The sequence below is a fragment of the Chionomys nivalis genome, chromosome 5 (genome assembly GCF_950005125.1).
Source record: "Chionomys nivalis chromosome 5, mChiNiv1.1, whole genome shotgun sequence".
Classification (NCBI taxonomy): Eukaryota; Metazoa; Chordata; class Mammalia; order Rodentia; family Cricetidae; genus Chionomys; species Chionomys nivalis.
Window position 1 is genome coordinate 82,471,412 of NC_080090.1, and position 250,200 is coordinate 82,721,611.

Consider the following 250,200-nt stretch of genomic DNA (forward strand, 5'->3'; position numbering starts at 1 on the left):
CACAGAAATTCACTTTACTTTTCATTTAGGCTCTGCAGCTTCCGTGTATAGATGTATGCCTTCACGCTTTTATTCCCCGCTTGCTTCAGCCGTACGTAATAAATGATTATAAATTTTCGCATTTGACCACCTCTCTGCTAGTCTCATGCTTAATGCACAGGGTTAGGCAGCTGCAGGTGAAATTTCACAAACACTTTTATTTATGATGTTGTCCTTGGTAACGGAAATTTCAATGTCCTGAAATGAGAAGTATGATTAAAGAGATACGACGTCCCGACAAGGTAGGAGAGGGCAGCCTTCCATTTGGTACTGAAAATATATAATACTTTTTTGACATCAATTTCATAGAGGATAGACATGGGTTAGTCATGGGAAAAAAAGACACAAACATGTTTTAACTTCAGTACTTTTAGATTTTTTCCCCCCTTATAACTTACATTAGAAATTCTTCTCTGAATTGATGAGCCTCTGAATTGGAAAATATTTTATCTCAATTAAGTGTGATGTCAAGGACTGGAACAGGATAGAAATTGAAGAAAAATGTAAGTTGAGGGGGAAAAGGGTTATTTTTCTGAAAAAGAGTGAAGTGGGGAAGTGCTGATCCTCCCACCCTCAATTTTAATTCTTTCAATGGCCGACTCTATTATTTTAAATCCCTAAGGAGTGAGGGGGGAAAAATGAAGAAAACTGTAAAAGTTGGAAACCTATAGAAGGAAATGTATTTATTTATTCTTCCAAGAATATCAGTAAATAAACAGATGCAACCCAAGTTCATCAACTGTTCATGAAAAGTTAAAAGTCTGCGGGGGTTGAACCTAAAATTCCCTTCTCCTATGATGCAGGGGGAAAGAAAATGATAGAATTTTCCCCAGGGTCACTCTGCACACGCCCCCTGAGCCTAGAACCGCCCCCAGACAATTTGCTTCAGCCACAGCTCTCTTTCTGATCTCCGACCAGTTATGAAACGTGTTATCGGGAAGCTTGAAATCAAGTTTCCTTCCAGCTCCTTCGGCCTTGTCCTGCTGCAACGGAGCCTGAGAGCTGTGTCCCACCATGGAGGACGACAGAGCATGATTTTAAATCTCTGGACATAAGAGGTCGTGAAAATTTAAAAACATAGTCCCTTGCTTTCACATCTATGGAAATAAGAAACTGGGAAGCCGTTTTGAATAGCTGGAGATTTAGCCAGGGATCTAGCCCATCTCCAGATGTTGGTAATTGGGTTCTTGGTGGGCGATTCTGGGTCTCTAGCTCACTGATTGGGGCATGGTTGCACAAGGATCTCCTCACCGCCCAGAGCACGGTGCTGCCAGGGCAGGCAGAGCAGGGGCTTACAGTCTGGCAAAGAAGATAAGGCCTTCAGACAAATAACTACAATTACAAGTCAGCAAATAATCAGAGCCAGATGAGGCGAGGTAAATTCCAGAAAATTATGCCACATGGGAAGTGCCGAACGTAGCTGCCATCTGGTGCTGGCAGGGAGTTTGGGTGGTCTGCGCGTCCCAGGTCATGGCTCAGGCAGAGGTCAGGGCATTTGGCAGATATGAGCACTGCCAACGAAGGACCAAGAGCTAAAGCCCCAGCTTGTTCTTGCTACTGAAATCCTAGTCACAGACAGAACCCAAGAAAGAGCGAATGAGGAGAGAGAGCCTGGGAGTAAGGGTGGAGACATCCATCCATGGCTCAGAGTCCAAGGCTCCACAGCGTTGGGGAGATAGCACAGGAAAAGGGGAAAACCCCTTGCCGGATTCACATTCATGAAAAGAGGAGAGTTTTAAAAGCCTAGACAGAGGGCTTGCTATGTGCCACGTGTTGAAAGTCATTTCATTTTACGAAACAATTCTGATGCATGAGCTACAAAGAAAAAAAATTGTGTACAGCATTTAAGCACGGCACACAGCTTTTTGCTATATAACTGTCCCCACAGACGCCTTCTGACAGATTCCATTTGTTGCTCAGCTATTGCAGAGCCCTGAAAAATATATTATGTCTCATGTCAGTTATAAAAATAACACCACAAATTATAACCAAAACAAAATTACACAGTAATTATCATTTGGGTGTCCATTTTAATCCTTCTCAGAGTAACGGTTTCTCAGTCTACCTTTAGGCGCCAGACGATTTAAAAGGAGGCACACTAGAGGGGGTCATTTTTTTCTCTTTTACCATGTGCTACAGTCATATCTGAAGTCCACCTTCCTGGGCACCAGGGTGGGTACACTCTCATCTCAAGAACACTTCAAAATACCTCGAATGCAACAGCCTTAAATTGGACCAACATAGGCCGAGTAAACATGTGGTGTCAATTACTGGAAAAAGTGAACAAAGGTTAGCAGTATGGGGGTAGAAGCTTGCGCTTTCTTTTAACTTGTTAATGTCTCTGACCCTTTCGTGCAAAAATCACTTTAATCAACATTATATACATTTCGTTGTGGTCTTACCGTTTAACAGCCTGTAAAAAATGTTTGGCTATCAATTATACACATCAAGCTGAGATGCTGCAGGCCTGGGGGTCATTTACGCCGGCAATTAAATCTGAGCGGGCTTGAGGAAACACACATGGTTAGCAAGGCTTCCCCTCTGCACGCTCCTCAGCCCTTTTTGAAGTGTCAAGAGATATGGAAGCGCAATTGAACCGGGAGAGCTCGCCTTTCATCCTGGGAAGGGGAGCGCCATGGCCATCGGTACAACAAGGTTCAAAACCAGCATCTTCCCCCATGTGCTTACGCTCTCCCACTGTCCTCAAAAATCTAAAGACAGCAGCTACGCGCACACAGATTCTAGCCAAACATTTGTTAAGATGGATCTTTTATAGAGGGATCCGCAGGAGGGGTGTATTTGAGGTTATGTGACATGGTAGGGAGGTATAATGAGACTCTCAGACACACCAGAAGATCACGCAGATATTCACAAGTGACAGTAATTACGTTAATTTGATCACACAGTGTAGTACATAGAAACAGTATACCGCATCCCATAAATATTTTACAATTATTGTATGTCAAACAAAAAAAGTAAAATTGAAGTCAAATAGTGGTGTTTCATGCCTTTAATCCCAGCACTGGGGAGGGGGGGGGGGAGGCAGGATGATCTCTATGAGTGTGAGGACAGCCTGCTCTTCAGAGCAAGTTCCAGGACAGCCAGGACTACACAGAGAAAGCCCGTCTCAAAAAACAAAAAGTAAAATTGGGGCTGGCAAGATGGCTCAGAAGTAAGGACACTTACAGCCCAGTCTGATGACCTGAGCTCAAGCCCAAGACCTCTACACATACACTGTGATATACAGACACACACATGCATGAACACACAAAAATAAAATGCAACACAATTTTTATTAATGAATAAAGGTCAGACCTGGCGATGTGTGCTTCTAACCCCAGCATTCAGGAGACTGAAGAAAGAGGGTCACAAGTTTGAGACTAGTTCATTCTACACAGCTATGCCCTGTTTCTTTCTTTTTTTTTTTTAAATATTTTATTTATTTATTATGAATACAATTTTTGTCTGTGTGTATGCCTGCAAGCCAGAAGAGGGCACCAGACCTCATTACAGATGGCTGTGAGCCACCATGTGGTTGCTGGGAATTGAACTCAGGACCTTTGGAAGAACAGGCAATGCTCTTAACCACTGAGCCATCTCTCCAGCCCTATGCCCTGTTTCAAAATCTAAGTCAATTTAAAAAATTAAAGCAAGGCTTTGGGGCTCTGACACCAAGCACAGCACCCAGACCCCTCCAAAGCCACACGTTAGGACCAGGGGCCAGAGCACTGCTCATGTCCTCTGTGCCTTAGCTGATGGAGACAGAAGTGATTTTATTTATTTATTTATCTATTTATTTATTTTGAGCTGCTCCGGTTTCAAACCCAACACAACCCTGATGGAGGAGGGTCATCTGTCTATCTGTTGCTTTCATTGGTTAATTAATAAAGAAACTGCTTGGCCTAATAGGTCAGAACATAGGTGGGTGGAGTAGACAGAACAGAATGCTGGGAAGAAGGGAAGAGAAGCAGACGCTATAGCTCTCCTCTCCAAGATGGATGCAGGTTAAGATTCTTCCAGGTAAGCCACCACCTCATGGTGCTACAGAAATGGGTTAATCAAAATGTGAGAATTAGCCAATAAGAGGCTAAAACTAATGGGCCAGGCAGTGTTTAAAAGAATACAATTTGTGTGTTGTTATTTCGGGTATAAAGCTAGCTGTGCGTGAGCTGGGCGGGAATGCAGCCCGCTGTTCCACACTACACAACCCCTCAAATCCTACTATAAAAACCAAGTAGGGTGACTGGCAAGATGGCTCAGCCAGTGAAGGTGCTTGCCACCGAACTCTAATGAAGGGAGTTCCATCTCTTAGGCCCCATATGGTAAGGGCAAGAACTAAGTCCCCAGAATTGTCTTCTGACAACCACATGTACTTGTACACATGAGAACACACATGTAGAATAATAATAAATAAATTTTAATTATTTTAAAGTTAAAAATAAATTACAAGTATAGAAGAAAATTTTCTTATATCCACAATTGCCAGTCAACAGTATCTTCCTTCCTTCCTTCCTTCCCTCCCTCCCTTCCTCTTTCTTTCTTTCTTTCTTTCTTTCTTTCTTTCTTTCTTTCTTTCTTTCTTTCTTTCTGTTTATAATTAGGTTGTATATGCATGTGTGGAGGCCTGAGGTCAATACTATGTCTCTCTCTATTGTTTTCTACCTTATTATTTTATTTTTTATGTGAATTCATGTTTTACCTACATGCAAGTCTGTACTACATGCACGCCTAGTGCTGGTAGAGGCCATTGAGTTCCCTGGAACTGGAGCTGCCGTGTGGGTGCTGGGAATTGAACCCAGGTCCTCTGCAAGAACAGCAGGGGCTCTAAACTACTGAGCCATCTCTCTGTCTTATTTTTAAAAACAAGATCTCTCCCTGAATCTGAAGATCACTGGTTGGTAAGGCTGGCCACTGAGCCCTTGGGATCCTCTACCTCTGAATGCCAGAACTGGGGTTGCAGATGTGTACCATAGTATACCCCCTGCTTGTGCTCAACCCGCTGAGCACCAACACAGCCCCAATCCCCATTTAAAATGGTGTCCTCTGTCTACTTCACTTCAACACTTATTCAGTCAATACATATCCAGTAAGCTTCTAACAAACAGGACTGAAGAGATGGCCTAGCACTTAAGAGCACCGGCTACTCTTCCAGAGGACCTGGGTTCAAATTCCAGCACCCACATGGTGGCCCACAACCATCTGTAATGCCAGTTCCTGGAATCCAACACCCTCCTCTGGCCTCTGCAGATACCAGGCACACAAGTGGTGCACAGACATACATACTGGCAAAGCATCCAAACACATAAAAGTGAGATGACCAAGCTGGACTGCATGGCCTCCGTGTGTTGTCTTGAGATCATAAATAGAGGCCTGCAGAATAAGGGAAGAGAGATCCCACAGCAGTCGCATTCTGAAAATCTTTTTTTTCCTTTGTTTCTTTTTGCTTTTTGAGACAGTGTTTCTCTATGTAGCCCTGACTGTCCAAGAACTCACTCTACAGACCATCAGGCTGTCCTGAACTCACAGAGATCCACCTGCCTCTCCTTCCCAAGTGCTGGGATTAAAGACCTGTGTCATCACACCCAGCTAAACCATTTCTTAAATATTTACTTTTGAGTGGGCATGTGTGCCCCAGTATGCATGCAAAGCTCAGAGGACAACCAGCAGGAACTGGTTCTCTCCTCGGGACAAAACTGAACCATATACTCTTCCAAGTAATTATGGTCAGTGGATAAAAAATGCTTGTCCCACAAACCTGAAAGCGTGAGTTTGGTCCCCAGAATCCACAGTGGAGAGAACTAACTCCTGACCTCCACCCATGCACTGTGGCATGCATACTCGTGTGTGCGCACGTGCACACACACGCATGCACACACATGCACGCGCGCACACACACACATATACACACACTAATAGTAATAGAGTGAAGTATTTTTTTTAAATATTTATTTATTTATTATGTATACAATATTCTGTCTGTGCGTATGCCTGAAGGCCAGAAGAGGGCGCCAGACCTCATTACAGATGGTTGTGAGCCACCATGTGGTTGCTGGGAATTGAACTCAGGACCTTTGGAAGAGCAGGCAATGCTCTTAACCACTGAGCCATCTCTCCAGCCCCGAGTGAAGTATTTTTACAATGAAATTGTAAGCGTGTACATTCTGAGACAGTGTCTTCATAGATTAATTTTCCGATTTTTTAAGATTCTTTTATTTATTATGTATATAGTGTTCTGTGTGCATGCATGCCTGCAGGCCAGAAGAGGACACCAAATCTCATTACAGATGTCTGTGAGCTACCATGTGGTTGCTGGGAATTGAACTCAGGACCTCTGGAAGAGCAGTCAGTGCTCTTAACCTCTGAGCCATCTCTCCAGCCCTAATTTTCGTATTAAAATAAGCATTTTACTTTTTCTAAAGATGTTTTTAAAATCATTCTTTCACAAAGATTCAACTATTTCAAACTATGTTTTTAATGTCAGAAGAGCCATAAAGTAAGCGTACAAATCCAAAAAAGTACCAAGTGATGGGGGATACAAGAGCTGCCAAAGAGATCAGCACGTCTGCTTTCCAGCTCAGTTAGGGTGTGTGTGTGTTCAAGAATCTTGAAATTCCATGAGTGAACTTCCAAATGAAAAGCAGTGATTGCATATTCACTGGTTAAATTCCATTATACCTCGAGGTTTTACACAAAAAGTATCATAAACCTAGAGTTGGTGGTGAACGCCTTTGACCCAGCATTCGGGAGGCAGAGGCAATCAAATCTGTAATTCAAGGTCAAGCTGGTCTACAGAGCAAGTTAGTTCCAGGACTGGCTCGGTAGCTACTGGGAAACTCTGTCTCATAAAACAAAACAAAAACAATAACAAAAACAAAAACAAAAAAGTATCATAAATCTGCTACAAATGAACTTGAAATATTTTTTTTAAAAAGTCATAAAGAAGAAAATCTAGGCCAGCTTTTAAGACATGCAGATATGTGTTCTTAGGAACAAGGAGGAAAAGCAAGTGTTTTGGTGCCTTTCTGAGCGGGAGAAAAAACTCATCTGGGGCATTACAACGCATTGATCCACCGTCAGCCTGAAGTTACCAAGGTTGTATAAAGCTCGCAATAAAGCTTTCTTTGCATTAACCAGCCAAGCACATAAACATTTTAATGAACTGTTTTTACATGGTTCATTGGGCAGCTACCAGGCTACTATAATACAAATCACCACGCGGCCGCATCCAGCTCGCTTATGATGGCTGTGCTTTTCCAGCTTCCCAAATGCAAATTGAAATCACAGCTATGGAGCTTTAATCAAACACTTGACTGTCGGAGCATGGGAACATCTTGTCCAGGAATCTGCTAGGTTCTGGGATAGTCTGTTCAAACATCGGAATCCCCGAGAAATTTGACTCTCAAGCTTCCAAACCCCAGATGATGTTTCTCGTAATACCCAGGGACTGCTTAAAGGCTAAGCCCTTCGGTTACCTCTTGGTGTTGAAGTGGTTTTAGGCAGCCAGCAACAGGGCTGTCATGAAGAGCAAGCTACCAAGAGACCATCAACCACAGAGACCGAGCACCCCAGACTGATATCTGCCTTCGTGACTTTAAGCTTTGAAAGAATTATTGAGTCCAACACCAACACAGACCAAGCCTCCTCAGAATAGTTAAGTATTGCCAACAAACATTTGCACATATTCTAGTCAACACTTAGAGGACAAGATGTTATAAAATGTCTTATTCATTCCGAGACCTTAATGACCTGGTATTTCCTTCTGATTAAACCCTAGCCCAACACATAACTTGATAGCTAATTCAAATTACAAATGAATATTTAACAAACCACACCACGTTTTATATTTTAGCATCTCTTCCCTTGCTGGCACATAGGTGAGAAATGGCTGGTGATATATTGTCCCACTGCCTGATGCCCCAGTGAGAACAAGCTGTTTTCACCTTGATGTGGCCTTTAAAATAAATTAATTTGTTAACATTTTAAAATTCAGCGCAACAGATGACATAAAGCATTTATAAGACAGTTTATGATCCAGCCAACCATGCTCTGATCCAATAATATTTATTAAAACATTTTAGCTGGCTAATCAGTTCATGGCCAAGATTTGGAGATGTTTGTTCTCCATGTTGAGTCGGGATCTAAATGGTACTAATGGTGCCATAAAGATGTTATATGGCATTAATATAACCCGAGTATTAAAAATATAATGAATTTGCTATTTATGAACCATTAAGTTTTGCCTCACCCCCAGAATAAATTTTATGTCATTACAGACCTATTAATACACCCTCTCTGTTTTTCTATCGTCCTAATCCATCCACCATCCCTGGGGTGTCTTCCTGTAGACGAATGAAGATAAGGCAGAGGTTTCCTTTGTTTTATTTCAGACACTGTTTATCATAATCCAAGATGGAAAGCAATGCTTTTTCTGTTGTAACGTGTTCATTTACGGTTCCTACCTTAGCAGATCAGGTAACACCAGGGCCACCTCCATCTACCTTCATGTCTTCATAGAACATTCCAGAAGCTTAGCTTCTCCAAAAGCAGAAGCGTGAAAGAAAATTTTTCTGTCTCTACATAGCAAGGGATGCCAGAGATTCTAGCACTGGGGAGGCTGAAAAGGAGCAGCACAAGGTTCAGGGCCAACCTGCGTTACCTAGCAAGACCTTAAAAGAGAGAGATGGAAACAGAGACTCGGAGAGAGGAGAGAGAGAGGGAAGAAAGAGAGAGAGATGGAAACAGAGACTCGGAGAGAGGAGAGAGAGAGGGGAGAAAGAGAGAGAGATGGAAACAGAGACTCGGAGAGAGGAGAGAGAGAGGGGGAGAGAGAGAGAGAGACAGAGACAGAGACAGAGAGGAGAGAGACAGAGAGAGATGGAAACAGAGACCCGGAGAGAGAGAGAGAGACAGAGACAGAGACAGAGAGGAGAGAGACAGAGAGAGATGGAAACAGAGACCGAGAGAGAGAGAGAGAGAGACAGAGACAGAGACAGAGACAGAGAGGAGAGAGACAGAGAGAGATGGAAACAGAGACCCGGAGAGAGGAGAGAGAGAGGGGAGAGAGAGAGACAGAGACAGAGAGGAGAGAGAAAGAGAGAGATGGAAACAGAGACTCGGAGAGAGGAGAGAGAGAGGGGAGAGACAGAGACAGAGAGGAGAGAGACAGAGAGAGATGGAAACAGAGACTCGGAGAGAGGAGAGAGAGGGGAGAGAGAGAGAAAGAGACAGAGACAGAGAGGATAGAGACAGAGAGAGATGGAAACAGAGACTCGGAGAGAGGAGAGAGAGGGGGGAGAGAGAGATGGAAACAGAGACTTGGAGAGAGGAGAGAGAGAGGGGAGAGAGAGACAGAGAGAGAGATGGAAACAGAGACTCGGAGAGAGAGAGGGGAGAGACAGAGACAGAGAGGAGAGAGACAGAGAGAGATGGGTGTGCTGTGGGGTGGGAAGGAGACCATTCATTTCTGTGGTCCAGAAGGAAGACCTTAGATTTCTTTAACTATACAGACTCTGAGTCATAACAGAGACAATGCCTAGCTATAAATGTGCCTATAAAATATTGGCTCAAAATCCAGCTCTAGGACAATTCTAGAACATTTTCATGGGATATTATATAGCTCTTAACAACTCTGTTTGGGTCTAAGGTGGCACAATAATAAATGCTTCACTTAAAAAACACAAGGCCCCGCCGGGCGGTGGTGGTGCACACCTTTAATCCCAGCACTTGGGAGGCAGAGGCAGGCGGATCTCTGTGAGTTCGAGACCAGCCTGGTCTACAAGAGCTAGTTCCAGGACAGGCTCCAAAACCACAGAGAAACCCTGTCTCGAAGAAACCAAAACAAACAAACAAACCAAAAAAAAAAAACAAAAAAAACAAAAAAACAAAAAAAAAAAAACAAAAAAACACAAGGCCCCCAGAGTCAATATGGCACTATATACACGTGTATAATTCTATTTAAGATTGGAGCAAATGCTGTATATAATATGATACAATGCTATAAGGGAAAGAAAACTCAGATTGAGGAAACGTGTGGAGAGAAATCCTAAAATAGAAAACGATGACAAAACCAGAAATTCTGGATGGTTATATTGTGCTGTCTATAAAATTATACATGCAGTGCATTAAGTCATTTAAAGCCAAGTATCTTTCAAGACCAGATGGGAAGTGTGCCAGCTTAGTGTGAACATCTTCCCCCCTCAGCCCCTCCTCCCTCCATGTCTGGCAATACGCTGATTTGCTGGTGGGGTTTCTGTGTGACCGTCATACATATCATTGCGTCTGTCCAGAGTGGGAGTAGAAAAGTCACCAGATCAGAGACAGATCACAATTATGTTGGGCAATCATTTTTTTAAAACCTTGGAGTCACTATTTTTATTTTTCTAACTGAATGTGTATAGGTACTTTTCCTGAACATTATGTCAGAACACCGTGTGTGTGCTTGGTACCCTAGCAGGGTTGGAGAGGGTGTCAGATCCCCTGGAACTGAAGATCAGGTGGCCGACTCTAAGCTGCTATATGGGTGCTGGGAACTGAACCCAGCTTCTCTGCAAGAACAGCAAGGGCTCTTACCCACGGAGCCATCTCCCCAGCCCATGGCAGACAATCTTGATGATCTTGGAATCATTCCGATCACATTTGCTGTTTGGGTGGCATTTCTTCCTCAGTCACTCTCTGTCCCTTTGCCTCTCTGCCCCTGGGCTCTTTGGCATCTGCAGAGCTGAGGGCTGACACGGCAGCTTTGCGTGACTTCTGTCCTCTGTGGTTTTTCTTCAAAGTTTTTCTTTTCTAATTTTAAAAAATTGGTGTGTGTGTGTGAGTGTGCACACACACGCATGTGCACACATATGTATGCGAGCGTGCTCATGTGTGAGTGTTGTGCATATTATGTGCACAGGTGTTACAGGAGGCCAAAGTTCCCTGCCCTCTCACTCTCTTACTCTCTGTCTCTCTCTGGACCTGGGACTATACTGTCCTCCAGCAAGCACTGGCTAACTTCCTGTTTCTGCCACCTCCCGACAAGCATTTGGAGGGGTGTTTCATCAATGCACTCAACCATGTCCAGCTTTTAAATTGGGTTCTAGGCATTTGAACCCAAGCCCTCAGACTACCGCAAGTGTTCCTATGCACTCCCCAGCCCCTCTTTGAGGGACTTCTCAGTTCCTCCCTATATTTATATCCAATACATTCCCTCTGTTTATGAGGGAACAACAGAAGTGGGGGCAGAGGGAGGGAGGGAAGGCCCCGGGTGTAGTTCAGACTTTTCTTACACAGAAATGGAAGCCCGCTGAGCTGACACGAGTACAGTCCCGACGTCTTGGCTTCAGCGTCTCGGGCCTTCCTTGGTGTCTGGACTTGGTGACTACAAGGCAGCAGGGGACAGGTGCAGGTAACATTCTCCAGAGTATTCAGGAAAGTATTGAATGGCACTTGCAAAAGCCATCTCTAGGAGCCCTGGCCAGCGCACTCCACATAACCAGAGCTTCTGGTTTTCTTTTTTCTTGCCTGTGAGAGAAGTCAGGCTCACCCCAAACTGAAGAGTTTCTCTTGATTATGTCAACCTTTACAGTTCAAACCTCTTTAACAAAGGGATCCTCCCATTTAAAAACCAAATCAATGGCAGACATTAGTGGTAAAGTGGGTTCTTTTTCACAAGTTCTTGCAGAATTGGTGAGCAAAAGACAGAGATTAAAAATATATATATAGCCGGGCAGTGGTGGCGCACGCCTTTAATCCCAGCACTTGGGAGGCAGAGGCAGGCGGATCTCTGTGAGTTCGAGACCAGCCTGGTCTACAAGAGCTAGTTCCAGGACAGGCTCCAAAACCACAGAGAAACCCTGTCTCGAAAAACCAAAAAAAAAAAAAAAAAAAAAAAAAATTATATATATATATACATATATATATATGAACAAAAATACCTGCCTGGTCACAGTTCGTCAGACCCAGTGAAGGCCTGATAACATCTATTTCCCTCCCAGCACGACGGCCTCCAATCAGAAAGACGACCTCCCACGCAGCAGAAAGCCCTCCTATGATGTGTTTCAGGACCCGACTGTCACTCGGAGCCCAGTGCTTAGTTACCCTAGTTCCGTCCTGTATCTTGCAAGGTACCATGACAAGTTTTGGCAATGGGATGGGGTTCCTATGAACATCTGCCCCGAGGAAAGGGATATTTTTAAGTTTGGTACCGGGAACCCACTTCTTTCAGAGAATGTCGGGGTTCTAAGTCACCCAGAAGTGTCAACCCCAGGTTATAAGGGCCTGGACCAAACCCAACTTTCTTGTTACCTAAGGAGCTACCTAAAAAAAAAAAAAAAAAAAAAAAAAAAAAAAAAAAAAAAAAAAAAAAAAAAAATCAGAAATGGTAAAGGAACTGGTCATCTGGTCATCTCTCCCCCTGCCAATGGGCAAACGTTCCAAGTCCCTTTTTGTCTATCCTGGAAACCTGGACATCTTACTGTTATGAGACAGCCTGAACCCTTGAGAAGTTGAAGCCACCGGATTACAGAAAGAAATTTCTTTCTGCTTTCTTTTCAAAATTTATTACTGTGTTCTGCCTCTATGTATGCCTGCAGGCCAGAAGAGGGAGCTAGATCTCATTACAGATGGTTGTGAGCCACCATGTGGATGCTGGAAATTGAACTCAGGACCTTTGGAAGAACAGTCAGTGCTCTTAACCTCTGAGCCACCTTTCCAGTCCCATAAAGAAATTTCTAAGCATCTTTACAAACACCTAGCTGCCTCTAGTTCCATCCCCTGGGTATGGATGACACACTGTGGTGTCATGAGCAGCAGAGGTTTGCAGCAGACAGCTCCTTTTTAATAACCAAGATTCAGACTATTAGGTTACAATTTTATTTTAAAAGTCACTGAGTGCCGGGCAGTGGTGGCGCATGCCTTTAATCCCAGCACTCGGGAGGCAGAGGCAGGCGGATCTCTGTGAGTTCGAGACCAGCCTGGTCTACAAGAGCTAGTTCCAGGATAGGCTCCAAAACCACAGAGAAACCCTGTCTCGAAAAACCAAAAAAAATTAAAAAATTAAAAAAAAAAAAGTCACTGAGTTCCTGTAAACTGCATGGAGCGATACTTCCTTTTTGTTTGCTTTTCAGAGTGTAAGAAGAAGAGGGAGAGAGGATCATTGCGTATCATCGAGTTCACGTAGAAAGGACACAAACAGGCTTTGTGTTTGATAGACAGCTCTTTTGACCCCTGTCAGGGGAGGCGTTGGTAAAGCCTCACACGGCCACACTGTGAGCCCTGTTTTTCCACCAACTCTGAGAAGGAGGACAACAAAACCAATTCCACCCTGAGGTGCAGACAAAGCAGACCCTCCCCAAGGAGCCCGCATGATAAGTGGCCCCAGAGAACATCCCTGCGATCAGTCAGAGAGGCAGGCGAGTTATTAGCTTAGCCCTGAACCTCCCACTTAATGGAAGACCAGTGGTGAGGCTTAACAGACCCTGGCTGCGGTGACAAGCCTGGGACCTGCTCGAGGAAATCCAATTGAAAAGCATCCAAGAGGAACAACGAGCCAGAAACAGATGTTCTGGCCACCGGGATGTGCACACATTTAACCTGAACGTGTGGCTGGAGAAATAAGGCCAAGAGTGTTCGCTCTTGATACAGCAGCGTCACCTCTTCCCCCATGGAGAGGCTGTCAAGTTCAATTATAACCATCACATTTATTTTGTCAAAATTTTAGCAGTTTCTTTAAAAGAAGATGTCAAACTGATAATAACAGCTATTAAAGGAATTTCAGATACCTGATTTATGTACTGGATTTTACTAAAACATTTCAGTAAAGTCACATACTCTTATGCTACAGTTTCACAGTAATTGAAGATGTATCTTAAAAAAAAAAAGAAAGAAAGAAAGAAAAAGAAAAAGGCCAGCCGAAGTTCAAACGGCTTGTGTAGCCATTCTGTGCCCCGTCACTGCTTTGTTGAAATATCCTAAGGAGTTACATTTGTGTCAATTCTCTTTGATCACTTCTTGTCACTAAAGCAGTGAGGGTAGGCTGGTAGATCAGAGATTCCCAGACCAGCTTCACAAGTCGGTTACTATGGATCTGGATGGACAGATCGCGGAACCTCAGCAATCTGTCCGTCACTCTCTCGTTAGGAACGAGTCTCTGGGGCAGGGCTCCGCTGCTCTCTAGCCAGCTTTGGAAGAGGCCTACTGGCTCACTTATTCGAGGAAGAAAAACTCACACACTCAATGGACTCTAAGGAGGTCTTATCTAGAACAGCAGTGTGCTTATGAGACAATGAACACGGGAGAAAGAGTGTAATATTAACACAGGCTCCGCGGGTGCTGGTGACCCTCCGTGCCCGCACCACCGTGTGCACCTCACGCGGAACTGTGCGCTCATGCTGTGCCTGCACTTTGTTTTTATTGGCAGCTTGAATTTGGCAGGTTTAATCAGAGCCTTTCTGGGGTCACCGAGTTTTATCTGCTTTTGGATATCTGAATCCGTCATTCCGCAAGAAGAAAGTAGAGGAACGAGCCCATGTTCTGCTCATCCTGGAGGTATTTATGAGCAGGGCGATCTTGAGGGATGTTCGCTTTTAAAATCCAAGAACAGCAGCAAAAATAAATTAACCAGAAGATCTATTGTTAATTTGCACACGAGTCCCTTACAAGCAAGGTAAAACGGTTCAGTAAATTATGGATTTACAAATAAAGGGGATTCTAGGACCTTGGAAAGCACTTTGATTGGAATATAGATCCATTTTTTCCTCAAAAACAAATTTCTACTCCAGCTACAGGCAGAAGGAACATAAACCGAAATCCTTCTGAACCCTGAAAGGGACTCTTTCCCTGTGAGGCAAGCAAGGGACTGATGGCTCACTGGAGCTGAATACTTGCCACAAACTGGGGTCGGGTGGGGGCCGAGACCGCTTTCTAACTGCACCCAGAATTCCACACTGTCACCAACCACGGGCTAATGGTACCTGTCTTCCTGCTGTTCTAAGGGGAGGATTGGCGAGAGACAAGTCATAAATCTTCCCCAACAGTATTGTGCTGTTGTTCTCACAGACAAAGGGCAGGGCTCACTTCTCTGCAAATTTTAAACATTGTTCTAAAGGAATGGGCTTGTGTTTGCTTTGCTGTCGCAATGAGATTAGCAGGCAACACCTTTCTTTCTCGACTTGAAGTTTCTATTCTTCAGAAGTTTGAGGGATAGTGGTGGAGTTTACACATGCTAGACCATACTAAGTTCCAAATACACGCTGACCTTTAAGAGATGCACAGATGGGAAAGCCACACCCATCTTTTTGATCCTTAAATAACCAGTGCATTGATCTGAAACACCTCCAATCAGTTAAGGTGGCTGCTCAGAGACTAAGTGGGGAGAAATACAATAAGAACGTGAGCAAAAGTAACTGGTCTTGGGGCAGGGGATTCAGTGATAAGAATCCCTGCTGTGCAGGCTTAAGGACTTGAGTTCAAATCCCAGCACTCCTGTAAAAAGCTAGATGTGTTCACACATACCTGTACCCGCAGCTCTGGGGTAGGACTGGAAGAAAAAGGATCACTGGGACTCGCTGGCTGCCAGCCCAGCTCCAGGTTCAGGCAGGGACCCTGTCTTAAGGGATTGGATGGGTAGTGATAAAACAGGACACCCAGTAGCCTCTGGCCTCTGCACATACACACGTGTGCCTACACCACATACATGCCGAAAAAGAAAATAACAATAAATCATTCAAAAGCTAGGGTAATTAAAAAAAGAATACCTGACAAGTTTGTTTTATGGTAACTACATCTAAAAAGTCATGCAAAATATTCCAGAAAAGAAAATAAAACTATTTTGTCCCTCTGGAACACAGGCAGAAGGATCTTGAGTTTGAGGCTAGCCTGGACTACATAGTGAGAATCTGTCTCAAAAGCATAAAACAAAATAACAAACAAACAAACAAAAAGCAATAATGGTTTTCAGTGAGAAACCATTTGTCTAATACAGACAGAGCTCTGGGTTTATGTTATTTTATTTTAAGGTGTGTTGCTTTTGTTTATGCTGCATTTGTTTAACTCCGTGAAACTGATTCTTTGCCTGTCTAAAACTCCTGATGGTCTAATAAAGAGCTGAACAGCCAATAGCAAGGCAGGAGCAAGGATAGGCGGGGCTGGCAGGAGAAAAAGAATTGAGGAAGAAGAGGAGCATCAAAAGAACCACAGGAGGAGGACCTCAGGGGCCAGCCACACAACCACTCAGCCACCCAGCCACCCACGCAGCCACGCATCCAAACACGGAGTAAGAAGGAAAGTAATACATAAAGAAGTAATAAAAGGTAGTAGTATGTTATCCATCCATTAAAAAAGTTATAAGGGGATATTTTAATTACCTTGACAGAAAGCTGTCATAATTACAATTTGAAAATGAGAATAAGTAAGACTGTTTCAAAACTACTAAAAACTATTCATATCCAAAATTATAGGACAATTAAGAAGACAGCCCATTTTGATCAAGGATGGTGAGTTAAAGTTGTATAGTGTTTCTCATTATATTTACCAACTTTCAAAAAAACCCTCATACAAAACTTAATGGTAGAGAGATTTTCTCTGTATTTGAAAATAAGATCAATAGAAATAAGACGAACTCAATTGATGGATTTTCCTTTCACCAATTCCATGAAGTTTCTCAATGATGTCAGGTGAGGATGCCTGTTTACCTCTTTTCTGTTTCTGTGTTTTCACTTCAGATTTGTCAAATAAAATAAAGACTAAAGTCTGGCATGCAAATTTGTTTATATGTGTAAATAAAAAGATGCTAAGCATCAAAAGGAGGAGGAGGAGGAGGAGAAAGAGAAGGAGGAGAAGAAAAAGGAGGAGGAGGATAAGGAGGAGGAGGGGGAGGAGGAGGAGGTAGTAATAAAAGGAAAAGTTCAGAGGCAAAAGATAGTAGGAATAATTAAGTTAAGAAAAACTGGCTAGGGCTGGAGGGTTGGCTCAGTGGTTAAGAGCATTGCCTGTTCTCCCAAAGGTCCTGAGTTCAATTCCCAGCAACCATATGGTGGCTCACAGCCATCTGTAATGGGTCTGGTGCCCTCTTCTGGCCAGCAGGCATACACACAGACAGAATATTGTATACATAATAAATAAATAAATTTAAAAAAAAAAAGAAAAAAGAAAAAAAAGAAAAAAAGAAAAGAAAAACTGGCTAGCAACATGTCAAGCTAAGGCCAGGCGTTCCTAACTAAAAATAAGCCTCTGTTTGTGATTTATTTGGGACTTGGGTAGTGGACTCCCCCAAAAGCCAAAGGAGTAAGAGCAAAAACAATATACACCACCCAAGCTCCTCAAAACACAAAACAAAGCCCTTTGCACCTCTCTGAATAGTAAATAACCTTCTTTTCTAGAAACATAATTCATGTATTAACTCAGTAATCGCATCAGCCATTTTAGAATAGGGAGTTTGTCATGCTGTGGTAGGGAATATTTTCCACCATGAGCTTTTATATAAATAATGCTAAGCATTTTATAATATTAACATATTAACACAGCACCTATATAATTGCTAAATGTACTGGGTGCTTCTCAGATTCAGCTAACTTTCTGTTTGGTAGTTTGGTTGGGTTTTCTTTTTTTTTTTTTTTTAAATATTTATTTATGCCGGGCGGTGGTGGCGCACGCCTTTAATCCCAGCACTTGGGAGGCAGAGGCAGGCGGATGTCTGTGAGTTCGAGACCAGCCTGGTCTACAAGAGCTAGTTCCAGGACAGGCTCCAAAACCACAGAGAAACCCTGTCTCGAAAAACCAAAAAAAAAAAAAAAAAAAAAAAAATTTATTTATTTATTTATTATGTATACAATATTCTGTCTGTGTGTATGTCTTCAGGCCAGAAGAGGGCACCGGACCTCATTACAGATGGTTGTAAGCCACCATGTGGTTGCTGGGAATTGAACTCAGGACCTTTGGAAGAGCAGGCAATGCTCTTAACCACTGAGCCATCTCTCCAGCCCTGGTTGGGTTTTCTTGAAGGGTTTCTTTGCATAACAGTTCTGGCTGTTCTGGAACTCACTTTGTAGACCAGGCTGGCCTCAGAGATCCCCCTGCCTCTGCATCTCACTTTACTTTTCAAAAGGTTTATTTTTTTAATTCTCATTTGTGTGTGTTCATGATGTGACATGTATACAGGGACCCACAGAGGCCAGAAGAGAGCATCAGGTCCTCTGGAGATAGAGATACAGGCAGTTGTGAGTCTGTCCACTTGGGAGCAGGGAATCAAACTCAGGCCCTTTGGCAGAGCAGCAAACGCTTTAAACACTAAACCATCTCTCTTGCTTGCCTCGGCTGATCCATTGAAACTAATATCAGGCCCAGAGCTTGGCTACAACCTAGTGTAATGTGGTTAGGGATACTTTTACAATTTTAAAAAATGTTTTTAAGTTTTGTGTTTTTTTTCTTTTACTTTATATATTGAGTGTTTTAAACCTAACACTATTTATTTTATGTATATGGATGTTTTGTCTGTGTGCCACATGTGTACCTGGTGCCTGTGAAGGACAGAAAAGGGTACAGAATCTTCTGGAACTAAAGATAAAGATTGTGAGCTATCACATGGGTGTTAGGAATCAAACCCAAGTCCAGTGTAGTAGCGTATGCCCTGCTTTTAATCCATGCCCTCAGGAGGCAGAGGCAGGTGGTGCATCTATGTAAGTTCGAGACCAGCCTGGCCTACATAGTAAGTTCCAGGACAACCAGAGCTACATAGAGAGACCCTGACTTGAAAAAAAAACAAAAAAGGAAAGGAAAAGTGAAGTTAGTGATTAGATAGTGTGACTGGCTCCACGCACGCTGCAGATCTGCTGTCAGTCAGTGTAGCAGGCCCTCAGGAGCTCACAGCCTGGGTTAGATATCCCCACTGTGAGCCATCTCTGGAAGGCGGGATGTTGGGTGGATTTACTTCTCAACTAAGCAGGTAGTTGGGGCTGACTGGTGGCGCGGCTAAACCAGTGGCCTGGCTAACCAGGTTAGTCAGCTTGATATATCTAGAGAGGTCGATGATTAGATGCTGCTATTAAACCGTTGCAGGAGGTAATGCTGTGGGTGCTGCTCTAATTCTTATATTACGAGACCAGAAATAGAGAGACACAGAGCAGAAGTAGATCTCAGAAGACGCCAGCTGCTCCAGGCTTCTTCCCATCGTGGACTTAACCAGCTTCCAGCGCAGAACTGCAGCACTAGGGACTCATCTTGGTATGGAGGTGGTGCCTCTGGTACCCTTTGAGTCTATTGACTTGCAGGATGAAAAACACGTGGAGCCAGCAGCACAGGCTTGGAGGTGGCTCAGCTTGGGCACTAAATAACCGTTTTGTCCCGATGCCCGACAAGAATGAATACATTAAACTGAAAACGTAAAATGACACAATTTGTGCACATTCAAGTGTGCACACTAAGTATGTGTGCCCAGGGCTAAACCAAAGGCTGGATCAGTAGTTCATTTGCAGCATCATCATAATAAATGAACGACTCAAGGAAAATGTGTGTGTGTGTGTGTGTGTGTGTGTGTTTGTTTTCCTGGGTACCCTCTCACTAGCTACTTCTGAACTTTTTTTTTTTTTTTTTTTTTTGGTTTTTCGAGACAGGGTTTCTCTGTGGTTTTGGAGCCTGTCCTGGAACTAGCTCTTGTAGACCAGGCTGGTGAACTTTTCTTAATACACAATATAATTTTCACTGCAAAATACAATCAATTGACCTCTGTTATCATTTCACAATTTTTACTTCAAAACATATTCTCTACTTTGTTTTGTTTTTGTTTTTCAAGAGTTTCTAGCCAGGTGGTGGTGGCGCACGCCTTTAATCCCAGCACTTGGGAGGCAGAGGCAGGAGGATCTCTGTGAGTTCGAGACCAGCCTGGTCTACAAGAGCTAGTTCCAGGACAGGCTCCAAAACCACAGAGAAACCCTGTCTCGAAAAACCAAAAAAAAAAAAAAAAAAAAAAAAAGACAAGGTTTCTCTGTGTAACAGCCCTAGCTGTCTGGAACTAGCTCTTGTAGACCAGGTTGGCCTTGAACTCACAGAGATCCACCTGCCTCTGTCTCAGGAGATTGCTAGGATTAAGGGCATGTGCCACCACTGTCCAGCTAACATATTCTCTATTAAAATTATAAAATTAAGAGCTGGCAAGATGGCTTAGTGGTTAAGAGCACTTGCTGTTTTTACAGAGGATCTAGGTTCAATTCCTATAACTTTTCTCTTTTGCGCATGCGGAGGGGGCGAGGGGGTAGTGGTTTGGGTTCCCCAGACATGGTCTCACTATGTGGCTGTAAACAGGCTAAACAAGAGTCTTGCAACTTAACAGTGGGGATAAACACTAAGAATTAAGTGATTTCACCGTTGTGCAAATGTTACAAAGTCTATGGAAACTAGTAAGGCTGCAGAATCACTCAGAATACAATCCTGAGGGACTGCCTTCCTGTACATGGTCTCTGTTGACCAAAAGTGTCCTTATGAGATGTATGACAGTAGCCGGATTAAGTACGGCCAGTATTCCAGCTGGGGTAGAGTCGTCTTTCACAAAAGCAGGCATTCTCCTTAGCACCTGGCAGCAGGTGCCGCCTCTCAGCGCACTGGCCGGGACCTGCTCATCCTATCCCACCCTACCCTGCAGAGACCTGGTCCATCTTCGTCTGCTGGTGCAAAGGAACTGACTGACAGCCAAGATAGTCTTGTGAAACACAAGAGAAGGGTACTGCACTAGAGGGTCCTTGAGACGGAGCTAGGACCTTAGATCTAACTTACGACCTTAGCATCTAGGGGCGGGTTGCCTGCAAGCCACAGCCTTTCCACAGCTGGGCACCTTGCACTTAGCCAAGTCCCCCCCCCCCCCCGCCCGCCGCCACACACACACATTCTCACACCTTCTCTACTCTGGGTATCTCTGCACAATCGCCCCGCGCTTCTTTCATGTCCTCAGCAAACACACACACACACACACAAGCAGAAAAATCATTCTCCATTATGGGCTGCTTTTTGGAAGTTTCCATTGTCCAAAACTTCTCCAATAAAGAAACGCTGTTTTCAAAATCATAAGGGTAAAAGTGTCAAAGTTTTCCAGCTTAGGAAAATAGAAATCATTATGATTTTTTTTTTATGGAGACGGAGCTAGGAGTGACTGTTTCATCCTGATCTTATGTATGTCCAAGTGATCTAGTGTGAGGAGTTATTTTTAAAGAAAATCAAACCAAATCATGGAGAAACGGGTTTTGAATGATAAGGAGCGGTTTCAAAGCCCCAAGCAGAAGGAAAGCCTGAAGAGAGTGATGGGAAAGAGACCTGGAGATCCTCCTCCTCCTCCTCCTCCTCCTCCTCCTCCTCCTCCTCCTCCTCCTCCTCCTCCTCCTCCTCCTCGACCCACCCAACACAAGACTGTTTTCACAGTCCGGTGCTATTGTGGGTTATAAATGCAAAACCTTCTGTCATGGAAAGGGAAGAATATACAAAACAAAGGCTGTTTAGGTCAGAACTCCTGCTACCACCAGAGTTTCGGGCTCCTGCTGGGTAGACCTGCCACTGAGCGGTGAAGGCAGGCGGAAGTCACGGCACCCTCCCGTTAATGCGCGTGAGGCTGGGGCTGCCAGTGGGTGGTTGCCACTTTTCATATGATTTCCACTTTTTATTTTCTTATAAAAGATACTGTGAATTTACTGCTGAGCCTGTGCGTGGCACCTTTCTTAGGAGAAAATTACTTTAGGAGGATCTGCTTGCACAAGCGTAAACTGTGTGGCTCTCTGAACGTCGGGGGAAACACATCAGACTCCATATGCTGATTCGGCTCTTTTGAGTTACCTGCTGGGAGGACTCGGGCTGTCATTGTTTTCCCGCATGCCCTGTTCCTCGTATTTTTTGCTCATTCACATCATCAAGTGTGTTACCGAGGAGTCCCTAAATGCGCTTGACTGCGCTAGGCACCACCAAGGACACAGAGGAGGCTGGTAAAGGGTCTTTACATTTGAAAGGTTTACAGTCTCGTGCTGGGCACAGCAGAGAAAAACATCCTCTGGTTGTTTGGGCGGGGGGGGGGGAACACTCCAAATGGAGAAAACCGCCCGTGCAAGGACCCAGAGGAGGCAAAGAGCAAGACCAACAAAGCTGGGAAGCAGTGGGGAGAGCCAGACAGGACGAAGTCTGCGAGGTTGGAAGAACTTGAACTGTGTCAGTGCATCGAGGAGTCATTCAAATCTTTCTTTGAGCAAGGGAATGTGGATTTGGGAACTTTCTGTTGTTTTTGTTTTGTTGTGGCAGGGTCTCACTAAGTAGACTAGGCTGGCCTTGAATTCACAGAGCTCCGCCTACTTTTGTTGAGTTTAAAGGTGTGCACCACCTCGCTTGAATTGTTCTTTTTATTTGTTTAATTAATTTATTTATTTTGGTTTTTCAAGACAGGGTTTCTTTGTGTAGCCTTAGCTGTCCTGCAACTCTCTCTGTAGACCAAGTTGGCCTTGAACTCACAGAGACCCTGCCTCTGCCTCCCAAGTGCTGGGATCAAAGGTGTGCGCCACCACCTCCTGCCTTGTTTTTTATTTTTTTGTTCGTAGCTCTTCTTGTTAGTGAAGTAGGCTCAGAGAAGCTTTGAGGGCAGTTAACAGGCTAACCATAGTCACTAGGACAGACACATGGAGGTCACTGAGGTACACGAAAGCTGGAAGTCCCAGAGCCCCGTGATCTGGTCCTGATCATCAGTCAGCACGGAGAAGATGGACCCGATGATCCGTGGCCCGGCTCAGAATATTCACCTCTAGAGCCACCTCAAGTCTGAGGCCAGGGAACCACTCTAAGCTCTAGGGTTGCTAAGAGGCTGTATTGCTCTAAGACTTCACCGCCACCTAAGATTGCTCCTTTCAACCTAGAAATGTTCACAGAGGCCAGCAGCTGAAATCCACGGCCTAACACAGCGTGGCTTCTGGCTGAGAGCTCCAAGGAGACATACTGGAATCTCTTATTTCACTAGAACACTTTTTGTTTCGTGTTTAGTTTGCTCTGTTTTATTATCTATTTATCTGAGCTGATGTGTGTGTGTGTGTGTGCATGCGCGTGCTTGTGTGCACCTATGCGCACGGGCACATTGTGTGTTAAAGAATGACTTTTGGAAGCTGGGTCTCTCCTTGCAGTTTTTTAGGCAAGATCTCTCTTTTTTCTACTGTGCTGTGTACTTCCGGCTAGCTAGCAAGCGTCCAAGTAATTCTGTCCTCGTCTCCCACCTCATCGTGGTGTGGGGAAAAGACTCTGGTTGCAAGGCAAGTGCTTTGACCTGCTGTGTCTTTTGGCCAGCCCCTTGTTTGTGTTTTTGAGACATGGTCCCACTATGTAGCCTAGGATGGCTCCACATTGCCACCCCGTGCCTCGGCCTCCTGAGTGTTAGAATTACAGGTGTAGGCCAGCGCACTGATTCCACTAGCCCTGGTTAGAAGCAGCAATCTCTGAGCTGCTCAGGCGCTCCTGAAAGGGTGCTAAGAAGCAACTGAAGGGCATCACAGTGTCTCCTTGTTGCTAGAAGTCTCCACAAGTGGTTGTCACCCAAGCTACATACTCGAGGCTTTCTGGGGGCACTTGTAATGGCTCAGAGGTTAAGAGCACTAATCACTCTTCCAGAGGTCCTGAGTTCAAGTCCCAGCAACCTCTTGGTGGCTCACAAACCATCTGTAATGAGATGTAATGGTGCCCTCTTCTGGCCTGCAGGCATACATGCAGACAACACTGTATAATTGGTAGGTAGGTAGATAGATGATTGATAGATAGATAGATAGATAGATAGATAGATAGATAGATAGATAGATAGATAGACACAGACAGACAGATATATAGACAGAATCTGCTCTCAGGCATCAGTAACCCCCTGGGAATCTCACTGGTAATTTTTCCAGCTCCCGGATGGGGGAGAACAATGAACTTCCTGGATGAGTGTGCTTGCCTAGCATGCAGAGGATTGTGGGCTCCATCCCCACCCCATCCCCGGAAGCTCCCAGGTGATGGTCCACTTTCATCAGATGGTCCACTGCACCTGAAGTGAATTGTTTTCCTAGCTGCTTCGCGCATGGGACATGAGTAATTCCATCATGGGCCGCAGCTGCTGACACAAGGCCCCACCTTCTACATAGGGAGGATGGGAAGCACTTCACCCCCATCCTCCCACTCCCATCCCCCCACTCTCATCCCCTCACTCTCATCCCCCATCCCCACCTGCTACGGCCTTTAGAGCCCTTGAGAGGAACACTCAGAAAACTTTCAAACACACATTAGTAATGTTTGGGTGTAGGAGTGGACAGCCCAGGCTGGAGAGATGTCTCAGCGGTTAAGAGCACCGACTGCTCTTCCAGATGGACCCTGGTTCAATTCCCAGCACTCACAACTGTGCTAAACTGTGTTAACAGTTTAACTTTGTTAACTCCAAGATCTGACATCCCTACACAGGCAGACATGCAGGCAAAACACCAATGCACATAAAATAAGTAAATTATTAAAAAAAAAAAAAAAAGAGTGGCAGCCCCTCCAGAGCGTTCAGCCCTCTCCTGTTCCTGCCTCAGTTGTCCATTTCTTCCTTCTGCCTCACTTGCCCCCCCACCTTGTCCCAGTCTTCCCTTGACATGTGTTTTTGAGGTGGTGGGTAAGTCCATCTCATAGGGTCCCGGAGACCTGGCCAGACTCTTGTCAAAAGGCTACGACATTTATTAAATGTCTTTCTTCAGTGCAAAAATGACTGCTTTGCCTTGCAGTTTTCTATATATGCAGCAAGATGGCTCCGTCAGCAAGGCACTGGCCACCCCGCCTGAGGGCAGGAGTTTGATCCCCAGGATCCACATGGTAGGAAGAAAGAACAGACTCCTGAAAGTTGCCTTTTGACCTGCACACATGTGACATGGCACACATAAGTTGCACACGTGCACACGCATAAGTTAATGTAAGTTTAAGTAGTAAAAATCTTGGCAGTTCTCCAGAGGTGAAACAGTGAGGTAAGGGTATGGTTTGCCCATTCCACTTCCAAATATATGCCCAAGAAATTTAAATACATATCTAGACACAGAATCCAAGGTACACAGTAGCATCATTTATAATAGTCCAAAGCAGAAGTGGTCCAAATGTCCACCCACAAGAAGGAGTAAGCAAGATGTGGTATATCCATACAAACTGAATATTACACATTCATAAATATGAATGATGTATGCTTCCACACGGAAAATTCTCGTAAACATCATGCCTGGTGAGTCGGTCACGATAGGCTGTGGTTACTAACTGAGAAGTTTCTTTCTTTTAGAGAAGTGGTTCTCAGCCTTCCCGATGCTGTGACCCTTTAATACAGTTCCTCATGCTGTGGTGACCCCAACCATAAATGTATCATGTTGCTACTTCATAACTGTGATCTTGCTACTGTTATGAATTGTAGTATAAATATCTTCTAGGCAGGATATCTGATATGTGGTTGTGATAGAGAGAAAATTTTCTAGGTCAAGCTGCAGGAAAAAGGATCACAAGATCAGAGCTAGCCTAGCTGCACTGTAAAGTCCTGTCTCCAAAAACATTATTTAAGCCGGGTGATGGTGGCACACATGTTTAGGCCCAGCACTTGGAAGGCAGAGACAGGTGAATCTCTGTGGGTTTGAGGCTATCATGGTCTACAGAGCTAGTTCCAAAACAGCCAGGACTACACAGAGAAACCCTATCTTGAAAAACCAAAATAAGCAAAGAAACAAACAAATAAAATAATAATATACTAGATATAAATTAGTTATTTTTCTCACTGCTTTGACAGAATACAAGATCCAACATAAAAGGAAAAAATTATCTTGACTCACAGTTCAAGGCTATAGTCCATTATGATGGGAAAGTCATCATGATGAGGCAGCTGGTGACCCTGCATCTGGATAGAAGGCAGAAGGTGACGTCATCACGAAGGGGCAGCTGGTGACCCTGCATCTGGCTAGAAGGCAGAAAGTGATGGATGTTCATGCTTAACTTACTTTCTCACATTCAATCGAAGACCCCAACCCATGGAATGGTGCCACACACATTTCCATGGAATGGTGCCATGTACATTTAGGTGAGTTTTCCCTCTTCAATTAACTTACTCTAGATCATCCTCACAGCCATGCCCAGAAGCTTGTCTCCTTGGTGACTCTAGATCTTGTCAAGTTGACAATCAAGATAAAACATTCCAGATGTTGTGACTTTTTTTACACTTCAATGATGCTGAATCTGTTCAAAGCCAATATGTACTTTGACAGCAGAAAACTAATTTCTGAAATAATCATATTAGAAGGTGTCTTAGTTAGAAAACCCTAACAACTAAGACACCTTCTAATATGATTATTGTGAAAAGACACCATGGCTATGGCAACTCTTTTTGTTGTTGTTGTTTTGTTTATTGCAACAGGGTTTCCTGGCTGTCCTGAAACTCACTTTGTAGACCAGGCTGATCTCAGAATCACAGAGATCTGTCCACCTCTGCCTTCTGAGTGCTAGGATTAAAGGCATGCACCACCTTGCCTGACCCATGACAACCCTTGTAAATGAAAACATTTAACTAGGACTGGCTTACAGTTTCAGAGGTTTAGTCCATTATTGTCATGGTGGGAAGCATGACAGCATGCAGGCAGATGTGGTGCTGGAGAAGGAGCCCTACACTGAATCCGCGGGCAGGAGGAAATGACTGAGACACTAGGCCTAGTCTGAGCATCTAAGACCTCAAAGTCCACCCTCACGGTGACACACTCCTCCAACAAGGCCACACCTCCTAATAGTGTCCAAGCATTCAAACACACGGGTCTATGGGGGCCATTCCTATTCAAACCACCATAGAAGGCTCATGGGAAGAACCAGACAGTCCCCACAATAGTGTGTTGGCTGGAATATTTACAGTCATTACAGTTAGCATGAAACAGAGGAATGTGAGCCACCATTACCGCAGGTACTTTCCTTCTCTTCAGAGTGTGCAGTAGCTTCTGTATGCACTGCTCGGATGCATTCTGCACCTTCTCAAATGTTTCCCCTCCTCCCAGTTAATTTAAATGAGTTATCTGAACTGATCTCAATAATTCTCCCCGCAACCAGGGGCCTGAGAAACTTCTAGTACTTCTTAAGGAGGAAATGAAGGGTCTGTGGTTTGGTTTTTTTTGGTTGACTTTTTTTGGTTGGTTGGTTGGTTGGTTGGTTGGTTGATTAGCTGGTTGGGTTTGTTGGCTGGCTGGTTGGTTGGTTGGTTTTGTTTTTCTTTTTGTTTTTGAGACGGGTCTCACGTGTCCCAGGCTGGCCTCTAACTCCCTAAGTAGCCAAGGACCTTGAACTTCTGATCCTCCTGCCTCCACTCCCTGGGTCGAGAGATAGAATTATAGGCATACTCTATTGTTCTTGTTGCTATTGCTTCCCATTTGCATTGCTTTCTACTGCTGTGGTAAACACCGTGGACAAGAGCAGCCTGGGGAGAAAAGGGCTCATTTGGCTCACACTCCAAGTCACAGTGGATCACAGAGGGAAGTCAAGGCAGAACTACAGCAGAGATCATGGAAGTATGCTGCTTACTGCCTTACTCTCTGGGGTTTGCTCAGCCGGCTTTCTTACACAGCCTAAGACCTGGGTGGGGTGGACCCTCCATCAATAAAATGCCCCACAGGCTTCCCTAAAGGCAAGCTGACAGAGGCGGTTTTTTCTCAACTAAGTTCCCTTTTCCCAGATGCCCCTAGCTTGGTGTCAGGTGGGAGGTGGGGGATCTAATCTTAACCTATACAGCCAAGCACTACGGCCTTTGTTTATGCAGGGCTGGGGGTGAACGAGGGCTCTGTGCAAGCTAGACAAGCAGTCTTCTCAGCCCAGGGGTTTGCGTGTTAAAGATCCTCCTCTGAGGCATAGGGCCAACCCCATTCCCCTCCGACACACAGAGCTCCACTTTAGCCCCTCCTAAATGACCCGCCCTCAACTTACACCCCACCCCTATCCGTGCCACAAATGCATACCTTTCCCGGGGAGCTCCCTGAGTTTTCTCAGACTGTTCAGCAGCTCCACGTCTGAGTCAGTCACTTCTGCCTGTCCTCGGGAGGCACGTGGCTTTTGTTGTGGCTGTTTCAGACTTTATGTTGTCCCGCCCTCCACGACCCTCCCAGCCCCTGAAACACTAAAAGCCCCCAGTTCCTTTTCAGAGCATCTAGCCGAGAGGCTGGGACAGAAGCGGCACCACAGCCTTCCAGGCACGTGTCTCCTTTACTTAGAGTGAGAACACCTGAGTTCAGGTACTTTCCGAGGCCACACAGTCAGGAAGGTGCGGCAGGTCTTTCCTGCCAGTGCCGGGCCCCCCAGGGCTGCAGGCGCTGCCTTTCTGTGCTTGCTTGCTCACTAGGTGCCCCGGGGTCCTTTCTAGTTATTCCCGCTCACCGCGCACCACGGCTGTGTTTAGGACAGATTACAAAGTCCAAACAAAGGATAGTCCCATAAGAGCAGCCCCATTATATACGGTCACAGGGACTCTTGATATGTTCAATAAATACCCGTGTGTTAACAGCAAAACAAAGCAAAACAAAAACCAACCTAGAAGATTTTTATTGGTTTCTATGCGTTGCTATTGCTTTAGAAACAGGGACTAGATCAGGCAATAAAACAAAAATCCAAGAAACAACCTTTTGTGATCTGAGACAAACAGTACAGAAATTAGGATATACAAAATAATATTTTAGTTTACATGATGTGTGGGTGTAAGTGACGGCCTGCAGAGGCCGGAAGAGGGTGTCCCATACCCTGGGTCCAGACTTGAGACATTTGTGGGCTATCTCCCAGTCACTCACACCGTCAGAACATCTTAAGTGCTGTTTACAAGTGTTACAAGAGTTAGCCCAGGCTAGTGAGAGGAAGGAGGAGGCTGCAAGGTAAAAATACAACATGGGTCTCATGGGGCTGGCATCATTTGACAAAGACTCACAGGAGGACCCATGGGGGACTTCTGAGAGTGTGTGTGTGTGGGGGGTGTCAGGGCCAAAGCAGGAAGTGTGAGCTGTGGGGTAGAGCGGCCGTGGAGATTGATGAAGGGCTGAGAAGGCAGTCAGGATGCGTCTGAGAAAGGGCCCTGCAGAAGTTGGGAAGGCTGGCAGGTCTGGGGAGATTGCAGTGGTCCCTCCAGCAACTTCAACCATTTTTCTATCCCCGAACACCCCCTGGTGGAAGTAAGTGGCCATGAACAAGCAGAAAAGGATTCTGTATACACGGGGCCAGGATGAAGTCGAACTAATTAATCCTGCAGTTTTCTGCTTTCTTTCCCATGTCACCTTTTGAGCGGCAGGTTAGTGTTTTCTGTTTGTAATCTCCCGTAGCATTGGAATGTTGTAAATGTAGGTTGGGCATTCACTAACACGAGGGGAGAGAAGGGTACCACCATTTCACTAATATTTTGTTTCATGTATCTATTTTTATTACATAAAAAATAATTTATTTATTTTTATTTTATGTCCATTGGTGTTTTGCCCACATGTATGTCTGTGTGAGGGTGCCAGATCCCCTGGAACATGAGGTACAGACAGTTGTGAGCTGAACATTGTGGGTGCTGGGGTTTGAACCCAGGTCCTCTCGAAGAACATCCAATGCTCTTAACCCCTGACCTTTCTATCTCTCCAACCTCTTTCCTTACATTTTCAATCTTTTTTTTTTTTTTTTTTTTTTTTTTTGGTTTTTCGAGACAGGGTTTCTCTGTGGTTTTGGAGCCTGTCCTGGAACTAGCTCTTGTAGACCAGGCTGGTCTCGAACTCACAGAGATCCGCCTGCCTCTGCCTCCCAAGTGCTGGGATTAAAGGCCCTTACATTTTTAAAAGTAAAGTCATCTAACAAATAATTTTCTAAAATATTTTTCCTATTTCCTCCCATCTCTCTCTTTCCTTCTTTCTTTCTTTCTTTCTCTCTCTTTTTTCCTTTAAACTTATAACTCTCCAGCTTGACCCTCACCACCACCCCACCCCTGATTTATATTGGTTTATATTGCTCACTGAAATGTATCTCAAGCAACACTTCCTCAAAATTCAGGATGCTTCCATGGAATACTTTAATGGAAGATTCCAGGCCCAGATGAAGCCTGGTTCAGTACCACATGCAGTGTGTATAGAATTCCACACAGAATGATCTCCACTGAGCAGATGCAGTTGAAATTAGTGTGAATGTATTTCCTTCCTTCTTTCCTTCCTTCCTTCCTTCCTTCCTTCCTTCCTTCCTTCCTTCCTTCCTTCCTTCTTTTTGGTGTTGTGGAAGAAGTTGGTCCAAGACAGGGTTTCTCTGTGTAGCCCTGACTGTCCCGGAACTCTCTCTGTAGACCAGGCTGGCCTCAAACTCAGAGATCTTCCTGCCTCTGCCTCCAGAGTGCTGGGATCAAAGGTGTGTGCCAACCACGCATGGCTTTCATGAGTGTATTTCTATGACAGAATAAGCAGTGCCACCCAGGGTTGCAATCCAGTCAGGTGTTTCCAGGTTTCTGACCTCTTATTCAAGAAGTTGAAATTAAAGCCCACACACGTGTAGGAAGCAGTGCAACAGGAAAGACGAGAACACACCAGAAGTGAGCAGCGGAACCATGAATACAGATGCTCACGGGTTCCAATTATTATTTGTGCCTTTCTTTCGTAGGGTGCAGAGAAGGTTGTAGTGAGAGTGGTTTTCTGTTTTGATTGACAGATTAGATTAAGTAACTTGTTTTTTGAGCATGTCCCTTCCCACAATGCCTCTTATTTTGATCCTATGCCTGCCCAATTATGCATAGGCATAAGATGGTAAACCGAAATTCTCTCTCAAAGTTCTCTTGAAGACAGGTTTGCCTTATTTCTCAAGAACCCCAAACCTGGTCAGGCCAAATCAGCCTTTCTACTCTTCGTGCCTGGCCACATTGGGAATATATTGGAACAGAAACTCTATAAACTTGATTCTTGTTAGGGGTGGAGAAAATTATGCCATTGTTCAGAGAGGGGTGTATGATATAGTCCATTGTAGATGGAGTGGGGGCAAGGCTGCTAGGTGAATTATTCCAAGAGGTATGGTGTATAGTACAGGTAGGAGAAGGAACCCGTCTGCTAAGTACATTATTAGACTCGGTGTGGGGGTTACATGACCCAAATCAAGTGGGGCCCCATGTTGTTAATCTATTCCTAAGCTTGCCAGCCTCGGGGGGCTCTTATTTTGAAACGGTATGCTTAGGAGCTGGAGAAATGGCTTAGTGGCTCAGAGCATTGGCTGCTCTTCTACTAGAGGACCCAGATTCTATTCCCAGACCCCTTTAGGCAGCTCATAACTATCTATAACTCCAATTTCAAGGGATCTGATACCCTCTCCTGTCCTCCGCGGGCACCAGGCAAGCCCGGGGTGTACTTAAATGCATAGCAGGCAAAACGCAAATACACATGCATTTAAAAATGAGTAAATTTTACAAAGTAAGTCTGCTCATACTTATGCAAGACTTGTGTATTTATTCAACATCCCCTGCCAGTATCATTCTCCAGAATCGTGCACCCTGCACTTGAGGTTATGAGATGTAGACTGGGGTGTAGCTTAGTGTGTAATAGGTCATGAATTTGATGGCCAGCACTGAAGAAAGAGAGGTATCAAGTGCAAACCCGGGGGAAATTCCGTAGAAAGTAAAACACAGGAGCATATTTCTATGACAACGTATACCCATATACTTCATATACACTCGTCTGCAAGCACACATGGGCCTGTAGGAAATAGAAATGTCTTTTTCTTGCAAATTGCTCATACATTTAAAGTTCAAAGTTGATTGACACACGCTTTCACTTAATGAAGGTAATTACAAAGAATAACAAGTCCGAACAGCCCTGCTCAGTGTAACGATCTCATCCTGCCGCAGAGCCTTCACGGAGGGAGGGCTGTCAGAGCACAGTTTCACTGCTAATCACGCACAAGTTCATTTGCAAGACGAGAAACAGATTAATAAGCGACAACACTTGCAGGTACCACGGGAACCGGGGCAAAGGTGGGAGCTTTCTCTAGCCGCCCAAACACAGCTTGGGCAGCCTCTTAGGAAGGACAGGAGTGCACCTCAGAGGCCCCAGCTGTGAGGAGGACATAAGACAGATCTGCTCTGGCTGCTGTTGACTAAAGTGACGGGCAGGTGTTCTGAAAACCTCTGTCCAGACCCCTGGGTAACAGACCAAAGAGGGTGGCTTTGTCCCCACAGTTAGTGCTGGTTGCTATGTTGCTAACTAACTAAAATCAAATCAAATCATGTGGCATTGGAGTGACTGGGCACATGTTTAAATGACATTGACATTCACCTCGTTTGGGGACCACAGAGACATATGGGAAAGGTTTGTGATTACAGTTACAGGTGGGCTTAGTCCTAACTTCAAATAGCTGGATTATAAGAGGATCCCACTTTATTTAGTTTTACCCTGCGGAACATATTTGGCAAATGAGCATTTTGTCTAAAATACCAAAAGGTAGATTTCCCACTGGACTTCATCCCACCGCATATAAACAGTAGAAAAAAAGAGAATGGATGGGCAGAGAGCATTGAAACAATCAAATTGTATATAACATGAGCTTTGTTGCTGTGCCATAATTGTGGGGCCTTTTCTTCCAAAGCTGGCTGGATTTAGGGTCATGTTTTCTGTAGCCATAGGGGCATAGACTTCTAGTCAGTCAGTTATATGATCTCAGCCCTGTCATTAATGTAATGTGACCAGGCTTGCTTTTGTGTGACACAAGGCATTAGGAGACACTGCTGACATGTCAGATAATGGCAAAATAAATAAATAGAAGGAGTTGAAGACCAAAGCTTTTCTGTGGCTTTCAGAAATATGCGCTCCATGTTTAAAAACAAAGAGAAATGCTTCCATGCCATGTTTGGGGAGGGTAGGCTTAAAAATTAACGTTCTCCAACACAACCCATATTTCTGAAATCTTGTTTTCGTGAGGGAGTAGGTTTGTGGGACTCCCAATGCCACTCAGAAATATAAAATAAAATAAAACTGCTGGCTTTGTATGAAACAGCCTCAGGAAAATTAGGAGGCTGGAGGGACAGTGAGTCATTTCAACATCAGGCAACTGAGCCGACAAGAGTGTCTTTCAAAACTCTTTCAGTTTTTTATTGCACAGCTTTGGTTTTTGTTGTTGTTGTTGTTGTTGTTGTTGTTTGTTTGTTTTTTGCTTTGTTTTGTTGTTTTGTTTGTTTGTTTGTCCTGACTCTGCTCAGGACACAGCCTTGAAAACTCTGTGATACCTCTTTGCAAATGACAAACCAGTTGCTATGTTTGGAATCACACACTCAGAGTGCAGGAGCCAGAAGAAAGCTTATAGGTTATAGTCACACACGCCCCTTTTTAATGTAAAGTGCGCTATAGGTCTGGGAAGGTGGCTCCCATAGGTAAAACACTGGGTGTCTAAGTGTGAGGACCAGCGTTCAAATCCAGTACCCACATAAAGCTAGGTGTAATCCTATTGTAGGGAGAGGCCAAGACAGAATAATAATAATAGACATCTTCTTGGGTTGGCTAAACTGAGGTACTCAGTGGCGAACCCCAGAAAAGGTACTTTGTTTCAAGCTGGGTAGAAGGTGAAGGCTGACACCTAAAGTTATGCTTTGACCTCACATTTGTACTCTGGCATTAGTGTGTCCTGCACACAAACACACACACACACACACACAGTACACTTCTCCCTCCCCCCATACATAGGCACACAAAGAAATTTTAAAGTATTGCATTAAAGGGCTGGAGAGAAAGTTCAGTGGTTAAGAGCACTGGTTGCTACTCCAGAGGACCTGGGTTCCATTCCCAGCACCCACATGGTCTATGTCTCCGGTTCTAGGGGAATCTGAGGCTCTCCTCTGGCCTTCATGGGCACTGCATGTACATGGTGTACAGACATAACTTCAGGAAACATCAGGATACATAAAATACAAATAAACAAACATTTAAAAGCATCGTGTTGGACTGACACAGTAGAAACTTCGTGGGAACTAGGTAGGGTTATTTCTGGTTTGTCGTTTATTTGCATCTGTGAACCTCAGTTTGCTACCTACAAAACGGGTTAGCCATGTACTTAGCCTGTAAGACAAAACCAGGGCATATTTCACGTGGAGGAAAGCTTGAAGTGTTGCTCGTGGCCTTGCCTCAGTTTCTCCCTGAGCCAATCAATATTGCTACTAGGGAGGCAACAAGGAGGAAACTCTTTGAAGCTCCATGTTTGCCAGCGTGGAAGGAGATCGGAGCACCTGACTTCATGTGGGGATGGTGAGGAGTGGCAGTGGTGGATGCAGATAGAGTCACATTAAGCAGTTCACAGGATGGCTTAGCCGCCGGGCACCTGCTTTATAAATAGAAAGCATGAACAACATTCCCGTACAAAGAAAACATTGGCTTTGCACCTCAGCCAGAGTTACATAGTCCGCTCCGACCCTGAAGAAGGAGATCGCTAAGCTAATTCCCCGAAACACAACACTTAACTGGCAGCAGAGCCCGTTGCTTCTCTGGCGTCTCAGCTTCTAAGCAAATAATTTACTGAAATTCCACAGGCAAGGAGTTGCTTTGAAGGCCTCCTGGGAGCCTGGTAGGACTGAGAATGAAAAGGCACAGCTGCGACAGCTGGGAGAAGAGGTTGCCACCGATCTGCTCTCCCACCGCACCCCGACTTATGCAGTTGTATCCCAGCTGGGTCCAGCCAGCCTCACTCCTCTGCCAGTTTGGACTCCTCCTTGAAACGGTGTCCGAAGAAGCAACTAAGGCCTCATTGCTTGCAGAATCCACTTTATTAAATCTATTTAAGTGATGGGAGGGGAAATTTAAGGGAAGGATGCCATGTTAGCAAACCTCTCCTAAACCCTCATCCCATATAAACCCTCTGCTCTTTCACTAGGCGTTTGGATCATGTCTGATGCTACTGTTTGCTACTTACTTTTGGGGAGTCGAACTTGACCAAAGTGGGGAAATTCGTGCATTTTCCATTTCTTAATGGCTCATGGAAAAAACATAAGATCTGTTCCGTAGCTCATTGCTGACAACATCAGACCACGCTTACATCATACAGCTGGCAAAGGAACGAGACGACTCTGAGGCTGCCATAGAGACGGCGTCTGATACAAGACTCGCTGGGCAAGAGCACAAGCACCAAGATGACAGCGGCCAAGTTCATGGCGTCAGCTGTGTGCCACGCTGAAAATCCAGGAGAAAAAGAACCAGTCAGTAGACCCTTCACACCACCCTATATGGAACGCTGCCATTTCAAGTCACTCTGATTACCGTGATTATTTCTATGTACAGATGACATTTTGTAGTATATTTTAGACAGGAAGTTCAAGTGCTTACAATTATACGCTTTGAGCTCGGGCTTAGAAATGCTAAAGTCTCTGGTGAGTAATCTTACCTGACTAATTCACACGTAAATGAGCTACCCATGCTCTACTCTTTACCAAGTGAAGAAATAGGTACCGAAGGCTTGCAGGCTCCGGGACCCCACTGGGAAGGGATGGATGCAGCCAGCAGCTCTGTGCCTCTCATCTGGTGCCCCCAGCCTAGCACTTGAGCCCACTTGCACCACTGAGGCCAGCTCTACTTACAGACTCGTCTCCCTGTGAAATGACACTTTCCAAAATTGTAGGGTATTGCCGACCATTTAACATTCTGCTTGAGAAACAGATGAGCACTGTGTTGTTGTAATGGTCTCTCTGTCTCTGTCTTTCTCCCTCTGCATAACAGTGTAGGCTTGCGTATGTGTTTATGTGTGTGTGTGTGTGTGTGTAATATGTAGGCTCACACATGCATGTATACGTGGAGGTCAGAGGTCAATACAGAGTGTCTTTATTTATCATACGTCTTGTTTTTTTTACATTAAAAAAATTATGTTTAACCATGTGTATGTCTCTCTCTCTGGGTGTGCATATGAATGTGGGTTCCCAGGAAGTCCAGAGGCATCAGATACCCCTGGAGCTGAGATTGCAGGCAGTTGTGAGCAGCCCTACATGGGTGCTAAGAGCTGAACTTGTTCCAAAGATGAGCAGAATACGCTCTTAACCAGTGAGCCGTCTCTGCAGCTCTACAGTGTTTCTTACTAAACCTGGAGCTCACTGATTGGCTAGACTAGCTGATCATGGAACTCCCACCTGGCATCTTCTGGTCCCCCTTTGGGCTTGCTGCCACGTTTACATGGCATTCACGTGGATGCTAGGGATCTACACTCAGGCCTTCATCTTGCCCACTGCACTACCTCTGCAGCCCTGTTGGGAAAATGATGGCTCCAAGGAACACCATAAACACGTAGAGATATGGTCTAAAGAAAACCTGTACACATTTCGACAAAATCCTCATCTTCAAGGTGGTGGAAGACCAGTACTTGGTTTATATACATTTTGCAGAAGTGGGCAGGAGTGATCACACATCCGCCTTGTTCTGAGCGGTTACAGGAAGAAAAGGAAAATCTACAAGATAGGATAAATAATGGAGTATTTTCTCTGAATTTACCAAATGCAAATGTACTGGACATTGTGAATGTAATTCTTACCTGATAATTGTTCTTATCGTATGGTTTCACTGTGTTAGAATTAAAACCTTCCCCACTTTATCTGGCATTCAATCCAGATGAAGTGTTTATCTAATTATCCTTTATCAATAGAAACCCGGGAGTCAGATATTGGGGAAAGAACCTGAATGATCAGAGAAGAATCTGAGAAGCAACTAGCGACCTCCTCTTTCTCTTCTTCCTTGACCTAAAAGGGCTGAGACTCTTTCTAAGCCCCTCTCTACTACTTCCTGTATCTTCTATATGTCCTTGATCCTCCAAAACCTCTATGGCTAATTTTGATTAGCTAGTAGCTCCATCCTCTGATCCAAAGTAAACTTTATTTTCAGTCTGAGGAGTATCAGAGTGTGCTCAAATTATCCCACATTTTACTACTGATATATTGGGGGGGGTCTTTTATTGTCTTTCCAAAACCCTTGTCATGTATGGTGCAATATTATGACTTCCTTCTGTGGAAGAAGAACAGACTCTAAAAGCACTGAAGGGACTCGCTCAAGGATACTTAGCTGGTAGGTGGGAGAGTCTAAGGCTCTATCCTTCTACAGTGCTGCTTCTAATAATAGGTTTACAGATTCTCTCCAAACAAATTGTCAGCTTGTAGAAATGCAGCGATTTCCTAAACATGTGTTAGTTCAAAAGCTGGTACTGTTTTATGAATACCTCTGGGATTCCCTTTATCTATACACAAATTTTACATCTTGTACACTCTCCCCAAAATGAAGAGGTAGATGCTTGTCTGTCTGGGAGAAGGCAGGCACTCAGTCCATGGTTGGTGAACTGCCTTGTTGAACTCAGGCTAGAGCACATTCCTTTCTCTTGACACATAGCTTCCAGAACAATTAGTATTTTATAAGCATCCAAAAACATTGTGGAAGGGAATTGAATTACCACTGGAAATGGCTACAGTGATTGAAATATTAATTCTAAACAGCAGAGGGAGCCAATATTTCACAGTGGTAGTCAACCCTGATGGCACGTCACAGTCTCCTGGGAATGTGGAGAACTAGCCTTGCCTGGACCTCACACCCCAGAAGCCCTGATGGAGTAGATTTCAGGTGAGACTTAGTCACTGAAAGTTTTTAAAACTCCACCACTAATTACAAAATACAACTAGACTAATGTAAAGCTTTTTATTGCTTTTGTGTTTTGATTAATTAATTAATTTTTTGAGACAGGGTTTCTCTGTGTAGCTCTGGCTGTCTTGAAACCTCACTCTGTAGATCAGGCTGCCCTTGAACTCACAGAGATCTGCCTACTTTGACCTCCCCCATGCTGGGATTAAAGGCATGCCCTTAAATCCTGGCACTCAAGAGGCAGAAGCAGGTGGATCTCTGTGCGTCGAGGCCAGCCTGGTCTACAGAATGAGTTCCAGGACAGCCTGGGCTACACAGAGAAACCTTGTCTCAAAAAACAAGCAAAACAGGAGAAGCCAATAGGACTGTTTAGATAAACTGAGGCAGCAAAAGGCAATTTGGGGTACGATAGATTCCTCCATATCCCATTCTTGCCCCCACAGGAAGTCACAATGGAGTGGATTCTCAAGATGTGAGTATACTTGCAAGTCCAGGGGTCTTTATTTGCTGGTGTGTGTGTGTTGAGGTGGAGCTGGCTTGCCTTTTAGCTCAGTTCTTACTAGAGCGATTACAAGCTCCAAGAGACGTGCAGAAGGGTCAGGACAGGATGGGGCTAACAGGAACTTGATAGCCCAATCATAAAACTTGAGGCTGCCCTACATCGGGCCGCTTTTACTGTCCTTTGAGTCATAAAAATGACCAGCTCCCCGTTCTCAAGTGAATGGTTTCTAGGAGCTGATTTACACAAACACAGGTCTATTAACTATGAGCCCAAACATTTTGGAGATTTAGACATGAAAGTAGAGGAGGGGTGTGGAGCAAGTTCCTACTGAGTGGCAAGGGGGCATTCTCTCCACCGGCGAGACTGGAAGTCTTCACCGTGGAGGGCCACATTCCCTAAACCATCAGTGCAAACCTTTCCTACCTTTGGGCTTCTGTCAGCACACGTGACCCGGCTCATCCACCACGCCGACACTTGATTACAGGATTATTTAAGTGAGAAATAACCTTCCCTCACATTTTCCAACAAAACAGTGGTTGAGGACCACAGAGACAAGATTCTGTGTGTGCGTACATGTGTGTGTGTGTGTGTGTGTGTGTATGTGTGTGTGTGCATTTTGAGTATAATCTGAATATGTTTCCCACCCAGTTTTGGAGAAGATAATGGGAGGGACAGAGAGAGGTAAGGTGGCAGAGGGGGGACAGCCCTGTCAGGACTTTAGGAGTTGCAGTTGTAGATAAAGTCAGACCAGGTCCTGGTCCTGGTCCTGGGTCTCACGGGCAGCCACCGGCTCTGCCACTGCAGGGGTCGTAAAGGTGTTTTATGCTTTGCCATTGCTGGCTGAGGCCTCATCGTGCCCAGGTAGTTACCCTCCCCTAACAGCATGGAACAAAGTCCCGCCAGAATGACGCTTGAAATTGCCCAGCTGACCCTCACCTCTTTGATGGGATTCACTTTCGGGAGCTTGCCCAATCCCATGGGTTGGACGGAGAGCCCATCTCTGCAGTGACATTAATGTTTCTCCCCAGTCCCACCAGGGAATTTTCCAATTACACACATAAAAATAAAACCCACAAACCTGACAGCAGGCAGAGAAGGTTCCAGAACTATTGCTGATACCAAAGCCTGCTTCTCATTAAAGATGAGATTTAGTGCAAAAGTTAGAAGCAGGCACTTTCTGGAGAAAAGGGGCACTGGGAGCATCAAGCTTGCTTCTCCAGAGAGCAGGCCTCTGGGGGTAGCAGAGAACGGCCACACCATCCATCACTGCCCACACCTGCCTGTCCTCCTCCAACATGCTCCGTCTCCGGGCACCTGCTTTACCCCAAGGCCATTCCTCCCTCTGTATACTTAAAGCAGGGTTTTATTTCACCTTCTTCAGATGGCCTGGGGTGGCCATCTCTATGCCACTGTGTGCTGAGTCCAGGGGACAAGGGCTCTTTCAGGATAGGAGCCCTGTCCCTAGAGCAGTCCTGATTTCAAATGTAAATTTTTTGAATTGTTTTTATTGCTTAATGCACTAAAAATGTGATAAAATGCTTTCTCATCTTGACAGGTACAGGTACAAGAACAAATTAGAGGAAAACGAATCATGTATATTTTTATCTTTATTTTTATTTAGAAACTGTGTTCGCTTGGATTCTTTATCTGACAAACGGTCTTGAGCACCGGCTCAGTCAGATACTGGCGGACAAAAATACGTCATCAGCTCTGATCTAATCATGGGGTTCAGTCTAGGCAGTGTGGCCATCAGCTAACGGCGTAAGCAAGCCGGTCCAAGCTCAGTTGCATGCATGAAGTTCAGAAGGCCCAACAGCTGTTAGGCTGTTCCCACGGCAGGCTTATGACATGCTTTTAAATCAATTTTAAAAACTTAACTTCAGGGTCAACTTACGTATGGTTTGGGGACACACCTTTGTGATGTCAGCACGAAGGAAGCTGGAGGTTTACAAACTGAAGTTTTTGGGTTTTTTTTTGTTGTTGTTGTTGTTTTTTAATTGTTTTTGTTTTCCTTTTTAGACCATAAGGCCAGATGAGACAAGTTTAAGGCCTTCTAGGACCTTGTTAAAGAGCTTTTGACACCTGGAGGGTCATGGGAACTACTAAATAAACGAATAAACCTGCCTTAAAATCCCAAATTTCCTATTTACACCAAGACTGTGCAAAGTACCGAAACTCTCTTCACCCCTGCCTCCTCACCTACAAACTAACAGTAAGTAACAGCAGGACTCCAGGCTGGGCTGGACTAGGCCAGAGGAAGAGACCCAGAAAAGCACTGGACCCGCGCCTGGTTCATACCCGCATCTCAGCGCCCACAGCTGCTCTGACATCTTATCACTGGCGAGTTTCCCTCTGAAGACTCATTATCACCACGTGTGTTGAACTGCTACTCATTGCTTGGTTCTCTAGAAAAAAAACAGAACAAAAGAAAAGAAAAAAACCATACAGATGGGAGCTAAATTTAAGTAATCAGTAAAATCTTGCCTGGTTTCCACCCGAGGCTGGGCAGTGCCATTGCTCCCTGTGGATAGCGGCCGGAGACAAACGTTAGCTTTCAGTGTCTCTGAATGGATGTCGCACTCAATCTCCCCACCAACACATACGAGGAAAAGGAGAACTTCTCTTAGGAGCCCTCATGGTATCCAGAAACAAAACTATATATGCAAGCAGAGAAGAGATGCCAGTCTGAGAAAACCTAACTAGTCTGTTGGCTTCCGGGTATTAAAAAAAAATGGAGAAGCCGGGCGGTGGTGGCGCACGCTTTTAATCCCAGCACTCGGGAGGCAGAGGCAGGTGGATCTCTGTGAGTTCGAGGCCAGCCTGGTCTACAGAGTGAGTTCCAGGACAGCCAGGACTATTATATAAATAGCCCTATCTCAAAATAAATAAATAAATAAATATAAAGAAAATTTCAAGAATGTTTAGAGATATTTTCTCTCCACAATATTCATAACAGAAAAAAAATATTTTTATACTGGTCCTTCCATCTTATTTTGGATCTGCACTTCGGACTTGAAATCTTTAGGGAGGCTGAGTGAGCCTTCATCTGCCTGTGAGACAGTGCCATCTAGTGTTCCTTGCGAACATTACAGCGGGTCTAGATCTCCCTTCAGGTTTTATTTAGCAAACCTGTGAGCTTCCTTTCGCCAGTGAGCTCACTGATTACACCAGCCGTCAATGCCAGACCCACAGAGTTGCTCTTCCCTAGGTATGAAAGACACAAGCGGATCATAACAAAACCATAAAATATTTGCACTGATAAAGTATTTTAATATTAGGATGAATGGTAAGTAGAGAAAAATCCAGCCACTTAATTGGGTAACAGTAGAAGCTGATGCTGTGGTCTGGGAGGAACGCGCATACTGTGTTTCACAGCAACAACAAGCAGTACTGAGGACATACTATGTGTTATCCCCCCAGAGGTCACATACTGCTGGGCTTCTGTAACTAAAGGTTACTTAGCTCCGAATGTGGTGTGTGTGTGTGTCTGCGGGTGCAACAACCAAGGATGAACCCAAGGTCAAACGCATAATGAGCCTGAAGAGTTTCTGGTGCTCATCCAAGCTGCATTGCACAACTGCAGTTGTGCCTCGGAGCACACGTGTGCACAAGTGAGTGTGTCACGCTGCAGCAGCCGCTCACACTGCTCGAAACACATTGGCCCAGACTCCAGGCTGGAATGTTATGGACGCTGCAGTGTTTTACTGTACACAAAAGCTCCACGATGAACAACAAGTATTTACTGCTGCCGTGCTCCGCCAGTGAGGGCAGAAATTTCATCTTAAATTTCTTTGTTTAAATTTCATTTTAGTTCTTGTTTGTTTTTGTTTTGTATTTTTGAGACTATATATTCTTGGCTGGCTTGGAACTCAGAGATCCACTTGTGAAGCACGATTAATAAAAACTCAGAGACAGAAATTGGGGTCAGAAAAGCAAAGCAGCCAGCCACTGGCTCTTACCTCCACCTCAGTTTGAAAATGGCGATCCTGCCTCCAGGAATCTCAGAATGAGACTGACTGAGAGCTGTCTCCTCCTGTTTTATATTCCTAAGGCTGGGATTAGAGACCTGCACCAATACCACCTGGTTTCTATGGAAGCTGGTGTGGCTGCTGGGATTAAAGGCATGTGTCATTGCTGCCCGGTCTGTAAGGCTGGCCAGTGTGACTGTTTTACTTTCTGATCCTCAGGAAAGTTTTATTTATTAAAATACAAATGAAACACCACTACACACTTGCCTTGTCTCCCAAGGGCAGATTAAAGGCCTGTGGCACCACCACACTTGGCTGTTAGAATTTTTTATTTGAGTTTCGTAAAATGGTAGTGACTTGGCTTCAGGACAGAATTCCCAATGATGTTTTCAATGTCCCAGGACATATTTCTGCCTTTTTTGTGCTGTTTATACAAAGCAGTGTTCTCAGCACTACAGTTATAAAATCAAAGTATCACTCAACTCTGAAAAACACTGAAGATGCTCTACGCCCTGCCGCATCAAATTTGCTATCATACTCGAGTCTTTATATAAGAACAAACAAGCACACCCATCTCATTAATATGCAAATTCACTCTTCTGAAATAAGTGGTAAAAGTATATGTGTACCAAAGAATTGCTTTAAATAAATGTATGATTTATTTTTAACAACTGTTTATCTATTTTATATTCCCGTATTGTAAGGGCTGCATAAAAACGTTTCAGTTGCAAAGAGAATTTCCTTTCCTCACCTGTCATGAGAGAACAAGAACCTAAAGGAAGGTGGAGTCCTGGGGGCGCAGAATTTGGGTCCCCACGTGACCACGTGGAGCAGAGTCGCCCTGCAGCGTCAACCCACATTTGACGCACACAAGAAGCGAGGTTCTACTGTATTGAGTCACTCGATGCAGAGGTTGTTCGTGGCAGCAGTGGGCCCACTCGGTCTGATAACCCTCTGGAATAGTCCTTTTGAGATAATAAATATTACTTTCTCTGTAAAGAAAAGCCCTGCGCGGCGGGATGAAGAATGACAGACTCGCTTTTACAATTGGTTCATACTGCGCCGGACAATATTTATTTACGCTTATATATTATTTATTGGGGAGCGCACATGCCACAGCACTCATGTGGAGGTCAGAAGACAACTTTTGGAAGCTGGCGCTCTCCTTCTGCCGCATGGGTCTCGGGGGTTGAACTCGGACCATCAGGCTCGATTGCACGCGCCTTGACCAGCAGAGTCATTGCACCAGCCTCTACCGGACAGTCTTTATTAAATCGGAGAGAAGGCAGGAGCATCTTGCTTAAGCTCCCACGGAAGTCTAAAGAACATGTTCCGTGAAAGAACACTGAATCTCGTCTCCAAGGTCTGTTTTTAGGATCCCTCACATCTGATCCTGACTCCACTGCTGACAGTGGCACACTCATGCACAGAGAGGATGCGGCACAGAACACAACGGGCAGCTGAGCCCAGACTGACGTGAGCTTGCACTCTGACACAGGGGGCAGGCGAGGTTACTAAGGAAACCAACCTTCCTGGTCATTCTCCTGGCGGTGTGTGATGTACTTCCTTCCACTCTGTGTCATCAGTCCCTGTCAGGAGCCGTTTCCCCCCAAAATTTACAGGAAGCACCGCTGCGAGGAGTTTTTGCAGAGGGCTTCACTTCTCAATTGTATTGAGAATAGTCTTATTGAGCAAGCCTATCTCACACCCTATCTCACACCCAAATTAACTGTTAATAGAGAGCCTCTGTTAAGGGAACCTGCCTTACATTCCAAACTATCTAGGCAACTAGGTGTGTCACCTTGTGACTTCCCGACCAAGGAATCGTGACCTGACCCATCGTAACCTCTCGGACTACGTGACGGGCGTGACGGGCGTGATGAGCGTGGACCACGTAGCAAGACCCCATGCCCCAGCCCCCCAAGCTCCCCATCCAGGGGCTATATAAGCTGTAACCATGACCCTAATAAACGGAGGCTTTGACAACATAAGCAGAGCCTCCTTTCTCTCATCAGCCTGTGTCTTTTAGGTGGTGCCTCTCCGTGACCCTGGAATAACTGGCCAGCCAGGCGGGTTACAAACCCTAGACAGAGTAACCCGTCGAGGCGGCTACAGTGGCGCCCGAACCAGGGACTCGGAGCACGGTTAACTTCCCGGACGACGACGCGCAGTCCCGGGACAACAAGAAATAGAAGATTCTGCAGCTGTAGAACTCGGACAGATCTGCAGGATAAGGTAGGCGCAGGTTCGCTGTCGTCCCACAAGACATGGGCCATTCGCTTTCAAAGGAAGAGAAATTCATAAAGGAATTTAAACAATCACTCAGGGTGAGAGGAGTAAGAGTAAAAAAAAAGAGATTTAGTTGCATTTTTTTGTTTTATAGATAAAATATGCCTCTAGTTAGTTTTAACAGGTCCAGAAATACACCCTATTCTCCGCGTCTTCCTTAGTCAGCCAAAAAGGACTCAGCAGCCACAGCCCTATGCTCTGACTGCTCCCGATAGCATGCCTTTGATTCAGAAATTGTTCAATACAAAGCTGCCCTTAAGGCCCAAATAGGAGGTCTCAAACAAGTTCTTGCATTGTAGCATGAACTCTCAGACCTTTCCTCTCAGATTCAGGACTTACAATTCACTATGGAAAAAGGCAGGATTTTAGACAAACGGGCAAACGGAGCTAGACAAGCGAAAGCTGCTGAGCTCCACCCTGATTCCACAGAAGACACCCTAGGGCTAGAGAGCCTGTGTCTTAGCCTCCTACCATGTGGAGCTGAGGCAGCCAGACAGGTTGGCTTTAAGGAGGTCTGGACTCAGAAAGTTACAGCTTCAGGACAATAAAAGGAGATAAATGTGCTTCTTTTCCATTCTAAAATTTTGCTTCTTGGTCAAAAATCTTTAGTTTGTAGGCATATAAATTTATATCTAAGGTAGATTAATTTCAGTACTGTGGTTCTGTAGGAAAGTTTTGAAATCAAAGACTGTGATACATTCAGAGGATTTTTAAAATTGTTTAGGATATCCTGAATTTTTATTTCTTTCTTAAAGTTGAGGATTGTTCTTTCAAGTTTTGTGAGAAGTTTTGCTGTAATTTTAATGTGCATTTATAGTAAATCTATATGAGTTTTGTGAGGAATGTTGCTATAATTTTTAATGGACATTTACACTGAATCTGTAGACTGCTTTCACTGAAATGGTCATTTTTGCTATGTTTCTTCTACTTTCCCAAGAAAATAGGAGATCTTTATTTTCTAATGTCTTAAATTTTTTCTTAAAAGAGTTAAAGTTCTTATCATACAAGTTTTTTCATTTGTACGCCCACTCTTGGGTGGGAGTTGCATTGTCTTAGCTTGTGGCCCTTTCCTGCTGCCAGGTGTAGCTTGAGGGTAAACTGCTGAGACTCAGGCCTCGGGCCTCTCACTAATTTTATTAAGGGCAGGAGTTATACTCTAACAAGTGATAATGGTTAAAAATAAAAATAAAAAAACATTTTCGCCTTCACAATCAGAGGTAACAGGACCCAAAAACTTCTGTCCTGCTTGCTTGGAGTTACTCCAAGACATTTTGTGGTATTCATGGATATTTAAAAGGATGATGTCTCTTTTATCCTAGGTGTAAAAGAGATACGCTTGGGTTATTTTCAGATTTTGGCTATGATAAAGTAGTTCTGCTGTATACATAGCTGAGCACATGTTTTGATGGTCAAAAAACTTTTGTATTTAAGCCCAACAGGGGTATTGATAAGTTTTAAGGTAGATATTTGCCTAATTTTAAAAAATGGCCATAATGAGGGACTCCCAATGCTGGGGAGACTCTCACTCAGGTCTCGGGAGGGCACGGCCCCCCCAATGACTTGCAGGAGACCGTCCTTGCTGCAATCGCATGAGGCTCATGTCCCACGTGGGGGAAGAGTTTGGCCTCTAGTGACCTGGAGAGGAAATTTTTGGAAAAGAGACCACAGCCCTGTGGTCCAGGAGGGTCATAAAAATTCCAAAAATCCAGTGATGGTCGCAGGGGGACAGCTCCCTGCCTCTCGGGACCACTCCCAGGTTCCTAGAGCAGTGTGATGATAATCACAGGAGGAAAATTCCTTGTTTTTTGGGATTGTTTATCAGGATTGCAATCTGGCTTTGTCTTCAGCTGGTTCCTAGGGCAGGGTCGCTGAACAGGCTAGCCCTAGATTTTTGATTCTTCTCTTCCTGCTGGAGAAGTCTGGATTTATCCAGGTCTTTCAATACTGTGTATGATCCAAAAGTGACTGTCAGTTTACACTTCCAACGCCAGTATGCACTTCCAGCAATGAAGTTTTTTCTTTACCCACATTTTCTTAAGCATAAATTGTTAGCAATAATTTTTAATCTTGGTCATTTTTACAAGGATAAAATAAAATCTCAGAGTTTTAATTTGCATTTCTCTGATGGCTAAAGGATATTATGTTTAAGCATTTTTTTTAAACTGTCTCTCAGTTTGTCTGTTGAGAGTTTTCAGTTTAGGTCTGTAACAAATATTTTTATTGGATTAAATTTTTTAATAACTAATTTTCTGAGTTCTTCATATATTTTTTAAATGGGTTTATGATAAGTAAGGATCTTTTCTCACTCTATAGTCTTGTTATACAAAAGTTTCTCAATTCAGGAGAAATAATTTATGGTTTCTCCCAATGTTTGTGCCACTGAGGCTGTGTTTAAGTTGTGGCAAAGTATACTTCAAAAAAATTTTTCTCTATGAGGTTCAACAAAATATTTATATGCTAAGGCCTTTGGCTCATTTAAACTTAAGTTTTGTACATGGAGATGGATATGGATCTATTTTTATTCTTCTACATGGTGGTGTCTAATGAGGCCAACATCATTAGTTAAAATACTTCCTTTTTTCATTCTCCTATCTGTGGGACAGACTTACAACTTAAGAGAATAGCTTATAAGCTTTTAGATATTCAATGGTTAAAGCTCTAGTTATAATATTTTTATAGGAAACCTTGAGCTGCTAGGTAAAATTCTTACAAAAAACAGTTTCCAATAGAGAGCTTAGAAAGCTGCCAAACAGATAATCAAACAGGTAAAATATAAACCAACAGGTACAGTATATTAATTATAATACAGCTATGGCAAGTGTGTATATTAAATATAAAACTTGTTCTACAACAGTTTTATAAAAAATGCTGTTTATGGCTAAACTTTCCCAGTTTTGCCATTAAGATATGAAACTCTTAATTTAGAATAGTAGCCTGTCTGATACAAAAGGGCAGGATAAAATCTGGAAGATGGTTTGACAAAATATTGACTATGATCAATGTTTCTTATACTAAACAATAGATTCATTGATAATTTTAAGATTGATTCTTGGACAATTGCCTTTGCTCAATTCAAAGGCCAAAACAATAATCTTTTCCCAGATGATCATTGCTACGATTCACACACCTGTATTTTGCTAATGTTATAGCTAAAAATCCCTTAAAGGATTTTATGCTAAATTTTACAAATGGCTCTTCCAATGGAAGAACTGCATATATGGCTAATAATTAATAAAAAGAAAATATGGAGCGTACCAAGGCTCCTTGAAAGCAACTTATTACAGTTGCACACAGCAACTTATTACAGTTGCACACAGATCCTGATGCAAACGGATCTAGTATGTTGACATCAAGCTGACCTTTACTAAGGCAAGGTAAAAAAGCCCTTGCAATGCATTATGAATAAACCCGACCTGTATATATTTGGGGTCGAGGAGATGTTTATGCTTTTTTCACAGAAAGAAAAAAAGCTGGACCTGATGTCCGTGGCTGCAGACACCCCACAGAGGAGTTCCAGAGACATTGGAGAGGAATCCTTGATCCAGTCTTCCCTGCCCCCAAGGAGAGGAGTGCCAGATAACAGAACCTGCTACGCCACTCTGCCTCCAAGAGAGTCCAGGGAAACGGCTGAGATAGTTGCCAGGATGTGCTTCAGATAGCTGACTACAGCTCACCTCACCCAGGAAGCCCACCTGCCCTGAAGCACAAATGTTAAGCTGCTTCTGCAGTCTGCATTCTGTTTGCTTTGCAGCTGAGGTGTAGACTAAACATTGGACTGTTTTAAACTTTGGGACACAAAAACTCATTTTAATTAAAATACTAACCCCTCTTTACTTAAGAAGGGGGAAGATCAGGGTTTTGACTGTTGCTCAGAGACTGGAGCTGGTGGTATTTGATAACAACAATGTCTGTCAATGTATGTACTCTTACTGGAATTGACCTAATGATGTTTGTAACTGCTTATAGATGTTGGAAAAAGTTTGACACATGCTGTAAAGTGTTTAGGTTTAATGCATATGTTAAAAATTTTAGATTTTGATCCCTTTTACACTGCCCTAATTGTTGGCAGGCAACACTCATAATCTTATTGTGGAGTAGGCATCTAGGAAGGAGGATATACCTTAGGCCGGACTAAACGGTGAATACTGGGTTTGGAAAATGCCCTTTCTTCTTGTTTGGAAGATGGAGCTATTGGTGCCAAAAGTATATTATTATATCTTTTATTTGAGGAGCTCCTCACAGTCTTTTCATTAATGATAGATACAGGGGCCCAATGACGGGAGTTAGTGTGGACCCTCGCCTGAACAGCACACCATACAGAGGTTGTAAAAACCGGCTCAACATGGCATGGTGCCAGGCACGAGGATTGCCCTCCACATGGCCTAAGACAGGGTGCCCTGTGTTCAAAGATCTGCTTACTTTAGGTCTTGCTAGATACCCTTTATTTCAGGAGCTCCAGGGACGGGCAACTTATGGCAGGACATCCCCCAACCTAAGACAGGGTCCTGGGAACCCGAGGACGGGTAAGGGGGAAAAAAGGACCTGGTCCCCACTCGGCGTAAGACTCATAAGGCACCCCTCTGTTCCCAGGAGAGGTAAATTGCTCCACCATCCGGGAGGAGGGTCCCTCCTTGTCCCAGTCCCTTCTCATTTAGATCTGACACCGGGGTTAGACTCTGACCTGGTGCCCTCCACTTGATAGATGCCTGCTTTTATAAAAGGAAGGGGGATATGTCAGGAGCCGTTTCCCCCCAAAATTTACAGGAAGCACCGCTGCGAGGAGTTTTTGCAGAGGGCTTCACTTCTCAATTGTATTGAGAATAGTCTTATTGAGCAAGCCTATCTCACACCCTATCTCACACCCAAATTAACTGTTAATAGAGAGCCTCTGTTAAGGGAACCTGCCTTACATTCCAAACTATCTAGGCAACTAGGTGTGTCACCTTGTGACTTCCCGACCAAGGAATCGTGACCTGACCCATCGTAACCTCTCGGACTACGTGACGGGCGTGACGGGCGTGATGAGCGTGGACCACGTAGCAAGACCCCATGCCCCAGCCCCCCAAGCTCCCCATCCAGGGGCTATATAAGCTGTAACCATGACCCTAATAAACGGAGGCTTTGACAACATAAGCAGAGCCTCCTTTCTCTCATCAGCCTGTGTCTTTTAGGTGGTGCCTCTCCGTGACCCTGGAATAACTGGCCAGCCAGGCGGGTTACAAACCCTAGACAGAGTAACCCGTCGAGGCGGCCTACAAGTCCCCACCCCCGGGAATGCACATAACTCCTATTTTATAGACCGTCTGCCTAACTCTCCCGGTCACACAAGGGACTGAGTGTCTGGCTGCTCTGTCCTCTGGCCTCTGGTAGGGAGTTTTAGGCCCTTGTCATGTCAGGTTAGAACACACCCAAGAAAGCCAGAACTCACAGAAAGAATCCTCAGTCCCATTAGCACACAGGAAATTGGTTCAATGAAATTCAAATACAGTAACATTTTTAAAAATTCAGCAAAAAACTGGGTTTTGGTGCTCTTGGGGGCAGAAGGATCAGAAGTTCAAGGTCATCCCCAGCTACATATTAAGTTTGTGGCTAGCTTGGGTTACATGAGGTCTTGTCTCAAATATGCCCACACACACACACATACAGGCACACATATATTCAGCAACGTCATTTTAACATTTATCTGAAATAATAGTGGAGAATAATTAAGAAATTTTAGTAGGAAAGAACAGTGGAAAAGGCTTTTCCTTACTGCATAAATTAATAAAGCATATTAAAAGGCAATTAAAATAATGTAGGGATAGCTGAAAGTAAATAAGCATATCAATGCAATGTAAAATATGTCTCTAAAATGGACCCTAAAATACTTAAAACACTGGGGACATATATTTATTCTTTCAGCTGTGAGCCTTTGCTTTTAACAGCTAAGCCATCTGTCCAGCTTATAACATATATTTATTAAAACAAAACAAAACAAACAAACAAAAAACAAATCAGGGTTGGATGTGTAGTTCAGTTGGCGGAGTGCTTGCCCAGCATCCGTAAAGCCCTGAGTGTGGTGGCACACGCCTATCATCCAGTATTTCAGAGAAATGAAGGTCATGAGTTCAAGGTCATCCTTAGGTACACTTAGAGTTCAAAGGCAGCCTGAGCTACATGAGATCTGCTAGGAAAACCAGGTGTAGTGGTACAGGGTTGTAACACCAGCTACTTGGGAGGCGGAGGCAGTAGGATCAGGATTTTGAGGCCCATTGCAGCGACATAGTAAGCAAAGCTAATCTGGGCTATATGTCTCAAGCCAGAAAAGCAAATGCCAGTGGAGGGATGGAGTGTGAGACCAATGTTACTTTAAAGATCATTCACTGCATTGGGGAAAAGCTTTCTTATTTCTATCACTTAACAATATAACTCCTGCTGGGCAGTGGTGATGCGGTGCATGTAAATCCCAGTAAACCCAAAAATCAAAAACCAAGCCAAAACAAAAAAAACAAAAATAAAATTACGCCCAGCTATGTAAAGAGGTTGAAGTAGACTCAGCAGGTAAAGGCCTGACCCTCCCCCACATCCCACAGAGGAAGGAGAATGACTTTGGTACGTCTCTGATGTACACATACACAACAATAATAAAGTAGAAGTATAGAGAGTAGAAAATGGGCTAAATATAGCCCAGAAGTAGGGCACTGGCCTAGCATATGTGAATACTTGGGTGTAAAAAATGTAGAAAAATCTGTATCAGGAGTAATGATTCATACCTCCAATCCCAGCACAGGGGAGTGATGGTTCACACCTCCAATTCCAGCACAGGGGCGTGATGATTCACATTTCCAATCCCAGCACATGGGAGGCAGAGGCAGGAGAGGCAGGAGCTGAAAGACATTTTCGGCTCCATAGTACCTTCAAACAAGCCTGTGCTGTGACGTGAGACCTTGTCGAAGACAAGATCTGAGAAAGAGAGAAGGGAGGGAGGGAAGGAGGGAGGGAGGGAAGGAGGGAGGGATGGAGGGAGGGAAGGAGGGAGGGAGGGAGGGAGGGATGGAGGAAGGAAGGAAGGAAGGAAGGAAGGAAGGAAGGAAGGAAGGAAGGAAGGAAAAGGAAAAGAAAAAGGAAAATAAAACACAATGGTGGTTATAAGTTCTGAGTGAGGGGAGAGAATTTTCTAGCCATAAAACTGATGCAAGAGCTGGGTGGTGATGGTGACTGCCTTTAATTTCAGGAGGCAGAGGTTGACAGATCTCTGTGAGTTCAAAGCCAGCCTGGTCTACAGATTGAGTTCAAGGACAGGCTCACAACAACAACAACAACAAAATGATGCAAGAAAACAGCAAAATAAGATATCAATTAATTTTGACTTTATAAAATTTAAATTCCTATATTTCAAAAATGAGCAAACAAAATCAAAATACGAAGCAGAAAATGATAAGAGCATTTGAGATACAAATAACAAACGTTTAATATACTCATAAATCCATAAAACATAGGCCGTGGCTCCATGGCTAAAGAGCTTATCATGCTAGCCCGGTGCCTGAATTTGATCTCTGGGATCCATGTGAAGGAAGAAAATCTACTTCTCAAAATTGCCTTTTGACTTTATAGACAACATGACTTTGCAGCACACACACACAATGTAAAAAAAATTAAAATCCATACAACAAACTAAAATCTAAACTAAGTAGCCAAACAGAACCTCACTAACACCTTAGTAGAAAAATGTGCACAATTTCTTTACAAGAGAAAAAAAAAAGCAGATCATGTTGGCTCATACTTGTACCCTTAGCATGAAGGAAACTGAGGCAGGAGGATTACAGCAAATGCAAAGCTGGCCTGGGCTGAATAGTGAGTTATAGACCAGCCTCAGAAACACAGTGAAACTGTATCTGAAAGTAAACAAATAAATGACAAACAGTTAACACATGGAACAATATGACTTCTGCAGTCGTTGAAACACGGAATTAAACTAAAAGCAGGAAGACATTTTTCATCGGTCACATGTTTTTTTTTTTTAAAGCAGTACTAGTTCTTGTTGGTGAAACTGTTAGGACTGTATTTGTTTTCGTGTGCGAGCACTGGAAGAACAACGTCTATCAACACTTTTATAAATTGCACGCCCATGGAGAGTGCACTCTCACGCCCATGAGTGTGTAATGAGGGGCTAACCAGAGATGGGAGTTTTATAACGAATTGCTCCACGCTGCATTGCTTGCGGCTGTGAGAGTTTCTGGCTCTGGAAGAGCAGTTGAGTAAGTGATGGTATGTGTGTCTTTATGGTGGGTGGTTTATGCTGTCAGTGGAGATAATATTTCAGAAAACTTTTAAAGACACTGGGCAGTGGTGGCCCCTGCCTGTGATCCCAGCACTTGTGAGGTGGGGGCAGGAGAATCAGAACAAGGTCGTCCTTGGCTACTTTAGGGCTTAAAGGCCAATTTAAGCTACATAAGAGTCTGTCTCAAAAAGAAAGCTCTCTTTCCCCCCTAAAATACATAAGAACGAAGGAAAGAAAGAAGGGAGGGAGGGAAAGAGGGAGGGAGGGAAGGAGGGACAGAGGCAGAAAACTAAAATGATGAAAAATGTGGGGTTAAAGGAAAACTGGAAGTGTGCACATGCGGGGTTAAACATTTGCTCATTGGATCACTGGGCTAGCTTTCTTACTCAGTTCAGACCTACCTACTAAGGGATGATGCCGCCCACAGTGGGCTGGGCCCTCCTACATCAATCAAGACAATTCCTCACAGATAGGGCCACAGACCATTCTAATCTGGGCAATCCTCCAATTGAGATTCCTCCAGACGATTCTGGACTGTGTCACATTAGCATCTGAAGCAAAGGCAGACATATATTTAACACCCCTGGAAAACAGGATTGTGAATGATTGTTCTGTTTTTACTTTTCTCCATCTTCAACTTTTTCTTTTTCTCCTTTTTAAAAACACTTGCTTTTATTTCTTGTGTATGAGTATTTCACCTGCGTGTTTGTGCTCTATGTGCATAGGGTGCCTGTGGAAGCCAGAACCTCAGACCTCAGAGACCTGGAATAACAAGACAGTTGTGAGCAGATTGTCCTCTGATCTCACCTGCACTCTGGACCATGTACACACACATATATAAACACACCCACGCACACAAAATAAGTTAAAATGTAATAAATTATTTTGGGGGGAAAAAGCACATAAAATGTAATAAAAATTGAGCCAGGCGGTGGTGGCGCACGCCTTTAATCCCAGCACTCGGGAGGCAGAGGCAGGTGGATCTCTGTGAGTTCAAGGCCAGCCTGGTCTACAAAGGGAGTTCCAGGACAGGATCCATAGCTACAGAGAAACCCTGTCTCGAAAAAAACAAAAACAAAAACAAATGTAATAAAAATTGAAAGAAAAAAGTCCAAATAACTTCAGAAAAATCACTGTTGACAGTTCATTATCTATGGCATAAATGGGAAAGGGGTTGGATATGTGCACATGGATAGTGTATACACACGTGTGTGTGCAGGTGTGCCCAGATGTGCATGTGTATGGTATATGCACATGTGTGTGCAGAGGTGCCCAGATGTGCATGTGAATGATATATGCACATGCGTGTGCAGGGGTGCCCAGGGGTGCATGTGTATGGTATATGCACGTGTATGATGGTGTGCCTAGGTGTACATGTGTGCAGGTGTGCCCAGGTGTGTGTGTGTATGGTATGTGCATGTGTGCCTAGGTGTATATGTGTATGGTATATGCACGTGTGTGCAGGTGTGTCCAGGTGTGCATGTGTATGGTACATGCACGTGTATGCAGGTGTGCCTAGGTGTACATGTGTATGTGTGTGTGTGTGTGCCCAGGTGTGTATGTGTATGGTATGTGCATGTGTGCCTAGGTGTATGTGTGTATGGTATGTGCACGTGTATGTGCAGGTGTGCCCAGGTGCAGGGCATACCTAAAGAGGCCAGAGAAGAGCATTTTTGGTGTTATCCTCTATTGATTTGACCATATTCTTCTTTGTTTGTTTTTGTTTTTCAATACAGGGTTTCTCTGTGTAGCTATGACTTCCCTGGAACCCATTCTGTAGACCAGGATAGCCTAAAATGCACAGAGATTCGCCTGCCTCTGCCTCCCAAAAGCTGGCAGTAAAGATGTGCACCGCCACCACCTGGCAGCATGGAACCTCTTATTAGGTAACATTTGTAAGTGGGTTTTAATTGGGTACTGTTTGAAGTAATTTATATAAAGACTCCTCTGGATTTTAGCAAGAGGAGAGACCAGACCTAAATCACAATTAGGAAAAGCCTATTAAAGTCTGCCCCAAGGGTCGGCTTCAAACATTTGATCTTTACCAATTTGCTGTCCCTCTGGTTTCTCGGGTGTCTGTGTGTTGGGAATACTTTCCTTTCATCACACATTGTCTTTCTTTAGTACATAGGTTCGTGAGAAGAGAGCTACCATGTCTCAGCAGAGAGAGCAGGAGCGTGGCCAGCAGAACCCCAGCCTGTGACTTCATAACATGTCACTAGAGAGACACCACCAGCCAAGAAATCAGCCAGAAGGGGCTTGGGGGGGGGGGGGAGGTTCCTTTTGCCCAGTTCGCTCTTAACTCTTTTCCAACCCAAAGAAGAGTCTGAGTTGGGCATCCAGCACACATCTGCAATCCTTGACAGGTTGATGCAGGGGGATTGTGAGCTCCGGGCTAACCTGGGCTACATAAGGCCAGGAAGACCTGGTGGGAAGGAAGGGAAGGAAAATGTGAATTAAGTAAGATTTTTTTTCTCTCTGTCTTCAGTGACAGGGGACAAAGAGTATGAGAAATGGTTTGTTAACCAGTATATTAAAATATAGTCAGCCTGAAGCCTGAGTTCTGCTGAGACTTCATTTTCAGCAGGTCACCTACCCCTTTCACACGGTCAATGAGAATTAATATTCTGAACACTGACTCTAGGGCATTGCAAAACCCAGACTTCCCAAGACATACCTGGGGTGTTCATCTACACCAAAGCCTTTCAGCCCTAAAGAAAACCCTCAGGACTTGTGTAAAAGTAGTGTGAGACAAGAGAAGCATGCTGCAGCCGGACGCCAAAGTAGGATTTGTGTGGGGAGTGTGCAAGAGCCCAGGCAGAAACCATCGGTAAAGCCATTCTCAGGAGGGCTAACAATGTACGTTTTCTGTTTTGCTGCTGTTTTGGTTTTACATTTTTTTTCTAGAAACATAAAATGAAAGCTCCTGTCAATTCTGTTCTGTTCTGTTTGTTTTGTTTTGTTTGTTTGTTTGTTTGTTTGTTTGAAGACAAGGGCTCATGTTCCCAGGCTACCTTTGAACTTGCTGCATGGCTAAGGGCTTCCTGCCTCCACTTGACGGGTGTTGGAACTAGGGTACCCCCACACTCAGTTACGCTGTACTGGAAACCACAAAGATTCTGAGCCTGCTATGCAAGCATGCTACCAACTCAGCCACGACAGCGGAAAAGCTTTCTCATGTTTGTATAACACAAATTCTAATTTTCGGAAGAGTTATGTGCATCCAGTAAAGCAAGGAGCAGAAACAATAAATTTTAGCAAGATCTGCATAAGCTGGACAGGATTAAAACAAAGCACTCCGTTTGCTACGCTTGGCCGCTCCGCCCTGCTCACTCAGACTCCAGGGACTCCTTGCTCTGGGAGATTTTTCTGTGATGTGCAGAGTCAGCTGCAGAGACTCCTCAGCACCTTAGGTCAGCCTTCACCTGCAGGCAACCTGCCAGTGCAAGCATGAGGCCTGGTGAGGGTGTGGGGAATGTTGGGGTGTTGGGGATGTTGTGGTGGGGAATACTAGGGTGGGAGGTAGGGGTAGGGGATGTTGGGGTGGGGGTGGGGAATGTTGGGGTGAGGGTATAGGAAATGTTGGGGTGGGTGTGGGGGAATACTGGGGGTGGATGTAAGGAATGTTGGGGTGGGGGTGTAGGATATGTTGGTGTGGAGGTGTGGGGGATGTTGGGGTGAGGGTATAAGGGATGTTGGTGTGGGGTGTGGGGATATTGGAGTGTAGGGGATGTTGGGGTGGGGGTATAGGGAATGTTGGGGTATGAGGATGTTGGGGTGGAGGTGGGGAATATTGGGGGTGGATGTAAGGAATGTTGGGGTGGGGTGTAGGAGATGTTGGGGTGTGGGGGATGTTGGAGTGGGGGTGGGAGGAGTGTTGCGGTGGGGGGAGGACCTCCCACTGGGAAGGAGGTCACTACTACCCCTTGTGACCTGATGGCCCTGACTGATTGAGACCTGTTGGAGGGACCATAGAGGAGAAGGCTGAGGAATGACAGATAATGCATTCAGACAGGTCCCGCTGCCCCAAGACCTGTAGGTGCTTTGTAAACAAGCAGGTAAAGTATGTACTGGGGACTCGTCTACCACCACAGAGATGCAGCCTCCTCTGAGGGGGACAGGGACAGAGGTTACATGGCCGGTGTCTAAATGGCCAGGGCACCCCGAGTCACCTTTTAAGTCAAACTCAGCAGAGGAATGCAGACGAAAAAATACTAATCTAAGAAGAGTGAAGGGAGGAATCCTCTAGAAAAGACCAGAATTCCCACTCTACTCCTCAGCTACTTCTGGGGCACTTGTGGTAAAGTCGTCAGAGATGGGCTTGGTGCTCACTGGCAGGGGTCTGGACCAGCAGGGCATGCACAGGGCCCCCGGTTCACTTCTAGTGCACAAGAAAAAAGAAATGAAAGCAAACATGTCTTCCTGCTCAGCTCCTCTGCGCCAAGTATTGTGAGGAGCCACCAGGTTTACATGGGTAGCAGTTCCTCATAGGTAAAATGAAGTCAAACAGCCAAACACGTGGGTCCTGGGCACGACGTAAGGATTAGAAGAGAAATAGGAACAGTGATTGTCTGAGAGAGGTGGCCTAGGCTTTATCTGTAACAAATTCCTGCAGTGTAAATGTTGAATTTTCTTAAAAAACAAAAACTGTTAAAAACAAATTAAGGAGATAGCTAGAGTCTCCTTTGAGAACGGGACTCTGATTTATTTATTACTCTATTGTGCTAACAGAGGTCACTTATTTTTTCCTTTTTTTTTTAAGCAAGGAACTAGTTATGCTGCTCTGGCTGGCCTAGAACTCCCTCTGTTGACCAGGCTGGCCTGGAACTCACCTGCCTCTGCCTCTAGAAGCCACATCTTCTAGAACAATCTTGGCTGCACTGTGAAAATCTGGAGAGGACGGTATAGAAAATTAACATTCTTTCCTATTTCAAGTTCTTCATGCACACACATAAACACACACATGCACTCACTCGCAAGCACACACACAGTGCTGAGTACTGTAAACTCTTGCCTCCTCAGATGAGGTATAAGCTTTGTCCCAAGCTCTTAGAACTTAAAACTAGATATCACCTGACTTAACTTAGTCAAAGAGCAGAAATAATGGCAAGGGATATGGAAAACCTCTTTAGAATGGAAACATGGAAGTTCCTGCTTTCAAGGGCTGTCCTGTAGGAGTTTACTTCAGGGGAAAAGACATGCCATCAGCTTTCGTCAGGACTGTAATACCAAGAAAGGCGGCGGCAGTGGACGCTCATCTGAACGCAATCCCGGTGGAGCCATGGCGACTGTTGCTAACGGCAGCTGCCATCCCTGGAGCCCAAACCCTGTTCCTAGGCTTCAGTAAACCTTGATGCCATCCTGACCTCTAATGTGAGCCATGAACCCGTATCACAGTCAGGCCCAGAACAGGACAACAAATAAGAACCTAAATTTAATTTCTCTCCCGTCACCGGCACCCATACTACAGCCTACGTAGAGTGGAGGATCTGAGATGATACTCCCAGAGTATGGCTGCCACCTCCTCCTCTCTGGTGACCCTTGCAGTGACCCCACACTGTGGATTTGGAGCCTGTCCTGGAACTAGCTCTTGTAGACCAGGCTGGTCTCGAACTTACAGAGATCCGCCTGCCTCTGCCTCCCAAGTGCTGGGATTAAAGGCATGCGCCACCACGCCCGGCTTTGTGGATAGAGTTTCGAGCAACAAAGAAGGCCCTGTTAGCCTGAGGTAACACAGAAAGAGAAGGGGCAGGAATCAAAGCTCAGGTCATGGGCTCCTCCTGGTCTTATGCAAGTTCAGACTAATGTTGTCCTGGCCTGGATTTCCTATGCCCCTGCCAGGGAAGCACAAGCGAGAGGGTAGATAGGAGTAAGATGGAGACCTCAGGTAACCCAGTATGCCCAGCGGCAAGCTCCCTTGTCTGCTGAGAGGGTTTGGAAGAAGCCAGAGTCACTTGCCTTGCTCCTGCGGGCAAACGGACTTGGGGATGGCAATGTCCTGAAGCAGCGACCCTTTCCTCCAGATCACAGCCCTGCGACTGAGTAAACAGGGCCACGCAGCCTCTTCATCTGCCCCAGATTGTTCTACACAGTCCACAGACCTACCCCCACCCCCGCCCGAGGGAGGACAGCGAACATAGAGGATTCAGGACTTCTGGGAGCTGCAGGGTGTGGGTCAGGCTGGACCTCTGGGGGCAAGGGAAAGAGGGATGGCTTCTAAGAACAAAAAACCCTCAGAAGGGGTAGGAGATGGGGAAAGAATAGATGTCTTTTCTTTAGACCTTGCATCCACTATACCCCTATTAACGTTGTACAAAACCCCACAATTTAGAAAAATCTTTGGTCCCCCCCCCCGCAAATAAAATTAAAATATCATAAAACTTCACCTGGCCACAATCTTTACTAGGGCCCTAAACTTTGACCCCAAATCACAATCAAGAGTATGAACCCTAACACTAGGGGAGGTCATTTAGATATTTGGGGAGTAGGGTTGTTCCCATGGGAAATCTCACTTTATAAGCGTGCAGGGGTCACAGGCTACACCGGCCAAGAAGCCATCAGTTTTGAAGCAGAGGCGGCATGTTGGAAGAGCCCCTTCAGGAGCAGGGAATATCTACAGACAGTGAGCGCCCCAGGCTTGGCTGAGAACAGATGCTGTACCTCTGACGGGTGCCTCCTGACCAGGGCCCTGCCTTTTCTCTTCACAAATCTACTCTGAAGTTAACTTCACAGACCAAAAAGGAAAAGGCAAGCCTTGGGAGCTTTCCAGTCCCCATGTGCGCTTTTAAGAAAAGTCCTTCTCGGCCTTGCCAAAAGCCCCTGCGATGATGGCTTCCCCAGACTTCTCCCTGAATGCTTGTTTAATGCTTTGTGATATGCACGCTAGGGACTTCCAGGAACCAAGTCTCTTTGCATAAATCACCGTGCACTCTAAAGGAGGCCCAGGTCCTGCTCTGAGGATTTAGAAAATACCCAGGAAGTAAAGAGTCTATGATGTCACATCTGTGCATTTTCCAACAGTTCCAGGCAGGATTAGGTTTGGGGAACGGCTAGATTACAAAGTGTCTCCCTCAATACTTCAACTTCAGCAGAATAAAGCGAGGAGACCTGTCAGGGAGGAGTCAGCTTCCCCGCTGCTGAGTCAACTCTGTCCACATTGTTGCATGTGTTCTAAGTCCTGCCGAGGCTCAGCACAAATCTCCAAATCAAATAAAAGGCCCTCAGGGCACAGTGCCGGGAGCCCATGAACTTTCTGGTAATTGCATCTCTACTTCAGAGGCAATGAGGGTAAATGGTAAGATCCTAAGCATATGGAGCAGGCCGTGAACTTTTGGGAAAGTTTATGGACTTATGACTGTCCCTGCAGACGCATCAGGTGACGGACAAGGGCTATGCTTACCTAGGAATTGCCAGAAACATAGTAGCTTCGCTTACTAGGGTGCTTCTTGAAAACATCAGCATGAACTTCAGTTGAATGTAACACTTCATATGAGTTTCCAAGCAGTGTTTTCTGAGCCGTGGACCATAGGCACGAAGCCTTTGGAACCTCAATAGCTTTCAATGCCACAGCAGCAATGTATTGTCAGGAGTCATCTAATCAAAGCGTGAGACCTGAGACTTGGATAGATTTCCTTTTCTATAAAGGTCAGATCATCCTTACAATGACCCCAAGCAAATAAGAGAAAAAGCCGTTCCTCCTGACAGTGGGTCACAGAGTACCCAATCCCACTGTGGGACAGCGCAGGGGGTTGGGGGGGGGGAGTGGGGGCGTTGTAGAGTCTGCTCACATCTGCAGAAGATTGGAAGGGAATGGTTGGCAGCCTGTGTATTCTGTAATGAACAGGACAGTGGAAACATTTCTCTTTCCCATCCAAGAGCCTGGCAAGGCTGGCTGGGTTCATCCCATCGGTTGGCTATCTACTGGAAACTGGTGGAAACACATGTGTGGACTGGTCTGGCAGTCTACCTGGGCCTTACATCTCAGCCTAATGTTAGCAAAGCTAGAGGATTGGAGGTGACACATTTTCCTGGGCTCCCTATAGAATTCAGAAACCTGCAGAGATAATAAGTAGCCTGTATTTCTCCCCAGAGAGATTCTGTATTCCCTCTGCCTCGCTCCTTTTCTTGGGCGAGCAGCGGGCAGAGTTAGGCCAGGCTTTCCCTCAGCACTCCCTGGCAGTTTCTTTCTGCTTCTTCAGGTGTCTGGCCCAGGCAATAGGTGGCAAAGGTCAGAGAACAGGTTCCCTACTTGCCAGGTCCCTGCAATGGGGGGTTCTGGGACCAGTTGTGGGCAGAGGTGACTTACGACTTGGGACTGGGGTCGTGTAGACTCTCTTTCCTAACTGCTCATCACACACATCACTTAGGCAACCGCTGTCGGCAGCCCACCCATGCCAGTCCAAATGCTTGCTAGTGAATTTGGTTATTAGTCATGGAAGTTTTTGCTGAACTGAAAAAGCCCAGCTCAGCAAACCCTCACTGCAGACACAGCTGGACCCAGAAACAGAACTAAAGTCACTGGGCCCCTGGGCTTTCCAGTCTCTTCTTGGTCACATGGCCATCTAACAGTTCAGGATGCAGATCTGGAATGGGTCACCACAGCAGACTTGCATCACTGAGGATAAGGAAGAAAGTGGACAGACCAATAAAGGGGGGAGGGGGGGCAGAAAAGGAAAAGATATTAAATGTAGAAATTGAGCTTTAAAAGAAGAGTTAGAGGGGCTGGAGAGATGGCTCAGCATTTAAGAGCACTGGCTGCTCTTTCCAGAGGTCCTGAGTTCAATTCCCAGCAACCACATGGTGGCTCACAACCATCTAGAGTGGGATGTAATGCCCTCTTCTGGCAGAAAGGTATACATGCAAATAGGGTACTTATATACATAAAATAAATAAATAAACCTTGGGGGGGAAGAGTTAGAAAATATTTGTGGTGGGGGATTCTCCTCTCCCAGGCACCCTGTCCACACATTCCCAATCTCAAGGGCGAAATGTAATACTATGCAGAATCGGGCTCATTGGAACAGACATTTACCATTTACTTCCTTAGGACCCCAAAGACACTGGCAGGCTGCTAGCTATCATTTATGAACCCACCCTCCTATGGATCAATTGCTTTGTATGACATTCGTGCCTCCAAGGCATTCTTGTGTTGTTTCCATGCTGGCTTTTGGAGATACAGTGGTAGCCTGTCACATAAGATTTCCACCATGTCAGGTTGGACCATCAAGGTAAGTAAAAGAGATGTGACATGCATGTCAGTTGACTTTTATGGCTCCACAGTCTACATGACACTCAAGCCTTTACATCTCTGTGGTTTGCTAGCCAGGAGTCTTTGCCACAGGACCTAGAAAGGTGATATCACTGAAATGTATTGGTCAGTGTGCTATGTGTTATAGTACTTTTGTTAATAATAAAGAAACTGCTTTGGCCTGTATAGGGCAGAGTAGAGCTAGGTGGAAAAACTAAACTGAATGCTGGGAGAAAGAAGGCGGAGTCAGTGAGAAACCATGTAGCCACTGCAGGAGACAGACGCACCAGAACCTTGCCAGAAAACAATAAGCCTCATGGTAAAATATAAAATAATAGAAATGGTTTAATTTAAGATACAAGAGCTAGTTAGCAATATGCTTAAGCATTGGCCAAGCAGTGTTTTAAATAATATAGTTTCTGTGTAATTATTTTGGATCTGAGTGGTCAGGAATGCACGAACAATCTTTCGACTACAAGGGCCAAGGGCATGTCTGTGTTTTTTCACAGAATGAGACTCAATGACTTCTGCAACATCTGATCCTCTGTGTGAAGCAGCAGGACGCCAGCCCTGATGACACTGTAGCTGCTGGTCCCCTCACAGAAGAGTAGGAATGAGATTGCGAACCTGCATTCCTGACCCTCTTACGTCATCATGCTCCCTCCAGTCTGAGAATGAAAGGAAGCTCGTGGTGATGGCTGGTGATTCCCAGCCTCTTGGTGGACCTACTGCACAAGCTTCCAGATCTTAGTGAGTCCTATCCTATTTACACGGGAGCTGGCCCAAGAGCGTTGACTGAATATTTGGCAGTTTATCTGTACTATATCTTGGGACACAGAACTCAATTTTGCCAGTATGGTGTTCAGTCTGTTGTTGAGATAAAGGACCTGAGAACTGAAGCCTTGGAAATTTCCCCTCTGGGGGAAAGAGATTTGTTAAAGCAATGGAACACTATTATGGAGGCAATGTGTGATTGAAGCCCCCAAGTGGCATAAAAGTCTTGCTGCTACTCAGACACCAGGGCAGTTCGAATTTGTCTTTGAGAGTTTGAAGCAGCAATGCAATTGGACTACAGGAAAGAAAAAGACTCATACCTTACCCATCACAGAAATCTGTTCTTGATTGGAACAGATTTAAGACAATTGTGATTTGACAAGTTGTGTATTTACTGTTAATTTCCATACTAGAATTATGATATTGACCTGTTAATGTTTGTAGCGCTTTAGTTCACTATGAAGATGTTACTGATTAGAAAAAGGTTAGAGGCCGGGCGATGGTGGCGTACGCCTTTAATCCCAGCACTCGGGAGGCAGAGGCAGGCGGATCTCTGTGAGTTCGAGACCAGCCTGGTCTACAGAGCTAGTTCCGGGACAGGCTCCAAAGCCACAGAGAAACCCTGTCTTGAACCCCCCCCCCCCAAAAAATAGAAAAAGGTTAGAGCTTGTCTGCAAAAAAATTTGACACGATGCCAATGAATTAGTATGTACACTAGTCGAGACACCATAATGAGTTGGAAGATAAAGAAATTGTTTTCCATATGTAGTGGAATCTGACTGGGCTCAAAACTGAAGGCAATCAGCCAGGTCAGTGACACATGTCTTTAATTCCAACATTCAGGAGGCAAAGGCAGGCAGGTCTCTGTGATCTCAGGTCCCAGAAAATAGCAGGTCTCTCTCTCTCTTTTTTTTTCTAAAATCATTTATTTAACTTTATTATATGTACATTGCTATGAAGGTGTCAGACCCCCAGAAACTGGAGTTGCAGACACTTGTGAGCTGCCATATGGGTGCTGGGAATTGAACCTGGGTCCTCTGGAAGAGCAGCCACTGCTCTTAACCACTAAGCCACATCTTTCCAGCTCCTCCCTCTTCTTTATTGAGATGAGGTATCATGTGGCCTACACTGGCCTTCAACTTACTATATTCACGATATAGCCAAGAATGGCTTTGAGTATACTTCCTTTCTTTTCTGAGCTTCATGTACACAAGTATTTTACCTGCAATGCATGTATGTGCACCACATGTATGCAGTGCCTGTGGAAGACAGAAGAGGTGGTCAGATCCCCTGGAACTGGAGCTAGAGATAACTGTGAGCTGCTGCCATGTGGGTGATGGGGACCAGTTAGACTAATCAGCTCAGAATCTCTGCGTCAGTCAGGATTCAGGTGTTGGAAGTCTTAAAGAGGCACTAGGTCACTTGACCCCTTAATGAATCATTTTTCTCAATTTTTTAAAAAATATTTATTTATTATGTATACAATATTCTGTCTGCGTGTATGCCTGCAGACCAGAAGAGGGCACCAGACCCCATTATAGATGGTTGTGAGCAACCATGTGGTTGCTGGGAATTGAACTCAGGACCTTTGGAAGAACAGGCAATGCTCTTAACCTCTGAGCTATCTCTCCAGCCCCCCATTTTTCTCAATTTTAAGGCAGAGACAGTAACAGCACCTGCATGTTTTGAATGGGAATGCCCCATAGGCTCATACAATTGGATGGCTTAGTCTCCAAGGAGTAGACCTGTTTGAGGGAGATGAGGTGTGGCCTTGTTGGAGGATGTGTGCCACTAGGGGTGGGCTTTAATGTTTTAAAGGCCAGTGTCTCTCCCTCTCTACCTGCAGATCAGGATGTAGAGCTTTCAACCACTGCTCCTGATCCGCGCCTGTCTGCTTGCTGCCATGACGACAGTAGACTAACTCTCTAACTGTAAGCGAACCCCAACTAAATGCTTTCTTTTGTAAGACTGCCTTGGTCATGGTGTCTCTTCTCACTAAGGCAGTACCTAACTGACATGACTGTCGTAAGGATTAACCGGGTTAACGTAGGCTGTCACTTACTAGTGATATAAATGAATAGGTGATGTTTAATGAGACACTGCTGTCATTGTTTTATACTGTAGACCATGGAGGCTTTTTTTCCTCAAGATCCCTCCTGGAAGCCTGAAATCATGGATAATATCAAATCCTGTGCATATACAGACATTACATACATAATAAATGTATTTTCATTAGCACACATACATGTGCTAAAGTAACTTATAACTTAGGCACATTAAGAGATTAATAGCAGCAACTAATAGTAAAATGTGACAGTGTTAGCAGTATACTGTACAAGAGTCAAGACAAATACCAACCCTGCCGGAGAGAGGTGGGCTACCTGTACCTGGAACTGCAGTGGGGGACTTAATGTGTAATGAAGCTGTGGGCCACTCGAGGGTCACCAGGACATCCTCCCTCTGCTGGTCAGACGTTGCCAAGTAATCTCACCATGCTTCATTCTTCTTCCTTGGAGGGGAAAAAAATGGTCAGAAGGCTGGAGAGATGGCTCAGCGGTTAAAAACACTAGCTGCTCTTCCAGAGGACCCGGGTTTGATTCTTAGCACCCACATGAGAGTCCAGCTCTAGGGTCTGATGCCCTCTTCTGGTTTCCAAAGACACCAGGCAAGCATGTAGTAGAGACACACATGCAAGCGAATCAACCACACATATTAAAAAAGTCACCACGTGACCCCCTTTGGGTCCCCACTGGACATTCATGGGATCTATCTTTGTGTCTTCTGCACCCCCATTCTTCTGCCCAGGCACCGCTTCTCATTGCTCCCCAGCCTTCCGTGAGCCATGCACTGACTGTTGCTTTGTTTCAGTAACATTAGGGTCAAGAATGAGAGCCTGAGAATGCAGCAGAAGTTGATGGCCACAGGCCGCCAGAGGCCACACTCCTGCATATTTATTGACCTGGCAGGCAGCAGAATGAGCCTGTTTTGCTTTATGTGCAAAACTTTACTCTCAGGCCAATTTTCTGGTGCCCCCAAATGACATATTACAAAATGAAATAGAAGTATCAACAACGGTACTTTATTCCTGGAATACATCTTCCAAGAGCTCCCAGATGTCGGCCACACTGACCTTTCCTAGCCTGAACCCAAGCTGTCACCAACGTTAAATTACTTTCTAAATCAGAGGTAAACTTTACATCATAAAATACCATCCACAGCCACATCAATCCAGTCTGAGATCTGCATCGCTCTCTCGACCCAGACGCCTAGATACCCACAATTCACAGATCGACCAACTTTGTGCTATCAATATGCCTCACCCAATGTGATATTCCACTAATAGATTACTGGAGCTGCTGCCCACCACACTGATGTATAAGAGCAATACGTTAGGAAGGCCCCCACTCACCTGGATGATGGATCGTGGCAATGGTCCTCTCAGGAAAGTGTGTTGGTGATGTATGGCCCATAGGGCACTGGCTGGGCAAGAACTAGTTCAAAGTGGGTTCAGTTTAACTTGAGGAGACAAAGAGACACAACCTGGGTCCCACCAGGAACCCACCACACCCCATGTTTACAGGCAAGAAGGCAGCTGTACTCAGACACCCCTGCCTGAGGCATGATCGTTCAGGACTCCTTTAAATGCCCTGAAGCTTAAATCAAAGCGGGCACATGGATGCTTTTACTTTGTGGACATGTGATACTTGTTATAATAAAAGTACTAAAGGGAACCGCACAAGGATGTCATTTTGGAAAATGATAACTGTCCCTAGTTTCTTTTCTATGATGAGACTCCCTGACCAAAGCATCTTAAAGGAGCCGGCTTACTGGGCGACTGTTAGGCTATGGTCCATCAGTGTGGATCAGCCAGGTGGCAGGGATGGGAAACAGCTGCTCATTCCCAGTCAAGAGCAGGGGACAATGAGTTAAACACAGCTTAGTGCTCGGTTCACTTTCTCCATCGTACACGGTTCAGAATCCTCGGCCAGGGACTAGTGCTACCTCAACTAATGTAGTCAGAACAACCCCACACAGACAGTGCCTTAGTGAGACTCCTTCCCAGGTGACTCTGGATGTGTCCTCTTGATAATTAAACTAACCATCACATTACAACACCGAGTAGACTGGGCAACCCTAGTATACACACCAAAAGATAGGCGAAGACATTGTGAACACTATGGAATTCATGTCTTTATAGCAGTTTTTGTGGAACCCAGTGTTGGTAGATACACTTTTAAACACGCCATGCTTCAAGGACCGTGATACTCGTACACTAGCATCTGCCTGTACCAAGTGTAGTCTTGCTTATTTGTTTTGTTTTTTTTCTTTCTTTCTTTTTTTTTGAGATGGGTCTCTCTGTCTGTTTGAAATTCACTCTCTAGACTAAGCTGGCCTCAAACTCAGAGATCTGCCTGCCTCTGCCTCCGAAGTGCTGAGCTAAAGTCATGCACTACCATGCCCACCATGATCTTGTCTATATAACAAGGTTTTGCAGCAGATATGGAAGAGCAGCTAACATTTGCTTATCATCTACTACTGGCCAAGAGCCATCCTTCCATCCTGCCACATAGTGACCATAGACACAGTCCATGACGCAGTGGGCTTTTCCTTCTGCAGATGAGGAACCGGGGATGAGGCAGCTAGCTCCTAAAGGTCGTGTAATTCCTTAGCAGCCGGCAAGACAGCTTCCAAATGTGCAAAAAGCTTGCACAACTTCAAAGCACTTGCTCAACAGGGAAGTAAAGCTGTTCCATCCTCAACCAACTCGAGAGGGTGAAAGTGTTGAAGGAGATGATAGGAACAGGCTAGAGGTTGTAGCTCAGTGCAGAGCACCTGGGTCCAGTCTCGGGCTTCAGAAGTGAAGTGAGAAACGGGGTACAGTAACCATGAGAATTTTAGCATTTGTTGACTGTTTCCTACTTATTTGATTTGTAAAATAGAATAGATATTAGCCAGGCAGAGCTATTGTGACATTTTTGAATCAGGAGTAAAGTAAAATAATTCAATAAAAGAAATCTTGGATGAGGAGGCAATTCTGAAGCTCCCAAGATTTATTAAAGGCACTGTCTTTATAACACTTTCAGTGCACATGATTCTAACAGCATCCACTTAAATACAGTATCACAAATTATTCAGCATAAATATAAATAAGCTTACAAGCATACCTGAAACATTTCTGAGGACAGACATGAGTTTAGAAAATAGACACTAGCTGGGTTTGGGGTGTGCACCGTGACCCCAGCACTCAGGAGGTGAAGGCAGCAAGATAACGGGGCTAGGCTGCACTGGGAGAAGGGACAGAGAAACTAAAGATTAACTGCTGCGCAGCAAGGTAAAAATCTCCATCTAATTCAGTGAGTTCAAGAAGCACAATCTTCAGAACAGATGCTTCTGTGTACTTCAGTTTATCAAACAGGAACAGAAGTGCTGCTTGACAAAACACAGACTGATCCGCAGTGAGCCTCAGAAAGAAAACACAAGCGGCCAAAATAACAAAAGGAAAATGGGAACAAAGCCTCGGCATTGCCACACTTGAGACAGGAGCAGTCCGCTCAGGGTGGCCCGGTGACTGCACCGCACCGCTTCAAAGCCCCAGAAGCACGGGTGTCACTGCCCCGCCAACCACCCCAGGCTGCTCTACAGTCTCTCCCCTAGAGAAAATGACGGGTGAACGCAAGCCAGCTTCACCCAGCGACCTCGAATGGAACAAGAGAAAGGGTCAGGCTACGACTCCGGAGAATTTCCCTCCAGAACCTGCTTAGGTCACCCAGGCAAAGATACTATGTACCTTCTCAAGTTACACATATCCTTGAGGTCAAAAATGTTAAACTATTTCCTTAAGTTAAACCCTAAAGTAGGATATTATCTTTATTACTTGATTGTAGATGAAGGGTCTTTTAAAGCTATGAAATATAATAAGGATCCTCCGTTTTCATCAAACAACACGTAAACTAGCTACCCTTTAGCAAAACAAGCACTATAAAAAAGGGCCAGCCTCTGATTCCCCAAGTGACACTACCTCAAAATTTTATGAATATAGTTCCCATTACAGAACACAGCTAACACAGTAAATTATGATCTGGGTGACTTTTAGGTATTACAGTTTGAAAAGAAACAAAAATTACACATTTACTACTGAAGATGGCAAGCAGGTAAGCACTCGGCAGAGTTGTAGCTAAACTTGTGCTGAGAATTTCACCACCACCCTAATCCTCTCTGCTGCATTTGGGGGAGAGAATGCACAGGCCCAAAGTTACCACCTGCTCAGATGTCCATGCATGAGAAAGTACCCGTCTATGAACAGGCTGGTGAACCAGGTAGAGAGAGACAGTACAGCAGCGTTCAAGGTAAACATTCAGAATTCAAGGCAACGAGGAACTGGAGACACAGTCACTCACGTGGCCCTGAGACCCTAATTTCATTTGGCTGCCAATGTTTCAACATGGTAAACTCCTTGTCTGAAAATCATTTGCTTAGGAAATTCTGAGCCACACTGAGGCATTTGAAGCCAGGACTCCATCTGTTGGTATTGTCACAGATAATATCACCTGATATGAGGCTCCGCATAGACAGGAACTCTAAGCATTTACACACATATTCTCCTGTGTGAGGAAAAGCGTCACCAAGTGTCCTTTTTGGTCATGGACAGTCACCAGGTGCCTGTGCAATGGTTTCACACCCACTGAATCCTATTGGGGGTGCAGGCCTGTGAGGACACCGCTGAGGACGTGTCTCTGTGGGGTTCACCAGCACACGCTGGCACACCTGCGCTGCAGTCAGCCCCGCCTGACTCACACTGCTCTACCTCGCTTTGCTGATCACGAGATTCCTCAGGTTTCAACAAACCAGGTCTTTCTCCACATTCAAAACAGAAGAGGAGTGATTTAGCTAGAGATTCTAGTTTCCCACAGCCGCCAGCAGAGGCAGAGGGCCCAATGACGTCACTGTGGAGCTTGGGAGCCAGGGTGCAGAGCGTTTCAGTACAGCTTCTGAGACAGTGCAGGTCACTGGGGCACCCTGTGCAAGAGAGAAAGGGAAGAGTGGGTTACCCATTCCAGGTGCCAGCAGGCTATCACATGACTCTAGGGATCTCTTAGACCCTACATGACAGCCCAAACCACTGAGGGTTATCCTGCTGAAGTGCCCTTGGACAGGCTTCCCTGACTGTGCAGGCTTGTGTGGACTTGTGTTGTGCGGAGCTCAACAGCCCAGCTCCTGCACTGGTAACTAATCTCACTGGGGCAGTGTGCAGTGAGCTTTAGTCATAGCTCAGGCTACGAGAGAGGGGAGACATGTCGGGGTCCCTGGATAACGCAATCCCAGTCCAGATCCCACTTGGGGTGCATACCTCTCAGTGCAGATGTAATGATCTCAATGGTTTTCTCCAAGCAACATTTTAACTTCAAGAACTCTGATGCAAGAGTTACCATCCTGGAACCTTGTTGCCTAGAACCTTCTTGTACTTGAGTTCTGAAGTTTTTCTGCATAAACAAAACCAATATTTAAAATATAGATATAATTTTAAATTTACGGCAGTAAATTTAGTAAAATGATTTTAATTGCCCAGAAATTTATCATTAGATTATGCTATGCCCAATGAAACTACATCAATAACAAATTACACTGAAAATGTTTAATTTCCTCCCCAGTGCATAAACTCTTCTACAAGCAAGATCAAAATACAAATGAACAACAACTACTTTCAAAAGCAATAGAATTTAATTTTAATTCAATTTAAATTACAGCCCTAGCGTCCTGGCGCGTAGGGACAGAATGAAGCAGCAGTGCCATGGGGTCCAAAAGAATCCAATTCCACAGTATATTTACTTGAAATATTTGCTTTACTTAAACACTTTGGCCATGGGCATTACTCTCTTTTCAGTACAGTGATTCTACACTCCATCTACCTTTGTCTATATAGTGAGATCGTGACATGAGCCTACTTGAATTCAACTCCATCTGACACCATGGGAACACATCAATTATTAAGTGTGGTTCTTAGCCAATGATGACCACACTCAAGCAAAACCTGGCAGCCTTATGCAGTAACTACAAAACAGCTGATGCATTAGTAAGCTCCTGTGCCATCATGTACCTACTGCCAACACCAGTGCATTAAGGCTGCAGAAGGAAAACTAGAAAACAAGCATGCTTAGTTAGCCCGCACAGCATAGCCGTCTCCAGCTAAAGATGCAGGGAAATCAAGATCTACAGCTGAGCCTACCGCGATGAGAAACATAAACGACCGAAGCCCCTCTTACTAGTCTCCATTCAGCAAAGGTGTTCCCAAGAGACTTGACCAGTTCCACGGCATTAGCCTTCATCTGCTCGGCGACCTACAGAAAATGTTAAAATACTTTGTTATACAAATAATCATCTCCAAACTATCATTTTTAGACCTGTGTGAGACCAGATGGAAAAGTTCTAGTCTAGAATCCAGAAGAGATGGAAGTTCTATCTCTGAGGTAAGCAGAAACCGGCTTGAGAGTACATAAGTCATACTAATGGAATTTCCTTTGAAATAAATGACACATTGATTTTCATATCAACAAAGCCCACACTTGGGCTCAGCAGGCGCAGTCACTTGCTATGCAAGCCTGTGGATCTACAGTCGACCTGAGTACTAAAGGTGGGAAGAGCGAACTGCCTTCCCACAGTTGTCTTCTGACTTCCACATATGTGACATGATACACAGGTCCCCAAGTGCACACATACAAATAATAAAATATAAACATAAAAAGGAATATACTCTGATGTCTGCTATCAAAATGACACTTGCATTTTATTTAAATATTTATAGGGATGAAATTTCCAAAATTTCCCTCAGAAGAAAGTGAGGGTTGAGCTATCAAGCAAACATGAGTTGCTCTGAGAACATTGCAGTTTTTTATCTGATTCTCAGCTACAGTCTTATGCTGCAGATGGCATTTCCTATCTTACAGACTGAGAGTCAGGTCCCAGATGGTAACTCCTAGCTCTCAGAAGCAGTGCGAGTCTTAGACTAAATCAAAAAGTTGCTTTCCACTGCTCAAGGGGATTCTGTGCTGTGTTTAATTGGCTTTCACTAAGCTCTTGCCTAGGTCAGCGCAAACTTGCCTTTACAGTAAGAAGAGAAGTAGGCCATGGTGGCATACCTAATAATCCCAGCACTCAGGAGTGAGAGGCAGGAGGATTACTATAAGGTTCAAACCAGCCTGGACAACAAAGCCAGTTCCAGGCCAACCGGAGCCACATGGTAAGACTCTCCCAAAAGGCACACCTAAATTCTTGACTTCATGAACACAGTTTTGAAATCATAATTCAAATGCCCTCTATGAGCCTACTGTCTATTTCTCTACTTATGATTTTTCTACTTCTTTGGGATTTTATTTTTCTGCTATGGATCATTTTTAAAAAATATAATGCAATCCTGATAATTATTGTATTTGTGTGTGTGTATGAACACACATGATTTCAGTGCCCACAGGCCAGAAGAGGGTGTGAGACTTCCTGGAGCTGGAGTTACAGGTAGGTGTGAGCTGCCTGATGTGGGGTGCGGAGATTCACACCCCAGTCCTTTGGAACAGCCACCTGCTGAGCCACTGCTCCAGCCCCTGCCACAGGCTCTTACGACTTTTAAGTTGGAAGAACACAATCAGGAACGGGGGAGATGGCTCCATTGTGCTTGCCATGAAATCGTGAGGACCTGAGTTCAATTCCCAGCAACCACATGACTTGGCATGGGTGGCATGGGTGGCATGGGCTGGTGACACCAGGTATGATGAAGGCAAAGGATCTCTAGGGCTTACTGAACGCCAGTCTAGCTTAACTGGTCAGCTCTAGATGCCAGTGAGAGACTGCCTCAAAAAGCAAGGTGGACAGTTCCTGAGAAACAACATCTGAAGTTGCCCTCTGACCTACACACACATCCACAAACGTGTACCTGCACACACACACGCACACATATGTACCTGCACACATATCCATACATGTGCCCCCCCACAGACACAGAGCGAGAGAGAAAAAAAAGAATATATGAATTAAAATCCTGCCATGTAACAAACTACATGTCAGACTGTAGAACAAGAAGAAGGAGAACAGAGTTCTGCATGAAGAAGCCTCTTGTTTCCTCCAGCACTGTCAAGGCGAATACCCACCCCTATTTAACAGTTTAACACGCCTCATGTCTCATTTCTCTCCACTCGTCACTATTCCACTCTCTGCACTTCCTGCCAGCAGAAGTGTTGCTGATAGAACTCCAGCATAGAGCACATTAGTGGTGAACGGGGCTGGGTTGCTCCTGAGACAAAGCCAGTCTCAGCTGCCAGCAGTGGCTGACTACGACCTAAAGTCCAACACATCCCTCCTCAAAGTACCACAGCAGAACCTGCACCATGTCTACCGAAATTGCACAGGACCCACAGATCTTGATTTAGTGACAATAAAACTTCTTTGGCTTTGCCCATCTTTTAAAATAAATGAACAAAAATATGTCTGCAAGAAAGGCAGACATATTCAGAGAATGCAACATGTACAAGCAAGATGAGCAATTTAGCATTTGCCAGCCATTATTATTAGTATTAATTTTTTAATTTTAAAACATTTTATTTTATGTCTATGAATATTTTGCCTTACATATATCTGTGTACCACATATGTGGCAGATACCCTTGGGCAGTAGGGCATCCCTGAAACTGGAGTTGCCAACTATTGCGAGCCACCATGTGGGCGCTGGGAACTGAACCTTGGTCCTCTGCGAGAACACTTGGGGCATCTCTCCAGCCTCCACTCCTGGCACTGCTCTGAGAGGAGGAGGAAGCACTCGAGGGCATCACTGACATTTCTACTAGGTCTCTCTATCTTGGGATGAAGTCACTGATGCGAATGGTCCAGGAAAAATCCTTAGCTCCAGATGACTGGCTCGGTAGTGCTGGCTTCTTTGTTTAGGTGGAAGAGTAAAGACCCACAGGAAGGTGGAGAAGGACATGCAGAGAGTCAACAGTAGCTGTTATTGCCACCCTCCACATGGCTCAGGAGCTTCATAGGGACACGGTCTCTGCCTCACCATTGCAAAATATTCAGCACAACTAAAATTCATAAATACATAAGATGCAAAAATAGAATTCACCACATTATACTATTATTTGCACATTTTAAGTATTTTGGACAATATACATCCAGAAATGAAACCATTTTTAAGATCAAGCATGCCACATAGCTTACCTCCTCATGTGCACTCTGCCTGGAGAGGTCTCGCTCGAGTTCCTGTGCTTTTTCCAGCCCAGAATCTAAGAGACTCTTCATCCCCAAGGCTATGCCTTCCTGAAGAGCACTTGTGAATTCCTGTTAGGAAAAGTGTTAGGCATTTAGTTGGAAAGCTCAGGTTTTATATGTTAAAATTTGTGTGTGTGTATGTGTGTCTGTGTGAGAGAGAGACAGAGAGAGAGAGAGAGAGAGAGAGAGACAGAGACAGAGACAGAGACAGAGAGAGACAAAGAGAGAGAGAGAGAGAGAGCACGCGCACATGGGGGTCATAGGACAACTCGTAGGAGTTGGTTCTCTCCACCACATGGCTCTAAGGGCTGGAACTGAGGAAACTGGGCTTGATGGCAAACACCGTCACCACTGTGCCATCGCATGTGCCTGGTTTTCCATACTCTCCAAAATTATAAGGTAATGAACTGTAATTCATTCCCAGTTTATTAAATTCAGCTAAAGTTAGTATGAGAACAATCTATTGGGAAATAAAATTAACAAAATTATAATTTGTAGTGGTATTTTGTTTGTGTTTTAACAAATAAAGTTTGCCTGAAGACCAGAGGCAGAGCTAAGTCACTAGAGGCCAGGCAGGTTCTCTGTGAGTTCAAGGCCACCCTGGGCAACAGGCGTTGAATCTGTCTAAAAGAAAAACAGAGCTCACACAAAGGTGATCCCAGCATTTGGGATTCCATGCCTTTAACTCTAGCGCTAGGGAGGAAGAGACAGGAGTGATATGGCTGGGTTGAGAGAGGACTATAAGGTGGGAGGAGACAGGAGTTCAGTGCAGTCTGAGAACAGGATCATCTTGTCCCTTTGGTCTGAGCATTGGCAGTATAAAAGGTCTCTCTGGTGGCTGGCCACTCTGCCTCTCTGATCCTCCAGCTTTTACCCACTCATATCTGATTCTGGGTTTTTATTATTAAGACTGTAGTTGGAGGCTGCTTGTTCATTTCTAGCCGCCCAGATGCAAAATAATCATTCAGAAACTACATTAATTAAAACACTGTTTGTTCTATTAGCTTGGGCTTTTTTATTAACGAACTCTTACATCTTAACCCATTTTTATTATTTTATATTTTACCATGAGGCTCGTGGTTTACCGGTAAGGTTCTGAAGGCATCTTTTTCCTTCCGTGGCTACATGGTGTCTCCTTGACTCTGCCTACTTTTCTCCCTCTGTCTCTGTTTGGAATTTTTACCTTGTTCTATACAGCACCCAAAGCAGCTTTTTATTAACCAATGGAAATAAAACATAGTCACAGCATACAGAGAAAAATCCCACATCATAAGACCAACTAGAATTTGTGCTACAATAATTAGTATTCCATGTGCTAAGAATTGAATGCTCATTTTAGGTAGGACTTTATTTGCTAGGATACAATACGTTGTAATATAGTATTATTCATAGCATAAAGTGGGCAAATAAAAATATTATATAATTACTGTTTCTTTTCCTTGTGTAAATTGGATGAGATGTTCCACAGTTGATAGCAGTCATCAAACCAGACAGCAAAAGGAACATCTTTCCTTCATCAGGTTTTTTTTTTTTGTTTTTTTGTTTTTTTGTTTTTTTGTTTTTTTTTTTGGTTTTTCGAGACAGGGTTTCTCTGTAGCTTTGGTGCCTGTCCTGGAACTAGCTCTTGTAGCCCAGGCTGGCCTCGAACTCCCAGAGATCCACCAGCCTCTGCCTCCCGAGTGCTGGGATTAAAGGCGTGCGCCACCATCGCCCAGCTCCTTCATTAGTTTTTGAGGTTGGTCTCACTATGTAGCCCAAGTTGTCCCTGTTCTTATGATCCTCAACCCCTAAGTGGTAGACAAGGACCCTATTCCTAGCCCCAAAAGGATTTTCTGTTTGTTTTCTGAGACAAGATCTCAGTGTCCTGGAACTCACTGTGTAGTTCAGGATAGCCTTGAACTCACAAAGATCCACCTGCCTCTGCCTCCTGAATGCTGGGACTAAAGGTATGCTCCATCATGCCCAGCTCCAAAAGGACTGGAAAGAGATATAACCATCCAATCACAGTTTAACCATTTGTTTGTTCGTTTGAGAAAGGTACTCGTGTAGCCCAGGCTTGTCTCAAGTGATCTTGCCCTTGTGATCCTCCTATCTGCCTCCTAGGGCTGAACTACAGACTGCACTCCACGCCCGTTACAGTGCCAGGGCTTAAACCCATGCACGCATGCAAACTACCAACAGAATATATATATCCCAGTCTTATCTCACCCAAACTTGACTGAGGAATTTAAAAGTACAAGTTATTTTGAAAAAAAGATACGAACTTATTTTGTGCAGTGATCCTGCTAACTGAAGCCTCTAATGTCCCTCAGAGGCCTTTCAGGGCTAACAGTATACATTACCTGGGCACTGGAGCTCCTGTTGCTGTTCTCCAGAAGACAGAGCCTACTCCCTTTCAGAACGGCCAGCTGAGCCACACACTGAACAGCCTGCAGTATCACCTGGATGACTTTGTTTCGAGCCTCTTGTACCATTGATGAAATATCCGAACAGCACCCCTACAAAATAAAAATGGATCAGTCAGTACATCACATATGAGATTTTTAAAAAAGATTTATGTATGTATGTATGTATTTATTTGAGTGCTCTATCTGCATGTACAACTTTATGTCAGAAGAGGGCATCAGATCCCACTATAGATGGTTGTGAGCCATCAGGTGGTTGCTGGGAATAGAACTCAAGACCTCTGGAAGAGCAGCCAGTGCTCTTTAACCGCTGAGCCATCTCTCCAGCCCCCACATATGAAATTTTTAAGAGGTGATAAAATGGAGAAAAAAGGGACAGTGGGTGAAGGCACTGGACTTAAGCCCCCAGTCCCAGCACTAAAAATAACTACACAGTTGGAGAGATGGCTCAGTAGATTAAGGGCACTGGCTGCTCTTCCAGAGGACCAAGGTTTGATTCCTAGCACCCACATCTGGTGACTCACAATCACCTGGACTTCTGATCTCTGAGGACATTGGGCCCGTATGCGGAACACAGGTATACATGCAGGCAAAATACCCATATACATCAAAATAAAACTCATAATTAAAGATAACTGAAATGCTGGAGAGAGACTGAAAGCAGGCAGCCCTGAAGCTATGCAGCTGTGACAGGAGCTTCCTCCCTCAAAGACAACACAGTGAAGGGAGACATAAATAAGTGTGCAGTTAAGTCAGGACTGATAAAGAAATAGCAAAATGAGGAACAAAATGGTGTGTGTCTTTGGCCTCTCAGCTTTAACTGTCCTGTTAGCACCCCAAGAAACAGGCTCTTTTCTCAGGGGAGATGGCAAAGGAAAGGAAGAGGAAGAAAGAAACACCCCAGCTCTTAAACGACAGCCTTCCCATATGCACTCAGTACACAAGTCTTGGAGGCACAGGAGCCTCCTCTCGAATGGTTCTTTCTGGTCCTCCCTACTGTGGCACTGCCATGGAAGATGCTCATTACACCATTACAAGTAAGGACTGCCAAACCATGCTTCACCACAAAAGTGTTCTGGCTAGCACTGGCTTCTCCCGAGTCTTCTGGAGCCAAACCTAACTTCCCAGTCACTGGGTCTCAAGCCTTCATTCCTTGTATAGAATACGTCCCATAAGTTGAAACTCTCAAGTAAAGTTCAAAGCCTTCTTCCCAGAAAATGAAGAGAAATTTCACAGCAGAAACTCTACCAGGTATTTATTCTCCCCCCCCCACCTCTCTCTCTCTCTCATCAATTTTTCTTTTCTTTGTCCTTCCTTCCTTCCTTCCTTCCTTCCTTCCTTCCTTCCTTCCTTCCTTCCTTCCTTTCTTTTTTGGTGTTTTGAGACAGGGTTTTTGTGTGTATTCCTGGCTGTCCTGAACTCACTCTGTAGACCAGGTTGGCCTCTAACTCACAAAGATCCGCCTCTCAGGTACTCTCTTATGAGAGTACCATGATTTAATCTTGATAATCACAATAAACCTGCCAGGCAGACATTACTGTTCTTATTTTCCAGGTAAGAAAATGGAGAGACTCAAGAAGCTAAGCAGTTTGCCTAAATACACAAATTAAGATAGCATAGACTAAAACACAGGATTTCAAATATCAACAGTGAGTTTCTGGTTTGTGGGTTTATTCCACTCCCCACCCAACTACTCTAAAGTTGCCTCTCTTTCATGTCTGCCACAGACTGTCCTGAGTTATATTCTGATGGAGGAGTTACTTTCATTTAATAAAGAAACTGCCTTGGCCCATTTATAGGCCAGCCCTTAGGTGGGTGGAGTAAATAGACAGAATGTTGGGAGAAAGAAACCGAGTCAGGAGTCGCCATGATTCTCCCACTCCAGACAGACGCAGGTTAAGATCTTTCCTGGTAAGCCAGCTCATGGTGCTACACAGAATATTAGAAATGGGTTGATCAATATGTAAGAGCTAGCCAATAAGAGGCTGGAACTAATGGGCCAGGCAGTGATTAAAAGAATACAGTTTCCGTGTAATTATTTCGGGGCATAAGCTAGCCATGCGGGCGGCTGGGTGCCAGGGACGCAGCCCCGCCGCTCTTATTACAACAGAGTGGCGCCCAGCGTGGTAATGATGGCCACGTAAAAGCTGAGAGGGCTTAAAAAGGAGAGAGAGAGAATTTAAGACAGCTTTTTGCTGTTTGTGGGTTGTGTGCGGCAAAGAAATTGTCCTGACTCAACAGCAGGAAAAAACTGGCTGTTTTAAAATGCCAGCTTTCTGGGCTGTGCCGCCATTGCGATCTCTGTTTGGCTCCTGCTGGAGACAGAGCTTTTGAATGGAGCATTTGGAGTAAAGTGCTACGTCTTGCTTGATGGCAATGTGGACTGCTGTGTGCCTGGAACTGTGTGTGGCTCAGGGGCACCAAATGGCTCTGAGGCAGGAGGGCTCAGCTCCGCCATGCTGAACTGTGCTGGTCTCAGGCAGGAACTACCATAATTACCATAATAACAGCGCAGTTAAGGTTTGGACTGAGCAGGACACGGGCGGTACCGTATTATCTATACATGGTGCAACTTAAGTTTTTAAGAAGTGCTTAACATTTTAAGAAATGCTCCTGGATAGTAAAAAAAATTACAGATTCACAATAGAACTGATTCAGACACTGTTGGATGAATGTACGTAGGCTTGAGAGAAAAAAATATATATAAAGAATAAAGTTAATGTCTTAAAAAAAGGGTAAAGTCTTTAAAGAGACAGAGTACAGATAGTTATAGATTAAAAGAAATAAAGAAAAATAAGCCACGTAAAAATGGAAAATTCACAGAGAGTCTGGATTCTTTGTAGTATTGTGTTTTCTTTAAAATTTTTGACTGTAAAGGAGCTAAGTGCAGAGAGACATTTCATTATATGGGCTGCCAAGCTAAACCACAATGGATATAAGGGTATTATGATTTCAGAATTTGGGTCTAAGGATATGATGCTTTGGAGAGGGTCTTCTTTTGTTTTCACAGAGGATGAGACTCTGTGGATTGCGTCTATCCTAATATGGTATGATAGACCACGCCCTCCTGAAAGGTTGCTGTGAACACCTTCAGAAAATTACTTCACTCAACTGCCGACTGAGATGACCCTGACACACAGGTTACACCATGAAAGATCTGAATACAGCGCCCCCATTCAGCAGGAAGCAGTTTGGAGAGAAAAAACTCTGCCCATATTCCCAAATATTGTTTATAAATGTTCTTTTACGTTTAAAGGGGGATATGATATAGATATGAATAATTTGCATTGGTGTGGATTTGAAGGTCAATTTTGTTATATGTATATGCATATTTCTAATCTTGATTAAGGTATTGTGATTGTATAGTTCATTTAAAAATGTAATGTATATAGGTTGTTAATGGATAATCATCAATAGTAATCAAGCTTGTAGTCATGTTAGTTAGATTTTCTAGATGTGTATAGATATATTTCAGCTAGATAGGCATTCTTCATATCTTTCAAAGACTGCAGAATATGGCATTTAATGTTTTAATAACTTAGGGCTTTTCATGACAATGAGACACGTCTGCTCCTGGCAGCACCAATCTACTTCAAGAGGAAGATGGGCACTGAAGAGGCTCCTTAAGGAGTTTGATAGCCATTTGGGCATGAAACTGCTCATGCCTGGACTGTTGCATAAACTGGACACAAAGAATCCACAGAGAGGACTGCTGAACTTGCCTAAAGGTGAGATGGTCTTTCGGGGTTCCTGACTCATAAAAGAGTCTGTGAGACATTCTGCAGGACACAGCAAAAAGTGCCTGAACTGTCTTTGGAATTTCCTGCTTGATGAAAATGTCTGCTGGATACTATGGGCCTGAAGGCTGAAGATGGATGCCCCAACGGTAAAAAAGAACTTTGGTTGACTGTACAGGCAGCGAGATGTCTCTGTCATTTCTAGAGGTTTGGATTTCTTGTTTGCTTAGGTAATATTATATCCTTCTGGAGTCTTTGATGGAGTTGAAGAATGGTTAGTTATAGTTATAGTTTTCCTTAGTTATGATAAGAGATAAAATAGATATAAATATTGTAACTGTAATTCTTGCTTGATAACCATTTTGTTATATGTAATTTTACCATGTTAAAGTTAAAGCCTTTCTTTTTTGTTTAAACAAAAAAAGGGGAAATGATGGAGGAGTTACTTTCATTTAATAAAGAAACTGCCTTGGCCCATTTATAGGCCAACCCTTAGGTGGGTGGAGTAAACAGACAGAATGCTGGGAGAAAGAAGCCGAGTCAGGAGTCGCCATGATTCTCCCACTCCAGACAGACGCAGGTTAAGATCTTTCCTGGTAAGCCAGCTCATGGTGCTACACAGAATATTAGAAATGGGTTGATCAATATGTAAGAGCTAGCCAATAAGAGGCTGGAACTAATGGGCCAGGCAGTGATTAAAAGAATACAGTTTCCGTGTAATTATTTCGGGGCATAAGCTAGCCATGCGGGCGGCTGGGTGCCAGGGACGCAGCCCCGCCGCTCATATTACAACAATATTCCTTCATTAGGGTTGAACCTAACACACACACACACACACACACCTTAAACTGCCTCTCTTTCGTTTCTACCACAGACCCTCCTAAGCTGTATTTCTTCGTTAGGGTTGAACCTAAGTCACACCCTTCTTCCTGACTGAAAGCCTTGGTCTCTGACCGCTCCAGGCTTCCGTGTTCATGGTTCTATGTTGTCAGATCTTCTTCACCTGAAGTTTGCCCACATCTGTCTTTAGTCCACCTCTGTGTTACCTTCTTCTCTTCCCTGTTGTTCATGTCCAAAGTGACCCTTTGTTTGATGTGAGTATAGGATTCATTTAACAACCATATCCATCCATCTAGCTATCATATCATGAGGCCCTGTGAAGACACTCCGGGTCTTACAGCTACAGAGAGCCTACCATCACTGAAGTGCACATATTCCACAGAATAGCATCCTGAAAGACGTAATGAGTAGCTTTACTTGGGGTTAACAGAAAACAAACAAGAGAGATACCCAACCAAGCTGGGGAGACCAAGAAAATTCACTGGGGGAAAACCACAAGAGATAGTAAGTACTTCCCTAACTCAGCCCACTAGGAAGCACTTGTCACAGTAAAAACTCCACAAAATGTGGAATGTCGGGCAGGCTCGTGGGTAAAGGAGGCTGCCATCAGTCCTATGACCTGGGTCTCCGGAGCCCACATGGCAGAAAGAAAGCTGACTCGTGCACACTGCTCCGGTCTTCCACACTGCACCATGATGTGTAGAACCCTCACACTCGCCAAACGTAAAAAGACTTCAGTGTGGATCACTACAAAAATATGGTGGATAATCACTGCATAAAACGTAACCAAATAATCTAGAAAGTTTAAATATTTATTTTAAAAAGTAAAACTTGCCTCTCTTGGTATTTTCTCCCCTTCCCCCTCATCTATTTGAGAAATTCCTATAAAGATCTCCAGTACGGCAACAGTGAGATACTTTCAACATAGTCCCCACTTCTACTGCTCTGCACCCTTGATTTTTAACTTATTCATGGGTGCCTAGAATAATAAAAAAATCCACTTCTTGATTATAGATAAAGTTGGACAGGTGAAGTTCTGGCCAGACATATATAAGTTCCATACATGCCTCACAGATATTTCCTTGAAAGGAAGGGCATTTCCTTGTCCCCACTGCCCCCCTGCTGCACACACACAACTCAGATGGCGCTCTATTGTGATGGAGCATGGCGAGGTCTGCACTTCAGACACAGCAGAGGAGAGGATAGAAAGGAGTTGGGATCCTGCCTCTTTGTGCAGAACTACTAGCAGATAAGAAGCAAGATTAGATCTTGCTTCTTCCTAGTGGCTAAACCCAATGTTACTTGGTACACAGTAAGCAAGAAACAAAATTACTTTTCTCACCAAGATATCAACAGGTTCATTACTAATTCAGAAAGCCAGCCCACAGCCAAAGCAAGACTCTGTCCCTCTACCCAGTGACCTTAACTGGAGGCTAGCAGAGTATAACCCACGAAGACATGAAGACATTGACATCGTGCATTCAGATGCACCCCAAGACCCAGTAGTTACATAACACTCGTTGAGTCAGTCATTTCCCAAGCCTCTACTTCCTCATTTATAAAATGGTGACTGTGGCACCAATTGGGGTTGTCGTGAGGACGAAATGAACCAGTATCTAGCTGCGTGTTGGAGTCTGTGGACCACCAGACCCTGAATTTCTTGTAAACAACTTGTTTTCCGCTGCTCTGAGCATGAGACCCTGATGGCAGGCTGCAGCTGAAAGATCCTGAGAGCTGGGGCGTGGCCAGAGCCCTATATAAGCTGCCCCTGAGCACAATAAAGTGGGCATTCTTGGCATTCTTGTCTCAAGGATGTCCCCGTGGTCCTGTCTGTCTGTCTGTCTGTCTCTGTCTGTGTTTGTGTGTTTTAAATTTTCAGCCTGGTTTCCGTAGCGCATAGTGAGTAGAGCGCAGAACAGAACCGGTGTAGTTTTACATCTGCGAACCATTTAGGATACAGAGGACACCAAATCCTTGCTCAATAAACCAAATGAACCCAGTCTTAGGACCCCAACACAGGAAGCACCCAGAAATCCTCAGGTGTAATTTTAGGGAAGATACAGGTGGTAGAAAGTTCAATAAATACTTTTAGAACACATGAAATTATTCAAAAATAAAACATCAAGGTACCTGCAAAAACAATTGTAAATAGCCTCCCAGCTTTTTAATATCTTGTCTCAATTCATCTTCAAGCCTTGCTGAGCGGGTACCAGGTGGAGAATCATCCAGCCAGTGTTTCAACAAAACCACAAGCTGCTCAAAGGCACAAGCAATCTGGACGGTGAGGGCCTGAGCCGCCCGGTCAGAAGAGAACACTTGGAAAGAAAAGGAAAATTACTGCAAGGAATGTCCCCAGATACAAGAACTCACATACAGTCACCATTAAAGCATCTAAGCAGGGTCGAGAGATGTTGGCCAGATACACCAAATAATCACCCCCACACAAGAGTAACGGGCAGAGAATCACCATCAGGGGGTTGGTAGAATCGGTGGAACTGCTTACAGTTATTTTGACTTTCTTCATCCTGTTCTTCATGGGCTTTGGAAATGGCAAGCAGCCCGTTATAAAGTTTAAGAAGGTTACTCATCAGGCTATCTGCTATAGATTTTTCTTCATCATAATTCTGTCCAAGAAAGTCTATTGACGAACCAATCAATTCTTTGCAAATTCCAGGAAGAAAGGGTTCTGATGAATTTGGGTAAATGGCACTTGATTTTTCTATTAAACCTGCATCAACAGAAAACAGTCAGTGTAAGCCCAGTTTTCAAGCATGATGCTTTCAGACAAACGCATGAATGCAGGCCTACTGAAGAATCAGTCAGTAGTTCAAAGCAGCTATTCTTATTTCAATGCATTCTAATTTCTATAAACCAAGGTGAAAACGCAGGTCCAGGTAGGAACCAATTAACCTCTCACTAGTATGAGCCCACAGGATTTGTAGCTCTTCACCCTTAATATAAGTAACTAGAGAATAAAATATCCCATGGGCCTACTCACTTAAAACTTCCTCTTTTTATTTTTATGAGTCTGAGTGTTTTGCCTGCATGTATGTCTGTGTACCACGTTCATATCTAGTATCCATGGGAGACAGAAGAGATCACCAGATCCCCGGAACTGATGCTACAGACGGTTGTGAGCTGCCATGTAGGTGCCGAGAATTAAACCCTGGTCCTCTGGAAGAGCAGCCAGTGCCCTTAACTGGCTGAACCATCTCTCCAGTCCCTCACTTAACTTTTAATACTTGGTAGCAATGAATTTTCCTAACACCTAAGGAAATTAACTCATAAACTAGAAAACTGAGCAACAATAAACTGGATAAAAAGAAATGCCTTGGAACCTGTGGTTTAGAAGAGCTCTTCCCAGGGTATACTACAGTCAGAACAGGCCAAAGCTAATGGACCATCTTCAGCTCACAGAGCACATTTCTGGGAGATGGGCTTGCAAAAAACACCACTTTCTAAGTAGTGACAGAGCAGAAGTAAACGGAAAGGTGAGAGAGCCCCTTCGGGCCTTCAGCAAGGAACCTTATAGTGGAGCCCATAACAGCGCATCATGATTCCCACTTAAAACGCAGTGTTTCTGGTCTAGTCACAGGGGACTAGAAGTCGATTACTAAAAAAAAGGCAGAGAATAGGGAATACAGAATAGGGAATATTAAATGCCCAGAACAAAGATGAGAGCTTGATGCAGAAAGGAAGGCTCAGAAGCCCAACCTGAAGCTACAGCCACAGTGAATGCATGTCCATGACACGACACTAGAGTTAGTTACCCGAGACAGCTAACTATATATGTTCTTGAAGACTGATGTATTCTATAATACAATGTGAATATTTTATATTTTTGGTTGTGAGCCTAGCCTTTAACGGCTGAGCCATCTCTCCAGCCCCAATGTGAATATTTTAGACCTGTAAAAATCCCTTCCCTTCCCTTCCCCTCCCCTCCCTCTCCCCTCCCCCTCCCCTCCCCTCCCCTCCCCTTCCTTCCCTTCTTTATTGAGTCAGGGTTTCTCTGTAGCTTTGGAGCTTGTCCTGGAACTAGCTCTTGTAGACCAGGTTGGCCTGCCTCTGCCTCCCAAATGCTGGAATTAAAGGCGTGTGCCACCACCACACAGCTAGCAAGTGATCTTAACTGCTGAGCTGCTCTCCAGCCCAATCACTTGGAACTTGTGACAAGGTTCTATATACAGTAAGGTGCTCAGTGGTGCAGTGTTTGTCCAGCGTGCTTGAGGTCCTGAGTTCAACCCCAACCCTCCCCCCCCCGCTCCCAAACACACACACACACACAAACCAAAACTGATTCTTCCCCTATCCAACACACGCTCACAGACAAGCAGCACTCTTGGGTCTTGCTCATTCAGGCACCTATGTACATGCCCTTTATTCCCTCTTCACATGCAGTGCAGTGTATGATATGCACTCTGGTGTTTTGCTCAGAAGGAAATAACATTCTAAAAATATGTTCCCTTGTCTGAATTAGCCACTCAACCAAAAGGCTCTACAATAAATCAGAGAACAGAATTTGCAAAACAGAATAGCCATCCAACTCACATCTTCATTGCATAAAGGACACACAGCTGCTAAGAAATGAAATGATTTCACAAGGACAATTTGAGGAAAGCGGTACCTGACGAGTGTGAAGAATGCAGGTTCTGAATTGGATGGGCCTGTATGTCATGGAAACAACCAGAAATCCTCCCGTTCTTCATCAAACTTCTGCTCCTGAACCAAGATAATCCTAAAATTAGTTTCTATACACCACAGGAGTATTAAGAATGCTGTCAGCTTTGTGGGAACATATGATCCCACACTCAGAAGGCTGACATAAGATGGAGACTTTGAGGCCAATGTGGCCTATGTGAGAACCTGTCTCAGGGGAGGTGGGGAATATTCTGACATGTGTTCTTTCCAACAGAGACGGACTCATTGCTCTTTCTGAGCAAGAATCTCCCTATGTCGAGGCATTGCCCTAACATAGTTCACAAAATGGGCTATTCCGTGTGCACAATTACTTGGGCTCTGAACGTGGCTATGAAACCTGGCATCTGGCCACAGAGGGAAGCCTGGCACATAGTTTGGTGGGTGCTGTGAGGGCAGAAGAGTGCTTTAGTAGTCTGGGCCTTGAAGGATAAGCATGGGCTAGCCAAGCAAGAGGGCATGCTTGGGAAGCAGGGATAGTATCTGAGACACAGCATGGGACCCAGGAAGACTTGGTAGTAAAGGATGCGAAGACCCAGGGATGTGCTGAATGACTGTAGTCTGGGACGTGTGGAGGCGAAAGCAAGGAATATGGCTGGGCCATGTGCTGGGATCAGCTTGAACTTTCCAGGGGAGGAATTTAAATAGGGAAATGATCTAGGTAGAAAAACGTATCTAAGCAGACCCTGTGAAAGCATGCCTGTGGGAGCATCCCCCTCGGGAGGAAGTGAGCCCTCCATTGCTCCTGCACAGCTGTCCCCTCAGCCTGGAAACCACAGGCTCTCCCTTTACCTTTCTAAACTCCATATCTACCTCAGTATGAGAACGAAAGTCCCCGAGCAGTGACCTGCATCTAAACACAGGTGACCCTGTGCTGTCTTCCTCGCCACACTTCCAGACTCACCAAAAGATTATTAAATCAAAGTATTCTGCCCATAAAAGCTTAAATGTTTCAAATATAAGTCCCCCTGTGAATTCTTAAAAAAATAAATGAAAACACAGTAATATAATTGAAGATTATATTTAATCTAGCAGTTCCCAAGTATTTGTTTTCCTAGAGGTAAAAAGAAAAAATAAGTTAAGCTAGACAAAGTATCATTCTTGTGACACTGTCATGTTAAACAATGTTTAAACTAAGAAAACGCTTGTCACATTCCTTTCAAAGGATTTCATCCAACCTGATAGAAAACTTGACTTTTAACTGTCAGCCGTCTGTGGGATTTACAGGTGCCGGAGCGGGCTGCTTTATTAGAGCAGCTGTGGTCCAGCAGAGGCAGCCACAGCTGTATGCAATCTGTCAGCGTTTCCATTACTGCAGGCGTTCTCAGAGTCTGCATTCTGTCATAAACATTCTACATGCACAAGGTCTCAGACTAAGAGCAACTCATTTTTAAAAATATGATGCCATTAAATTACAGAAGTTCTCAAAAGTATTTGCCAAATGAAAACACCTAATTTCAAAATCTTGAAAAATATAAAAAGGAACTTTGGTTTTTTTTGGGGGGGGGTCACATTTTAAAACTTGTTTGTTTCTCATTAACCCTAACTTCAGCAGATATAAGAATCACCAACATTCAGTACGCTAAACATTAGTGTTCTCCGACTAATGACCGTTTTCATAAAACTTATACTTGTTTATAATGAACCACTTTTTACAGTTAAGAAGCTAGTCATCCTAAACCCAAGAGTTTCATAAGACGTCTCCAGTGTGTTGGTCTGGTTGTAATTTGGAGGAGGTCATTATTACTCTGTACATCCAGTTCCATCAAGGGCCATCCTTAGGTGACTTTAGTGGCCCGGCCCAGCAGTATCCTTCATCCTTAGGTCAAATCACCTGTAGCCATCACGACCTGTTTACCAGGAAGGGAGCAGAAGCTCTATCTTCTCTACATTGTAACAGTAAGAAAGTCTTTTCTCAGCGCTGAAGACTCTCTCACGATGCTAGGTGAGGCCTTTATCTCTGAGATACACCACAGACTTAAGATTTAACTTACAGATCTGTTCAACCTCAGCGACAGTCTAGGCAAGCATGACTGAGCACACATCATCTACCCTCGTAACACTCTGCAGCATCATTCCCAAGCTGAAATCATAGAGATCTCAGAGGCAGCCAGGACGGCAGTTGCTCTTCGAGGAACCAATGTCTGGAGCTGTTGCCCAGCTCTCTGATATTAGGGTCCGAGACCCCTTCACTACATTGCTGTTGAAGGATGCAGATTCGCTCTCTGCACTCAAGGCCTGTGTGGAGAATCTGTGCTGCATCTTTCACTCAGAACAATTCTGGTGACATAATGGGTGGTCACACACTTACTTCAGAAGTCTGTAGTGGGTATTGCACGAGAAGATCTTATCAAGTACTCAGTAAATGTTCTGTTTGTTGATGGGTTTTGTTTGTTTGTTTTGAGACAGGGTCTCTTTATATAGCCCTGGCTATCCTGGAACTTGCTAGATGAGACTGGCCTTTAACTCACAGAGATCCTCCTGTCTCTGCCTCATGCATGAGTGCTGCCACCATGCTGAGCTTGTTGGTTGGTGTTTAAGACAGGATCTTGCTGGGCAGTGATGGCACACACCTTAAGTCCCAGCAATTGGGAGGCAGAGACAAGGGACTCTCTGAGTTTGAAGCCAGCTTGGTCTAAACAGAGAAACCCTGTCTCGATAACCACTCCCCTACCCCTCCAAAAAAAGAGACAGGATCTTATTATTTAGCCCAGGGTAGCCTCAGACTCATGCTCCTCTTGACTCAATTCCCCCCATACTGAGATTCCAGGGAGGCCCCACATCGCCAGGCTCCATAAGTATTCCTGATGCTGACAATGCTGTGGGTGGGGCAGTGCTACTGATGTTCACACCCTGGGAACTCCAACACACCCAACACTCCAGACTAAACACACACTTAACTGTCCTGTGAAAACCTCACTCATCACAGCCAACAGAAAAGTTACCATCCTTCTCAAACACTGCTTCCTCAGCTTAAAACCAGGAGCAACCCTGAGCTTTACATCGCCTTAACCACACAACCAGTCACCAATCCTATTGATGCACCAGAATCTGCATCTCAGCTATGTGTAAAACACACTCTTTTCTCCAGTTCTGTCTACCCTGCCTCTCCTCTCTCCGGTGCCTGGTGCATGAGGACAGGGAGGATCTTACTTACCTAAAACTCCTCGGGACACAGGCTATATCATAGAAATATTTGTTTTCAATAAACAACGTCAACAAACAAAATTAAAAGGCTAAATGTTCCAGGCCAAGGCCTTTCCATACTATTTGCTTCCACACTCTGGGCATCTGAGTCTAAGCAGAACTAGGCTTTCTATGAAAAGTTTCTGCCCACTATGGGTGTTTTATGCTCTGCTTTGATAGACAACACCTGTCATGTACAGATGTTCTGTAGCACACTGATCTATTCTTTTGTGGTGCTCATACTAACACGATTGTGTTTAAACATGTAACTTACAACAAAATATCAGAATATGTCAAATTCTTGAAATGTCAAAAGTAATGCTATTCCTTTCTCTTTTTTAAGTGATTTCTTTATTTCCACTTTATGTGAGTTAGTGAGTTTCCTGCATGTATGTCTGTGTGAGGATGTTGGGTCTCTGGAGCTGGAGTTATAGATAGTTGTGAGCTGCTATGTAGGTGCAAGGAGTCGAACCCAGGTCCTATGGATACAACAGAGAACAGTCAATGCTCTTAACCACTGAGCCATCTCTGCAGCCCCATAATGCTGTTCCTTTTCAATGCAGGAAATTAGATTTATACCATTCTAGGCTGCTTTTAAAACTAGTATGATAAAATACTGAACACTTTTGCTCATATAGCAAACTAATAAACAATGTAATGCTATATGCACTGTAATTTGATCTCTAACATGTCACTTGTATTTCTGGTTCCCCATTACAGATGTATCATAACAGCAGGTCTCTTAAGATAATAATTATATATATGTGTGTGTGTGTATTATATAAATCTTTAACTTATATACTTGTACATATACATATACACAGAACAAGGAGAGAAATAATAAGCAGGTTTACCTCCTTCTAGACAGGGAAGAAACTGGCGTGCTCGTAATGTCAGGTTCCCATTCATCTTCAGGATCACAAAAGACATCCTCAGCCCTGTTACCACCATCATTCTAAGAAAAATAAAATACAGTTTTTCCATTAATTGTGATGTTTACAATTCAGCAAAAAGCTTAAATTATTTTATTATTTTAAAACATAAAACTAACAAATTATGGGTTATCTGATTAAACTTAAAAATATCATTACTGATCAAATTAAATTAACAACAAATTAAAATAAAAACAAGTATGTAGATGCCATTATAAAATTCATTATTTCATATGTTGACCTAAAAACCATTATTTTGAAAGGCTAACCTAAAAAAACTAACTAAAACAACAAAAATCCCAATCATGAGATGCTAGAAATTAAAGATAAGCCTTACAGAAACAACGAAAATTATTAAATACTTCAAAAATAGTAACCTGGACTGGGGAAATGGCTCAGGCAGTAGAATTATTACCTTGTACACACAGGACCCGAACTGATTCCTAGAACCCATGTAAAAAGTGCAGGGTGTGCACATGTAACCCCAGTGCTGGGGAACTAGACTGGCGGGTTTCTAGGGCCCACCGCTGGCCAGCCTAGTCTCTAACAGTGAGCTCTAGGACAATGAGGGCCATATCTAAAAGGGGAAAGCGGATGGTGCCTGAGGCTGTCCTCTGGCTGCTTACACACACACACACACACACACACACACACACACGAAGAGAAATAATAATAAATTTAACTTTAGGGAGCTAGAAACATAGATCAGAGGTTTAAACAGTTCCCCGCTCTTTCAGAGGACCTGGGTTCCGTTCCTAGCACCCATGATGTTGCTGTTAACTCCAGCTCCAGGCCAGACATGTGTGCACATATAACATAAAAGCACACAGATATATAAATAAAAATAGAGTTTAGAAGAGACAGTTAACAGTAGAACCCAGAGGGAGAGATAAAATAATCTGGCAATGTAAAGGTGCAATCCTGGACTGGGGAAAGGTCTCGGTGATAAATTCCTTGTTTAATTTGTGTGAAGTTCTGTATTTCAGCCCCTAAACACACACATGCACGCATGCATGCACATACATCACATACATACATACACACACAAAAGTCACTTCTTGGTTGGAAATACTAATAATGATCTATACATTAGATATTTAAGCAATGTCAATTAAAATTCTACCTAGATACACACTATGGAGCTTGTTCAGAGGGTGCAGCATGTGTAAAAATTAAGAACTTCGAAGGAAATGTGAAAACAGGAAGTCGGTCCGACACTGAGCTACATGCAAGGGTTTAGTGTGAGCGATCGAATGCCTTCAATGCTGTTTTAAAAACACTCATTATGGTAAAGTCAGAACTTATTAATAAATAGGAACACAGAAAGTAAGACCACCCTCAGGCCCGCCATGGAGAGAGAAGCGGTCCCTGCTGTGGCATAACACCTTCCAGGCTTCGCTGGGGCTGGAAGGTTGGCTCGGCGGTTAAGAGCACGTGCTCCTCTTGCACAGGACCAGGGCTTGGCTCCCTGCACCAACATGGTAGCTTACAACCATCTACAGTTTCAGTTCCAGGAGATCTGGTGCCCACTTCTGAATCTGGAGGGCACCAGGCATGCATGTGGTACACACGTATGCACACAGGCAAAACACACACATTAAAACAAGAAGAAGAATATACTTTGCTTTCCTGGAATAAACACTCCTTGGTCACGGTAGAAGTTTTTTTTTAAATAAAGGTCATTCAGGTCAGGTTCAGTTTGGCAGGTTTCACTCAGGATTTTTCTAGCTGTGTTCATATTAGCCTTCTGAGCTGGGATGCATGTGCCACCACATACAGTTCGCATGCTACTCTAAACATCACGGAACGAACCGCGCAGTTCTGCAGTGCCTCACAGAGAGTACGGCTCATCTCTCCCTGGTGTGTGCTCGTAAAGTTGACTGGAGTCGGCACCCCTTTAGCCCTCTCTCGTTCTCCTTCCTTCCACCCCCAGGTCTTTCTCTTTAGTTTTCTTTTAGTTTTTTTTGAGCTGCACTCTCATGTATTTCCAACTGTTCTCTATTTAGTACAGGCTAGCCCTGAACCACTGATGGATAGCCTCAGCTTCCTAAGTGCTGGGATTACAGGTATGAGCTACCATACCCGGCTCCCACTTATTCTTTTTTTTTAATCACTGTTTTTTGAATCTACTTAATTGACAAACTTTTAAAATTATTATTGGCTGTCCTTCCATTAAGCCAGATTTTATAATTTATCTTTTCCTAGAATGTTTTTCTTTTCTAGAAGACTAAAATTTAGGGGTATGGAGACATGGCTCAGAGGTTAAGAGCACTGGCTACTCCCAGAAATCCTGAGTTCAATTCCCAGCAATGACATGGTGGCTCACAACCATCTACAATGAGGTCTGGTGCCCTCTTCTGGCATGCAGGCATACATGCAGACAGAACACTGCATACATAATAAATAAATAAATCTTTAAAAAAGAAGAGTCAAATTTAATACATGGGAAGGGCTCTAAGGCAACATACCATAGAGATCCTTCAAATCCATGCATATTGCTAGGATATTTACAATATTAAAATAACCAGAAAATGGAAACCAGCCTAGATGTCCATCAAAAGATGAATGTACAAGGAAAAGGCAATATATATACACAATGGAATTTTATACTACTGCCAAGAACACTGAAGTCATAACTTTTGCAGAACAATGAATGGAACTGGAAATCATTATGCTAAGCAAAATAAACCAGATTCAGAAAGACAAAGGTATTTATTTGTTTCCCCTTATATGTGGACCTTAGATTTAAAAGTATATAAGTATGTGTGCGTGTATGTGTGTGCGTGTCTGTGCATGTGTGTAATAGGGGATGGCAAGAAGGGAGGAGGAAGAGATATAACCGAGGGGAGGAAAAGAAAAGGTGATGGCACACATGTGACATAAAAGCAAGAGAGAGTTAGAGGAAGGGGCTGCCCTGGGAGCCCTGCGGGACAGGAAGGGGCAGCCCTGGGAGCCCTGCGGGACAGGAAGGGGCAGCCCTGGGAGCCCTGTGAACAGAAGAGCAGAGAGATGAATGAGAACAAGGCACAGTAATGGATGTGTGTGAAAACACCGATGAAACACACTTCATAAGCCAACATTTATATAAACAGATGAATGGATAAATAAATAAATAGGGACAGTGGGGTGGCTCAGACGTTAGGCGTTTGCTGAGAAGCCTATTGATGTAAGTTTAAGCCCCAGAACCCAAACGGTGGAGAGGGAGAATCAGCTCTCCCAAGTTGCCCTTTGACCCTTACATCCACCATCTCTCTTACATGCACACAAATAAATATAATAAAAGTAAATAAATCTAAAAATAGCAAAACTTTATTGGTGATATAATTTTTAACTGAGGCTGTTATCTTAATTTAAATACCATTTTTGTTTTTATTATTTGAGACAGGGTCTCATACATGAAGATGTAGCTTTGTACTTCCTATGTGGCCAAGGAAACCTTGAACCCTTGGATTCCTGAGTGCTAAGATTATAGTAAATGCCATCTTTCTTGAAATGACACGTCTCTTCAAGTCTCCAAAGATCTAATTCATTAGTTACCGCTTTTTTTTCTCACAATGATTCCTTTACTTGCTTTCCTTTGTCTTATTATCTTCCAGACTGAGTTAATTATCTTCGCTTTCGATTAAGTAATTCACAAATTAAAGCTATTACAACACCCTCTAGGCTTTACTATATAATATTTCCATTGATGTTTTGAGCATTATCTATGCACTATAGAACGTAATTCCAGTAGTTACATAATTTAAACATGGGATATTTATCAAATATTAGTACTACAATTTAATACATTATAATTACTTTAGGGATAATAAATAACAATATAGAAGAAAACAACTTCAAGTTCATACCTCAAAAACACCCTAATAATTTTTTCTTTAACAAAAAAAGTCCTTTGTAATGGTTCACGCCTGTAATCCCAGAGGATCTCTGTGCATTTTAGGGCAGCCAGCTACCTAGAGAGACTTTGTCTCAAAAAAAACAAAACAACTTTCAATTGCATATGTCTGTGCTTGTGTGGGGGCCGTGCAGCCACCTGTGGAGGCCGGAGTTGACCCCTCTGGAGCTGGAGTGGCAGGTGGCTGTAAGCTGCCTGATGTGAGTGGGAAGAGAACTTGGGTCCTCTGCAAGAATATTATGAGCTCTTAACCCTAAGCCATTTCTCCAGCCCCAAATTTTATCAAAGAAATAAACCTTAAAATAAAAATGTAGCAGGCTGGCAATGGCTCAGTAAATTCTCTGAATTAAAATGCATTTATGTACAAATTTAAAATGGCTTATACAGTCAGAGTGGCAGTGCACCCTTCTAATCGCAAAGGCAGGAGGATCAGAAGCTTAAGATCATTTTTAGCTATACAGCATATTCAAGTCCAATCTGTGCTATATGAGGTCCTGTCTCAAAATAAAATAAGCAGAAAAGAAAAAGCCGGTATAACAAAATAACACCAATAAAAGTCACACAGAGGTGGGGAAATGGCTCAGGTAAATGCTTGCTAACCAAACATAGAAGCTGAACTTGCATACTCAATACTGGGTGCATCGGTGTATGCTCTAATCTCGGGTCTGGAGAAGCAGACAGGCAGATTCCTGGAGCAATCAGCCACCTTAGCTGAATAGATGAGCTCCAGGTTCAGTGACAGACCCTACTCCCAAAAATAAGGTGCAAAGTAATCAAAGAAGACACCCAACAGCCAAGTCTGGTCTCTACTCACACACCTTTGCGAATGCGTAATTATACACACATACACACTCACACACGCGCACACATACATACTCATGCACACACGTGTGTGCAACACATAGGAAAAATATCACATAATTAGGACAAAAAAATTAAATGATTAGAATAAAAACAAAAACAAAAAAAGGCCCACCAATTAACAAAATACAGAGCACTTAACAAAAAATTCGGTCAGGCCTGGTGGCACATGCCTTCAACCCCAGCTCTCTAGAGGCGGAAGCCCACGAGTCTAGATCAGTCTACACAGAAAATTCCAGGCCAGTTGGGTGGGGTGGGGTTGCGCAAATGAGACCATGTCTGGGAAAACTGAAAGAAGTCAAAGGATACTTTACTATAAAGAAACAAAGTTAAACCTCAACTTCTAGTTACTAAGCTACAAAGCAAAGCAAATTCCTAATATTAGTTTGCTGCAACACTTGTAGCAAGCAATGATGAACAATAACAAAGTACAGAAAACAAACAAAAAATTCCATATTTTGTTACCATTTTGGAAACCATAAGGCAAACGGATGTTAAAAATAACAAAAGATGCTTTTAATTGTGACCAATGAAAGCAACAATTGGAAACACCCATAAGACAAAAATGAGAAAATATGTATACACATTCATTGTCACAGGGAGATGATTTCAGACCACATGACTGCTGCAGCCGGAATGCAAAGCTTGTAAGCAGAATTTTAAAGTCAGACCCAGCACTGAATCGCACTTAAACTATGTTGAGGCAAACCAGGAAAGCTCCACTGGCACCCACAAGGAGAGCAGACGCTCAGAGCTATTCTTGCTGGGGATTTCAGTAACTGGAGTTCCTCTTATTTAACAAGAATGTGTCACTCCTATATTTTGTTTTATTTTGGGAGGAGCAGAAAGTCTGACGGGGTCTCATAGAAACCAGCCCGCCTTGAACTCATTATGTGTTTGAGGTAGGCCCCGAACTCCTGATCTTTCTGCCCTGCATCTCAAGTGCTGGGATCATAGGCATGCATGACCACACCCAGCTGCATTTTAAAAAGTTTATAGAGGAGCCGAAGAGATGGTTCAGCAGTTAAGACCTCTGACTGCTTTTTAGAGAAAGATTTAATCTCACCATAATGTGAGCACTAACAAATTTTAGTCAAAGATGGCAGTAAGTTATTCAAATAGAACCTTATCAACAAAAATCTTAAATATTTTTCTTTATATTTTACTGTTTGGGTTATTCACAGTTAGGCAACCAAAAAGGATTGTGCTATTAACAACACTGAAATTACTGTCATTAAGAGCTTTCAGTATTTTCTTAAAAGTTCCAATTTTTTAAAGTTTTATAACTAATATTTATGATCATGGGAATCCCGGAACTTGTAAAAGCTAAGCACCTGGTGAAGGGGTGTGAGCGCTATGGCTGTTCACACTCCCCAGTTATGAGCAGGGCTCACATCCACTGTCTTGTGGATTTGGAATATTAAGGTGGAGCACAGAAATCTGTAAGGGAAAGAATTCTGAAAAGCCGGGCGATGGTGGCGCACGCCTTTAATCCCAGCACTCGGGAGGCAGAGGCAGGCGGATCTCTGTGAGTTCAAGACCAGCCTGGTCTACAGAGCTAGTTCCAGGACAGGCTCCAAAGCCACAGAGAAACCCTGTCTCGAAAAACCAAAAAAGAAAAAGAGTTCTGAAAATAATTTCAAAAGGTACTTAGAAAACACTGGCCCCGACATGACCCACAAATTAAGAAAAATATTTTAAAAACTGTTAAGAGGTACATTCCATTTATTACAATTTTAAAATAAATTATCTAGTTCTTTCTTAGAAAAAAGAAAAGAAAAAAACCACTGGCTGCTTTTTGAAAGGACATGGATTCCATTTCCAGAAACCACATGGTGGTTCATAATAAGTTGTAACTCCAATCCCAGGGGACCCAAAACCCTTTTCTGGCCTCTGGAGGTACTAGGCACACATGTTATGCATACAGACATTCATGCAGGCAAAACACACACACATGTAAATAAATTAAAACTTTTTAAGTTTACAGAAATTTTAATATTACAAACCTCATAAAGCTCTTTCATTGCTGCAAGTTTAGATTCAAACTTTTCCAGACTCCAGAAAGTTGAGATTCCAAGCTGCAGGTTACGAACTCGAACAGAAGTATCAGAATGACCTCTGCCTGATGTATCATGTCTGAAAAAAAAAAGTCAGAGGAAAATGCTTAGCCTGAAACACAGCTTAGCAGCAAAGAACACAAACTGCTCTTCCAGAAGGCCAAGACTGGTCTCGAGCATCCACACTGACTGGTTCACAACCACATGTAACTCCAGTTCCAGGGGCCCTGACACCCTCTTCTGGTCTCCAACAGCTTCTGTGTGCACAAGGTGCACATCAACTCATTCAGGCATACACACACACACATTATAAATAGATAAAGCTTTTAAAAAAGACAGGGTGGTGTGGCTTAGCGACAAAGCACACTCATAGCAGACACAAGGCCATGGACTCAACCGCTGGAACTACAAAACCAAAATAAAAATGGTATGCAGAGGAACGAAATCTCAACCTAAAAGAAAAATGAGTAAACTCTTTAAGATGAATTTCTAAAGCCTCTGCTTCAGGGAGTCTGACATCTGCTCTTTCCTAGAGAGATTACTATCTAAACTTCAGAGAAACTTCTATCAAAAAAATCAAGTAAGGGGCTGGAGAGAGGGCTCAGTGGTTAAGAGCATCGCCTGCTCTTCCAGAGGTCCTGAGTTCAATTCCCAGCAACCACATGGTGGCTCACAATCATCTGTAATGAGATCTGGCGCCCTCTTCTGGCATGTGGGCACACATGGAGGCAGAATGTTGTACACATAATAAATAAAATCTTTTATTTATTTATTTATTTATTTATTTATTTATTTATTTATTTATTATGTATACAATATTCTGTCTGTGTGTATGCCTACAGGCTGGAAGAGGGCACCAGACCTCTTTACAGATGGTTGTGAGCCACCATGTGGTTGCCGGGAATTGAACTCAGGAACTTTGGAAGAGCAGGCAATGCTCTTAACCACTGAGCCATCTCTCCAGCTCCAATAAATAAAATCTTTAAAAAAAAAAATCAAGTAAGAACAGGTCAACGAGTGTAAAAACTACTCACCTGCCAAAAACATAGTATTTTTTAAGTTTGTCACTGATGGCGTTGGCTTCCTGGATCATCATGGAGAGTTTCATGGAGCTCCAGTTTGGCTGAACTAAGACAAAGCAGACAAATTAGAACCAAAATGCATGTCTGGTCACTAATGTAATCATTAGTTAGAATAATTTCATAAAATATTGACATTAGGAGCTAGAGAGATGGCCCAGTGGTTGAGAACACTGACTGCTCTTACGGAGGACCCGGTTCAGTTCCCACATGGCTGCTCACAACCATCTGTAACTCTGGTTCTAGGGGATCTGACGCTCTCTTCCGGCCTCTATGAGCAACATGCACGAACAAGGGGCATAGCTATACATGTAAGCCAAACACCCATACATATAAAATATTTAAAATGATAGTCAATGAATGATTAACCCTGTATCACGAGATTTTTGTTTGCTTTTTATTTTTTATTCGAGACAGGGTTTCTTTGTATAACAGCCTTGGCTGTCCTGGAACTCACTCTGAGACCAGGCTGGCCTCAAACTCAGAGATCCACCTGCCTCTGCCTCCTGAGTCCTAGGATTAAAGATATGTGCTACCAACATGCAACTTTTCTTCAATTCTTAAAAGTCAAGCTAGTCTTTACATGAAGTGAGTTGTCTTGTATGTGGAGGAGTGGTATAAACAGAGAAAAAGGACACTGCGAGAGAATACCCTATTGTCCTTTTATATTTAATTTTTTTATGTTTTATTTATTGGGGAGCATAAAACACCATGATGTCCAAGTGCAGGTGAGAGGACAATTGTGGGAGTCAGTTCTGTTCGCCATGTGGGTCCTGGGATCCAACTAAGGTCAAAAATGGCAGCAAGTGATCTCACCAGCCCCAAATTATATTTCTAACATTTCCTCATATCTTTAATATGTAATTTTTCTAAATCATCAAGTAAGAAATACCATAGGTTAATTTATAAAGAACTACACCCCTTTTTACATTTTCTAGACAAAAATTAAAAAGGTATCTAGAGGTATGGCTCCACAGAGATACACCTGTTTAGCATGGGGCCTTGCTTTAATCACACACTCAGACAAACACCACACACACACACACACACACACACACACACGTAACAGTACCGAAGGCAATGTGATACTCAAGAATACATTTCACCGAAGAAATAAAATATCTGTATACTAAAAAACTATGTAATTTTGATGAAGAAACTGGACATAAATAAATAGAAAGACAGTGTTCATGCATTAGAAGAATTGTTAAATTCTCCTAAATTGTTAAAAGAACTACACTGCCTAAAGCAATCTACAGATTCAGTGACGTCTTTATCAAAATTCCAATGGCATCTTTCACAGAAATAGAAAACACCTCATTTGCCGGGCGATGGTGGCGCACGCCTTTAATCCCAGCACTCGGGAGGCAGAGGTAGGCGGATCTCTGTGAGTTCGAGACCAGCCTGGTCTACAGAGCTAGTTCCAGGACAGGCTCCAAAGCCACAGAGAAACCCTGTCTCAAAAAACCAAAAAAAAAAAAAAAAAAAAAAAAACCAAAAAAAACCCCCACCTCATTTGGGGCTACAATTTCAATAAATTAATTTGGAGTTGGGGGCACAAACATTCAGTCTATAGGGCTGATACAACTATTCTAAAACAGCATTTAAAAACCATTCATACAACTATATTTACATAAAAAAAACTAGCACCTAGAACAAAGCCTTGTCTGTCTGTCTGTCTGTCTGTCTGTCTGTCTGTCTGTCTGTCTGTCTATTTGGTACTACGGATTAAACCTGGGGCTTCTCACATGCTGGAAAAATACCGAATCACTAAATTACCTCTGCAGTCAAGCGCTTTAAATATATAAAGGCAGCTAACATTTTAGTAATTATATTATAATAAGATAATATAGAACTTTTAAAAAGTATCTGTTAACACCAGTATATACTCACTTATAAAAGTTTTATCCCTGTTTCCCCGATTCTCCTGAAGAATTCGTACTTCTTTAGCGATTTTCTGCTTTTCAGTCTCTAAAGCTTCTAGTATTCTTGCATGGCGGATGCTATGGTCTTCTAAAGCCTAATTGACATGCATTCATATAGAACCACAGATGAGCATATTCAAAGAGAGAATTTATAAAATCAGAGACATTGGATATGGTCATTTGCTTCACCATTCTAGCCATTTTGTGTTTATATACACCTTATAACATCATGTTATTTATCTTACAGATATACAAGAAAACATTCTGAAAAAGCAGATTAATCGAGCCAGCAAAATAGCACTTGCCACTAACATTTGATGAGTTCTTTCCCTGGGATGCCATGGTGGAAAGAGAATCAATCCCAAAAGCTTTCCTCTTGTCCCCACATATACACCATGACATATACACAGAAATAAAATAAGTGTTTTTTAAAAAGGATCAATAGGGGCTGGGGAGTGTCTCAGCAGGCAAAGTACTTGTGGCACAGTATGAAGCAGCCACATAAAATTTGGGATTCAGAGTCATAGCAGATGTAACCCTGGCACCGTGTGAAGCAGACAGTTGATATCTGGAGCTCACTGGCTAGCCAGTCCTGCCAAAATCAGCATGTTCCAGGTTCAGTGAACGACCCTGTCTCCATAAATAAGGAAGAGAAGAGACCAAGGAAGACATCTGGTGTCAACCTCTGGCCTCTACATATGCCCATATGGGTTGGCATGAGTGCATAGGAGCACACACACACACATACTGAGTGCACAGGAGCACATACACACATACTCTGAGTGCACAGGAGCACACACACATACTCTGAGTGCACAGGAGCACACACACATACTTTGAGGGCACAGGAGCACATACACATGCACACCATGAGTGCACAGGAGCACACACACACATACTGAGGGCACAGGAGCACACACACACATACTCTGAGGGCACAGGAGCACACACACACATACTCTGAGGGCACAGGAGCACATACACACATACTCTGAGGGCACAGGAGCACACACACACATACTCTGAGGGCACAGGAGCACACACACATACTCTGAGTGCACAGGAGCACACACACACATACTCTGAGGGCACAGGAGCACACACACACATACTCCGAGTTGCACAGGAGCACATACACACATACTCTGAGTGCACAGGAGCACATACACACACACACCATGAGCGCACGTGAGCACACACACATGCATACCATGTGTTGTTCGCTGTAACACTATGATGAAATATCATCCTACTGTACTCATTTCATTAGGAATACATGTTTAACATATCTTATTAAACACAAAATGTTTTTAAAAATCAATTTATAAACTTTCTTAATGATTCTCCTCATAAAATCCCTTGGAGTCTAAGAATTCATTTATCATTATCAAGTCTATATGATTGTGGGGGTACATATGCCAAGTGTAAGGGTGGAGGTTGGAGGACCATTGTATAAAGTCAGTTCTCTCCTTCTACCTTATGTGGGTTCCAGGTTCAAACTCGGGTCACCAGCCTTGTGTGGCAAGCTCTTCACCTGCTGAGCCATTTCGCTGGCCCATTATAAGGAATTTTTGATGACATAGATTAATATTTTTTCTTCCTATTGCTAGTAAGTAAAGAATCTTCAGGAGTAAAAAGGGGTGGGGTGGGAATAACTGCTCAAAATGGACAATAACAGCATTTGTTGGCTAAAGTTAAAAGGCATGAACTAAATAGTATTTCCCAGGATGCAAATGGCTGTTTCTGTTCTGATGTCTCCACCCAAGTTAACAGGCAGTATGCGCCCAGCACATTACACTGTTAGTGATCGAGTGACTAGAAGCGTTTTCTTCCACCTCAGACCTCAGCTCTGCTCTTCCTCATCCCACAAACTTGGAAAAAAGAGAAAATAAGGCTACTACTTGAGACAAACCTTAAGATCAGGAAACGAGGTGGGCAGTGTGGTGCACACCTCTAAATTTAGCACTTGGGAGGCAGAGGCAAAAAAATCTCTATGAGTCTGAGACCAGCCTGGTCTGCATGTGAATTCCAGGCTATCTCTCCAGCCCACAATTTGCATTTCTAAGAGGATCCTAGAAGAAGCCAATGCTTCTCATCCAGGGAACACACTCCAAGAACCAGTGTGGAGCTGAGGAGACATCTCAGCAGTTAAGAGCACTGGCTGCTCTTTCAGAGAACTTGGGCTTGGTTTCCAGCACCCACATTGTGGCGGACAACCATCTGTAACTCCAGTTCTAGGGGATCTGACACCCTCTTATGTCCTCTTTGGGCACCAAGCATACTTGTGATACAAACACACAGAGACATACATGCAGACAAAAACTCATATACATAAAATAAATAAATCTTTAAAAAGCCACCAATCTAGAGAGAAGGAAATGCAAAAAATGTTAGCAAAGTGGCTGAAGACATTAACACACATATGCTCCAGTTTTATCTTTGTTTTGTGGACTTGGCTATTTCACAAGGGCCCCAGAAGACTGCCTTTGTCCCCCTCGAGATAGAAGTATGTATCAAACGCTCCACCCCTGAGTTCTCCTAGGAATCAAAGCTCTATCAGGATGTGATCCAACATAAAGGCCTTCCTTTTCTTCCTATTACATTTTAGGCCCTTCTACCATTTCCTTATATATATTATTTAGCATGACTGATGACAGGCAGTTGTAGACACAAGAAAAGAAAAAATAAGAATTGAACTTTAAAAAAAAAAAAAAAGGGTTGTATGCTTTCCAAAGTGTTTGGGGATGGTGCACGAGCAGAACCAGGGCAGAGGCTTGCAGTCGTGGGAACCATTCCTATCCAGACCTTGTGAGTCTCTCATCAAAGATAGTTCCCCCTCAGAACAGCAGTGTCGACTCAGACATGAAGTCACCTGCTTTGTAGCCAAAGTCTCCATCTCCAGTCGCCTTTTGTTCACATACACTTCCTGTTCAAGATGCTGCTTTGCCTTTTCCAGCTCCTCAATTTTGTCATTAGCCTTTTGGTTATTTATTTCCTCCATTTTCTTCCTTTGAGACTCTTCCCTCTTTAAACAACATTAACGAGAATTATCTCATGCAAAATGCAAAACAGTTTTAAAAAAGCAGTGGTCCTAGGGTATAAAAGTTCCCCTTGTAACGACTGAGCAAGGATTCAAGCACAGCAAAGTTGTCCTGGAGCCTTCTACTTCACTCAGGTCAAGTACTCTAATCAAACATGAATGTCACCAGTCCAACCTCTGGGGGCACGCCCTCTGAAATGGGTTATTGGGGCAGAAAGGTTGCCACTAAGTCAGTCCGAGGAGCCACACCTCCTGGGCTGGTGCGCAGGGGTCTGTTTCCTCCCCCAGCAGCCATGATCTACCATTAACTTGTTCCCTGGAAATGTGTTGGTCGAGCCCTAGTGTCAGACACTCCTCTGGAGACTGTCCCAGGCTAGCCTTGAACTTGCTGTGTGACTGAAGATGTCCTTAAACTCCTGATCCTCCTGCCTCCACTACTCCAGTGCTGGGGCGTGCACCACACACACCGCAGGTTCAAGGCTGTGTGGGTGAACCTGGCTGCCAGGAGAGGAAAAGAGACCCCTGCCCACCAACATAGGGCTGAATGCATTGATCCATTTAGCGCCATCCTAGAGGCAATCCATTTAGCCCCACAGCACTCGAGGAAGCTATCAGAGAAAAGGCAAATGCTGCTTCTTACCAGTTCTGCTTCCAGGGCCCGGATTCTGCTTTCATAAGCAGCTTTTTGGGAAGAAAGCTCTTGCTGAGCCATTTCTTTGGCAATTTGAATTCCTTGCATCATTTCTTCCTTTGCCTTTAGCTGGGCATCTTTTATTTCTGCTTCAAGCCTACAGAATAGCAAGATATTTTTTAGAACAGCGAATATTTTATATACCTAAGCAGTCTTCAATTATATTAAAATGTTTCATATTAAAATAACATTTAAATGTGAATAATTAATTTTTGGTATTCTCTCTACATTGTTTTCAGATTTTTTCCATTGGTTTTGAATTGTGTCCATACAAAAAATAGAACAAGATGAAAATATCATTATTCCCAGTTTAGTTACTATTGCAGATGCCTGATATTTAAGTTAATACATTTTCCAGTGAGTAAAGAAAATATATAAAATATTATAGCAAACATCTTAGCAAATATTGTAGTTAGCACAGTGAACAAACTAAGGTATTTTAGGTTAAGTTAACAATGCCCTGATTCCATTTTAACTCATGATAGACTCTTTCTGAGACAGATCCCAGGCTGGCCTTCCGCATGCTCCGTACCTGACAATCCACTGACTTAGGACATGTCTGCTTTTCCACTTTAGTCTGTACAGTACGTCAGGGTCTCTGAACTAGGCTGTGTCCTATGAACATTTAACTCTGACGCACACTTTCCTCGTGCGCACACACACACACACACACACACACACACACACTTCACATCAGCGATGACACTTACTGTGATCTCTGTGCCATAAGTAACTCATTCTTGGCAAACTCAAAATCTTTTGGACCTTCACTTTTGAGAGTTTGTCTACTTGACGGTCTTAGCCCTTTCTGGACTTCCACCGGATGATTAAATCTAAAATAGTGATCTCCACCAAGAATCACCCGATCACCCTGAAACACAGGAAAATGTACGATTTAAAGTGAGTCTAAATGAAAAAATTACAAACTTTTCCTAAAAATAAAAAAAAATAAAAATTTGAGAAAACAATAAAATATTGACAATGGTTTTCTATGTGAGATATAGTTTTAGTGTTTTATTTTTTTCCTTTATTCCTTTAACTGCACAATTCAAGATGACACAGTATTATTGATGATAGACATTAAAATCATAGCAACCATCACATTTGTTAAATATTTTTCATATGTCAAATATTGTTAATTAATTTACAATTGCATATATGATAAACATCTCATTCACATCCCACAACAACTCCTGAGCCACATATCTTTCCAATAACTAAACACCCAGACTTTTCTAAAAACAGCTGACACTAAGTACCTACTTTTTGTAAGCAATAGCGTAAAACTATACATGAATTATTTTTAATTTAATTCTCCACTATCCCTGAAAAGTAGAATTCATGGAAAATGACCATAAGTGTGAGTTTGCCTGCAGCAGTTTAAGCCAGGTCTCCTGAGATAGCTGTTAACAGCACTCCAAAAGTATCCTAACTAAGCGGTATTATTCAATCATCTAGTTTGGTAACTTGACAAAGGTCACAGCCCGATTGAGGATTTCAGTTCCCGTCCCCTCCCCCCCATGACTTGATTCCTAAGCCCAGGTCTTCACAGGACACATGATGATGGTGTCAGCGGTGAATCCTGGTTCACACCACTGGAACTTCTCTTTGTACAATGAATCAATCAACAGAAGAACTCTTGAAATGGAAAAGTTCTCAATTCAGATTAGTGACTCGGAGAAAACACGGGTGTAGATGAGTGCCGTGACTCAGGAGAAAACACGGATGTGATGAGTGCCGTGACTCAGGAGAAAACACGGATGTGATGAGTGCCGTGACTCAGGAGAAAACACGGGTGTAGATGAGTGTCGTGACTTAGGGGGAGAAAACACGGATGTGATGAGTGCCGTGACTCAGGAGAAAACACGGATGTGATGAGTGCCGTGACTCAGGAGAAAACACGGATGTGATGAGTGCCGTGACTCAGGAGAAAACACGGGTGTAGATGAGTGCCGTGACTCAGGAGAAAACACGGGTGTAGATGAGTGTCGAGACTCAGGAGAAAACACGGATGTGATGAGTGCCGTGACTCAGGAGAAAACACGGATGTGATGAGTGCCGTGACTCAGGAGAAAACACGGGTGTAGATGAGTGCCGTGACTCAGGAGAAAACACGGGTGTAGATGAGTGTCGAGACTCAGGAGAAAACACGGATGTGATGAGTGCCGTGACTCAGGAGAAAACACGGATGTGATGAGTGCCGTGACTCAGGAGAAAACACGGGTGTAGATGAGTGTCGAGACTCAGGAGAAAACACGGATGTGATGAGTGCCATGACTCAGGAGAAAACACGGATGTGATGAGTGCCGTGACTTAGGGGGAGAAAACACGATGTGATGAGTGCCCTGACTCAGGAGAAAACACGGATGTGATGAGTGCCGTGACTTAGGGGGAGAAAACATGAACACCAACTGTAACCCCTGTCGACTTACATGATGTAATACTGTGGGCTCTGAAATGTGCATCCCGTTTACATATGTCTTTGCTTCTCCAGCTGGGACAATACTCACTGTTCCTCCAAAATTTCTGATGGTACTGTTAAAATAAAAAGTACATCATCATAATTACAGGATATGCTAAAAGAAAAGATAATAGAGAATAAATCTGCTCAGATTATTTCTTTGGTAATAAATTCATACCAATTTATAGCAATAGAAATTTTTAATTATTTTATTTTTCCTCTAGATATACTATTCTTTGGCTTAGTTCTGTATCTTTGCCGCTGATGAAATGATACCGTACTTATTTGTTATATAAAATAATTACCAGTATAGCAAAAGAGGCTGAAAAACTTACGTGCCCTACCAGATTAAAGGACTCATTATGAAACTTGAGTAGTCAGAGCCATACAGTGTTAGAACACTGTCCTGGACAAACTACCATTGAGTCAGGAGTCACAAGCATACCTGGGAAAGCACCAAGGGCAAGCCCCATTCCCTGGGGGCATAGGACAGTGTCAAGCATGTAAAAGCACAGATAGGATCACTACTGGTGTTAATGATGAATTCTTTAAGGCCTTATCCTAGCATTCCTGATGTTCATCCTCCTGTAATAAGCAAAGATACTAGGGGACAGGGCAGTATGATTAATTAGCAGCTACTGGAATCCCCTTTGTCACCCTGGCTGCCTTAAGCAAAAGGACCATCAGTCTAAACCAGCCAGGCCGTATCCTATGTTAGCACCAGGCATTGTGGACATGCCACAGTCACTGATAAAACTACTTAATGATTACAGCTGACTGCTATCGCTCCTTGTGATGTCTGAATGAGAACGATGCCTTATTGGCTTGTGTATTTCAATGTTTGGTTCCCTGCTGGTGGACTGTTTAGGAAGAATTAGGGGGAGGTGTGTCCCTGGGAGAGGGCTTTGAGGTTCTGAAAGACCACACAAGGCTCAGTCTGTTCCCCTCTCTTAGCCTGCTGCCTGTGAATCAGAAAGAAAGCTCTCAGCTACAGCAGGCAGGCGCTATGCCCCCGCCACGATGCCCAATGCTCTGTAACTGTAGGCAAGACCTCAAGTGCTTCCTTTTATAAGTTGCCTTGGCCAAGGTGTTTCATCACAACAGAACTGTGACTAAGACACTCTTGAAACTGCAGCCTTAGCCAGAACTGGGTCCAACAATTTGTATAAGACTTTTGTTATAGAAAACCTTGGTGAACTTTAGCAACCATTTCCGTCTAAGCCAGGTAGGGAGCCCTTCTCCTGCTGACCTACAGAGCTGAGTGGTGCTACAGAAGCATCTGTGATTGGTGCAAACACAAACACTCACGTGAAGGTCTATTATGATTGCTGCAAACACCCCTCCACAACTGTCTAAAAAGGGATAGAGATAGAGGACTCTGGAGTTCTAAGGCTGGAGAAGGAAGCTAGACTGTAAAGAGCCAGTGATGCTGCAGACCCTGGTCACTGGAAGAGAATCAGGAGGTTCAGACACCCCATGCGTGGGAGTCCTTAACAGTGGCCACTGTCAAGGGCTAGGGAATCCCAATACCTAGGCCTGCCCAGAAGCTGCAATAACAGCTGTGGCCAAGGGCTAAGACTACACGGACCTGTAACACTCGTAGAGGTCAGGGTCCCACCATCTGAATCCTAAATGGGAGCCCTAAGACTATGGGTGCCACCTACTGCCACCCCATCACCACCCCACGGCCTGCTACTGCGCTCACTGCCAAGGCCCGCACTAGAAAAGCTTCTCCTTGCCTATGATTTCTCTTCCAGCAGCGCAAAAGGACCCATCCATTTGATTGGTAATACTTAAGGGAACACTGTGAGAGCTCAAATGTCTGTCAACAAAATAAACTGCAATGATCCAAGATAAATTCAGATAATGGAATACTTCACACCAGTGAAAATAAGAATCTTGAAATGGATAAAACTTAAAAATACAACATAAAGTCAAAAATGTTCGCAAACACAATTATCCCAGCAATATATGTGTATGTGAGAAAGAGATCATTCCATTCATGTGAACAAACTCACATAAAACAAGAAATGTATCAATCCAACCAAAAAGTCTTCCATATAAGACAGTTTACTTTACGCATCCCATTCTAATTCTAAGAACAGAAAGTACCCTTTAATCGGCAGATCAAGTACCAGATCAGTGCACCATAGTGCATTACGCTGAACCTTACAGTGAAAGTAACTCATCTGTTGTCGTTAAACACATTCACTAAGTCTTTCCTCTCTTAAAGAGAGGTTGAGAGGCATAGTGGTGCTACAGAGTAAATTCCACAACAGCCAGGCTACACAGAGAAACTCTGTCTCAAAAAAGTCAAAGTGCAGGGGGTGGGGAGGGGTTGGAGAAGTGTTGAGAAGAATCAGTAGGAACAAATGCCTTTTATAGACAATGCCCCATGAACAAGACCCATTGACAACGAACAGGCAGTGGCTTGCAGGAGACTGACATACCAGTGGTCATCCGCAATCAGCACTCCGGATAACTGGATGTCATGGCTTGAGTCTGGCTTATACTTCCCAACTGTAGTGATTCCTTCTTTCACCATGTAGAGTAGCATCTCTGACAACTGTGGGTCTTCACTGAGGTTAACAAGGTTTGGCAGATGGTTGTCCATTTGAAACGTAACTCCTGCTTTCTGGTAGAAGTGAAAAGAAAATCTTAACTACGGCATGAAATTATTAAACTCTCCCGAAAGAAGGGTCTATGTTAAATATTAGGATCACTTTTGATAGAGTTTTAGCGCATAACAGGTTCACTGAGATTGAAGTCCAGTGGTAGAGTACATGCATGTGAAGTGCCCTGCTTTTAGTCCCGAGCATACACATAATGTACTCGTACACAAGTGTGTGTACGAGCGTGTGCACGCACATACTGCTCGCTGTTGGAAGCCCTCCTTTGTGGTTCCTCTATGCCTGTCACCATCACACTCCTAAATTCTGAAGCTCTTTCTTCATAGTCACACCAACCCATCACTACCAGCTTGATTCTGTGCCGCCTTAGAGGGGACCAGTTCTGTTCAATTTCATCAGCTCCTCCTTAAATCAACTCACACCAGAATCCCTGCAGCAGCCTCTGGGGTGCCCTGTTGGCTATTTCCCTTGTTCCATCCTCAACTCCCTGTCAAAGAGCTTTTCACTTCCTAAAGAGTAAAGACTAAATTGCTTAGCCTGGAAATCAAGACCGCAGTAAATCAGTGTCTCTCCTTTCCATATTTACTTGTGACGCCATCTAAACCCCTTGGCCTCTCCTCCTCTCATATGCTTTCCCTCCTACAACACTTTGGGCTCACCTGAAAAAATCTCACCCAACCTCAAATCTCCCCGCTTTTGCTGTTTTGTTTTTTTCTTGTGTAATTCAGGCTGTAACTGTGTACTTCAAGCTGGTTTCAAACTCAGGATCCTCCTGCCCAGTCTCAAAATGTTGGAATTAGAGGCATGGACCACCACACCTGGAAAATCCTGTCTCTTCTATTAAGATATCCTGGCCATTCCCAAATAACTCTGAATATGTGTGTGTAGGAATCAACAATGGGTATCTTTCTCGTTAACTCTCCACTGACCCCAGACAATTCTCATTTTCAGAGTCCTATGTGTGGCTCTATTCTTCTTCTAGTTATTATCCAATCAACTGTCCTCTGCTCCCCCACCCCACACTTCAGTGGCCTACAATACCTACATTTCTAAAACGTGGGAATGCTCTTGACTTCCACTTCTACTATCCCAACATCTGAAATCAGTTACCCCAGGCCTGGTGACACGGCTCCGTAAAGGTGCTGCTGCACAAACCTGACCCCAGCTCAGACTCTCCAGAACCCAAGCCAGATTGGAAGGATGGAGGGAGAGAATCACCTCCACACAATTGCCCTCTGACCTCCAAATGATTGCTATGGCATGCACGCCATATTACATATATATGTAATATATGCACTTATTTAAAATATATACACACATACTTAAGAAATGAAAATAAAGGGGCTGGAGAGATGGCTCAGAGGTTAAGAGCACTGCCTGCTCTTCCAAAGGTCCTGAGTTCAATTCCCAGCAACCACATGGTGGCTCACAACCATCTGTAATGGGGTCTGGTGCCCTCTTCTGGCCTGCAGACATACACACAGACAGAATATTGTATACATAATAAATAAATATTAAAAAAAAAAAGAAATGAAAATAAAGACAACAATCCTTTCCCCACACCTGTCTCCACTACCACCACTGCCCTCGCTCCAAGTTCTCCCCATCTCTTGCCTTAACTACACCAGCAGCTCCTAATGCCTGTCTTTCCAAACACTGGCCCTTCCTTCTTCCGATCCACCTTTCATGTCGAGAACCCATGAGAAGAGGAAAAGTTCACTTGGGTGTAGTGCCACATGACTGCACTTGGAGGCTCTACAACCTAGATCTAAATGCTCCCCCCATCCTGATTCTTTTGTTTTAGTTCTAAAGCTCAGCACACACCAGCTCCAGCAGCAGCAGGGACAGCTGATGATCCCTTAGAGCCTCCATGGTGGAGAGGATAAAGCAGGCAACCATCAAAGAGAAGAGCCCTTTGCCTCAGACACGGCACAACCCAGAACAGAGTAGGAGAAGAGCTGCTGCCTGGCGGACTGGCTCCTGACACACCAGCCACACCAACTGTGGCAGCCCCAGCACCGTGAACTTGGCTGCCGTGCCAGTGTCCCAGGAGACAGCACTGGTCTGGCCACCCGGACAGAGCCTGTGCGGGAAGGCTGCTTAGGTGGGGCAGACACAGGTCTGATTCCTGGAACAGGCGCGGATCACAACTGGAGAAACCAACAGTGTCTTTGTGGTTGGCATTTTTAAACCTCTCAGCTTTAGCCCTTGGTCTCTAACAATTCTTTATGTTAACTATCTTTACGTATTTCTTTGTACAGAGTTATTATATGATAAAGTTTTTTTTTTGTTGTTTTGTTTTGTTTTTCGAGACAGGGTTTCTCTGTGGCTTTGGAGCCTGTCCTGGAACTAGTTCTGTAGACCAGGCTGGTCTCGAACTCACAGAGATTCACCTGCCTCTGCCTCCCAAGTGCTGAAAAAATGAAATTTACAGGTGTACTTTTTCTACTTCAAATTAGTTTAGGAAATGGAAATGATACCTGTAACTCCTTTGTCTCTTGAAGTTTTCTTTTCTCAGCTTGTTCGAACTTTTCTTTCCATACTCTTTCCAAAAAAAGAAAATATTGAAGTTAAAACATTCATTTATGTAAAACCAAAATCAAAAGAACATCTTTGAAGCTTGCGGAATACTAGCATTTCAAAAGAACAACTGGCCAGGCAGCGGTGGTGCACGCCCTTACTCCCAGCAGTTGGGAGGCAGAAGCTGGCAGATCTCTGTGAGTTCGAGGCCAGCCTGGTCTACACAGTGAGTTCCAGGACAGTTAGGGTTGTTACACAGAGAAATCCTATCTCAAAAAACAGAAAAGGAAAATAAAGAAAGAAAGAAAGAAACAAATAAACAAAAAAGGGCCACTGCAAACAAGCTGCTCCCTTCTAAAGGAGGTGGCGAGAGATCCAGTGCTCTCTGGCGCCCCTCCCAGTCTAGTCTGCAGGAACACATCCCATGGCTCCGGCTCCGGGGCACTCACCTTTGCAGCTCTACCATGTCTCTCTCCTGCTGATGCAGCTTCATCCGCAAGGATGTTATCTCCTGTCGGCAGAGTCTATACCGTTCAGGGTCAATATTCCGGTTGTTTCTCTGAGCAGCTTTTAACTTCTCAATTTCTGCTTTCAGTTCTGAAGATTCATAAAGAGACACGTGATGAACAACCACCTCCGGAAAAGGCTGCTTCCGCTTGCTACCCCCTTCCTTAGCCTTTGCTCTGACTTCCCTCTTGGCCTCCTCTTTTTCTCACTGTATGCCACCTTCCTCCATCACTGTCAAGTTTACAACTGGGATGTATGAGCAAATAGGTGTGGAAAAAATAGTTTTCTTAAAAACCATATACATTAAGATTGGAATTAGAAATTTAATAAATCTAAATTGCAGAATGATATCTTTTGTAATTAAGAAAATAGGGGACTGTGGAGATGGCTCACTTGGTGAAAGGCTTCTTGTGCATTCCTGAGAATGGGGATAGCACCCATGTACATGCTGGGTGGGTGTAGCAGCCTGTCTGTAATCCACTCTACTTGTAAGGCAAGTGACAGGGGACTCCCCAAAGCAAGCTAGCTAGTTAGCTTAGACAAACTGGGGAGCTTGGGGTCAACTGGGAGACACGATCTCAATAAGAAATATGGCGAGCAACCTAGGGAGACTCCCAACATTAGCCCGGGGCTTCCATAACACAGCATGCAAACACATGTGCATCCACACACAGACGCATATACAGTGTACACAGACATGTCTGTGCAAATCATGAATAGTATTTCAGTTAATGTTCACCTCTAATTAACTTTGCATTCATATCTTCGTTGACTTTGGCGATATTGACTATCAGGCGGGCTTGGGTGGCGTATCTAAGTGTGCTTAGTGTTTCCTCGATGTTGCTGGCAGCAGGACTGATGGTAGCAATCATCGCTGTTTTGGAATTCCCACCCAGGCTTTCTTTTAAGAGCCTTTAAGGAGAAGGGAAACCAGCACAATTAGACTTTTCTTCTATAACCACCTAGAGCAGAAGCTGTCTAGAAAACCCAAACCAATGACTAAGAGCACGCAACACAATACTGACTCTCCACTCACATACCGTTAAAGCCCCTTACATCTCACAAATACATTCTTTTCTCTTACAGTTTCTTCTCATTTCTTTTTTAATTTTTTTCTTTCTTTTTTTTTTTTTTTTTTTTTTTGAGACAGGATTTCACTAATGCAGCCTTAGTTAGGCTGAAACTTGCTATTCCAGGTTGGCCTCCAATTCACAGAGATCTGCCTGCCTCGGCCCTTCAAGTTCTGGGACTATAGGCGTGAACCACTACCACACCTGACCCATGCTTCTGGTTCCTCTTATTTCTTCTATACTGCTTTATAAAACAATAAACTGTTTATAGGCTTTATGCATGATCCAACATTATTTAGTAAGATGTTTCCCTTTAGATGTGATTTCCTACAGCAAGGAGACTGTGTGTCTTTGTCATCTCTGTACTCCCAGAGCCATCATAACCTGCAGGAGTTAGTTCCCAATACATGCTGAAAATGATGAATTAACATATAAACATCCTGTACTGTACTGTGTGTAAAAGAGACTATAAGACTCAAATATATCTTTATTATCACAGAATGAATTTCACTATTCCTAGCTTCTCAAGTCATTTTTTAAAAAATTATATTCTCCCTTTTAAGTTTCAAGACAGAAATAACATTATAATTTAGCAGTGGAAAGCTGGGCATGGTGTGAGCTGCTTGGAAGGCTGATGCAGAAGGACTGCCATGGGTTCAAGGCCATCCTGGGCTACATAGTCTATTCTAGAACAAAGAGAGAGCTGTCTAATGAGATGAAAACCTAAATAAACATAGAACAGCAACAATACACCAATTATAAAGATATACTGCTGCTGTAGATGGGGCTCTTGCCCAGTTGAACACCAAGGCTCCTCCACTTGAGTTAGGATTACATACCAACACATCCATTAGCAAACAGAAAATATCATGTATTTAATAAAGCAAGTGAAAGGCTTGTATAATACAAACTTTAAGACATTAAAGAAATAAATTGAAGAAGATAGAAAGATCTCTAATGTGCATGGATTGGTAGGATTAATATTGTGAAAATGGCCATCCTACCAACAGCAACTTACAGATTCAATGTAACACCCGTCAAAATTTCAACACACTTCTTCTTTTTTTATATTTGACTGTGAGCTTTATTTTCTTTTTTTAAATTTTTATTTATTTATTTATTAAAGATTTCTGGCTCCTTCCCCCCACCGCCTCCCATTTCCCTAGCAGCACAGACATTAAGGGCAACATTGAATAAATGGGACCTCCTGAAACTGAGAAGCTTCTGTAAAGCAAAGGACACTATCACTAAGACAAAAAGGCAATCAACACACTTCTTAACAGAAATTAAGAAAACAATCTTCTACTTCATATGGAAACACACACACAAACCCAACCCCAAAACAACAGCAAAAAACACAAGAACAAATACAAAAAAAAAAAAAAAACAAACCAGAATAACTAAAACAATCCTGAATAAAACAAGATTTTCTGGAAGTACTGTCATCCCAGATTTCAAGTTGTATTACAAGCTATAGTAATAAAAACAACATGGTATTAGCATAAAAACAAACACATTGACCAACAGAATAGAACTGAAGATACAGACATAATTCTATACACCTTATTTTTGACAAAGAATACAAATATTCACACTGGAGAAAAGACAGCACCTTCAACAAATGATGCTGATCAAATGGATGTCTGTGTGCAGGAGAATGCAAATAGATCCATACCTATCACTCTGCGCAAAACTCAAGTCCAAATGGTTCAAAGACCTCAATACAAAACCAGATACCCTGATCATAACAGAAGATGAAGTGGGGAATAGGCTTGAACTCATGGGCCCAGGAAAGGACCTTCTGAAGAGGACACCATTAGAACTCATGGGCCCAGGAAAGGACCTTCTGAAGAGGACACCATTAGCACAGGCACTAAGAACAACAACACATAAATGGAATCTCACAAAGGTGAGAAGCTTCTGTACTGCAAAGGACATTCATTCTGACAAAGTGGCAGCCTATACCCTAATAGGGCTAATAAGGCTAATATCCAAAATATGTAAAGAACTCAAAAAACTGAGCATTAAGAAAACAAATAAGCCGGGCGGTGGTGGCGCACGCCTTTAATCCCAGCACTTGGGAGGCAGAGCCAGGCGGATCTCTGTGAGTTTGAGACCAGCCTGGTCTACAGAGCTAGTTCCAGGACAGGCTCCAAAGCCACAGAGCAACCCTGTCTTGAAAAACCAAAAAAAAAAAAAAAAGAGAACAAATAACCCAATTTAAAAATGGGGTGCAGAACTAAGCAGGGTTCTCACAAGATGAAGCACAAGTGAATGAGAAAGACTTAAATGTTCAACATCCTTAGACATCAGGGAAATAAATGCAAATGAAGACTACTTTGAGATTTCGTATTACTTCAGTTGGAGTGGCCAGGACCAACAAAACAAATGAAAGTACACACTGTCAAGGGTGCAAGAAAAGAGAAACATTTATTCCCTGCAGGTGGCAGTGCAAACTTGTACAGTCACTATGAAAATTACCGTGGTGGTGAAGATGGATGCTATAAAGTAGTCCCACACTAGCCCAGAACTGAGTATAATAAAGGGTTCTTTATTTAGGGTAGACTCACAGGTCACAGTCCTCTGCACAGGACGGGAACAGGAACTGAATCCAGCAGCACAGAGACAGGGGGATAGAGAGAGAGAGAGGGAGCACACACACACCTTGTACAAGTTTTACAGCTGCATTTATAGTATAGGAAACCACACCCAAGTGGGCTGGTATCTTAAAGGCTATTGGCTGAAGGAGTTTCCACAGATGGTGGTTCCTCAGGAAGCTAGAGTAGATCTACCTCAAGACCCCACTGTACCACTCTTGGACATACACCCAAAGGATGCCCCACCCTACCATAGGTGCTTGCTCACCCATGTTCACTGCTGCTTTGTTCTTAATAGTCAGAAATTGGAAACAGCCTAGATGACAATGAAAATGTGATACATTTACATAATGGAATATTAGTCAGCTGGTGAGAAAAATGAAATTATGAACTATTCATGTAAATGGGTAGAGCTAGAGGAATCATCCTGAGTGAGTAACCTTCTATGTAAGGCCTCCACATGCATACTGCAACATGCACATACACAAAATCAGATTTTAAAAAAAGAATCCCCCAAAACAAGAAGTAATTTCTCTTGAATATTTATTATTTTTCACACCATCATAGTAGAAAATTTTCAAGAAAAATCATTATATGCTATAGGCTATCTTATCTATATTAATGTTTATTACAAGTTGAACATTAAATTCATACTAAGACAATGATGTATCAGAAGTAAAATGAACACTCATAAAAACACGGAAGAGCTATGTGCTAGCTGTTAAGTGCTAGGCAAACAAAATTATTCAGTTTCACTTTACACACAGAGCAAATGTTCTGTAATACACGTGAAGTACTAACAAGCATAAGCAGAGAGCTTTACATTCATCTCTGAAGACACTCCAGGGAGATTGTTTCTAGAATTCATAATTCTCCTCTAAGCCAAAAGACATGAAATCAGTCCATCACCCTTCTCTCTCTCTTGTGCATCATTAGAGTTAAAACCTTTCCTTATTATTTAGGAAATAATAAGAAATCCCCGGAACCCACAGAAAAGCTGGGCATAGATGAGAGGTGGTGGCACATATCTTTAATCCCAGCACTAGGGAGGCAGAGGCAGGCATATATCTCTACGAGTTTGAGGCCAGTCTGCTCTACAGAGCAAGTTTCAGGACAGCTAGGGCAGTTACACAGACAGACCCTATCTCAAAATAGCCAAAAATGTGTAGAAAGTTTCTTTATACTGTGTGAAAATGTGTCACAGTAACTGGTTTAATAAAAAGCTGAACGGACAATAGCTAGGCAGGAGGAATAGCGGGGACTTGTGCACAGAGATCAGGGAAGAAAGGCAGAGTTGCCAGCCAGACACCGAGGAAACAGGATGGGTAAAATGAAGATGAGGTAATGAGTATGTGGAAGATTAAAAAATATGAGTGGATTTAAGTCATAAGAGCTAGAAACAAGCCTAAGCTAAGGCCAAGCTTTCAAAATTAATAATAAGCCTTTGTGTCATTCTTTTGTGAGCTGGCAGCCCAAAAGAAAAGTCTATCTAGTGTGTGTGTGTGTGTGTGTGTGTGTGTGTGTGTGTGTGTGTTTGGCATTGCTGGGGTCTGAACCTAAAACTTCCTGTGATGTGGGATTCCCCTCTGTATGCTGTGACTACCATTGGTTAATAAAGAAGCTGTCTTAGGCCTGCGCAAAGCAGAATAGAGAGAGGTAGGTGGGGAAAACTAAACTGAATGCTGGGAGAAAGAAGGAGGAGTCATTGAGAAGCCATGTGGCCCCATCAGAGATAGACGCCCGAACTTTACCTGGTAAGCCACAGCCACGTGGCGATACACAGATGAATGGGTTAAATTAAGATGCCAGAGTTAGCCAATAAGAAGCTAGAACTAATGGACCAAGTAGTGATTTAATTAATATAGTTTCTGTGTGGTTATTTCAGGTCTTAGTGCTAGGCAGTCAGGAAATAAACAAGCAACCTCCTGCAACAGTCCTGTAAGACTTTGTGCACACCAGCAAGCACTCTACCATCCCAGCCCACTATATCTTATACGGTTATTTATTTTTCAGGAGCTGAGGAGATGGGTCAGTGGGTAAAGTACTTGCTGTGCAAGCATGAGGACCTGAGCTCAGGTTCCCAGAACCCCCAGAAAAGCTGGGCACGGATGGGAGGTGGTAGCACACATCTTTAATCCCAGCACTAGGGAGGCAGAGGCAGGCATATATCTCTGCGAGTTAGAGGCCAGTCTGCTCTACAGAGCAAGTTTCAGGACAGCTAGACAAACCCTATCTCAAAATAACCAAAAAGCCAAAAAGCCAAAAAAAAAAAAAAAAAAAAAAAAAGAAAAGAAGAAAGAAAGAAAGAAAGAAAGAAAGAAAAAAAAAAAAGTTGGACACACTTTGGTGGCTTGAGCCACTGAGTTAGTGCTCTCGCTCTCTCTCTCTCCTCTCGGGCCTTCTCCCACCCCTTCTGCCTCATGGTTGTGAAGCAGAAGCAGGCTCTCACCTACCGCTCCAGCTCTGAGTCTGCCTCTGCTGCCTTCCTCCTCGCCATGGACATGGACTCACTCTCTTAAACTACAGGCAGGTCTGCAATTAGATGCATTTTTCTAGATTGCCTTGGCCATGGTGTTTTGTCACAGTGACTAAGATACACCCCATACTCCCAGTCCTGGAGAAGCAGCAGACTCCGGAGACTAGCCAGCCATTCAAACCAGAACACCGAGTTCCAGATTCAGTGAGAGATCTTTCTAAAGAATCTGGCAGAGAGAGGACAGAGGAAGACTGAATTCAACCTCTGGCCTCCACATGCACACACGCAGGCAAGCACTCCTGCCATGTAAGTGTGTAAACATGCATACACCAGACATACACTAAAAACAAAACAAACCCCATTACTTATGTTTTGAAAGATACTTGCCACGTAAGAACGGATTCACGATATGGAATAAAAACCCTTTTTCCATTTGCTTGCTCGGAGAGTGCAGATATGACCTTCCCCAGAGTCAGCAAGGACTTGTTAATGCTTACACCTTCCTGTATAAGGTTAAAAATAGTTATTTTTCTTAACATTTCAGCAACAGATCTATACCATAAAATACCTCACTCCTCATACAATTACTGAGTAAATACTTTCTTCTATAAACTATCAACATTTTTATGACTCAAAATTATTAATTTTATTTGAAAAGTAATCACAATAAAGTATGCGACCCACAGCAATCTAAAAAATAAAGATAAAGATACTTTGCTTTTTGTTGTTAAGTATATTCAAATTACACTCTCCTAAAAATAATGTCCTCAAAATAAGTTTCACCATCATGCAAGACTAAGGGAAAAGCTAGGGCCCACCTGTGGTCCCAGCTACGATGGAGCCTGTGGTAGGAGGGTCACTGTGCAAAGGAATTGATGGTCAGCCTCAGCAACACAGACCCCACCGTACAAGAGGCAGGGAGAATGAGTGACCAGCACCCTTCTTACCTTCAGTCGCTCCCCACTCGTGTGGGCGGCAGAGCAGCGCTCGCTGCCAGCCAAATCTATGAGGTTTATGCGGCTTGTGATTCTGTGGTCATGCTCTTCCCCTTCGACGAATTCTGTCTACGATATCATCAAAGGAAAATAAAGCAAGATTCTTTTAATGGCTTGCCATCAATGTAAGTCTTTAAAGGGCAAAGTTATTCAAGTTATAAATTATCTATTTTTAAAACCATCTCTGGGCTGGAGAGATGGCTCCGCAGCTAAGGGCACTGGCTGCTCTTGCAGAGATTCAGCAGAGATCCGGAAGTTCAATCCCCAGTAACCACATGGTGGCTCACAACCATCTATAACAGGTCTGATGTCCTCTTCTGACATGTGGGTATGTAAGCAGAGCACACAGACATAAAACATAAATAAATTAAAAAACAAAAAACAAACTTATCTCTTACTATGTAACAATGCATGCATAGCCATGAAGTCTACTAAAAAGAACACATTGAGTAGAGTTTAGATTGCAACAAATATATAAAAGAACTTACTTTAAAAAGAGCTTAAGTATCTTAAGCAAACAACTAGGTGTTTGGGTTCAGGCTTCACCCCAGCCTAATGCATCCATTTTGGAATGTTTGGGGGGAAACTTTCCATCCCAGGTCCCTCCCCTGGGAGTTGCTGTTGGGGACTGTGGACCCCCAGACCCTGAATTTCCTTGACTGCTGGAGTAAACAGCTTATTTTCCTGTGCTTGCAGCTGCTCTGAGCACTGTCTGTCTGTTGTAATAAGAGCGGCGGGGCTGCGTCCCCGGCACCCGGCCGCCCGCATGGCTAGCTTATGCCCCGAAATAATTGCACGGAAACTGTATTCTTTTAATCACTGCCTGGCCCATTATTTCCAGCCTCTTATTGGTTAGCTCTTACATATTGATCTAACCCATTTCTAATATTCTCTGTAGCACCATGGGCTGGCTTACCAGGGAAGATCTTAACCTGCGTCTGTCTGGAGTGGGAGAATCATGGCGACTCACTTACTCGGCTTCTTTCTCCCAGCATTCTGTTCTGTTTACTCCACCCACCTAAGGGTTAGCCTATCAAATGGGCCTAGGCAGTTTCTTTATTAATTAACCAATGAAAGCAACAGATAGAAAGATGACCCTCCTCCATCATCTGTCTGTCTGTCTGTCTGTCTGTCTCTCTCTCTTTCTGCCTCTCTGTGTGTGTGTGTGTGTGTGTGTGTGTGTGTGTGTGTGTGTATCTCAATCTCCAACCCCTTGCCCAACTAGCAAACCTCCTGTATTGCAGGTGATAAGCACAGGCATAGTACCGTAGTACACGTAGTACAGGCACGACAGACCATAGTACACGTAGTAGTAGCTACAAGTTGCCTCAGTCCAGACTCCTCCTCTGAGAAAGCCCGCCAAATGGTGGTGACCCCTCCCCAGAGAATCTTGAGACCACTCCCACAGGTCTTTCTGATTCTCCTTCCTCCTCTCCAACTGGAAGGCCACCCGGGAGTGCTGGCATCCATTAAGCCTGAGCTTTTTCTAATTTGGTTTGATTTGGTCTGATTTAGATTATTATGTTGGCGAAGAAGTTTGTTGGGCCGTAAAAACTTTGCACTAGGAATAGAAAAATGTTGTTTAGCCAGGTGGTGGTGGCACATGCCTTTAATCCCAGAACTTGGGAGGCAGGTGGAACTATGAGAGTTTGAGGCCAGCCTGGTCTACAGAGCAAGTTCCAAGACAGCCAGGGCTACACAGAGAGACCCTGCCTTTGGGGTTAAAAAAGAAAAAGAAAAATCTTGCTTATTTCATTTGTTGCTTATCTCAACAGAATAATAGCAAAACATTTAAAATCAATATATAAATGGCTAATGGCAGAGAAAATTCAAACAATTATAATAGCTAGTGGAATATTGTAAAACTTTAAAAATTATCTCTACAAAAAATTTCTATGACATGTGAGTGTTAAAAAGTTTTGTGAAATTTGATTGTGATTATAGCTAACTGAAAGAAAGATCATATAACAAAATGCTTACAGAAACTCGAGGAGTGGAATCTATGGGTTATTTTTTATTTTTTTTCTGTGTTTATGTGTGTATGTGTATATGTGTGTGAGTGCATGTGTGTGAGTGTGCATGAATGTATGTACACATGCACATGGAGATTAACCTCAGATGTTTCTCTTTAGAACTGTCCATCCCTCCTTGCCCTGAAGTCTACCACAGGCCAGGCTGTCTGGGCAACGGGCTGGGGTCTGCTGTCTGTGCTCTCCAGGGTCGGGACTGTAAGTCTGTGCTCTTGTGCCCAACATTTTAACATGCTTGTGCCTCAGCCCTTTACACACTGACTCACCTCCCTAGCCTTAAAATCACCTTATATTTTCTAATGTGTTCCCAAGTATTCTAAAATTAGTATATATTGTCATACATTTGCTAAGCTTTTATCAATGATATCATAAATTGTTAGTCATCTATTATTGATATAGATTACTGATAATCATAAATTATTAATAACGTGCTTTTGATTAAAAACAGTAAATACTATACTGCTATATATAACAAGTCATGCAAAGTTATTGTGAAATTCCCTAAAATCTCTTTACACTTATACTATACTTCTATTTTTAGACTTACAGAAGTAAATAAGAAAAACACAGAACAAGTGCATTCACTATCTTATTTATGAAAATTGCCACCTGCAGCAAAATACTTGAAGTTGTCAGGAGCCATTCCCCCCCCAAATTATTATAGGGAGCATCGCCCTGAGGAGGTTGCAGAGGGCTCCACTTCCCAATTGTATTGAGAATTGTTTTATTGACAAAGCCTATCCCACAACCAAATTAACTGTCAATAGAGAGCTAGCTGTTAGCGGAACCCGCCTCACACTCTAATTATCTAGAAGAACTAAGTATGTCAACTCGTGAACTCCTGGCAGAGGAACCGTCGTGATCTCTTGGCCTACGTGACCAACGTGGACCACGTGGCAAGATCCTGTGCCCCAGCCCCCCAAGCTCCTCATCCAGGGGCTATATAAGCTGCAACCATGACTCTAAGAAACGGAGGCTTTGACAAGAACTCTGCTTGGCCTTCTTCCTGTCTCCCGCCCATGTCTTTCAGGTAGTACCCCTCCGTGACCCTGGAATTACTGGACCTGCCAGGTGGGTTACAGACCCTAGACAGAGTGACCCGCCGAGGCGGTAGACATGAAGTGACCTGAAAGCCTCCTCCCGAGGACTAACTCTCACAGTCTTGAAAGATGCCAAGCAAGCTGCCAAGGGAGGGAAGCAACAGAGTCCTGCCCAGCCATGACACCTATGAACCACTGAACCACGACCACGACCAGACGCAAGATATCCCTAAAGGTGTGATCGATAGTGGCACTCATATTTTGGTGGTAGCCAGAGCTGTCTAAGAAGGCCCATTCAACAGGGGGAAATCATGCCTAGAAAGCCAGCCAGTGACCCAGGGACAATGAGGTCATGGATCTTAGAGAAGACGCTACTACGGCCACTTCACTAAGCTAGCATAGTTCCTCATGACACTCTAAACACTTAGCCTGAGATGCACGGGTAAGTGTAGCTCTCTCTTCATAGAAGAAGTTTCTCTTTGTGAGAGGCCCCTACAGAAAACTACAGCTGGTCAAAATGCAGAGAACAACAGGTCACAGGGTGTTCAACCCCAACAGGTACGTGTACAACACTCCTGCACTTAAGGCTGAGGGGACATTGTGGAAAAGGGGACAGGAAGACTGTAAGTCAGAGAACAAGGAGACCTGTTGTGATATTTTTGTCTCCTAAAAATGACAGGCACTCTTCACCCATGATATCTTAATAATATAGTTGCCTAAATAAGACCTGAGCAGGGACGATACCAAGAGACACACTAAGGTGGAAAGGAAAAACCTCATGAGACTCTACCCTTAGACAAAGAACTCTAGGCAACTAAGGAAGGCTGAGAAGGGGAGAATTAGTCTTCTTCAGGGATAAGACCCGTAAGAGGTTATCCAGTACCAAGTGGTCAGCTCTGAAATCATATACTTACAAATGGAGTGTGTGTGTGTGTGTGTGTGTGTGTGTAGGCATGTAATAACAAAGAAAAAGAGGTCATGAATCTGAGAAAGAGCAAGGTGGGGATAACATGGGAGAGACTGAAGGAAGGAAAGGGAAAGGGGTAAACAATGCAATTATATTTTAATGAAAAAATGCAATTAGATTACAATAAAAGTACCTTGGTCTGGGTCATCACCAGGGTGAAAACTGAGTGGGACCGGGAGCTTTTATCGTTCATGCCGGTAGCCGCCGTTGCTCTTTGCTTATTTCCCAGTTCCAGCCAACTCTGAGAAGAAAGATGCAGGCCAGGCGAGACTACCATGATTTATTCGAAAAAATTAAGTAACAAAAAAAAAGAAAGTACAGTTGATTCTTATGCACATTTGTAACTTCCGCAAATGTTTAATTAATTTATAAAAAGAAATTCTGTTTATCTTCTAACAATTTGCAAGGCCATTGCCTCTTTTTGTTGTTGTTGTTCTGCTTGTTTCTTCCACGGAAATCTGCACCGGGAAACAATGCCCTTAGGAAGCTTTTGCTCATCTTCTAAAGTGACACTGATGTTCAGTGTTTTAATTGAGAAAATCGACTAGTTTGGTTAAAGCTTAACAAGCAGATTCAGTTCACAAGATTTTCCTTTCACTCATGACAACAATTTAGGAGAAACTGTCTCATAAATGTTTATGATCGTGCTCTGTCTAGTTAAAATGAGATAAAATATCACCAATCTTACCTGAATATCAGAGTAAGAACTGACAACATTCCTATTTTTTAAAAAAAGACAAAAGCAATTTTACTGATTTTACTCATGTTCTGATAAATTAACAATCTTTGATTAATGGCTCTTTAACAATCATAATAAACTAATTCACAAACATTATTATACTAATTTTTCTTTAATCATTTCTTAAAAGACAGATAAGGTAATGCCTTAAATTTTACCAGGAATTGTGATTTTTCCCCAGTAAAGCACCTTGGAATCTTAACATTATAATATTCCACTGCATATGGGCATACACAATACACATGTATGGATGTGGGTCCACACATTCAACACAGTCCAGTTACTCAACAGAGCTGAATGTATATTGAAGCACTTTTCCTTAACGAAAAGAACAAGCGAAAAGAGAGGGAATTACTGTTGGCAGGTGTAAAACTCTTCACTCACCTTAATTGGAATACAAAGTAAATACAAAGATCCTAAGCTGATGGGGGAAAGATGAGAACAAGAAGGGACTCTGCATTTAATACTCAGATAGCAATACCTGGTAGCAGACACCTACAGATATTTTGAAAGATACTGGGAGTACAAGGGGAGAAAAGCAATTGGACAGCAGGTTTGAAAGCTGGGATGGCAACCGCAGTGTGGTAAGGCCCCTGGGCAAGCACGCTCTCTCCAGTCATCTGCTTCCCTCCCCTCGTACTGCCTGAGCAGACACTTACATCGACAGAGCTTCAACGTACGGTCCAGAAACAGGATGCTCCCTCACTCTCAGCTGGAAAAAGGAACATTACATCTTTAAGGATAGAACAAATATTTAGTAGGAAATACAATTCTGAATCTTTTTTATTTACTCTTTAATTTGAATCTACGTTTTTGAAAAATTAACAAATATTAACTACTGTGGTGTTGTTATTTTTAATCTATGAACTTACTATTTGTTCCAGTGGAAAGATATTAACTATTTTTAAAATTTATGTTTTCTTCTTTTAAAAATATTTGTTATTTAAGATTATAATTAAACCATTTCCCTGTCCCTTTCTTCCCTCCAAACCCTTCTATTTACACCCCATGCTCTTTTTCAAATTCATGGAAACTATTTTTTGCTGAATCTTTTTTTTAAATATTCAAGTTTGAGACAGAGATCTTTACTCTATTCAGAAAGAAATACAAAGGTTCTGACAAAATCTGTAAGACACTAAGAAACATCATCACCAGAAATACTTATAAGTCGCATAATATACAGCCTATTCATGTGTTACTTTTTATTCGTAAGTTAAATTCTGCAGTAGCTATTATATATGCTTTTAAGTCTCTTTAAAACAAATTCATTGTAAACTTCAGATATTAAAATTTCACTTATATTTTAAACTTTATTCAGAAATTTAAAAATACATAGAAATCATTGAAGAAAATGCCATTTTAAGTTTCTCAGTGTTATCAATGGTAAACATCATAACATTGGGCAAAGAAAGTGATGTTAGATTTTCATTTCTTGTGTTGAGAGGGCCTTCATAAAATTAAAACTCCAAGCCGGGCGGTGGTGGCGCACGCCTTTAATCCCAGCACTCGGGAGGCAGAGGCAGGCGGATCTCTGTGAGTTCGAGACCAGCCTGGTCTACAAGAGCTAGTTCCAGGACAGGCTCCAAAACCACAGAGAAACCTTGTCTCGAAAAACCAAAAAAAAAAAAAAAAAAAAAAAAAAAAAAAAAAAAAATTAAAACTCCAATTCTAATTACAGTTTTGTTTTGTTATTTTAGCTGAAATCTGTTTCACAGATGATCTACAAAACACCAAATAAGCCAGGAGGTGGTGGCACACGCCTTTAGTCCCAGCACTCAGGAGGCAGAGTGTGGGGACCCACAGATATGAGTCCTGCTCCCCCTGGACTAAAGATCAGAGAGTTTGAGCTCTCTTCCAAAGTTGTTGACAACAGGTAGGGAGGGCCACAAGCAAGATATCCTGACCTAGGGTGCGGTTACTTGGTGTTTTGGACATTAGATGGTCCATAGAGGTAGAAGATCTGCTCCACCCTGACCAAAGGTCAGAGAATTCAAGCCTATAGGAGGTTTGACATAAGGAGTGGCTGCCTATAGAATACTTGTTCTAGGGTGCATTTGCTGCTTATCCTGCCCAAAACATCAGGAAATGTGGCTTTATGTCTCAAGTATTAAAGGAAGTAACTGTTATAAACATCTACTGTGTCATTTTTTCAAAAGAAGTCTCCCCCCTCTTTTTGTATTGAGGTACATAAGCACATGGAAAATAAACAGAGGTTGATTCAGTGTCCACTGAGTGGCCTCCCGGCACTATCCTATGTCTCTGTGTTTCTTTTATATCTCTGTTCCTCCCACCTAACATTTTGTGGGCAGCCACCTGTAGTAAGCCACATGCTGGGGTGACATCTGTTGTAAGTCACACATTGGGGTAACATCTGTCGTGGTCCAGCCACGACAGACCCATATGTTTCAGGGTAGGAGCGTGTGAATTAGAAATGTTGGGTAGGAGGAATAGAGTGCTCACAGCAGAGGCAGGATGATCTCTGTGAGTTCGAGGGCAACCTGGTCTACAGAGTAAGTTCTAAGACAGCCTCCAAAGCTACACAGAGAAACCCTGTCTTAAAAAACAAAACAAAACAACAAAAATCAATAAATAGAGGCTAGGGCACTAACTCAATAAAGTGTTTGCCTCACAATTGGAAAGACGGGATTCAATCTTGGTGACCCAGATGAAAATGGCTGTCACAGATCTCCTGAGTAAATTGGGAGCATGGGGACCTTGGGAGGGGAACAGAAAAAAATGTAGAGCTCAATAAAAATCAATAAAAAAAAAAAAAAGAAAAAATGTCTGTCACAATGGCACACATGCTTATAATCCCAGCATTGGGGAAGTGGAGGCAGGAGGCTCACTAAGCAGCCAATATGACCTAACTGGTGAGCTCTAGACCAATGAACAGCCTGTCTCAAAGAAGGTAGACAATATTCTGAGGATAATATTTGAGGCTTTCTCTGGCCTCCACATGCAAGCAGACATACATACTGGTGCACACATAGACACACATACACACACACACATGTATACACACATTCATTTTCAAAATGCAAATAATCCATCATGTTGTGGTGATACCCACCCATAAAATGATTTTCATTGCTACTTCATAAACAGTGATTTTACTATTATAAATCATATCTGATATGCATGATATCTGATATGTGACCCCTGTAAAAGGGTTATGTGACCCCCAAAGGGTTGAGAACAGCTGTTCTAGAAGAATATAATTTTTACAACTTTTAGATTCTTTTGGCTTACAAACTATTAGACATTTCATATTTGACTCACACAGTCTTAATAAATCCTGGGATAGATATTTTATTTTTAATCTTTAGGTAATATTTCATTAAGATTTATTTACTTGTTTTTTGAGACAGGGTGTTATGGCTTAGGGCATAGCCCTGGCTGTCCAGGAACCCACTCTGTAGACCAGGCTAACCTTGATCTCAGAGATCTATCATGCTTGCTCCTCCATGCCTGGCTACTTGATTAAAATTTAAAAATAAGTTAAGTTTCAGCTAATTAAATTCCCACTTGTGCTAATGTTCAGATACTGCTGGATACCAGCATAGTTAAACTGGAGATCCCAAGCATTTATCACATGAAAGCATTTTTGTAAAAAATCAAAGCCATGTTCTCCAGAGAACCCACAGAAGTGCACAATTATACAGATGGAAATAAAAACATAAATGATAAATTAGTTAGGTCAGGTGAGATGGCTCAGCAGGTAAAGTGATTGTCCCCAAGCCTAACAAAGAGTCTGATCCCCAGAATCCACTGTGGAAGGAGAAATGGACTCCGTAAGACTGTCCTCTTATCTCCACATACCCACACCATGACACACACACACACACATTTAAAAAAATCATCAGTGGGTAAGGGCACTCACCACCAAGCCCAAGGACCTGAGTTCAGTCGCTGGAACCCACATGGCAGAAGGAGAGAATGGATTCCAGCAAGCTGTCCAGACTTCCTCATGCACACAGTGGCAGACACAAGTGCCACTCTCCCCATAAATAAGTAAACTAATGCAGTAAAAGTGATTTGGCTCTTACTGGTTGTTTTCTCTGCCCATTTTCACCTTTACAGACCAGAAGGTCATGAATCTTCTCATTATAAACTTCAAAGAAGCTCATTTCAAGATGGTAGCTGACCTAGATGGAAAGAAACAAAGCACCCAATTTACTCTAAAATTCCTTGCATTTTTGTAAATCATACACCTAATATGGATACAGATGCGGGATACATGAAGGACTTTTATCACCAACATCGAAGATATAATTAAAAATCAGGCAAAGAACTTGAACAAACATTGCTCTATAAACCATACACAAACGGCAAACGAGCACACGAAGAGAGGATTAACATCACTGTCAGCGGGAAATGCCAATCAAAACCACAATGGGAAAGCTCTGCATAAGGGTGGCCATAAACAACAGCAATAATAAATGAGGCCGGAGTAATGGCTCAGTGTGAAGAGCATTTGCTGCTCTTGCAGAGAACCTAGATTCCGTTCCCAGTGCCAACACGACATATTACAGCCACCCATAACTCTAGCTATGGTGGACCCAATGCCCTCTCTGGCCTTTAAGGACAGCAGCAAATGCAGGCAAACACTCATACACATAAATATATAAAACAACAAGTATTGGTGAGGATGTAAAGAGACTGGGATCCTCTTCCATTGCTGGTGGAAATATAAGATGATAAAGCCACCGTGAATAAAAAGTTCCTCAAAGGTTAGGCACACATTTAGCTCACTGCTCACATTTCTGCTCTTACACATCCAAAAGAATACAGAGGATTCAAACAAAAATTTGTATACCAGTGTTTATAGGAACACAACAGATATAAACAGCCTTTTGTATTATTATTATTCAGCCATCAAAAGAGTGAAGTACTGATTGATACTTGCTATAACACAGATTACCTCCAACAAATAATGCTAAGTGAAAGACACCAGACAGACAGGCTATACGCATACCATTCCATTTATATGAAATTTTCAAAGCAGGCAAATTCAGTGAGACATAAGCAGATTAGTAACTGCCAGAGTTTGGAAGTAATAAATGAACATGACAATTTAATATGGTCAAAGTCTTCTTTGGGAGCAGTGGGAAGCTTTGGGAACTGCATAGAGACTGTGTTAAGAATTTAGCACGGGGCGGGGGGGCTGGAGAGATGGCTCAGCGGTTAAGAGCACTGACTGCTTTTCCAGAGGACCCAGGTTCAATTCCCAGCACCCACATGGCAGCTCACAACTGTCTGAAAATGCAGTTCCACGAGATCTGACACCTTCACACCAACTCACATAAAATAAAGTTAAATAAATCATTAAAAAAAAACAAATTTAAAAAAAAAAAAGAATTTAGCACGGGGACCTGTGAGGTAGAGCACTGGGAAAGGATATTTGCTGCCTAGCCTGATGATCAGAGTTTGATCTTTGGGACCCACACAGTAGAAGAGAGAACGAACTCCCTACAAGCTGTCTTCTGACCTCCACGAGCACCCTGTGACACATCTGCTCCCACAATAAATAAGTAAATATTATTTTTTTAAAGTACACCATTAAACTGTACACAAAAATGGTTTAAAAATGTATTGTGAATTTTATCTTCCTAAAACAAGTTCAATTTAAGCCTATAAGCATCTAAGTACCCACCTACCATGTGTACACTGTTAGCTTGTTGCTAAGGATGGTAAGAAATGAAGTACAAGGCCTTCCCCAGAAAGGTCCCACTGCAGAGAAATCAAGATACTCTCTAATAGAAAATTAACAGTCAAAGTAATGGGAGAAAAACATCTAACAGAGAATTCATGTATAAAATATATAGAGAATTTTAAAAACTAAGCCAAGAAAGTAAACAATCTGATTTAAAAAAAAAAAAAAGTTATGGAGCTGAATAGGCGCTCTCAAGAGAAGAACACAAATGCTCTTTCTCTTAAGTGCTCAACACCATTAGACATAAGGAAATGAAAAACACTAACCTGAGACTCCATCTTACTCCAGTTAGAACGGCTACTATTCAAAAAACAATGATGGCAAGGATGTGGAGAAACAGGACCCATTACTGTTGGCAAGGGATTAGAGCCACTATGGAAACCAGTGTGGAGGTTTCTCAGAAAGCTAAAAGTGTAGACAGTGGCAGTGCCTTTAATTCCAGCTCTTGGAGAGAGGCAAACAGTTCAAGGTCAGCCTGGTCCACCAAGTGAGTTCCAGGACAGCTGGGTGTGGCGGTACAACACTCAGGAGGCAGAGGCAACTGGATTTCACCAACTTCGAGGCAGCCAGATCTACAGAGAAAGCTCCAGGATAGCAAAAGGCTATATACTGAGAACCTGTCTCAAAAATAGAAGCTGAACATGAAACTGCCACATGACCCAGCTGTACCACCCCTGGGCAGATGTCCAGAAGACTGTACTCTACAGATAGCTGCACCCCATGTTCCCTGTGGCTCTACTTACAAGGCAAGGACGTAGAATCAGGTCAAATGTCCATCCATACATGAACGGATAATGAAAATGTGGTAAATAAACACAGTGAAATTTAATTCGGCTATAAACATAAAATAAGAAATTTGCAGGAAATGTTATAATGAACGAGGGGAGGACAGTAGGACACTGGACATGAGAAATGGGGTAGAGAAAACGGTTATGAACATGATCAGGTCTAAGCATGAGAGGAGAAGAAAAGGAGAAGAGGGAGGGGCAATTAAACTAAGGCGACATAAAAAGGCCATACGGAAATTCTGTTTTATGAGCTTATTAAAATTATAATTAAAAAAAAGTGAATGGGGGTATATTCCATGGATGAATAATGTTCCTCCCAGAAGCCATGGGCTATTAAACAAAAGTCTTGAGGCCAGGTGTAAGATGCCTCCCTGCAAGCTATTGGATGGGAAAGTATCAAAGGCCCCCAAAGCATACAGGCCCTGGCCATTGCTCTTAGCTTCCCACCAGAACTAGACGGCAAACGCTTACTGCTGAGGATCCCACATACACGGAGAAGCCAAGGTAGCACTGAGTGGGAAACTCCCCCTATGGCTAGCATCCGCAGTGCCAGATGGTGTTATGTAGACCGCTGATGAAGAAAACTCACCAAGTCTTTCTCAGCACAAATCTGGCAAGCGACAGCAATGACCTTTCAGACAAGCTGCACCTTCTGGTACAATAATGGCAAGACTGGTATCAGAGTAATCAACTGCTTTGTGGTTGGATTTGATGTCTGCTCCCCAGTTTATGCCTGGGTCCATAAACTTAGTCAAGGGTATGCCTGGGGAGGTCATAGGTACTGGGGTGAACCTTCTACTGCTGCTTCCTAGTCATGTTGTCAAACTACTTCTAAATTCTCATGTTTATACCCACGGATTAGTGCCGTGCCCAGACTTCACCAAAGAAGCTCCTTACTGCAGTGGACAACAATTAATACAGAAACTCATAACTAAGCAAAACACTGAGAACAAGAGACAGTGGAGTTCTTGGCCCTGAACAGGGTGGGATGGGTACATCACCATCCCTTCCTAGGCTCAGGGAATATATGGAGCACAGTCTATAGGTGCGCGAGTTTATGAAGTCTACTTATGCCCCGCTGGTTCCATCCATCTCTTGCCACTCTCCACCCTCAAATTCCACTCAAACTGGAGTAAACACTTTACAAATTCTCAAAGGCCCCTATTTTCCCCTCATTCTCATCTTGTGCCTGTTCTTCCTCTGCTTGGGATGCCTTTTCTGCTTTTCTTCCCCAAGCCAACAACCAGAACGTGTCCTTCAAAAGCGAGAGCAGAACGTGTCCTTCAAAAGCGAGAGCAGTTGCTCCCCCGCTAAGAAAACTTGTCTCCAGTTCACTCATGTTCCTGTTTGCTATGCTTTGAATGTATCCCCCAAAAGTTCAAATAACCCAAATTCTCATGTGCACGCTATTTGGAGGCAATTAGGGACGGGTACGGTGCTCAGGGTAAGACCCAATGATAGGATTGATGGCTTTAAGACCCAACCCTACACACCCTGTCATGTTATGATGTAAGAAAGTCCACACCATGACAGCATCTTGATGTTGGGCTTCCAGATTCCAGCACTGTGAGAAACTTTATTTTTACAAATTTACCTTTGCTATTGTGTTATAATATAACAGAAAAAGAACTAATATAATGTAACAACAGTGTTTGCTTTTATAGATTTAGCATGTAATTGATTATACTTGGCTGTTCACTGGTCCACCTCTTCTCTTTCTCCTTATGAGACCTCATGTCCCCAAACCGAGTATAACAGTTTCCCTTATGCAGGTATAGAAACTAGAAATTCTCAGTCTGCACTCCAGAGCAACTGATATGGAATCTCCAGGAGAGATTTATAAGACAGAAATGTCAGCTCCCATCAGATCCCTGATGAGTCTCATGATCAATTGACTTTGACACAAAGCTAGTCCACTAGATTAACAAGCAGTGGTAGGTGCTCAGCAGATCCTTCCTGAAGGCAAAATGAGTAAGTGAAACAAGAAGCCAGCAGACTATTTAGTTGTGGTGTGGCTAGCAAGGCCTGGCTTTTAAGGCTGAGTCTGGTTCCTAGCTGGCTTCACAACCCTTTGTTTCAAGTTAGCCGAGTGTTGCCTGCTGTGTTCAGCTCAGTCTGTGCACCTACCGGACTACATAGATACACATATGGGCACCTAACTGCCACCCTGTCAGCCACTACGCAGCACAAAAGGAGAGAAGCAAGGAAAGGAGTCAGGCACAGTGTGCATACCAGGAGTCCCAGCACTCAGGAGGCAAGGGCAGAAAAACTGAGAATTCAAAGGCAGCACGAGCTACAATACAAAGCACAAGAGCTAAAGGAGGAGAAGAGAGAGACCAGAGATTAGTCCTCTTCCACTGCCCACCAGGAAGAACTTTTTCTGCATTTGGAATCTCCTTTCCCCTCCCTCTCCATACTACACCAAACAAGGGTGATCTGGAGCCAAGAACACCATCTTTTAGAACGTGTAATGGGTCTCAGCAGTTACGATTGTGATTTGAATTTGTACATACCTCCGAGGTTTGTTTTTTGGCTACTTGAGCAAAAAGATCTTCACAAAATCTCGGAATTATTCCTGGTTCTTCATTAAGTCCCATCATTCTAGAAATACATTATGAACAAGAAGGAAGTGACACTGATTAGTTTTGGAAACCCTAAAAAAAAAATCTTTTAGGAGAAATGGTCTGGAAAGGGAACAGTGAACACACAATTCCACTGCTAACACCTAAGAATCTAGACTCTGGAACCAAATCAGCCCCATCTAAATCTTACTTCTCTTCAAGTCAGAGTCTCATGTATCCCAGCTGGCCTCAAAATCACTACATAGCCTTGAATTTTTTTTGTGGGGAGGAGTGGGGGTGGACTGGGAATTGAACCTAGATTCTCATGTATTCTAGGCAAAGTCTCTACCTAAGATACAGTCCCAGGCAGGTCTTGAACTTCTGACTCTCCTGCCTCCACCTCCCACGTCCTCAGATTACAGGTGTGAGCCAGCAGACCCAGTTTATATACTGCTGGGTTAGCCCCACGACCTCACATAAGATACACAACCCCGTTAAACATCAAGTCAGCCTTTAAAATGGGAATGTCAGGAATGGAAAGGGTTACTGCAAGACAGTACAAGCAAAGACTGTCATTGATGTCAATTAAAATTCTGACTGTTCCCTTCAGGACAGGAAATATTGATCATAGCTACCATTCACAGGATGCTCTACTTTTAATACTGTTTTAAGCTTTTGAGTTGACAGAGTAATTGTACACATTAATGGGATACAGTGGTACATTTAAATACCTAAATAAAATGTAGAATGGGAAGGGCAGAGTAATTGGTAAAGCATAAAACTTCAGTACTGATCATTTTATTATACTGAAACTAACCAAAATTTCTGAGTATTTTTTGAGATATACAATTTATTGTCAGCAACTCCAATTACCATAGTTACCGTACTGCACCATGTTTTATGTCCACACCTGTGCTCCTGAGTGTCTTGTCCTTCCTTCTGAGCATCCTTTTTCTAATCCTCGTGCTTAAAGTCTATATTAAAATATCCTTAATAAAACCAGGTACTTGTGTATGGCCAAAATTTCTAGTCATGTTTTTATCTAGTAACTTCACAGTTGCTCATACAGGTTAATACAAGAAAGTCTGAAGTTTTTGATGTGCCAAACATGAAAGACTAAGATGCCTTACTATCAGTTCTCATAGTATACACCCACACATACACACACACACACACACACACACACACACACACACTCCGCTTTGAATTTCAGTTTATAAAAGAAATGTAAGTTAGGGCTGGAAAGACGGCTAAGTGGCTAAGAGCCCTAGCTGTTCTTCCAAAGGTCCTGAGTTCAATTCCCAGAACAAGCATTATTATGTGGTGGCTCACAACCATTAATAACTTCAGTTCCAGGTAATCTGACACCCTCTTCTGGCCTCCTCAGGTACCTGGTATGCATGTGGTATACAGACATGAATGCAGGCAAAACACCCATACACATAAAAAAGAAAATAAAAAAAATTATCTAAGTTATAGCAAAACAGAGGTAATTTACCTTGTAAATTACCTCATGTGTAAAGTAAAGCCTAGAGAGGCAAGTGTCAGCCTAAGTATACAGATCTAGTCTAGAATATGAATGAGACTTGAGTCCAAATCTGTACAATCTTCGGCAGGCAAGATGGCTCAACAAGGCAAAAAGGCACTTGGCAGGCAAGTCCGGTGACCCGAGGTCAATTCCCAGAACCTACATAAAGGCAGAAGAACCAACTGCACAAAGCTGCCCTCTGACCTCCACAAATACGCATGGCACATGCACCCATGCACAAATACGCATGGCACATGTACCCATGCACAAATACGCCATGGCACATGAGCCCATGCACAAATACGCCATGGCACATGTGCCCATGCACAAATACGCCACGGCACGTGCACTCATGCACACATATGCCACGGCACATGCGCCCATGCACACACATTATATGCATACATACTATAAATTCTAAAAAATTTAATTTAAAAAAACTGTATTCTTTCTACAACCATGATGCTTCTAACAAAAGAAAATGGAAGCCTTTTTCAGTAGTTGCATGATCGATATCACTTACGTATAGGACTTCCCAGAGCCAGTCTGGCCATAAGCAAAGAGGCAGGTGTTATAGCCTTCAAAAGCTCTCTGGAGGAGCGGTGCTGCCAGCGTCTTGTACACAGTCGTCTGGCCAGCATAGCCAGGGTGACCCTCATCAAAAGACCAAAACGAAACATCGTAGACAAAACTATAAACTTGTTTCATATCGGGATGCTCCACGGTTATTTCTTCCCCATTCCTGAAGACAACCTGGGATGCTTTCTCCATCTTCTCTCTTTGAAAAGAAGCACACAGAGCAAAGTACCTGTCGTTAATATGAATACCATCTCCACAGAACACAAGAAAGGCCCCTCGAAGCTTAAGGTCATCACTCCTTCAGGGCGAGACAATTCTTCAGCTTTACGTAGAACATCAGGAAGTCAAGGTCAATGGGTTTCCAAAATGTATGCTGTGCAGCTACTCAAGGGGAAACGGAATTTCAAATTCCTTGGTCAGCAAACCAATTTTTAAAGCTTCCTATGGAAAAATTATAAAAAGTTCCTATCCTATGTATATGTTTCAATTCAAATCAAGAAATGTGTTTTTATACTACAAAAAAGGATGGGAGGAAAAAGCTATATAGAGCTGGCATAAAATCTGAATACAATTTCAATGAACCTGGAGTAAGACAAATTTAAATATGAAGAGTCTTCTGGCTGTCACTGTTTCCATACAATGGTCCTTCCTTATGTGAGATTCCCTCATTCACCCTCCTTCTATTCCAGAAGATTGACAAAATCTCCACTCACTCAGTAGAAAAACACCATCACCTGTCCAAATGTCAGCCTCTTCCCCCTTCCCACTCTTTTCCTCAAGAATCAGCTTTAAAATCTAGTTTATCCTCCAAACCATCTGTCTCATCACTCTGACCATACCCGCTCCCTCCCACCCCCAGCTCTCAGAGCTTCTCCAATGAGCCTGGAGCCAGACACTTGGTCCATTATTCCCAGGTTCTTCCAGCTGTAGTCATCCCTCGTGAGGCTGGTCCCCCAGCTCGCTTTCTGTTGCCTCTCTTCCTTTCAGGGCTCAGGAGCTTTCATTAGGCTTCTCAACTTTCTCAGACCAACTCACCAGCACTCCCTTCCCCTTATCACCACGCCATTTTTTTGCTAAAAAGTTCTTTGCAGAACTTATGACCTTACCTCTACCTGCTGAGTCTTTCAGTTCAAACTCTGGGTTCCTTTACAGAAACAGCATCACCATATCCCCTCCTCGGTCACTCCCGTCACACTACCGACTGATCTTGGGACAAGTTTACTGGCTTCCCTTAGGATATTTAAAAGGCCTTGAATTTAGGGCTCCATCTGTGAGTGCTGGGATTAAAGCCATGGCCCCCAGACTCAGCTGACTTTTTTAAATCGTATCATTAATCTGTGACTATGGCAACCACAATCACCTTCAGGGAAATACTCCATGCCATTACAATCAAGTGTGATAAGCCTCTTCTGGACATTTTGGGGAAGTTCTCTCTGGGGAAGCTATGAGCTGGCGTGGCTCTTTTTAAAGGAAAGGTAGACATTCCCAAGCACCACAAATCATGGATTTGAAAAGGAGACTGCATTGGAGAATTCAATGACTCACTCAGCAACAACCCCTGAGGACCAGGCCTCACTCTGTAGCCTTGCCTAGCCTGGAACTTGTCCTGTAAACCAGGCAGACTTTGAATTCCAAGATCCACCTGCCTCCTCCTTCCAAATGCTGGGATTAAAGGTGTACACAATTACGCCTGGCTCCATTTCTGAAAGCAATACATCTAGAAGCATGGATACAAAATAGATTTTAATTTTTGTAGTCTATCTTAAAAATAATCAATATACTACAATTAAGTCTAAGGATTGGTGGGCTAGCCGGGCGGTGGTGGTGCATGCCTTTAATTTCAGCACTTGGGAGGCAGAGGCAGGCGGATCTCTGTGAGCTCGAGACCAGCCTGGTCTACAAGAGCTAGTTCCAGGACAGGCTCCAAAACCACAGAGAAACCCTGTCTCGAAAAACCAAAAAAAAAAAACCCAAAAAAACAAAAAAAAAAAACATTGGTGGATTAGAGATGTGGCTCAGTGGTAGAGCAACCACCTAGTGTACATGAGGCCTTGGGTTCAACTCCCAGCGATGCTGGAAAATGCCAACAACTTTAAAGACATGACTACTACTCTGGCTTTCTACAGCAGAGCGGAATTAAGGACACATCACAGGGTAGGACTGACTTACATACCGTTTGCTGAAAGGCCTCACCCGCACGGCCACCGTCACTTGGCTGTTTTCTACTCTGAAGGAGTCTGCTTCTGCGAAGGTATTCTGAACTGCAGATTTTTCTTCTGGAGGCAGTGTGCTTTCTTGGGATCGTTCTCTTTTATTTGCCAGAAGAGAACTTTTGGGCCTGGGTTTCACCTGAGGGCTTGCCATCCTGTTTTTCAGGGTTGAGAGAGCTGGGCTTTTCGGTGGAGGGAGGTCATGCCTTGGCGCCAGTCCGGGTTCTGGAATGCATTTCCCTGGGGTCCTTGTTTCTAAGCTTCCAAATTTATTGACATTTTTTACAATGTCCTTCGCAGTATTTCCACGGTGTGAGTCTCCTGCTCCTGACATGTGGACATCCAGCTTGCTCGCCGCCACCACCGGTTTCCCTGCTAGGTGACCTGATCTCACAACACCAGCTTGACACTGGGGACCCCCAGGCGCTCTGCTGTTTGAGTTCTTAACTGCCCCCCTTTCACTTACGGAACTGAGGGCAGGAAATGATGCATCTTTGCGTTTTTCACCAACCATCACTCCAATGTTATTTGAGCCTTCCCCGGAAACTACAGACGACACGGCACGCGCGTTGTTACTTACAAGTTCTGCTTTTGTCCTAGTGGCCTGTGGGGCGTGGCTGTTTTCCGTGTCACCTCCCACCGTGTATGTCGTTTCCATCTTTCCCACAAAGCCTGTGTTCACCTGACGACGTCGCAGCCTAAGACTCGTATCTGCTGGTTTTCTAGTAGTGGCTCCCAGCTCACTACCAAGTAAAGACGATTCCTTGTTCCAAGTAGCCCTTCTCTGAAGGGTCAGTCGACTGGAGTCAGGGGTAACGGGCATCTCACTTGTTTTTTCACAGGCGGAGATAACGTAAGTGCTATTTATGTCTCTGGGTTTGCTTCCAGCACTCAATAGTGGGTCACGATTTTCACACTCTGACGTGTTTGACTTCAAGTGCACTTTAAGTCGGCTGCTGTGGGTGAGGCCAATTGGCGATGAGGTCTTCTGATAGCCTTCCAGGCTACCGCTGTTGTGTCTATTATTCCAAGTTCTTATTGACATATTGGCAGCAAGTTATTCTAAAAAGGAAGTGAAGAGCCTAAGTTCTTTAGACGCTTGTTTGATCGCTGGGCATTTTGTAGTTTTCAGTTTCCAAAAATATCTGATCAACTACAAAAAAGAAAAAAAAAACGGTTACTACAAACTTTACAAATAGAGAGGTTCTCCCACTATAGAAGTGAATTATCAAGAGGTAAGCACTAGACTAAATCACAGCCTCTACCTCCCGTTTCCCCTCCACACAGCATCGGACAATCTCCACCCTCAAAAGGCTTTCACTCATGACTCAATATTTACTGACGGTTCCATTCTCTGCCAGGCACCCACAGATGCTGCAAACTTCAAAGATAAGATCTTCCAGCCTTTTTCCCATCAGCTAGTAGGTGCTCACAGGTGACTTATCTCAAGGCAAAAGAGTCAAGTGGTTTAAGAAACACCCAATGTGTATGGAAGCATGCTTCGAGTATCCCCAGCTTGGAATCATAGCATCGAATCAGACCGCAGCAAAGAAGGATTCTGAAAACTTGTTAATGTATGTTAAATACAGGAATGCCAACAAAGGAGAAAAATATGATGTCATGAGGCAGGCGTTTCAAAGAAGTGCCATAGGCATTACAGACTATAAAAGCATGTGTAGCCAGGTGTGATGGCCTGGGCCTGTTATTCCAGTCTCAGGGAGGCCAGTTTGACCACGTAAAAGCCCACGTAATCATTTACATGCCCACCATGTAAATGACCCTGTCATTGGTGCCACTCCCCCTCAGACAGACACATGGACTGTCTTTATTCACTATGCATCAAACTGCACAGATAAGTGCATCAATATAGGTAAAGACAGGCCAACAATATCTATCAGGCACTATTTAAAACAGAACAGCGGACAAGCACACAGCCGGCTGCTAGCTGGCTCTTCAGCATGCTCCTTAAATGGATGTAAACAAAGTCTTTAAAACTGAATTCCCGAGTCTACCTTATAAAATGACACCGATTCAAGCTATTTCAGACATTATTACAAATCAAGGAACAAATTACCAGAAGCTCGTTTTAAAACGTCTTTTAAGGTTTGACAGAAGAGACATCGTTAGCAACAAAAAAGGAAAGAGTCCGACTATTAAGAATCCACTGCTAAACTTTCAACGGAAAATAGAGAACCCGCCCATTATGAGGGGAAATTAAGGACAATAGATCCCTGGGTCTTGAAAATCCCACTCCAACTAAAAGCCATTTGCTCTTTGCACAAATCAACATGGTTTCTGTTTGCGGGGTTTCGCCATCAGATTTCGAAGAGGACTGGAAGGAAGATAAGAAAAGTCAGACACGACCACAGGCCGAGGCTCCCGGCGACTGCGGCAGTCACACCAGGCTGTGACAGTGTACCTGGACACCACCGAGTCTGCCGCTGCACGTTCCGCGGCGCTGCCCTCGGCTTCCGGACGGACAGCGGAGCGCCCCGCGCCCCTCGCCCGGGACCGAGCCTCGCCCACCGCGCACCCCCGCCCGCTAGGCGAGCAGCCGCAGCGCTCTGAGCCCACTGTCCCGCTGAGCGAGCAACCGCAGGGCTCTCAGCCCGGAGCCTTCCTTCTCTCCCCAGACCCTCAGCACTCACAAATTCCCGGAGCAGGCTCCCGCGGCGGCAGCGATTTGAATGCGCGCCTCGCCTCCTGATTGGCTGCTGGACGCGCGTCAAGGGCCGCGCCTTCGCTCCTCCCCACCCCCGGAAGCGCAACTTCTACCGGGAAACAGGCCCCGCCCTCGTCTCCTAGGCGACGGCCCGCGCCTCCCCCGTACTCAACCAGACTGCGGTGCTTAGAGTTTAGAGCTGGGATCTGAGGGTTTAAATGAGAAGAAGCCATGGTCTTACCTAGAAAACTTACTGTGAATGACCGTGTACCCGCTCGTTAATTATAATAGCACTTCTGGTATTTCATACGCAAGTCGTTGAATGATGACATGGACTAAGTGTCTTAGATGAGTTTAAAATATTTAATCCTGAAAATCTTATGAAGTATTAGCATTATCCCAGTGTATAGATAAGGAAACGAGGTTTGGTGCTTATAAACTTGTAAATGATCTGACCACTGGTTCGTGACATGGCTGAAAGTGCAAAACTGTGGCAGTAAAGGTTACAATAACTTTTTTTGTTTTTGTTTTGTTTTTCGAGACAGGGTTTCTCTGTAGCTTTGGAGCCTGTCCTGGAACTCCATCTGTAGGCTGGCCTCAAACTCACAGAGATTCGCCCATCTGCCTCCCGGGTGCTGGGATTAAAGGCATGCGCCACCACCATCCGGTTTACAGTAACATTTTTTTGTTGTTGTTTTTTTGTTTTTTGTTTTTTCGAGACAGGGTTTCTCTGTGGCTTTGGAGCCTGTCCTGGAACTAGCTCTGTAGACCAGGCTGGTCTCGAACTCACAGAGATCCGCCTGCCTCTGCCTCCCGAGTGCTGGGATTAAAGGCGTGCGCCACCACCGCCAGGCTACAGTAACATTTTTAAATCTGAAAAAAGGTGATCCCCTAAAATAACCAGCTCAATAGAATGATTCTAGCCAAATATGTATTCCAAAATAACAGCATGGAGATAATGAAAATGTATCCAATAAGACAGAAAAGGAAGCCAGATGTAGCTTCAACTACATGAAAAATTGCATGATAAAGTAGTCTTTTTTTTTCTAATATTTTTACTTGTTCCTTGACAATTTCTATTTTAAGTATATGGGTGTTCTGCCTGTATGTTATGTCTGTGCACCACGTGTGTTCCTGGTGTCCACAAAAACTAGGGCTTTGGGTCCCCAGAAACTGGAGTCACGGACAGTTGTGAGCTGTTGTGTGGGTGCTGGGAATTGAACCCAAGTCCTCTAGAAGAACAAGCAACAAGTGCTCTTAGCCACCAAGTCATTGCTCCAGCCCTCATTCTTAAATTCCTAAAAATCTTAAACTCTACTTACAGGGAAACTCACCAAGTAAAATACAGTGTTTATCAGCTTTATTGAGAAAATGTTTATTTAGTTAGTATCAGGAGAATGCAACAAGGGGAAAGACTAATAAACTCAATATTTTATTAAACACAGAATTTAAAAGTCAATTATAACTCAAAACCGAAAAGTGAAAGATAACTAGGGAAATATGACATATAAGTAAAAATATCTTTCAACGTATGATGATAATAACTTTAAAATAGACTATGGCTGGGTAAAGATGCTTCATACAAATAAATTAATATACATACAGAATAGTTTATATAAAACAAAATGCAAGCACTCCAGACATTAAAAATAGGTATGTATAAAAAGAATTCTTAAATTTTAGGGCTGATAATTTTGTACAAAAATTCATAGTCTAAATTTCTGGTCAAATCCATTGACATGTTTCTTGAGGTCAGAGGCCGTGTCTATTCAGTGTTTCTCTGGGGCCTGATAGATAATAAGTGTTCAGTAAATCTTTGTCAAATAACAAACCCTTCTAGACCTATAAACACACTGCAGATACATCCAGACCTAGTAACGGTATGCAAGAAATCTATTCTAAGGAAAAGTTCACATGAATATTTCCTGTTTCTGTTAGACCCAAACTTGAGAAAGTCTAAATGCCCGGTCATAGTAGAACACTTTGAACACTTGAAAAATAATAAATTGAATTATAGTTATTGTGTCCATTTAAGCTCAATAGTAACTGAGTTGGGTATGGTGGTTCCTGCCTAGAACCCAGGACTTAGAAGACAGAGGCAAGAGAAGTGCTGCAATTTTGAGGCCTGCATGGGATATATAGTGAATTTTGGGGCAGTTTGAGCTATAATAAGACATTGTCTCATAAAAGAAAAAATCCTACAAAGTTACATAGTGTTTAAAAATTAAATAGGGGCAGGCAAAAATTAGTGCAAGTCATAATGTGTGTGCTCCACCAGACTGCAAGCATGAAACGAAGAAGGGGCCTTGTGGTCCAGGAAACGTTCCTAAGACTGTCACAGAACACCAGTCACATGTCCATTGTTCTCTCTTTCTGTTCAAAATTCACGATCTCATCCATTGATTAGTAAAGAAGCTGCTTTGGGCCTGTTGATAGCACAGAACTTAGGTAGGCAGGGAAGACTAAACTGAATGCTTAGAAAGGAGGTGGAGTCAGGGAGAAGCCATGTCTCCACCAGAGTGCTGAAACTTTGTTTGTAGGCCATGGCCTCATGGTGATGCACAGATTACTAGAAATGGGTTAAATTAAGATGTAAGAGTTAACCAATAAGAAGTTAGAGCTAATGGGCTAAGCAGTGTTTTAATTAATACAGTTTCTGTGTTATTATTTCGGTTCTGGGCAGCCGGGATGAACAAGCTGCCCCCTCCAACATACACAGTACTATATTTTCAAGTTTGACTCATTCAATAGTAGCTGCTTTGGGAGACAGAGTCAGAAGGGCGGTGGCCCACCGTCATCGGTTTACTTCTCTTACCCTTGGGAGTGGCAGGGGTGTCAGCTGCTGCTGCTTCTGTTGCTATTTAGTGTTTATTTCATAAGCATAGACTTAATTCAGAAGCCCAGCTAGACTGGGAGGGGAATAAGGAAAATAGGGAACTCAAAGGGCCACAGGAAGAGCGAAAAGGTTTGGGTACAGCGAGCGGGTGGTGAGGGTGCCCCCTGTGGTACTTCTATGACAAATGGTCTGGCAGCCAAGGAAAACACAAAGTAGATGTATTAGAGCCACCATTGCCAGAGGGGTCTTCCTCTTGGGCCTAAATTGCCACATGGCCACATGTTCGTGCCGTTTTCATCTTCCCCTCTACCACAGGCGTGCTTGCCACCTGAAAGCTGGAGGCTGAAAGTGTTCAGTTCAGCATTTGTGCTGGACAAGATGCAAGGACCTGTGTGCTCCAGGATTTGCTGCCAGCGCTTCTGTGGCCCACAGAGCCACCACCCTTGCACACGAAGCCTGGGATGATCCTGTGAAAATGGAACATTTATAACCTAGTTCTTTCTCATTAGCACTCACCACGGGAGTTTCTGTTATTTTTGGTACCTAGTCTGCACACGGCTAAAGTCTGCACATTGCTGTCAGCAGCCAATGTCTGAGATCTAAGTGGGCTGGTGTGCAAACAGCAGGCAGCAGGCGCCTTCAGGCAGTAGTGGCATATATAAAGCCAATTCTTTTTATGTTCATAGTCTTTATATATGCACATATCTACCTCAAATATTATATGTACCAAATGATATATTTATGATATTCCTTGGAACTTATGCTTCTTCTGTCTCAACCTCTTGAGTTCTAAGATTCTAGGTGTGTATCATTGGACCTCAATTAATAGATAATACATCAGTGAAAATCAATGATTGCTAGAAAAAAATCAAATTATAAGAATGCATGAAATATTTTTTAAAAATATGATGCTTTCACAAATATAAATATAATTAGTTACATTTTGGCTGTATACAATTAATTCTCAGGTATTTATGAGAATTAAATTAGAATATCTATGAAAGTGAACAATGTATGTAAGCTTTGGCATATCGCATGGAGCATAAGAACCCTATCAATGACAACTACATCAACCACTCACATATTCAGAAACCAAGGTAACTATAATATGTTTTCCTTGGCTTCCTCTCCCAGAGGCAAAGCAGCCTTCATTTAAGGTCCTTCTCTAGTTCTCCCCGCACAGAAACAGGTACCCTGCTACTCCAGGCCATCCTGCACCTACACCTTGTCTTCTCCATCTCCCCAAGGACCTCCCACATCAATTTCCCCATCTTTCCTCCATCTCTGACAAATGTAAGATACTTTCCAGCTGCTCCAGCTGCTCCAGCTATATCTTATTTCATCACCTAATGACCAGGCTTTCCTTAGGGAGGGGTACCCACATCTAGAGGTTTGGGGGGCACTTTGGATACTTGTGGGGGAGGCTTGGCCAGGACGCTTAAACTAGGCAGATGAAAGGGATTCAATCCAGACGAGAGAACACAAGCCAAGGTTCTAAGGAGAACACTGAGAAATGAAGCCTGTTGTTAAGACCAAAGAGGCAAGCAGAGGACACTGGGCCCCAAGCAATCAGGGTCCCAGTAAACAAAAGCACCGAGCTAATGGAGAAGAACTGAGGTGTAAATGGGTACAAATTTGGGACACTATGCAGGAACACCAAGATGCTATCCACAGGTGTCGTTCTGAGTGCTGACCTTGAGGTATATATTCAGTTCAAGGAAGCGCTAGGGGCAAGTACAGGGCACTGCTCTCTTCAAGTTTCTGGAAAGCCTTCTTTGTTCAGTTCCATCAGTTCAGGGCCAGCTAACTTCTGACCAGTCTACTCCGCCCTGATCCTGTCAGGAGAGGGAAGAAGGCTGCGGTTCTCCCGCGCGGGCTCCTCAACTGAAGGTGCGCCTTCGCCAGCATCTCCAGCAGCTGGACTGCCAGCTCTGTCAAAGCTGCCTCTGTGACTTGACCCCTGTGACATTTAGTGCTTTCCTCTGTTCAGAGTTTCTGAAGCATACTCATGGGGTCCCTGTGCCTCCACCCAGGACTCATGGCGTCACTCTCCTCAAATGAACTGGAGAACTTGGGGACCAGAGAGGAAGACAGCTTTGAAGTTGGTTCCTTTATTTTCTAGAAGAATGAAGTAGAAACTGTGTAGCTGTCCATTTGGATTTGAGGATAGAATGCCTGGAGAAGGGCCACACCCTAGGGATGAAAGAGTAACGGAGGAGCCTAGATCTTTCACGACAGGAAAATCTGTATCAAATCCTGAACAACCTGTTCCCTGACCTTTGAAAAACATAAAGCAGGCGTCTGATTTTAAAAGACTTTTATGCAGGTTTTCTTTGCATGCACACACGTATATGTATGCTTCCCAAACTAACTAATACAAATTCCACTATTTACAAAATGAATATAACTCGACAGGCCCATGATTCCCGCTCCATCACTCCCCTGCCTCCGCCCTCACTGCTCAGCTTGCACTTTATTTTCAGCTATTTGGAAGTGGCCCGTCGTTCCGAGTGCAGCGTCTGTGTGTGCTTCTCGGTGCCCAGGTAGCCAATAGGAAGCAGATATGCTTATCCTACTTCTGCCCTCCCTGTCAAGACTCCCATTCAGGCAATTTCTCAAAGAGGCTTTAGAGAAGCTGCTACATGAACTGGGCTGACCACAGATGAGCTCTTAACCTGAGCAAAACCTATCCAAAGATAGGCATGGTTGAACACTCCTGTAATCCCAGAACTCCAGAAAGAGATGCAGGAGGTTGCTGTAAAGCTCAAGGCCAGCCTGGTCGAGGTCTACCCTGGCTCAGCAAGTGGACAAAACAAATGATTTGCACAGTAACCCACCACCCCCCAAATAAAAGGAAGTAATTTTTAAAAACTTCACTAGATGGCGCCAAACTGAAAGAAACCACATAGAGACTGGCTGCGAAGCCGTACACAAGCCTAGATTAATTCACCTTCATTAATAGTCTTTTGAGACTATAAACAATTATTCTACAGATGCAAGAGGCTGGGTTTCCACACAAATGGCTCACCTTGTACCTTATGCCTATTAAACAGGATGCCAGGGTCACTGTCTGTGCTCCTCATCCTTCCTGGAATGGATGTTTCCATAGACTTTCTGGATCTCAGGTTCCTGTGACTAAAATTAGAGTCGAATCTCTACAGGTGAAGAAGATGTGTTCAAAACTGTTAGATTTTGTATTTTCTGATGATGTGGCAGCTTCGAATGGTTTGCTGTTACATGTTTGTCCTTTTTGATCTGGTCTGCTGAATAAAGGCTTTGTTTTGTTTTTATTTTCTGAGACTGGTCAGAAACTTGTGGCAATTCTCCTGTCTCAGCATCCCAACTGTTGGAAAAACAAGTGTGCACCACCACTCCCACTTTAATGAGATCTTTGTGAGCTCTTAATGAAGCAATCTAAGTCGCTTAGCAGGACTGCCTGTCACTTTAAAAGGATCAACTGTGTCAAGCAGTAATCCTTTTTAATACATAAATCAAAGATCTCAGGGATCAGGAGATGTTACAGAACACTCTTTTGCTCTTTGAGCCATGATCTCTCTCTCTCTCTCTCTCTCTCTCTCTCTTTCTCTCTCTCTCTCTCTCTCTCTCACACACACACACACACACACACACACACACACAGAGTGCTTTCCTCTGTATTTTCTGAAGTTTTTCCCCCAGGTCCTGGCAGCTACACCTTCACCCAGGGCTCATGGCATTGTTCCCCTCAAATGAACTGGAGGACTTGGGGACCAGAGAGCAAGACAGCTTTGAAGTTGGAGTGCTGGGATTAAAGACATGGGCCACCACCACCTGGCCAATTAGTAAGATTTAAAAAGCATGGTCAGCCCCAAAGCTTAGTAGGCAACATCTCTTTTACATAAAGGAAATGCCAAGTCTCCCATGACTTTCTGTAGGAAGAACAATTGGGTCTTGAAAGCTTTGTTCGTTGTGCATGTGTGTGTGCATGTGTGTGTGTGCATGTGTGTGTGCATGGCGGTGGGGCACGTGCCTCCATCAATGTGTGGAGCTCAAAGGACAACCGTGTGGGACCAGTTCTCTTCTTGCACCTGGATCCGGGTCAGTGCGCCTCGCCTGAGCTGCAAGTGTGTCTGAAGACCAGCTGTGACCTTCTAGCACCTTCTTCCTGCTGTGCTTTCCAAACACACCCAGGACCCTGTCTGACATCCTACTGAAGATGATATCGCTGACTCCTCCGGTTAGAAGTGCCATCGCTCGCTCCGGGTGGCAAAGGAAACGCCTCCATTCGCGTTCCTGGTCAACAGGTATAGGAGGAAGCCTCAGATGATTCCAATAAGGGCACAAAATGTGTGTAAACCATTCCACTGTCCCTTAGCTAGCTTGTCATCTAATTTCTTTCTTTGTAAAATTCAACCCTTGTCTAGAATGTCTGAAAGTGCTTGCAGTGGCGCACATTGTATTGTGGTTAGAATCACGGTTTGAATTGTATGTTCATAAGTCTACTTTCTCATTTAAGAAATAGTGTGAAAGGGACTCTGTCCGGTAATTTCTCCTCCTACTAGTAGTTATAAAAGGACACTGCCAAGGAAGACGCCACCTGCTTTGCAAGAATTGGGCATCATGTCAGCTTTTGCAGAGGGGAAAATCGGGGGCTTCTTCAATCTTCCCGTTTTGTGAATAATGCCACAGCCATCCATAAGCCTTTACCCATTTACAGAAGGTTTTTTTTTTTTTTTTTTTTTAAATCCAGATCATAGTCAGTTCTCTGACTCGCCCAGACAAGAAGTCCCCGTGGAACAGTCTGAGGCGCAACAAAAGGGCTCAGTGTTCTTTCTCTTTGCCCCCCCCACTCCCTCAGTTTCCTCCAGCGCACAAAGATGAATACGGGATGTCACTTCTGTCCTGGGCATGCACAGTGCCATCAGAAGCCGTGGTGTAGGTTTAGATGAACTGTGTGCGTTTCTCTCAATTCACAGATTACAGACAAGGAGTCAGTCTGTTCCCTGGGCCTCCAGTCCTCCCAGCTGTGTTCTAGGGAGTTTTGATTAAGTGGCACAAGCAGTCACTGAGCTCAAGCGCCACTCTGAGAAATGGCTGGCCTGAGGAGTTGGGGTCACATTCCTGAGAAATGAAATTGAGGCAAGCACACAGCATATCAGGTGTTGTTCTCCCCTAGCTTTCATGAGAGGAGCGCACGTTAGTTCCCTGGAAGTTGATTCCATTCTTTAACCAGGCTGTCCATGAAAACATAAGCTACAAGCTCATAGCATCTGTATTGAAAGAGAGATCCACTCTAAAACACAATTTAACCCAATAGATCAGAACTAACATCTCAGTGCACGATCAAATGCATTTCTTCTTCCTCCTTCGCTGCTCCTATTGCATATGAAATAAAAGCCAGATCTTAGGACAGGGGTTCACAATGTATTTACCAACCATAAGACAACCGGAGTCCAACAGCAAGGCAAGGGGCAGAATTCCAGCTTCCCGTGCCCCCCTGACTCACACTTCTTGGCCTTCCTATTTGTACTCTGTCCAGGCTTTTCCTGGCCTTGGCTATTGAAGGTCCGTGTGTGATTTAAAGCTACCTCAGATACCATGAAGTTAGAGCCCACCTTGATTCTGCAGTAACCAGATATCAGGCTGGGCTCAAGTCAGTGTTAATTCAGAATTACTCCATGCCCAAACCAGGAGTGAGTGGTGAGACCTGCCTGTAAGTGGAGAGTTGGGACACGGAGGCAGAAGATCAGAGCTCAGGGTTGAAGCCAGTCCAGGGTGTCTGAGACTATCCATTTCCTTTTATTCTCAGCTTAAATCCCGTGTGCTGTCTCTGTGATTAATCCAAAAGCCTTATACCAAAATATACCAGCGACAAGGGACACATTTGTGCAACAGTGAAGCGAAAACATAAAAAGTATAGGGTGTCTATCCAGTACTCAGACCAAAGAATGATTCTTCTGTACTGCAATCAGGAGGGTGGCATAAAATGCCTCCTGAAAATACCATGACCGCCGCGGGGCACATACCTCTAGTCCCAGCTGGATAGGCAGAGGCAGAAGGATTTGAAGTTAGAGGCATGTCTGGGCTACAGAGAGAGACCTAGTCTCAAAAAAACAGACAAGTAAACAAGTGATCACACTGCGTTTCTGTGCCCCGTGGCAACCCCTCCTTTTCTCTCTCTTTTCCTCCTTAGCTGGATGCTATTTCTGGGCAGCAACCCTGGGGATGCACGAAGGTGCTAAATGAGATATGACCATTTGCAGGGAAGTCACCACTCCCTCGGTACACGTGGAAGGTCCCTGTCAGCAGCTAGACTCCGAAGGTGTCAACATTCAGCCCGAGGGCTCCTTTCTTGTTATTTGCCGCAATTCTACCTATTAAAGCAGCATTTGAATACTACCTTAATGCTTAACCCTACTCTTTGGGAGACTGAATTTCATTAGCCTCCTCTCTGCCTGTTTCCCTCAACTGTTGAAATCTTCAGTGATCTGGCCTGTTCCTGGAATGTAGCAACCGATCCTCTCTCATCACAGCTCCATCTGGAAACTCAGCTTCCTCCCCAGGACACAATGGACCGATTCTCTGTGTGTGAAAGGTATCGAAGCACAGAGAGGACGTAGGGCTTCTCTGATGGGTCGCTAGGACCCAAGGGTGGGGTCCGGCCCCCTCCCAGCTCTTCCTGACTCTTGCTACTCTGTGGAGTGAGACGGAGACAGTTTTCATATTCACAGACAGGTTCCTCCAAGTCCAGCCTTCTACCCTGCTCTGTATGAGATCGGCCTTGACTGGAGTTTCATTTCTGTTTCCATTTCTGGGAAGGTTTTCCCTGGAGAGCAAAATGGTGCAGGGATTGTCTCCCTTCACCTGCCTTCCTATCCCCCCCCAGTGCACCCCTCCCTTTTTTCCCTCCCCCTCTTTAAACAGAAGCTTCCTGGCTTTCGTCACAGCTGGTTTTAACCTGGTGATGGAGCTGGAAGTGACCTGTTGCTGTGGGCTGATGTTTCTGTCCTTGAGGTCACAAGCTGAGCCTTTAAGCCATGCTCAGCCTCAGCCCCCTGTGTCTATGTTTAGCCCCCCGTGGTGGAGTCTGCACAATGACAGAATGACAAACTGGAATTTCAAATAAAGTCAGGCTTTGGGGAAACTCAGCAGACAACTGTGTGGAATCATAAGAAATATATATAGAGAGAGGTGTGGGTGGAGCCCCCAGGGCAGGGAGACCAGATGAGGTACTGAATCAGGGTGATGAGTAACTTGATTGGCATTAGGGGTAGAAATGAGGCAGACGCCACGACATGTAGGCTGAGGCCGAAGAAGAGGAAGACGATAGCAGGCTGGCACTCTGACCAAGGAGTCGAACACAAAGCTCAGCCATGAAGAGACGTCTCACGGTTCCGAGCTTACACAAACATACTGCTTTTCCAGAGGACTGGCGTTCAGTTCCTAGCACCCAGGTGGCTCACACCCACTGTAGTGCCAGCTCCGGGGAATCTTGCTCTCTCTTCTGGCCTCGGTGGTGGCCTCTGTGCCCCTGGCTGTTGGTGAAGCTCTTTCCAGGATTGGTAGGAGGGCAGAAGGTTCAAGGTCAGCCTAGTCTACAAAGCTCCTGCTGAAAAAGAAAGGGGAGATCTAAAGGGCATTGCCCGCGTTTGGATTCCTGCTGCGTCATTTAGTTGTGTGACCTTGAACAGCATAAGCCCTCCGTGACTCAGTTTCCCCACTTACCAATGCAGATAATAATAGTGCCCAGCTCACCGAGTTCTTAGGATTAAATAAGACAACGCATGTACCTGAGAAGCAGTATTTAGTGATCCACATAAACTGTTTCTTGATTCCTAGTAGCCCACCTTTTCAGTCCATCAGAAGAGCTCATTGCTTAGGATAAACTGGGTCATCAGTCACTCTCACTGATCCAAAGAGGCTGGAATGATGGGCATGGGCCCCAGGACTGATGAGCAGAAATGGACAGAGCAAAAGGCCCTGGGTTTGGACAATGGAATAACGACAGGAGCCCAGAGGAGTGGGCAGCACTCTGAGACGGAGGAGCACAGAATGACAGTGCTGAGGCTTCCTAACTCTGCCCACATGTCCAGAGTGTTGAGGATTTGAAATGCCACATTTCTGGGGAAACCAGAGCACGTGTGCACCTCCCCCACCTCCACACACACATAGGACCAGGCAGTAGGAGTCCAACCACTTCTGTTTTCACTGGCCGAAAGAGGGTGAGAGAGAGCACCAGTGGCCACTGAAGGGCAGAGGAAACAACCATTGTAGGAAGCATCTCTGGTAGTTTGGGCGGCCGGCCTTCTGCCTGTTTCACTCTGCCAAAAGAAAACAGGGGCACATGAGCAACCACTAGCCACCCAGCCCATTGCTCAGCTTCCCAAAGAACTTCTGAGGACGTTGTCTGCTCAGAAGGGGCTTTCTGGGGCCAGAGAAGTGCTGACAGCAGCCCCTGTGGGCGAGTGAGAGAAGATCATTAGCATTTCCAGTTTGTCACAGTTACAGGATCTACTTTGCTCTTGTTCCTAGTGACTCTAAAAACCCTAAACTAGTTCTTCTAGGTAGGTTTGTCTGCTTTACTACCACCTACAAAGACAGAATCTGTCTCCTCAAATGTCACCGAGTGTCATTGTCATTGAGTGTGCTCTCACAGCTAATGCTCAGTATCAGTTAATAATATTAATATTTAAAGATGTAAAATCAAACGTCTCTTAGCTCACATTGTCTTACACACACACACACACATACCCACTCATATGAAGGTGGAAGAAGAGATCTGACTCCATAGACTTGTACTTTAACCTACGCTCATGTACACACAGACTACAGCATGCACTCCCACACATACATCATGTACGATAATAACGCTAAGTGAAATGGTAGTTTTAAAAAATAAGAAGCTTTATTATTCCAACAACAAAGCTGCTGGAATACTTAGCGTTTAATGATCTTACAATAATATATGATGCAGGAGTGAAAAAAAGACTTGGATTTTTGTTTGATTGCTTTTTGAACAGGATGTCACTATGTAGCCTTGGCTGCCCTGGAACTCACTCTGTAGACCAGGCTGACCTCGAACTCACAGAGATCTGCCTGCCTCTGCCTCCCAAGTGCTGAGATTAAAGGTGTGTCTCACCACTCGTGGCTGAAGGTTTCTTTTCTTTAACAGCATTTTAAAAATTTGATGTGTTTGTGTGCTCGGGTGCATGTGGGGGCCCACGCCTCCCTGGCTTCAACTGTCCTTCTAATGCATAATTTTGTGCTCTTATTTTATTCCAAACCTTGTTTTTGTAAATACTCCTGAAGTATTCACTGGGAGCCAGCACAGAAATGAAGCAGGCACAATGAGTCACAGAGTCCAAGAGTTTGGGCTCTGGTCCTGGTCCTCCACAGGCCCTGGACTCTCCCAACTTTCTTTGGGGAAGGTGAAAGTGGAGGAAGAAACCCCCAGTCTACGGGTCTGGCCTCTCAAATGTAAATGCTCTTGTCTTGGAGAAGAAAGAAGAATGTTGTAGGCATCTGGAACTGTCTTTGACCTTGGGCACTGAGGGGGCTCCTCTGAAGTCTGGGTCATGAAGAATACCTGCTCAAAGAGCTCCGGCAAGGACGAAATGAGTCTGGTATGAGAAGCAATTAGGATGCTTCGGATAGGCAGGGAAAGTTAGCGATGGGTTTTTCACTGCTTCTGCTAAAGTGCACAAGTCTGGTTTATTGCTTTCGTTTCTTAAAAAAAAAAATCACTAAAGTTGCTGGAGAGATGGCTCAGCAGTTAAGAGCACTTGCTGCTCTTGCAGAGGTTCTGGGTTCAGTTCCAAGGACCCACATGGTGGCTCAGGACTGCCTGTAACCCCAGTTCCAGAGATCCAATGTCCTTTTCTGGATTACATGGGTACTGTACCATGTGCACATATGTACAGACATTCATGCATGCAGTCAAGACCCTCATACATAGAAGATAAAAATAAAGTTGTATTAACTTGCTAAATAAACTTTCATTTCTATAGGCTCTTTTCACTTATTGGAGAACCAGTGCCTGTTATCTGGTCAGAAAGGAACCCCAAATCTATTATCTTAGAAGTAATTTAATCATTAGCTTTGCAGAAGTCTTTAAATTGTGCAGCTAATAACCAGTCTATTTAAGAAAAGGCAATTACCTCGGTCTCTTGGGGCCACTGCCGCCCTGCCGCCCTGCCGCCCTGCTCGGGTTGCGTTCTTGTTCTCCGCTCCCTGCTGGCATTAGGAACAGTCCACCCAAAGGATCCTCACGCTCACATCCTTCGTGACCATCTCGTCACTGCTCTCACCGACTGCCACACTTTCAAATGATGATGTCACTGCTTTCATTTCATCAAAAGCTTAGAGAGTGACCATTTAATGAAACTGGGGGTTATTTTCTACTATTAAGAATTTTATTGGGTTTGCATCAGCTGCGGCTGTTCCAGTCACGAGTGGCTTGCCAGCGGCAAGTGGGGTGCAGCACTTGCGGGTGTACATGATGAATTTACCCCTCAATCCCAAGCCTTTTCCCGATGGGCTAACAGGAAAGTCAGTGGTGGTGAAACTCAAGTGGGGAATGGAAGATAAGGGCTCCCTGGTCTCTGTAGATGGCTACATGAACACGCAGCTTGCAAACACAGAATACATAGATGGTACATTGCCTGGACATCTGGGTGAAGTTCTAATAAGGTGCAGTAATGTCCTTTATATCAGAGGTGTTGAAGAAGAGGGAGACGGGGAAACGTGAGAATAGCATCTTTGGGTATATCCATATATATGTATGTATTTCTATACAATAAAATTTGGGTTTTTTAGCCGGGCGGTGGTGGCGCACGCCTTTAATCCCAGCACGTGGGAGGCAGAGGCAGGCGGATCTCTGTGAGTTCGAGACCAGCCGGGTCTACAAGAGCTAGTTCCAGGACAGGCTCCAAAACCACAGAGAAACCCTGTCTCGAAAAACCAAAAAAAAAAAAAAAAAAAAAAAAAAAAAAAAAAAAAAAATTTGGGTTTTTTTTCAAATAAAATTTATTAAACCCACAGTTCTGTTTTCATAATTTCCATTTTACACTTGATGATTTGAGATGAAATTATGATGAAATAGAATTTCCCCACCGTGGTTGGAATGTTACTTTGTCAGCATTGTTCAGAAACAGTCATACACATCTGCATACAGGGAGTCTCAGGTGAGGGAGGTCTGACTTCAGGGACACCCAACAAGTCAAACCTGGCCGCCAGACTCCAAAAGCAAATGGCAAGAGAGACAGTGAAGAAACGGGGAAATTGATTAATTATGGTCCTACGTGGAAGCCAGGGGTCAACATGTGGAGCTCTGTCTCTAGGGAGTACTGACCATGGCCTTCAAGTGAGGTAGGGAAGAACTGGAGCCAGGAGCAAAGGGCACTTGTCTTGGCCAGTGCGGTGCCTGAGCCCCATCTCCGGCTGCTTCTGCAAGGCTCCAGGGAACCTTATCACTTAAACAGCCTGTTTGGTCCCCAGCATTAGATGAGATGATTTCTCCCTTCTTTGGGCAGGTACCTTGTCTCCTTGGTGAGCTTAAGGGGCCAGTCTTATCATGGGTTAATCTGCCTGCAAGGCTCCACTATTCCTGGAACCCAAATTGACTGCAGGAATGGTGCCATTTGGTGGCCTAGAGTAGGATGTTGTAAAAGCCAGTACCATAATTATGATGTCCCTGCAAGTCTTGAAAGTGCCTCAGTTCTTCTTATCTTGGTGTCTTCATCCCTGAAGGTGAAGATTACCAGCTTCAGAAGAACACTCCTTAAATGATTGGCGTGATTGGCGTGCTAACATTTGGAGCTGAGGAACAGTCTGACCCAGTTTTAAGGTAGGACAGGAGGCAGAAGATGAAGACAGAGAAACCAAGCTCTCTGCTGCTTTAAATCACCCACTGGGCATCTGCAAACCAAAGTGAAATAGCTTCTACTCTAAATGGATGTAAAGAAGATTGAATAACCATTTATTAGTTAGACAGTAAGAAATCTGTCCAGTGTTTTAAGACTGCATCCTGAAAGCCTCTCAGCTCCCTCCTCCCTTAAGCTTGCCTTTCTTACTGTCCTCCAAAGAATACTTTCTTTAGGGGAGGAAAAGGGATGTTGAGACATGGTGTGACTATGTAGTCCTGACCTGACAGGCCTACAAGTGACGAGACAACCATGTGACCTTGAACCTGAACACGCCACAACCCTTCTGTTTCAGCCTTCTGAGTGCTGGCCTCACAGGTCAGAGCCTAGTCAAGCACACTTTACGTTAAGACATTATTTCCACTTAGAAATTTTCTGCATACAATATACTTGCGCATTAATATTATGTAAAATATCTTAAAAATTGTGACCTTTATCCATCACCTAACTTCCTTTTCCCAGAGTGCTTTAAGCAAACACACTGTGAGTGCTCCCTATGGCCTAACTCATCCATCATGGTGGTGCGGTCAGCTGTACCACACTTCTCCAGCTTCAGAACTTGCTCTGCTACCAGTTCCCGATTCCCATCAGCACTCAGGAGCATCTCTAACCCCAAGGTAAATATCCCCAGATCCAGAATGGGAGAAGGGTGTGTAGTGTTTCCTCTATAACAGGCCTTCCGTGAGCAGATTCTCCACTTCCCTTAGCTGGGTGAGGGCTCATCAATGACACATCAGTTCTCACTGCCAGCAGTTAATTGTTCCTATTGTGTTCTCGGAAGTTCTGATGAACTGCCCGGACCCTGAGCGGTGGTGCTCGGGACTGTTGGAGGATGCCGTCAGCCATGACAGATGGTTGGAGCTGGGGAACAGTGGGCAGAAAGCTGGAGGGTGGACTCAGACAGCAGCCAGAGGAGCTCAGACGCCTGTCAGCAGGGAGCGGCTGAAGCCTTCTGAGCAAGGAGACACCAGAGAAGGTTTTAGAGTCACCCTGTGAACACACTGTCCTGCTATGGTTGGAAAGACATGGAGAAGCAGAGTGATCAATTCGAACACTGCTAGAATCATTTAGTTGGGGGCAGTGGGGTCCAGGGCTTCAGTGGCAATGTGACAATGTGGCCGTTCTGAAAGCAAACCAGACAGGACTTGGTGACTAAACTGACGTGGAGATCAGAGGGAAGGTGAGTCCATGATGACGTCATGGTTTGAGCATGTCCCAGGGAGTGATAGCACCCCCAGCAACATGGAAGTCAGGAAGAGAATCAGACTCCATGGAAGGAAGATGGTGAATGTGGCTTCAGACATGCTGGAGGTGAGCCCCAGGTTAAGGTGGTGAGTTGAAGATTTAGCAGTCACAATAGAAGGATGGGGCTGGAAACGGTGTGTACAGCACGAGCATCCTTGTCTGAAACACTTCGGAACTCTAAGCTGACATGACGCCACAAATGGAAAATTCTATACTTGACCTCCTGCAATGAATCTCAGTCAAAACATAAGTACTCTAAAGATATAAAGATCAAGTCGGGTAAGGCAAGCATGAAACATAAATGAATTGGTATCTCAGCCTGAGTTCCACCCTCAAGAGAGCATTGTGTATGTGTAAATATCCAAAATCAAACAGTCTGAACCCCGGCAGGTAAGGGGCACCCAAACATGGTGAATGCACCCCAAATCCAGCGGCCTTCTCTATGCCTATCACCTAGCACTAGTGAAGAGCCCTTCTTGGCCTATCTGCTTCGTCTATATTTTATACTCCAAGAATTCTGAAGCAAGTTTGAGATATGGAAATAGGAAGGGAAGCATGAACCACAAAAAAAGGAGATTTGAAGAGACTTCTGAGAATCAGAAAGCAAACCTCATTTTACAGGCGAGGAAAGCTAAGAATTGGGAAAGTAATTAATTTATGCTAGTTGAAAAACTTGGTGAAGTTCTATAATTGGAAGCTAATTATTCACAAGCAGTTTTACTAAGTTTCTTCTTCTAAGATGGAAAGAGAAAAATAAAGACAGGTGAAATCGTCATAAACTCAAATTCATTTTAAAGGCTGCTTTTTGTCTCACATCTTATTTGTGATCTGGTCCAAAAATACCACAAATACTGCATTTTATAAAATAACTCTTGGCACCAACAACTGAATTGGAGAAGTGTGTTTACTTAATTATCATTGGCTGCTTTTCACACTGTGACCTTGGGCCTCGGGGGTCACTGTAAGTGAGGCTGGGAGACAACAAAAGAGGGCTATCTGTGTGGAGTCGGTTTACTTCAGGTTGCCAGGAAAGTCACCTCGTGTGACTTGTTACCCCTGGCACCATACCTATGCTAATGGAGGAAATTTCATGTAGTCTGTGGAAAACAGAAGGGGGGGGATATAAAATATGCTAATAGGAACCCAGAGCAGAGCTCCCCACCCCCGGCAGTGTTTGCCCCCCACCAGAAACAGTGAGGCCTCTTTGGAACACTTTGGAAGTTAGTAAGTTTAGCTTATTACATTCCGTGGATAGTGTGGGTTGTCGGTGAAAGATGTGGCGATGTTTTCTATAAGGTGTTCTGAAGCCACACATTAGATAGGCCCTTCATCTTTCTGATTTGGGGAGTGCGCTTGGCTTCAGGAACACTAGACGAATGATCTACAGCATCTGATAAAGAGGCTCCTGAGTAACTCAGTCTAAAAGCCACTTACAGCTACGCTGTTTACAACGGAAAAGCTGTTTGCTTCAACTCTGCAATAAAACAAACAAGGAGCCGGTTCTGCGCCTTTGTCGTATAATTACTAGAAAAGAAGTGCCTGCACATGTTAGTTATTTCAGCTAATTCATATTTTGAACCGTACAATAATTTTTACAAAACTATTGAAATATTTATAGTGTAGTTCCTTCTTGCCATTTCTGAGCAAGATCCGTTCCTGTACACTCACTCTTCCTTCTTGTTTTGCTTGGCGTGTTCTTTCTTGCATGGAATAATGACAGTAGATGGTAACTAAAAATACCTGCCCTACCCTGCCCTGACTACTGATGGATTCTGGAAGGGGGGGTGTCATCGTCTTGAGCTGTGTCCCAATGCTGAGCTCACCAAGCTCCAACGGGTAGTTGCGAACCCGTGACCCCACAGATGGCCTGGGTAAACTCAGTGGGCCACAAAACAGACCTAAAGTTGAGACTGTGGAAAGGAGACTGGTAGGGAGGGGGTAAGGGTAAGAGTAACCAGAAAGCACTGTATGTGTGTGTGTGTGAAGCTGTCACAGAACAATGTAACTAAAATAAATACCAGCAATGCTCTCACCAGCTTCCTTTGTAAAGTTTAATGTTTTGGTCTATATAAGAAGAACCACAGCACTGCTCGCCTAAAGACAACGGAGTAAAAAAGGACTAGAAGCTATGAAAAAATGGGAAGCAGAAGCCAAGATTTGAGATTTGGAGCAGGAAGAGCTTCAAGGTCTCACTGTGAGAAGGACCAGCAGGGGGTGCACCAACAGTGGGCTCCCCCTCCTGGGACTCAGGACAGGGGGTGCACTAACAGTGGGCTCCCCCTCCTGGGACTCAGGACAGGGGGTGCACTAACAGTGGGCTCCCCCTCCTGGGACTCAGGACAGGGGGTGCACTAACAGTGGGCTCCCCCTCCTGGGACTCAGGACAGGGGGTGCACTAACAGTGGGCTCCCCCTCCAGGGACTCAGGCCCTGAATTCAGTTCTCATCTGGGATGTAAGCTCTTTTCCTCCTCCACCGCACCTCTCAGCTACTCCACACAACAAATTATTAAGCTTACAGTGGGTCCTAAGGAGATCAACAGCCAGCTGAAAGGCCGCTGGAACACAGCAGTGGGACAGAAGCAGCTGAGTTTAAATTACCAGTGAAGTCACCTTACCACTTGTGGTATTGTTTGCTTGTTTGTTCAAATATATTTTCATCATTTGCTGTTGCTTTGTTTGATTTTTAAAAAAGGGTCTCACTTTGTAGGCCAAGCTGGTCTTAAACTGGCAGTGATCCTCCTGCCTCAGACTGCTAATTCTTGGGATTACAGGCATGAATGAGCTACTTACTACACCTGACTTTCCCAGAAGGGTTGATTCAGAAAGTCATCTTACTTTTTTGGCTACCCCAATTTTCCTTAAAATAACTTTGAATCTAGTTTAAAACAAACAAGCAAACAAGACTCAGCTGTCCCGCTGCCCAGAAATTATCAGCACGCAGCTCACCCCTGCAGCATCCTTGCTGTAGGTAGCACTTGGGACTCTGAATCCTTGGCTTCCCAGGCTCCCTTGAGGTTATGCGTACATAAATATGCACACAGACACAGAGTCCGAGGGATGCACACTGCATCAGGCACTCGTTTGTGACAGCTCAGGGAAGATGCTTTAGCTCAAAGTTCCACCTCAACGCCTGTATGACTGCTCCTAAATTTCCCCAACAAATGCTACTGGTTTTTAATGAAAAGAAAGCCAATGGCCCCAGAGGTTCATACATTCGACTGCTTGATCTCCTGTTGGTAGAACCATTTGGGGAGGAAGTTTTAAAAGTTGCTAACCAAGCCAAAGGGAAAGCAACTGGGAACAAAACTAGACATTTGTACTTCTTTTCAAAGCACTTTGGAGTTTCACGTTGCAATCATTCACTTTCTTCCTAACCATCCAACAAGGACTCAAGCCTCAGTGTGCTTCTGGTGCTGCTGGGGCAGGGCAGGAGCCCGTGCTGGGGAGGGAGGGTCCTGCCCTGACAGCAATAGCTCAGGGAACGACCTATTTAAACAACAGAGAATGCTGGTCAGAGGACACAAACTGCATTTTTTTTAAAGCAATTTATCTTCTGATTTTATTTTTAATAACAAAGTTGTGAATTGAAATAAATACACTATTACTGTACAAATTTTATTAAATTTAAAAAAGATCTTAAAGATTCCTCTGTTCCTTGCAGTTTTTTTTTTATTTTTTTTAGCCTTTTATCCCCCTAAGAAAAACTAACAATCCTGGCTGTCCTGGAACTCACACAATAGACCAGGCTGGTCTTGAAATCATAGAAATCTGCCTGCCTCCACCTCTGAATATTAGGATTAAAGTCGTGTGCGACCACTGTCCAGTTCCTTGTGCATTTTTTGTTGTTGTTGTTGTTTTTCGAGACAGGGTTTCACTGTAGCTTTGGAGCCTGTCCTGGAACTAGCTCTTGTAGACCAAGTTGGCCTCAAACTCAGAGATCCGCCTGCCTCTGCCTCCTGAGTGCTGCGATTAAAGGCGTGCGCCACCACCGCCACCCAGCTTGTTCCTTGTACATTTTTATTTACTCAATCATATAGCAGTTATTAGAAATTTTACTGATAATACATAGTAAAGCCTGCTGGAAGTGGCATACCAGGTCATTTTTGTGAATTGCTCCTTTCATGTTTCCTGATAATGTCCATGAGGTTAGCCCCCGTGACCAGGTTGCTCTGTGTCTGTTTGTCTTTCTGTTGCTCCTTCCTCTTCTGCTCATGAAGGTAAGGGGAATTTAGCAGTTGTGGGGGGAGGATGGATCCTGTGGGCTTCACTCTTTTGGCAACATCCCAGAAGAGCCGTTTAGAGTTGTTATTGATAAAAGTAATCGCGGTTCCATCTTGACCGAGTCTCCCCACCCTGCCGACCTGAAACAAAGCAAAAGGACACTTTCAGGTGTCGCTTTTATTTCCAGAGAAATGAAGACTATCATTAAAGGTGTTTACACAGCTTACCATTCATTCAGGTGCATGCTTTCTTCTGTGGGAGTGCATGCATACATGTGTGTGTGTGCGTGCATGTGTGTGTGCGTGCACGCATGGGTGCACAAGTGTATCCTGGGTACTGCACCCAGCCTCAGGTGTGCCAAGCATTGAGCAGTACCCCTGGGCTACAATCCTAATGGTGCTCTCTGGTGTATGTCTTAATGTATTTATGAAATCAAGGTAGAGGGTTGATGGCAGCATGTGTGTATTTTTGCTATGTTGGTTTTAATGAAACAACACAAGACTGTTTGGTCTAGTTTTTGTGCCTTGAAATGTTAGATTTAGCTATTTCATTCTTACAGAGTTCTCAGTTTGACAGAATGGACACAAGTTTGTGAGTCAAATACTGGAATCTATAGCTAGCACAAAATCTTGTTTCTAAATACAAAATGAAAATATTCTGAGAAAGTTTCCAGAATAGGGGAAACAGAGTCATTGTCAACTTCTGTTCATCAACTGAAATGTAAAATCTAAAGTCTATACTTAGAGTTAGTGAGCCAGGTGTGGTGGCACATGCTTTGGATCCCAGCACTCAGGAAGGAGGCAGAGGCAGGCGGATCTCTGTGAGCTTGAGGCCAGCCTGGTCTCCAGAGCAGCTCTAGGACATCCAGGGATAGAGAGACCCTGTCATAAAAAACTAAAAACGAAATATTGAAGAGAACTGGTGGTTCCTAAAGAAGGTAGCTTTAAGGTTACTAAAGACAAAAAGCTCTGAAAAAGTGAAAAGGGCTGATGGCCTCTAGGGAAGGAGACCGGCAAAGCGAGGAAGCAGACGCCGAGGTGTGTGCCAGCTTCCTGCTTTAGCTGACCTGATGACTTATATTGCTGTATTTTTTTTTTAAATATGGATTGTTCAAATAAAATACAAACTGATGTAGAAATAGCTACAACCCACAAAAGAGGAGAAAGTATTAACAATCATGTATTTGATGCAAGTTTTCTAGAATATGCAAAAAAATATTTAAGGCCTAATAATAATAATAATGATAACCTAATTTAAAGACTGGACAAAGGATGTGAACCTTACCAAAGAAGATATACAAATACATTTGTATTGAAAACACAAGTACTGAAAAGATATTCCTACAGCTACATTCACCATTGAGGAAATGCAACCCAAAGCCATAACAAAACACCATTTCCTTGCTACGGGGGATTATAATCAAGAAGGCGGGTTAGAATATAGCTCAGTTGATAGAGGGCCTGGCAAGGAGGAGCCCTGGGTTAGATCCCCAGCAGGGCATAAGCAGGGTGCAGTAATGAGTGTCTGTAATTCTAGCAATAGGAAGTTCAAGGTTATCCTCAGTTACTTTGATATTTAAGGTCAGCAAGGAATATGAGAATTCATGAAACCCTGACTTTAAAATCACTCACTCACTCACTCACTCACTCACTCACTCACTCACTCACTCATCAATCAAGGAATAACAAGACTTGGCAGATGTAGAGAAACTGGAACTCACATATTGTTGAAGAATATGTAAAAGTTACTTTGGAAAACAGTCTAGTAGATCCTGAAAATGTTAAACACAAAGTCACCATTGAATTGGACAACTCTGATCCTAGGTTCTAGCCAGAAGGAATAAAAATGTGTGGCCAGAAAAACCTGTATATGAGTATTCACAGCAGGGCAGCTGATATTAACAGTAGCCAAAAATATAAAGTACAATTAGCGAATTGAAATAGAAAGGTGATGTATTATAAATGGAATATTTTTGGCAATAAAAGAAAAAACAAAATTTAAATATACATGCTATAAAATGGGTAAATGTTGAAGACAGTAAGAAAAAAAAGAAAAAAGTTATAGAAGACCACACATGACATGATTCTTTTTACACGAAATGACCACAAGAGTCAAATCTACAGAGACAGAAGCGGAGGGTGAGTGATTGCTCAGGTGTGGGGGTGCCTGCTGGTGATATGGGGCGTCTGTTGTAGGGTGGTAAACATTTTCTAGACCTGACTGCAGTTATGGTTGTACACCTGTACAGATACATTTACACACTTAATTGTTGGGATTCTCTTTAAATGAGTGGGTTGTACAGTTTCGGAACTGTATCTACTGATGATTACAATGAGATACAGAGTATAGCAGGGAGTGGGAGCATACCCCTGTAATCCCAGCTACTTGGGAGGCTGAGGCAAGAGAACCCCAAGTTTGAAGTTAGTTTGATCAACTTGGAAAGACACAATCTCAAAATTAAAGGGGGGGGGCAGGGATGGGGAATGTGGCTTAGTAGTTGAGTGTTTGCCCAGTACGCACATAGCCCTGGGTCTAAAACCCCGCATAAAACAAAAACAACCTCCAATACTTTCTAAACTCCAAGGTAGCTGATGCTATCTAATATCAAATTACTTTTCCCAGAAACTTTCTACCATTAAAAATAAAAACCAGCCACATGGGAATTCCTATTATACTTATCTTCGGCTTAGCAGTTCTACTAAAAAAAAAAAAAATTTTTTTTTTTTTTAATCTAGATAGGGTCTTGCTATACTGCTCAGGTTATCCACAAACTTCTGGACTCAAACAATCCTTCTGATCCAGCCTCTCCCATAGCTGCAAATACTGGTTTGACTACCATGCCCATGGCCAGAGGAACTCGTTGTATAAGCTCTCATAAAAAGACAAGTACGTGAGTGCTACTGCAGCATTCTTTAAAGCATAACAATCAATAGAGGGTTTGTTAACTATAGTACATTCACACAGTGCATCATCTCGTAGCAGTCAAAATGGGACAAGCCAAGTAAGTTAGTGAAAACATTTAAAGAGCCTGGATATACCTATTAACATCTAAATGGTACCTATTATGTATGCTGATGAGAAAAGACATCTGAGATATATTTAATAAAGCAAGGCATGGAACGATAGTTATGATGTGGTCCCATTCACATGTATATAATAAATATGTGTACCTTATATGTATGTATGTTTATAATTTTTAAACTTTTATCTGCCAAAACTCAAAGATAGAAGGAAATGGTAAAGAAGACCTGTTGCCAGGTGTGATGGTGCACTCTTTTAATACCAGCGTTCAGGAGGCAGCAGCAGGCAGATCTCTGTGAGGTCTGCGGCAGGCAGGGCTATGTAGAGATCCTGTCTCAAAACAAAAAAGAAGGCTTACTTCTCATTCTATGCCTTTTGTTATGTGTGATGCTTGTTACCATGAATATGTGCTTTAAGAACTGAAATAATCTAAGACACAGACAGAGCTGGAAAAGCAGCCAGCTCTAGAGTCATCTAAACAGAGTTAAGAAACCTCACACATTCAGCAAGCCCAGAGGCCACCACTATGTTGTAGTGGGGATAAGGAAAGCCAGAGTCAGCCTTGGGATGTCCTGAAAGGTTAAATGACTATAATTAGCATATTCTAAGAGGCAAAGAAGCATCTCAATATTGTAACATTTTAGAGAGATTTCTATCTAAAATTATGAAATATTTGGAAGGAAACATTTCATTTGTTCTAACACTACCTCCTGAGGATATTTGAAGCCAAAGTAAAACTCAAGCTGCACTGCAGTGTAGACACTGCAGAGTCAATGCGGCCATTGGGAGGTGAGCCCCAGAGCATCAGAGGAAGGCTGTGCTTGAGGGACTGTAAGTGATGCCACAGAAGCAAGATGGGGCAGTCAGAGAGATAACAGCACTAAAGGCTCTGTTTCTGCAAGAAAGAGGCCATTGTTACTTCTGCAGCAAAGGAAACCAATGCAACTTTAACAGGCGAAAGACTAGGACAAGTAAGGATATGGAGAGAAGACAAGGCTCCTAAAACAAGCACTTTAGAGGATCACGTTTACTCCGGCCAGCACAGCAACTTAAAGCAATCTTTTAAACAAGTTTCTTTTCTAAATATAAAAGCTACCAGTGGACTTGATGAAGGGAAAAAAGAAAGCATCAAAAATGAAGCAATAATTTGGTGCCTAAAATGTTTTCTAAAGATTTAATTTATGCACGTATGTGTTTTGCCTCTTATGGCTGTGTATCATGTGCAGGCCCAGTGCCAGCAGAGCCACAAGAGGGTGCCTGGACCCCAGAACTGGAGCTACAGATGCTTGTGAGCTGCTCTGGGGGTGCTGGGAAGTAAACCAGGTCCCCTGCAAGGGCAACAAGTACCCTTAGCCACTGAGCTATCTCTCCTACCCTTAACATTAAAACAAATAAACAGAATTTTAGGTTTCTCACTTCTAGTTTTTAACATAGTTTAGGTATAAAGTTTTTAGAACCAAAATTTTGTTTCTAAGTGCACATGTACGTGCACATACACACACACACACATTTTTTTTAATTTAAAAAAAATTTTAAATATTTTTATGTGTATGAATGAATGTTTTGTCTGTATGTATGTATGTACACTATGTGCATGGTACCCAAGGAGGTCAGAAGAGGGTGTCAGCTCCCCTGGGACCACAGTTACAGATGGTTGTTGGCCACCATGTAGGCTCTGAGAACTGGCCAAGGGTCTTCTAGAGTAGACCGTGTTCTTAACTGCTGAGTTAACTCTCCAGTCCTAAGTATATATATATTTTTGAAGACTAAAGTTATGCAAAGTTTTATGTCCTGCTTTTTAAAAAGTGTTTGCTCGACCTGACAATGCCTTATCCAATCAAACTCATCAACAAGCTGGCAGGACAGGAAGCACCTTACCTGATGAATATACTCATCCATGCTTGAAGGCATATCAAAATTCACAACCAGCTTGACGTTGACCAAGTCCAGTCCTCGGCCCAGGACTCCTGTGCTCACCACCACCTCATAGTCTCCTTCCAGTAATCCCTTTCCAATAAATCAAAAAAGTTCATTATTCAGGCCAGGAGTCATAAGGCATATCTATAATTTCAGCCCTCAGAAGAGAGAAGCCAGAAGATCTATGAGTTCAAGGCCAGCATGGTCTAGATAGAGTTCTAGGCCAGCTAGTGGTACATAATAAAATCCTATGCAAAAAACAATAAACAGTAAAAAAATAAATCATTATCTAGAACTTATTTTATATGGCTTTGTGTAATTCTGACGTTTTTAAATGCTCACCTCAGTATTTTGTTGTAACAGCTTTTCAATAAATAGAAGTCTTACACTTGAAAACTGATTTACCTTAGACTCTCCCTAGCCTCTGTGGAATCTATTTTACTAATTTACTCAAGTGAATCTCTTCCTAAGGTGAGCTTCTGCTCTGTCTCAGACCAAACTGACCTGATTTCTGAAATAGTGAATTAGCTATCCATTTAGCACACACCCTCCAGAGAGCTGGCTTATTGCTCCCCACACACAGAGGCCTGAACAAGAGGAACAGTGAACTTCAGTCACTGCTTCCTCATGTTCCTCTCACTGAGCAGGTTTGCCTTATACCAGTTGGCAGTAGGTCGTCTCTTGAAAATGCAGCAAAATAGATTCTGAAGACAGAGAACACAGAGCGCTACGAGCCAACCTTCAGTATGTCTCTCCTTTCCAGCTGAGACTTCTCTGAGTGGATGGACGTGCTGTGTAGACCTGTGATTTTCTGAACTGCTTCACTCAACAGATCTGCACCTAGTTTGCAGTCCACAAATACTAACACTGGAGGTTTAAAGAGCTTCTTATCCTGAGGAAACAAGACAAGAAATTAAATTCTTCATAGAGCATAATTTATGTGGAAAACTCTGAAATCATTAGCAAGAGCTAACTATTGAAAGGTTTATAAATATTGCTAAAAAGAAATTATAATTATTTTATAATATAAAACAAAAGCATATCTTCTAAATGTTCTCATTTAAGGGTGCACAAACTCATCATTTCACTTTTTAAACATTAATATTACAAATATATTTTAAAAATTTAAGGCCCATTACATAGTTCTAAACATTGCTCACTAGTCAATGGAAGTTGTTTTTAACTTAATACCATATTTGTAAGTATTTCTTCCATATATCAGCCACTCTGACAAGTCTGCTTAAATTAGTTCAAAGATTCTCAAGGACAGAATAGACAAGAAACACTTTGAAAGTTAAAATATTGAAGAAGTGTGTGTGTGCACGCATGTATGTTTGAGAAAGAATCATATTATGTAGTCTAGGCTCACTGGAGCTCAATTTGTAGCCCTAGTCTGATGTAGGAGTTCCTTCTGTTTGTGTGTTGCTGTCATTGGCCTAGTGGATAGGACAAAACTTAGGTAGGTGGAGTAGACAGAACTGAATGCTGGGAAGAAGGGCAGAGGGGCAGACGCCATGGATCTCCTGCCTGAGACAGACGCTGGTTAGAATCTTGCCAGTAAACCACAGTCACGTGGCAATACACAGATTAACAAAAATGGATTAAATTAAGATGTAAGAATTAGCCAATAAGAAGTTAGAGCTAATGGGCCAGGCGGTGTTGAAATGAATACAGTCTCTGTGTGATTATTTCAGGTGTAAGGTAGGCGGGAGGGACGACAAGCAGCCCGCCCCTCCCGTTACACTAGCTAGTTTCAAATACAAGGCTATTCTTCTGCCTCGGCCCTTCCAAATACTGGGATTATAGGCATGAATCACTATGCCCAACTCGTGAGGAATAATCTTCAAAATGAAATCCTTTTTATAATAAGGAAAAGAAAACAGATTCTGAGTCAAAAGGGACGGCACAGACACTGCAAACCACAAACTCCATGAACTGAAGGAGGGTTATAAGTTCCAAGCCAGCTCAAAAACAAAACAAAATGTGTACCCTAACAAAGCGGCAACCAGGCATCTACACTACATATTTCCAGAATCAAAACTTTGAATTGGGCATGGCAGCAAATGCCTTTAACCCCAATACTAAGGAGAGGGAGGTGGGAGTGTTGTGAGCCTGGGCTACATGGTATCAGGCAAGTCAGGGATACATAGAAAAAGTCTGCCTCAAATGAACATCAGAAGCAAAATTTGATCCTTACAGAATTCTGATGCACATAAAAGGATTTGCTATTAAATATATGCGCCAAAATTCCTCCAAAGCTACCCTTAAATATCACTCCGGAGCTGAGGAAATACAAACACAGGCCACAAACATGGCTGCCTGCTTAAATACTCACATTTAAGATTTCAAATAACTTCTTCTTTTTGCCTGGGTCTTCTACCCATAGGATGATCTGCCGCACGCTGGGGCAGGGCAGGTTCTTGTCCCCAGTGATAATCCTCACAGGGTTGTGCAGAAGCTGCTCTGCAAGCTGCTCTATGCTGCCTGGGATCGTGGCAGAAACCAAGATGGTCTGACAATCAGCAGGAGTGGTTTCCAAAACGTCAAGCACTTGCTGTTGAAAGCCCATCTTCAACATGGTGTCGGCCTAAAAGGAAGGCATTCTAAGCTCGGGCGTAGTCAGCACTACAACCCAGAGCCACTCGGGATAAGACTGAATAATTAAGAACAGAAAAAAATTTAAAAAAACACAGAAAAATACAAAAGTACAGTGCCAAAAGACCAACAGGGAAATGTTTATGCAAAATATAAACTATATAACTTAATGATATGGATTATTATTATTAATAGCTACAAAAGAGACATTCTGTATACTTATCCATAAGGCACCTGTTAAATTATGGCAACATATAACACTGTGTCATCCTGAAAAACAGAAAGCTCTTTGCTGGGTAATGAATGACTGCATGGAGAAAAGACGTGAATACTGTATAACACAATACTGCTTATATTACAGAACAGAATGGAAGTATATATAGTCAAGAAATTAATTAGGCTGGGGGAATGGTTTACACAGTAATCCATCCACTCAGGAGGCCAAGGCAAGAGGACTGAGTTCAAGAACAGACTGAACTATGGAGCGAAACTCTGAAATCTAAACTGCTACCGTGGAGAAGCCTAGAGAGCTGCTGTGTGTAAGGGGAAGGTCTGCTCACTGCACTTTGTCTTCCGGTGGTGAGAATCTAACCCAGGTCTGTGCGCGTGCTAGTGTCCCACTACTGAAGCGCATCTGTCAGCCTCGGACTTTGGAAACGGAGTCTTGGTAGGTAGGCTGGGCTGGCTTTGAATTCATGATCTTTCTGAGATAGTTTCCCAAGTGTTGGGTTTATAGGCATGAGCCACCATACCCATCAGGGTTCACTTTTTGTTTTTCAAAATTTTATTTCCTTATAGCTATGGATATGTCCTATATAATAAAATTATTTTATTAAAAAAATTAATGTTGAGATATCTATGGCTTAAATGTTGGTATTTCACCCCAATTCACATTGAAGCCTTCCCTGCCACTGGTTGTCCACTGATGTGCACTGGCTGTCCACTGGCTGTCCACTGATGTGCACTGGCTGTCCACTGATGTGCACTGGCTGTCCACTGATGTGCACTGGCTGTCCACTGATGTGCACTGGCTGTCCACTGATGTGCACTGGCTGTCCACTGATGTGCACTGGCTGTCCACTGATGTGCACTGGCTGTCCGTCTTCTGTCTTCCCTCCAGAAGTGTCTCCATCAAATCTCAGTATACATTATACAGCACCTTCCCAGAGAGCCTCTAAGAATCTAAGAAAATATGTCCCTGCCATGGACAGGTACACTCGCCACAGCTCCACGGGGCAGAGCTCATCAGCATTCCTTTCCATACATCCACTAACCAACAGTATCCAGCATGAGAAAAGCCCCCAAAGAATACCTTTCATAGATATAGGGACATCCTTCTTTTTTTTTTTTTTTTTAAGATTTATTTATTTATTATGAATACAGTGTTCTGGCTGCATGTGTGCCTACACTCCAGAAGAGGGCACCAGATCTGATTACAGATGGTTGTGAGCCACCATGTGGTTGCTGGGAATTGAACTCAGGACCTCTCGAAGTAAAAATCAGTGCTCTTAACCTCTGAGTCATCTCTCCAGCCCCGACATCCTTAATTCTAAGTACTAAATAAGACCTAATTTTGTAAAAGGCTCATGCCAGTGTCCCAAACCTCTTAAAATCCAGGAATTACCTGGGGTGAGTTTTCAAGATCCCTGGGCTGCTGAATCTCTGTCCCAGTGAGAAAGCCAGTCTAGATTGCATTCACTGGCACGCCAGGCAGTTCTGTTTTTGAATGTTTGCCACTTCCTTTTATTTGGAGATATGGTTTCCTGGTAGCCCAGGCTGGCTTTGGATTCACTAATTTTTTTGTGTTTGAGCATTTTTCTGGCAGGCAAGTCTGTGCTCCATGCGTGTGCCTGGACTTGCAGAGGTCAGAAAGGGTGTTGGATGCCCTGAAACCAGGACTAAAGCCACCAGGTGGGTGCTGGGAACTGAACTCCGGTCCTCTGTAAGAGCAGCAAGTGCTCTTAATTACTGAGCCATCTCTCCGGTGCCCTCAGACTGGCTTTGAACCCACCCTCTAGCATCTGCCTACTAAGTGCTGGGGTCACAGGCCAGCACATACTATCTGGACCCCAGGTGATTTTTATCATTAGGCCAAGTTGAACAGATCAATACTTATCCACTGCAACACGGTGTAAGTGAGACAGTACAGTCTGTGCATAGTCTGACAGAGCAGAGGAAGAAGGCCTCAACTCTCCTCCTGAGGGACAGGGAAGTTTCAGAGTCTCTCATTCTGAAGCAGTGAGGAAGGAGCAGGATGGGGGTGGCGGAGAATTCTAGGCCAAAGGGAAGATCTGACAAGAGACCCGACAGTGACACTGAGCAGAGGCCATTGCAGGAAATGGCTCTCCCTCCTTGAGAGCCTTCGCTTGCTCTCAGCTCCTGTCCCAGGCTACTGTGCTGACTCAGCTGCCAATGCCAATACCAGGCCCTCCATCCTCTCTGCTCACTACTTTCCTCCAGCCTTCTCTTGGAGAAACCAGACAGCACATAGACTCCAATGCATGCTTCCTGCGTGGAGAGAAAGGTTTCCCTTCATCTACTGTTCAGAGGAAGGGCGAACTCAGACAGCGTAACCAGGACCCAGCATTTACTCACTTACCCTTTGCTAAAATTAAAAGCACACTATAATTTATGGAGTCACCTCACCAGCTGCCTCCTTCCTTCCCCACATGCAGTCTTCAGAAGGCTCATAAATGATGACTTTACACGACTCTCAGACTTAACCCTTCAGTCCCAGGGCCTCCACCCTGCCCTTGACCCCTTCACTCCTTGGCTGGTTTGTTGATGGCTCCATCTCTGAGTCCTTCTTCTTTAACTTCTCTTGTACTGAGCAGGGGAATGGCATCCCCAAACCACCAGTTTTACCAAGCTACACCCAACTCGTAATTTAGAGAGCCTCATTGTCTCCCACATCAAATCCAGAAGCTTCTGCCTCCCTTTCAGGGCCTCTATAATTTGACTCCACCCTAGCTGCCCCACTCTACTTCCTATTATTTTTCAGGAAGGGTTCTTCAAGCCGGTTGGTCTCCTTCCTCCCTCCACAAGACACTTGGGCTTTCTGCCAGTGCTGCTTATCTCTTCATGGGAATATCTGATCTGTCCTCTGGTTTTTAAATCTTCTGAGGAGCAGTCCAAATCTCATTACAATTTTTTAATTTTTTTAAACCAACCTTTTTTTAAAATTTTACATACCAATCCCAGTTCCTCCTCCCTTCCATCCTCCCAATCCCCCCATTCCCTCCACCTTCTCCCCACCCCACCCCCTTCTACTCCTCAGATAAGGCAGACCATTACTATATATATGTATATGTACACACACACACACACATTGGATTTTTGAGACAGGATTTCTCTGTAGCTTTAGAGCCTGTCCTGGAACTCACTTTGTAGACCAGGCTGGCCTAGAACTCACAGAGATCCGCCTGTCTCTGCCTTCTGAGTGCTGGGATTAAAGGTGTGCACACCCACCACCTGGCTCCATTACTATTAATAGTGCCAAAGCATTTACTCTCTTAATTCTACTCCTGACCTTAATTGCCCTAGACAATTAGCACATCGTTTACATAATACAGTATTTATTTTATTGTAGTTTCCTCCACTAGTTCATGGTATTCAAGACAAATTCTAACCTTTACCTGTTCTGTGGAAACCCATCACATCCAATCATTTTCCTCTTCTTCTAATACATTTTTTCAATGGTGGAACAGGTAGAATCCAATACCTTGCAAACGCTATGCAAGTATTTTACAATTTAATTATATTTACAATCATTTTTAAAGATGTTTAGTTTATGTGTATTGTGTTTGTATCTATGTATGAATATGTACATGCTTGGGCCTGGTGTCCACAGAAACTAGAAAGTGTCAGGTCCCATGGAACAGAGTTACAGACAGCTGAGAGCTATGGTGTAGGTGCTGGGAATCAAATCCAAATCTTCATAAAGAGCAGCAGGTCCCCTTAGTAATGGGGCCATACATCCTTCCCCAGTCCTTGGTGCTTTGGATTGGAGTATCTCTAGATAACTCAGGCTAGTCTTATACTTGAGATCCTCCTGTCTCTCCTTCTCTAGGTGAGTGCTGTGTTAACTGTGAAGATTTTTATTCCTTTTCTTTCTTTCCTTTTTTCTTTTTTCATTTGTGTGTGTGTGTGTGGTGTTCATGTAGGTGTACCTGTATATTTACAGACATTCATGCCTGCATGAAGGCCAGGGGTTGACCTTGGTGCCATTCTTTAGGTACCCTTCACCTTGTTTTTTGAGCCAGGGTCTCCCAGTGGCCTGAAGCTTGTCAAGCAGGGTAGAGTGGCTGGCCCCTGAGACAGGGCTCTGCCTGTCTCCACTTCCCCAACTCTAGGATTACATGAGTGGTGTAGGAGGTCCTTCTGTCTATGTGTTGCTTTCATCAGTTAATAAAGGAACTGCTTTGAGTCTGTAGCAGAGTTAGAGGGGAACAGAGCTAGGCGGGGGAAAACTAAACGGAATGCTGGGAAGAAGCAGAGAGAGACGCCATGGTTCTGTCACCAGAGAAAGACATGCTGGAACTTTGCTGGTAGGCCATGACCTCGTGGTGATGGTGATACACAGATTAATAGAAATGGGTTAAATTAAGATGTAAGAGTTAGCCAATAAGAAGTTAGAGCTAATGGGGGGCCAAGCAGGTATTTAATTAATACAACTTCTGTGTGGTTATGTTGGGTCTGGGAAGCCGGGACAAACAAGCAGGCCCTCCTCCTACAAAATGGTGCCTACACATGAGTGTACCACCACACCCAGCTTTCATTTATGTGGGTTCTAGAGTATCAAACTCAGGTCCTCACTGACTGAAAATCTCCTTAGCTCCACATCTAGGTTTCTGTTTATTTCTGCTTGATTGTTTTGGTTTTCTTGAAGCACAGTCTAGCTATGTAGCCTAAAATGGCCTTGAATTTATGATCCTCCTGCCTTTGGCACTACAGTAGTGGATTGCAGGTGTGTGCCAGCATAGCATGCTGGTTATTTTCTTATTGCTATGGTTGTACATGTTAGTTTTAAAAGATCAGATTGGACCCCAAAGCCTACAATAGTGACCATCTATTCTTTTATTTAAACTTAAAACTTTTTACTTTATTTATGTATATGAATGTTTTGCCTGCAAGTATGTCTGTGTATCATGTAAATGTCTGATACCCACAGAGGCCAGAAGAGGTCATCAAATCCCTTGGAACTGGAATTATAGACTGTTGTGAGCAGCCATGTGGGTACTGGGAATTGAACTTTGGTCCTCTAGGAGAATGGTCAGTGCTCTTAACCACTGAACCATCTCTCCACCTACTATTTTAAAGGAAGTATTTGCCAATCATTGGCCTACACTGTTTACTCACTTTTTAAAAAGTAAAAATGTTATTGGTGTGTGTGTGTGTGTGTGTGTGTTTGGGTATGCTGTGTCTGTAGGTTACAGAACAACTTGCTGGAGTTTGTTCTCTCCTTCTGCCATGTAGGTTCTGGAGACTGAATTCAGATTGCCTGGCTTGGCAGCAAGCACCTCCACTTGCTGAGCCATCTTGCCAGTCCCTATTTGAGTACTTCTTTATCTCAATAGACAGGATAATGTTTTGACCTTTATTTCAAGTCAATGTCTTTTTTTCTCAAAATTTCAGTATCACATAGGTTTGAAACATAGTGAAAATGTTTCTGCAATCCCACGTACATATCCAGAGTTGGTTAATCTGTACCTACACAGCACTTCTGTATTGACTTCTGCCAAAACAACCTGTATGGTTTACCAGCTCACTTTTCTTCTGAGCTACAAAGAAACCATACCTCTTCAATGCTGGAGCACGTGAACAGGAGCCTCACATGACAGACACTCCATACATATTGCTAAGTGGACACTTTTTCTGCACCGTGATGTGCCATGATTTCTTACAGACCCTAGGAACCCTTGTTTACTGCAGAAAATTAAAATGCCGTGGAAAAATAAGAAAACGAGCACCACCTAACTCCACCCAAAGGCCGCCAGGAAAACGCTGACTCAGCAGACCTTTCAAAGGATCCAACTACATTATTTTTCATTTCTTTTAGACATCTTAGTCTATGAGACATCACCAGCACTGCTCATCTTCACTGCTACTCCATAAGACTACCCAAGTGGTAAAAAAAAAAAAAAAAAAAAAAAGTTCAAACTCTGGTCTTGAGGGTCTTGGCTACATCATCTTTACACACCTGAGGGACAAGGGCGCACCGGGATGTGCTCATGGTCAGAGGTTGGCACTGCACTTTTTCACTACTGCATCACACCCACCCTCTGCTGTCACTGCGGAGGGAGACCATGAAAAACATGTGTCCAGTTCTCATGCTTGTCTGCGTGATGTTATATGATCTAATCAATGGAATAATAATGGTAATAATAATAATATTACAGGTATGGCAGGATGATTCAGTGGGCAAAGGCATTTGCACCACAAGTGATGACCTGAGTTCAACCCCTAGAAACTCATAATGGAGGGAAGGAACCAACTTCCAAAAGCTGTCCTCTGACTTCCACACAGGTGTCAAGGCGCATGCTCCCACGAGCACAGTCATGCACACACACAATAATAATAATAAATATAATTAAATACAAAAATATAGGGCTGACAAAATGACTCAGTGGCAAAGGTGCTTGCTGTCAACCCTCTAAACCTGATTTGATCTCTGGCACCCATAGGTGGAAGAGAACAACTTCCACAAGTTGTCTCTAATCTTTACACTCACATTATGGCAAGTGCATGAGTACATATACACAATATATATACACACACACGAGTACATATACACAATATACACACACACAAGTACATATACACAATATACACACACACGAGTACATATACACAATATACACACACACGAGTACATATACACAATATACACACACACGAGTACATATACACAATATACACACACACGAGTACATATACACAATATATACACACACAAGTACATATACACAATATATATACACACACACGAGTACATATACACAATATACACACACACGAGTACATATACACAATATATATACACACACACACACGAGTACATATACACAACATACACACACAAGTACATATACACAATATATATACACACACACACGAGTACATATACACAATATATACACACACATGAGTACATATACACAATATACACACACAAGTACATATACACACAATATATATACACACACGAGTACATATACACAATATACACACAATATATATACACACACACACGAGTACATATACACAACATACACACACGAGTACATATACACACAATATATATACACACACACGAGTACATATACACAACATACACACACACGAGTACATATACACAATATACACACACGAGTACATATACACAATATATACACACACACGAGTACATATACACAATATATATACACACACGAGTACATATACACAATAAACACACACAAGTACATATACACACAATATATATACACACACGAGTATATATACACAATATATATACACACATGAGTACATATACACACAATATATAGACACACACGAGTACATATACACAATATATATACACACACGAGTACATATACACAATATACACACACAAGTACATATACACACAATATATATACACACACACACACGAGTACATATACACAACATACACACGAGTACATATACACAATATACACACACGAGTACATATACACAATATATATACACAAACATGAGTATATATACAACATATATACACATACACATAAGTACACATACACACTATACACACACACATATAATAAAATAATGCCCCTACTTCATTTATACTTCAGAAGTATAAAATGGTATGCTAACAGCAACAAACATTTCCCAATCACTATACCAATGCCCATATAGAAAAAGAACCACTATTCAAATGCCAGCAAATAGCCACTATCAGCTACTTCTACAGTTCCTGTAAATAATTATTGTCCATGATTTTTTTTAAATGTCGGGAAGCATAAAATGATTTTAAAAACCTGTCATTGTGAGACTGGAGAGGTAATTCAGTGGTTGAGTAGTTGCGTAGCATGCAGAAGGTTCTAGGGTCAATGTCCAGTACAGCAAAATAAAACAAAATACAAAAAAGCCCAAAACCTTATCATGGAGATTATAGTACCCACTGAGTTTGAGTATCCAGCACTAGGAAAAGGTAGCTTTGGTTTAACCGAGTCATGCCTTAGTTTAGTTGCAGTGTGCATAAGAGTTAGCATAAGACCCACTGGAATAAATTTTTACAAGTACCTAATTTTTTTCATTCAGAGAATGCTCTGAATATACAATGACATTACATAGCTACAGTATATTTTTAAAGTAAAGTATATAAAATTAAAGGATTGTTTTTTAACACGTAGTGTATGTATGCTTGCAGGTTCACACACAAGCACGTCCTATATGCATGTGAAGGTTTAGAGATCAACAGTCACCGAATTTCTCAATCACTTTCCACCTCATCTTATACACACACACATTTATTTTTCTATGTATGTGTATGTGCATGATTGTGTGACAGAGTGCACGTCTGGAGGTCAGAGAACAGCCTTGGTGCTAGGTCCTCACCTTCCACCTTGCTTGAGCCGAGGTCTCTCTTACTATTTATTACTGCTAGTGCACACGGCTCTTCCAGGGCTTCTAGAGATCTGAACTCGTCATCAGGCTTGACTGGCAAATGCCCTTACCCCCTGGGCCATCTTCCCAGACCCTCACTGAGCCCAGAGGTCAGGACTGACTAGACTAGCTGGCCAGTGAGCTCCAGGACCCTGTCTGCCCTCCTCACCATTGCTCCAACCGCATCGATAGGTTTTAAACATTACTACTTACTTCGTCTACTACCACAATTTTTATGGCACCAAGTGATACGGAGTTCTGTTTTATTATATCCAGAAGTCGTCCGGGGGTTGCTATGATAACCTGAATAAAAGAGCAAAGGCAAATTTAAAATTAGATAATATTCACTCATTCACTCATTCTTTGTTGCTTTCTTTTGGGACAGGGTCTCACTATGTACTCCTGGCTTGCCTCCACCTTCTAAGTAGTGGGGTTACAGGTACACACTACCACACCTGGCCTTTCATTCTATTGTTTTACTGGGTAGCTAGTATATACAAGACACTGTGTAAAGTACCACAATGAATAAGTCATACACTGTTTCTGCTCTCAGAAAATAGTCATCTACAGGAAGAAACAAATAAAAATGCTATTGTGATACATAGACAATAAATTGAGAAGTCTGTCCAGGTCATAAAACATAAAGATGAGTCTAAAGGACCAATGGGAGGAAGGTGAGTACTTCAAAAACAACAACCGAAGTACACCTACATAGTTCCTGAAGTGGGTGTCTACAAAGGGCTCCTTGGAGAAAGGCAAGATTCCAGCACTGGCCAGGGAAAAAATAAGGCAGTCAGGGACCTCCTTAAGTAGACAGTAAGTACTCAGAGATAATGGAGAGATGACCTAAAGCCACAAAAACCAGCTCCAGGTACTTCTACCATTCAAATCAGGGCCAAACCAAATCATAATATGAGACTACACCTTTAGACAAAACAGGAATCCTGATATCATATCAATGAATACTAGACATCATGTATCTCAAAGCACTACTCCCAAAATATTTACTAAATGCAAAAGGAAAAAATAAACTTTACAGTTTAAAGACAGGTTAGCAGTCTGCAAGGTAGTGGCACGTGAAGTGTTTCCCTAGTGAGGTGATCTGAAAGAAAATGGCAAGGTCTTGTTGGATCAGGTATGGTCTCATTGGTGAAAGTGTGTCACTGTGGAGGCAGGGTTTGAGGTCTCATATGTGCTCGAGGTATCGTCCAGTGTCTCAGTTTACTTTTTGTTGCCTGCAAGTTGCAGGACTGTCAGCTCCTTCTCCAGTACCATGTCTGCCTGCATGCTGCTATGTCCCACCTTGATGATAATGGACTGAATGTCTGAAAATGCAAGTCACCCCCATTAAAGGCTTTCCTTACATAAGAGCTGCCATGGTCATGGTGTCTCTTCACAGCAATCGAAACCCTAACTAAGACACCTAGCATGTATGAGACCTGGAGTTCCACCCCAGTTCCTCAAGGAAGAAAAAGAAGTAAAAGCTGCCAAAAGAGGCGCAATGAAAAGAACAACGTATATTTCTCTCTGAAGTGGTTCGTCAGCTGGGCACGGTGGAGCACACCTGAAACCTCAGCCCTTCAGATGCAGGAGGACTGCTGTAAGTCTGAGACCAGGAGACAGATGGGGGGGGCTCAGCAGGCAAGAGCACTTGCTGTACAAGCAAAAGGACCTGAGCGCAAGGCCTCAGCACCCACACAAGTTGAACACGGGTGCGCGTGTGCCTGTGAGCCCAGCACTACGGAATTTCAGCTTCAGTAAGAGAGCCTGTCTCAAGGGGATGACTCAGGAAGTGAAAGAGCATGACAACCAGTGTCCTCCGCTGGCCTCTACAAGTGCACAGGAGTACATACCTGCACACACGCGTGCACATACATGACAATACACACCACACACACAGAAAAATGTAAGAAGAACAATGAAAGGACGGCCCAATGGCTAGAAGCACTAGCTGTTCCCAGCACCCACCTGGTGGCTCACAACCATCTGTGACTCCAGCTCCTCTACACTAGGTACTCACATGGTGCAAATACATACAAGGAGGTAAAGCACGCATATACATAAAAAACTAAAAGTACAGTAAGAAAAATCAGAGCAACAACAACAAAAACAAGTGACTTGTAAATTTTACAAGCGTCAAAATCATGGAAACAAACGTAAAGACCACAGCAAACTGAGGAGGACAGATAGATGCTGCTTTAGTTTCGTTCCCCATTGCTATAATAAAATACCCAAGAGCGGCTTAAGGGTAAAGGTTTGTTCTGGGTCACAGTGCAAAGGTGCAATCCACTTGTGGCAAGGACACTCACAATCAGAGAGCAGGGAACAATAACTTTGTGCTTGTGCTCAGCTTCATTTTCAGTTTTCTACAGTCCAGGAGCCCCTACCAGGGAACGCTGAACTACAGTTAAGATGGGTCTTCCCACACTGGTCACTGTCATCGATGCAGTCCCCCAGGGGCATGCCCAAAGGCCATCTCTCAGGTGACCCAAGATCCTGTCAAGTTGACAACACTAACCACGACACACACCATCCAAATGTACCATACGATCCTGTACCTATTTATTTGTTAATGCTTATTTTTTGAGACAGGCTTTTACTCTGCAGCCCAGGCTAGCCTTGAACAGTCAATCTTCTTGCCTCCAAAGCCATAGTGCTAGAATTAGAGGTGCTGCCATTACATCAGCTTGAGCTGGATTCGCATGCTAGGGGACCAGGTATAGGGTATGGTGTGTGTGTGTACGTGTGTGTGCATGTGTGTGCACGTGTGTGCGTGTGTGTGTGTAGGTGGTAGAATTATAAAAATGTGAGTGGGCTCCAAAGTGTAGATGACATGTTAATTTCTGATCTATTCTAACATGTCAGTGTTAACTTCCTGAATCTGTAATTGCATTATGGACATGCAGAGTAATGTCCTCGGTTAGAGAAATCACATTCTGAAATATGTAAAACTGACAGAACACCAGGTCAGAAATGTACTTCCAAGAATCCTGGGAGAAAGAACTTTCTTACATTTTACTGGTTTCTTTTGTTCAAGTTGGTTTTTTAAAAATTGTGTGAAACACTGCATCCAGTCATCTAAATGACTGAATATTGCGGACTGTAGTTTACCCTCAATGTATTAACTATTTTTCTTTCTGAGAATGAGCTGCAGGTAGCATGATGGAGCAAGCTCAACACTCAGAAGGCTGGAGTGGATGAACTTAAGCTGGAGGCCAGCAAGCATACAACAACTTGTCTTGGAAAGAGAAAAGAAGGTCAGGTGATGATGGTGCATGCCTTGAGTCCTAGCACTCGAGAGGCAGAGGCAGGCGGATCTCGGCAAGTTCGAGGCCAGCCTGGTCTACAGAGCGAGTTCCAGGACAGGCTCCAAAGCTATAGAGAAACCCTGTCTCAAATTGCACACATGTTTATATGCATCATAATGTTTCAAAGCTGTGCAATAAAAATAGATTGGATGCTTATATGAGACCCTAGCAAGTTCTACTAACCCAGTGTGGTGTTCATAAAGTGTTCTTATGTTAATGGTTTGCCTTATAAACAAATACTGGTGCTGGGCTTATGATTTTTCACTAGCAAAATATCACTTTTCTCTGTATATATAGTGGAGGTTTATGAAGAAAATCAATGACCCAATTTCCCACTAACTGCCAATCAAAAATGTCTTACAAGTGTATTTGACATGCTTTAAATCTCCCAGACATATCTGATGAGATGTCTGAAAAGCATGACAGGTATTAATACAGAGGTTTTTTTAATATTGCAGCATTTTCATACCTGTTGGTAAGTACCCCTTGTCCCTTCTCCACACAGGGCTCTCTGACAACTGTTTCTCCCTTGGGATGTCCAGAACAGTAGGGGACCAGGGACAATGTCTGCACACTCTTTGCCAACCTTTCCTTAACCTGAATTGACAAGGATGTACAGCCATTCTAACTCAAGAAGACCAGAGCTCACTAAAGCCAAGCCCACCTCTGTGACACTGTCAGCAAGCTCCCAGCTGCTAGATCACATTACTTCCCCTATCAGAAAACAGTCCACACACAGCAGCACGGTGAAGACGGTAGCAGAGTCAGCTAAACTAAGGTTCCAGTTCGGGAAATTATTATTTATTAGCTAGGAATATATAATTAAATCCCACCTTCTGGGATCTGCCTTCCCAATCATGTAAGATGGGATAAACAGACCTACCTTCTGAGCAAATGTGGTTACACAAGATGAAGTATATTAGTCTACACAACAGAGCTTAGTATACGACCACTCAGGAAGCTGCGGTCCACTCTCTTCCTACATGAAATGAACCTTTTATTTAAATTTTTTTGCGACAAAGCCTCACTCTGCAGCTGTGTGCTGGCCTAGAACTATGTTGCTCAGGCTGACTACAAACTCTCGGCAATACTCCTGCTTCAACCTCCACGGCTGGTATTACAGATGAATCACTACAGCTGGCTATAAAATTAACTTGAGGAAAAAAAGACCTAGTTGGCAAAAACCTAAAAGCTACCTAAAATCACATCCTCGAGCAGAATCATGCACACACACACACACAAACACACACATACACACACGCGCACACACACACACACACACGTTCCTCGACTGCTTACAAAACTGTCAGAGGCTTTCTCCCAACAGGTGCTTACCTTCACCTGCTGGCGCAAGCGATGGAGCTGTGGGGGTAAAGGCAGGCCCCCCACGAGAAGCACCGTCTTCATGCGTGGCAGACCACTCATCAGTTCCTTGGCTTGCCTCTCTATCTGGATGGCCAGTTCTCTCGTTGGTGTAAGAATGAGTGCTGATGGAGTTTTGTCCTGCAGAGAGGAGAAAATCAACTTGGAAAGTCTAACGACGAATCCCTGCTGCTGTGAACTACGCCCTTCATGTGACACCACCAGCCCCGGGTATGAGCCTTTTGCTCACCCCATGCACAGTTTGCCTCAGAAATTGATCAGAAATTGAACCCATTTCTTACATGACTGAGATAAACAATTGAAGCTCAAAAGTGGGCAAGGCAGGAAAGGTCTCCTCTTTCGAGGAGGAACCCATGGTCACATGAAGACCCACCCAAACTTGGCACTGTATTTTGATTCTCCACTCTCGTGCATTTACATCTTTTTTCTTTTTTTCTTTGCCAAAGAACTTGAGTCTATGTATGGATACGTGATGGGCATCTGCACCCCATCCTCTCTCTCAGCTCTCTTCATCACCCATGTTAGCTGCACTTTAGGCCTCTGGTACCTCCCCTTGCACCATCCTCTACTGCTTTCTTCTCTTTCTTCTCTGCCTACCCTCCTCACTCTTCTTGCCCCATGCACAGCCCACAAGCCCCCAGGACAGGCTGAGCATCCTCAGCCCAGCAGTCTGAAACCAAAATGCACTTTAAATATCAAGACTTTGGAGCATCGACACGGTCCAAAGTTTCAGATCCTGGGAGCGGTGGGGATGGCTCAGTGGTTAAGAGCACTGGCTGACCCTGCAGAGGACCCAGGTTTGGTGCCCAGCACTACCACCTGCAACTCCAGTTACGGGAGCGCCAACATCCTCTTCTGGCAAGGACACATACGTAATCCACTGACACATAGAGAGGAAAGCACCCAGACACTTAAATAAAATTATAATTTTTTAAAAACAAAGTTTCAGATCTGGAGCACTTTTTGTTGGATTTCTGAACTAGGGATGCTCAACCAGTAAAATCTATGCAAATATTCTGAAGCTGGGAGAACTCCCAAATCTTAAATATCTCTGGTTGAAACCATTTCAGATGACACTTGGCAAGGACTAGGAAAACAAATCTGCAGAGCCTGTGAAATTGTGCGTGAGAATGCTTTATGCACTACAAACTAACAAAGAAGCTAGTATTTCTTGTTCTGTTTTGCTTGAGACAAGGTCTTACTACAAAGCCTAGGCTGTCAGGAACCCAGTTCTCCTGCCTCAGCACTAGGATACAGGCTTGTGCCACCAGGCCCAGCAGTACTAGTTAAAGATGAGCCATGGTCACAACTAGGAGTGCACCAGCACTTTAACATACAATGCCAGTTTCTCTAAAACCCAAGTGGCATAGCTGACATAAACCACAGCTCATCCATCTGGTAAGCAGGGTTTTTCCTCCAGGTCAAAACTTTGTTCTTTTATAGAAAACCTGCTAAAAATAAAAATGTTTTGTAAGGAAATTAATTTTTAGGCCTTCCAAGAAGAGAGCTTTGGTTCAACACAATAAAAAGAATATTCTTTGAAATTATGCCTCACATATGAAACAGAAGCAAAACCACCATCTCAGCGCATGACTTATATAGGCGCTGAGATGCAGCTTACAAATTTATTATGAAGAAACTTGGTAAATACCGTGTCTGTTTGTGAGAATACATGTCAGGTCTGTACATTACCTCGAATAAAGCTCGGATGATAACGGGAAGGAGGAAAGCAGCTGTTTTTCCTGAGCCGGTGTCTGCGCTGGCAAGAATGTCTCTTCCCAGAAGCCCCATAGGGATCATCTGCATCTGGATGGGAGTTGGCACCTCGTAGCCCGACTTTTTCAAGTTCTGATTTAAGGTCTCAGGGAAGCCACAGTGCTCAAAATCAATAATGGGTCTGGCAACTTCTTGTCCTTGAACCGAGATACCCAGCTGCTGTTTGAGTGTTTCAATCTGGTCCTCTCTCAGGGCCCCAATAAATGGGTGCTCTCTATAGACATAAAAGGCACCCAGTGGGGACTCAGGCTCGGAAGCAGCTCTCTGCGGGCTGCTGGCCTTCGGCGACTGCTCCTCTCCCTTAACCTGCAACAGATGCTTCGCTTTGCACTCCAAGCTGCACACATCCTCCTCAGTCTTATCGCAGATGTACTCCCCGTAGCGACCACAGACAACGCACACGGGCTCCCCAGGCTCCGGCCAGCGCTGGCTTTTGGAAAATGACTTCACAGGCTCTTCGGAAGGAACGCTGTCCTTTGCACCCTGTTCAGGTCCTACCAAACAAGCCTCAGCCAACTGGTCAGAGGGCCTGGATGAGGGGCTTGAGGCACTGCTGGGCCTGTCGGCAGCGACAGCTTCTTTGGTAACTGAAGCGTGAACTGGAATGGCTCCAGCACTGTCCAGCTGAACGGCTTCCGCTTCTGGCTTACTTTTCTTACCTACACAGCCTTTGAGGTCATCATTAGAATTCCTCTTGATTTTCAATGATCTTGGAACAAACATTCTTTAATAGTCTGTTGAGGAAATTGCACCAAGAGATATATTTTACCCTCAGTTAAGTTCACGTTAGTACTTCATGATGTGCCAGCGAGTTTTACTGCAAGCAATAGTGAAGACATTATGTCACTACTTATGCCAAACTTTTTTTCCACTTATCAATTTCCTCTGGGGTCGGGGATACGGTCCTTCTCCACACACACACACACACACACACACACACACGACCCTGCTGTGCATAACACCTATTTCTGTTTACTGATCAATTGTGCTTTCAAGAATCGGACATCATAGACATTCTACAGCATTTTCACAATGGAAAATTAGAATCTTAAATTAGATTAGAATCTTAAAAATCAAAACTACAGACCAAACAGGAAAAAAAGGCTATTATGTTTATCTAAATAACAGAGTGCTCATTCTGTGTATTGCTGCTTTTTCTAATCTTCACAACCAAGGAAAGAAAGTAAGCCAATGCAACCTTAACTTCACACACACATATATACATACATGTAACGTTTTATATTACATATATAAGCATAATAAATACATGTATACACACATACATGTATATATGATTGGAGATGTACTTTGTTAGTAGAGCGCTCTGCTAGCACATGAGGGCCTGAGTTTTACATTCCAAAGAAAACACTAATATTCAGAGAGAGAAAGAGAGAGAGAGAGAGAGAGAGAGAGAGATGAAGACTCTCAGGCACCTAAGGATTAAATATATTTATTCAAAAAAAACCAATTTCTAAGTGTTAGAAACCAAGTATTCTTACTCCGGTGAACATTAAAAATGTTTTTACAAATTATTCAGTGGGGAAAGAATGTTTAGCCTTATTTTGGGACTAAGAAGTATGCTGATAATTTTCTCAAAAAAAAAAAATTAAGAAATCGCTAGTTCCCATTTTCTATTAAAAAACAAAAAACATGGCCCCCAAACCGCCTAGACTAGAGACTCTGGCAGGGCCATCAGGAAGGGGTGAGGCCGCCGAGAGCCGGCAACCCCCTCCTCCCGCTCTCGGCAACGCCCGCACCCGGCGCGTTCCCGCCCTCCCCATCCGCCCGCGGGCCCGCGTTCCGGGCGCGCGCACGTAGGAGGACCCCGGCGAGCGGCGCGGTTCTGCCGGCTGCCGTCTCGCGCCGGGGTTACGGAACACAGGAGCGGGAGCCGGAGGCCCGAGCTGCCAGGGCGGCGCACGCTCACCCGCGCGGACCCGGCCGCGTCCGTTCTCGCTCGGGCCGCTCCTTTCCAGGCGCTGGGCTGAACTTCCGGCCGACTGGCCCGCGCAGCTCCGCGTCCCCGGCCGAGTGGGGGGGAGGTCTGAGGGCCCGACGCGTGCGCGCGTAGGAGGCGGGGCTCCGTCTGGCCACGCCCTCAAGGTGACGCGACTGCGGGCGGGCGGAGGGGAGGGCGGGGGAATCCTTTTGGAAGAGTGAACGCCAGGGAGTAGGCTGGTGGGAAAGCAGAACTGCCAGGAAGGGCGGGGGCCGCCACGCTCAGAAAGTGGGAAGTTTGAGTGGGCCAGAAAACCCTCTTCTCCCGTCAGCGGCTGAAAATAACCCCAGAATCCGAGCAACGTGATATGGCGTAGTTGATATGCCAAATATTCACCGCCACAGCACTCCGCCCCGCCCTGTGCAAAACTAAACCAAAAAGGAAGAAAAAAATAAAACCCTCAAAGTCTGTTTCTAGTTCCAGCGGGTAGTGGCCTTTGAGCTGCCAACGCTGCCAACTTCTGGAACAGCCGGACAAGTCCCAGGACGCTTGTGCTTCTGTTGGGGTGGGGAGGAAATAGGAGAGGGAAGCAGGGAAATTGAGGTAATGGGTGTCAAGTCAGGTTTTGTTCGTTTTTTAAAATATATTTTGATCTAATATTTGATGCATACAAGAACTAAATTTAGCAGTTATGTTAAGTGTGAACATACTAACAGAACAAAAATCCTACTTTACGTTGCCATTAGTAAATTAAATGCTAAAACATTTGTTTCTGTCTCTCTGGGAATCTGCTGCTTGCTTTGACCTGATTTTGTATGTTGTGTTGTGTGTGTGTGTGTGTGTGTGTGTGTGCAGCTTGTCTTTTTCTTTAGATATATTTTGGCTGACAATGTTTCGTTTCCATTTAGAGATTTCTAAAAATGATATATACCATATGTATGTATATAGCCTTTCAATATTTGCTTTTATTAACTTTTTTTCTATGATTCGCTGAAGTTGCTAAGTGTGCTAGTAACAGACAAATGCGCTACCATTCCTGTCAGGAATGTATTCGCTTCCGTAGCAGATGTGAACATGAAAACACTTTACATCCTTTGTCTATAAGAACACACTAAATGTGTGTGTTTTTCTGCGTTTGAGGGTTACAAACTTACAGTAACTCTTACTTGAGTTAGGTGACTTGTAATTTGCCTTTTCCCATTATAAATACTCACTTTTGAACTTAATGTTTGTTCATAATTTCATTTTTTCCCCTTACTTTGGCCTTTAAGACAGGGTCTCGTGTCTGACGTCAGACGTGATCTTCCTGCCTCCACCTTCCAAGTGCTGGGCTTACTGGATTGTGCCACTGTTGCCAGCTTGTGCCTTTGTCCTTAAAAGTTTCCTCTTTCTCCAATCATATAAACCCTTGCCCCACAAAGCCAGGCTTTGCCCGGGAAATCATAAACAAGGTGTCCGAATATACTGTCATTTACCTCCAACAGAGAAGCCCATTTGCCCTTCGAGGTGCATTGTAGGGTTGGAGGACTTAGAGGTGTTCGGCTTTCAGTTTTTAATTTTTAAAACTGTATTTGTTACTTGTAGATGGAGGTCAGAGGACAGCTTTAGGAAGCCCATTCTCTCTCCACCTTGGGGAGGCGGTGTCTCTTGTTTCTGCCACACTGGGCGGTCCAGGCTAGCTGGCCAGTGAGCTAGGCAGGTCTCCTGCGTCTCCATCTTGCTGTAGGAATCCTAGGATTACAGATGAGCTCTACACCCAGTTTTTTAAATGCCTTCTGCACTTCAAACTCAGGGGTCAGATTCATGGCGCAAGTGATTTTCACCCTCTGAACTATCGCCCGGGCTGGGAAGTGCTCAATTTCACAAGACGGTTCTGCAATATTTCCAAAGTGGTTGCACCAGTCTCTATTACTCTCACGTTCCTTTTGATAGCCTACCAAAAATAAGTAACGATCACATTATTTTAATATGCACTCCCTAATTACTGATAAGGTTGAACTTTTATAAATACTGTTTTTTTATTCATAGTTCTTCATCTCAGCATTTACAACTTGACACATATATTATTTATACCAATCTTTCGTCAACTGTATACATCACAAATATGTTTTTTCTGTTTGTATCATGTGTTTTCTGTTTTATACTAGCATCTCACTTTATGTTAAAGCTGGCTTATATGAACATTTAACTATATAAAAATACATCTACATGTGTCTATATAGATTTCTGTAAGATCACCCATCAAAAAGAGCAACAGTTTTTATTAGAAATGAATCACTTTGTTTTCATTTTGCAGTTATCCATTTTGTTGTGTGCATTTTGAAATATTCATGCTGAAGGAGTTTTACATGTGCTTTTTAAATTTTAAATTTATTTCAACGGGTATATAAAAACAGAAATTTAGGGCTCAAAGGTTAAGAACACTGGCTGCTCTTCCAGGGGTCCTGAGTTCAATTCCCAGCAACCGCATAGTGGCTCACAACTATCTATAATGAATGAGATCTGGTGCCCTTTTCTGTGTGCAGGCAGAACACTATATACATAATAAATAAGTAAATAAATCTTTAAAAAATTCTACATATGTATGGGATACTGTTTTCATTTTTTTAAAAAAAAGTATACATATATAAAAGAAATCTAAATGAAGTCACCAGAAACTGAGCGGACAATGCCTCAACTCAATGTCTTTTGCCACCAAGTGAAACCTCCAGTGCCAGGGATGGGCTACATCTAGTTGAGTCATTGGCCAAAGAGACCCCATGGGAACCCCCAAACATCTCAGGCTGTTGCTGAGGCTGTTAGTTGTTCCCCACAAACTGATGGAAAGGCCCTATTGCTGAAGACAGTGTTAACATTCCTCACTGAACACACAGAAGTCAAATTGGTGCCTAACCAGAGCTTTCACTCCTATCAACTAGTGTTCCTGGTTCTGGAAGATACTCTGCCGCTGTCAGGGGAGAAAGGTAGCGATCAACCCAGCTACAAAACCTGCGCTTTTACCATGGTGACCTGCCTGCATGGCATGCCGGTGCAATAGTGACACGAACGTGGGAGTAACCAACCACCCTGATTGGGTTTAAGACCCACTCCGTGAGATGGAACTCATAGGTGACGCTGCTCAGGTGGCCAAGAGCCTGAGGCTAGCTAGGCCTTGCTGTCCTGCTAGAGGAGCATAACAGTGAAATGACTCCTAGGGTACTCTGCTATGGATCAGTGCTCCACTCAGCCAGCATCAGAGACACTTGCTCTTGCAGTAGAGGGGAACTAACACACAGACTCCCATCTGGACTATGTGAAGAGAGAGAGATTTTGGAACACTCAGTCCTAGATGATAGAGGGTATCTTCATAAAACCTCTTCTCTTAGGGGCTCAGGGAACTGGGGGAAAAGGAGGCAAAAAGATTGTAAGAGCCAGATCTCTCTCTCTCTCTCTCTCTCTCTCTCTCTCTCTCTCTCTCTCTCTCTCTCTCTCATGCTCACATGCACATGCGCACACGTGCACGCACACACACACACACACACAAACTCTTAGAGACTATGGCAGCATGCTCAGGGCCTGCAGAGGAAGCCAGGTGGGGCCCCAGCACTGAGAGGAGCACACGTAGGTATGAGCTCCCACCCCTCACTAAGAAGTTATCTCCTACTTACATCTGCTTGCAAAGAAAAAATAATTTTCTCCAATGGAGTCTAACGTTATATAAACCATACTTATGGGTATGTCTCGTGTCCGGCAGCAGATGGCCAACTCAAAAAGCAAACTCAATGGTAATTTTGGAGACATGTTTTCTCATATTGCTTTGTTTCTGCTTTTTTTTTTTTCTTACTGGTCTTTTGCTTGTTTATTACAGTTTCTGATTTTGTGTTATTATGGGTTTTGTTTGTGTGTGTGTGTGTGTTTCTTGTGTTTTTTCTTTTTCTTTCTTTTTATTTTAAATTCTAATTTCTTGTGTGCCAGTTTGAGAGACAGACAGAGAGAGAGAGAGAGAGAGAGAGAGAGAGAGAGAGAGAGAAGGCATGGAGTTGAATGGATGATGAGGTGAGGAGGACCTGGAAGAATTGAGAGAGGAGAAACCATGATCACAATATATTGTATGAAAAAAAATATTTTCAACAAAAAAAAATAAAAGGCTTATTTTACATTTGTTTATAGGTGTTTTACTTACATATGTGTCTGTATACCACACGTGTGCAGTGCCCACAGAGGTCAGAAGAAAATTTTGGATCCCCATAGAACTGGAGTTACATATGGTTGTGAGCTGCCATGTGGGTGCTGGGAATTGAACCTGGGTCCTCTGGAAGAGCAGCCTGTGCTCTTAATTACTGAGCCATCTCTCCAGCCCCTATGTTTTCAACTTTTAAAGTTGACTTCGAAAAGAATTGGACTCATGAAAAGCTTTGGCTACTACAGCATTCATGCGCACTCAGTATGTGCTCTTCACACAGTCACAGCTTGTGTATTTGGAGCAAGGACTTTTCTGTTGAACAATTAGAGAGTGAATTATAGCATGCACGAATGAAGGCAGAGCCATTCTTTCATGAGTTAGATAATCTAACATTGAAATGACCCTATGATAACTATCCAGTCTTTACTTTAAAATTTCCAGTTGAAGTTCAAAGCAGGATCTCATTTCCTAGCTCAGACTGGCCTGAAACTCCAAGCTCTGGGATCCCAGCCTGTGCCCCCACACCAGGCTCTCTTCTTACTCTCGTTGTGGAGTCTTTTGATGAATACAAGCTATCAAGTTTAATATAATTATGTTTGCCAATTTCTTCTATAGGTAGCAGCTTTGATGTCCAAAATGCCTTGAGGACCCTAAAGCTAGAGAGATTTTTTTCTTAGTAATTTTGAGAAAGTTTTAGTTTTCTCTCTTATATTTAAATTGTGGGTCCACGTTGGAATTAGTTTGTGTTGCTATGAAGTAAGAATATACTTCTTATGCCCTTCAATGGAAGAATGGATGAAGAAAGTGTGGAATATATACACATTAGAGTACTACTCTGCGGTAAAAAACAATGACTTCTCGAATTTTGCATGCAAATGGATGGAAATAGAAAATACGATCCTGAGTGAGGTAACCCAGACCCAAAAAGAAGAACATGGGATGTACTCACTCATAATTGGTTTCTAGCCATGGATAGGGGCCACTGAGTCTATAATTTGTGATCCTAAAGAAGCTAAACAAGAGGGTAAACCCAAGGAAAAACATATAGATATCCTCCCAGCTATGGGAAATAGACATGATTGATGGGCAAAAAATTGGAATCTTGGGGGTGGGGTGGGATGGGGATGAGGGGTGATGGGGAGAGAAAAGTGTGAAGGAGAAGATGAGGGGAACTGGGGGAATCGGGGTGATTGGGGATAAAGGAAGGTTGGATAGGGGAGCAGGGAAACTCATACCTTAGGTAAGGGAGCCACCTAAGGGTTGGCAAGAGACTTGAACTTGGAATGGCTACCAGATGCCCAGGGCAATGTCCCCAGTTAGTTCATTGGGGCACCTGAGGATAGGGAACCTGAAATAAACCTATCCTATAATCATACTGATGAATATCTTGCATATCGCCATAGAACCTTCATCTAGCGATGGATGGAGATAGAGCCAGAGACCCACACTGGAGCACCGGACTGAGCTCCCAAGGTTATAATGAGGAGCAGAAGGAGAGAGAACATGAACAAGGAAGTCAGGACCATGAGGGGTGCACCCAACCACTGAGACAGTGGGGCCGATCTATTGGGAGCTCACCAAGGCCAGCTCGACTGCTACTGAAAAAACATGGGATAAAACCGGACTCTCTGAATGTGGCGGACAATGAGAGCTGACGAGAGGCCAAGGAGAATGGCACAGGAACTTTCATCTGGCAATAGATCGAGAGAGAGAGAGAGACCCAATTTGGAGCAACGGTCTGAGCTCTTAAGGTCCAAATGAGGAGCAGAAGGAGGGAGAACATGAGCAAGGAAATCAGGACCACGAGGCGTGCACCCACCCACTGTGACAGTGGAACTGATCTATTGGGAGCTCTCCAAGGCCAGCTGGACTGGGACTGAATAAGCATGGGTTGAAACTGGACTCTCTGAACATGGCGGACAATGAAGGCTGATGAGAAGCCAAGGACAATGGCACTAGGTTTTGATCCTAATACATGAACTGGCTTTGTGGGAGCTTAGCCTGTTTGGATGCTCACCTTCCTGGGCCTGGATGGAAGTGGGAGGACCTTGGTCTTCCTGTAGGGCTGGGAATTTGGACTGCTCTCCAGTATCGAGAGGGAGGGGGAATGGACTGGGGGGAGAAGAGGAGTGGGGATGGGGGAGGGGAGTGGGGGGAGGGGGCAATATGTGGGAGGAGTGGGAGGGAAATGGGAAACGGGGAGCAGTTGGAAATTTTAATTAAAAAAGAATAAAATAAATAAATAAATAAATAAATAAATAAATAAATAGAAAGAAAAAAAAAGAATATACTTCTTGGTTTTCCAAATGGCCAACTAGTTGTCTGGATAGTGTTAACTGTCTAGTGTCCTTTCTCAAATGATTGTCATTACATCTGGGATATATCAATCAATGCTTCAAAATGCACAGGTATGTTTCAGTGCTCATTGTTCTCCTCCAAGCCATCTTTCCTATTGCCAGTACTACCCTGCCTTATTATTATAGCATTATAGGTTTTGCTAGCTGGTGGAACACGTTCCCCCACTTCGGCATTCTCTAAGAGTGTCTTAATTATCCGTAATTGTTCTTCAGTAAAGACTTTAGAACCAGCTTGTCCTTTTTCAATGTCTTGATATGATGACGTTTGGAAACATCATTTCTACATAATGATGAATGTAGAAGAATTCATAGCTGGACACGATGGCCCACTCCTATAACCCTAGCACTCGGGAGGGTAAAGAGAAGAATTTGAGGCCAATCTGTGAAGGAGGAGGGAGAAGCAGACCTTAATTGGACAAATCTCTTACATCTTTTTGAGTATCCAGCTTCAGATTGGTTCATCGGTTTGTCTCAAGTCCATCAGTAGTCAAAAATAGACCATTAAAATGGTAGATTCGTTCTAGCCTTTTAGTTCTATACACTTGAAGGCCATTTGTTTTAGATCAATATTTGTAAAGCAATCTAAACTTTCATATATTTTAGGACTTTAGATTCAAATGCATTCATTCACTATAGTCTATTCATCATACATCCTGCCATGTTCCATAACCCAAACAGGAGAAAGGATTTTTACCACTCTGCTGCATGCCCAGCTGACTTTATAAAGCAGAAGCTCACCTTCCAGGGCAGTCCAGTTCCTCACTGAAGCGCTCTCCCTACCCAGGAATCAGGAAATTTTACATACATCGTCATATTACATTTTTAGTATAATACCATAAAGTAGAAATTTTATCCCCATGGTACCAATGAAGAAACAGGTTAAGGTACTTATACAGCTTTTCCATGGTCACACAATGAAGAAACAGGCTAAGGTACTTATACAGCTTTTCCATGGTCACACAGATGGTGACATCACAAGATTTTAATCCCAGATTTGTGTCCTAAATCCTTCAGACTACAATGCTACGCACATTAACTTTTGTTACCTTGACACAAACTAGAGTCACTAGGGAAGAGCGAGCCTCAACTGAGAAACTGCCCATGCCAGATTGGCTTGTAGGCTGTCTGTGGAGGCACTGTCCTTGTTAGTGATTGATGTGGGTGGGGGGCCTAGTCCATTGTGGGTGGCCCTAGCCTGGAAGCAAGCGAGAGAACAGTGGTCTGTGCTTCCGTCCCTTCTCCGGGTTCCTGCTTCAGTTCTTCTCTGACTTTCCTCAGTGACTGACAGGGCATGGAAGTATAAGTCAAGCAAACCCTTTCCTCCCCAGGCTGGTTTGGTCATGGTTTTAAAACAGCGACAGAGGGCAAGCTAGGAACCCCCGCTGTGAGTTCCTCCTGTTATGGCTCCACAAGCACATCCCGTGACTGTCAATCAAAGGACATGGTTCTAACCACCATTCTTAGGGTTCCTAGCGTATCCTAACCCCTTTGAAACCTTGCAAACATCCAAACCCAACCTCAAAAGCACTCATGCCTACGTGTTCCCCCACCCTCCCCTTCTCTTGGTTTTCCCACGGAAGCTTTTAGCTAATGCCCCGAGTGCTCGTATTTGTAATGTGATCTCAGAGGCAAGGGTGGGGTGATTTATTATAATGTGCTGTCTGGTGAGCAGCAACTCCTTTCTGCATGTGAGCTGGGCAAAGCCAGGTTAATATTTAATATACAACCCACTTTTCAGAACTACTACGTCAAACCTCGGGACCACTCCAGTCTTAGACTCTGTGTCTACTCCTTTAATTCTCTTTAATAGGAAGCTCCTGTTGGAATTTCCTCACAGATCTCACCAGAGAGCAGTCTGATTCAGCTAAGTGTCAATTTTTTTCTTCACAGAAAGTCTTTACTGAAATGGTTTATGGTGGCCCTTTAGTTGTCGGGTTGTGGGAGACATTACTTGTAATAGACCACGTGGAAATCACAGATAGTATCACTAATGCTGTCTTAGTATGCATTATGCTTTATGGCAAGGAGGGACAGGAAAATACTCAGGAATGACTCAATCAGACAGGAGTTATGGACAGCCTCTGCACCCATCCTCAGAGTTTGCCTTAAGCTGAATCTTAGAACAGGAAATACTACACTAATCCGAGCTGACCTGTGTGTTACTCTCGTGTTCTGCAGAGACATGTGCAGAAATAACAATGGTTAGCATTCTTTCATGTCAGGGATCTTCCGTCTCATACCTATTCGCTGAGAGCTACTTCTTACTCCTTCCCTATGCAAGCTTGGAACGCCCGTATGAAGTTACAACAAGCCAGGCAGGAAAGCGTGATTGATAGCCTTGGACCTGTCTGAATTTCTCCCACTTGTTTCTTCACGATGAATCAGACCAGGAATTGGCGGTCTCTATGAGTTATAGTCTTTAAGACTTGTTTCTGATACATAGATTTCAGATGCTATAAGTTGAATTATAGACTCATTCAGTAGATTCATGGCATCTACCATGAACCAGATCTGGGGATATAATAATGAAAAAGCAAGTCATGACAATCTCTGCCCTCATCAACCTTGGAGCAGAGGAGAGGAGATACAATCACACAGCAAGGGGGATGCTGGAGGGAGTATAGGACGCCATGGTCACATAGGATGGTACATAGGATGGACATGGGAGATCACGGAAAGCTTTCAGAGAAAATGGCATCTAAAGACTGGCTGTAGATGTAAACAAAACAGAAAAGAGAGAGTGGCAGATGGCGTATCCAAGGATCGAATAGAAGCAGGTTTCAGTCGGTCTAATTCAAGGTATGTTTCATTAACAAATAATTGGAAATGTCAGTGACATGTAACAGGAAGCATTTATTTGCCATTCACGCCACAATACGAAGAAAGGAGTATGAGGGATGTTAAACATAAGACATTTTTGAGGAGTAAATCTGAGGTAGGGAATCTAGGCAGGGAGTCAAGGCAGTCTAGAGAAGATGGACTGAACCAAAGTAGTTCAGACCTCAGTCAAATCCCAGAGAAGGGGGCAGAATCAAGAGATACAAAGAAAACAGAATCTCTCTCTGCCTATACTCATATTTATGAAAACCACAGAGCATAACATGGTGATTAAAGCTCTCTCTTCTTCGTTGTTGCTTTTGACAAAGGATAGCTCTGTGTAACTGGAACTCACTGTGTAAACCAGGCTGGTCTCCAACTCAGAGCCCCCCAGGCTTTACCTCATGAGTACTAGAATTAAAAGTATGCATCACTATGCCCAACTTGATAAAAAAAAACTTACATGGATAAACTTAATACTTACAATGGCATGACTGATATTAAATATAATAACTGATTTGTCTTCATATGAATCTCAGTGGTCTCACTGGTCAATATGATTCTTTACAACCTCGACTTTACTCCAGCAGGTCTGAAGAGGTAACTCCCCAGCATCCTCCAGGTTGCAGGTCTATTCATGCCCCCTTTGACAGCAGAGATTTCTGAGATGACAAATCAGGAAATGCCCAATTAAGCTTAGGTCTATTTTATAGCTCCACTTCCAGCCAACATCATAGATTTTGCAAAGATGTCATTTGATGGTTAGGAGAAATGGACTGGTAATGAGCTATAAAGTCTACTTTTGTAAACTTTAGCAAAAGGGAGGCCACAGGCTGGGTTTACTAGATTTTTACACAGCAAGGCCATTGACCCCTGAAGGCACCATTGCTGCCATGGCCATCTGCACACTTAGAACCCTACTGCTAAAATATGTTGATTTTCCATAGATAAAGAATCTATGTTGGATTTTTCCTCTCAATATTAAGCACATGGCTAGGGCACTAAATTTTTTAAAAAATTTTTAAAAAGTCAGAGAAATATTATATTTAAAAATGAAAAGAGAGAATCTTAGATTTCTATGGTGGCTCTAAGTTCCTCAGCAGTGAATAGAGAGAACCAATTCATATTCTCTATAAAGTTCTCAGGATCATCCCGTGGTCCTGCATATCCTAGGCAACCATTCTACCCCTGAGCCACATCCCTGGCTCTCAAATATCCTTTCATATGGAAACAAGTTCTTCATCTGGCCTTACGTGTCTAACTGGAGCATCGTGTTGCTTTGCAGCACATGGAGAACTAGTCATGGCTTCCTCTATTTTCTTTACTGTCTCCTCATTTGTTTCCTATAGTTTTTTATATTTTAGGATTACTCTTTTCTATTTTGTTTTAACAAGATGTGAAATAAAATCTAGAAAAACAATGTATGTTCTGAAAAGTTTACTTTTATTCTTGTTCCTTCTTCTTTATTCTTTCCCTTTCCACAGATTGCTGACAACCTTTTTAATACAATTAAACCTTTTTGTCTCATTTTGATTTCAAATATATAATAATATTTATGTGTATGCATAAATATGTATATCCCCATCTTGCATATACACAGGAGCACTTGACTGCCATTTTCCCTCCACCCTTTTTCAGTTAGCAGCACGTTCTGGTTATCACAGCAGGGTATAGAATTATTTTCCATTCTTCTTCCGCATCTGTTAGATGTCTGCACCACAACCCCAGTCTTTTCTCCCGAATTAGCTGATTTTTGGCTACTGCAGAGCTGCAGCGTGGAGACATCCAGCAAGCTTTCACAGCACAAGCAAATTTTACTAAATCCACTACCTAACATGAGCATCATTCTATGTAACACTTAGAAACAAAATCACCCTGGCAGTCAATTGGGCTGACACTGGTTGTAAGACAAATCCCAAGTTCAGAGACTGAAAGTGTTTCTGCTTAAGCTAACCTTTTAAAATGTAAGATATTAGAACCCCTTCTAAAACCCAAGAGAAAAGTAAAACCATGAAAGAGGGGACTCTTTCTTGTTTTGGCCCCACCCCCAGCCCCTGACACTTAAATAAATATTTGTTAAATAAATTCTGAAATTTGAAGTTTAACAAACTTGCCTGAGGTTAGACAATCATTACTGGCAGAGCCTGGATTTGAACCAGTAAGTCATGACTCATCGCACCACACATTCAGAAGCATCTGCTGAAAACACCCTCAACAAGCCCATTGCTGTCCTCAGGACAGCTTGTACTTCCACTTGCCCTTGCTGCATTCTTACACAGGTCTCTTCCCCAACTCCCAACTCCACAGAGAAGCTAATCTCACAACTCCAGCAGGACACCACCTCACAGGCACCATCTCAGCTTAGCCACACAGCTCCCCCTCTGCTGTGACCCTCCCCCACTCACACACCTGGCCACACACAGATCCCCCTATGCTGTGCCCCCACCACACTCACACTCCTGGCCACACACAGATCCCCCTATGCTGTGGCCCCACCACACTCACACTCCTGGCCACACACAACTAGGTTCCAGTGTTTGCAAGGGAATAGTTCAAACACTTCCCTGGACTTCTAGCTGAGAAAACTGGGGGATGAGGACATGGGTCAAGGACTGTAATTAGGAACAAGGTCTAGTCTGTGGACAGGCGTTCTTTTTCCTTTATTTTGTTCTAAAAGAATGTTTTAATAATTTAGTTTATTTTAAATTTGTGTGTGTGTGTGTGTGCGTGCACATGTGTCTGTCTGTGCATGTGAGTGCCTGTGCCCAAGGAGACTAGAGGTGTCAGATACAGGCTGTTGTAAACCTCTCTAAGGGGCTTCTGGGAACCTAACTGTAAGAGTAGTACATATTCTCAACGGCTAAACCCTTCCTCCAGTACTTAATTTATTATTTTATTTTAAATTTATTTATTTGTGTGTGTGTGTGCCATGTGTGTGAAGTGCCCTTGGTGGCTAGAAGAGTGCACTGCATCCCCCGGAACTGAAGTTATAGGCAGTTAGCTATGACCGTCTCAGACTGGGTACTTGGAACTGAACTCCCATCTTGTTAAAGAGCAGCGTGTGCTCTTAAATGCTGAGCCATCTCCCCAGCTCCCAACAACATTCTTAAGAAAGTCGGGAACTAATGGACCAGGAATTCTGAAGAAGGGGCACTGGATTGTGGGGGGCAGCGGTCCGAGTGTGTTCTAGGAAGTCAAGTCAGAACCTCAGAAGTGTTCAGTGATTTTTCAGTACAAAGTTGAAAATATAAGCATGGCCTTGGTCGTGTGTAGAGTTAGATTACCATGGGGAAACAAGGTTCTGAGAGGTCAGGATGTCGGGCAGACTAGCTCCATGAACACAGAAGGAAGAAAGAGGGAGGAAGGGTGAGCTAAGAGAAGGAAAGCCGTGTGTCAGAGGGCCTGAGGGCCATGTGCACCATCTCTTAGGGGAAGCCTGAGTTTTAGATTCCAATTTCTGAGGGGAGAGTATTTTCAAAAGAGAAGATGGCCACAAAGTGCAAGAGAAAGGAGAGCCAAGAGGGTTTCCACCAGGCCGGTCCTTGGCATGAAAGTCTGATCATGAACTCTGAGCACGTTCTACTCTTAACCCAGGAGCACGCGAGTCAACATTTTCCCTCTGGAAGGTGGAAGACAGAGTGTCCACAACAAGGAGCAGAAGAGCAGTTCTTGGCCTCCAACAGTCTCCATATGTATGGAAAACCCTGCTCCTGCCAAGGGTGCCTAAGGAGTACATCAGAGTTAGCTAAGGGTTCTGACCCCCAAAGTCAGAGTCACTTAAAAAAGTAAGATCGTGGGACCCAACCAGATGGTTCAGTGGGCAAAGTGCCATCTGCCTGAGGACCTGAGTTCCACATCTGGAACCCACAGTGTGGTCGGCACACACACATCTGCACTCCCCCCACCAACAAGTAAATTTTTTTAAAAGATTATGTTCTCAACAAAGAAGAGAAAAGAACCAACTAAGAATCACTGAATTCCACAATGCTAATAATAACAATTATGATAAAATAGCAATGATACTGGCCGACCTTCATTGGGTACTCCCTAATCATCACATCTCATGACATGGTGAGGAACCTGGTAAATGCTCAGTTCAAGTAAGACAGGGAGAACTTTTGAACTTTGCTAGACGAGAAGTATGATGGAGTCTGTATCAAATGCTTCAAGGATGAAGATACGGGCTGGGAACATAGCTCAGCAGGAGCGTGCTGTGCCTATCATGTGAGAAAGGGTTTTGGCTTCCTCCTTAGCATCATTAAAATCTATTGTGTGAAGGACCAGGACAATCTGTGGGAGTCAGCTCTTTCCTTCTACCATGTGGGCTCCAAGGATGGAACTCCGGTCATCAGGCTTGGTGGTGCCATCAGATGGTGGTGAGCCATCTCACCAGCCTTGGAGATAGATAGCTATTGCTACAAATAGAGGTATTGGAGGGCTGTCTTTTATATTCCTTGAAAGTAATAGTATTCTGTCGCAGCTTAAATATTCCACAATAAGGGACCAAAGTGGTCGTTACACATCTCCATAGAGGAATACCACATAAGTTATGACGATTGGTCATCATGTTAAGTGAAAATAAGTCAGATCAAGAAGACAAGTATTGCCTGTTTTCTCTCTTATTGTACCCGAGGTTTAAGAAAGAAGAGTGGGAAGAAAGCAGAAAGGGGACTATTTGAGAAGACGTAAGACACCAGTGAGAGATGGGACAAGAGAGGGTAATGGGAGGTGAATGTATGTATTATGTACATATATGGAAATGTCATGACGAAGCTACTTATTAATTTTAATTGATGAATTTTGTTCTTTAAAAGTTCCACACAAGTATCTAATGCATTCTGACTCTCCTCCCACCCTCTCTTACAAAACAAACTATTTGGCTTTTGGAAACAGAGTCTCTTGCAGGCCAGGCTTGTCTTGAATCCCTGATCTTCTGGATTCTACCTTCTAACTGCTGGGATGCAGCGCTATGCCTGACTTGAAACTCCTTAAAAAAAAAACATTTATTTTATGTTATGTATATGTTTGAGTGCTTGCCCACATGCGCATATGTGCACCACATGTACCCTTGGTGCCTGCAGAGTTCAGAAGAGGGCCTAAGATTGCCTAGAATTGGAGATACGGATGGTTGTGAGCCACCATGTAGGGGCTGAGAACTAAACTCAGGACCTCTGCAAAAGCAGAAAGTGCTCTTAACCACCGAGCAAACTCTCCAACCCCCAGGGAATTATTTTTTTGAGACAGGGTCTCATATCCTTGGCTAGTCTCAAACTCGATACATAACTAAGGGTGACCTTGAAGAATTCCTGCTCCTCCTGGCTCTACCCGCTTCGTGATGGTTCTACAGGAATGTACCACCACACCAAGTGTGATGTGATGCCCAAGATCAAACCAGGGTTTGTGCATACTAGGCAAGCACTGTACCAATGGAGCACATCCTCATCCCTCCAGGCAATTGTTAACCGTAGTTACAGAAGAGATGAGAAGGATAGAATGTGAAGTCCAGAGATAAGCTCATATTTATAGTCTGTTGATTTCCTACAAAGGTGCCAAAACAGTTCAGTGGGGTAAATAATGTGTTTAAAAAACACAAAGTACTGGGGTGACTGGGTACTCACCTGAAAAAGAATGTCACAATCCCTAATGTACAAAATCAATTCAAAATGGATGACAAACCCCCCTAGGAGGAAAGAGGAGATGAATCTCCTCTATCTTGGGTTAGGTGACACCTACTCAAAGACCTCATGGAAAGGATGGAGCAGCAGTGAAAACAGATGCACGGACTGCAGCAGACTCGAGACATTTGTGCTGTGAGTTCCACCACAGAGACAGTGAATGATGACTCAGAATAAGGGAGATAATTTGCGATTCATATTTGTGCAGAAAAAATTGTACCCATAATATAAAAAAGCCCAACAACAAAAAAATGACCTAAATTTTAAAAGGGCAAAGAATGAGAGTAAATATTTCTCCCTAGGAGACTTACAGGTGGCCAACGAACACAGGAAAAAGCACTCAACATGTCCAGTCAGTAGGGAAATGCAAATCAAAACCAAAATGAGATGTTACTTCAGTTGCACTGGGATAGACTTCCCTCCACTTCCCTCTACAGGTAATAACAAGTGCTGATAAATTACAAGAACTAGAATTGTCACACACTGCTGCGTGCCATGCAAAAGGACACAGCCATTTTTACAAGATAAGCTAACACGGTCTCAAACTAGTAAACAACATCACCCTGAGACTCAGAAATGGTAGCCCTGGATTCCAGAAGACAGTTGGGTATGGTAGGACATACCTATCACGCCAGCATCTGGGACAAGGAGGCTGGAGAATCGGGAGGTCAAGCCTTAGGTATATAGTAAGTTTGAGGCCACCCTGACCTAAAACCATTCAAAAGTCAAAGAAAATAACTTCTGTGTAAATATTCTTAACAGCACCTTTTCTTGACTCAGGAAACAGCCATAAGCCAACATTCACAATAACAGAAAAATGAAAATGTGTTAAATGGATACACTGAATTGCAGCAATAAAAAATCAAATACACGCAGCGTGTGGATAAGTCTTAAACTCACTCAGCTGAGTCAGAGAAACCTGCTCTTCATAATGAAATATTGTGTTCAGGTTTATATGACAAGCTCAGAATAGGAAAATTGATAGAAAGTAGATTAGAGTTCAGGGCTGGGTAAGAAGGGATGGGTGCTAAGGGAAATGAGGAATGATTACAAGTGGGTTTCTTTCAGGGTGGTAACATGGTCTCAAATCAGATGCAATGATTATACAACTCAGGAAAAAAAATCAAAATATATTGAAACTGTGCCTTTTAAATATGTAATACACATCATGGGTCTCGATGACATCAACAGAACAAATTCTGCATAGTGGACTTGTTGTAGCTTTTCTTTCGCTCTTTGTCCTTGTCATCCACAATCAAAACGTATCTCTAATTGCAGGAAAAAAAACAAAAACAAAAACAAAGGTATTAGTCTCAGTGCTTAACCTTCACAGGATAATCTCTGAGAGTTCACTGTGGCGGTCCTGGGTTAAAGTCGTCATCCCTTCAGGAACCTGCTACCGGGGCTGGAGCCATGGCTCAGCAGTTAAAAGCACCGGCTGCTCTTTCAGAGGGCTCTAGTTTAAGTCCCAGAACCTATGGGGTGGCATACAATCTGTGACTACAACTCCAGGGGATCTGACACTGTCTCCTGGCCGAGGGCACTGCACGCATGCGGTGTGCAGACACATATGTAGGCAAACCACTCACACGTATAAAATTAAATTGAATTTTTTTTTTTAAAATTAGAGCACACTGCCTTCTCCTTCCCTCTTCCCAATTCACTGCTCTCTACTGTAAAATCAAGAGAGCTTATTTTTCTCTTAAAATAATGAACCCGTGGGTGTTGTTTCTTCTCTTCTGCGGTGATTCACTCCGGCTGAGTCTTTGCCGTGTCTGACTTTTTATTGTTTGCTGCAGCACCGAGCCTCCCGCACTTTGCAAGATCTCGCTTGGATGGTAACACATTTGATGCCTTTCTCAAGTGGAGTTTACTGCTTTAATCTAATAGAGCGGCTGCGTTTTAGCTCTCCCTTCGTTACCTTGACAAGTTCATCATTTGGTTATAATCCCCTAACAGTTGTTTTTACAATGAAACCATCAGTTCAGGTTTCCTGGGCTGGAGATGGTTCTGAGGTTACAAGCATCAGCTGCTCTCTCAGAGGACCCATGTTTGATTCCCAGGCACAAATATGGTAACTCACTGTGGGCACCAGGCAAGCATATGACACACAGACCCAATGCAAGCAAAATACTCATAAAAATATAAAAAGAAATTTAAAGAAAAATGTAAGATAGATTATATATAGTCAAAAAATTACAGAGAAGTATACCAAATCAGGAATTTTCTCTTCATTACAGGATGCATAAATATATCTGTAGTGATTTGAATGACAATTGTGCCCACAGGTTCATATGTTTGCGTACGTGGTCCCAGTTGGTAGAACTGTTGAAAAGGATGTTGTGGCCCCGCAGTGGAGGAAGTGTCCCAGTGAGGCTGGGCTTTGAGGTTTCAAAAACCCACAGCATTACCAGTTAGATTATGTGTTCTCCCCACATGCTTCCGTCTAAATAGTAAGCTCTCAGTTACTGCTCCCGAACCATGGCAGCCTGCCTGTTGCCATCCTTCCCGTCGTAATAGTCACGGGCTTTAAGCCCCTGAAACCATAGCCCAAGTAAACTCTCCCTTCTCTAAGTGTCCATGGTCACAGTGTCTCTTCACAGCAATAGAAAAGCAACCAAGGCAGTATCAGGCGATTGCTTCTTTCCGGGTGGGTAATCAATCCGTATCAGATGAGGACCACATCTGAGGCAGTGGTTCTCAACCGTCTAGTGCTGTGACCCTTTAATACAGTTCCTCATGTGTTGGGGTGACCCCCAACTGTAACATTATTATCGCTGCGACTTCATAACTGCATTTTTTGTTACTGTTATGATCGTAATATAAACACCTGATATGCAGGATAGCTGATATGTGACCCCTGTAAAAAGGTCATTCGACTCTCCCAAAGGGACCTTAACCCACAGGTTGAGAACCATATATCTAAGATAATCACTGTTCATTTAGACATGTTCAGAGGACAATAGGACTTAAACAGAGGTGCACACAATCTATGCATATAATACTAACTAGCAAAATACCTTAGACACACACTAAAATTAAAACTGCAGAGGATGCAGCCCTCTAAAAACTGAGACAATCAATGGGAAAAAACTTGAAGAAATTGAAAGTTTTAGAGCTACTTACTCTGTCATCACCACATAAAGCAAGCAGGCTGTCCTTAAGGACATAGCTCCCACCAGAAAGTCTATCACTAAGAGTTTCCGCCTGTCGTTCTTGAAGTCAGTGTCACGGCCAACAGCAGGAATTCTGTAGAAGTGCGCGGGAAACCAGAGGAAGAAAACTGCCTTTGGGTTTACGCCAATGGCTGACTCCGTTTGAAACATGACCTGTGCTTAAAAGAGGAAAGTTTAGAAAAACTGGCATCCTCTTAGGTCCTTCTTTAAGTTTTCCATATGTGACCTGTCCCTGAGGTTTTCTTTTTTTTTGTAAATTAAGTACTATTTATTTATTCAGCATAATATTATTGTGGGTTTAAGGCCTTAGCAGTTAGAGATATAAATTGAGTATAAACATGAAAGTATTTGTATTGTATATGTTTCAAATACTCTGGTTTAAAAAAGCAATGATACAGAAATGGCAGATGGATAATATGGCAGACCAGAGTATTTTAATGCCCTTGTTATCTACAGTAAACAAACTAATGAGAGATTTCACGTCCCCATAAAAGGTGCCTGGTGTAATGTGTCAGAGCGTTGCTATCAGCTTATGATGAGGAGTCACCTGCACTGGGGAAGGGGTTCAGGGGGTGGGCAGGGAGAGCCAGAAGGAATTCATTGGAGTCAGAGTCTCCTACAACTTCAGGAGATCAACAATAGCCATTATGTCAGCGTTAGCGCATCATGAAGAGTGAGTTGAGGGGGAGCAGTTCCTGCTCTGCCAGGCTGGAAAGCGAAGAAGGCAGGCCTTATATGGTGAGACAGGCAAACCTACATCAGGGCTGTAAACTGCTGCCAGAAGTGCCAGAAGCCATGTGACTCCTCCCCCCCTTATCCAAGAGGACCATGTTTCAAGACCCATAGTGGATGCGCACACCGCAGAGGACTGAACTCATGTATGCTAGGCTTTCCCTACACACGCAGACCTACAGTAAGGCTCGATGTATAAAGTGAGCTCAGTAAGAGATACCAACAAGCAATTAAAATAGCGTGGACTATTATAAAGGTTATGTAAACCACCCCCCCACACTTATAATTTGCCCAATTAAACTCATTGAATCACCAGGGCTGGAAGAAGACAAGAAAATGAAGGGCAACTAGCTGGGAAGAGGAGGGAACTAGGAGGAGCAGGAGGGTGAATAACAAGAGGCTACAGAGGGTGAATATGATCAAAACAGGTAATAACAAAATATGTACGAAAATGTCAGAATGAAACCTGTCATTGTGTACAATTAATATATGTTGATAAATACCTATACCAAAAATAAGTAAATACATTTATTTTATGAAAAATGAAAATAAAACAAGATGTATTCTGAGCATTGCGATAATCTGAATTTGATGCCATTTCTCTGTTATCCCAGCATGGAAAGTGAAAGCAGAAATATCAGTGTTCAAGGTCGTCCTCAGCTACATAAGGAAGCCAAGGCAAGCCTTAGACCCTGTTTCAATAAACAAAATATCCTTAAAAAATAGTTTAAATTACGTATCTCTGTGTGTACATATGCGTATGTGAGTGCTGATGTCCGCAGAGGCCAAGGCTTCCTCCTGGAGCTGAGTGACAGGCAGGTGTGCGCCACCTGACAGAGGTCCCGGGAGCCAAACCCAGGCCCTCTGCAAGAGCAATACTTGCTTTTGACCTCTAAGTCACCTCTCTAGGTCCCAGACAAAAATACACTAATTCTTCACTGCACCATAGGTATATTTTTAGACTGTACCTGACTTCAGGGAACTCCAACCATGAAATCGAAGAGGGATGAATAATGGCCCACGTTCACTTCCAGAGCCAAGGATGTACGTGTGTTCCCTTCATTGTCTTGAAGATTATTTTTAAGCAAAGGCTGTGTTGTGCGGGGGTTCCCCTTGCAGGGGTGCTCTCATGCTAAAACACAAGATACACAGTGTTTTCGTCCCTGTGTTAAAATACAATAGTTACTTTGGGAGATCAATGATCCTCTATGACTTTATACAGTCCTTCCCTAAGACTGCCTGCCCCTTACCCCAATGCCTCACCTATTCTGACATAAAGTCTTTGAGGAGAGATTTGAATTTAGATTGAGTTCTTTGTTTTTGGGTCACTTGGCAGCAACTGACACACTAAACTCTTGGAATTTCTTACCAGGATTTAACCATCTAGCTATTTACCAACACAGAGATGGAGATCTGTTTTTAAATCAAGGCAATTGCTGGATGTTGGGGTAAAGAAAACCATTCTCCCGCACCATTTGCGGTACTCTTTCGACAGGAACATAGCCGCAGGGAGTTTCTGGCCCTCATTACTCTCTCTCCTAAACAACCTTGTTCCTACACCCAGAATTAAATACCTTTATGAACTGGGTCATACACAAGCTGGTACTGCAAGTCTGGCGAGCCTGTTTCTCTAGAAGGTTCTAGATAGGAGTTCCCTCTCGATTATTCCTAAAGCAATTTATCTCTAGGAGGGAGGCATTAAGATAACTTTAGATCTTGATTAGAGTTTTACAAATTTTGAGTATGCTACATTTCCTGAGTCGAAATTTACTCTGAATATGGCTTCTGTGTCTTCACCTCGTTTGCTTTCTTTGGTAGGAGAATGTCAAACTTTCTGTCTATATTTCTCTAAATTTATACTTTTTAATGTTGCTATTAAAATATTCAGTGTTCAGTTTACCTTTCTATTACTGTAAAAATCACCATGGTAGTTGGCAGTAAGATGTGAAACAGGCTTTCTCTCATATGAAGAAACTAAATGTCATCAATAATAATACTGCTTGATATACGTGGGTAGATTTCACAATTACTGGAGAAGATGAAGAAGAGAAGGACAAGAAGAAATGTCCATAGTTAATTCAGTAAAAATGCTAGAAAACTAACTTAACCAGTGAAAAACCAAGATGCAACTGTCTCTCTCCTGTACAAACTGGTCTAGCTAAAACCTACCCCAGGCATGATGGGTTTAGGATACCGCAGTGCTGCTTGCTCCAGTGACTTAATGGGTGTGAGCAGAGACCATCAGAAATGTCTAGAAGCATCAGGTGAAAGCTGAGTGAGAACTTGGCAGCTTCCTACTCAGCACAGCAGGGCCTGCCTCTGCCCACCCATCCATCACAGTACACAGAACGAGCCAGGCAGGTAGCTTATGCTTCCTGATGTGGACAAAACAGGGAGTTTTTGTTTTGATTTATTTTGTCTTTCTTCATGTGTTCTAAAGTGATTGATAGCTTAGAGGACCAACTACTTTTGTGTAGTTTAAATGTTTTATTTATTTATTTATTTATTTGTGTGTGTGTGTGTGTGTGTGTGTGTGTGTGTACACACCATAACAAATGTGTGGACGACAGAGGACAACTTGCAGGAATCCATTTTATTTCTCCACCTAGTTTTGAGGTAGGGTCTCTCTTATCGTTTCTGCCATGCTGTACACTTTTGGCCAGCTGGCCTGCAAGCTTCTGGGTGATTTTCCTATTTTCAGCTCCCATCTCACTAGTACGAGTGCTGGATTACACAGCATGCCCATTTAACAAAACAATCTTTAGGGTTTGTGACCTTCCTCGCTGTGGACGCTTGCCCACATTTACAGAGCCTAACATGGGTTCCCTCCTGTGGAGCGGGCCTCAATTCCAATCAGAAAATGGTTGTCTAACCCCATAGCAAAGTTGCACTATTGCACCAGAGTGCTTGTCTTACCTGAGTAAGCAGAAACGTAGCACACAGAGTCCGTGGCTAGGTAACTTTTGATGACCATTTTCCTCAAGCAGCTTGCATAGCGCCTTGCATCATGGTGAGGGGTACTGAGCATTCAGCTCAGTTCCAGCTGATATCTTGATATCCTAATAATGAAAGCATGTGATTTCTTCAATAACAGGGTCTCAGTATTGATGGGCAGTCAGGTTAAATGAAAAACTATATAATAAAGTAATTTTTTTTTTTTTTTTTTTTTTTTGGTTTTTCAAGACAGGGTTTCTCTGTAGCTTTGGTGCCTGTCCTGGAACTAGCTCTTGTAGACCAGGCTGGCCTCAAACTCACAGAGATCCACCTATCTTTGTCTCCCGAGTGCTGGGATTAAAGGTGTGTGCCACCACCACCTGGCATAATAGAGTAATTTTTGCACATGATCTAATTTCTTTATATACTTAAGTGAATTTAGCATTATTGCATAGCAAGGAAGTAGGGTGTGGTTTATAGGCTGCACTTTCTGAAGTTGAAGCACCAGTAAGATTTCAGGCTTCAAAACCTAGTTTAAGTAGTCTTCCTCAGACCGGTGAAACGGGTCGGCAGGGAAAGGCACTTACTGCACGAGGACTTGAGTTCAGTTCTTAGAACACATGTGAAATCGGGTGGAGAGAACGGGCTCTGCAGAGCTGTCCTCTGACCTCCATACACACACTGTGCATGTATGTCCCCCACACATTTATATACACAACCCATGTGCATACACATATCTCACACACTCATAATAATAACACATTAAATTTGCAAAGCATCCTTTAGCCTACACATTATTAAGTATCTAATATTACCTTAGATTCAAGAGTTAAAATTTCAGTGACTGAGCTTCCTCTCTGCTGTTGTGATAAAATGCTCAGCCCAAATCAACTTAGGAGGTTTATAAATCCAGATCACAATCACTCTTTGCCTTCTCTGGTTTCTGGGGACATCAGGTTAGCACACAGTACACAGACAGACAGACATGCAGGCAAACAGTGATTATGCACAAAGTAAAAATAAACAAACCTTAAATATTTTATAACGAATTCAGCTTAGATGAATCAGATTTACGAATGAGTCTAAACAGGCCTTAGTCTGTTTCCTTTTACTGGCTTCTCTGAGCACAAACTCTCCTTCCACACAGACCCTAGATTCTCATCCTGTGGTCAAGAGCACAAGAGCACTTTTTCTTGCCACTTAGAGGAAGTAAATAATTCAGAGTAATATAATCTCCAATACAACACAGAATGAACCAAGCTCCCTCCACATCCCTTCAGCTATGGCTTCAAAAGAACACATTGAGGGACAATGTTGTTTGTTTTGTGACATCTTACTCAGTAGCTCAGACTATGTAGCTCAGGTTAGCCCTTGCACACAGTAAGCTTCGTGCCCTTGCACACAGTAAGCTTCGTGCCCCAGCTTCCCAAGTTCTAGGCTTACAGGTGTGAGCTACCATGCCCAGGTGACATGGCTTTCTGAAAAATATACTAGTTTTCCCGATAATGTCAAAATAACAACAGCAGCAACAAAATCATCTGTAGTTAGTGTTTTTTGTTTGGAAAAGCCCCCCACACCTCCTTTAAAAAAAAAAAAAAAGCAACGGCACAGTGGCTCTGGTGTTCCAAGATCCCCACAGTTGGTTGCTGTGTAAGAAGCAGAGTCCTTCTGGCACCTGTCTTCTCAGGGATGGTGGCCCCAGAAAGTCCTAGAAACAAGGACCTCTCTCTTTTTGAAGACCAGCAGAAAAAAGAATTCCATTTCCATGTAGGAGTAAATTGTAGTGCACACCAGTCTCACAAGAAACTTGTCAAATATGTCTCCTTCATATTTGCTCAGAAATGCCTCTGCCTGTGTTTAGTCAGTGCAAATGTAAGTGGTTGATGACTGTCACCCAGCGCCTTTGTGCAGTGCAAATGTGACTGGTGACTGTCACCCAGCGCCTTTGTGCAGTGCAAATGTGACTGGTGACTGTCACCCAGCACCTGTGTGCTGTGTAAGCATAAGTGACCGGTGGCTATCACCCACGTGAGAGTACTTCACAGGCCGAGGCCTGAGGTCTCCTTCTCTGCCTTTGAATGCTCAGTCTGCAACAGACTTTTCTTGGTTGCTGTTTTCCACATTTGTTGATTTTCTTTTTATATATAAAAAAAAGATCCACATCTTGCTGCGTATCCCAGGCTGTCCTCAAATGCTCCACCCTGCTGCTGCAGCCTCCCAAGTGCTGGAGAGACATCGCGGTACAACGCCTGGTTGGTTTCTAGATGTTGGTGTTCCTTAAGTCTAAGTGAATTCATATTTCCTTTTGATTTTCATCACATAAGGTTAGTTATTATTTCCAATTAAGTTCATTCTCCTCTTCTTCCCCTTCCCTAACCATCTTGCCTACCACAGTGCTTTCTTTCCTACCGGACTGGCAAAGCCTTATCTATCTAAAGTGTGCTGTCTGATTACAGCTGAGCGCCATATGTCCTGTTTTCTGCTGTCATTCTTTCTCAGTCAGACTGCGGTATTACCAGTGACTGCTATATTTTCATCAGCTTACCCATAAACGCTGTTGATTATATTTAAAAAAAAAAAAAAGAAACACAAAGCAATTAGCCAGGCAGTGGTGGCACTTTAACCCAGCACTTGGGAGGCAGAGGCAGGCAGATCTCTGTGAGTTCCATAGCAGAGAGAAACCCTCTGTATAAAAACAAGCAAACAAACAAAAAAAAAAAACCAAAAAACACCCATAAAGCAATTAAAAATGGATATGATGCTTCTTCCTTGCTGCAATGAAACACCTTGACCAAAAAGCAAGTTTGGGAGGAAAGGGTTTATTTGCTCTACACTGTCACTGCTCATCATCTATGGAAGTGAGGACCGGAACTCACACAGGGCAGGAGCCTGGAGGCAGGAAATGATGCAGAGGCCATGGAAGGGTGCTGCTTGCTGGCTTGCTCCCTATGTCTTGCTTGCTCAGCCTGTTTTCTTATAGAACCCAGGACCACCTGCCAGAGGATGGCACCACCCACAATGGCCTGGGCCTTCTCACATCAGTCACTAAGAAGATGTCCTGTAGGCTTTCCCACAGCCCCATCGTATGGAGGCATTTCTCACAGAGCCTCCCTCCTTTGAAAACTAGCTTGTGTCAAGATGACTAAATCACTAGCCAGTACAGCTGTTTGCAGCAATGAGCAGATTTTCCAGCCCTGCACCTAGTTTGTGTACAAATGTAATTATATTCATTGTACATGTATTATATAATGAGTTTGTGTGATGCACGAGAGGATACTTGGTATTATTAAAATGCAAATGTTCATTGCTCATTTCTATTTTATCATGTTAAAAAAAAAGTCTTAAAAATAAAGCAGTTCGGGTTGGTGAGCTGACTCAGCACCTAGAGGCTTGTCCGGCCTGATGACCTGAGTTTGAGCCACATAACCTCCATAGTAGAAGGAGAAACCTGCTTTCTGTGAATTGTCCTCTGACCTCCACATGCGTGCTGACACATGCACACACATACATATAAAATATGTATTCATTTTCAAAATGAAAAAAATATAGTTCTTCTTTATGATACATATTTTAACTCATTCAATTCAATGCTTATCAACCAGAAGCAGTTTTACCCTCAACAGATCAAAGGACATTTGAAAATATCTACAGTGTTTATTTATTTGTTTACCAACAGATCAAAAGACATTTGGCAGTGTTTATTATTTGTTTACTTATTATTTACTTATCTTGAGACAGGTTTCACTATGTGACCCAGGGTGGTTGGTCTTGAACTCAACAGTCCTCCTGCCTCAGCCTTGTGAGAGCTGGCATGAGCTACCAGGCTTGGTTTGTAGTTATTATAGGTTATTACAGCTAGAGAGGCAATACTATTAGTTTTTCTTTCCAGACCCTAAAAAGCATTTGAATTTCCTTTGAACCACCTTCAAGTTTATATCATCCCATTTAGGCTTGAGGCTATGAATTATACATGGTCTGACCGTTCCTGAACCTGTCGACCACTCCGTGTTCCGTCAGGCTTCTCTGGTACTGATGCAGGAAGAACCAAAAGCGACAGTGGTGCACGAGGATTATAGGCCGGAACTCGGTGTGCTTGTAGATGAACACGTCCTGGCGCTACACAGATACACACAGAAGGGCTGGGACCGAGAGCAAGGCATGGGAGCTGAGGCCTAGGGTGGGGTCACTGAACGAAAATGATGGCATTGGGAGGGGAGTTCCCAAGGCCCTGAAAACTCTCAAACTGTCAACAAGGGCCACCAAGGAAAAGGGGCTGAGTAAGGCTTCCTCACCCCGTTTGTGGCATGTGGCCTCAGTACGTGTATTTAAGATGACTTTGGTGACTTCCCAAGTGTCTTTCCAATGCTTGTTTCCTGTTAACCCCCATTTGTCAATAATGCGGCAGAGAGGCGACAACTCCGAGATGCAACAGGCTCATGAGCAGGGGAGGAAGAGCAGCAGCTCCAATTCGGGGACTCTGGGGGTGGGGGCGGGGCCCTGAAGAAAACCTGAACTGGGCAGAGTCAGGAAGGGGAACAACCTAGAAAAAACCCTGAGATGTACTAATAGGAATTGGGGGTCCGGATGTACTAATAGGAATTGGGGGTCCGGGTGTACTAATAGGAATTGGGGGTCCGGATGTACTAATAGGAATTGGGGGTCCGGATGTACTAATAGGAATTGGGGGTCTGGAAAGGCTAATGCACTGGCTGGAGAAAGGACTTCAGGGTCTCAGAGCTAATGATGAGTTCTGCTTTACACAGCATCTCACTCGTGAGAGAATTTAATGCATGGTTTTCTCATTCTGATTAGCATTTCGCTTCTAACTACTGTTCTTAAATTCAAATTATAGCTTTTTAGAGGACACAAAGAGAAAAAAGAAAAAGAAGAAGAAATATGCTGACGTCTGCGCGAGATCGAATAACCAGTCCTTTCAAAACCATAGACCCTGCCATGGGCTGGCTTTCAGCGCCAGGGCTGACATTTTCCGTGCTCCGTGTCTGCGTATAAACAATCACATCAGAGAGTTTGAGCCAACTCTGTCGGTTGGCTTGAGCTCTGTGAGGAATATGCAAAATGTTCCATAAGACTCTGGTTCCCAATGTGTTCTGCATTTACATGGCTCTCAAAATCTTATCTGCATCCTGGCGGTGGTGGTGCATACCTTTAATCTTAGCACTTGGGAGGCAGAGGAAGATGGATCACTGTGAGTTCGAGCCCAACCTGGTCTACAAGGGCTAGTTCCAGGACAGGCTCCAAAACCACAGAGAAACCCTGTCTTGAAAAACAAAACAAAATCAAACAAACAAACAAAAAAAGAATTACAGATTACAGACATGAAAGAATTGTGCATCCTGTGGGCAGGGCAGGAGCTGAGAGTGAGGATCTGAGAATTCCGGTGGCTTCTGGGAGTCTCCTGTGGTACTGTGATAGCTGGCATGCCCAAGGTTCCTCTGAAGCCCATGCGAGTGTGCCTTTGCTCACTGACCTCTAGCTGCTGGTGAAGAGGCAAGCTGAGACCTAAGAACTCTTCACTCCTTTTCCCTACCTCTCCTCTCCCTTCTTCAGATCTTTCTGCCACTATAAAGACTAGACTCTTCTAATTCTTCGCGACTAACAGGTCTATTTAGATTGTTCACCTGGTCCTGGTTTAACTTTGGTATATGGTACTTATCTAAAAAAGTGTCCATTTCTATAACATTTTCCAATTTTGTGGCATACAGATTTTTGTAGTAAGATCTAATGATTCTCTGAATTTCCTCTGAGTCTGTGGTTATGTCTCCCTTTTCGTTTCTGATTTTGTTAATTTGCGTATTCTCTCTCCGCCGTTTGATTAGTTTGGATAGGGGTTTATCAATCTTATTGATTTTCTCCATGAACCAGCTTTTTGTTTCATTGATTCTTTGGATTGTTTTCTGTGTTTCTATTTTGTTGATTTCAGCCCTCAATTTGATTATTTCCAGTCTTCTACTTCTCCTAGGTGAGTCTGCTTCTTTTTTTTCTAAAGCTTTCAGGTGGGCTATTAAGTCTCCAATGTGTGCTTTCTCCATTTTCTTTAAGTGGGCACTTAATGCTATGAATTTTCCTCTTAGCACTGCTTTCATAGTGTCCCATAGGTTTGAGTATGTTGAGTCTTCGTTTTCCCCAGCAGCACAGACATTAAGGGCAACATTGAATAAATGGGACCTCCTGAAACTGAGTAGCTTCTGTAAAGCAAAGGACACTGTCACTAAGACAAAAAGGCAACCCACTGACTGGGAGAAGATCTTCACCAACCCTGCAACAGACAAAGGTCTGATCACCAAAATATATAAAGAACTCAAGAAACTAAACTTTAAAATGCTAATGAACCCAATAAAAAAATGGGGCACTGATCTGAACAGAGAATTCTCAACAGAAGAAATTCAAATGGCCAAAAGACACCTAAGGTCATGCTCAACCTCCATAGCGATAAGGGAAATGCAAATTAAAACAACTTTGAGATACCATCTTACACCTGTCAGAATGGCTAAAATCAAGAACACCAATGATAGCCTTTGCTGGAGAGGTTGTGGAGAAAGAGGCACACTCATTCATTGCTGGTGGGAATGCAAACTTGTGCAACCACTTTGGAAATCAGTGTGGCGATTTCTCAGGAAATTTGGGATCAACCTACCCCAAGATCCAGTAATACCACTATTGGGAATATACCCAAGAGATGCCACATCAAATGACAAAAGTATCTGTTCAACTATGTTCATAGCAGCATTGTTTGTAATAGCCAAAACCTGGAAACAACCTAGATGCCCTTCAATGGAGGAATGGATGAAGAAAGTGTGGAATATATACATATTAGAGTACTACTCAGCAGTAAAAAACAATGACTTCTCGAATTTTGCGTGCAAATGGATGGAAATAGAAAACACTATCCTGAGTGAGGTATCCCAGACTCAAAAAGAGGAACATGGGATGTACTCACTCATAATCGGTTTCTAGCCATAAAATAAAAGACATTAAGCATATAATGTGTGATCCTATAGAAGCTAAATAAGAAAGTGAACCCAAAGAAAATCATATAGTCATCCGCATGGAGAGGGGGAAGTAGACAAGATTCCAGGGCAAAAACTGGGAACTTGCGGGTGAAGTGGCATGGGGCAAAGGGGAAATGGGATGAGAAATATGAGAAGGGGAGGATGGGAGGAGCTCGGAGGATTGGGATGGTTGGGATATAGGAAGGATGGATACGGGAGCAGCGAAGTATATATCCTATCTAAGGGAGCCATCTTAGGGTTGGCAAGAGACTTGACTCTTGAGGGGTTCGCAGGTGTCCAGGAATATGTCCCCAGCTGGTACCTTGGGCAACTAAGGAGAGGGAACCTGAAATGACCCTATCCTATACTGATGAATATCTTGCATATCACCTTAGAACCTTCATCTGGCGATGGATCGAGGTAGAGACAGAGTCTCAATTTGGAGCAACGGTCTGAGCTCTTAAGGTCCAAATGAGGAGCAGAAGGAGGGAGAACATGAGCAAAAAATCAGGACCACGAGGGATGCACCCACCCACTGTGACAGTGGAACTGATTTATTGGGAGCCCACCAAGGCCAGCTGGTCTGGGACTGAATAAGCATGGGTTGATTCCGGACTCTCTGAGCATGGCGGTCAATGAAGACTGATGAGAAGCCAAGGACAATGGCACTAGGTTTCGATCCTAATACATGAACTGGCTTTGTGGGAGCTTAGCCTGTTTGGACGCTCACCTTTCTGGACGTAGATAGAAGGACCTTGGTCTTCCCGCAGGGCAGGGAATTTGGACTGCTCTTCAGTAACGAGAGGGAGGGGGAATGGAGTGGGGGGAGGAGAAGAGGAGTGGGGATAGGGGGAGGGAAGTGGGGGGAGGGCAATATCTGGGAGGAGGGGAGGGAAATGGGAAATGGGGAGCAGGTGGAAATTTTAATTAAAAAAGAATAAAAAAAAAAAAAAAAAAAAAAAAAAAAGACTAGACTCTCCCATCCTACCTGTCGAGACCGCTGACAAATGCTGCTCCCATAGGTCAGAATGAGAGTGGCGGGTGAAACCACGCAAGCTGCTGCGGAAACTGTTGCTGGAAGAGACAGGCAACAGATTTATAGCAAGAAAGAAACATCAGTAAGAAAGTCAAGGAGCCCTGAGCACAGCACAAGAGACTCTGGAGAGAAACAAGAGTAAAATGTTCAGACTAGTCTAGTGGAAGAAATAAGTCAACATTAAAAATACAGTGGAAAAAAAAAACAAACAAAAAACTGTGACTCAGAGAGAGGGGGACAGGGAATTTGGAGGGTAGACCCTGGATGGGAGAGAGATGACAGGGAAATGTTTCTGTGTTGAAGAAGGGCTTATATCTACAATTCAGGTGTAATTGGTGAGAAATACATGAACCAAGCAAAATTCTTGAGCCTCAAGATAAACAGAAAATCTTACATGCAAAAAATAAATAACTAGAAAAGGGTGAAGTACAAGAAATAGCATCGGATAAGCATTTGACTGATCCTCAGCACTGTAAGCGGAAAGACAGGGGAGCAAAAGTCAGGCATGACATACTCACGAAGGCCTGGCTCTTAGAAAGCTGAGGCAGGAGAATTATGACTTGAAGTGACTCTGGCTATATATGAGACCCTGTCTCAGAAACAAAGAAAAGACAGAGAATGAAAGGGAAGAAATGTGGAATGGAAGGGAGGGGATTACACACTTTTGAGAAGAAAAGATTAAAATCCTAGAACTCTAACCCAGGCAAATTATTCAAAACTTGTTCAGCACTGCTATTTACCTGTGAGCTACAAGGGGAAGACGTTTATACATATTCACAGGATAGAGCAGGTCTCAGACATTCCACTGGTAAGTGAAAGACTTAAAGAACAAATTAAACTGGGTAGTGGTGGCGCACACCTTTAATCCCAGCACTTCAGAGGCAGAGGCAGGCGGATCTCTGTGAGTTTGAGGCCAGCCTGGTCTACAAAGTGAGTTCCAAGAAAGCTAAGACTATTACCTGGAGAAACCCTGCCTCAAAAGCAAAAACAAAATAAAACAAAACAACAAAATTTGCTATGTGCATACACAATTATTTATCACTAACTGCACAGCAAATCACACTTGAGTGACGTAATGCAGCAGTGAGCACTTGCCATCTCACAGTTCCTGAGGCCAGAGTGTGACTTAGCTATGAAATCCTGGTTTGAAATATCTCACAAAGACTGATTACTCATTATGAGAGCTGGCACTGCAGTCGCTTGAAGGTGAAGGTGGTCACTTGGTGACTGACACACTGTCTGTCTCTTGGCAGTGTGCGGTGCTAGATCTGCCGAAGGTCCTCCTGAGATAACGGCAGTGCCAGCCAGAGCCTGAGGAGAATCATCTTCCAGGCCACACCGCCCTGCTGTTGTGAAACTAAATACCAAATACAACCCACATTTGGAAGGCGAGAGTCAGATGCTATTCCCGAAGGAGACGGACTGAAATATTTGTATATTTATTTTAAGGTCATCATATAGATCAGGTAAGACTAAAACACTTAAACTCTGGGACTACAGCTCAGTGGCATAATGTGGGCTTAGCATAACTGAGGCCCTGAGTTCTGGGTTCAGTTGACAGCACAAAACAACAACCGAGAAACAAACACAGAAGAAACAAAACCATATATCATACTTACTACATATACATAAAGACTTATAGCCCCCCGAAGACATACATCCTTAGGCTCGTGAAATAAATGATAGAAAAGAGATTAAAGGAAAAATATCTGGCGGTGGATTTGCCACCATCGTGTGTCTTCAGTTGACCTGGATGTCAAGTGTCGCTCTGAAGACAGTTTGTTGACTTACCACCCAAATTCATGGATTAGGAATTCATAACTACTTGGAAATTAAAAAAAAAAATCATCCCAGTTGAAGAGATGACTCAGTGATCAGGAACACTTAATCTTGCTGAGGATGCAGGTTTGGTTCTTAGCACCTCACGGTGGTTCACAACCATCTATAACCCCACTTCCAGGGGATTTGATGCTTTCTTACTATTCGGGTACCAGGCATGCATGTGGCACACATGCATGCATGCTCCTGGTGCAATACATACATGTATGCATCACTTGGGGAGAAAGGATAAATTCTTAGTCCTTATGCAAACAGGGCAAGGATGTGTTGGGCACCATTATGCAAACGGAGACTGCATTTTAGTTTCCCAGTTGCCCAGACCCAAATAATTACATAGAAACTATATTAATTACAACACTGTTTGGTCTATTAGCTCAGGTTTCTTATTAACTAACTCTTACATCTAAATTAATCCATTTCTATTAATCCATGTATCACCATGAGCCTCTGTCTCCTTCAGCTGCTACATGGCATATTGATGTGGGATTTCCCTCTGTATGCTGTGAATACCATTGGTTAATAAAGAAACTGGTTTGGCCTGATAGGGCAGCATAGAGCTAGGCAGGGAAAACTAAACTGAAGGTTGGGAGAAGGGAGGCAGAGTTGAGGAGAAGCCATGGAGCATCTGCCAGAGACAAACATGCTGAAACTTTGCTGGTAGGCCATGACCTTGTGGTGATGCACAGATTAATGGAAATGAGTTAAATTAATATGTAAGAGTTAGCCAGAAATATGGTTAAGCTATTGGCCAAACAGTTTTGCAAATAATATAGTTTCTGTATTGTTATTTCAGGACTGAGCAGCCGAGAACCAACAAGCGGCCTCTAACAACAGCTTCTCTTTGACTCTGCCTATTCTTTCTCAATATCTTTGTTTGGTTTTTCCACCTACTTCTATTCTGCCCTGCCATAGACCAAAGCAGCTTCTTTATTAACCATGGTAATAAAGTATATTCACAGCACACAGAGGGGAATCCCTCAGCAGTTGTGTCCTCTTACTGGTAGAATTCAGCATAACATTTGGAAGTATAGTCAATACTGTAGGGTAAGAAGAACTAGAAGGTGTAGATTGGGAAAAAAGGAAACACAACCGCTCCTATTTATAGATGATAAGACTTTCCACATCAAAATCTCAGTAAGTCTATCATAACAACAAAAAGAAATCACCCTTAAGCAAATTTCCTACAACTAAGTGACTTTACTAGGACCAAAAATCGATTGCTCTTATGTATACTAATAATGAACAAGCAAGCAGGCGGAATTTAAAATGCACTCTTCACAATCACTCCGAAAACAAAGTGGGGCACTAGGCCTCACAAAACTCACACATGACCTGTGCACCAGTCATTGTCGACCAGGACCTAAACAAATGAGCAAACAATGGTGCTCGTTGGCTAGGAGACCAAACAAAATAAGAACGGCATTTCCCCCAAATTAATATGCAGATTTAGTTTCATTCCTATTACAATGGTAAAATATTTTTTGAGGCATGGGTTTATTTTCATATTGTGTTAAAGGGAATTCATCTCAGAGCAATAAAAATAGTCTTCAGGAAGAAATAAAGCAGAAAGGACCATGGTGCCTGGCACAGAGCCTCATCATCCTGACAAAGGGCATGGTGTTGGTAGGGGGAGGGACAGAATGAAGACCCTACCGTGGAGCCAGTGAACGCCAGCACGCGTGGAGAGAGATGGAAAGGCTGTGGAGAAAGCTAACCTTTCAACAGTGGTGCTGGAGCAAAAGGACACAAGGAAAAGGGGAACAAAGAAAGAAAAGAAACAATGTAAATCTTAAACTTCCTGCCAAAATCATATCAGTGGATTGGATACTTAACTTTTCGAAACTTTTTTTATAAAAGTTTTTTTTATAAAACTTTTTGAAAAATTAGGGAGAAATCTTTAGGATGTAAGACTAGACAGAGTTCTTAGACTTAACAATTGGATCTCATAAAACTTAAAAATAGGACCTCCATCTACTACTGGTAGGAACGCAAAGTAACATAGTCACTCAGGAAGGGCTTTTCCTTGCTTTCCTTCCTTTTTCTTACAAAACTAAACATGCAATTTTACATAAAATTTACATATAAAACTACACTTGACAATTATACTCATACTCATGAACCTCTTACCCTAGGGACTTGAAAACTTAGGTATTCCCTCAAAAACCTGTGAGTGAGTGTTTATGCCAGCTTTATTCCTAATGAAGAGAACAACCCGAGGCCTGGGTGCAGCTAAGATTGCCTTTGATGGGTGAATGATGAAATAAACCATGCCATCACTATGGGATACCCAACAATAAAAATCAAGAATACATGCAAAAATAACCCGGATGAATTACCAGGGAATTCTGCAGAGGGAAAAAGCCAGTTCCCAAGGCTACGTGTAATTCCCTGTATTTGACATCTCTGAAATGATACAATTTTAGAAGCAAAGAACAGTTAATTGGGGCTTAGGGGCTGAGGGGCAGGGGATCTGGAGTGAGGTTTCCAGAGAAGAGCATCATGGGGGATGCTGTGGTGAAAACACGTACCACTTTGCATCATCTTGATCACGGTAAACACACGGCCCCACACACGGCCCCACACACGCAGTATCTATGAAGCCAGACACAGGGCACAGATGAATGTAAGTAGATGGTAGAGCTACAATGTCACCATTCTGATGCTGGGGTTGTACTCAAGTTGTGTACAGTGTTGCTATTGTGACAAATAGGTAAAACACATGGGATCTCTCCAACTCTGTATCTTTTGAGGATCTCCCATAGCCTAGACCAGCCACAAACTCCCTATGTAGCTAACAATGACCTTGAACTTCTGGTCCTACAACCTCCACCTCCGAATTACTAGAATCATAGGCCCGTACTTCCTCCACACTCGGCTTGGAAGCCAGGGCCTTGATAGGCAAGCCCTTTCCCAACTGAGCTCTTCTCCTGCTCTTTCTGTACTGTGCCATGTGTGGGGGGTGGGTAGGGTTTGGAGAGGGAAATACTAGAAAGCATGAGAAAGAGAAGAAAAATTGAGACACAGCACGAACTCTTCAGAGGTCTGAACCATATACAGTATGGTTATATGTCTATAATGACCAGCAAGCATATCCCCAATGCATCTTAACGTGTTTGAGCATTTGTCAAGAAAACATGGGAACTGCAATGGAAAGACACCGGGGTGGCAGAGTGGAGAAGTGGTCATTGGCTTTGTCTTTTTCGTATACTTGTGCCACATTATTGCACTTCTTAATGGAAGCCTGGGCTACGGCCACGGCGTCTTTAAAAGTGGAACACTTTAGAGAAACTCAACCCAAGCTTTCCTACACGATACCACACAGATGTGCTCTCTAACCCACATGGAGAGCATGTGGTACACACCAATTCCGAGGATAGCTTATAGGCGTTATGGGCTTAAAATGGACTTTAGGGGCCTTAAGCTTGAAAAGAACATAGTATCCAAATTTGGGTGCAAAAACAGATATTTAAACTTAGTCTTGGAAAAATATTAAATATCAACAGATAGGAAAGAAAGCATGCCCGTGAACCCTGATGCAGAGCTCAGAGAAAGACTGACTCAGTGTGGCTGGAAAGATGCTGTTCATGACAGAGGCAGAGCAAGAGTCAGCTCAGGTTAGGCAGCCAGAGAGCCAGGCAGCAAGCCAAAGCTGCATTCAAGATGCTCAGCAAAGGCCCATGGGAAAGCACCAGGGCCCCAGGCCCACTGCAGAGATCCGCCAGCTCCCTTTACTGTCTCCTCTCCCGTCTTCAGATGCTTGCAGCCTCATCACAGGATGTAGAATGGGTGTTTGTTTTCTCAGAACTGGAGCTTAAGCCTCAAAGCTGTGGACAGCAGGTAACAATTGTGCCCAAACTCAAAAGAAAGCCATCAAAGCAGCGGTGGCGGCACAGAGAGGGATCTTCCGTGACCAGGGCTATCACCCGTTTCCAGCTTCCGGAAGGAGAGATTCTGCAACAAGATTCTTGGTAGCAGAGGGCTGTTGTGAGCAGGAAGCCTTATGTTTTCTATCACACCAAATCAAAGCTGGCCTCTTCTGGATGGGGACCAAGTGACCTGATTTAGGCATTGGCTCTAACTACAAGAGGGGAGGGCCGTTATCTTATTTTCCAGCTGGAAGCTAGATGCCCTGCTACCACAATGAACCACACATGAACATTTGGGGAGGAAAATGTTTTCAGGAAATTGAATCCTATGGGATGAAAGTCGAGGCTGGGGCCACCCCCCTCATGGAAAACTCAGAGCAGGGATGCTAGCTAGCTGGCTGTGGAGGAAGGCGAGGAGGGGAGGCTTCGGTGGGAGCAGCTTGCCTTTCTATTCAGTCTCAAGAGTGTTCCGTATAAACCCCACGTTCAGACGTGATGGTGAGCAGCTAGAAGGGAACCATCCGCAGGGGTGAGGAGAGTCACACAGATGTGAGCAACACTTCTGAGGACGGAGTGGGAAAGATCAGGAAAGCGTCGTGGTCAAATGGAAGGTGTTAAGCAAGACCACTTATGCACAGAGTGAAGCAAAAGCATTTAAACGCCCGCCAAGCATTGGCTATGAAGGAAAACTACAACTACAACCTTTGCCTCTGTCCCTCTCCATCACTGTCCCCAACCCTAAGGAAGGAAGGAGTAATGGTGGGAGTGGGGTGGGGTGGGAGAGGGAGCACGGACAGAGCAGAGACCTCTCACCCAGTGCTGGTTCCAAACCCACAGGTCTGGCCTGAGAGAGAAGCTTAAATTGGAGGAAGGACTGGAATGTTAATTTAGATCTACAAGAAAACCCTAAAATTGTTCTGGAAACTATGGATCTAGCTCAAAAAGTAAGAAACAAGGTAGAGAAATCTTATTTACAGAATGCTTGATAAGAAATGGAAAATAAGATTGTTCCCTAATTGCCCTCAGCCAGTGTCAACCCATCCAATGGTAGCGTCACAGCTACAGCGTCCTTAGCGGGAAGGGCACAAACCGCCTTTGACCACTTGGCCCTTAAATGCTCTTCGAGCTTATTTATTATTTTCCCCTCCATTCCAAGAAACATGACATGTGGCTCCCAGTGTTGATGACATGTCCTCCTTTTGGAAAGCCCTGCTGGCCGTCCCCCTGGGCCCTGTTTTGTCTAAACCCTGCCTCCTTCATGAAGCCTGCTTAGCTGGCCCAGATTCGTAAAAGTCACTGCTTTCTCCGAGTTTCATACTCCTGACTGTCAATGAAAAAAATTATTCAATCCCATCCCGGCCCTTCAACCACACAGTCCAATACTCCTTTGAAAAATGTAGTCACAGCACACACCTCGCTCTTGTGTGTGACGTGGTATTCACCTTCAGGCCTCGGCCTGCCATTCACCGTGGGCTCCCTAAGGGCAGCACTGCTGCTAGTTTTCCACAGCTATCCTCATCCTATTCCCCGTGGTGGATGCTGGGTAAAGGTTTGCTCTGGGTGTTGATGCTGCTGATGAGCCTGGCTTTGCCCTCTTTTTCTATATCTGTGTCTGACTTCCTGGCGCCCCTCCCTCCCAGTGCTGATGGCACATCAGCTGTCTTCTGGATGAACTAGGAATGAGCCGCGAGCCTGCCGCTGTGCCAATGCTCTGCGGACCGGGTTTCTAAAAGAGTTTTATGCTACTTTCTCTATTTTTAAAAGAGGGAACAACAGCATGTTTTCCTCAGCATAGCCACTAATTATATTAGCAGAACCAAACAAGATGACGCTAATTGTATTTCTCTGTAAATCTGATTATGTATCATTAGCACTTTGCAAGATCATTTCTGGGGAGATACAGAAATAGCTCGTCTAAAAGAATATGGGCTTCTCAAAGAGCTTTCTCTTTTATCCTCTTTTCAATTCAGAAACGAGGATTCAGTCCTGGAGGAACAGAATAGCTGGGCCGTGAATCAACTGTGACTCATTTCGAGGATTTGGGCAACGTAAGGAAAACCTTGCTCGTCGCTGATTTTCTAAAGGTTAAGACATGACAACCTATTTTCCATTTCCCGATTCTCAGCAAGGAGAAATCTCTGGGCTTCAGCCTCAGGTAGTTGAAGTAACAAGACCATCATCTTCTCTCAAAGAAAGCCAAGTCTCCTATTTCTTCTGGAGATGAATGTGTATGGAAAAAGTGAGGGGCGGTGAGATCATCTGGTGAATTTTACTCGCCATGCTAATTCCCTAAATAACCCACCAAAACAAGTCCAGGAGCTCAATTACCTAAATCACCTGCCCGTTTCTGACTGAGCGCTTACTCGGCAGATAAGTCAAGCATGCCCTCAGCTTTGCTTTGGTTGTTTAAAACCACAGAGAAACCCTGTCTCGAAAAACCAAAAAAAAAAAAAAAAAAAAAAAAAAGAAAAAAAAAAGTGGAGCAAGGCAGCTAGAGTCTAACTGCTCCTTCTTAGAGGAGGGAGGAAGCATCCGATTAGGAGACCAAGGACTAGGGATATAGCTCAGTGGTCCACACTTGCCTGGCTGTGTGAGGCCCTAGGCTTCAGGCTTCAGAGAGAGGAAAGAGAGACAAGAGAGTGAGAGCAACAGAGACCGCAAAAGTAGATAGTGCTAGCCCAGGATGGGTGAGGACCTAGATTTAGTCCCCAGAACTGCAAAACCAATGACAATGACAACAGAACCAACAACAGGAACAAGTAAGACAGAGAGATCAAGGGTAGAAGAGACTGAGTAAGCCTTTGAACTCTGGGACTGTTCCAATGGCTCAGGGGGTAAAGGGTTCAATCCCTGGAGCCCCCAGAAAAGTAAAAGGAGAGAATCCACCCCACAGAGTTGTCCACTGAACCTCTATGTGCACTGGCACGAACAACTAGCCACATGTATCACAAATTCATACATAGTAATAATAAATTACACAATAATAGTATTTTTTTGTTTGTGTTTTTTCCAGAGAGGGTTTCCCTGTATAGAACTCACTTTGTAGGCCAGGTTGACCTTGAACTTAGAGATCTGTCTGCCTCTGCCTCCCAAGTGCTGGGATTAAAGACATGTGCTACCACTGCCTGACCCAGAATGTCTAAATTAAAGGCATGTGCCACCATGCTTGGTGAATTTACTTATTTTTATTTTGTATTATTATAATACATTAATTATGTGCTTGTGTGTGAGTTTATGCACATGGTAGCAGGTGCCTGCAAAAGCCAGAGGCGTTGGATCTCCTGGCACAGGCAGCACAGGTGCTTATGAGCTACCCTATGGAGGGGCTGAAAGTCAAACTAGGATCTTCTGCAAGAGTGGCAAGAGGAGAATATATACTCCTAACCACTGAGCAATCTCCCCAGCTTCTAAATAAATAAGAATTTTTAAAAGATTTTGTAGTGTTCTGTAGCAAAACCAATATTATTAGTATAAGTGATGAGGAAAAAATGAAGGTATTGTTTTTCCATAAGCATGGAATGCTGTACTGGATATTGAGTCTTCCTGTTTTTAATATAATAACTACTACATTCACTGGGGACAGATACAGCACAGCGCCACTTCTGTTCTCTTCAGTCATGGTAACCCGTTAAGTCTATGACTGAATATTATTTAATATTTGGACCTTTGCAAATTCTTTCACTTCTTAAATTGATTCTTTAATGAGAAGAAAAGCTTGTCCTAGCAAGCATTCTGATTTGGGATTTTTGAGAATAGGACCAAAATATTCAGTGAAAAGAAAAATGTCGTGGATCTCTTTGAGCCTTCCTGTCTTGAGCTGGGTCTCCCTTAAGCCCCTGCCAGACTGCGTGGTCTAAGAGAGTGTACAAGATATAGTCAGGAGAGGCAGCGAGCACTGACCAGTGTGTGATTCTCGGCAGCCAACAAAATTCACCAAGCTGGGCCCTGGAGTCGTGGCCAGATGAGGACAACTGACGGGGCATATTACAAAGGTTAATGGGAATCTAAATCGTTGAAGGCATTAAACATATTTCTAAGTATTTTAATCTATATTTGTTTACCTACTTTTATAAAGCAACTCCTTCTCATTTTCTTTGCTCTCGTATTTTCTGACACCTAAGGTGGTTTTTTCTTCCCGCTATTGCATCCCAAAGTTACTCCAAATTAAAAGAGCCCACATCCACATCAATGACAGAGGGACCAGTTCTTTTACTCCACCCTTGAGTCCACTGGCTCTGCATTAGCTGCCAGCTGCAGGACCCGTGGCGGGTGGAAACACGAGGCACAGAAACTTGGAGCTGGGCGCTCCATTAGTCCCCTCCTCACGTTGTGACGGAACACCACAGAAAGCAGCTTTAAGGAGGGAAGAGTTCATGGTTTTAGCCATGCTTGCCCAGATCACTGCTGAGGGTCTTGGCCGGGCAGAACATAACGGTAGAGGGCTGGCTGGCACAAAGGTATACATCGTCGCAGCCAGAATGCAGAGAAATGTCCAGGAGGGAATCTGGAAGAAGATATAGGCCCTAAGAACTTATTTCAAATAACCCACTCAGGGCCCATGTTCCAGCTTTTATCACCTGCTAAAGAGTACATTCAATTATACTCTATCAGTGGATTAATCCATTGATTAGGTCAGAGCCGTCGTGATTCTATTTCCTCTCCAGGATTGATTTACCAGCTGGAGATCTAGCCTTTCACACATGAGCCTTCGGAAGATACTTCATATCCAACAGAACAAGCAAGACTTCCACGTAGAGAAGAGACCATTACAAAAGCAGTTCTGAACCTGTGCTGTGGGATGTACTGGACAGGGATTCCTGTCCGTTCTGGGATGCCAGAGTGAGGGTGAAGTTGTCATCTCTCATCTAAAACCTGCTGCTATAGAATTAGCCGTGCCCCAGACAGCAGCGCTGAGCAGGGCCTTTTTTTTTTTTTTTTTGGTTTTTCGAGACAGGGTTTCTCTGTGGTTTTGAAGCCTGTCCTGGAACTAGCTCTTGTAGCCCAGGCTGGCCTCGAACTCCCAGAGATCCGCCTGCCTCTGCCTCCTGAGTGCTGGGATTAAAGGCCTTTTGTTTGAAGACTGTGACCATTCAATCTCAGTTGCAGCCAACACTGGTGCAGAAGTCAGTCCTCTAGACACCGCTGCGACCAAGAGCTGTCAGCCTGCAGAGCTAGCAAGTGTCTTCCTCTGAGGATGAAGAATCAAATCTATAGATAATTGCTGTTTTGTAACAGAATCTTCTGGTTTTATATACAGAGATATATTGAAGGCTTTTTTAACACACACAAAATAATTCATTAAATAAATTTAAAATAAAAACTTATTTAAAAGTAGAAAGAAGTTGGCCTGTGGAGAACAGGAATGAGTCACGGAATGTACTCTTAAGGTGTGTTTTCTCGTACTCTGTATTGTGGATACGCAAAATGAGATGCTTCTCTTAGTCAGCATGGTAACTAATTACTGACCTTTTAATTTGCCTTGCCAGGGTGAGGAGTACATACCATCCAGGGGCAGAGCACCTGTCTAGTATGCATAGCACCTGGGGTTCTATTCCCAGCATAACAAACAAAATCCAAAAGCAAATTTCCATGCCAAAACTATTAGGAAAAATATCTCCTATCGTTTCAGAGAAATGCTCTGAGTTTAATTAAAAAAATAATCTTGTATCACTTAATTAATTTTTTAATGTTTATGTTGGAGTCTTTTTTCTCTTATCCCTTGCAGGAAAAATTTGCAGCAGATGGGTCTGACCTAACATGTTAGAGACATCAGCACGTCATCAGACTGTTTACCCGACGTTTGCAAGTTCCTGTCGGTCAGGTCAGTGCTGTCTGCCCACATGGCTGCTAAAAACCCCTGAAGCTGCTGATTCAGGATGCTGTCCACTTCATGAACTGTTCTTTGCTCAAATAAACTCTGCTCAATTTAATTTCACTGAACTTTTTTTTTTCTTGTCTAACACCAAAGACTGTGCTTTCTTTGAAGGTCTCCTTGCTCAGCTTCTTGAGAGACTGTGAGGACATCGTAGGGAACGCAGGATCTGTTGCCAGGTGGTCAGACTTTAAGTGCTGACTCTAAAACTTACTGGCTATGGAACACTTAGAGTATTTAAACTTTTCATTACCATAACTGTGGAAATAATAATAGTACCCACCTCAGTACATGGGGCAGATTAATACATGCAAAACACTTGAAAAAGCACTGGCTGGTACTAAGCAGCTGTGTTTGCAGTTATCAATCTATTAAATGTCTGGTTCGCTTCTGGACTCCTGGTTTGGCCTTAGCTCTCTCTGCAGGCTCCACTTGTTCCCAGGTTCCCCTGCCCCTGCATCAGCATTTCTCTTACTGGAATCTTACTTTCCACCCGCTCCCGGAGCACCTTTATCTTAGCCTTCCGACTGAATGACAATTTACCTGGCTCCTGATGTTCATCCACCATTCTGGTCTTTCTACATAAGCCCCAGAATCACAGTTTTAGCTGATTAAGAAATGTCTGCATCAAGACATACCACAGACACAAGCTCAATACATAGAAAAGCAAAGTAATTCCCCTCTTGTCTCCATCTTCCCAAATCTTGCCACGTCTCCATGATCAATAGGGAACCACAGGAACAAGAGCAGGGTATGCTTCACTGCTAACTGAACAGAAGAGGACATTGTAAAGTTAACTGCTGTGGAACGATCCTTCTGTATGCTGTGAATATGTATCACTCTCATTGGTTAATACAGAGCTGATAGGCTGGTAACCAGGCAGGAAGTTAGGCAGGAAAGTCAAATTGAGAATGGTGGGAAGAAAGAGGGCTGTCAGAGTCTCTAGCAGACAAAGAGAAAGAAGATGGCATGCAGTTCTGAGATAAGGTACTGAGCCATGTGGCAAAACATAGATAAGAAATATGGGTTAATTTAAATGTGATTGTTAGGTAGTAACAAGCCTGAGCTATCTGTTGATCATTTATAATTCATATTAAGCCTCCTTGTCAGTTGTTTGGGACTGGTAGCCAAGATTGGGGAAGAAAATCCACCTACAGTCAATCAAGGTGGTGTTATTCACTTTTATAGGCAAAAATAGTTATCCTTAGAAAACTGTCCTTAAGGTTTTGGAACCAGGTAGTAAATTTTGACATATTTAGAGAAAAGGAAATGTGTGTGTGTGTGTGTATTTCTGCACCAGTCCAGAGAGTAGGGAACTTAATCTTTTCTCTTCCCAATCATGAGAGCCAAAGCCCACTATGCCTTCTGTACATAGCAAAATCCAGAGAAGAACTTGGACAGGAGTAGAGGGGGCAAGACTGCAGCTTACTGAACACAGGAAGGGACCTCATTATTTTACTTTACTTTATTTTATTATTAGAAGTGGACATTCTGGAAAAAGGGAGAAAAGTCAGGCCATAGGACTGTTGTGTGGCACTATTCCTGTAGAGATGTGAGCAAACATCTATTCACCCCAGAGAGGGAACGGAGGATGGACCACAGCAAGGAAACCACCAAAGTCCACATGGTAAACCGGGTAGTTTTACTGGAGTTACTTTCAGGAATACAGGTGAGGGGTTACTTAATGATTCAGTGACAGCTGCATCACCAAAGTCCCCCATTATGGGTGACAACTCATGAAAACTTAGAGTGTATTGTACAGCCTGAAGGCAGCTCAACAGTTTGGAGAGTGTCCTTTCCAGGTTGACCAAGTGTCCTTCCAGGCAGATCAACTTGTCTCTCTTCCTGGTCTCTCCTTCTTCTAGGGGGCTTAGTCTGAAGCTCCTCCAGGTAAATCAAGTTGTCTCGGCAGTTCTCACAGTTTATAAATGCTATGGGAAAGAGGGGCTTGTGAATCTGCTCAGTTTCAGGGACTTCCTGAAGCTATTTTAAGTTATTCATGTCTGGCCTTAAAGGGGCCTTCTTGAAGGATGGACTGTTTCGGCTCCCCTTAAAAAATTACATTGTTGGGGCTGGAGAGATGGCTCAGCAGTTAAGAGCATTGCCTGCTCTTCCAAAGGTCCTGAGTTCAATTCCCAGCAACCACATGGTGGCTCACAACCATCTGTAGTGAGGTCTGGTGGCCTCTTCTGGTCTTCAGGCATACACATAGGAAGAATACTGTATACATAATAAATAAATAAATATTTTTTAAAAAAAGATTACATTGTTTCAGCCTCTTGTAAACATCCCATCTTAAGCTATGTCCCCCCCCCCACCTCCATCCAGTGGTCCATGAAGTCTTAGAGCATTTTCCCCTAGAAGTGTGCTCCCTCTTCCTCCACGATCGTAAGAGCCAGCGTTGGTGCTCCCCATTTCCCCATTTCACTATATTGGCCCTTAAGAGCCAGTGTCAGTGCTCCCCATTTCCCCATTTCACTATATTGGCCTAAAAATGGACTTCTTGCTTTCAGAAACAGTACTGCAGTGGCCCCTCTTCCTCTACGACCCCTGTTTCTAACAGTCATGAGAGAAGACATGTCAACGCTATCCCTTCGCTTCAATACTCCAGTGTCTCCCTTACGCTCACAAAGCTGCTCTACAGCTTCCACCCGGAGTTCCCAAGAGAGGTGCACACAGAGGACATAAGATGATTATAGCTGGTCACATGAATGGATTACTCCATTTTATAGCCATATTAATGTGTGACATTAGACATGCTTCAAAACTGTGACTTCATGGATATTATCAGCCACAGTGAGGCTAAAGGAGGCAGCGTGGCGGTAAGCCGCTTATACTGACACAGGAAGAAGAAATATTTTCACTGTTTCTTATGTTACTGGTCCTGGGAGACCGTCCTGACAGCTTAGGAGAACTACAAAACGGCATTGTTCAAATTGTCTGTAACATAAGGAGGTAGCTATGCCTGAGAAACACTATTGCCTAATAATGAAAGCCATTAATCCTCAAATTTGGACACAACTTGGAATCCCAAGAATGTTCAATAAAAACTATTAAGGCACGTGGTGGTAACACTGTAACTTTTCATAGTCAAGAAAGATAATCAGTGCAGAGAGGAGTTAACTCGTCAGCAAAGCCATTCCCAGAATTCTCTTCACTGGGTGGGTGGGGTTCACAGCAGCCCTAAGGGTGTGTGTGTGTTTTGAAAAAGGGAGGTCAGTTTTCAAAAGCAGGGTTCCCAAGGGAATGGGCCAAAGATAGAAAGAGATTATACACACAGGTAACCACACTTAAAAAAAATACATCACAAAAATCAAAGAAGACTAGAAGCCAAGGGAGGTATATATCCGTAATCTCAACACTTGGGAGATTGAGGCAGGAAGGAAACAGGTTAGGAGTTCAAGGTCATCCTCCTCTCTATACTAAACTACAAGCCCAACGCCAGCAGAGTGCTGTGAGGCTAAAAACAGGGGATGGGGGAAGAAGGAGTACTTTAAACAAATAAACAACAAACAGTGGGTAATCAATTTAATAATAGAGTGCGAAATAGAACAAAAATACAAAGACTTAGGGGCAATGACTCACTCAGTGAAGTGCCTGCCATATAAGCAGGATGAGCCAAGTTTGGACCCCAGAACCCAGTAAAGAGTAAGACTTGGCAGTAAGCCTGTAACACTGGTATGGGGACTGTCATGCAAATGATCATAGGCAGATTCCTGAAGATCATTAGGTGGACAGGTTTAGTGAGAGATCCTGTCTCAGGGGGAAAAAAAGGTGGAGAGATTGAGGAAAGACACCCAAAATTGACCTCAGGTCACTACACAGACACCATCTACTCACACCGGTGCACACATGTGCACAAAAGCACACTAACAAGTACACACACCACACCAACACATACGTACACATATACATAAAATAAACATAAAATTGAAAGGCAATGAAGTAAACACTGTAAATGCAAAGAAACAAGGAAGGGAATGAAAATAAGAGATGAAAATTAGCAAAAAACAGCAATAACAAAAAGATAGAAGATAAAAAAAAAAGAAACAAGTTTTTTTTTGTTTTGTTTTTTTTCTTTTTCGAGACAGGGTTTCTCTGTGGTTTTGGAGCCTGTCCTGGAACTAGCTCTTGTAGACCAGGCTGGTCTCGAACTCACAGAAATCCGCCTGCCTCTGCCTCCCAAGTGCTGGGATTAAAGGCATGCGCCACCACTGCCTGGCAGAAACAAGTTTTAAAAATATTAGCAAGATAGACACACTTCCGGCAAGACCCATTGGAAAGGATGCTAAGAAGTAATAATGGAGATGAGAGAATGGGCATAAATACAAATAAGACAAGAATAAATTATGGGATGGAGAGACAGGTCAGCAATTAAGAGTATATACCATTCTTATAGAGAACTCAACTTTTGTTCTCAACACAGACTTTGGGTGACCCACAACTGCCAATCACTCCAACACCAGGGTGTTGATGTAGGTGGAGACTGTTTGTTCGTTCCTAATTGCTCAGAACTGAAATAATCATACAGACTGTGTTAATATAAACACTGCTTGGTCAATCACTTAAGTGTATTGCTTGCTAGCTCTTATATCTTAAATTAACCCATTTCTATTTTTTATACATTTTTAACTAATATTTATTGAGCTCTACATTTTTCTCTGCTCCCCTCTCTACCTCTCCCCTCCCACCTTCAATCCTCCCCCAAGGTCCCCAGGCTCCCAGTTTACTCGGGAGATCTTGTCTTTTTCTATTTTCTACTTCCCATGTAGATTATATCTATGTAAGTCTCTCTTAGTGTCCACATTGTTGTCTAAGTTCTCTGGGATTGTGATTTGTAGGTTTGCTCTCTTTGCTTTATGCTTAAAAACCACCTATGAGTAAGTACATGTGATAATTGTCTTTCTGTATCTGGGTTACCTCACTCAAAATAATGTTTTCTAGCTCCATCCATTTTCCTGCAAAATTCAAGCTGTCGTTATTTTTTTCTGCTGTGTAGTACTCCATTGTGTAAATGTACCATATTTTCCTTATCCAACCCGTTTCTATTATTTTATATTTTACCATGAGGCTTCTGGTTTACGGGCAAGGCTCCGGCACATCTGTCTCCTGCAGCATCTCACTCACTCTACCTACTTTCTCCTAGCATTCAGTTTAGTTTTCCCGCTTTGTTCTGTTCTGCCCTACCACAGGCCAAAGTGGATTTTTTATTCATTAACCAATAAAAGCAACACATATATGGAAGGACTTCCCATATCACCAGGGAGTTCAGGCATCCTTGCCCTCTGTTGGCACCTGCACTTATGTGTAAATGCCCCCCACAACATACACATAAACACAATTAAAAATAAAGTAAATCTTAAAAAAATTATGAGGGAATGCTAAGAAAGGTCTATTCATATAAATAAAATATAAATAAAATGAATTTTTCCAAGAAAAAATACAGCCAATATAAAAGGGATCAAGAGAAATAGAAAGCCTGACTAGATTTCCAGCCTTTAATAAATTAATTTAAATGTTAAAATTCTTCCTACAAAAATATCAGCCAGCCAGGGTGGTTTCACAGGAAACTTTGGCCAAACCTTCAAGAAGATAATCCTATTTCATATAATTTGTTCCAGGTAATAGAAGAAGATAGAATGCCTTCCAATATAATTTGTGAACCTAGTACAGTATTTACGGCATAATCAGACAAAGAAGTATATAAAGGAGGCTTAGAAGTAATCTCAGGTAGAAACACAAAAGCTTGTTAATGTATTAATGCTTCACCCAAATTGATAATTTAGTTAAAACAAAACAAAACTTTTCAGAGTAGAAAGAAACTCCTTTAATCTGGAAAGGGCATCTTCCCAAACCCTATGCAAACAAGATAACTAATTATGAATTGTTAGAATTACTTTCTGTTGAGAGCAATCCACAGAAACCCATTATTCCAGCTTACCATCATTCATGATTGGACAGGAAGTTCAAGCCACAGCAGGAAGATGATGAGAAAAAGAGAAGGTGGAAGGGAAGGAAGGAAGGAAGGAAGGAAGGAAGGAAGGAAGGAAGGAAGGAAGGAAGGAAGGAAGGAAGAAAAAACTGGAAAGATAGAATTTAAACTAACACTTCACAGATGACCAATTCTTACAGAAAATCTATGAATAAATTATTCAAAACTGAGCTGTATTTCTACAGGAATCAGTACCAAAATCCTTAAAATTTTTAGGAATAGATCTTGCAAGACAGGTCAGAGAGGTTTTAGAAAATAAATGTGAAAACACATACAATACATATATGTAATTAAGTTAGAAACACATACAATACATACATGTAATTAAGTTAGAAACACATATAATACATACATGTAATTAAATTAGAAACACATACAATACATATATGTAATTAAGTTAGAAACACATACAATACATATATGTAATTAAGTTAGAAACACATACAATACATATGTGTAATTAAGTTAGAAACACATGCAATACATATATGTAATTAAGTTAGAAACACATACAATACATCATATATGTAATTAAGTTAGAAACACATACAATACATACATGTAATTAAGTTAGAAACGCATACAATACATATATGTAATTAAGTTGGAAACACATACAATACATATATGTAATTAAGTTAGAAACACATACAATACATATATGTAATTAAGTTAGAAACACATACAATACATACATGTAATTAAGTTAGAAACACATACAATATGTACATGTAATTAAGTTAGAAACACATACAATACATATATGTAATTAAGTTAGAAACACATACAATACATCATATATGTAATTAAGTTAGAAACACATGCAATACATACATGTAATTAAGTTAGAAACACATACAATACATATATGTAATTAAGTTGGAAACACATACAATACATATATGTAATTAAGTTAGAAAAACCTCTGAAACTAGCTTGGTGATGACATCCATCTGTAATTCCAGCTCTTAGAAGGAGGAGGAAGAAGGATCAGGAGTTTGGACCATTGTCAGCTTCCTGATGATATGGAATTCAAGGTCAACTTGAGTAATTAGAGACCATGCCCCCCCAATAAGAGGAAATAATGGGAAGAAATGAAAGACTAGAGAAATGTAGAGATGCATCTTGCTAAATAGAAAAGTCAATATGGTAAAATTTTAATTATCCCCAGAATTAATCTCTGAATTCATTATTTTCCTAGGGAATTCTAAAATTTGCATTAAAAGATGCTTCTGAGAGAAATTAAAAAGGTAGAGGAGCTGGGTCTGATGGTCTACACCTGTAGCCCCGCATCTGGGCAGCTGAGCCATTAGAACCATGAGTGTGAGGCTAGTCTGGGCGATAGTCACAGACCATGTCAAAACCAAGAGCAACAATAAAGACATTTTCTCTACCACAAGGGAAAACTTACTAGAACGCCTTGATAATTTCAACTAGCAGTTAGGTAGAAAGAGAAAATCAGATCAATAGCACAACATAAAATGGAACCATTCCTAGATTAAAGCCACCCCTGTTGAGGAATAATCTTTTTTGTACACGTGTCTTTGCCTTCTGATTGGTCTAATAAAGAGCTGAATGGCCATTAGGTAGTCAGGAAGAGGTTAGGTGGAACTTCCGAGCAGAGAGAGAAAAGGAGGAGATGAATCTAGGCGCAGGAGAGAGAACATGGAGCGGAAACAGGAGGTCCAAGATGGAAGAGAGGTAAAAGCCATGAGGCAAAACACAGATTAATATAAATGGGTTAATTTAGTTATAAGAGCTAGTGGGACAAGCCTAAGCTACAGGCCGACTTTTCATAATTAATAATAAGTCTCTGTGTCATTTCTTGTGAGCTGGCAATCCTAAGAAAAAATTCGTCCACATACACCTGACACTGAATTCAGCAAGAAAAGGACTCGTCACCGTCCGATGTCAGAAGAACTGATTAAGCCTACTGAAAAATTACACACCTATTTACACAATTCACAGAGGAATTTTTTCTGTAGAATAGAGGTGACTCAGAAGAAGAACAGCAAAAGTAGACTCAGAAAGTAAAGCACTCAACACAAAAGAAAAATGCCCAAACCGAGAAATTTGTCGGTTATATGCAGACATTGTACCATCCATACTACTACGTGTACTGCGGTACTACCCCTGTAGTGCAGCGCCTGCGCTACGAGACCGGTCACGAGCTGGGCAAGGGCCTGGAGATTTAAATACACAAAGACACACAGACAGAGACACGGGTCCTCCTTGAAACAAGAATGCCAACTTTATTGTGTACCAGAGCCGCTTAGATATGGATCCTTAACTGATAGTCACGCCCTAGCCAAACCCACCAGAAACCACTCCCCTGCCATCAGGAACTCCTGAGGGTCTCAGGCTCAGAGCAGCTGCAAACACAGGAAAACAAGTTGTTTTGCTCAGAGCAGCTGCAAGCATAACAGGTTGATTACAGGAAATTCAGGGTCTGGGTCCACAGCCCCCAACAAGACATAGTGTGATAATTGCCGAGTCCTGGGGTGGCTGTAGATCAGGAACAAATTTATAGACGGCTGGCGGGAACTTGGTTGGGAGCAGTCAAGCCTGAGAGCAATTTAGCAACGTGCAATTCCTTGAAAACAGCATATGCATGTCTTTACCAACGCTTACACATATAAATGCATACAATCTTATTTGGACACTGTTTAGAACAGTGGAAACGTAGAAGCCACCTAAGCATATGCCAATAGTAAAGCGGATATAGGAGGGTGGCTTGTGCGGCTATGCAGCTCTTTCCTCTGAACTGACGCCTTCCCATCTGGAAGGAGGAACTCAGGCCCGTAACACTCAGGAGGCTAAAAACACTTAGGAGCTGAAGGAAGCTCAGACAGTTAACAAGACACACAAGAGCGCTTCCCAAAGTTAGGAAGGCTGGGAGCTGATCTGGGAGAGAGAAGAGACTCCTCCATGAACTGCCTCCAAGCTGGGCAGGGCACCCCAGAAATTCAGCTCCCTTAAGATCTCACTCAGGCTGGGATTGGGCTTTTGATGATGCAATCGCCTTTAAGGAAACCATGTTCCAATCAATAGCCTGTCACCCATACTCCCATAAGTAACCCTGACAAATGTATTAGTTCAACAGTAAATTCCTCCTGTCTGGAGTGAACACTTGTTCACATTTCCCTAGGCAAAGTCACACATTTGTATAAAAGAATTCTACAACACTAAGATGGATGAAGTTGAGCTAAATGCGTCAGCAAAGGGAGATCTCAACATGGATTGAAAGTGCTATGGTGCCGGGCGGTGGTGGCACACGCCTTTAATCCCAGCACTTGGGAGGCAGAGGCAGGCGGGTCTCTGTGAGTTCGAGACCAGCCTGGTCTACAGAGCTAGTTCTAGAACAGGCTCCAAAGCCACAGAGAAACCCTGTCTCTGAAAAAAAAAAGAAAAGAAAAGAAAGTGCTATGGTATTACTATGTGAAATTTAAAACACACGTCAGTGTGTTCTGTCATAGTCGTGTGTTATAAAACTATAAAATGATAAAAAGAAAAACAACTGATGTAAAATGGTGTTAGGCAGAGGATGGACATAGCATAAAGATATGAATATTCATAACACTTGAGTAACTCCTGCAAGCGTGCCCATGAAGCAGGGCAGTAAGGGTGTAGCTCTGTGGTAGAGCACACATGCTTGAGGTCCCACTCTCACGCCTAAGGGGTGGGAAAGACAAAATATTCAGGTGTGTGTGTCTGTCTAAGAATGGAATCCAGGGCTTCATTCATGGTAGGCAAGGATTCTACGCTTCCTCATTGCAATTCACCACTGAGGGAAGGAAGCCAGTGAAAGAACTCAAGCATGAAGGTGGAGGCAAGAATTGAAACAGAGACAATAGAAGAATGCTGCCTACTGACTTACTGACTTACTGGCTTGCTTCCCTGGCTGACCCAGTTACCTTTCCTATACAAACCAATACCACCTGCTCAGGGGTGACATAGTCCGCTCGGGCAAGTTCCTTCTCCATCAGTGTTAGGGTTTCTGTTGCTGGGATGAAACACCATGACCAAAAAAACGAGTTGGAGAGGAAAGGGTTTATTTGGCTCACCCTTCCACATTGTAATTCAGTATTGAAGGAAGCCAGGACAGGAGGAACTCAAATAGGGCAGGAACCTGGAGGCAGGAGCTGTACAGAAGCCGGAGAGGAGTGCTGTTTGCTGTAGGCTTGCTCAGACTGTTTTCTTACAGAATCCAGGATCACCAGCCTGGTGGTCTCTGATGACTCTAGCTTATGTCAAATTGAGACAAAACTAGCAGGTACAAGCACAGTGCCCCAACATCCACGCCCAGGCTAGTCTGATGGAGGCAGTTCCTCAGTTGAGGTCCCCTCTTTGTACATGCTTCTAGTTTGTGTCAAGTTGACAAAATATAACCAGCTCGCTAGCCCCAAATATTTAGATTTTACCTTATATTATTATTTTCTGTAGAGTTGAAATATTTTTGTATAAGAACATCCTAAATATGCTAAAAAAAATTTCTGCCAAATCTGTAACATCAAATAGTTACATGGGCACCAATATAATAATAACATGCTATACGGTGTTAGAAATATTTTAATATTTTGACCTAAGACTATCTGATGAAATATTGATTTAATAACATTATTTTTCTACTTAAACCACCAGAAATGTAGACAATATTTAAAGCTAAGCAGAGCTCTCTGAGACTGCTCTGCAAGGGTAGAAGGGTGAACGCAGCAGGATTCAGGGGACATGGGGGACAGAGGAGGAAAAGGTGAGGTGGGCCGAAGGCACAGCATGGAGCACAGTGGACAATTGCTGGGACCAGGTGCAGACAGAAGCCGAAGGGAAGAAGGGAAGAGGAAATGAGTAGAAGGGATTTGTGTGCAGACCTACAAGGCAGGAAACCAGAAAGCGAAGGACAATCCTTTACGTGACCATAGCAAGCACCATTAAAAGGTAGGTTCACGTGCAGAGCAAGACCAAGGCCGGAGACTTTTACAGTTTCTATCGTCTTCAAGGTCCTTATTTTGAGTGAAGAAACTGAGTCTGAGTTAAGGGCATTTACCTACGGTGCAGTGTAGACTGAAAGTCCCATCCTCAGGGCACGTCAGAGTAACTCATTGTACTCCACAGGATCCCCTCAGATCCCCTGGCTCACCGCGTGCTAGACAGCGTGAGTGTGAGAGGGCAGTGCAAGACACACAGCCAGGGCAGAAAACTGCACTTTCTCTTTTTGTTGTGTGTGGTTTGTTTGTGTGTATGTGTGTGTGTGTGGTGTGTGTGTGTTATGTATCTGCGTGATGCGTGTGTATGTGATGTGTGTGTTTGTGTATGTGATGTGTGTGTTTGTGTGTGTGATGAGTATGTTTGTGTGTCACAGTATGTGTGTGATCAGAGGACAGCTTCAGAGATGGTCCTCATCTTCCACCTTTTTTTTGAGACAGGATTTCTCTGTGTAACAGCTCTGTTGTCCTGAAACTTACTCATACAGACCAGGCTGGGCTCGAACTCACAGAGATCTGCCCGTCTCTGCCTCTGGAGTGCTGGGATTAAAGGAGTGTGCCACCACACCCTGCTCTCATCTTCCAGATGGTTTGACACAGGTCTTTCTGCACTTTAGCACAGTTCAAGCGTGCTTTGGTCAAGTCTCCTGCTGACTCTGCCTCTCAGAAGAGCACACCGTGTCCTCCAACTTTTATGTGGGCTTGCGATCTGAGCTCAGGTCTTTATCCAGTAAGCTTTTCACCTCCTGAGCCATCTCACCAACCCTCTTACAGATTTCGAACAAACAGGGCTTGCATGGCCCGGTTCTCTTCTCAGCAGTCACTTAGTGGATAGCTGGCACTGAAATGGAGTAAAAAGTGAAGGGTGTGCAGAACTGTATACCAACCTGTTTCTCACAATCAGCTTGGTGCTGGGCCTTCTGGGCCTGAGCGCAAAGTTTTTCACTGAGCTATGCACACAGCCAGCCACGCATACTAATCTACAACTGAGATATTTTGGTTGGTTTTCAATGGTCCTGTTACCGTCACATGACTGCCTTTGTCCCCCTTCTGATAGAGTGAATTCTAGCAAATGCTAGCAGGAATGGTTTATCATGTTTGATTTTGCCTGAAGACAGGATACAAAGTTAAAGGAAGCAAAACCCAAATTGGTTATACGATACAGGGAGCTTGAAGTTTCTTAGCGTTACTCAACTGTAAACACAAATGTTTCCTGACGACGCGTGCTGGCTGGACCAACGTTTGATTCCTAAGAGTCCAGGCGTCTGAAGACACCAGGTACCGTTTTATGTTTCTTTCAGTGACTCTGAGTTCTCCCGACAAAGTTCAGTAACAGCCCCTACAGTAGCTGGCGACAGTGGCACGAAGTGGCCGAATGGACCCATGAATGCGGCTTTGTTTGGGCAGAGTCCTGCTCCAGCGAGGGCCCGGACCAGCCCGACATTTGCCATTTAAGCCTCCCTCTGCGGCGCTTACAACTTGGCTGGAGTTCCGACTTCGTCACTCAGCTTGGAGGCAAGGGTTGCCTTTCACAGTCTGAAAACCTGAGCTTCATTTTCTCCTTTCTTGCTTTGGAGTGGGGTCAGGGAATGGATAAAATTAACAAAGTGTTTTTAATGAGACAATTGATTAAAAATCATACCCGGGGCCAGGTCACGTTACATAACATAGTTTTGCTTCCATTTGGAATCTAGTAAGAACTGACATTTGCTTGGGAAAAGTGAGGTAACTTGTCTTCAGATATTTTTTTTCCAAAGAAAAAGTACCTGGGATCCTATTAACACAATTTAAAAAAACAAAAAATCTTGTGATTAAAAAGAAAAGAGTCGCTTAATTTCCTAAGCTACAGTAAATACATTTTTAAAAAAGCAGTGCAGACCCTTGTTTTTTAATTCCATAAAACCATAACTAACTACCGAAGGGCTGAAAGTCTCAGGATGAAGTCCTTGGAGGTCACTTGGCTCGCCCTTGGTTGGCAGAACTGTCCCGGGCATTGTTTTCTTGAGCATTTTCTCCAGGCCCACGGAATGTCTGAAGAACACAATTCAAGGCTTCGAATTACGATTGCTCTTTGCAGCATTTTATCAACTGGAACAACGCAGAATATTAATAACTTTTCTAAATTAAATACTGCTGCTTTTAACTTTCATGAAGAGATTTAAAGGAAGACGTGTGTGTGTGTGTGTGCGCGCGTGTGCACACGTGTGTTGCATGCATGTGAGTGTGTGGACATGCACTCACGCACACGATTTGAAGGCCCAAGACATGAGGCACCTCCTATTGCTTGCTGTCTTATTGCCGAGAGACTTGGTCTCTTACTGAAACAGAAGATTGTTGTTTTAGCTGTGGAGGCCCAAATGTGAGCCTTTTTCTACCTTGAGCAAAGGTCCCCAATATATGGTGCCATAACATGGAGGCCACTGATGAACCCCAAAGTGCACAGAAGTGTAGCCGGGCGTACAAGAGAGTATGTGAGGGACCCTACATGAAGAAATTGCACCGCAGGTGTAGAAGCAAGTCATGAGCACTCAGAAATAAATAAGAGATAATAAAAAAAAGGAAAGAGAAAGGTGGGGTAAAAAATTGAGAGTAAAACTGTAAATATTTGTAAATATGGAACAAGGAGATAGTATTCAACTACCTGTACAGTTGCTTGGATGTATTTTGATAATTAGAGGAGCAGAAACTAAGACAGAGATTTTTAGAGTTTGTAAATATTATATTCCTGCCCCTGCCTTTGGGATGCTCCGGGACTCAGAAAGGCCAAAGTGAGGCCTCGCCTTTGCCCATGCAAGCAGAGTTGCTTTGGTCCCCTAGCCTCAGCCTCTGTTTCTACTGAATGGGCGGGAAGAGCACAGGGAATGCGGCGTTTGACCCACCAATGGCCTGAGTTACCTCTGAGATTGTGACAGTCCATGCTCGCATACTGTAGCCAGCTGGGTCTGACCCATGCTGTGCTGTGGAGCCAGGAAAGGCAAGAGACAAAAAAGTTGAAAGGGCAATTCCTCCCGGAGTCGTCAGTGGAAATGCCTGAGGCTAATGGACCCGTGAGTCGAAGAGCCTATATGGAAAAATCTATGACTTTTAACAGAGGAGAGGATTCAGGAATTCTAATTTTGTGATTACAAAATTTAAAAAAAAAATCAAGGATAGTAAAAAAATGGCATGGCTATACCTGCCTAAGCTTAGCTAGCTATACCTGCCTAAGCTTAGGGACACTGCAGTCTCAAAGCCGCTGCTATGGTGGGCACCTGAGAACCTGAGCTAAATTTGCCAACTGGTCACAGTCTGTGTTGGGACTGCTGAACTTGGCCTGTGGCCTGCCCAGGAAGAGCAGACAATGAGGGACCGGCCTTCTGGTCCCAAGTACCCAAGCAGGACAGCCAAGTAGATGAGAGAGCACAACTTGTGCCCTGCTGTAAGGCCCAGCTTCAGCTGCAAGCCAAGATCCTGGTTTCCAGCCTGACAGCCAAGCTGCAAAGAAGTAGCCTCAGGGAACTGAAGCTCCAGGCCCAGACAGGTGTCTGTGAAAATGTAAATGAGCAAGTCAAGCCTATCAGCTAGGCAGACTTGCACTTGGATTAGAAAGATAACTTACAAACTTTTAATAAAACATGCAATGGCTGAGACCTTATTTAAAATAGCCTATGGGAGACCTTGAGCCACTAAGGAAAAATCTTTTTTTTTTTTTTTTTTTTTTTTTTTGGTTTTTCGAGACAGGGTTTCTCTGTGGTTTTGGAGCCTGTCCTGGAACTAGCTCTTGTAGACCAGGCTGGTCTCGAACTCACAGAGATCCTCCTGCCTCTGCCTGGGTGCTGGGATTAAAGGCGTGCGCCACCACCGCCCGGCTTAGGAAAATTCTTTTTTTTTTTTTTTTTGCTTTTTCGAGACAGGGTTTCTCTGTGGATTTGGAGCAGGAAAATTCTTAAAGGGAGCAGTGATCCAAGTTCCCTTAGACAGCTTATGGACGCTGCCAGACAGGTACACAAGCAGAATATGCTATACAGAGACAACAAGTACATTATGTTGTTGGCGGAGGCCGCTTGTTTGTTTCCCAGCTGCCCAGACTCCCCAAATAATCACACAGAAACTATTTTATTTAAATCACTGCTTGGACAATCACTTAAGCATATTGCTAGCTAGCTCTTATATCTTTGGTTAACCCATTTCTATTATTTTATATTTTACCATGAGGCTCGTGGCCTACCAGCAAGGTTTCAACTCAGCTCACCTCTCTCCCCTCTGGCGGCTACATGGAGTCTCCCTGGATCTGCCTACTCCCTGTATGGTTTTCCAGTCTGGTTATATTCTATTAAGTCATTGGCCAAAAGCAGCTTTTTTATTCATTAACCAATAAAAGCAACACATATACAGAAGGACTTCCTATACCATTGTATTAATTACGATCAGCCTTAGCAAACATGTATGTTACCTACAAAACTTACAGTAATATTACGGCAAAATAGTCCACTTTTATGACTACACCATCCTGTTTCACCAGTTAGGATATTAAGCCCCTATTTTGAAGCAGTAGCTTGCTTAGCACAGAAGAGCAGAATGGAATCTAGGAGATATTTTGACAGAGAATCAGCTGTGATCAATGTTCCTTATACTAAGCAACAGATTGATTGGTTATTTCAAAATAGTGATTCTTGGACAACTGCATTTGCTCAATTTGAAGGCCAGATTAATAATCTTTTCCTGGTTGGCCCATTGCTGCAATTCGCACAACTATATTTCTTTATTTTTCCTAAAGTTATAACAAACTTAAAGGATGCTATGTTAATTTTTACAGGTGGTTCTTCCAGTGGAAGAGCTGTGTATGTGTTAATGGTGAAGGACATGTAGTGCAAACAGAACTGGCCTCTGCTCAAATAGTTGAGCTGTGAGCTGTTGCTATTAGTATTTAAGCTTTTTGCAAATAGGGCATTTAATCTATATACTGATAGCCAATATATATTTAATGCTCTTCAAGTCCTAGAAACCGTCCCATGTATTGGGACTAGCAATAAGTGAGTTAAAATGCTGTTCCAGCAATTCAAAATGCCATACAACATAGAAGGTTCTTGTGCTTTGTAGGCATTTTAGAGCACATTCAAATTTTCCCAGTTCACTAACTGACAGTAATGCTTTAGCTGATAAGCTTACAAAAATAACCACTTTATCTCAGGTTGAGCTTGCTCAGAGATCACATGCTCTGCATCATCAAAATAGTATAAGTTTAAGAAAACAATTTAGATTAACAAGAGAAGATGCTCACCAATTGTTAAGCAATGTGATATATGTGTATTTACTTGTACCTCATCTGGAAGTAAATCCCCAAGGACTACTTCCTAATCATTTATGGCAAATGGTTGTTACTCATATTGCAGAGTTTGGCAAATTAAGGTATGTACATATAACAATCGATATAACAGCCGGGCGGTGGTGGCGCACGCCTTTAATCCCAGCACTTGGGAGGCAGAGGCAGGCGGATCTCTGTGAGTTCGAGACCAGCCTGGTCTACAAGAGCTAGTTCCAGGACAGGCTCCAAAACCACAGAGAAACCCTGTCTCGAAAAAGCAAAAAAAAAAAAAAAAAAAAAAAAAAAAAAACAATCGATATAACATTCAGGGTTCTTGATGGCCTGCACAAACTGGGGAAGCCACTAAACATGTAATAACTCATTGATTAAAATGCTTCTCACATATGGGGACCCCAAAAATCATAAAGATGGATAATGGATCCAGATATGTCAGTAAAGCATTTCAGCAATTTTGTTCCCAATGGACTATTGAACATAAGATATAATTCACAAGGAATTGTGGAGCATGCCCATGGCTCCTTGAAAACACAACTTCAAAAGGTAAAAACAGGAGAATTATATCCTCAAACACCACATAATACCTTGAGCCATGCACTTTTTAGGCTAAACTTCTTGAATGTGGATGTCCATGAGCAGTCTGCTATGGACAGATTTTGGCATGATGGCTCCAAGGAGACCTTTGCTAAAGCAAGGTGGAGAGACCCTTGTACTGGACTATGGAAAGGACCTGATTAATATGGGGTTGAGGGCATGTCTGTGTTTTTTCACCAGATGAGGATCAAGCAAGATGGCTTCCAGGATGTCTGGATGTATGCGTCCAGCAGAAGGGTGCCAGCCCCCATGACATGGTAGCTGCAAACACCCCCACAGAAGAGTCGGAGTGAGAGAGAGCCTCTGTTCTTGACTTCCTCATACCACCATGCTGCAGGCCGTGGAAAGGGGTACCTGAACCAATGTTCCTGACTCACAGCCTCATGCTGCAGTCTGAGAAGGGAAAGAAGATCATGGTGACAACTAATGATCCGTAGTTTATTGATAGACTTGCTGAACAAACTTCCAGACCTAGTGAGTCCTGTTTACTTTGGAACCAGACCAGAAATGCAGACTAAACATTTGACTGTTATATACTTTTGAACACAGAACTCAGTTTGTCAGTGAGGTATTCAGTTTGCTGTTGAAATGTTGAAAGAACCTGAGAACTGAGGCCTCAATTTTCCCCTCAGGGGAAAAAAGACTTGTTACAAGGAGTGACTGAAGCCCCTCTTCAGAAATGAGGAGGGTAGCCTAAGGGTTTTTGCTGCTGCTCAGAGACTGGGACAATTGCTTAAAAGTAACATTGCAATTGAACTCTCACCCATCACAAAAACCTTTTCTTATCTTTTGATTAGAATGGATTTAAGAGCATTGTGATTTAACAAATTGTCTTATGCTATTGACCTGTTATATTGTGCTATGGTATTGACTTGTTAATGCTTTAGTTCACTATAAGTTGTTAATGATTAGAAAAATATGAGAACTTGTTTGTTTAAGGAAGGTTTGACATTTCCAATGAGTTCTTAGATTTCATGTGTTTGATAAGAAATTTAGCTTTTGATACAGCTGAGAATTGTTAAGAAACACTCTAGAGCAATTCAAAAGGGGAATTCCCAACCCTAGTGATCCCGCACTCCTTTAATTATGAGATACTATGGCCATAGAAGTATGCATAGCACAAGGTACTATCTACTTGCTTACCATTAGCTAATTGCTGATGAACTCTCTTGACAGAAACTTGGCTCAGAGAAATGGAGCCCAGAGGTACTTTCTCCCTTTGCCCTTTGATTACAGCAGTCAGAGACAGGTTTGATCTTTTTTCTCCCCAGGTGTCTAAGACATGGGTATTACATAGTTGGAATGTATGTACCGAAGACGGTAAGTCTGGGAAACAGGAAAGTGTTCACCTAAGGCAGATACGATCATCTGTCCTGTTGCAGAGGCACGGGCCTTATTAAAATTAATAAAAAGGGAGGAATTGTAGAGGCCCAAATATGAGCCTATTTCCACCTTGAACAAATGTCCCTGACATTTAGCTAGGCTGACTGGTCAGTGAGATGCCAGGACTCTTCTGCCCACTGCCCATAATATTGGAGATAAGAGCACACATAGCCATTCATAGCTTTTTATGTGGATACCAGGGACTTAAATCAGGTCATCATGTTGGCACAACAAGTGCTCTTACTGTCTCAGGGCTTCTATTGTTGTGAAGAGACACCATGGCCACAACTACTCTGGGTAGGTTACAGTTCAGAGGTTTAGTCCATAGTCATCACAGCAGGAAGCAAGGCAGCCCACAGGCAGATACGGTGCTGGAGCTAAGAGTCCTTACATCTTGGTTCAAAGGCAAAGGAAGTGAACTGTCTCACTGAGTGTGGCTTGAGCACATATGAGACCTCAAAGTCTACCTCCACAGTGACACACTTCCTCCAACAAAGTCACATCTCTTTATAGTGCTACTCCCTTTGGGGGTCATTTTCTTTCAAACCACCACACTCACTGAGTGATCTCATCAACCTCAATGCTCTTTTTTATACTTTGGTGTTTTGTATGTGTACTCTCTCCTGGTACTGGGGACCAAACACAGGGTCTTGAGCTTCAACAAGGGCGCCATCTCTGAGTTAAATCCTTAACCCCTTGACACTCCTTTTTAAAATAAATGTTGGAATGTTTAATTCATATCAAGTGTTTGTATTGTATGCCACTTAAGGACATTGGATGAAACTTTTACTGTTACTTCTATTTTATATTTACTTTTGAGGATTAAACCCAGAACTTCACACAAGCTGGACAAACATTCTGCCACTAAACTGTACCTTCAGCCTAGGATTAGTTTTTATGTTTCAGAAGAGATAACTGTATGGAGAGACAATAAGGCCCTACTGTAACACACGCCACTGGGAGAGTTTATGGCTTTATCGCATATAATTATGCCATAAATGATATGCAACCCATTCGAAATAACTTGAAGTGTCAAATGCAAAATGATTCATTGACCGAAATGAATTGCTTAAGATAGAACACCTACTGTAGCCAGTGACCTTAGTGAATGATTGCCGAGATAGCTACCAAAAATATAAAAGAGTAAATAAATGATTAAAACCCACTTTTGTGGATCACAGGAATAAATGGTAAGTCAAATATTTTATATATACTACAAACAGATATTTTTCTCTTATAAAGACTTACAGGTGGTATGGACAATTCTGTAAAAAACTTTGCCCTGCAAATGTAAATTTTTGAAAAGCATTGCAAATAGTGTCTTTTGGTGTGTTTTTCTAGTTGTTAGTCTCATCTCTGTCCACAGTGTCTTAAAAGTCCATTCTTTTTGTTCAGTTCTTTAATTTAAAAAAACGTATAATTGGACTACTCCTAATTGTTTTATTGTGCAGTTGATTTTAAATGCTTCCTAAACCTTGACTATGCAACTGTTATTTCCAGAACAGTTCACATGGAATCCTTGTGATGTTCATGGGACTAGACTATAGTAATTTGGACAATGAATGTCCTCAAGGCCTGTGTGTTAAAGGCTTAATCCTGAGATGGTGGCCCTTTCAGAAGGGGCCTCGTGGGAGGTCACTGGAGGATGCTTTGGGGATGGTGGAAGCCCCGCCTCTCCTTCTCTTTTGCTTCCTTGCTTAAGGTGATTTTGTCCCACCACGTGCTCCTTCTAAGTGTGCTGTCTTGCCTCAGGCCCAAAATCAATGAGGTCAACAAATCACAGAGAAAAATTTCTAGAACTGTGGGACTCTTTTCCCTTTAAAACGTGATTTAAACAGGAAGTTTGTGGGGGAGTGTTTAATCTGTCATATAAACACATCACATAATTAAACTTGGAAGGGGTGGGTGGGAATGCCGGGTAAATATTCTACCACTGAGTTACACCCCCAAGGACTACCTGTGCAACTCTGTATTGCTACTAGATTAAGCAAAGAAAGCAAAAGGTCTGCCGGGCAGTGGTGGTGCACACCTTTAATCCAAGCACTCAGGAGGCAGAGGCAGGTGGATCTCTGTGAGTTCAAGACCAGCCTGGTCTACAAGAGTTAGTTCCAGGACAGGCTCCAAATCTTCAGTGAAACCCTGTCTTGAGAGGGGAAAAAAAGTCAGAAAACAAAAGGTGTGTGTGTGAGGGGGGTAGGGAGTGAGACAGAGACACAGAGAGAAACAGGATAAGGCAGGGAAGGAGAGGAACGAGACCAGAAAGAGGTGGCAAGAGGGCAGAGTAGTAACATAAAAGGGGCGTTTGCACGGCTTTTAAGGGGAGAGCTCAAACTAGTGCTTTGGTACCATCTCCAGAAAGTTTCCTCTGACCCCTTCTTCTAGCTTACAGCTGTAGCCTCTTTATTAGTCATCTATTGCTGTGTAACAAATTAACCTGAGTTAATACAGTTTTTGTGTATCGAGAGTCCAAGAGCAGATTAGCTAAACCACAGGAACCCAGTCTCGTGGGAGGCTGTAGGCTAAGCTGCAGTCCTCTGAAGACCCCACAAAGACAAGCAGACCTGCTTCCAATGGCTCATCACATGACTGTTGGTGGGCAGCTCAGTTCTTCACCAAGTGGGCCCAGCGGGAGTCTGCTGAGTATCCTTCCAACACGACAGCAGAACTGCCCTTAGACAGACTGATTAAACAGAGATCAAGGAAGCTAAAAGGCCTGTTACAGCTTTGTCTCCAGTGACGAGGTCATGAACAAAGTCCCTCAGGCATCTTTGCTCTTCTTCCTGACGGGATCCTTTGGTCCAGCCCACATTCTTGGAAAGGAGACTCTCAAAGCATTGTGGTCTTGTTTCAACCTGTCACCTCACTTATTCATCCTGGTCTGGCCAAGGTGTTCTGTACTCTGTCTTCTTGGGTGATAAAGTAGCAAACTGGATTGATAGCACTAGCTTTTAACTTAGCAATCTTTCTTACAATTTATAATGAAAATTGCTAGAAGAAATAATTTGCATAAAAGCAAAAAAACAAAAACAAAAACAAGCATGACCTAAGCAGCACACAGCAAACACTGGAATAGATGAAGGAATCATTTTTCCCTAGAGAACCACACCTTTAAAAAAATAAAAACAGAGAGCTATAAAAATGTAGCTCAGGAAAACTAAAATCATTAAAAAAAAATATAGGCCACAAAGAAAAATGTATAAATAGCAGAAACTCTTGTGAGAATTTGATGTGTGATGTGTACAAAATAGAAATCAAAGGCCAGAGATGGCTCAGCGGTGAAGAGTGCTCTCTTGTCTTGCTGAGTACCCAACTTCAGTTCCCAGCATCCACACTGGTCAGCTCACAAATTCCTGTAACTCCAGCCCAGGGGCATCTGACACCACTGGCTTTCATGGCCCCAGATTTAATTAAAAACATAATTAAAGCAATAAACTCTTAAACAAACAAACAAATAATCTAGTTTTCACCTAGAAAGGAATTTGTATAGCCTCAGTGAATCAGCAAAAGAAATAGCAAAAATGGGAGAAGGGGCTTAATTACAGAATAGAGAAAAATGATCAATCAATTTAATGATACTTTGAAAACAACATCTCCGCAATCAACTTTGTTAAAACAATTCTGATTAAAATCTTGTGTTGGTTACCCGAAGCAAAGATGCTTGAGATTAGATCCCAGGTGTCTAAGCATCTCTGGAAACAGAATATTTGCACCAGTACACTTCCTTATTTATTATGTGTGTATTCATAACTTTTAGAGTAGAGGACTCCGGAGGAAAAGCTTTTCAAGGTTGACATTTAGAACAGATTGACATGGAGCCTAGGGATGTAGCTCAGGGGTAAGATACTTGCCTAGCCTGCATGGAGCCCCAAATTCTACCCCCAGCGCCATAAACAAAAGAAGAAATTGTTTTTTTTATTTTTATTTTTATTTTATTTTATTTTTTTTTTGTGGTTTTTCGAGACAGGGTTTCTCTGTGGTTTTGGAGCCTGTCCTGGAACTAGCTCTTGTAGACCAGGTTGGTCTCGAACTCACAGAGATCCGCCTGCCTCTGCCTCCCGAGTGCTGGGATTAAAGGCGTGCGCCACCACCGCCCGGCCAAGAAATTGCTTTTTAAATAAATGCATTTGACTATAGAAACATAAGTACACGACCCCAAATGATGGAACCAATGTAATTAAAAGGCGCATGAAACTGGGTGTGGTTCCCACATGAGTAATCCCAGCGTTTAGGCTAAGGTGGGAGGGTTGCCAATACTATGAGGCCAGCTTGGGCTATTGTGAGTTCCAGGATAGCTTGGGCTAAAGAGAAAGATCTTGTCTCAGTTAAAAAAATTAAAAAATAAAAAATAAAATTAAAAAAAAAGGCCTGGAAATTTTGGCTCAGTTGTTAAGAGTGCTTACTGCTCTGGCACTGAAGAGGAGCCAGGTTTGGCCTCCAGCAGACTGCAACCAGCTAGAACTCCGGTTCCAGAGGACTGGTGCCCTCTGCTGGGCTTGGTGAGCTCCTGCAGCCACTCTCACATACACACTAAAAAATTAATAAAACCCAAGACAGAAAGAAAGAAAAAAGAAAAAGGAAGGAAGGAAATAAATAGAAAAAATTTGGGAAAGTAACTACATTTGATTGACAGAGTTAAAATCTATATATAATATATAAATAATATTCAATAAAATAATTATGCATGATTAGGTTGATAATTATGATTTGTCTTTCACAAAAATATGCAAAAATGAACACTAAAAATTAATGATCATTCTAATTGAAAAGTAATAAACTGATTTCATATGAGGGAAAGGCAAATAAAATTATGAAGAAATCTTTAGTATAACTAGTTAGAAACTAAAAAATATAAATTAAAAAATATAGACTCTTACACATTACTCTTGTGCATGAAACTGATACAACCAATTTCCTTTCTTCTTCTTCTTTTAATTTTTTTGTTTTTTGAGATAAGATATCTTTGTATAACCTTGGCTATCCTTATATCTGTTCTGTAGACCAGGCTGGCCTCAAACTCAGAGATTCAGATGCCTCTGCTTCCCAAGTGCTGGCATTAAAGGCATGTGTTACCATGTGCCACTGTTTTTATAAAGCTAAAGAAAGGAAGGACAGTAATTTCCATGCACAAATTTATCCCCATCTAAGAATAAGAGAAGCCGGGCGATGGTGGCGCACGCCTTTAATCCCAGCACTCGGGAGGCAGAGGCAGGCAGATCTCTGTGAGTTCGAGACCAGCCTGGTCTACAGAGCTAGTTCCAGGACAGACTCCAAAGCCACAGAGAAACCCTGTCTCGAAAAAAAAAAAAAAAAAAAAAAGAATAAGAGGTGCAGGTGCAGCAGACAGATGTGTAAAGGTATTCCTCACAGCACACTACTCATAAAAACGAAATAAGAGAAACACCAAATACATTTTAACTGAAACTTGGTTATAGAAAAAAAAGACCCAATCCCACAATAAAATTCTATTATTTGCATTAAATTAATGCTTCAGATAGGCATTTACTCTTATCAAAGAATATTATCCTTTGTCTATTTTGTTTGTTTTTGAGAAAGGGTTTCTCTGTATAGCTCTGGTTGGCCTGGAACTCACTCTGTAGACCAGGCTGGCCTCGAACTCACAGAGATCTGTCTACCTCTGCCTCCCAAATGCTGGGATTAAGGGCCTGTACCACCACCACCCGGCTCTGGTTCCTTTTTTGCCATGGATCATACAAAGTAGACAGTAAATCACAAGGCAAAATGAAACGCTATGTAATGAGACCCGCCCAGGTAGGCCCCATATGTGCCATTGAGAGGTTCACACACAAGGCTTGCTGGAGGAGAGAGATGACTGCTTTGTGCACACATCCAAGCAGTTCTTAGATTTTTCACTTTTATTTACGAATGAATAAAATGTTCTCAGCTTTATTTACAAGTGGTATTTATTATTCTGAATGTGTTCATTTAATTTAATCTTTAACAAATGTTTCACAGTACCAGAAGAAATCTGCTTAAGATGATTTAAAATGGATTAACAAAAGCACTCATGGATTTTCTTCTATTTTAAAGGAATGGCCTATTTTGGAAATGGGAAGGGCTACCTCTTAACCCACTTGGCCTTTTGTTGCTTTTCTCTTTTTTTGTCAATTCCAGCTTGTATTTTGAGCAACCTAACAGCAAAGTATTTTTCAAGTCATCTAATTTCCCTGAGTTATCTAAACTCCACAAAGAATAACATTTCAGAGGGCAGACGCTTTTGTCTTTTCAAATGTTCAGCGCTGTGCTATAGTTTTCCTCTTCTAGTCTTTCCCAGGGCCTTTAAATGAACAACAGAAGACATTAAACAGGAAGTTACATTTCTCTGATCTAGAAAATTAGGAGGAAGAGAACAGATG

General features: G+C 43.3%; 2 protein-coding genes across 3 annotated transcripts; both read right to left on the reverse strand.

Annotated features, from left to right (window-relative positions):
- Nucleotides 1-67,749: 67,749 nt before the first annotated feature.
- Nucleotides 67,750-137,686, reverse strand: Kif14 (kinesin family member 14). Its single transcript, XM_057770061.1, has 29 exons — nucleotides 136,605-137,686; nucleotides 134,376-134,630; nucleotides 132,277-132,364; nucleotides 127,309-127,407; nucleotides 123,922-123,974; nucleotides 123,212-123,242; nucleotides 122,657-122,764; nucleotides 118,439-118,555; nucleotides 117,879-117,994; nucleotides 112,088-112,260; nucleotides 111,291-111,438; nucleotides 110,802-110,865; nucleotides 108,142-108,326; nucleotides 105,663-105,765; nucleotides 103,941-104,101; nucleotides 103,180-103,327; nucleotides 102,372-102,524; nucleotides 99,468-99,594; nucleotides 97,530-97,623; nucleotides 96,445-96,574; nucleotides 89,605-89,705; nucleotides 85,494-85,588; nucleotides 83,373-83,597; nucleotides 83,000-83,184; nucleotides 76,230-76,385; nucleotides 73,837-73,956; nucleotides 70,897-70,971; nucleotides 69,984-70,116; nucleotides 67,750-69,652 (listed from the first exon to the last, which is right to left on the reverse strand). Exons 1-29 carry the CDS (start codon nucleotides 137,684-137,686, stop codon nucleotides 69,309-69,311), a joined length of 4,869 nt encoding a protein of 1,622 aa, XP_057626044.1. The 3' UTR covers nucleotides 67,750-69,308.
- Nucleotides 137,687-157,613: 19,927 nt separating this feature from the next.
- Ddx59 (DEAD-box helicase 59) lies at nucleotides 157,614-184,183 on the reverse strand. Of its 2 annotated transcripts, none has more exons than XM_057770874.1 (8): nucleotides 184,086-184,183; nucleotides 182,075-182,892; nucleotides 180,335-180,502; nucleotides 175,905-175,994; nucleotides 166,780-167,031; nucleotides 165,184-165,336; nucleotides 164,406-164,534; nucleotides 157,614-159,646 (listed from the first exon to the last, which is right to left on the reverse strand). In XM_057770874.1, the coding sequence occupies exons 2-8, from the start codon at nucleotides 182,879-182,881 to the stop codon at nucleotides 159,383-159,385; spliced, it is 1,863 nt and encodes a 620-aa protein (XP_057626857.1). In that variant the 5' UTR covers nucleotides 182,882-182,892; nucleotides 184,086-184,183; the 3' UTR covers nucleotides 157,614-159,382. The 2 variants fall into 2 exon arrangements, with proteins under 2 accessions (XP_057626857.1, XP_057626856.1); XM_057770873.1 differs by having other exon boundaries at nucleotides 182,075-182,975; nucleotides 184,086-184,182.
- Between the last annotated feature and the right edge of the window lie 66,017 nt (nucleotides 184,184-250,200).

What these genes read in the sequence shown, in the direction of transcription:
- Kif14 (XM_057770061.1), bottom strand. Translation starts at nt 137,686, where the DNA reads ATGTCAATAAGAACTTGGAATAATAGACACAACAGCGGTAGCCTGGAA. An exon ending in GTGAGGCCTTTCAGCAAACG is followed by an intron (nt 134,631 to 136,604) that starts GTATGTAAGTCA and finishes TTCTTTTCAAAG; the next exon opens with AGAGAAGATGGAGAAAGCAT. An exon ending in CCAAAAAACAAACCTCGGAG is followed by an intron (nt 127,408 to 132,276) that starts GTATGTACAAAT and finishes CTTTCCATCTAG; the next exon opens with GTCAGCTACCATCTTGAAAT.
- Ddx59 (XM_057770874.1), bottom strand. Translation starts at nt 182,881, where the DNA reads ATGTTTGTTCCAAGATCATTGAAAATCAAGAGGAATTCTAATGATGAC. An exon ending in AAATTGTGGTAGTAGACGAA is followed by an intron (nt 167,032 to 175,904) that starts GTAAGTAGTAAT and finishes CCTTCCTTTTAG; the next exon opens with GCCGACACCATGTTGAAGAT. An exon ending in AGTTATTTGAAATCTTAAAT is followed by an intron (nt 165,337 to 166,779) that starts GTGAGTATTTAA and finishes TTGTTTCCTCAG; the next exon opens with GATAAGAAGCTCTTTAAACC.